General features: G+C 45.8%; 3 protein-coding genes across 13 annotated transcripts in view; 2 read left to right on the forward strand and 1 right to left on the reverse strand.

The window, feature by feature from the left end:
- Positions 1 to 28,429: 28,429 nt before the first annotated feature.
- On the forward strand, positions 28,430 to 167,366 carry LOC122561991 (importin subunit alpha-4-like). Of its 2 annotated transcripts, XM_087991822.1 has the most exons (18): positions 28,482 to 28,565; positions 41,083 to 41,112; positions 42,219 to 42,263; positions 49,486 to 49,575; positions 53,744 to 53,773; positions 53,917 to 53,969; positions 89,616 to 89,711; positions 90,626 to 90,711; positions 91,496 to 91,582; positions 107,139 to 107,308; positions 121,404 to 121,448; positions 121,533 to 121,664; positions 142,126 to 142,254; positions 145,427 to 145,531; positions 147,230 to 147,301; positions 147,664 to 147,826; positions 147,911 to 148,005; positions 165,998 to 167,366. In XM_087991822.1, the coding sequence occupies exons 1-18, from the start codon at positions 28,497 to 28,499 to the stop codon at positions 166,094 to 166,096; spliced, it is 1,596 nt and encodes a 531-aa protein (XP_087847948.1). In that variant the 5' UTR covers positions 28,482 to 28,496; the 3' UTR covers positions 166,097 to 167,366. The 2 variants fall into 2 exon arrangements, with proteins under 2 accessions (XP_087847949.1, XP_087847948.1); XM_087991823.1 differs by lacking the exon at positions 41,083 to 41,112 and having other exon boundaries at positions 28,430 to 28,565.
- An 11,954-nt stretch (positions 167,367 to 179,320) lies between these two features.
- Positions 179,321 to 218,226, forward strand: pabir2 (PABIR family member 2). The gene is made up of 10 exons (XM_043714349.2): positions 179,321 to 179,453; positions 194,281 to 194,359; positions 203,074 to 203,130; positions 204,920 to 204,963; positions 207,632 to 207,686; positions 208,531 to 208,623; positions 212,237 to 212,325; positions 214,178 to 214,242; positions 215,298 to 215,394; positions 216,947 to 218,226. Exons 1-10 carry the CDS (start codon positions 179,335 to 179,337, stop codon positions 217,125 to 217,127), a joined length of 879 nt encoding a protein of 292 aa, XP_043570284.2. The 5' UTR covers positions 179,321 to 179,334; the 3' UTR covers positions 217,128 to 218,226.
- A 1,623-nt stretch (positions 218,227 to 219,849) lies between these two features.
- The window catches only part of mospd1 (motile sperm domain containing 1), a 72,338-nt gene continuing 3,829 nt past the window's right edge, over positions 219,850 to 288,358 (reverse strand). For 2 of the 10 annotated variants that reach the window (XM_043714351.2, XM_043714350.2), the window contains exons 2-6: positions 285,335 to 285,577; positions 285,167 to 285,242; positions 282,003 to 282,226; positions 276,655 to 276,816; positions 244,199 to 244,872 (exon numbers count right to left, since the gene is read on the reverse strand). In XM_043714351.2, coding sequence (XP_043570286.1) covers positions 244,691 to 244,872; positions 276,655 to 276,816; positions 282,003 to 282,226; positions 285,167 to 285,242; positions 285,335 to 285,488 — 798 coding nt within the window. In that variant the 5' untranslated portion in view covers positions 285,489 to 285,577 and the 3' untranslated portion in view covers positions 244,199 to 244,690. Of the gene's footprint in view, positions 222,406 to 244,198; positions 244,873 to 261,825; positions 261,982 to 264,858; positions 266,091 to 276,654; positions 276,817 to 282,002; positions 282,227 to 285,166; positions 285,243 to 285,334; positions 285,578 to 286,647; positions 286,698 to 288,358 lie in introns of those variants that run through there. The other 8 variants (XM_087991827.1, XM_087991825.1, XM_087991828.1 and 5 more) reach the window with 8 other exon arrangements.

Consider the following 288,358-nt stretch of genomic DNA (forward strand, 5'->3'; position numbering starts at 1 on the left):
ACTCCTCCCCATCAACACACCACCCCATTAACACCCCACCCCATCAACACCCCCTCCCCATCAACACCCCACCCCAATCAACTCCCCACCCCCATCAACACCGCGCCCAATCAACCCTCCACCCCCATCAACACCCCTCCCCATCAACACCTCTCCCTATCAACACCCCACACCCATCCACATCCCACCCCCATCAACACCCCAACCCCCATCAACATCCCACACCCGTCAACATCCCACGCCCATCAACACCCCCTCCCCATCAACACCTCTCCCCCATCAACATCCCTCCACTTCAACACCCACCCTCATCAACACCCCACCCCATCAACACCCCACCCCCATCAACACCCCTCCCCCATCAACACCCCACCCCCATCAACACCCCACCCCCATCAACACTCCTCCCCATCAACACACCACCCCCATCAACACCCCCGCCCCATCAACACCCCTCCTGCGTCAACACCCCAGCCCCATCAACACCCCTCCACCATCAAAACCCCAGCCACATCAACACCCCTCCCCCATCAACACCCCACCCGATCAACACCCCGCCCTAACAACACCCCACCCCCATCAACACCCCAACCCCATCAACACTCCTTCCCATCAACACTTCACCCCCATCAACACCCCTCCCCCATCAACACCCCAGCCCCATCAACACCCCTCCCCATCAACATCCCTTCCCCATCAACACCCCACCCCCATCAACAATCCACCCCGATCAACACCCCTCTCCCATCAACACCCCTCCCCATCAACACCCCAGCCCCATCAACACCCCTCCCCATCAACGCCCCACTCCCATCAACACTCCACCCCCATCAACACTCCACCCCCATCAACACTCCACCCCCATCAACACTCCATCCCCATCAACACAACTCCCACATCAACACCCCTCCCCATCAACACCCCTCCCCATCAACACCCCAGCCCCATCAACACCCCACCCCATCAACACCCCTCCCCCATCAACACTCCACCCTTACCAACACACCATCCCCATCAACATCCCACCCCATCAACACCCCACCCCCATCAACACCCCACCCCCATCAACATTCCACCCCCATCAACACCCCAGCCCCATCAACACCCCTTCGCCATCAACACCCCAGCCCCATCAACACCCCACCCCATCAACACCCCTCCCCCATCAACACTCCACCCTTACCAACACACCATCCCCATCAACATCCCACCCCATCAACACCCCACCCCCATCAACACCCCACCCCCATCAACATTCCACCCCCATCAACATTCCACCCCCATCAACACCCCAGCCCCATCAACACCCCTTCGCCATCAACACCCCAGCCCCATCAACACCCCACCCCCATCAACACTCATTCCCATCAACACCCCACCCCATCAACACCCCACCCCATCAACAACACTCCTCCCCATCAACACCCCACCCCGTCAACACTCCGCCCCATCAACACCACACCCCCATCAACACCCCACCCCCATCAACACACCTCCCCATCAACACCCCACCCCATCAACACCCCGTCCCAATCAACACCCCACGCCCATCAACACACCGCCCCAATCAACTCCCCGCCCCCATCAACACCCCACCCAATCAACCCCCCACCCCCATCAACACCCCGCCCCATCAACACCCGTCCCCCATCAACACCCCTCCCCCATCAACACCCCACCCATCAACACCCCACCCCCATCAACACTCCTCCCCATCAACACACCATCCCCATCAACACCCCACCCCATCAACACCACTCTCCCATCAACACCCCACCCCATCAACACACCACCCGCACCAACACCTCACCCGCATCAACACTTCTCCCCATCAACACCCCACCCCCATCAACACCTCACCCATCAACACTTCAGCCCCATCAACACCCCTCCCCATCAGCACCCCACCCATCAACACCCCACCCATCAACACCCCAGCCCTATCAACACCCCTCCCCATCAACATCCCTCCCCCATCAACACCCCTCCCCATCAACACCCCACCCCCATCAACACTCCACCCCCATCAACACCCCTCCCCATCAGCACCCCACCCATCAACACCCCAGCCCCATCAACACCCCTCCCCATCAACACCCCACGCCCATCAACACACCGCCCCAATCAACTCCCCTCTCCCATCAATACCCCACCCAATCAACCCCCCACCTCCATCAACACCCCACCCCCATCAACACCCCTCCCCCATCAACACCCCACCCATCAACGCCCCAGCCCAATCAACACCCTTCCCCCATCAACTCCCCTCCCCATCAACACCCCTCCCTCATCAACACTCCTCCCCATCAACACCCCATCCCCATCAACACCCCACCCCCATCAACACTCCACCCCCATTAACATCCCACACCCACCAACACTCCACCCCCATCATCACTCCTCCCCATCAACACTCCACCCCCATCAACACCCTGTCCCCATCAACACCCTGTCCCCATCAACACCCCGCCACCATCAACACCCCTCCCCATCAACACACCACCCCCATCAACACCCCTCACCATCAACACCCCTCCCCATCAACTCCCCTCCCCATCAACACCCCTCCCTCATCAACACTCCTCCCCATCAACACCCCATCCCCATCAACACCCCACCCCCAACAACACTCCACCCCCATTAACATCCCACACCCACCAACACTCCACCCCCATCAACACCCCTCCCCATCAACACCCCTCCCCCATCAACACCCCGCCCCCATCAACACCCTTCCCCCATCAAACCCCCACCCCCATCAATACCCCTCCCCATCAACACCCCACCCATCAACACCCCAGCCTCATCAACACCCCTCCCCATCAACACTCCTCCCCATCAACACCCCACCCATAAACAACCCAGCCCCATCAACACCCCGCCCCCATCAACACCCTCCCCCCATCGACACCCCACCCCCATCGACACTCCACCCCCATCAACATACCTCCCCATCAACACCCCTCCCCATCAACACCCTCCCCCCATCAACACCCTGCCCCCATCAACACCCCGCCCCCATCAACACCCTCCCCCATCAACACCCCTCCCCATCAACACCCCACCCCCATCAACACCCCTCCCCATCAACACCCCTCCCCATCAACACTCCACCCCCATCAACACTCCACCCCCATCAACACCCCGCCCCCATCAACACCCCAGCCCATCAACACTCCACCCCCATCAACACTCCACCCCCATCAACACCCCACCCCCATCAACACCCCTCCCCATCAACACCCCGCCCCCATCAAAACTCCACCCCCATCAACATTCCTCCCCATCAACACCCCTCCCCATCAACACCCCGCCCCCATCAACACCCTCCCCCCATCGACACCCCACCCCCATCGACACTCCACCCCCATCAACACCCCTCCCCATCAATACCCCTCCCCATCAACACCCCGCCCCCATCAACACTCCACCCCCATCAACACTCCACCCCCATCAACACCCCACCCCCATCAACACACCACCCCCATCAACACCCCGCCCCCATCAACACTCCACCCCCATCAACACTCCACCCCCATCAACACTCCACCCCCATCAACACTCCTCCCCATCAACACCCCTCCCCATCAACACCCCGCCCCCATCAACACCCTCCCCCCATCGACACCCCACCCCCATCGACACTCCACCCCCATCAACACCCCGCCCCCATCAACACCCCGCCCCCATCAACACCCCGCCCCCATCAACACCTTCCCCCCATCAACACCCCTCCCCATCAACACTCTCCCCCCATCAACACCCCTCCCCATCAACACCCCACCCCCATCAACACCCCTCCCCATCAACACCCCGCCCCCATCAACACTCCACCCCCATCAACACTCCACCCCCATCAACACCCCACCCCCATCAACACCCCTCCCCATCAACACCCCGCCCCCATCAACACTCCTCCCCATCAACACCCCTCCCCATCAACACCCCGCCCCCATCAACACCCTCCCCCCATCGACACCCCAACCCCATCGACACTCCACCCCCATCAACACCCCGCCCCCATCAACACCCCGCCCCCATCAACACCCCGCCCCCATCAACACCTTCCCCCCATCAACACCCCTCCCCATCAACACTCTCCCCCCATCAACACCCCTCCCCATCAACACTCTCCCCCCATCAACACCCCTCCGCATCAACACCCTCCCCCCATCAACACCCCTCCCCCATCAACACCCTCCCCCCATCAACACCCCTCCCCCATCAACACCCCTCCCCCCATCAACACCCCTCCCCCCATCAACACCCCACCCCCATCAACACCCCTCCCCATCAACACCCCATCCCCATCAACACCCCTCCCCCATCAACACCCCGCCCCCATCAACACCCCTCCCCATCAACACCCCACCCCCATCAACACCCCTCCCCCATCAACACCCCTCCCCCATCAACACTCCTCCCCATCAACACCCCTCCCATCAACACCCCGCCCCCATCAACACCCTCCCCCCATCGACACCCCACCCCCATCGACACTCCACCCCCATCAACACCCCTCCCTATCAACACCCTCCCCCCATCAACACCCTGCCCCCATCAACACCCCGCCCCCATCAACACCCTCCCCCATTAACCCCCATCCCCATCAACACCCCACCCCCATCAACACCCCTCCCCATCAACACCCCTCCCCATCAACACCCCGCCCCATCAACACCGCACCCCCATCAACACCCCTCCCCATCAACACTCCTCCCCATCAACACCCCACCCCCATCAACACTCCACCCCCATCAACACCCCTCCCCATCAACACCCCGCCCCATCAACACCCCTCCCCATCAACACCCTCCCCCCATCAACACCCCGACCCCATCAACACCCCGCCCCCATCAACACCCTCCCCCCATCAACACCCTCCCCCCATCAACACCCCTCCCCCCATCAACACCCTCCCCCCATCAACACCCCTCCCCCCATCAACACTCCACCCCATCAACACCCCGCCCCCATCAACACCCTCCCCCCATCAACACCCTCCCCCATCGACACCCCACCCCCATTGACACCCCTCCCCCCATCAACACCCTCCCCCCATCAACACCCCACCCCCATCAACACTCCTCCCCATCAACACTCCACCCCCATCAACACCCCGCCCCCATCAACACTCCTCCCCATCAACACCCCGCCCCCATCAACACCCCGCCCCCATCAACACCCTCCCCCCATCAACACCCCTCCCCCCATCAACACCCCTCCCCATCAACACCCTCCCCCCATCAACACCCCGCCCCCATCAACACCCCCCCCCATCAACACCCTCCCCCCATCAACACCCTCCCCCCATCAACACCCCACCCCCATCAACACCCCGCCACCATCAATACCCCGCCCCCATCAACACCCCGCCCCCATCAACACCCTCCCCCCATCAACACCCCTCCCCATCAACACTCTCCCCCCATCAACACCCCTCCCCATCAACACTCTCCGCCCATCAACACCCCTCCCCATCAACACCCTCCCCCCATCAACACCCCTCCCCATCAACACCCTCCCCCCATCAACACCCCTCCCCCATCAACACCCCTCCCCCCATCAACACCCCTCCCCCCATCAACACCCCTCCCCCCATCAACACCCCTCCCCCATCAACACCCTCCCCCCATCAACACCCCTCCCCCCATCAACACCCCTCCCCCATCAACACCCCTCCCCCATCAACACCCCTCCCCCCATCAACACCCCTCCTCCCATCAACACCCCACCCCCATCAACACCCCTCCCCATCAACACCCCGCCCCCATCAACACCCCTCCCCCCATCAACACCCCACCCCCATCAACACCCCTCCCCATCAACACCCCGCCCCCATCAACACCCCTCCCCCCATCAACATCCCTCCCCCCATCAACACCCCTCCCCCATCAACACCCCTCCCCCCATCAACACCCCTCCCCCCATCAACACCCTCCCCCATCAACACCCCGCCCCCATCAACACCCCACCCCCATCAACACCCTACCCCCATCAACACCCTCCCCCCATCAACACCCCGCCCCCATCAACACCCCGCCCCCATCAACACCCCTCCCCCCATCAACACCCCTCCCCCATCAACACCCCTCCCCCCATCAACACCCCTCCCCCATCAACACCCCTCCCCCCATCAACACCCCTCCCCCCATCAACACCCTCCCCCATCAACACCTCGCCCCCATCAACACCCTCCCCCCATCAACACCCTCCCCCCATCAACACCCTCCCCCCATTAACACCCTCCCCCCATCAACACCCCGCCCCCATCAACACTCCTCCCCATCAACACCCCGCCCCCATCAACACCCTCCTCCCATTAACACCCCTCCCCATCAACACTCTCCCCCCATCAACACCCCTCCCCATCAACACCCCGCCCCCATCAACACTCCTCCCCATCAACACCCCACCCCCATCAACACCCCGCCCCCATCAACACCCTCCCCCCATGAACACCCCTCCCCCATCAACACCCTCCCCCCATCAACACCCCTCCCCCCATCAACACTCCACCCCCATCAACACCCCGCCCCCATCAACACCCTCCCCCATCAACACTCCACCCCCATCAACACTCCACCGCCATCAACACTCCACCCCCATCAACACCCCACCCCCATCAACAACCCTCCCCATCAACACCCCCGCCCCATCAACACCCCTCCTGCGTCAACACCCCAGCCCCATCAACACCCCTCCACCATCAAAACCCCAGCCACATCAACACCCACCCTCATCAACACCCCACCCCATCAACACCCCACCCCCATCAACACCCCTCCCCCATCAACACCCCACCCCCATCAACACCCCACCCCCATCAACACTCCTCCCCATCAACACACCACCCCCATCAACACCCCCGCCCCATCAACACCCCTCCTGCGTCAACACCCCAGCCCCATCAACACCCCTCCACCATCAAAACCCCAGCCACATCAACACCCCTCCCCCATCAACACCCCACCCGATCAACACCCCGCCCTAACAACACCCCACCCCCATCAACACCCCAACCCCATCAACACTCCTTCCCATCAACACTTCACCCCCATCAACACCCCTCCCCCATCAACACCCCAGCCCCATCAACACCCCTCCCCATCAACATCCCTTCCCCATCAACACCCCACCCCCATCAACAATCCACCCCGATCAACACCCCTCCCCCATCAACACCCCGCCCCCATCAACACCCCTCCCCATCAACACCCCACCCCCATCAACACCCCTCCCCCATCAACACCCCTCCCCCATCAACACTCCTCCCCATCAACACTCCTCCCCATCAACACCCCTCCCATCAACACCCCGCCCCCATCAACACCCTCCCCCCATCGACACCCCACCCCCATCGACACTCCACCCCCATCAACACCCCTCCCTATCAACACCCTCCCCCCATCAACACCCTGCCCCCATCAACACCCCGCCCCCATCAACACCCTCCCCCATTAACCCCCATCCCCATCAACACCCCACCCCCATCAACACCCCTCCCCATCAACACCCCTCCCCATCAACACCCCGCCCCATCAACACCGCACCCCCATCAACACCCCTCCCCATCAACACTCCTCCCCATCAACACCCCACCCCCATCAACACTCCACCCCCATCAACACCCCTCCCCATCAACACCCCTCCTGCGTCAACACCCCAGCCCCATCAACACCCTCCCCCCATCAACACCCCGACCCCATCAACACCCCGCCCCCATCAACACCCTCCCCCCATCAACACCCTCCCCCCATCAACACCCCTCCCCCCATCAACACCCTCCCCCCATCAACACCCCTCCCCCCATCAACACTCCACCCCATCAACACCCCGCCCCCATCAACACCCTCCCCCCATCAACACCCTCCCCCATCGACACCCCACCCCCATTGACACCCCTCCCCCCATCAACACCCTCCCCCCATCAACACCCCACCCCCATCAACACTCCTCCCCATCAACACTCCACCCCCATCAACACCCCGCCCCCATCAACACTCCTCCCCATCAACACCCCGCCCCCATCAACACCCCGCCCCCATCAACACCCTCCCCCCATCAACACCCCTCCCCCCATCAACACCCCTCCCCATCAACACCCTCCCCCCATCAACACCCCGCCCCCATCAACACCCCCCCCCATCAACACCCTCCCCCCATCAACACCCTCCCCCCATCAACACCACACCCCCATCAACACCCCGCCACCATCAATACCCCGCCCCCATCAACACCCCGCCCCCATCAACACCCTCCCCCCATCAACACCCCTCCCCATCAACACTCTCCCCCCATCAACACCCCTCCCCATCAACACTCTCCGCCCATCAACACCCCTCCCCATCAACACCCTCCCCCCATCAACACCCCTCCCCATCAACACCCTCCCCCCATCAACACCTCTCCCCCATCAACACCCCTCCCCCCATCAACACCCCTCCCCCCATCAACACCCCTCCCCCCATCAACACCCCTCCCCCATCAACACCCTCCCCCCATCAACACCCCTCCCCCCATCAACACCCCTCCCCCATCAACACCCCTCCCCCATCAACACCCCTCCCCCCATCAACACCCCTCCTCCCATCAACACCCCACCCCCATCAACACCCCTCCCCATCAACACCCCGCCCCCATCAACACCCCTCCCCCCATCAACACCCCACCCCCATCAACACCCCTCCCCATCAACACCCCGCCCCCATCAACACCCCTCCCCCCATCAACATCCCTCCCCCCATCAACACCCATCCCCCATCAACACCCCTCCCCCCATCAACACCCTCCCTCATCAACACCCCGCCCCCATCAACACCCTGCCCCCATCAACACCCTACCCCCATCAACACCCTCCCCCATCAACACCCCGCCCCCATCAACACCCCGCCCCCATCAACACCCCTCCCCCCATCAACACCCCTCCCCCATCAACACCCCTCCCCCCATCAACACCCCTCCCCCATCAACACCCCTCCCCCCATCAACACCCCTCCCCCCATCAACACCCTCCCCCATCAACACCCCGCCCCCATCAACACCCTCCCCCCATCAACACCCTCCCCCCATCAACACCCTCCCCCCATCAACACCCTCCCCCCATCAACACCCCGCCCCCATCAACACTCCTCCCCATCAACACCCCGCCCCCATCAACACCCTCCTCCCATTAACACCCCTCCCCATCAACACTCTCCCCCCATCAACACCCCTCCCCATCAACACCCCGCCCCCATCAACACTCCTCCCCATCAACACCCCACCCCCATCAACACCCCGCCCCCATCAACACCCTCCCCCCATGAACACCCCTCCCCCATCAACACCCTCCCCCCATCAACACCCCTCCCCCCATCACCACTCCACCCCCATCAACACCCCGCCCCCATCAACACCCTCCCCCATCAACACTCCACCCCCATCAACACTCCACCGCCATCAACACTCCACCCCCATCAACACCCCACCCCCATCAACAACCCTCCCCATCAACACCCCCGCCCCATCAACACCCCTCCTGCGTCAACACCCCAGCCCCATCAACACCCCTCCACCATCAAAACCCCAGCCACATCAACACCCACCCTCATCAACACCCCACCCCATCAACACCCCACCCCCATCAACACCCCTCCCCCATCAACACCCCACCCCCATCAACACTCCTCCCCATCAACACACCACCCCCATCAACACCCCCGCCCCATCAACACCCCTCCTGCGTCAACACCCCAGCCCCATCAACACCCCTCCACCATCAAAACCCCAGCCACATCAACACCCCTCCCCCATCAACACCCCACCCGATCAACACCCCGCCCTAACAACACCCCACCCCCATCAACACCCCAACCCCATCAACACTCCTTCCCATCAACACTTCACCCCCATCAACACCCCTCCCCCATCAACACCCCAGCCCCATCAACACCCCTCCCCATCAACATCCCTTCCCCATCAACACCCCACCCCCATCAACAATCCACCCCGATCAACACCCCTCTCCCATCAACACCCCTCCCCATCAACACCCCAGCCCCATCAACACCCCTCCCCATCAACGCCCCACTCCCATCAACACTCCACCCCCATCAACACTCCACCCCCATCAACACTCCACCCCCATCAACACTCCATCCCCATCAACACAACTCCCACATCAACACCCCTCCCCATCAACACCCCTCCCCATCAACACCCCAGCCCCATCAACACCCCACCCCATCAACACCCCTCCCCCATCAACACTCCACCCTTACCAACACACCATCCCCATCAACATCCCACCCCATCAACACCCCACCCCCATCAACACCCCACCCCCATCAACATTCCACCCCCATCAACACCCCAGCCCCATCAACACCCCTTCGCCATCAACACCCCAGCCCCATCAACACCCCACCCCATCAACACCCCTCCCCCATCAACACTCCACCCTTACCAACACACCATCCCCATCAACATCCCACCCCATCAACACCCCACCCCCATCAACAGCCCACCCCCATCAACATTCCACCCCCATCAACACCCCAGCCCCATCAACACCCCTTCGCCATCAACACCCCAGCCCCATCAACACCCCACCTCCATCAACACTCATTCCCATCAACACCCCACCCCATCAACACCCCACCCCATCAACAACACTCCTCCCCATCAACACCCCACCCCGTCAACACTCCGCCCCATCAACACCACACCCCCATCAACACCCCACCCCCATCAACACACCTCCCCATCAACACCCCACCCCATCAACACCCCGTCCCAATCAACACCCCACGCCCATCAACACACCGCCCCAATCAACTCCCCGCCCCCATCAACACCCCACCCAATCAACCCCCCACCCCCATCAACACCCCGCCCCATCAACACCCGTCCCCCATCAACACCCCTCCCCCATCAACACCCCACCCATCAACACCCCACCCCCATCAACACTCCTCCCCATCAACACACCATCCCCATCAACACCCCACCCCATCAACACCACTCCCCCATCAACACCCCACCCCATCAACACACCACCCGCACCAACACCTCACCCGCATCAACACTTCTCCCCATCAACACCCCACCCCCATCAACACCTCACCCATCAACACTTCAGCCCCATCAACACCCCTCCCCATCAGCACCCCACCCATCAACACACCAGCCCTATCAACACCCCTCCCCATCAACATCCCTCCCCCATCAACACCCCTCCCCATCAACACCCCACCCCCATCAACACTCCACCCCCATCAACACCCCTCCCCATCAGCACCCCACCCATCAACACCCCAGCCCCCATCAACACCCCTCCCCATCCACACCCCGCCCCATCCACACCCCTCCCCATCAACACCCCACGCCCATCAACACACCGCCCCAATCAACTCCCCGCTCCCATCAATACCCCACCCAATCAACCCCCCACCTCCATCAACACCCCTCCCCCATCAACACCCCTCCCCCATCAACACCCCACCCATCAACGCCCCAGCCCAATCAACACCCTTCCCCCATCAACTCCCCTCCCCATCAACTCCCCTCCCCATCAACACCCCTCCCTCATCAACACTCCTCCCCATCAACACCCCAACCCCATCAACACCCCAACCCCATCAACACCCCAACCCCATCAACACCCCACCCCATCAACACCCCACCCCCAACAACACCCCACCCCCATCAACACCCCACCTGCATCAACACTCCTCCCCATCAACACCCCACCCCCATCAACACTCCTCCCCATCAACACCCCACACCAATCAACACTCCTCCCCATCCACACCCCACCCCATCAACACACCTCCCCATCAACACACCACCCCATTAACACCCCACCTGCATCAATACTCCTCCCCATCAACACACCACCCCATCAACACCCCACACCAATCAACACTCCTCCCCATCAACACCCCACCCATATCAACACACCACCCCATCAACACTCCTCCCCATCAACACACCACCCCATTAACACCCCACCCCATCAACACCCCCTCCCCATCAACACCCCACCCCAATCAACTCCCCACCCCCATCAACACCGCGCCCAATCAACCCTCCACCCCCATCAACACCCCTCCCCATCAACACCTCTCCCTATCAACACCCCACACCCATCCACATCCCACCCCCATCAACACCCCAACCCCCATCAACATCCCACACCCGTCAACATCCCACGCCCATCAACACCCCCTCCCCATCAACACCTCTCCCCCATCAACATCCCTCCACTTCAACACCCACCCTCATCAACACCCCACCCCATCAACACCCCACCCCCATCAACACCCCTCCCCCATCAACACCCCACCCCCATCAACACCCCACCCCCATCAACACTCCTCCCCATCAACACACCACCCCCATCAACACCCCCGCCCCATCAACACCCCTCCTGCGTCAACACCCCAGCCCCATCAACACCCCTCCACCATCAAAACCCCAGCCACATCAACACCCCTCCCCCATCAACACCCCACCCGATCAACACCCCGCCCTAACAACACCCCACCCCCATCAACACCCCAACCCCATCAACACTCCTTCCCATCAACACTTCACCCCCATCAACACCCCTCCCCCATCAACACCCCAGCCCCATCAACACCCCTCCCCATCAACATCCCTTCCCCATCAACACCCCACCCCCATCAACAATCCACCCCGATCAACACCCCTCTCCCATCAACACCCCTCCCCATCAACACCCCAGCCCCATCAACACCCCTCCCCATCAACGCCCCACTCCCATCAACACTCCACCCCCATCAACACTCCACCCCCATCAACACTCCACCCCCATCAACACTCCATCCCCATCAACACAACTCCCACATCAACATCCCTCCCCATCAACACCCCTCCCCATCAACACCCCAGCCCCATCAACACCCCACCCCATCAACACCCCTCCCCCATCAACACTCCACCCTTACCAACACACCATCCCCATCAACATCCCACCCCATCAACATCCCACCCCCATCAACACCCCACCCCCATCAACATTCCACCCCCATCAACACCCCAGCCCCATCAACACCCCTTCGCCATCAACACCCCAGCCCCATCAACACCCCACCCCATCAACACCCCTCCCCCATCAACACTCCACCCTTACCAACACACCATCCCCATCAACATCCCACCCCATCAACACCCCACCCCCATCAACACCCCACCCCCATCAACACCCCACCCCCATCAACATTCCACCCCCATCAACACCCCAGCCCCATCAACACCCCTTCGCCATCAACACCCCAGCCCCATCAACACCCCACCCCCATCAACACTCATTCCCATCAACACCCCACCCCATCAACACCCCACCCCATCAACAACACTCCTCCCCATCAACACCCCACCCCGTCAACACTCCGCCCCATCAACACCACACCCCCATCAACACCCCACCCCCATCAACACACCTCCCCATCAACACCCCACCCCATCAACACCCCGTCCCAATCAACACCCCACGCCCATCAACACACCGCCCCAATCAACTCCCCGCCCCCATCAACACCCCACCCAATCAACCCCCCACCCCCATCAACACCCCGCCCCATCAACACCCGTCCCCCATCAACACCCCTCCCCCATCAACACCCCACCCATCAACACCCCACCCCCATCAACACTCCTCCCCATCAACACACCATCCCCATCAACACCCCACCCCATCAACACCACTCTCCCATCAACACCCCACCCCATCAACACACCACCCGCACCAACACCTCACCCGCATCAACACTTCTCCCCATCAACACCCCTCCCCATCAGCACCCCACCCATCAACACCCCACCCATCAACACCCCAGCCCTATCAACACCCCTCCCCATCAACATCCCTCCCCCATCAACACCCCACCCCATCAACACCACTCTCCCATCAACACCCCACCCCATCAACACACCACCCGCACCAACACCTCACCCGCATCAACACTTCTCCCCATCAACACCCCACCCCCATCAACACCTCACCCATCAACACTTCAGCCCCATCAACACCCCTCCCCATCAGCACCCCACCCATCAACACCCCACCCATCAACACCCCAGCCCTATCAACACCCCTCCCCATCAACATCCCTCCCCCATCAACACCCCTCCCCATCAACACCCCACCCCCATCAACACTCCACCCCCATCAACACCCCTCCCCATCAGCACCCCACCCATCAACACCCCAGCCCCATCAACACCCCTCCCCATCAACACCCCACGCCCATCAACACACCGCCCCAATCAACTCCCCTCTCCCATCAATACCCCACCCAATCAACCCCCCACCTCCATCAACACCCCTCCCCCATCAACACCCCTCCCCCATCAACACCCCACCCATCAACGCCCCAGCCCAATCAACATCCTTCCCCCATCAACTCCCCTCCCCATCAACACCCCTCCCTCATCAACACTCCTCCCCATCAACACCCCATCCCCATCAACACCCCACCCCCATCAACACTCCACCCCCATTAACATCCCACACCCACCAACACTCCACCCCCATCATCACTCCTCCCCATCAACACTCCACCCCCATCAACACCCTGTCCCCATCAACACCCTGTCCCCATCAACACCCCGCCACCATCAACACCCCTCCCCATCAACACCCCTCCCCCATCAACATCGCACCCCCATCAACACACCACCCCCATCAACACCCCTCACCATCAACACCCCTCCCCATCAACTCCCCTCCCCATCAACACCCCTCCCTCATCAACACTCCTCCCCATCAACACCCCATCCCCATCAACACCCCACCCCCAACAACACTCCACCCCCATTAACATCCCACACCCACCAACACTCCACCCCCATCAACACCCCTCCCCATCAACACCCCTCCCCCATCAACACCCCGCCCCCATCAACACCCTTCCCCCATCAAACCCCCACCCCCATCAATACCCCTCCCCATCAACACCCCACCCATCAACACCCCAGCCTCATCAACACCCCTCCCCATCAACACTCCTCCCCATCAACACCCCACCCATAAACAACCCAGCCCCATCAACACCCCGCCCCCATCAACACCCTCCCCCCATCAACACCCCTCCCCCATCAACACCCCGCCCCATCAACACCCTTCCCCCATCAAACCCCCACCCCCATCAATACCCCTCCCCATCAACACCCCACCCATCAACACCCCAGCCTCATCAACACCCCTCCCCATCAACACTCCTCCCCATCAACACCCCACCCATAAACAACCCAGCCCCATCAACACCTCAGCCCCATCAACACCCCTCCCCATCAACACCCCACGCTCATCAACACACCGCCCCAATCAACTCCCCGCTCCCATCAATACCCCACCCAATCAACCCCCCACCTCCATCAACACCCCTCCCCCATCAACACCCCTCCCCCATCAACACCCCACCCATCAACGCCCCAGCCCAATCAACACCCTTCCCCCATCAACTCCCCTCCCCATCAACTCCCCTCCCCATCAACACCCCTCCCTCATCAACACTCCTCCCCATCAACACCCCAACCCCATCAACACCCCAACCCCATCAACACCCCAACCCCATCATCACCCCACCCCATCAACACCCCACCCCCAACAACACCCCACCCCCATCAACACCCCACCTGCATCAACACTCCTCCCCATCAACACCCCACCCCCATCAACACTCCTCCCCATCAACACCCCACACCAATCAACACTCCTCCCCATCCACACCCCACCCCATCAACACACCTCCCCATCAACACACCACCCCATTAACACCCCACCTGCATCAATACTCCTCCCCATCAACACACCACCCCATCAACACACCTCCCCATCAACACACCACCCCATTAACACCCCACCCCATCAACACCCCCTCCCCATCAACACACCGCCCCAATCAACTCCCCACCCCCATCAACACCGCGCCCCAAAGAACCCCCCACCCCCATCAACACCCCTCCCCATCAACACCCCACACCCATCCACATCCCACCCCCAACACCTCACCACCATCAACCCCTCACTCCCATCAACACCCCAACCCCCATCAACATCCCACACCCGTCAACATCCCACGCCCATCAACACCCCCTCCCCATCAACACCCCTCCCCCATCAACATCCCTCCACATCAACACCCCACCCTCATCAACACCCCACCCCATCAACACCCCACCCCCATCAACACCCAACCCCATCAACACCCAACCCCATCAACACCCCACCCCCAACAACACCCCACCCCCATCAACACCCCAACTGCATCAACACTCCTCCCCATCAACACCCCACCCCCATCAACACTCCTCCCCATCAACACCCCACACCAATCAACACTCCTCCCCATCAACACACCACCCCATTAACACCCCACCCCATCAACACCCCCTCCCCATCAACACCCCACCCCAATCAACTCCCCACCCCCATCAACACCGCGCCCAATCAACCCTCCACCCCCATCAACACCCCTCCCCATCAACACCTCTCCCTATCAACACCCCACACCCATCCACATCCCACCCCCATCAACACCCCAACCCCCATCAACATCCCACACCCGTCAACATCCCACGCCCATCAACACCCCCTCCCCATCAACACCTCTCCCCCATCAACATCCCTCCACTTCAACACCCACCCTCATCAACACCCCACCCCATCAACACCCCACCCCCATCAACACCCCTCCCCCATCAACACCCCACCCCCATCAACACCCCACCCCCATCAACACTCCTCCCCATCAACACACCACCCCCATCAACACCCCCGCCCCATCAACACCCCTCCTGCGTCAACACCCCAGCCCCATCAACACCCCTCCACCATCAAAACCCCAGCCACATCAACACCCCTCCCCCATCAACACCCCACCCGATCAACACCCCGCCCTAACAACACCCCACCCCCATCAACACCCCAACCCCATCAACACTCCTTCCCATCAACACTTCACCCCCATCAACACCCCTCCCCCATCAACACCCCAGCCCCATCAACACCCCTCCCCATCAACATCCCTTCCCCATCAACACCCCACCCCCATCAACAATCCACCCCGATCAACACCCCTCTCCCATCAACACCCCTCCCCATCAACACCCCTCCCCATCAACGCCCCACTCCCATCAACACTCCACCCCATCAACACTCCACCCCCATCAACACTCCACCCCCATCAACACTCCATCCCCATCAACACAACTCCCACATCAACACCCCTCCCCATCAACACCCCTCCCCATCAACACCCCAGCCCCATCAACACCCCACCCCATCAACACCCCTCCCCCATCAACACTCCACCCTTACCAACACACCATCCCCATCAACATCCCACCCCATCAACACCCCACCCCCATCAACACCCCACCCCCATCAACATTCCACCCCCATCAACACCCCAGCCCCATCAACACCCCTTCGCCATCAACACCCCAGCCCCATCAACACCCCACCCCATCAACACCCCTCCCCCATCAACACTCCACCCTTACCAACACACCATCCCCATCAACATCCCACCCCATCAACACCCCACCCCCATCAACACCCCACCCCCATCAACACCCCACCCCCATCAACATTCCACCCCCATCAACACCCCAGCCCCATCAACACCCCTTCGCCATCAACACCCCAGCCCCATCAACACCCCACCCCCATCAATACTCATTCCCATCAACACCTCACCCCATCAACACACCACCCCATCAACAACACTCCTCCCCATCAACACCCCACCCCGTCAACACTCCGCCCCATCAACACCACACCCCCATCAACACCCCACCCCCATCAACACACCTCCCCATCAACACCCCACCCCATCAACACCCCGTCCCAATCAACACCCCACGCCCATCAACACACCGCCCCAATCAACTCCCCGCCCCCAACAACACCCCATCCAATCAACCCCCCACCCCCATCAACACCCCGCCCCATCAACACCCGTCCCCCATCAACACCCCTCCCCCATCAACACCCCACCCATCAACTCCCCACCCCCATCAACACTCCTCCCCATCAACACACCATCCCCATCAACACCCCACCCCATCAACACCACTCCCCCATCAACACCCCACCCCATCAACACACCACCCGCACCAACACCTCACCCGCATCAACACTTCTCCCCATCAACACCCCACCCCCATCAACACCTCACCCATCAACACTTCAGCCCCATCAACACCCCTCCCCATCAGCACCCCACCCATCAACACCCCAGCCCTATCAACACCCCTCCCCATCAACATCCCTCCCCCATCAACACCCCTCCCCATCAACACCCACCCCCATCAACACTCCACCCCCATCAACACCCCTCCCCATCAGCACCCCACCCATCAACACCCCAGCCCCATCAACACCCCTCCCCATCAACACCCCACGCCCATCAACACACCGCCCCAATCAACTCCCCTCTCCCATCAATACCCCACCCAATCAACCCCCCACCTCCATCAACACCCCTCCCCCATCAACACCCCTCCCCCATCAACACCCCACCCATCAACGCCCCAGCCCAATCAACACCCTTCCCCCATCAACTCCCCTCCCCATCAACACCCCTCCCTCATCAACACTCCTCCCCATCAACACCCCATCCCCATCAACACCCCACCCCCATCAACACTCCACCCCCATTAACATCCCACACCCACCAACACTCCACCCCCATCATCACTCCTCCCCATCAACACTCCACCCCCATCAACACCCTGTCCCCATCAACACCCTGTCCCCATCAACACCCCGCCACCATCAACACCCCTCCCCATCAACACCCCTCCCCCATCAACATCCCACCCCCATCAACACACCACCCCCATCAACACCCCTCACCATCAACACCCCTCCCCATCAACTCCCCTCCCCATCAACACCCCTCCCTCATCAACACGCCTCCCCATCAACACCCCATCCCCATCAACACCCCACCCCCATCAACACTCCACCCCCATTAACATCCCACACCCACCAACACTCCACCCCCATCAACACCCCTCCCCATCAACACCCCTCCCCCATCAACACCCCGCCCCCATCAACACCCTTCCCCCATCAAACCCCCACCCCCATCAATACCCCTCCCCATCAACACCCCACCCATCAACACCCCAGCCTCATCAACACCCCTCCCCATCAACACTCCTCCCCATCAACACCCCACCCATAAACAACCCAGCCCCATCAACACCCCGCCCCCATCAACACCCTCCCCCCATCGACACCCCACCCCCATCGACACTCCACCCCCATCAACATACCTCCCCATCAACACCCCTCCCCATCAACACCCTCCCCCAATCAACACCCTGCCCCCATCAACACCCCGCCCCCATCAACACCCTCCCCCATCAACACCCCTCCCCATCAACACCCCACCCCCATCAACACCCCTCCCCATCAACACCCCTCCCCATCAACACTCCACCCCCATCAACACTCCACCCCCATCAACACCCCGCCCCCATCAACACCCCAGCCCATCAACACTCCACCCCCATCAACACTCCACCCCCATCAACACCCCACCCCCATCAACACCCCTCCCCATCAACACCCCGCCCCCATCAAAACTCCACCCCCATCAACATTCCTCCCCATCAACACCCCTCCCCATCAACACCCCGCCCCCATCAACACCCTCCCCCCATCGACACCCCACCCCCATCGACACTCCACCCCCATCAACACCCCTCCCCATCAACACCCCTCCCCATCAACACCTCTCCCCCATCAACACCCCTCCCCCCATCAACACCCCTCCCCCCATCAACACCCCTCCCCCCATCAACACCCCTCCGCATCAACACCCTCCCCCCATCAACACCCCTTCGCCCATCAACACCCTCCCCCCATCAACACCCCTCCCCCATCAACACCCCTCCCCCCATCAACACCCCTCCCCCCATCAACACCCCACCCCCATCAACACCCCACCCCCATCAACACCCATCCCCATCAACACCCCTCCCCATCAACACCCCTCACCCCATCAACACCCCGCCCCCATCAACACCACTCCCCATCAACACCCTCCCCCCATCAACACCCCTCCCCCATCAACACCCTCCCCCCATCAACACCCCTCCCCCATCAACACCCCTCCCCCCATCAACACCCCTCCCCCCATCAACACCCCACCCCCATCAATACCCCTCCCCATCAACACCCCGCCCCCATCAACACTCCACCCCCATCAACACTCCACCCCCATCAACACCCCACCCCCATCAACACCCCACCCCCATCAACACCCCGTCCCCATCAACATTCCACCCCCATCAACACTCCACCCCCATCAACACTCCTCCCCATCAACACCCCTCCCCATCAACACCCCGCCCCCATCAACACCCTCCCCGCATCGACACCCCACCCCCATCGACACTCCACCCCCATCAACACCCCGCCCCCATCAACACCCCGCCCCCATCAACACCCCGCCCCCATCAACACCTTCCCCCCATCAACACCCCTCCCCATCAACACTCTCCCCCCATCAACACCCCTCCCCATCAACACCCCACCCCCATCAACACCCCTCCCCATCAACACCCCGCCCCCATCAACACTCCACCCCCATCAACACTCCACCCCCATCAACACCCCACCCCCATCAACACCCCTCCCCATCAACACCCCGCCCCCATCAACACTCCTCCCCGTCAACACCCCTCCCCATCAACACCCCGCCCCCATCAACACCCTCCCCCCATCGACACCCCACCCCCATCGACACTCCACCCCCATCAACACCCCGCCCCCATCAACACCCCGCCCCCATCAACACCCCGCCCCCATTAACACCTTCCCCCCATCAACACCCCTCCCCATCAACACTCTCCCCCCATCAACACCCCTCCCCATCAACACTCTCCCCCCATCAACACCCCTCCGCATCAACACCCTCCCCCCATCAACACCCCTCCCCCATCAACACCCTCCCCCCATCAACACCCCTCCCCCATCAACACCCCTCCCCCCATCAACACCCCTCCCCCCATCAACACCCCACCCCCATCAACACCCCTCCCCATCAACACCCCATCCCCATCAACACCCCTCCCCCCATCAACACCCCGCCCCCATCAACACCCCTCCCCATCAACACCCTCCCCCCATCAACACCCCTGCCCCATCAACACCCTCCCCGCATCAACACCCCTCCCCCATCAACACCCCTCCCCCCATCAACGCACCACCCCCATCAACACCCCTCCCCATCAACACCCCGCCCCCATCAACACTCCACCCCCATCAACACTCCTCCCCATCAACACCCCTCCCATCAACACCCCACCCCCATCAACACCCCTCCCCATCAACACCCCGCCCCCATCAACACTCCACCCCCATCAACACTCCTCCCCATCAACACCCTCCCCCCATCAACACCCTGCCCCCATCAACACCCCGCCCCCATCAACACCCTCCCCCATTAACCCCCATCCCCATCAACACCCCACCCCCATCAACACCCCTCCCCATCAACACCCCTCCCCATCAACACCCCTCCCCATCAACACCCCGCCCCATCAACACCGCACCCCCATCAACACCCCTCCCCATCAACACTCCTCCCCATCAACACCCCACCCCCATCAACACTCCACCCCCATCAACACCCCTCCCCATCAACACCCCGCCCCCATCAACACCCCTCCCCATCAACACCCTCCCCCCATCAACACCCCGACCCCATCAACACCCCGCCCCCATCAACACCCTCCCCCCATCAACACCCTCCCCCCATCAACACCCCTCCCCCCATCAACACCCTCCCCCCATCAACACCCCTCCCCCCATCAACACTCCATCCCCATCAACACCCCGCCCCCATCAACACCCTCCCCCCATCAACACCCTCCCCCATCGACACCCCACCCCCATTGACACCCCTCCCCCCATCAACACCCTCCCCCCATCAACACCCTCCCCCCATCAACACCCCACCCCCATCAACACTCCTCCCCATCAACACTCCACCCCCATCAACACCCCGCCCCCATCAACACTCCTCCCCATCAACACCCCGACCCCATCAACACCCTCCCCCCATCAACACCCCTCCCCCCATCAACACCCCTCCCCATCAACACTCTCCCCCCATCAACACCCCTCCCCATCAACACTCTCCGCCCATCAACACCCCTCCCCATCAACACCCTCCCCCCATCAACACCCCTCCCCATCAACACCCTCCCCCCATCAACACCCCTCCCCCATCAACACCCCTCCCCCCATCAACACCCCTCCCCCCATCAACACCCCTCCCCCATCAACACCCTCCCCCCATCAACAACCCTCCCCCCATCAACACCCCTCCCCATCAACACCCCTCCCCCATCAACACCCCTCCCCCCATCAACACCCCTCCCCCCATCAACACCCCACCCCCATCAACACCCCTCCCCATCAACACCCCGCCCCCATCAACACCCCTCCCGCCATCAACACCCCACCCCCATCAACACCCCTCCCCATCAACACCCCGCCCCCATCAACACCCCTCCCCCCATCAACATCCCTCCCCCCATCAACACCCTCCCCCATCAACACCCCTCCCCCCATCAACACCCCTCCCCCCATCAACACCCTCCCCCATCAACACCCCGCCCCCATCAACACCCCACCCCCATCAACACCCTACCCCCATCAACACCCTCCCCCCATCAACACCCCGCCCTCATCAACACCCCGCCCCCATCAACACCCCTCCCCCCATCAACACCCCTCCCCCATCAACACCCCTCCCCCCATCAACACCCCTCCCCCATCAACACCCCTCCCCCCATCAACACCCCTCCCCCCATCAACACCCTCCCCCATCAACACCCCGCCCCCATCAACACCCCGCCCCCATCAACACCCTCCCCCCATCAACACCCTCCCCCCATCAACACCCTCCCCCCATCAACAATCTCCCCCCATCAACACCCCTCCCCATCAACACCCCGCCCCCATCAACACTCCTCCCCATCAACACCCCACCCCCATCAACACCCCGCCCCCATCAACACCCTCCCCCCATCAACACTCCACCCCCATCAACACCCCGCCCCCATCAACACCCTCCCCCCATCAACACCCTCCCCCATCGACACCCCACCCCCATTGACACCCCTCCCCCCATCAACACCCTCTCCCCATCAACACCCCACCCCCATCAACACTCCTCCCCATCAACACTCCACCCCCATCAACACCCCGCCCCCATCAACACTCCTCCCCATCAACACCCCGCCCCCATCAACACCCCGCCCCCATCAACACCCTCCCCCCATCAACACCCCTCCCCCCATCAACACCCCTCCCCATCAACACCCTCCCCCCATCAACACCCCGCCCCCATCAACACCCCCCCCATCAACACCCTCCCCCCATCAACACCCTCCCCCCATCAACACCCCACCCCCATCAACACCCCGCCACCATCAATACCCCGCCCCCATCAACACCCCGCCCCCATCAACACCCTCCCCCCATCAACACCCCTCCCCATCAACACTCTCCCCCCATCAACACCCCTCCCCATCAACACTCTCCGCCCATCAACACCCCTCCCCATCAACACCCTCCCCCCATCAACACCCTTCCCCATCAACACCCTCCGCCCATCAACACCCCTCCCCCATCAACACCCCTCCCCCCATCAACACCCCTCCCCCCATCAACACCCCTCCCCCATCAACACCCTCCCCCCATCAACACCCCTCCCCCCATCAACACCCCTCCCCCATCAACACCCCTCCCCCATCAACACCCCTCCCCCATCAACACCCCTCCCCCCATCAACACCCCACCCCCATCAACACTCCTCCCCATCAACACCCCGCCCCCATCAACACCCCTCCCCCCATCAACACCCCACCCCCATCAACACCCCTCCCCATCAACACCCCGCCCCCATCAACACCCCTCCCCCCATCAACATCCCTCCCCCCATCAACACCCCTCCCCCATCAACACCCCTCCCCCCATCAACACCCCTCCCCCCATCAACACCCTCCCCCCATCAACACCCCGCCCCCATCAACACTCCTCCCCATCAACACCCCGCCCCCATCAACACCCTCCTCCCATTAACACCCCTCCCCATCAACACTCTCCCCCCATCAACACCCCTCCCCATCAACACCCCGCCCCCATCAACACTCCTTCCCATCGACACCCCACCCCCATTGACACCCCTCCCCCCATCAACACCCTCCCCCCATCAACACCCCACCCCCATCAACACTCCTCCCCATCAACACTCCACCCCCATCAACACCCCGCCCCCATCAACACTCCTCCCCATCAACACCCCGCCCCCATCAACACCCCGCCCCCATCAACACCCTCCCCCCATCAACACCCCTCCCCCCATCAACACCCCTCCCCATCAACACCCCGCCCCCATCAACACCCCCCCCATCAACACCCTCCCCCCATCAACACCCTCCCCCCATCAACACCCCACCCCCATCAACACCCCGCCACCATCAATACCCCGCCCCCATCAACACCCCTCCCCATCAACACTCTCCCCCCATCAACACCCCTCCCCATCAACACTCTCCGCCCATCAACACCCCTCCCCATCAACACCCTCCCCCCATCAACACCCCTCCCCATCAACACCCTCCCCCCATCAACACCCCTCCCCCATCAACACCCCTCCCCCCATCAACACCCCTCCCTCCATCAACACCCCTCCCCCATCAACACCCTCCCCCCATCAACACCCCTCCCCCCATCAACACCCCTCCCCCATCAACACCCCTCCCCCATCAACACCCCTCCCCCCATCAACACCCCTCCCCCATCAACACCCCACCCCCATCAACACCCCTCCCCATCAACACCCCGCCCCCATCAACACCCCTCCCCCCATCAACACCCCACCCCCATCAACACCCCTCCCCATCAACACCCCGCCCCCATCAACACCCCTCCCCCATCAACATCCCTCCCCCCATCAACACCCCTCCCCCATCAACACCCCTCCCCCCATCAACACCCCTCCCCCCATCAACACCCTCCCCCATCAACACGCCGCCCCCATCAACACCCCGCCCCCATCAACACCCTACCCCCATCAACACCCTTCCCCCATCAACACCCCGCCCCCATCAACACCCCTCCCCCCATCAACACCCCTCCCCCATCAACACCCCTCCCCCCATCAACAACCCTCCCCCATCAACACCCCTCCCCCCATCAACACCCCTCCCCCCATCAACACCCTCCCCCATCAACACCCCGCCCCCATCAACACCCTCCCCCCATCAACACCCTCCCCCCATCAACACCCTCCCCCCATCAACACCCCGCCCCCATCAACACTCCTCCCCATCAACACCCCGCCCCCATCAACACCCTCCTCCCATTAACACCCCTCCCCATCAACACTCTCCCCCCATCAACACCCCTCCCCATCAACACCCCGCCCCCATCAACACTCCTTCCCATCAACACCCCACCCCCATCAACACCCCGCCCCCATCAACACCCTCCCCCCATCAACACCACTCCCCCATCAACACCCTCCCCCCATCAACACCCCTCCCCCATCAACACCCCTCCCCATCAACACCCCTCCCCATCAACACCCTCCCCCCATCAACACCCTCCCCCCATCAACACCCTCCCCCATCAACACCCCGCCCCCATCAACATCCCGCCCCCATCAACACCCCGCCCCCATCAACACCCCTCCCCCCATCAACACTCCTCCCCATCAACACCCCTCCCCCCATCAACACCCCTCCCCCCATCAACACCCCTCCCCATCAACACCCTCCCCCCATCAACACACCTCCCCCATCAACACCCCTCCCCCCATCAACACCCTCCCCCCATCAACACACCTCCCCCATCAACACCCCTCCCCCCATCAACACTCCTCCCCATCAACACCCCTCCCCCCATCAACACCCCTCCCCCATCAACACCCCTCCCCATCAACACCCCTCCCCATCAACACCCTCCCCCCATCAACACCCTCCCCCCATCAACACCCCTCCCCCATCAACACCCCGCCCCCATCAACATCCCGCCCCCATCAACACCCCGCCCCCATCAACACCCCTCCCCCCATCAACACTCCTCCCCATCAACACCCCTCCCCCCATCAACACCCCTCCCCCCATCAACACCCCTCCCCATCAACACCCTCCCCCCATCAACACACCTCCCCCATCAACACCCCTCCCCCCATCAACACCCTCCCCCCATCAACACACCTCCCCCATCAACACCCCTCCCCCCATCAACACTCCTCCCCATCAACACCCCTCCCCCCATCAACACCCCTCCCCCATCAACACCCCTCCCCATCAACACACCTCCCCCATCAACACCCCTCCCCCATCAACACCCCTCCCCATCAACACCCCTCCCCCCATCAACACCCCTCCCCCCATCAACACCCCTCCCCATCAACACCCTCCCCCATCAACACCCCCTCCCCATCAACACCCTCCCCCCATCAACACCCCTCCCCCCATCAACACCCCTCCCCCCATCAACACCCCCTCCCCATCAACACCCTCCCCCCATCAACACCCTCCCCCATCAACACCCCCTCCCCATCAACACCCCTCCCCATCAACACCCTCCCCCATCAACACCCCCTCCCCATCAACACCCCCTCCCCATCAACACCCTCCCCCCATCAACACCCCTCCCCCCATCAACACCCCTCCCCCCATCAACACCCCCTCCCCATCAACACCCTCCCCCCATCAACACCCCACCCCCATCAACACCCCCTCCCCATCAACACCCTCCCCCCATCAACACCCCTCCCCCATCAACACCCCGCCACCATCAACACCCTCCCCCCATCAACACCCCCTCCCCATCAACACCCTCCCCCCATCAACACCCCTCCCCCCATCAACACCCCTCCCCCCATCAACACCCCGCCCCCATCAACACCCTCCCCCCATCAACACCCCTCCCCCATCAACACCCCTCCCCCCATCAACACCCCTCCCCCATCAACACCCCCTCCCCATCAACACCCTCCCCCCATCAACACCCCTCCCCCCATCAACACCCCTCCCCCCATCAACACCCCCTCCCCATCAACACCCTCCCCCCATCAACACCCTCCCCCATCAACACCCCCTCCCCATCAACACCCCCTCCCCATCAACACCCCTCCCCATCAACACCCTCCCCCATCAACACCCCCTCCCCATCAACACCCTCCCCCCATCAACACCCCTCCCCCCATCAACACCCCTCCCCCCATCAACACCCTCCCCCCATCAACACCCCGCCCCCCATCAACACCCCTCCCCCATCAACACCCCTCCCCCCATCAACACCCCTCCCCCCATCAACACCCCACCCCCATCAACACCCCACCCCCATCAACACCCCTCCCCCCATCAACACCCTCCCCCCATCAACACCCCGCCCCCCATCAACACCCCTCCCCCATCAACACCCCTCCCCCCATCAACACCCCTCCCCCCATCAACACCCCTCCCCCCATCAACACCCCCTCCCCATCAACACCCTCCCCCCATCAACACCCCTCCCCCCATCAACACCCCTCCCCCCATCAACACCCCTCCCCCCATCAACACCCCACCCCCATCAACACCCCTCCCCCCATCAACACCCCTCCCCCCATCAACACCCTCCCCCCATCAACACCCCGCCCCCCATCAACACCCCTCCCCCATCAACACCCCTCCCCCCATCAACACCCCTCCCCCCATCAACACCCCTCCCCCCATCAACACCCCCTCCCCATCAACACCCTCCCCCCATCAACACCCTCCCCCCATCAACACCCCGCCCCCCATCAACACCCCTCCCCCATCAACACCCCTCCCCCCATCAACACCCTCCCCCCATCAACACCCCGCCCCCCATCAACACCCCTCCCCCATCAACACCCCTCCCCCCATCAACACCCCTCCCCCCATCAACACCCCACCCCCATCAACACCCCTCCCCCCATCAACACCCCTCCCCCCATCAACACCCCTCCCCCCATCAACACCCCGCCCCCCATCAACACCCCGCCCCCATCAACACCCCTCCCCCCATCAACACCCCGCCCCCATCAACACCCTCCCCCCATCAACACCCCTCCCCCATCAACACCCCTCCCCCATCAACACCCCTCCCCCCATCAACACCCCGCCCCCATCAACACCCCACCCCCATCAACACCCCGCCCCCATCAACACCCCTCCCCCCATCAACACCCCGCCCCCATCAACACCCCGCCCCCATCAACACCCCACCCCCATCAACACCCCTCCCCCCATCAACACCCCCTTCTTTCGGCACCTCTCTCCCCTCCCCAATGGCCGCCGCGGAAAGCAAATGACACCGCCCCCTCGCCGGCGCGCCCCTGTCGGGGGCGTGTCCTGTACGCGGCGTGCGCGTCCGCGCAGTTGAAGCAGTCGCGGGGCCGCGCCCACATTCCGGTTAGCGCGAGGAAAGCGGCGCCATGTCGGAGCCGGAGCGGCTGGAGAACCACCGCATCCGGAACTTCAAAAACAAGGGCCGCGATGTCGAGGTACCGGGGCCTGGCTCTGGGCCGAGGGAGGGGGCCTGTGCTAATCCAGGCCGGGGACTGGGCCTTCATCCAGGGCCTCGGACTGTCTGGGTTTGGGGGTTGGAGCGGTTTGGGCGCGGGCGCGTCACTGGGAAACTGGGACCGGCTCTCGGTCTCTTACGGGCGGCGGGTGCTGCCCGGGGCCCTTCCTCCCTCCCTCCCCCCCCGGGCCCTGCCTCCCGCCCGCCCCGGGCCCTGCCTGCCGCCCGCCGCCTCCTGCCCGGGCTCTTGCCTCCTGCCTGCCGCCGCCCGGGAGGCGCGGCTGTCCCTCGAACCAGTCACTGAGGCCCCGCTGCTGCTGTGGAGGCAGACCCTGGAAGATAGTGACATTTCAGTCAATACAAATTCTGGAATTAAAACCGAGTGTCATGTTGCCCATGGAACCAGTGTTGATTTTATAAAAACTCATCGGGTTCACTCGTTCTTGAGCGAAATGTGCCGTCCTGACCTGACCTAGTCTGGGTCTGTATGTGACTCCAGGCCCACAGATCTGGGATTAATTGGTCGTACAGTCATAAACAGACACAAACTGAAGCAGGCTGTTCTGCCCTTTCTGTCAGCCTTGCCATTTATTGTGGTCATGGGTGACCATCCACTCAGCCTGTTCCTGATTTTTTTCCCCCACATCCCTTGGTCCTTTTAGCCTCCAGTGCTACTTCCTCCTTGAAATCATACAATACTTTGCCCTCAGTTGCTTTCTGTGGTAGAGAATTTCACATGCTTACTATTCTCTCAATGATAAAATTTCTCCTAATTTCACTCTGAAATGGTTTACCTGCGACCCTTGATTCTGGACTCCCCCATCAAATTTGGGGGTACATTTAATTCCCACTTACAAATTAAACTATGTTGAGATCCTAGCACTAGTCTCTGTGGTTCCCCACTATTCACTGCCTGCCATTGAAAAAAAGACCCATTTATTCCACCATGATCTATCAGCAGAATAGACCTGCAATAGAGGCGGTGGTACAGTGGTATTCAGTCAGATGAGAACTGCCCGAAAGTGACCAGGGTAGTTGTTTAAGCTCAACTATATTGAGCTGCATCATCAGTATTTCTCCATTATAAGGTCAGAAGTGGGGATTTTCTTCTGTCCACCATCTATAAGGCACAAGCCATGAGTTTGATAGAATGCTCCTTTCATTACTTTAGTAAGTGCAGTCCCAACAACAGTCAAATCCAACAGCATCTGAATTACCAGGCTGATTGAAGGTTACAGATTGGGTGCCAATGTTTGCTCCTTCACTGACAATCAGCAGCAGTGTGACCCATCTACAAGATGCACTGCAGATAATTCAATGAAAATTCATGATCAACACCTACCAAACCAATGACTATGTCCATCTAGAAGGACAAGGGCAACAGATGTGTGAGAATGCCATATACGCCTTTATACACCGCTGATTTAGAATCCTGTTTCTGTTCCTTCAGTGTTGTTGGATCAAAGTCTTGGGATTCCCATCTGCACTATAATGGTTCAAGGAAGCAGTTCTCCACCAGCTTCTGGACATTTAGGGATGGACAGTAAACTGGGCTGATCCAGACAGTGACACCTACATCCTATGAAAGCATTTTGCTCCATGACCCTGTCTCACCCACACCAAAGTAAATAATCTCTCACATCTCACATTGATTTATTGGGACAGGTAGTGGTATGGTGGTAATGTCACCAGGCTAGCAATCCAGAGCCTCAGGCCAATGTTGTGAAGGCATGGATTTGAAACCCACCCTGACATTTCATTGCAACTTTGGATTAAAGAGCTGGTCTGATGGGGGCCATGTAACCACTGTTGTTGTTTAAAAACCCATCTGGTTGTGTAATGCCCTTTGAGGGAAGGAAACTGAAATCCTTACCAGGTATGCCTAATGGGATTCCAGACTCTCAGCAATCTGGTTGCCTCTTAACTGCCCTCTGAGCAATAAATGGTGACCTAGCCAGCGATAGTCATGTCCTGTGAACAAATTTAAAAAGCAATCTGTTAGTTTTATGCACACAATTGTCATATCTATGCTTTTTCCATCCGCTGTGTCCTCTCAACCTGCATTGTCTTTTTAAAATTCGATCGTGGAATGTTGGCTTTGCCTGAAACGTTGATTCTCCTGCTCTTCAGATGCTGCCAGACCTGCTGAGTTTTTCCAGCATTTCCTGTTTGTTTCCAATTCCAGAATCTGCAGTTGTTTTTATTTTAGATGTATTGGTGTCTGTTTCTACCTCATTAAATAAAATAGATTGTGAACAGTTGACTCCCCAGCACTGATTATTGTGCACTTGGTTTCAGTTTGCTAACCTGAAAATGATCCATTTATTAGTGTGGCTGGGGGATTGTCCAAGTAACATATTTACCCTAGAACCATTCATTCTTTTTTGCAACCTTTTATGTGGCATGCCATCAAATGCATTTTGGAACTCCAAATGCATTTTGGAACTCCAAATACACTATATCTATTGGTTGTCTCTTATCCACCCTGCTATTTCCATTGTCAAAGAACTGTGATAAATCTGTTAAATATATTTTCAGTTCAGTAGAAGCAGGTTGACTCTGCGTGAATATTTTATGATTTCTAAATGTACTCTTGTCAGCTTAATAGTTCCTAGCTTGTCTCCTTTTTGTCTCTCCTCCTCCTCTTCCCTCTGCTCTATTGAATGAAGGTGTTGCATTTGTTCTATTTCAATGTGAAGCAATCTTTTCTGAATCATTGGAAATTTAGGCAATTACAACCTATTCAGTGGTTATCTCTGCAGTAATTCTTTTGAAACACAGGAATTGCAGGTCATGAGGTGCAGAGTACTATCAGCCTGTAATCCCATTAGTTTTTCCAGTATTTGTTCTGTCGTGATTGTTTGAAGTTCATTGATCCCTCTAGCCTCTTGATATTTTAATATTTTTGGAGTGCTTTTGGGTCTTTTACTGTGGAGGGAGAAAAGGTTAAAGTACTTGTTCAAAGTGTTCATCATTTCCTCATTTTCCCCTGCCCAGCCCCCTCAGAATCTTATGTTTCTATAAAGTTCTTATTCTTCTAAAGTCCAATGAGTATAGACTCAACCTGCTCATCCTTTCCTTATCTTTCAAGTTCATCATCCCAGAGGGTCAGCCTAGAGAACCTTACTTGTACTGATTTCAGTATCCCATGTAATCTGTTCTGTTCTTAAACAAGAAGGGCAATCTGTACCCAGTACTCCAGGTGTGGCCTTAGCCATGCCCTCTACAATTTGAGCAAGACTGGCCTACCTTTGTACTCCATGCCTTGAAAATTCCGTTTGTATTCCTAATTATTTGCTGCATTTGCATGCTGAAGTTTTGAGATTCACATACAAGAACACCCTGATCCTTTTTTTAACTGCAGCTTTCTTTAATATCTCTGTTTAAATACTAGTTTGCTTCTTTAAATTTTCCTGCCAAAATGGACAACCTCACATTATCTGCCAAGATTTTACTCACCTGCTTAACCCATCTGTACCCCTTTGCAGACTCTTTGTATCCTCACTTGCTTTTCTATCTATCTTTGTACCATTGAGGAAATCTAGTAGCAATACGGTTGGTTTTTTGATTAAAATCATTAATATAAATGATAAATGGTTGAGGCAGATGTTCTGTCTGCTACTTACAGTTTGACATACTGAAAATAGCTGTTTATCTGTGCTGTATTCTCGACAGGCTAGCCAATTACTTCTTCATACCGCTAGATCACCCACTGGCCCGGGAGCTGTTGTCCTGTGTGATTATCTTTTTAGTGATGCCTCAGCATGGAAACATGAATATATTGCATCTACTGTTTGTTTCCTTATATCCACCAAACTTATAACGTTTTGAATGAACTTTTTAGCAGATTGTGCAAATAGTGCCAAAGTAAAAGGAAAACAACATTTATGCTGTATGAGAAGAGTGTGTGGATTGATGACAAATGGATTCTGGTAGAGGCACAGAGAATGCCGTAATTAGATGATTGACAGTTAACTGGCAAGTGTTGTCTAAATTTTTTACGCTGATTGTAATGAACACTAATTCAACATTGTTTAAACATGGAACAGTGCAGCACAGTACAGGCCCTTCGGCCCTTGATGTTGTGCCGACTTTTTATCCTACTTGCGTCAGTCTTCACTGAGGAGAGGAACATGATGAATCTTGAGATTAGAGGTAGAAGTTTGATTAGTCTGGATCACGTTGACATAAATAGGGAAGATGTGTTGGGTATGTTCGAGGTTATTAAGGTGGACAAATCCCCAGGACCGGATGGGATCTATCCCAGGTTGCTGAGGTAGGTGAGAGAGGAAATAGCTGAGGCCCTGACAGATATCTTTGTGGCATCCTTAAATACAGGTGAGGTGCCAGAGGACTGGAAGGTTGCTCATGTTGTCGCCCTGTACAGGAAGGGTAGTAGGGATATTCCAGGTAAATACAGACCGGTGAGCTTGATGTTGGTGGTGGGAAAGTTGCTGGAGAGGGTACTGAGGGATAGAATCTATTTATATTTAGAAAAGAATGGGCTTATCAGTGATAGGCAACATGGTTTTGTGTGGGGGAGATCATGCCTTACCAAATTAATAGTTGTTTGCCTCCTCTTTTTAGTGAATCTTTTGCCAGTAAGGGTATTACTGATGGTCTTGAAGGTTTCCTCTAATTTGTTTCATTTAGTGATGACAAAGGTGTCATCCACTTAGTGGACCCAGAGTTTGGGTTGGATGGTTGGCAGAGTTGTTTGTTCGAGTCTCTGCATTACCTCTCACTAGTATCCTTCCCGAAGAAGGGCTTATGCCCGAAACGTCGATTCTCCTGTTCCCTGGATGCTGCCTGACCTGCTGCGCTTTTCCAGCAACACATTTTCAGCTCTGATCTCCAGCATCTGCAGTCCTCACTTTCTCCCCTTACATAGATAAGGAAGGACACCACTTCGACTGGGACAACGCATCCATCCGAGGTCAAGCCACACAGAGACACACGACTGAGAATTCCGGGAAGGATGGCATCCCAACTGGAACACACTCAACAAACATATTGACTTGGACCCGATTTACCACTCCCTGAGGAAAAAAAAACAGGGAATGACATCACCAACCCAAAGAAACCCAAACATATATCAATAAAAAGCAGGAAACATCAGCAGTGCTTTGATGGAAGGCTCACTGAAAATGTTACCTAGTATGGTGACAAAACGTCTGAAAATGAACCTTCCAGCTCAACGAGCAAACCTACATCCAGAATTGTGTGAATCCTTAGAAAAATATAAAGGCAGTAGTACATAGAACAGGACAGCATAGTACAGGCCCTTCAACCCACAATATTGCGCCAAGCCTTTATCTTAATCCAAGATCAACCTACCGACGCACTCCTCCATTTACTGCCATCCATGTGCTTGTCCAGCAGTTGCTTAAATCTCCCTAATGTCTCTGACTCTACCACCACTGCTGGCAGTGCATTTCATGTACCCACCACTCCCTCTGTAAAGAACGTACCTCTGACATCTCCCCATACCTTCCTCCAATCACCTTAAAATTATGACCCCTTGTGACAGCCAATTCTGCCCTGGGGAAAAGTCTCTGGCTATCTATCTATGCCTCTCATTACATTGTACACCTCTATCAAGTCACCTCATCCTCCTTTTCTCCCACATGAAAAGCCCTAGCTCCCTCAACCTCTCTTCATAAGACACGCCCTCCAATCCAAGCAGCATCCTGGTAAATCTCCTCTGCATCCTCTCCAAAGTATCTACATCCTTCCTATAATGAGGCGAACAGAACTGGACACAATATTCCAAGTGTGGTCTAACCAGGTTTTTATAGAGCTGCAGCAAAACCTTGCAGCTCTTAAACTCAATCTCCCTGCTAATGAAAGCCAAAACACCATACACAATAAACAATAGGTGCAGGAGTAGGCCATTCAGCCCTTCGAGCCTGCACCGCCATTCAACATGATCATGGCTGATCATTCCTAATCAGTATCCTGTTCCTGCCTTGTCTCCATAACCCTTGATTCCACTATCCTTGAGAGCTCTATCCAACTCTTTCTTAAATGAATCCAGAGACTGGGCCTCCACTGCCCTCTGGGGCAGAGCATTCCACACAGCCACCACTCTCTGGGTGAAAAGTTTCTCCTCATCTCTGTCCTAAATGGTCTACCCCGTATTTTTATGATGTGTCCTCTGGTTTGGCACTCACCCATCAGTGGAAACATGTTTCCTGCTGCCAGAGTGTCCAATCCTTTCATAATCTTATACATCTCAATCAGATCCCCTCTCAGTCTTCTAAACTCAAGGGTATACAAGCCCAGTCGCTTCAGTCTTTCAGTGTAAGGTAATCCCGCCATTCCAGGAATTGACCTCGTGAACCTACGCTGCACTCCCTCAATAGCCAGAATGTCTTTCCTCAAATTTGGAGACCAGAACTGCACACAGTACTCCAGGTGTGGTCTCACCAGGGCCCTGTACAGCTGCAGAAGCACCTCTTTGCTTCTATACTCAATTCCTCTTGTTATGAAGGCCAGCATGCTATTAGCCTTCTTCACTACCTGCTGTACCTGCATGCTTGCCTTCATTGACTGGTGTACAAGAACACCCAGATCTCTACTGCCCCTTTACCTAAATTGATTCCACTGAGGTAGTAATCTGCCTTCCTGTTCTTGCCACCAAAGTGGATAACCCTACATTTATCCACATTAAACTGCATCTGCCATGCATCTGCCCACTCACCTAACTTGTCCAGGTCACCCTGTAATCTCCTAACATCATCACATTTCACCCTGCCACCCAGCTTTGTATCATCAGCAAATTTGCTAATGTTATTGCTGATACCACCTTCTATATCATTAACATATATTGTAAAAAGCTGTGGTCCCAGCACGGATCCCTGCGGTACCCCACTGGTCACTGCCTGCCATTCCGAAATGGAGCCGTTTATCACTACCCTTTGTTTCCTGTCAACCAACCAATTTTCAATCCAATCCAGTACTTTGCCCCCAATACCATGCGCCCTAATTTTACTCACTCACCACCTGTGTGGGACTTTATCAAAAGCTTTCTGAAAGTCCAGGTACACCACATCTACTGGATCTCCCTCGTCCATCTTCAGAGTTACACCTTCTTAACAACCCTATCAACGTGGGTGGCAGCTTTGAGGGATCTATGTACTTGGACCCCAAGATCCCTCTGTTACTCCACACTGCCAGGAATCCTGACTTTAACCCTGTATTCAGCATTCAAACTCAACCTTCCAAAATGAATCACTTTGCACTTATTCAGGTTGATCTCCATCTGCCACTTCTCAGCCCAGCTCTGTAAATTGATCCAGTTTACATGGATCCCAACAGATCCAGTTTCTCCCCATACATCATTCCTACCATCCCAGGAATCAGTCTGGTAAATCTTCACTGCGCTCCCTCCATTGCCAGAACATCCTTCCTCAGATAAGGAGAACAAAACTGCACACACTACTCCTAGGGTGGTCTCACCAAGGCCCTTTATAATTGTATAAAGACATGCCTGCTCTTGTACTCCAATCCTTTCCCTGCCTGCTGTGCCCTATATGCTTATCTTCAATGACTGGTGTATGAGAACACCAATGTCTTGTTGCATACTTCTCTCTCTCAATTCGTAGCCAGATAATCTGCTCTCGTTTTTGTTACCAAAATGGATAACCTTATACTTATCCACGTTATACTTCATCTGCTAGGCACACAATCTGAATAATATTCAACATTAGCACTGTGTTTAATGGAACTCTACACCTTGAAAGATGATGGTTTGTGCCATAGCAATCTCTAAGGTGCAGAGTTGACAAGGGGCTCTGTTTTCCCTGGGCACTTTGTTACAATGTTTACCCCTTTTTCATGGGAATAATGCATATGTCAGAACGCAGTAGAAATAAGCTAAGCATTAAAGAATAAATAAAGGGGCTGGAGTAGTTTAGTAGTGAAGTAATGAGCAAATAATCCAGAGTTCAAACCTCTCCAAGACAGCTGGTGGATTGATAAATAAGTCTGGGGGGAGGGTAAACATGAAGCTACAAGACTATTATAATAACAAATCCTGTTCATTAATGTCTTTTAGGGAATTAAATCCACCCCCCCTCCCCCCAACTTGGTCTGGCCTTCATGTGAATCAAGCAGTGTGGTTGACCCTTAACTGCCCTCTGAAATGACCAAGCAAGTCACTCAGTTGGCTCAAAACCATTATAACTCGATGGGCTGAATGGCCTCTTTCTGCACGGTAGGGTTCTATGCTTTTACCATTAGCACATGGCAGCATCAGTTCAATATGGTACTTCTCTCATTACCTCAAAGGCAATTAAAGATAGGAATAAATGTTGGATTTGTCTGTGATACTTGCATCCTATGAAAGAATACAAGGAAACTGTATTAAGCTTTACGTGCTGCAGATGAGTTTCTGATGGGGCATGACAGGATGGATGCTGAGAGGACACTTCCCCCTCCAGCGGAATCTCGGAAGATGGTGCAAAGCTTCACAATAAGGAATCAAAGAAGAGGAGGCACTTCCTCGGAGTGTCCAAAGTTAAAAATCACACAACACCAGGTTATAGTCCAACAGGCTTAATTGGAAGAACTAGCTTTCGGAGCGCTGCTCCTTCATCAGGTGGTTGTGCTTCCAATTAAACCTGTTGGACTATAACTTGGTTTTGAGATTTTTAACTTTGTACACCCCAGTTCAACACTGGCATCTCCAAACCTCTGAGTGTCGTCAGTCTTTGCCATTCTCTTCCATAGAGAGCAGTGGGGGCTACATTAGACAGATTATTGATCTGCAAGGGAGTTGAGGGCTATGGGCCGGGCAGAAGTGAAGATAAGGCCACAACCATGTCAGCCATGATCATACTGAATGATAGAGCAGGATTGAGGGGTTGAATGGCCTATTGTTTTAAATTCTTATGTAATTTTGCAACACTCAGTATAATTAGAGGAGGCCCTTCCCCAGCCACTATGCTGACCTTTTCTTCTTCCTGTTTTTGTCTTCGTTTCTCTTCCACGCAACTCTCTTCTGCTCCTTCTGTTGTTGTTCTTGCAATTTCCTCTGACATTCTTCCATTTGTTTCTCATACTGGAGTCTTATTTCTTTTCTTTTTCTAGCATGTAAAGTTCTTTTGCAGCAAATTATTTTGAGTATACTTGAGAAGGAAATCAGGAGGGCAAAAAGGGGACACGAGATAGCTTTGGCAAATAGGTTTAAAGATAAACCAAAGGTTTTTATACATACATTTAAGTAGATAAGGGTAACTAGGGAGAGAACAGGGCCCCTCAAAGATCAGCAAGGCAGCCTATGTGTGTAGCTGCAGGAGATGAGGGAGATACTAAACGAGTATTTTGCATCAGTGTTTACTGTGGAGAAGGACGTGGAAGATATAGCATATGGAGAAATCGATAGTGACATCTTGAAAAATGTCCAGTTATAGAGGACGACGTGCTGGACGTCTTGAAAAGCATAAAAGTGGATAAATCCCCAGGACCTGATCAGGTATACCCTCGAACTCTGTGGGAAGCTAGGGAAGTGATTGCTGGGCCCCTTGCTGAGATATTTGTATCATCGATAGTCACAGGTGTAGTGCCAGAAGACTGGAGGTTGGTTAATGTGGTGCCACTATATAAGAAAGGTGGTAAGGAAAAGCCAGGGGTCTATAGACCGGTGAGCCTGACATTGGTGGGCAAGTTGTTGGAGGGAATCCGGAGGGACAGGAGTTATGTGTATTTGGAAAGGCAAGGACTGATTAGGGAGAGTCAGCTTGGCTTTGAGCGTGGGAAATCATATCTCACGAACTTGATTGAGTTTTTTGAAAAAGTAAGAGGGCAAAGTGGTAGGTGTGATCTATGTTGGCTTCAGTAAGACGTTCAACAAGATTCCTCTTGGGAGACTGGTTAGCAAAGTTGGATCTCATGGAATACAGGGAGAACTAGCCATTTGGATACAGAACTTGCTCAAAGGTAGAAGACAGAGGGTGGTGGTGGAGGACTGTTTTACAGACTGGAGGCCTATGACCAGTGGAGTACCACAAGGATCTGTGCTGGTCCACTACTTTTCATCATTTATATAAATGATTTGGATGTGAGCATAAGAGTTAGTAAGTTTGCAGATGACACCAAAATTGGAGGTGTAGTGGACAGTGAAGAAGGTTACCTCAGATTACAATGGGATCTTGATCAGATGGGCCAATAAGCTGAGAAGTGGAAGATGGAGTTCAATTTACATAAATGTGAGGTGCTGCATTTTGGAATGGCAAATCAGAGCAGGACATATGCACTTAATGGTAAGGACCTAGGCAGTGTTGCTGAGGAAAAAGACCTTGGAGTGCAGGTTCATAGCTCCTTGAAAGTGGAGTCGCTGGTAGATAGGAAAGTGAAGGCGGTGTTTGGTATGCTTTACTTTATTGGTCAGAGCATTGAGTATAGGAGTTGGGTGGTCATGTTGCGGTTGTGCAGGACATTGGTGCGGCCACTTTTTGAATACTGTTTGCATTTTTGGTCTCCTTCCTATCGGAAAGATGTTGTGAAACTTGAAAGGGTTCCGAAAAGATTTCCAAGGATATTGCCAGTGTTGGAGGATTTGAGCTATAGGAAGAGGCTAAAAAGGCTGGGGCTGTTTTCCCTGGAGTACCGAAGGCTGAGGGGTGACCTTATAGAGGTTTATAAAATAATGAGGGGGCATGGATAGGATAAATAGACAAGGTCTCTTCCAGAACTAGAGGGCGTAGTTTAGAATACAGGGGCAGCATGGTGGCTCAGTGGTTAGCACTGCTGCCCCTCAGCCCCAGGGACCTGGGTTCAATTTCAGCCTCAGGCACCTGTCCGTGTGGAGTTTGCACATTCTCCTCATGTCTGCTTGGGTTTCCTCCGGATGCTGTGGTTTCCTCCTGCAATCCAAAGATGTGTGGGTTAGGTGAATTGGCCATGCTAAATTGTCCACAATGTTAGGTGCATTAGTCAGGGTAAATGTAGAAAGATATTGGTGGGATACTGTTTGGAAAGTCAGTATGGACTTGCTGGGCTGAAAGGCCCGTTTCCACATTGGGGATTCGAAGTTCTAAGCTCTAAGTTTAGGGTGAGAGGGTAAAGATATAAAAAGGTCCCAAGAGTCAACTTTTTCACCTCAGGGTGGTGCCAGAGGAAGCGTGAAGGCTGGTACAATTACAGGATTTAAAAGGCATCCAGATGGGTATATGAATAGTAATGGTTTATAGGGATAAGGGCCAAGTGCTGGCAAATGGGACTAGATTAGGTTAGGATATCTGGTCGGCATGGATGAGTTGGACCGAAGGGTCTGTTTCAGTGCTGTACGTCCTTATGACTCTATGACAAGCCTGATACCCATGAGCTTTGTATTTTCAGTTTATCTGCTGTTGTCCACATTTAATGTCTGCAACAGAGGGCAGATAAATGATGATCCAAAGAATGTGAAGATGTTTACAACCTCCAGTGAGTTTAGTGTTGATGGAAGGTCGAGTCTCTGCCCCGGCCCATAAATTTAGTTTCTCTGACACTTTTACAGTATAATTTCCTTGCAGGAGGACTGGTTTGTAAGCTGCCGTAAGCATGAACTAACAGATTGGGATATTAGAAACTTTGGTTTTTGGCACACAGTCTTGCAAAGTTGAACAGCCTGCTGTCTGCTCTGGCATACAGTTAAACATCTCGTTTGAGTTGCTGATAGTATCATGGAGAAATGCAGGTCAAAGAGTTGGTGCCCGAAGGCCCATATCCCATGAGAGAATAAAACGAACTACAGGATCTTTTTAAAACCAGTCATGTTGCAAATATGAATAATGAAGATTGAACTAGGCGGCACGGTGGCTCAGTGGTTAGCACTGCTGCCTCATAGCACCAGGGTCCCAGGTTCGATTCCAGCCTAGGGTGATTGTGTGGAGTTTGCACATTCTCCCCGTGTCTGCGTGGGTTTCCTCCCATAGTCCAAAGATGTGCAGGCCAGGTGAATTGGCCATGCTAAATTGCCCATTGTGTTAGGTGCATTAGTCAGAGGGAAATGGGTCTAGGTGGGTTACTCTTCGGAGGGTCGGTGTGGACTGGTTGGGCCAAAGGGCTTGTTTCCACACTCTAGGGAATCTAATCTGAAAACTTTTTGCACTCAACAACAACTTCACAGATTTTCAAACCTGGATGAAAAGTTAGTCTATCTCCACTTTAAAGGCCCTTATTCAATGGCACAGCTGTAATTGGGATTTTTCCAGCAAATGCAGCAAACTTTGTTTTAACTGGCAACTTATGAACCAACCAAAATTATACACCTGAAATACTTGACATTTTCTATATTATCGGGGTCTCTCGATGTCCTTTTGTTCGTGCGTTCAACTGAACATGAAGGCTGTCTGCCCGTAATTTTTGAGGCAAAATTACATTATTATTTACTGTAAATAAAGTACCGCAGTGATATGTGTACCCCCTGCATTATGTTTCATAATTTAGTGAGTGTGTTTACATTGATTATGTGGGCGTCATGATTAACTGGTGCATTCCTGGTTCCATAGGTGCCAGTTAACAAAACACTTTACATGCACGTAAGTGCTATTTTCTTTAGTTATTGCCTCTTCGTGAAACCCTTTAACAATTGTTAAAGTAGCTGACAAAATCCATGTCTTATGCATCTTTCTCCTTCTGGAAATCTCTTCTCAGCAACTCAAGGCTTTTTTTCCCATCCCTAAATGTATTGAAAACAATTATTAACAAAATTTCTGCTAATAAGGGCCTCTTTTGTCCTTTTAAACTTGCACACTGCCTCATCTTCTCAATAGTTTCTGTGTTGCTGGATTTCTGTTACTAGATAACAGCAATTTTTTTTTCTATTTTGGTTTCCTCGTTCACTGATCTGTTCTGTTCAATGGTTTAACCACTTCATTAAAATACTCGCAATAGAACAAATTTCCAACACCCTAACTCGATTCTCAATTCAAAGGTGAAACAAAAACTCCATCTTCCCCTTCCTATCACTTTCAATATAGAAATGCCAATCAAATTCAAAGGTGTACATGTTCTGTCGAATTTAGAGCTGTCATACCCTGTAACATTTTTTGCTGTTGCGCAGGCCTGAAACGTCTGTGTTCAGCAGCAGTCTCCGAAGTGGAAGCTGTTTGTTAGCATGCTGATCAAAGTGCACAGAGCTATCCAGTAGCTCTGCACTACTTTAAAGGGGATATCATTTACAACCAAAATTTCCAAATAACAATATCTCAAATCCTTATCACAAGAAACATTGTGCACTTTGTGTTGACATTACTGTGAAGGAGGAGAAAGTGAGGTCTGCAGATGCTGGAGATCAAAGTTGAAACTTTATTGCTGGAACAGCACAGCAGGTCAGGCAGCATCCAGGGAACAGGAGATTCGACGTTTCGGGCACAGGCCCTTCTTCAGGAATGAGCAGCTCATTCCTGAAGAAGGGCCTGTGCCCGAAACGTCGAATCTCCTGTTCCCTGGATGCTGCCTGACCTGCTGTGCTGTTCCAGCAATAAAGTTTCAACTTTGATCTCCAGCATCTGCAGACCTCACTTTCTCCTCGAAGATTTCATTACTGTGAAGGACTCAATTGGTTTAATCTATAAGAGCATTATGAAGAAATTATGTCTATTTTGATCGCTGACTGATGTATTATGTCTTTTCGATGTTATAGACTATGAGAAAACAGCGAAATGAGATCACGGTTGAATTACGAAAGGTAAGTATTAGAACCTTAGCCACCATCAGCTTTGTGCTGAAGAAGGGAGTAGTGGGCTGGATGGGAAGAGACAAATGAGGCAATGGAACACACTGTACGAAAGGACACTGGGAAACACTGAACATCAGAGGGACCTTGGTGTGTCTGTACAATACTCCCTTAAGGTAGTGGGATAGATAGATAAAGTGGCTAAAAAGGCATGTGAGATAGCTGCTTTATTAGCTGAGGCATAGAGTTTAAGAGCAGAGTAGTTATACTGAAACTGTATGAAGTGTTGGTTACGCCGCAGCTAAGAGTATTATATGTAGTTGTGTGTGCAATCCACATTTACAGAGAGATATGATTGCACTGGAGAGGATGCAGAGGCGATTTACCAGGATGTTGCTGGGCTATAGAGGTTATGAAAAGAGGTTTGACAGACTGCAATTGTTTTCCAGGAGAAACTGAGGGAGACGTCATTGAGATGTATAAGATTTTGAGCAGAATAGACAGGGTAGACTGGAAGAACCCTCACCCCAATAGATTTAAGTTGAGGGGTAGGAGATTTAGAGTGAATGTGACGTAACACCTTTTTAATCAGAGTCGAGAGTATGGTGCTGGAAAAGCACAGCAGGTCAGGCAGCATCTGAGGAGCAGGAGAATCGATGTTTCGGGCATAAGTCCTTCATCAGGAATAAGCTCATTCCCGATGAAGGGCTTATGCCTGAAACGCCTGCTCCTGCTCCTTGGATGCTGCCTGACCTACTGTGCTTTCCCAGCACCACACTCTGGACTCTGATCTGCAGTCCTCACTTTCTCCTACCTTTTTTTACTCTGGTTGATACGAATCTGGAACTTATTGCCTGTAAAGGTGGTAGAGGCAGAAACCCTCATTACATTTAAAAGTATTTCGATGTACACTTATGATGTCAAGCCATACAAGTCTATTGCCCGTGTGCTAGATAATTGGATTAGAATAGTTAGGCCATGGTTTTTGACCAGTGCAGACTCGATGGGCCAAAGAGCCTTTTTGTGTTGCAAACCTCTGTGACTCTAAATTGGATTTGGGGTTGTGCTTTAGTTTATGACCATCCATATAGACATGCACTTCTTCAGGAAGTGAAATACACCTGATTATAGTTTTCAAGGACCCAGTGTGAGTCACCTATGTGCCATCAATGTTGTAACATCTTTTGTTAAGGATCTGGTCGAGGGCACAGGATAGAGTTTAGGTGGTCCAACAAATATCAGTATGGATGAACTTTAGCATGTTATTTGTCCAGATGTTGAACTGGGTTGGGATGAACACTGATCCCTGGGGTGGTTTGGTGGCTGATCTTCTTGCATTTCATCCTTACCTGAGGTAGACTTTCAATCATTTATCTTGAAGGAATGTTTCATCAACAGTCCTGATCCAGGTTGGAATCATTCAGAGCAACTTGTACGGTTAGCTCCTATGATGGCACTTTGCTTTACCTGATTGCAGAAACCAATATCACTAGGGTGCTGATCAACAATAATGTATTATCGACTCCCTAATAGTAAGCAGGAAATTGAGAAATAAGTTTAATAGGAGATTTCAGTTTCAGAACATTAGGATGCTTATGGTAGGGGATTTTAACTTTCCAAACGTAGACTGGAACTGCCATAGTGTTAAGGGTTTAGATGGACATGAATCATCTGTTAAGAGAGTATAAGAAAGTTTTGAGTCAGTATGTGGGTATACCCACCAGAGAGAGTGCAAAACTTGATCTACTCTTGGAAATAAGGCAGGACAGGTGATTGAAGTGTCAGTGAAGGAGCACTTTGGGGCCAGCGACCATAATTAGAACAATACAGCGCAGTACAGGCCCTTTGGCCTTCGATGTTGCGCCGATCCAAGCCCACCTAACCTATACTAACCCACTATCCTCCATATACCTATCCAATGCCCGCTTAAATGCCCATAAAGAGGGAGAGTCCACCACTGCTACTGGCAGGGCATTCCATGAACTTACAACTCGCTGAGTGAAGAACCTACCCCTAACTTCAGTCCTATATCTACCCCCCCTTAATTTAAAGCTATGCCCCCTTGTAATACCCGACTCCATACGCGGGAAAAGGTTCACACTGTCAACCCTATCTAACCCCCTAATCATCTTGTACACTTCAATCAAGTCACCCCTAAACCTTCTTTTCTCTAATGAAAACAGCCCCAAGTGTCTCAGTCTTTCCTCATACGATCTTCCTTCCATACCAGGCAACATCCTGGTAAACCTCCTCTGCACCCGTTCCAGTGCCTCCACATCCTTCCTATAGTATGGCGACCAAAACTGCACACAATATTCCAGATGCGGCCGCACCAGAGTCTTATACAACTGCATCATGACCTCAGGACTCCGGAACTCAATTCCTCTACCAATAAAAGCCAGTACGCCATATGCCTTCCTCACCGCACTATTTACCTGGGTGGCAACTTTCAGAGATCTGTGTACATGGACACCAAGATCCCTCTGCTCATCCACACTACCAAGTATCCGACCATTAGCCCAGTACCCCATCTTTTTGTTATTCTTCCCAAAGTGAATCACCTCACACTTAGCTACATTGAATTCCATTTGCCACCTTTCTGCCCAGCTCTGCAGCTTCTCTATATCCTGCTGTAACCTGCCACATCCTTCCTCACTGTCAACAACTCCTCCGTCTTTCGTATCATCCGCAAACTTGCTCACCCAACCTTCTAACCCCTCTTCCAGGTCATTTATAAAAATGACAAACAGCAATGGTCCCAAAACAGATCCTTGCGGAACACCGCTAGTGACGGCACTCCATGAAGAAACTTTGCCATCAACTACTACCCTCTGTCTTCTTCCATCCAGCCAATTCCTAATCCAAACCTCCAACTCACCCTCAATGCCATATCTCCGTATTTTCTGCAGTAGCCTACCATGGGGAACCTTATCAAACGCCTTACTAAAATCCATATATACCACATCTACCGCTTTCCCCTCATCAACCTTCTTCGTCACCTTTTCAAAGAATTTAATAAGGTTTGTGAGGCACGACCTGCCCTTCACAAAACCATGCTGACTATCCTTGATCACATTATTCCTATCCAGATGTGCATAAATCCTATCCCTTACAATTCTCTCTAAGACTTTGCCCACAACAGAAGTGAGACTCACCGGCCTATAGTTACTAGGGTTATCCCTACTCCCCTTTTTGAACAAGGGAACCACATTTGCTATCCTCCAGTCTTCTGGCACTACTCCTGTAGACAAAGAGGACATAAAAATCAAGGCCAATGGCTCTGCAATCTCCTCCCTTGCTTCCCAGAGAATCCTAGGATAAATGCCATCAGGCCCAGGGGACTTATCTATTTTCACCTTTTCCAGGATTTCCAACACCTCTTCTCTACATACCTCAAAGCCATCCATTCTACTTATTTGTGTCTCAGTATTCACATCGACGACAATGCCCTGTTCCTGAGTAAATACTGAAGAAAAGTATTCATTCAGTGTCTCCCCAATCTCTTCCGCCTCCACACGCAACTTCCCACTACTATCCTTGACTGGACCTATTCCTACCCTAGTCATTCTTTTATTCCTAACATACCTATAGAAAGCCTTAGGGTTTTCCCTAATCCTACCAACTAAGGACCTTTCATGTCCCCTCCTTGCTGCTCTTAGCTCTCTCTTCAGGTCCTTCCTGGCTACCCTATACCACTCAATCGCCACAATTGAACCTTCATGTCTCATCTTGAGATAGGCCGCCCTCTTCCATTTAACAAGGGATTCCAATTCCTTATTAAACCACGGCTCCCTCGCACGACCCTTTCCTCCCTGCCTGACAGGTACATAATTATCAAGGACACTCAATAGTTGCTCCTTGAACAAGCTCCACATATCATTTACACTCTTGCCTTGGAGTCTACTTTTCCAAGCCACACATCCTAAGTCATGCCTCACCGCATCATAATTTCCCTGACCCCAGCTATAACTCTTGCCCTGTAGTACACACTTATCCCTCTCCATCACGAGAGTAAAAATCACCGAATTATGGTCACTATCCCCAAAGTGCTCACCTACCTCTAATTCTAACACCTGGCCTGGTTCGTTACCCAGAACCAAATCCAGTATGGCCTCACCTCTTGTTGGCCTGTCTACATATTGTGTCAGAAAACTCTCCTGCACACATTGAACAAACACTGACCCATCTAACGAACTTGAGCTATAGCTTTCCCAATCAATATCAGGAAAGTTAAAGTCCCCCATAACAACCACCCTATTACTGTCACTCATCTCCTGAATCACCTTCCCTATCCTTTCTTCAATGATTCTAGGACTATTAGGAGGCCTGTAAAAGACTCCTAACAGGGTGACCTCACCTTTCCTATTCCTAACCTCAGCCCAAACTACCTCAGATGGCAAGTCCTCATCCATCGTCCTTTCCACCACTGTAATACTATCTTTGACAAGCAATGCCACACCTCCCCCTCTTTTACCCCCACCTCTGACCCTACTAAAACATTTAAATCCTGGAACCTGCAACAGCCAATCCTGTCCCTGTTCTAGCCATGTCTCCGTAATAGCCACAACATCGAAGTCCCAGGTACCAACCCACGCTAGTCCCAGGTACCAACCCACGCTAGTTTTAAAATAGTGATGAAAAAGGATAGACCAGACCTAACAGTTGAATTTCTAAATTGGAGGAAGGCTAATTTTGATATTAGGCAAGAACTTTCAAAGCCTGATTGGGTACAGATGTTTGCAAGTAAAGGGACGGCTGGAAAATGGGAAGCCTTCAGAAAAGAGGTAACGAGGGTCCAGAGGCCAAATATTCCTGTTAGGGTGAAAGGAAAGAAGGGTAGGTGTATGGAATGCAGAATGATTAGAGAAATTGAGGGTTTGGTTAAGAAAAAGAAGGAAGCATATGTCAGGACATATAGACAGGATAGATTGAGTGAATCCTTAGAGGAGAAAGGCAGGAGGAGTATACTTAAGAGGGAAATCAGGAGGGCAGAAAGTGGAGATGAGACAGCTTTGGCAAATAGAATTAAGGAGAATTCAAAGGGTTTTTAGAAATACAGTAAGGACAAAGGGCAACCAGGGTGCAAATAGGGCGCCTCAAAGATCAGCAAGGCGGTCTTTGTGTGGAACCGCAGGAGATGGGGGAAGATACTAAACTAGTATTTTGCGTCAGTGTTTACTGTGGAGAAGGACATGGAAGATATAGAAGGTGGAGAAATAGATGGTGATATCTTGAAAAATGTCTGTATTACAGAGGAGGAAGTGCTGGATGTCTTGAAACACATAAAGGTGGATAAATCCCCAGGACCTGATCAGGTGTACCCCAAAATTCTGTAGGAAGCTAGAGAAGTGTTTGCTGGACCCCTTGCTGAGATATTTGTTTCATCGATGGTTACAGATGAGGTTCTGGAAGACTGGAGGTTGGCTAACGTGGTGCCACTATTTAAGAAAGGTGGTAAGGACAAGCCAGGGAACTGTAGACTGGTGAGTCTGATGTTGGAGGTGGGCAGGTTGTTGGAGGGAATCCTGAGGGACAGGATGTACATGTATTTGGAAAGGCAAGGACTGATTAGGGATAGTCAACATGGCTTTGTGTGTGGGAAATCATGTCTCTTGAACTTGATTGAGTTTTTTGAAGAAGTAACAAAGAGGATTGATGAGGGCAGAGCGGTGGACGCGATCTATATGGGCTTCAGTAAGGCGTTCGACAAGGTTCCCCATGTGAGACTGGTTACAAGGTAAGAGCTCATGGAACACAGGGAGAACTAGCCATTTGGATACAGAACTGGCACAAAGGTAGAAGACGGGGTGGTGGTGGAGGGTTGTTTTTCAGACTGGAGGCTTGCGACCAGTGGAGTGCCACAAGGATCGGTGCTGGGTCCACTACTTTTTGTCATTTATATAAATGACTGGATGTGAGCATCAGAGGTATAGTTAGTAAGTTTGCAGATGACACCAAAATTGGAGGTGTAACGGACAGCAAAGAAGGTTACCTCTGGTTACAACGGGCTCTTGATCAGATGGGCCAATGAGCTGAGAAGTGGCAGATGGTGGTTAATTTAGATAAATGCGAGGTGCTACATTTTGGGGAAGCAAATCAGAACAGGGCGTGTACACTTAATGGTAAGTCCTAGGGAATATTGCTGAACAAAGAGACCTCGGAGTGCAGGTTCATAGCTCCTTGAAAGTGGAGTCGCTGGTAGATAAGATAGTGAAGAAGGCATTTGCTATGCTTTCCTTTATTGGTCAGAGTATTGAGTATAAGAATTGAGAGGTTATGTTGTGGCTGTACTGGACATTGGTTAGGCCACTTTTGAAATATTGCGTGCAACTCTGGTCTCCTCCTTATTGGAATGATGTTGTGAAACTTGAAAGGTTTTAGAAAAGATTTACAAGGATGTTACCAGGGTTGGAGGATTTGAGCCATAGGGAGATACTGAATAGACTGGGGTTGTTTTTCCTGGCGGGTTGAAGGCTGTGGGGTGACCTCATGGAGGTTTATAAAATCATGAGGGGCATGGATAGAATAAATAGACAAGGTCTTTTCCCTGGGGTGGGGGGAGTCCAGAACTAGAGGACATAGGTTTAGGATGAGAGGGAAAAGATATAAATGGGATCTCAGGGGCAACATTTTCACACAAGATAGTGTGTGTATGGAATGAGCTGCCAGAGGATGTGATGGAAGCTGATACAATTGCAACATTTAAGGGGCATTTGGATGAGTATATGAAGAGGAAGGGTTTGGAGGGATATGGGCCGGGTGCTGGCAGGTGGGACCAGATTGGGTTGAGATATCTGGTTGGCATGGACGGGTTGAACCGAAGGGTCTGTTTCCATGCTGTATATCTCTGCTTCTCTGTGACTCTGACTTTTAATTGCGTGTGAATTGCTTTGTCTCCCTCTGAGAAAGCACACGATTTCCTTCAATACCCTGAGGATAAAATTAAAGACCTTGCAAGAGTTGAAAAGTTACCATTAGTCTTGGCGCTACTTCGATTTCTGGAGTTCCCTGTTTGCACGACTTTCAACCCTGAATGTTGATATTTTTCAGCAATTTGCCTAATGTGGTTAATGGGTTGGTATTAGGTGGAAGATCATCCATTTAGTAGTTTTGTTATGAACAGTTTTTTTTTGCCAAGTAGTCTTGGTGTTCAGTATTTTGTTAGAGATGTTCCAATAAAGTCCTTGTCCCTGAATTTCTGCCTGTTCTTAATGTTAAATCTTTGTCTTTCTAGAATAAGCGAGATGAACACTTGCTAAAGAGACGAAATGTGCCTCAGGAGGAGGGTCTTGATGACTCTGATATTGATGGTGATTTCAGAGTTGTAAGTAATACTTTCATTGACCGAATTGGACTAGGAGTAATCAAAGGTGAATTTTGGTTCACTTGGAATTGGGATCAGAATGTATATACAGATCTTAAAAAGGAAATTAGTGTAGCCACTAAATCTGAGGACTAAGGAGCCTCTCAAACAGACCTTAGCTAGCAGCATTCTAAACTTAGTTGTATCAAGTTACTTGGCAAGTTGACGCAATTTCACAGATCAATTTCACAAATGGTTTTTCCTTCAAATAGTCGCACATTTTGCAATGTAGGTACTTTAGTGATTTTGTGTTTTCTGTGTGAAGCATTCCACAATGCTGTGTCTGAGAGATTTCTCTGGACACCAAATTGAGTCTCCTCATCACTAGCGAATGGGTGAGTAGATAGTTCTGGACTGCATTTATGCTCCAGCTTCCTTCCACACTATTTCATCCATCCTTATCAGCATACCATAGAAACATAGAAAATAGGAGCAGGAGTTGGCCATTCCACCCTTCAAGCCTACCCTGTCATTTATTATGATCATGACTGATCATCAAACTCAATAGACTTTTCCCAATATCCTTTGATCCCTTTTGCCTAAGAGCGAACCACAACTTCCTCTTGAAATCAGACATTGTTTTGGCTTTAACTGCATTCTGTGGTTAATTTTAAAGGCTCACCAATTTCTAGGTGAAAAAATTTCTCTTCATTTCAATCCTAAATAATCTACCCTATATCCTTAAAACTATGCCCCTGGTTCTGGACGCCCCTCCCATTGGGAATATCCATTTTGCATGTATCCTGTCTAGTCCTGTTAGAATTTTATAGGTTTCTATGAAATACCCTTTATTCTTCTGAACTCCAGCAAATATGATCCTAACTGATGCAACCTGTCTTCATATGTCATTTCAGGAATCAGCATGGTAAACTCTTCATTGCACTCCTTCTATAGCAACAACATCCTTCCTCAAATACAGTGCACAGTATTCCAGGTGTGGTCTCACCAAGGCCCTGAATAATTACAGAAAAATGTCCCTGCTCCTCTCAGTATGAAGGCCAATATGCCATTTACCTTCACTGTCGACTGGTGTACGAGGGCACCCAAATTTTGTTGTACGTTTCCCCCCCTCCCAATTTATAACCATTCAGATAATTTGCCTTTTGGTTTGGATACCAAAGAGGATGACCTCATGTTTATCCACATTACAATGATTTGCCATGCATTTAGACATTCAGCTTGTCGAAATCAGAATGACACATCTCTGCATCCTCCTCACAGTTCACTCTCCTGTCTAATTCTGTCACAATTCTGGATTAGTGGTGCTGGAAGAGCACAGCAGTTCAAGCAGTATCCAAGGAGCAGCGAAATTGACGTTTCGGGGGCTTTTGCCCTTCCAGCACCACTAATCCAGAATCAGGTTTCAAGCATCTGCAGTCAGTGTTTTTACCTCGTTAATTCTGTCGCAAGTTTGCTGTATTTCTTTCTGTGCCAAGAACCTATCTAAATTACTTTTGAATGCATCTGTGCTATTTGACTCAACTAGTTCCTGTGGTTGTGCTTTCACTATCCTTGCTAATCCCTGGGGAAAGAAATTGCTCCTAAGTTTCCCCCATGATTTATTAGTGACTATGTTATTTATGGATGCAATTTTGATCTCACCTGCTTGTGGAACCATATTCTGCACATTTAGACCATCAAACAATTTCAGAATGTTGAAGACCTCTGATCGGTGTCCCTCTCCTCAACTTCTCTTTTTTCCTCATGGGTGTAAATGCTCAGTTACAATATCTTACTTTTAATTTCTTTTCACTTTCTCCATTGCCTCCATATCCTTTTTGTGAGGGAATGTGAAAAACACTGCTCCAAGGAACCACGATGCAGTATCTGGTGGATAGAGGTATAATTTTGGTCTCTTATTTGGAAAAGGATATAATTGCGTCAGAGGTCTGGGTTAAAGTCCCACCTACCCTAAACATGTTGTATTCCCTGAACATGTTGATTTAAAATATCTATGATTGTGTTCGAAGCAGTTCAGAGAAGATTCACTTGGCTCATTCCTGGAATGAAGAGCTTTATGAAGGAAGGTTGGTATTCATTGGAGTTCAGAAGAATGAGAAATAATCTTAGTTTATGTATAGGGAATAATGTATACGATTCTGAGAAGATGTTTCCCTTTGTAAGAGAGATTAGAACCAGAGCTAAAAATTCCCTTCTTATGACTCACTTGATCAGGTGTACTGATACTCTAGTCCCACTAATCTTCATCTTACAAGAAATATTTAATCAAAGGATGTAACATGGGGCTCAAGTTAATGGAAAACTCTGACCAGGGGTTCCTGTACTTAAGTGTTTGTTATAAATGAGTAAATTCTAATAACAACCATGAACTATCAACATAAGGGCTCTGCTAGTTTAAACTCCTCACCCAATTTTAAACCCTCTCCTCTCACAGACAAACGAGAAAACTCAGTTTTATCTGAAGAGAGGAAGGAAACCGGGAATCACTGTTCAATAGCACCGGTCAACAAGGATTCTCCAGTTGATCCTTTTGGTTTGCCAGGGCTTTTGTGTTCCTCAGTCTCTTTTCTCCAGGTTCTTTATGGAAGCTGAACAGGGCCTTGATTTCACTTTTTAAAAAAAAAAATTAACTGATGGGATGTGGGCATCACTGGCTAGGCCAACATTAATTGCCCATCCCTAATTGCCCGGAGGCAGTTAAAACCCATTGCTGTGGTCTGGAGTCACATGTAGGCCAGATCAGGCAAGGACAGCATATTTGTTTCCCTAAAGGACATTAGTGAACTGGGTAGGTTTTTACAACAATTGTAAGTGGTTACATGATTGCCATTAGCCTAGCTTTTTATTCCAGTTTTTCTTTCATCAAATTCAGCTTTCACCGTCTGCTATGATAGGATTCCCCAGAGTATTAAACTTGGGTATGCATTAATAGTCCAGTGATATTACCAGTTTGCCACCATCTCCCTGTCCACATTTGGGATTACTGTATACAACTTAGTTCATCTTATTTAAGTAAAAGCATACTTGCATTAGAAACAGTTCAGGAATGTTTCATCAAATGATTACTGGCATGGAAGAGTTAAACTTGTGGAGAAAAGGTTGGACTGGGCCTTTATCTATTGCCATTTAGCTGACTGAAAGGTGATGATATTTGAAGCATGTACGAGTCTGAGGGGATTTAACAAGATAGATCTGAAAAGAATGTTTCCCCTTGCATGAAAGACTGGAACTAGGTGAATTGGTTCTTGATTGAAAAATGAGTGAAAGGCTGTTGAGGGAAAATGGGGAAGTGGGGTTGAGGGTTAGGGTTAATGGTTCAAGAAGGCAACTTACTAGTACTTTCCCATAGGGGCAAAGGATAGGGGCAATCAATGCTGACCCAGCCAGAAATGCCAGCATCACATGAATAAATTTTTAAAAACCACAACCAATCATTTATGAGCTTATCTAATGGCTGGACAAGCTCAAGGGGCCAAATGTCCTACTCCTAATTCATTTGTTCGTGTGTTCACTTCACAAAAGGCGCAGGACAACTCAAACACTAACTGCAAAGTCTCTTAGTTTCTGGTTAAGGGCAACAGCTAACAGCAAATGGTGAGAGAAAATAAGTGGCTTTCTTCAGACATTTTTATTGCGCACAGAGAGAGAGACCATCTACCTTTCTAAAGGCTGAAGGCTTCTCACTATATTATTCACACTCTCGAGCTGTTCTGGAGGTCAAAAACCAGCAGAGCGTTGTCATCAGACAGATGATCTATGGTACCCAAAATTGATCACAAATGCATAAGCCAATCTGCTGGCCAGATCTCACCCCGTCTGGTACCATGGGACTGTGTGCAATCTGCAAACAACTTCCCCTACTGCTTGCAACAGTGTAGACAACATACAATGAGCTTCTGCAACTTGTTTTGAAGAGTAACAATTCCTTCCATAAGCCTAAGTCATGTGTTTCAGCATAGTTGGAGTGTTGATTGTGGATGTTTGGAATTATCTACATGGAGTGGTAGTTTTGATGGGCCTATAGGTCAACTACTCCATCAGTGTCTGTTCAGCAAGATGCTATGTAATTTTTAATTTACTTTCGTTAAAAGTATTTTCTTGTTAACAATTTTTAAACTGAACCTGTGCCACGGAAAGAAATGTAAATAAATCTTTTGTTCTTTCGCAGCAATCAATCACATTGTCGGGGATTGTGCAGGTGCGTGCAACATTAGGTCACTGCAGAATACTGCAAAATCATTTTTAAAAAGCAAATGTGTATTTTTATTTAAAAACTTTAAAAATTCAGATCATTTCTTAAATGCTAGAGGCTTTATGTTAAATTATTCTGGATTTTTTTAGGGAGCTTCGAGTGACAATCCCGTGGTACAGCTCAGTGCAGTTCAAGCAGCCAGGTAATGATTGATGTTTACATTTTGTTTCAGTTAAATATGTCATGAATTTCATACAAACCATTGAATGGTTACAACACAAAAGGAGGACATTCAGCTCATCGTATCCATGAGTTTGTCTGCAAAAGCAGTCAGCTAGCCTCACTGTAACACTCTTTCCGCATAGCCCTGAACATCTTTTTGGAGATAGATTCACGGAAGTGTTATCGTGCAGAAGGGGGCCATTCAGCCCATAGTGTCTGCTTTGGCCATCCAAACAAATCATGACTTGATGCTGAACAAAGAGAACTTGGAGTGCAGGATCATAGTTCCTTGAAAGTGGAGTAGCATGTAGATAGGATAGTGAAGAAGGTGTTTGGGATGCTTTATTGGTCAGAGTATTGAGTTCAGGAGTGGGAGGTCATGTAGCAGCTGTACAGAACATTGGTTGGGCCACTGTTGGAATATTGCATGCAGTTCTGGTCTCCTTCCTATCGGAAGGATATTGTGAAATTTGAAAAGGTTCTGAAAAGATTTCCAAGGATGTTGCCAGGTTCGGAGGATTTGAGCTATAGGGAGAGGCTGAATAGGATGGGGCTGTTTTCCCTGGCGAGTCGGGGCTGTGGGGTGACCTTAGAGGTTTATAAAATAATGAAGGATAGGATAAATAGACAAGGTCTTTTCCCTTGGGTGTGGATGTCCAGAACTAGAGGGCATAGTATAGAATACAGTTTTTAGAATCCCTACATGGGCAGCATGGTGGCTCAGTGGTTAGCACTGTTGTCTCACAGCCCCAGGTACCCGGGTTCGATTTCAGTCTCGGGCACCTGTCCGTGCGGAGTTTGCACGTTCTCCTCATGTCTGCGTAGGCTTCCTCCGGATGCTGTGGTTTCCTCCTGTGATCCAAAGATGTCTGGGTTAGGTGAATTGGCCATGCTAAATTGTCCAGTGTTAGGTGCATTAGTCAGGGTAAATGTAGAGAAATATGGGTGGGATACTGTTTGGAAATTCGGTATGGACTTGCTGGGCTGAAAGGCCTGTTTCCACACTTGGAGATTCTAAGTTCTAAGCTCTAAGTTTAGGGTGAGAGGGTAAAGATATAAAAAGATCCCAATAGTCAACTTTTTCACCTCAGGGTGGTGCCAGAGGAAGCGTGGAGGCTGGTACAATTACAGGATTTAAAAGGCATCCAGATGGGTATATGAATAGTAATGGTTTATAGGGATAAGGGCCAAGTGCTGGCAAATGGGACTAGATTAGGTTAGGATATCTGGTCGGCATGGATGAGTTGGACTGAAGGGTCTGTTTCCGTGCTGTACATCTGACTCTGACTTGGTGCTATTCTATAAATAATCATGTCCTCTGGAATGTCTCAGGTGTTGCCTGGAATGAAAAGTCTCCGTTAAGAAGAGAGACTGGATAGGCCAGATTTGTTTTCCTTGGAACAGAGGAGATCTGATTGACGTATATAAAATTGAAAGGTATAGACAGTAGATTGTAAGAATCTCTTCCCCATGGCGGATGCATCTAAGGCCAGGGGGCATAAGTTTAAGGTGAAGAGAAAGTGGTTTAGAAGAAATTTGAGAGATGTTTCTCACTCAGTGGGTGGTTGAATTATGGAATGTGCCATCTGAGATGGTGATGGAGGCAGGTACTATTGTAATATTTAAGAAGCGTCTGGATGAACGCTTAAAATGCCAGGACATAGACTATGGTCCAAGTGCAGGTAAATAGGATTAGTGTAGTTTGGCATTTGTTGGTGGGCTGCAGGGTCTGTTTCTATTCTGTGTGACAATGTAGGTATTTCAATAACTGAGGATTGTTGGGGAGGAATTTGCAGGTGGTGTTCCCATGTAATTGCGGCCGTTGTCCTTCTAATGGTAGTGGTCATAGGTTTGTAGTGGTCTTGGGAGTCCTGGTGAATTTATGCCATGTATCTTGTAGATGGCACACACTGCTGCTACTGAGCGTCAGTGGTGGAGACTGCATGTTTATGAATGTGCCATTCAAGCAGGCTCCTTTGTCCTGGATTGTGTCAAGCTTCTTGAGTGCAATTGGAGTTGTACTCATCCAGGCAAACGGGGAGAATTGCATCACACTCCTGACTTGTGCCTTGTTAATGCTGGCCAGGCTTTGGGGAGTCAGGAGGTGAGTTACTTGCAAGAATCTTAGCCCCTGACCTGCCCTTATAACCACAGTACTTAGATGATTAATTCAATTTGGATTCTGGCCAGTAGTAACTCCCAGGATGACAATAGTAGGGGATTCGATGATGATGCCAATGAATGTGATTAGATTAGATTCTCTCTCGTGATTAGATTCTCTCTTGTTGAAAATGGTTATTGTCTTGTACCTAGATATTGTCCAGGTGTTGTTGTACATGGGCACAAACTGCTTCATTATCTGAGTAGTCACAAATGGTGCTGAACATTGTGCAATCATTGGCAAACATCCCCATTTCTGACATTATGATGGAGGGAAGGTCATTAATGAAGCAGCTGAGGTTGCTTGTGTCTAGGACACTGCTCTGATAAACTCCTGGAACTGAGATGATTAACCTCCGACAGTTTTAAAGTCTTTTGCAAGACGAGAAAAATACTTTTTCACACAGTGGCTAGTCATGGTCTGGAATACATAGTCTGGAACGTCTCATCTTCACCATGGACATCCAGTCCCTGTACACCTCCATCCCCCATCACGAAGGACTCAAAGCACTCCGCTTCTTCCTTTCCCGCCGTACCACCCAGTACCCTTCCACCGACACCCTCCTTCGACTGACCGAACTGGTCCTCACCCTGAACAACTTTTCTTTCCAATCCTCCCACTTTCTCCAAACAAAAGGAATAGCCATGGGCACACGCATGGGCCCCAGCTATGCCTGCCTCTTCGTAGGGTATGTGGAACAATCCATCTTCCGCAACTACACTGGCCCCACCCCCCATCTTTTCCTTCGCTACATTGATGACTGTATCGGCGCTACCTCGTGCTCCCACGAGGAGGTTGAACAGTTCATCCACTACACTAACACCTTCCACCCCGACCTCAAATTCACCTGGACAGTCTCGGACTCCTCCCTCCCCTTCCTAGACCTTTCTGTTTCTATCTCAGGCGACCGAATCAACACGGACATCTACTACAAACCAACCGACTCCCACAGCTACCTGGACTACACCTCCTCCCATCCTGCCCCCTGTAAAAACGCCATCCCATTCTCCCAATTCCTTCATCTCCGCCGCATCTGCTCCCAGGAGGACCAGTTCAAAATACGTACAACACAGATGGCCTCCTTCTTCAAGGACCGCAATTTCCCCCCCGACGTGGTCGACGGTGCCCTCCACCGCATCTCCTCCACTTCCCGCTCCTCCGCCCTTGAGCCCCGCCCCTCCAACCGCCACCAGGACAGAACCCCACTAGTCCTCACCTACCACCCCACCAATCTCCATGTCCAGCGCATCATCCGCCGTCACTTCCGCCACCTCCAAACAGACCCCAGCACCAAGGATATCTTTCCCTCCCCTCCCCTATCAGCTTTCCGTAGAGACCACTCCCTCCGCGACTCCCTTGTCAGATCCACACCCCCCACCGACCCAACCTCCACTCCCGGCACCTTCCCTTGCAACCGCAGGAGGTGCAACACTTGCGCCCTCACTTCTCTCCAAGGCCCCAAAGGAAACTTCCATATCCGCCACAGATTCACCTGCACCTCCACCCACATCATCTACTGCATCCGCTGCAGCCGGTGTGGCCTCCTCTATATTGGGGAAACAGGCCGCCTCCTTGCGGAGCGATTCAGAGAGCACCTCTGGGCCACCCGGACGAACCAACCCAACCAACCTGTAGCACAGCATTTCAACTCCCCCTCCCACTCCACCGAGGATATGCAGGTCATTGGACTCATCCACCGCCAAACCACAACAACCCGACGGTCGGAGGAGGAGCGTCTTATCTTCCGACTGGGAACCCTCCAACCGCAGGGGATGAACTTGGACTTCACCAGTTTCTTCATCCCCCCTCCCCCCACCTTGTCTCAGCCGGATCCCTCCAGCCCGGCACCGCCTTCCTGACCTGCAGTCTTCTTCTTGACCTCTCCGCCTCCATCCTACTCCGACCTATCACCCTCACCTTGACCTCTTTCCACCTATCACATTTCCAACGCCCCTCCTCCAAGTCCCTCCTCCCTACCTTTTATCTTCTCCTGCTGAACACTCTCTGCTCATTCCTGAGGAAGGGCCTGTGCCCGAAACGTCGAATCTCCTGTTCCCTGGATGCTGCCTGACCTGCTGTGCTGTTCCAGCAATAAAGTTTCAACTTTGATCTCCAGCATCTGCAGACCTCACTTTCTCCTCTGGAATACATTGCCTGGCAATGTGGTAGAGGTAGATTTAATTAAAGCATTCGAGAGGGCATTGTTTCTATTTAAATGATCATCCAATGTGCAGGGAAAAGGCAGGTGACCGGCACTAAGTTAAAATGCTCAAATAGTCAGTGCAGATATGATGGGACAAATGGCTTCCTTCTGCACCATAACAATTCTGTGAACCTTGATCTCCACTTATTATCAACCTGAAATTGAGATGCACCCTTTTCTGCTTTACCTTAGTTTCCATCTCTTTTGTCATTGAAGGAACTCCAACTTCGTACCTTTCCAGTTTGCTGGAATGTATCTCAATTGAACTGTCTCTTCCTAAAGGCAACTCATTGTTCACTTATGGTCTTGCAAATGATTTGATTATTTCACCTCATTCCCCAGATCCAGCTATGTGTCCTCGCTTATTGGAAAAGAAAGACCGATTCTGGAAGTTTTCTGGATAATTATTAGTATCCTAGTATATTGGGGTTATTAAAGCTCTCCTATTACAGCAATTGCACAAAGATATCAGTAGGCTGAACAGTGATAAATGAATCTCCAAACTAGAGAAGTACTAGCTAATGAATTTGGAAAAGGTAACAAAGCAACCAAATATATAATAAATGGGAGGATGTGGAATAGTGTATAGGAACGGAGGACAGTGAAGTGCATGTGCAGTGATCTCTGAAGGTGTAGCAGTTGAGACGCCATATGAGATACTTGCCTTTATTAATTGAGGAATAGAACATAAGAGCTGAGGTTATGTTGGAACCATCTAAAATATTAATTAGACCATAGGTGGAGGACTGCGTGTAGGTCTGGCCACTGTTTTGTAGAAAAGATTTACTCATATGAGAGAGGATAGGGAGAAGATTTTAATGTTTTGCACGGTTCCAAAATAACCTCTTAGTGCTTATATTCTATTCCTCAATTAATGAAGTTAAAAACTCACAGCACCAGGTTATAGTCCAACAGGTTCATGTGAAAGCAGTAACTTTTGAAATACTGCCAAGTTATGATCTTAACTTTGTATACCTCAGTCCAACACTGGCAGCTCCAAATCAATTAATAAAGGCAAGTATCCTGTATGCCGCCTTATCTGCTATAACTTCAGAGATTGCTGGACATGCTGTTCACGGTCCCAGTGTTCCTTTACACTATTCCGCATCCTCCCATTTATTGCGTACTCTGTTGCCTTGTTAGCCCTCTCCAAATTCATTAGCTAACACTTCTTTAGTTTGAGATAGACCATAGACATAGGAGATGAAATTAGGCCATTCAGCCCATTGAGTCTGCTCCACCATTCAAGCATGGCTGATAGGTTTATTAACCCCATTTTCCTGCTTTCTCCAAGTAAGCTTTGATCCCCATGGCAATCAAGAACTTATCTATCTTTTGTTTGAAGTGTAGTTAATGACCTGGCCTCCATAGCCTTCTGAGACCATCAGTCGGCAAACTTGCTAATCAGACCACTTATATCTCCGTCCAAATCATTTATGTATGTGTGTGTGTGTATATATGTATGTATGGGTCCTTGTCTTTCCTGCAATGGAAACATCTTCCCAATGTCCACTCTGTACAGGCTGTTCAGTATTCTAGTTTTCAATCAGATGCCCTCTCGGCCTCCTAAACTCCAGTGAGTATAGTCCCAGAGTCCCCAAACATTCCTCATAGATGAATGACGATATTGTATTTTCCTTCCTAATTACTGACTCAACCTGCAAGTTTACCTTAAGAGAAACCTGGATTAGGACTCCCAAGTCCCTTTGCACTTCAGATCCATTTGCCTGGACTTAAGTGTTAGTTATGAGGAGTGGTTAGATTAGTTGGAATTGATGAGAGGGAACCTAATTAGGGTGTACAAACTTATGAGAGGTCCAGGTAGTGGAAAGGAAAGCCCTATTTTCCTTGGCTGAGGGGGGGGTCTATAATCATGGGACATCGAAACATAGAAAATAGGAGCAGGAGTTTACCATTCAGCCAATTGAGCTTGCCCCATCATTCAACATGATCATGGTTCGTGGGCGGCATGGTGGCACAGTGGTTAGCACTGCTGCCTCACTACTCCAGAGACCCCGGTTCAATTCCCACCTCAGGCGACTGACTGTGTGGAGTTTGCACATTCTCCCCGTGTCTGCGTGGGTTTCCTCTGGGTGCTCCGGTTTCCTCCCACAATCCAAAAATGTGCAGGTTAGGTGAATTGGCCATGCTAAATTGCCCGTAGTGTTAGGTGAAGGGGTAAATGTCGGGGAATGGGTCTGGATGGGTTACGCTTCGGCGGGTCAGTGTGGACTTGTTGGGCCGAAGGGTCTGTTTCCACACTGTAAGGATTCTAATCTAATCTCAAAATGATTGATCTAACTCAGTGCCATACTCCTGTGCTGTCACCATACCCCTTTAGGTTTTAGAAATCTTTTTTTAAAAATATGTTCAGTGACCTCACCTCCACAGCATTTTGTGGTAGAGAATTCCACAGGATCACCGGCCTCTGCGTGAAGACATTTCACCTCATCTCAGTCCCAAATGACTTAGAGATTGAGATCCAATCCTGATTTTGACCCCTTGTTCTGGGCCCCTCAACTAGGGGCAGTATCATCCCTGCATCTAGTCTGTCCAGCCCTGTCAGAATTTTATACATTTCAGTAAGATCTCCTTGCATTCTTCTGAACTCCAGTGAACACAGGCCCAGGTATGCACAGTGCTGTCGAGGCGATCTTACCATGGCCCTGCACAGCTGCCATCAGACCTCTTTGTTCCTATACTCAAATCCTTTTGTAATGAAAACCAAAATAGCATTTGCTTTCCTAACTACTTGTTTTCAGTGACTAGTGTTACATCTAGGTTGCTTATTGCATCAACATTTCCCAATCACACCTTTTTAAATAATACTATACCATTCTATGGATAACTTCACAATCTTATACTGCATCAGGCATGTATTTTCCCGTGCACTCAGTAAATCCAAATCACCCTATAGCTGCCGCCTCACCTCTCAATTTCATTTAGTTTTGTATCTCCAGCAAACTTGAAATACACAGTGAATTTCCTTTTCCCAAACTGTTGCGAGATTTAAAGTAAGCAATTTAGATGGGTTTCTTTGAGTAATCTTTTCACCCAGAGTGTTTTGAGGAATTGGAACTCATTGCCTGAAAGAATGGCAGAAACTGAAACCCTCATAACATTTAAAAAGTATTTGGATTCCCTAGGTCAAAATCCTGGAACACCCTCCCTAACAGGATTGGTAGTGTCTCTAATGGGCAAATGGACTGCAGGAGTTCAAGAAGGTAGCTCTTACCAACACCTTAAGGACAATTAGGCTTGAACAACAAATGCTGGACAAGCCAAAAAAGCCCCTGTCCATGAATGAATTTTAAAAAAAATTTGAAGTGCTGTAAACTACAAAGTTGTAGACCAGGAACTGGAAAATGGGATGCGGCTGGATGACTAATAGTTGGTCAGCGTTAGTATGATTGGCTGAATAGTCTCTTTCCTTGCTATAAATATTGCACGGCAGAAAAATCACAATAAGAAAATTGAAAAACTTGTGTGCTTATTAAAATAAATAATTCATCAGTAATGTCTCCATATTTCATCAAGTAAAGATTTAGTTCTGCAGATGAAATGCAATGTTAAAGAGTTTACATGTAATATGGGCATGGAGGTGTACAGCACGGAAACAGGCCGTCCTGTCCAACTCACTATGTTGCCCAGTTTTCCTGAACTAAACAAGTCCCATTTGTCTGTGTTTGGCCCATAACTCTCTAAACCTTTCCCATCTGTGTATCTGTTCAAATGTCTTTTAAACATAATTGTACCCATCTCTACCACTTCCTCTGGCACCTTGTTTGAAAAATGCATCACCCTATGTGAAAAAATTGCCCCACAGATCCCTCTTTAAATTTTTCTCCCCTCACCTTAAAATTGTGCTGTTTAGTTTTAGAGTGCACTACCCTGGGGAAAAAGCTTTTGGCTATTCAATTTATCCGTGCTTCTCGTGATTTTATAAACCTTTATATGATCACCCTTCAGCTTTCTACGCTCCGGGGAAAGATGTCCCAGCTTATCCAGCCTCTCCTTTAAACTCAAACCTTCCAATTTCAATAACATCCTCATAAATCTTTTTTGCACCCTTTCCAGTTAACACGGTCACCAGAATTGTATGCAGTACTCCAAATATGGCCTCGTCAATGTCTCCTACAGCTGTAACATGATGTCCCACCTGCTGTATTCAGCGTAGGAGCAAATTATTGCAGATTCTGGAATCTGTACTGACAAAGTGTCAGGTAGCATCCATGGATAGAGAGCAAGCTAGATACTCTAGATTTGAAACGTAGCTTGCTTTCTCTCCTTGAATGCTGCCTGACTTGCTGTGATTGGGTAGCATTTTTTGTATTCACTATTCTGACTGATGAAGACAAGCATTTGCCAACTGCCTCCTTCACCACCTTTACCTGTGACACCACTTTCAAGGAACTATGCACTAGCACCCCTAGGGGTGTCTGTTTGACAACATTCCCCAAGGCTCTACAATTAATTGTGCTGTCCTGGTTTGACTTACCAAAATACAGCACCTTGCATTTATCTGAATTAAACTATTTGCCATTCTTCAGCCCAGTTGATCAAGATCACTTTGTACTCTGAGATAACCTTTTCACTTCAACGATTTTTGAGTTGTCTGAAAACTTACTAACAGTGCCTCTTATACCCTCATTGAAATTGTTTGTATAAGTGATGAACAACAGTGGATCCAGAACTGAACCTTGCAACCCACGCTGGTTGCAAGATGATCATGATCAGACATCGCAAGAGATCAAGATTAACATGATCATGGCTGATCTTATCTTTGTCTCAACTCCATTCTCCTGGTGTTCCCATTAGCTCTTTATCCTGCTTTTCATAAGAAACACATCTATTTCTTTCTTTAATCTGTTGACTGATTTTGCCCCCACTGCGCTCTATCACAGTGAGTTCCAGAGATTTACTACCCTGTGAGAGAAATAGTTTCTCCTCATCTCCGTTTTGAACCGACCTCTTCTCACTCTATATCTAACCCTCTTGTTTGAGACTGTCCCATACGGGGAAATATCTGTTCAACGTTCACCTTATCAATCCCCTGACTACCTCAGTCAGATCCCCATTCTTCTGAACTCCAGTGAGTATAAGCCCAAGCTATTCAACCACTCCTCACACGCCAGTCCTGTTATCCCTTTCATATACTTGATCCTGGGGATCTACTTTTATGACTTTTAAGACCTCTTGCACCACCTCTTCTGTAATGTGGACTCTTCAAGTTATTATTAACTTCTCAGAGTTTCATAATTTCCATGTCTTTCTCCACGGTAAATGCAGATGAGAAATATTCACTTAAGATCATTCCCATCTCCTACGGTTGCACACATGATAAATCTCTTGATCTTTAAAGGACCCTATTGTCTCCTTAGTTACTCTTTTGCCCTTAATACACTTGTAGAATCTCTTTGAATTCTCCTTTACTTTGTCTGCCGAAGCTATCTCACTTCCCCTTTTTGCTGTCCTGATTTTGCTCTTAAGGTACTCCTAAAACTCTAATACTCCTTCAGGGATTGACTTGATCCGAGCTACTACTACCTGACATACGTCTCCTTTCTGTTGACCAGAGCCTCCATATCTCTAGTCATCTGGTGTTCCCCACTTCTGCCAGCCTTACCCTTCACACTAACAGAAACATGCTGGCTCTGAACTCTGTTTTGTTTTTGAAAGCCTTCCAGTAGCCAAAAGTCCTTCTGCTCTTGAACAGCCTCCCTCAATCAATTTTTGAAAGTTCCTGTTTAATACCATCAAAATTGGCCTTGCCCCAATTTAGAACTTTAACTTGTGGACAGGAGCTAACCTTTTCCACAACTATTTTAAAACTAATACAATTATGGTCACTGGTCCCAAAGTGTTCTCGTACTAACGTGTGCTGTGGTCGCATATTGTGCAGGTCCATGTGTTTGGGACAGTATTATCTGGTATATCTGGATTCGCATCACACCTGGTCAGTAATGCCCACATCCTGTGAATGAATTACAAAACAAATTCACACAGCTGGATCCCATAACAAAATCAAATGGGTCACCATGTGAGATGAATACCTACAGATTAATCTGCAGATTAACTTCCCTATATGAAAAATGGGTAATTTTCATGGCTCCTCCATGCTTGTCATTCCCCTGCAGAATTGGTCCTGGGACTTTCCACTCCTGCTGGTAGCCAGCAGTTTGTGCAAGTGTCCATGGTGTACTCGACGCTGTAAACAGCTGCCATCTCAAAACAGTTGTAAACAGAAGAATTACTGACATAAATTGGTTAGTGAATCGAAAGTGAGGACTAAAGATGCTGGAGATCAGAGATGAGAGTGTGTTGCTGGAAAAGCACAACAGGTCAGGCAGCATCCGAGGAACAGGAGATTCGACTTTGTTGATGAAGGGCTTATGCCTGAAACGTTGATTCTCCTGCTCCTAGAATGCTGCCTGATCTCCTGTGCTTTTCCAACACCACACTCTCGATACATTAGTTAATGTTCAAACTATCACCCTCAAAGTGGAAAGATGGTGACATAGTGATAATTTCACTGGTAGAACCCCAGGCAAATCTCACCATGGCAGATGAAATTTGAATTCAATATAAAAAAAATCTGGGTTAAAAAGCTAGTCTATTACTGACCATTTAACTGTCAACTGTCATAAAAACCCATCTAGTTCACCAGTGCCCTTCAGAAAAAGAAGTTGCCATCTTTATATGTGCCTGCCAACCCAGTGCAATGTGGTTGGCTGTAAAATGGCTCAGCAAGCCACCTAGTTGTATCGATCTGATGCAAAACAATGAAAGTGGATGGACCAACAAGCATCAATCCAGGCATCAGAAATGCCAACAGCAAACTCTGGTACAATTGCAACATTTAAAAAGCATCTGGATAGATCTATACAACGGAAGGGTTTAGAGGGATATGGGCCAAGCGCTGGCAAATGGGACTGGATTAGATTAGGATATCTGGTTGGCATGGACAAGTTGGACTGAAGGGTGTGTTTCTGTGCTGTACATCTCCCACTCTAAGCCCTGTTACTTTACAAAATCCTCATTAGTAACATCTGGGGACTTGTGCAAAAATTTGGGAGAACTGACCTGCAGTCTAGTTAACTAACAGCTTGCGTAATCCTACTCATGGAATCATATATTGTGGACACAGCCTCAGGCATGACCAATCCTGGGTATGCTCATCAGATCTGGCAGCATCTGAGAGAAGAAAGCAGTGTCATCATGAAGTCCAGTGACCCTTCATCAGTGTCACCAGATTTGGAATGTTAATCTTCTTTATTCTACAGACGCTGCCAGATCTGATGAGTTTTGCCAGCAATTTCTTTGTTTCAGATCTCCAGTTTCTGCATTCTTTGTTTTAATTCATCGCTGGGCACGTCCTGTCCTACCAGTAAAGCAGACCTGGCAGAACAGCTAATCCAGAAATATACAGTCTGGAGGGACTTGCCTTGGGAAATCTCAACATTTGATGCCATGAAGGTATGGCAAGGAAATCTGACAACCCCCTCCCCCTTCACCACAATCCCACGTTCCCCCCCCCCATTAGTTCGGCTGATCAATCAGTTCTCCTCCACATTGACCAGTACTTGGAGAAAGCACTGAGGGTGAGGGGGACACAATGTACTCTGGATACAAAACTTAAATATTCATCTCGGAAAGTGGCTCAGTAGTCAGCAATGCCCACATTCGATGAACGAATAATGGAAAGTAGGCTCCTAATTGACTTTTCTGCTCGATTTGTGACTGCGGCAGGTGGTGAGGGAAGACCTTACTTGAACTCATCCTCAACATTCTAGTTGTTGCAGATGCAGCTGTTCATTGCACTATTACTAGTGATCACTGCACAGTCCTTATGGAGTCAAACATCCTGCCTTCCCATTGAAGATACAGTCCCTCATATTATGTGATACTACCACCATGCTAAGTAGAACAGACTGCAAACAGATCTAGCAACTCAAAAAATGTGCATCTACGAAGTGCTTTGGATCATCGGCAGCAGCAGATTTGTACTCTGATATGGTCTACAACCTCACAGTCTGGCATGTTTTACATTCCACCATTACCATCAAGTCAGGGGATCACCTTTGGTTTATTGAAGAGTGCAGGTGGGCATGACAGGAACAGCGGCAGGCATACTTAAAAATGAATTGTCAACTTTTAAAAGCTATAACATGGGAGTAGTATGCCAAACAGCAGCAGACACACAACATACATAGAGCTTAACAATCCCAGGATTCATCAATACATTCTAAGGTCTGCAATCTCTACATCATGACGAATAATGGTGGGCAGTTAAACCAACAGAAGGAGGTGGTTTCACAACTGTCCCTATCCTCAATGATGTGGGAGCCATGCACATCAGTGCAAAAGACAATATTGAAGTATTTGTATTCATCTTCAACCAGAAGTGCTGAATGGATCATTCATTTTGTCGTCTTGATGAGGGTCCTGGCATCACTGACATGAATCTTCAATCAATTTGAATCACTCCATGAGACTTCTAGAAGCATTGAATGTCCTGGCAACATAGCAACAAAAGTATTGAAGAATTGCATTTAAGCATAGAAATTAGGAGCTGGAATAAGTCACTTAGACCTTTGAACTCGCTTCAACTTTGAATAAGATCAAGGCTGATCCAATTATTCCATATCCCTGCTACTGTCAATAACCTTTGAGCCCCTTGCTTGCCAAGTCCCTATTTCCATCTTAAAAGTATTCAAAGACTCTGCTTCCACCTTTTTTTTTGAGGAAGCAAGTTCCAAAAACACACATCCCTTTTCCATTTCATTGCCTTAAACAGTGTGCCCTAGTTCAAGATCTTCTCAAATGACGAAGCATCCTTTATACATCCAGTTTGTCAAGACCACTTGCTTCTCTGCGTCAAATCAACTCTCTTCATATTTTTCTGAACTCCAGATACAAGCCTAGCCTGTCCAAACTTTCCTCATAAGTCAACCCATCCATGCCAGGAAGTAATGTGGTAAACCCCTGAACTGTTTCTAGCACGCTTACATTTTTTCTTAAATAGAGACCAATACTGTACACAACAGATATGATCTCACTAATATCCTGTATAACTGAAGCATAACCTCCCTTGATTTGATTCCCTAAATGATCACATTAGATTAGCTTTTCTAAACAATTTCTGTAGTTGCATACTAACCTTTTACAATTCATGAACTTGGGCACCCAGATCACTCTGCATCTCAGCTCCTCAATATCCACAGTTTAGGTAATATGCTTTCTTAATTCTCTTGACCAAAATGGACAAATTCACAATTTCCCATATTATATGCTTCATAATTTACTTTCCTACAGTGGGGGGGGAAAACTGGTGAAGTCCGCATTAATGCCTGGGGTTGATGGGTTCCGCAGCAGAAGATAAGGTGTTCTTCCTCCAGATGTCAGGTGGTGAGGGAGTGGCGATGGAGGAGGCCCAGGACCTGCATGTTCTTGGTAGAGTGGGAGGGGTAGTTGAAATGTTCAGCCACTGGGCAGTGGGGTTGGTTGGTGCGGGTGTCCCGGAGATGTTCCATAAAGCGCTCTGCAAGAAGGTATCCAGTCTCCCCAGTGTAGAGAACTCTTTGGTCACCCACTCTTGAATAAAGTTAAAGTTGACTCAACAATTTGGTTAAGCATTTGGGTGCTCAGAAATTCAGTCATTATCGGCCCATTCCAGAGAACAATTTTGGAAAACCGTCGCATCATCCTCTGCCATTTCTGCCACCTGCAAATAGACCCCACCACCGAAGATATATTTCCGTTCCCACCCGTATATGCTTTCTGCAAAGACCATTCCCTCCGTGACCACCTGGTCATGTCCACACCTCCCAACAACCCACCCTCCTGTCCTGGCACCTTCCCCTGCCACCGCATGAATTGCAAAACCTGCGTCCACACCTCCCCCTTCACCTCCATCTCAGGCCCTAATATAGGAGCCTTCCACATCCATCAAAGTTTCACCTGCACTTCCACGCATCATTTATCGTATCCGTTGCTTCTGATGCATTCTCCTCTACATTGGGGAGACTGGATGTCTTCTCGCAGAGTGCTTTAGAGAACATCTCCGGGACAGCTGCACCAACCAACCCCACCATCCCGTGGCTGAACATTTCAACTCCCCCCTCCCACTCTGCAGAAGACATGCAGGTCCTGGGCCGCCTCTATTGCCACTCCCTCACTACCCGATGCCTGGAGGAAGATCGCCTCATCTTCTGCCTCTGAACACTACAACCCCAGGGCATCAATGCGAACATCACCAGTTTCCTCATTCCCCTCCCCCCACTTACCCCAGTTCCAACCTTCCAGCTCAGCACCACCCTCATGCCCTGTCCCTCCTGTCAACATTCCTTCCCACCTATCTGCTCCACTCTACTCTCCGATCTATCACCTTTACCCCCACCTCCATCCGCTTATTGCTCTCTCAAACCTCGAGGTGTAAGAATTCCTTTGACACAGAATCATAGAATCCCTACAGTGCAGTTAGGTGCCATTTGGTCCACTGACACTAAAGTATCCATCAGAAGAGCATCCCAGCAATCCTGCATTTATCATGGCTGATCTATCTAGCCTGCACATCCCTAGACACCATGGGACAACTTAGCATGGCCAGTGCACCTAAGCTGCACAACTGGAATTAATCTGTATGGTTTATGAGATACTAAATTCAGTGGTCCTCCTTGTGGTGCAGTGATAACGTCCATACCCCTGGACCATGAGGCCTAGGTTCAAGACCTGCATACTGCAAACATGTGTAATAACATCTGTGTAGGATGATCAGAGCAATAGGTTACATAAAAGAAAAATGCTGATGCACAAATTAATTTCCAAGTGATTTGCCAAACTTGTTCTCTGGAATGGGGCTATAATATCTCAGCACCCCACAAGGTGATGCTTAATCAAATTGTTGAGTCTCACAGGCAATTCCCTCTATTGGACAAAGTTTCCATTTCAACTTTAACTTTGTTCAAGAATGGGTGACCGAATGTCAGAAATGTTTTGAGACGGAGACATAAACTCTTTCTTTTAGAAAGACCTAACCATCTAAAAGGTGCAGTGCAGTTTAGCAATCTCCAAAGTCATGGCTCAGAGTCATTGAGAAAAGCTCAAGAAACAAACGGCTATGGAAGAAGAGTTTAAGGAACTCATGTTAAGAAATAAATGATTGTGATAACAGTTTCTGCATGGATCCCAGGAAGGGACATTGACGAAAGAAATTGTCTTGATTGAAAAGAATCCAATTACAGCGGTGTTACTGAACAAGGAACTTTAAAATGAAACAGGGTGATCCCTCGCTGCGGTTTGAGTATTCTTCAAATCGTTGTTTGGGGTAAAATGGAAGTATCTTTATTTTTGATATCTGTAATACTGTTTCACCTAGTTATTTTACAGTGTAAAATTTATTTTTTCCTTTAATGCATAATAAATTTTGTTCTCTTAACAAAAGAACAATGGCAGCCTCTTGTGAATATGTTTAGTGACTGACCAGCATGGTAAATGTATTGCAAAAATCAAATGTATGGTCTCTCAAGGCAGGATTCATTTTAGAACTTAACTTGTCCAATATTGTTAACAGTGTTATAACAAAGATGAGTCATCTCAGTCGCAGGTCATTACTTCAGGAGTTCCTCAATGCAGTGTTCTAAGCAAAACCGTCTTCAGAGGTCTTCATTAATAACCTCTCCTCCATCATGAAATTAGAAATGCGGACATTTTCTGATGATTGAACAAGTGTTCAGCACCATTTGTGAGTCACATACTGAAGCATCAATGTCAAATGCAGCAAGATCTGGACAATATCTGGGGTAGATTGATAAGTGGCAGTTAACTTTTGTACAGTCAATGATCATCTCCAACAAGAGACAATCTAACCATCAACCTTTGACGTTATCATTGATGAATCCCCTGCTATCAACATCCTGAAGGTTGCTATAGACAAGAAACAAAATACCATGGCTATGAGAGCAAGTCAAAGACTAGAAATCCTGCAGGGAGGAACTCACCACCTGATTCCCCCAATCCTGTCCACCATCTACAAGTCGCAAGTGAGGAGTGTAATGGAATACTCCCCACTTGATTGGATATTTGCAGCTCCAGCAGCACTCAAGAATCTTGACATCATCCAGAACAAAGTGTCTTGCTTGACTGGTACCGCATCTACAACATTCATTCCCTCTTGCCCTCAGGGTGGCATGGTGGCTCAGTGGTTAGCATTGCTACCTCACAACGCCAGGGACCCGGGTTTGATTCCACCCTAGGGTGAAATTCTCTCCACATCTGTCTGGGTTTCTTCTGGATGCTCTGATTTCTTCCCATTGTCCAGCAGTAAGTAGGTTGAGTGGATTTGTCATGGAGTAGGGATGAGGAAGGACTTGGTCTGGGTGGGATGTTCTTTGGAGCGTGGGTGTATCGATAGGCTGAATGGTCAGTTTCCATACTGTAGGGATTCTATGCTTCCATCACCGATTATTTGTAGCAGCAATACCTACCGTATGCAAGATGCACTGCATAAATTCACCAAGTCTTATTAGACAGCAACTTTCACACACACGACCACTATCACCTAAAAGGACAAGGGCAACAGATCTGAACACCATATCATCTTAGGATGCAGATAACCAGTGCACAGGGGCAGAAATCGTTAAAGCATCACAGTTTCCAAATCCTTCCTAGCAGCAATAAATGCAACTGACAATGAGTAATGGAATATTTAACTAGAAGTGGGTGAACAGTCCTCAGAGTTTAAATTATCTAAAGGAGCAGTGTGTAGTGTTATTAGATTTTCTAAAATGGCTCAAACAAATTACAAGGTCCTGGAGGAAACTTACTAAAAATTAAGGCAAGCTAATGGTGAATCTTAAATATAAAGATTGCAAAACTATTGAGTCCATGTCATTTACAATTAAAACTATTCTCTAAGTAGAAAAGCAGCTGATATTGTTCTGTAACATTTAATGGTTGCTGATACTGAATGCACAAATGAATTTCAAAGTGGTTTGCCGACATTGTTCTCTGGAATGGGTCGATAAAGACTGAATTTCTGAGCACCCAAATGTATAACCAAATTGTTGAATCAACTTTAACTTTGTTCCAGAGTGGGTGGTCAAAGAGTCAGAAATGTCTTGAGAACCCCACACAATGCTGGCCTAACAATGAAAAAATGTGAATTTGTCAAGTACAGGGTAAAATTATTTTGACATATTATTTAAACCATTGGAATTACATTTGGTCTACAAAATAAAACTCAAAGAGAATCTCCACCTAGGAATGTCTGAGAACTTCAAAAGATCCATGGGATGATAAATCGGATTGTTAATTCCTATTAAATTTGACAAAAGTCAGTGAGAAAGCTTTTGAGACCATCAATAGTGTTGCTGAAATGTGAGTTAGCAAGTCACTTTTGAAAAGATTAAATAACTCATCTCTTGAGAACTCTTAGCACTTAATGGTCTGTGTTCACCAACTGTAATAGTGGCAGATGCCTTATCTACAGGAAAGTGTGCTTCTAAGTGATTAACAGAATATTGTTACTCCCCAAAGGAGAATTAAGGAGAATTCCAAAGCATTTTTATTCTTTAATAAGTAGCAAGTGGGTAACTAGAGAAAGGATTGGTCCACTAAAGGATAACGAAGGAAGGCTGCGTGTCGAACCTGAGCAAATGGGTGAGATTCTGAATGATTACTTTGTATTAGTGTTCACTGAGGAGAGGAACATGATGAATCTTGAGATTAGAGAGAGAAGTTTTATTAGTCTGGATCACGTTGACATAAGTGGGGAAGATGTGTTGGTTAGGCTAGAGGTTATTAAGGTGGACAAATCCCCAGGACTAGATGGGATCTATCCCAGGTTGCTGAGGGAGGCGAGAGAGGAAATAGCTGGGGCCCTGACAGATATCTTTGTGGCATCCTTAAATACAGGTGAGGTGCTGGAGGACTGGAAGGTTGCTAATGTCCCCCTGTACAAGAAGGGTAGTAGGGATATTCCGGGTAACTACAGACTAGTGAGCCTGACGTCATTGGTGGGATCGTTGCTGGAGAAGGTACTGAGGGATACAATCTATTTATATTTAGAAAAAAATGGGCTTATCAGTGATAGGCAACATAGTTTTGTGCAGGGGAGATCGTGCCTTACCAACTAATAGAGTTCTTCGAGGAAGTGACCAAGTTGATAGGTGAAGGAAGGGCTGTTGATGTCATATACATGGACTTTAGTAAGGCGTTTGATAAGGTTTCCCATGGTAGACTAATGGAGAAAGTGAAGTCATATGGTGTGCAGAGTGTTCTAGTTAGGTGGATAAAGAACTGGTTGAGCAACAGGAGACAGAGTAGTAGTTGAAGGGAGTTTCTCAAAATGGAGAAAGGTGACCAGTGGTGTTCCACAGGGGTCAGTATTGGGGCCACTGTTGATTGTAATATACATAAATGATCTAGAAGAGGACACTTGGTATGATCAGCAAGTTTGCAGATGACACGAAGATTGGTGGAGTGGCAGAAAGCATATGGGACTGTCAGAGAATACAGGAGGATATAGACAGACTGGAGAGTTGGGCGGAAAAGTGGCCGATTGTTTTCAATCCAGACAAATGTGCAGTGATGCATTTAGGCAAGACTAATTCTAGAGCGAACCATACAATGATTGGAAGAGTCTTGGGAAAAGTTGATGGGCAGAGAGATCTCGGAGTGCAGGTCCCCATTGTACCCTGAATGTTGCTGCACAGGTGGATAGAGTGGTCACGAAGGCAGATATCGTATGCTTGCCTTCATTGGACAGGGTATTGAGTATAAGAGCTGGCAAGTCATGTTAAAATTGTAGAAAACATTGGTTCGGCCGCATTTAGAATACGGTGTACAGTTCTGGTCGCCACATTATCAAAAGGATGTGGACGCTTTGGAGAGGGTGCAGAGAAGGTTTACGAGGATGTTGCCTGGTATAGAAGGTGCTAACTATGAAGAGAGGTTGAGTAGGTTAGGTTTGTTTTCATTAGGATTAAGGAGATTGGGGGGACCTGATTGAGGTTTACAAGATCATGCAGGGTGTAGACAGGGTGGATAGAGACAAGCTTTTTCCCAGGGTGAAAGATTCAATAACGAGAGGTCACTCTTTCAAGGTGAGAGGTGGAAAGTTTAAGGGGGATACATGCGGCAAGTACTTCACACAGAGGGTAGTTGGTGTTTGGAATGCATTGCCAGCAGAGGTGGTAGAGGCAGGCACTGTAGATTCATTTAAGATGCATCTGGACAAATGCAGGAGTAGGTGAGGAGCAGAGGGATACAGATGCTTAGGAATTGACCAACAGATTTAGGCAGTACATTCGGATTGGTGGGCCGAAGGGCCTGTTACTGGGCTGTAAATTTTACAGCGCAGTGCAGGCCCTTTGGCTCTCGATCATTTTCTTTGTTCTTTGAGAAAAAAGCTTTAGTCATAATATGGGGACTTAACCATGTTTTAGACTTTGGAATTAGATTGTAGTTCAAAATCAAAACTAACCATCATCTGTTGGTAACCCTCCTGAATGTAAAAGAAGGTTTAAGATGTTGCCTCGACTTTAGCACTAAGGTTAAGCCTTGTATGGCACGATTCAGTCTCTGAATTGTGTACAGAGGAAGGTCTAACCTACAGCAGATGCTCTCAAGAATGACACGAGTATAGATAACACTAATTCTGTATTGGTCTTTGCTGTGGCCAGTACAGGGAACATATCAGAAATAGCTGTAAATCTGGAAATGGAAGAGAGGGAGGAACTCTGGAAAAGTATTCACCAGGAAAATGATACTGAGTAAATTGTTGGAGCTATCTACTGATAAGTTGCCAGTCCTCATTAACTTTATTCTGTGGTCTTAAAAGAAGTGACCAGTTGATGAGTTGACTATAATTTTTGAAAATGCCCTTAATTCAGGGATGGCTCCATTAGACTGGAAAATAATGGACGTAACTCCTTCATTCAAAAAGGAGGAAACTACAGGCTAGCTCGCTGCTTGGCTGTCATATGGAAGATATTATGTCTTTGTTAATAGCTTTGATAATAAGAGAATGATCAGGGAGAAGGTAGGGATCAGGAGTGATCAGGGATAGCATAAGGAACTTGTGCGTGGAGTCTGAGCAGATAGGGGAAGTCCTAAATGAGTTTTTTGCTTCGGTTTTCACCAAGGAAAGGGACCTTGTTGTAAATGAGAACTTTGAGGAGCTGGGATACAGTCTTGACCAGATCAAGATTGATGAAGTTGATGTGCTAGAAATTTTGGAAAACATTAAGATTGATAAGCATCCAGGGCCAGACCAGATTTATCCTAGGCTGCTCCGGAAGTGAGAAAGGAGGTTGTCTCCTCACACTCCACAGGAGTCATACCGGAGGGTTGGAACGAGGTAAATGATGTTCCTTTTTTCAAGAAGGGTAATAGGGAAATCCCTGACAATTACAGGCCAGTCAGTCTTGCGTCTGTGGTCAGCAAAGTTTTGGGAAGAATTCTGAGGGATAGGATTTATGAGTATTTGTCAAAACATAGTGTGATTAAAGGCAGTCAGCACAGCTTTGAGAGGGGCAGGTCATGCCTCACAAAACTTAGAGTTCTTTGAGGAGGTGTCAAGACAGATCGACGACGGTCAAGCAGAGGATGTGGTGTATATGGACTTCAGCAAGGCATTTGATAGGGTTCCCCATGGTAGGCTCATTCATAAACTCAGGAAATATGGGATACAGGGAGATTTGGCTATCGGGATTCAGAATTGGCTGGCTGACAGAAGGCAGAGAGTGGTTGTAGATGGGAAGTATTCTGCCTGGAGGTCAGCGTTGAGTGGTATCCCGCAGGGCTCTGTTCTTGGGCCTCTACTCTTTGAAGTTTTTATAAATGACTTGGATGAGGAGGTTGAGGGGTGGTTTAGTAAATTTGCAGATGACACTAAGGTTGGAGGTGTCGCCGATAGTATAGAGGGCTACTGCAGCCTGCACCATGACATAGACAGGATGCAGAGCTGGACTGAGAAATGGCAGATGGAGTTCAACCTGGATAAATGTGAAGTGATGCATTTTGGAAGGTCGAATTCAAATGCTGAATATAGGATTAAAGACGGGATTCTTGGCAGTGTGGAGGAACAGAGGGATCTGGGTGTGCAAGTACATAGATCCCTCAAAGTTGCCACCCAAGTGGATAGGGTTGTTCAGAAAGCATGTGGTGTTTTGGCTTTCATTAACAGGGGGGTTTAAGAGCTGCGATGTTTTGCTGCAGCTCTACAAGTCCCTGGTGAGACCACACTTGGAATATTGTGTCCAGTTCTGGTCACCCTGCTATAGGAAAATACAGAGTCTTTGTAGAGATGCAAAGAATGTTTAACAGGATGCTGCCTGGACTGGAGGGCTTGCCTTATGAAGAAAGGTTGAATAAGCTCGGACTTTTCTCTCTGGAGAGAGGTGACCTGATCGAGGTGTACAAAATAATGAGAGGAATAGATAGAATCAATTGCCAGAGACTTTTCCCCAGGGCAGGATTGACTGGTACGAGAAGTCATAGTTTGAAGATATTAGGAGGAAGGTATAAAGGAGTTGTCAGAGGTAGGTTCTTTACGCAGAGAGTTGTGAATGCATGGAATGTATTTCCAGCGGTGGTGGTGGAAGCAGAGTCATTAGGTACAGTTAAGGGACTGCTGGACATACACATGGATAGCAGTGAGTTGAGGGGTGTGTAGGTTAAGTTACTATATTTGACATTAGGATTAAATCTCAGCACAACATCGTGGGCCAAAGGGCCGGTTCTGTGCTGTACTTTTCTGTGTTCTATGTATTATAGACGTTGTAGGACATTTAGAAAGATTGAATGTAATTAGGTAGAATCAACAATTTTATGAAAAGGAATTCATATTCAATTTTATTTTTTTGAGGAAGTAATGTGCTGTGAATTTGAGGAACCACTGGATGTACTGTGTTTAGATTTCCAGAAGGCATTTGAAAACATCGAAGATTATTTTGGGAAATGGAAGCTAATGGTGGCAGTATAATATTATAGATTGAAGATTAGGTAAAATAAAGGACTGCAGATGCTAGAAACCTCTATTCCTGATGAAGGGCTTTTGCCTGAAACATCAATTTTCCTGCTCCTCGGATGCTGCCTGACCTGCTGTGCTTTTCCAGCACCACTCTAATCTAGATTGAAGATTGGCTAGTTAGCAAAAAAATACTATAGGTTCAAATGGACCATTTTCTGGTTGGTAAGATGTAAGAGTGGTGTGTCACAGGTATCACTGTTAGAAGCTAAACCTTTTACAACTTCTATAAATGACTTGGATGAAGGGACTGAGGCATGGTTACTAAATGTTCTGATGACATAAAGTTAGGTATGTCGTGAAGAGGATGTAAGAAGGCTAAAAGGGGATATAGATAGATTGAACTTTGAAGCTTTTGTTCACTCATGAGATGTGGCTGTTGCTGGCTGGGTCAAAATTTTTTTTAAGATTAGATTACTTAGTGCGGAAACAGGCTCTTCGGCCCAACAAGTCCACACCGACCCTCCGAAGAGCAACCCACCCAGACCCATTCCCCTACATTTACCCCTTTACCTAACACTACGAGCAATTTAGCATGGCTAATTCACCTAACCTGCACATTTTTTTTTGGACTGTGGGAGGAAACCAGAGCAAACCCATGCAGACACGGGGAGAATGTGCAAACTCCACACAGACAGTTGCCTGAGGCGGGAATTGAACTGGGTCTCTGGTGCTGTGAGGCAGCAGTGCTAACCACTGTGCCACAGTGCAGTATCTTTCTAAAAGAAAGGGTTTATGTCTCCCTGTCTCAAAACATTTCTGATATTCAGTCACCCACTCTTGAACAAAGTTAAAGTTGAAATGGAAACTTTGTCCAATAGAGGGAATTGCCTGTGAGACTCAACAATTTGATTAAGCATCACCTTGTGGGGTGCTGAGATATTATAGCCCCATTCCAGAGAACAAATTTGGCAAATCACTTGGAAATTAATTTGTGCATCAGCATTTTTCTTTTATTTAACCTATTGTTATGATCATCCTACACAGATGTTATTACACACCTTTGGTGTATGCACAAATGAGCTTCACAGGAGGCTCCCAAGCACTGAGGATGTCACCTAGACAGGGGACGAAACATTTGCAACAAAAATTTCCAGCTCGGCGAACAGAACCACAACAACGAGCACCCGAGCTACAAATCTTCACCCAAACTTTGATAAACTCTTTCTTTTAGAAAGACCTAACCATCTAAAAGGTGCAGTGCAGTTTAGCAATCTCCAAAGTCATGGCTCAGAGTCATTGAGAAAAGCTCAAGAAACAAAAGGCTATGGAAGAAAAGTTTAAGGAACTCATGTTAAGAAATAAATGATTGTGATAACAGTTTCTGCATGGATCCCAGGAAGGGACATTCACGAAAGAAATTGTCTTGATTGAAAAGAATCCAATTACAGCGGTGTTACTGAACAAGGAACTTTAAAATGAAACAGGGTGATCCCTCGCTGCGGTTTGAGTATCGTTGTTTGGGGTACAATGGAAGTATCTTTATTTTTGATAACTGTAATACTGTTTCACCTAGTTATTTACCTATGTCATTTATTGCTCATCCTTAGCGAAGATGGTGGAGAGCCCTGCAGTCCATTGTCTAATTGCTGAGAGATTGCAGAGCTTTTAGATATAGAGGAGTGTAGGTGACCTAGTGGATGAATGACAACCGAGTTTTGAGAAGATTTGTAGCTCAGGTTGAAGTTCTGGATGTAGGTGCTCGCTGAGGTGGAAGGTTCGTTTTCAGACGTTTCGTCACCATACTAGGTAAAATCTTCAGTGAAGCCCTGGATGAAGAATTGCTGATTTCTATTTATATGTTTGGGTTTCTTTGGGTTGGTGATATCATTTCCTATGGTGATGTTATTTCCTATTCTTTTTCTCAGGAGTTGCTAAATTGGGTCCAAGTCTATGTGTTTGTTGATAGCGTTCCCGTTGGAATACCATGCTTCTAGAAATTCTTGTGCGTGTCTCTGTCTGGCTTGTCCTAGGATGGATGTGTTGTCCCATTCGAAGTGGTGTCCTTCCTCATCAGTATGTAAGGATATTAGTGAGAGAGGGTCATGTCGTTTTGTGGCTAGTTGATGTTCATGTATCCTGGTGGCTAGTTTTCTGCATGCTTGTCCAAAAACCGAAACGCTATCAACCGAAACGCTATCAACAAACACATTGACTTGGACCCGATTTATCACCCCCTGAGAAAAAGAATAGGTAATGACATCGCCACAGGAATTGGCATCACCAACCCAAAGAAACCCAACGATATAAATAGAAAGCAGGAAACATTAGCACTGCTTCATCCTGAGGCTCACTGAAGATGTTACCTAGTATGGTGACGAAACGTCTGAAAATGAACCTTCCAGCTCAGCGAGCAAACCTAATCCATAAATCACAAGGTTAGTATGCAGGTGCAGCAAGTAATCAGGAAAGGTAATAGAATATTACAAGGGGGCATAGCTTTAAATTAAGGGGGGGTAGGTATAGGACAGATGTTAGGGGTCGGTTCTTTACTCAGCGAGTCGTGAGTTCATGGAATGCCCTGCCAGTAGCAGTGGTGGACTCTCCCTCATTATGGGCATTTAAGCGGGCATTGGATAGGCATATGGAGGATAGTGGGCTAATGTAGGTTAGGTGGGCTTGGATCGGCGCAACATCGAGGGCCGAAGAGCCTGTACTGCGCTGTATTCTTCTATGTTCTATGTTCTAATATTATCATTTATCATAGGGGAATTGATTGCAAAAGTAGAGAGCTTATGATTTAATTATATAGGACATTGGTGAGGCTGCATCTGTACAGTTTTGGTCTTCCTATTTTAATAAGAAACCTACTAGCTACTGAAAGGACGTTGCAAGGGATAAAGCAAGTCAAAATCTTGTTTTGAATGTTTCCAAGTCAAGAACTGTTTTCTGAAAGGATGGCCACATTATGTACCCAATATTCTGATACCAAACCAGCACTTTGAACAGTGTAAGCACCTCACAGTTGTTGGCAAATTACTGGTCTTCAAGAGATTAGTTACATCAAGAACACTTCAGCCTGTTATTCTTCAATGCATGCCCCCTCCCCACCCATCAAAGAATTTTAGGAATTATGAAGTGATGTGTGTGGATGCAGCAATCAATTTGGTGGCCAGACATCACCACTGTCTAGAAGACATCCAAGACCAAAAAAAACCATTGTTACCTTTCCCATTAGTAGCGTGGAAGCAACTGGGAATGGATTTGTTTGAGTTCAAGGTTATATAGACCTTCTAACTATTGGTTGTTATTCAAGATAGATTGAAGTTAGCTTTTTGCGTAATAACATAACAGATATTGTATTTAGTCCCTCAAAAGACATTACTGTGCACTCAAGATCCTGGACATTGTCATGTCAGACGTTGGACCAAAGATTGCAGCTGTGGTTATTACTTAGTAATGTTGTCACTGACCTATTAATCCAAAGATCCAAATTATGTTCTGCAGGTCCACATCCAAATCCCATCACAGCAGACAGTGGAATTGCAATTCAATCCAAATTTGGAATTAAAATTCTAATAGTATTCCAACCCTACCCATTGTTGAGTGTCTGTAAAAAAAAAAAGCATAAACATTACAAATGTCTTTTTAGAAAGAAAATTTACCATGTTTACCAGGTCTGGCCTACATGTTACTATAAAGTCTTAGCAATATGGTTGACTCGTAACTGCCCTCTGAAAAAGTTGAGTAAGAGCTTCAGTGGCATTCCAGGCTAACAAATGTTGGCACAGACAATGACACCCTTAACCCATGAATGTATAATAAAAAAAAAACCAAGCAGTTCCAAAATTAAATATGCTTTCATGTTACCAGTTCAGCTGGAGAGGCTGAATGAGTGGTGTGAATGATTAAAGTTTGAGCAGACAAATTCCTGATCCTAATTTATAAGAAGGTCTTAATCTTACTGGATTGAATGATCAATCCTCACTGCTCAGAATGGATTCTCACCATCAGAAATGTTAGGTAGGGAGAGTGAGAACACAACTTCCATCAAAACCTAATGTTGTAGAAAACAACCACGAAATAAAATATCATGAAGAAGAGACAACTGTGACCAAAAATTCAATAACTTGCAAAGACCACAAGATTTACCAGAGTTGAAGCCCAAGAAGAGAGTATGGGTAAGATGTGGAGAGGAGGTATAATTATTGAAAGAACACCACAACTATGGTTGATCAAACATCCAGCTGCTTTCTGTTGATCGATTCTCTCCTTGTGTAGTTCAGAGCAAAGGTACTCCAATCAAGTGAATAAATCAGTGACTGTTAACTATGTAAGTTTTTTAGAACTTCAGTCCCAGAGGGAGCCACTGGATGGCAACTTCAGTGAGGGTTTGAGTTTTTCTAAATCTATTCTTTATCACTGTTCTGAATTAATCCACAAGATTTCAAGGACCCACTCAAACTAGTCGTGCTCAAGAATAAAATCTTAAAAATCCTGCTCTGTGAGCAGGGTCAACAAAAAAGATATTATTCCAATGCCAACACTGTCCCAGATTTTATGAAAAATTGTGTGTTCAAAAAGGCTGAATACATTTAATCCTCTTCAAATAAAGGAGATTTAATTAATGCATTGATGCAAAGCTGGATTGGTAAAGTGGAGATACAGCTGATGTTAGGCAGACTTAGCCCGTGGACTAATTGAGGATAGTGAAAAAGCATAGATTTAGAGAAAGTCAAACCCAAACTGGTGCTGCCACCAAGTGGTTCCCTTAGGAACTTAAGTTCCAAAAATCTTCCTTAGTTTCAGTCTCTGGTTTATTCTCTTTATCGAAGTACCCTCAGTCTGAACGACACAAGTGGAGAATTTATTAACAGTTAGCAACTGTATGTTTAGGTCCGGTGAACAGAGAGAATTGGATTAAATAAATATTCATGATTAGAGTCAGGAATAGAGCCTCTATTTTCCTGCTCCTCGGATGCTGCCTGACCTGCTGTGCTTTTCCAGCAACACTCTAATCTAGACTCTGGTTTCCAGCATCTGCAGTCCTTGTTTTTACCTAAACAAATATTCATGCTAACCTATTTAGGAGAAGTGATGGCTTTGAGGTATTATCACTAGATTATTAATCTGAGACCTAGGAAATGTTCTGGGGACCAGGGTTAAAATCCCTTCCATAATTGATGGTAAAATGTGAATTTTTTTTAAAAATTCTGCAATTAAGAGTGTAATGATGACCATGAAATAATTCTTGATTGTTGTAAGTATCCATCTGATTCACTAATGTCCTTTAGGGAAGGAAACTGCCGTCCCTATGTGGTCTGGTCTACATGTGACTCCAGACCCACAGCAGTGGCGGTTACTCTTAACTGCCCTCTGCATAATCAGGGGTGGGCAACAGATGCTGGTATCCACCTTCTGTGAATGAAGAAAAAAAATTGTGTTTCTTGAACGTTAGATTTAGTTATCTAATTTAGGCAGTTGACCATTTGTAAGGAATTTTCAGGTGGTGCAATAAGTTTAGGAGCAGCAGTTTAGATATGAAACATTAATTAATTAATTAAATAAGGCACATATACAATTCAGAATGGTTCATTGATACCAGAGGATGAGCAGCCAATTGACAGAGTATGCACTCATCTCATTAAGGTTATGAAGACAGCATTCTGCTCGCTAGCCAAAGTATTAGAGGACTCCTCAGTGAGTTGTGTTCTGCCTCTCCTCGTCCACCTTTTATCGGAGGAAGCAGCTGTCTAGTGAGCACATGCTGAGAACTGTTCTCTTCAAGCTCTGATACTCTGCACATGATGATACACCCTGTTTGAAACTACCAATACAGGTTCAAACAAATGGTTGACACAGCATGGTTTGCCAATGTGCAAAACAAGCGTCCAGCAATATGGAAGTTGTGTGATAAATTAATGTTTTTAAAAAGCTATCAGCAGAATCAGTTCTGTGTAAGGGGCACTGGACCTGAAATGTTAACTCTGATTTCTCTTCACTGATGCTGCCAGACATAGAGTCATAGAGATGTACAGCATGGAATCAGACCCTTCAGTCTAACTCGTCCATGCCGACCAGATATCCCAACCCAATCTAGTTCCACCTGCCAGCACCCGCCCATATCCCTACAAACCCTTCCTATTCGTATACTCATCCAAATGCCTCTTAAATATTGCAATTGTACCAGCCTCCACCACTTCCGCTAGCAGCTCATTCCATAAATGTACCACCCTCTGCGTGAAAAAGTTGCCCCTGAGGTCCCACTTATATCTTTTCCCTCTCACCCTAAACCTATGCCCTCTAGTTCTGGACTCCCCGACCCCAGGGAAAAGACTTTTGTCTATTTATCCTGTCTATGCCCCTCATGATTTTGTAAACCTCTATAAGGTCACCCCTCAACCTCTGATGCTCCAGGAAAAACAGCCCTAGCCTATTCAGCCTCTCCCTATAGCTCAAATCCTCTAACCCTGGCAACATCCTTGTAAATCTTTTCTGAACCCTTTCATGTTTCACTACATCTTTCTGATAGGAAGGAGACCAGAATTACAACAGTGGCATAACCAATATCCCATATAATCGCAACATGACCTCCCAACTCCTGTACTCAGTACTCTGACCAATAAAAGAAAGCATACCAAACGCCTTCTTCGCTATCTTATCTACCTGTGACTCCACTTTCAAGGAGCAATGAACCTGCACTCCAAGGTCTCTTTATTCAGCAACACCCCCTAGGACCTTACCATTAAGTGTATAAGTCCTGCTAAGATTTGCTTTCCCAAAGTTTCTGATTTACAGTATCCACTTCAGTTTTGGTTATTGTTCAGAAGAGATGTTCGGAAGCACTGCTACATACAAAGGGTGCTAGAGCTTTGGAGCACTCTTCCACAGAGGCTGGTTATGCGAGATCATTGTAATTTTAAATCTGAGATTGTTAATTTTTTGTTAAATGAAAATATTAAGGGATATCAGTCAAAGGCAGGTGGTATATGGAGTTAACCTGCAGCTCAGCTGTAGATTGAATAGTGGAACAATCTCAAGGAGCTGTATGGCCTATTCTTGCACCTACATTTAATAGTGTATCAACTTAAAGGCAGTGAAGAAGGCTAATAGCATGCTGGCCTTCATAACAAGAGGAATTGATTATAGAAGCAAAGAGGTCCTTCTGCAGCTGTACAGGGCCCTGTGAGACCGCACCTGGAATATTGTGCGCAGTTTTGGTCTCCAAATTTGAGGAAAGACATTCTGACTATTGAGGGAGTGCAACGTAGGTTCACGAGGTCAATTCCCGGAATGGCAGGACTATCTTGCGCTGAAAGATTGGAGCGACTGGGCTTGTATACCCTTGAGTTTAGAAGGCTGAGAGGGGATCTGATTGAGACGTATGAGATTATTAAAGGATTGGACACTCTGGAGGCAGGAAACATGTTTCTGCTGATGGATGAGTCCCAAACCAGAGGACTCCCAGGAGGACCAGTTCAAAATACGTACAACACAGATGGCCTCCTTCTTCAAGGACCGCAATTTCCCCCCCGACGTGGTCGACGGTGCCCTCCACCGCATCTCCTCCACTTCCCGCTCCTCCGCCCTTGAGCCCCGCCCCTCCAACCGCCACCAGGACAGAACCCCACTGGTCCTCACCTACCACCCCACCAATCTCCATGTACAGCGCATCATCCGCCGTCACTTCCGCCACCTCCAAACAGACCCCAGCACCAAGGATATATTTCCCTCCCCTCCCCTATCAGCTTTCCGTAGAGACCACTCCCTCCGCGACTCCCTTGTCAGATCCACACCCCCCACCGACCCAACCACCACTCCCGGCACCTTCCCTTGCAACCGCAGGAGGTGCAACACTTGCGCCCACACCTCCCCCCTCACTTCTCTCCAAGGCCCCAAGGGAAACTTCCATATCCGCCACAGATTCACCTGCACCTCCACCCACATCATCTACTGCATCCGCTGCAGCCGGTGTGGCCTCCTCTATATTGGGGAGACAGGCCGCCTACTTGCGGAGCGATTCAGGGAGCACCTCTGGGCCACCCGGACGAACCAACCCAACCAACCTGTGGCACAGCATTTCAACTCCCCCTCCCACTCCACCGAGGATATGCAGGTCATTGGACTCATCCACCGCCAAACCACAACAACCCGACGGTCGGAGGAGGAGCGTCTTATCTTCCGACTGGGAACCCTCCAACCGCAGGGGATGAACTTGGACTTCACCAGTTTCTTCATCCCCCCTCCCCCCACCTTGTCTCAGCCGGATCCTTCCAGCCCGGCACCGCCTTCCTGACCTGCAGTCTTCTTCTTGACCTCTCCGCCTCCACCCTACTCCGACCTATCACCCTCACCTTGACCTCTTTCCACCTATCACATTTCCAACTCCCCTCCTCCAAGTCCCTCCTCCCTACCTTTTATCTTCTCCTGCTGAACACTCTCTGCTCATTCCTGAAGAAGGGCCTGTGCCCGAAACGTCGAATCTCCTGTTCCCTGGATGCTGCCTGACCTGCTGTGCTGTTCCAGCAATAAAGTTTCAACTTTGATCTCCAGCATCTGCAGACCTCACTTTCTCCCCAAACCAGAGGACACAGTTTAAAAATAAGGGGTAGGCCATTTAGAACAGAGTTGAGGAGAAACGTCTTCAACCAGAGAGTGGTGGGTGTGTGGAATGCTCTGCCCCAGAAGGCTGTGGAGGCCAAGTAGGTAAAAACAATGAATGCAGATGCTGGAAACCAGATTCTGGATTAGTGGTGCTGGAAAAGTTCAGGCAGCATCCGAGGAGCAGTAAAATCGATGTTTCGGGCAAAAACCCTTCATCAGGAATACAGGCAGAGTGCCTGAAGGGTGGAGAGATAAATGAGAGGAGGCACTCTGCCTGTATTCTTGATGAAGGGCTTTTGCCCGAAACGTCGATTTTACTGCTCCTTGGATGCTGCCTGAACTGTGGAGGCTAAGTCTCTGGATACTTTCAAGAAAGAGTTGGATAGAGCTCTTAAGGATAGTGGAATCAAGGGTTATGGGGATAAGGCAGGAACAGGATACTGATTGCCAAAATTTTCAGCATATCAACTTTGTCAATCTGTTTCCCAACTCCTCAAAGCCATGATCATAATGAATGGTGGTGCTGGCTCGAAGGGCGGAATGGCCTACTCCTACACCTATTGTCTATTAAAAGTCCTAATAAACACCCCATCATTAATATTGAAAAATGAGTTTCATATTTATTGAATGTCAAATTTCTCTGTTGTGATTATAAGTCCATACTTTTTAAATTTAAAAACAGTTTTCATAAGTTTATATTCATACTTCAGCTTGCATCATTATTCTTACATAATCAGTTGTTGTCCTATCAATACCACTTTAAATTGGTATTGGGAAAGCAGAAAGCCAGTCTAGTGAGATTGAGGTTTCACTGACAGCTTTCTTCAAGGTCAGCACTCACTACAAATTACAGGTCAATGTTAACGATGCATGAATTTGTTGATCTGAGACAGGTAAGAAGGGATAAGATTAACGAGCCTTGGATGATGAGAACAGAAGAGCTTCTTGTCAAAAGGAAGAAAGTAGCCTACGTAAGGTGGAGGAAGCAAGGATCTAGCACAGCTTTAGAGAATTACAGGTTTAATAGAAAGGAGCTCAGAAATGGACTGAGGAGAGCCAGGAGGGGGCACACAAAAGGCTTGATGGGAAGGATTAAGAAGAACCCAGGGGCATTTTACTCATATTTGAGGAATAAGAGAATGATCAGGGAGAAGGTAGGGCCGATCAGGGATTGCGGAGGGAACTTGTGCGTGGAGTCTGAGCAGATAGGGGAAGCTCTAAATGAGTTTTTTGCTTCAGTTTTCACTAAGGAAAGGGACCTTGTTGTGAATAAGAACTTTGAGGAGTTGGGAAACAGATTGACAAAGTTGATATGCTGAAAATTTTGGCAAACATTAAGATTGATAAGTCTCCAGGGCCAGACCAGATTTATCCTAGGTTGCTCCGGGAAGCGAGAAAGGAGGTTGCTAAGCCGCTGGCAAAGATCTTTGCTTCCTCACTCTCCACAGAAGTCATATCGTAGGTTTGGAAGGAGGTGAATGTTGTTCCTCTTTTCAAAAAAGATAATAGGGAAATCCCTGGCAATTACAGACTAGTCAGTCTCACGTCTGTGGTCAGCAAGGTTTTGGAAAGAATTCTGAGGGATAGGATTTATAACTATTTGGAAAAGCATAGCATGATTAAAGGCAGTCAGCATGGCTGTGTGAGGGGCAGGTCATGCCTGACTAATCTTGTTGAGTTCTTTGAGGAGGTGACAAGACAGGTCGACAAAGGTCGAGCAGTGGATGTCGTGTATATAGACTTCTGCATGGCATTTGATAAGGTTCCCCAGGATAGGCTCATTCATAAAGTCAGAAGGTATGGGATACAGGGAGAATTGGCTATCTGGATTCAGAATTGGTTGGCTGACAGAAGGTATAGAGTGGTTGTAGATGCAAAGTATTCTGCCAGGAGGTCTGTGTTGAGTGGTGTCCCACAGGGCTCTGTTCTTGGGCCTCTGCCCTTTGTAGTTTTTATAAATGACTTGGATGAGGAGGTTGAGAGGTGGTTTAGTAAATTTACAGATGACACAAAGGTTGGAGGTGCCGTCGATAGTATAGAGGGCTATTGTGGCTGCAGCGTGACATAGACAGGATGCAGAGCTGGGCTGAGAAACCTAGATAAATGTGAAGTGATGCATTTTGGAAGGTCAAACTTGAATGCTCAATGTAAGGTTAAAGTCAGGATTCTTGGCAGTGTGGAGGAACAGCGGGATCTTCGTATTGAAGTGCATAGATCCCTCAAACTTGCCACCCAAGTTGGATAGGGTTGTTAAGAAAGCATATGGTGTTTTGACTTTCATTAACAGGAGGAATTGAGTTTAAGAGCCGCAAGATTTTGTTGCAGTTCTACAAGTCCCTGGTGAGACCACACTTGGAATATTGTGTCCATTCTGGTTGCCCTACTATAGGAAAGATACAGAGGCTTTGGAGAGGGTGCAAAGAAGGTTTACCAGGCTGCTGCCTGGACTGGAGGGCTTGCCTTATGAAGAGAGGTTGAATAAGTCGGACGTTTCTCTCTGGAGAGAAGGAGGAAGAGAGGAGACCTGATCGAGGTATGCAAAGGAATGAGAGGCATGATAGAGTCAGTAGCCAGAGACTTTTCCCCAGGGCAGGATTGACTGGCACGAGGGGTCATAGTTTTAAGATATTAGGAGGAGGTATGGAGGAGACGTCAGAGGTAGGTTCTTTATGCAGAGAGTTGTGAATATGTTGCCAGCAGTGGTGATGGAAGTAGAGTCATTAGAGACATTTAAGCGACTGCTGGACATGCACATGGACAACAGTGAATTGAGGGGTGTGTAGGTTAGGTTATTTTATTTTACATTAGGATTAATCCTCGGCACAACATCGTGGACCAAAGGGCCTGTTCTGTGTTGTACGTTTCTATTTTCTACGTTAACTGTAACATAGGCGTTTTCTGTAAAAAGAATGAGTACAAGATGGAAATACCAAAGCAGAGATTTGAACTTTTGTAATCCTTAGTTACAGGAGTATTCACCTTGTTAAAACTGTTCCTTCTGGGAACTGTAACAATTAAAGATGCAAAAAAGACAGCATCGTGAACTCAACAAAATCAGAAATTGCTGGAAAAAATCTCAGGTCTGCTGCATCTTTGGAGAGAAAATACAGTTAATATTAATTCCTGTCAGCTTCACATCAGTAGTGGGAAAACTGATGGAGGCTATAATACGGGAAAAGGTAAACAACTTGGAGAAATGCCTCACAGCGCCAGGAACGCAGGTTCGATTCCAGCCTTGCAACTGTCTGTGTGCAGTTTGCATATTCTCCCTGTGTCTGTGTGGTTCTCCCACAGTCCAAAGATGTGTAGGTTAGGTGAATTGGCTGTGCTAAATTGCTCACAGTGTTCAGGGATGTGTAAGTTAGGTGTATTAGTTAGGGGTAAATATAGGATAGGAGGAATTGGTCTGGGTGGGTTACTCTTCGGAGGGTCGGTGTGAACTTGTTAGGCCGAAGGGCCTGTTTCCACACTGTAGGGATTGATTCTAAGAAATAAGTTCGTACTAGACAGTCAAGGTGGCTTTGCCAAATGTAATTGAGTTCTTTGAGGAGATGACACAGGCAATGGAAAAGGGCACTGTGGTTGTTTTCCATTTTGGCTTTCAGAAATTATTTAATACAATGTCACTTGATTGCAGAGTGGGACCATCTGGGTAACTCTTTTAGGAGCCAGTGCTGACATCATGGGTCGAATGCCTTCATTTTGTACTATAGAATTCTATGTTTCTATTTCTCACCAAGTACAATATAGAGGATAAACACCTGGCCAGAGACTAACCAAGTCAAGAGCTCCTTCTGCCAAGTTAACTATAGGCTCTTCCTGAATGAGCCAAGATTTAGAACTGCTGCAGGTAAATCAACTGAAGGAACCACAATATATTTCCAAATCAGGATGCTGACTAGCTTGAAGAGGAACTTAACAGGTCGTGCTGTTCCATGTCCTTGTTGACCTTGTTCTTCTTGGATGAAAGTGGTTAAAAGTGTAGGAGGTGCCATTAAAGAAGCCTTAGTTAATTTTTGCTGTGTGTCTATTAGATGGCATGTATTGCTGCCTCTGTATGGTGGTAGTGAAGGAAGTGAATTTGAAGGTGGTGGATGGGGAGCCAGTCAAGCAGACTGCATTGTCCTGGATGGTGTCAAGCTTCTTGAGTGTTAGTGGAACTGCACGCATCCAGGCAAGGGAATATTCCATCACCCTCCTGACTTGTGCCTTGTAAATGGTAGATAGCCTTTGGAGAGTCAGGAGGTGAGTTACTTCCTGCAGTATTCCTAGCCTCTCTCCTGCTGTTAAGGCCACTGTGTTTATATGGCTGGTCTAGTTGAGTTTCTGGTCAGTGATCAGTATTTTGGAGTTCAGATCTTTCATCTTCACAAAATGTTTTTCAACACCAGGAGAGTTCCACATGAACTAATATTAAAACACTAAATATGTATGTTTAATGGTAAAGCTGATTATTTTTGTGTCATGTTATTGAGGGTCTGTAAATGTCTTCTAACAGTACAGTTCATTAGAAACTATAAATGCTGACTTAGTTTCAGGTTGTCATGTGTCAAAGAAGTGAACTGTTAGAAATTGAGATACAATGCGGTAAATGAAAGGTATTCTGAAATTCTGTTTTGATTCATACCTAATTTAGTTCATCATAATGTACAAAGTATAACATATATTTGCTCAATTTTTTATGCAGAAAACTTCTGTCAAGTGACAGGAACCCACCCATTGATGACTTAATCAACTCGGGAATCTTGCCAATCCTTGTGCAATGTCTTGAAAGAGATGAGAAGTATGTACTGTGCTTGTATGATAATTTGACAGAGCTTTGTGTGTTCTTAAAGTATAAGTGTCGGTTCTCCTGCATTATGATATCCTTTCTTATCCCTTTATTACCCGTGTTGCTGCCGTTTTGGGAACTTTTACAAAATGATGCATATATGAAAACCTATGAAAGTGTGCCTGGAGTTTTTCACGTGTGGAGAACAAACTTTTATTACTTGGAAAATCATTTCTTTTCCTGAAATTCCCTGTTTCAAGTATGCATTGTGCAAATGTCTTCCCCAGGTGTTGACTATTTTCTTAAAGCAGCCAGCTGTTTGGATATGGGCACATACTTGTTTGACAATGCAGCATTCCCTTAGTACTGACGTCTGACAATGTGGCACTTCTTCAGTGCTGAGCCTCTGACGGTATGGTACTCCCTCAGTACTGACCCTCTGACAGTGCAGAGCTCCCTCCCTACTGACGCTCCCTTAGTACTGACCCTTCGACATTAAAATGTTACCTCAGTACTGACCTTCTGACAGTGCTGCACTCCCTCAGTACTGACCCTCTGACAGTGCAGAGCTCCCTCACTACTGACACTCCCTTAGTTCTGACCCTCTGACAGTGCAATTCTCCCTCAATAATGACTCTCTGACAGTGCAGCATTCTGTTAGTACTGACTCTCGCACGGTATAGCACTTCCCCAGTATTGAAGATCTGACAGTCAGCATGCCCTCAGTACTGAACTTTGGTGGTAATGTGGATTATGTGGTAGTATCGTGACTGAATCCACAAAGTTCTGCTTTCAAAGTGAATGTGCTACTGCTGAACCAAACCTGGATAGTTAATGAGTTGTAACTCAAATTCTCATTGAGAAATACTTAACCTGAGAATATTTCCATTAACCCATGTAATTCTCCACTGCTCCCATCTATGCAGCCCTTCACTCCAGTTTGAAGCAGCATGGGCATTGACCAACATAGCATCAGGAACATCAGCACAAACACAGGCTGTAGTCAAAGCTAGTAAGTGATCAAACAAACTTTTTATGATCTGCTGTTATACGGTGGTCATTGTTCAGAAATTTGTTTGGACTTTGCTGTTTGAGTAAAGTCTTACCATCCCACTTGTATGAGAAATATATTGACTAGAAGTTTCAGCATGGAATCCAGGAACAGAAGGCCAATCAATGTGAAGAGTTTGGAGTTTGCTTAAATTGCAGATCAGGAAAGGAAAACTGCATTGTAAAATGAGATTACAGCTGTTAAGTTATCCTAGAATAAGCCTCTTAGAGCTCTGGAAATTTGTTGTATTAGCAATGATTATTGAAGGTGTAGGGTTGGAATACACTGCAGGATTTCAAAATGAAAGATGTTTGTCTCTTGGGAAATGTCAGTGTTTAACTGTTTTAGTGCGGGTCACCATTGATTTTTGTGATTTACCTGTTTCCATGTTGGGGGTCAACAGTGTCACTGGTAGATGTGTGCCAAAGAAAGCTGTGGCAAGACTAACAATTATCAATGAATCCAGTTTCCAAAAGTTAACAAATGTTTTTGTCTGTAATTTTATCTCAGTAAATGCGTAAGATCTTTCAGTGATGTCCAGGTGATTTACGCTAGAGATTTTTCAATTTTATATTCCACAAAATAGACTACCATCTATTCAGTGATATCTGAATTATCTTGGTTTGTGAGCATCTTAAAGAAAATGACTCACTTGCTGTAATTGTTTCAATAATGCAGACAAAAGTATTTGGAGTAAGTACACTGCTTAGGCATTGTAATAACCAGCTTCAATGTTCTATTACAGATGCTGTGCCTTATTTCCTAAGGTTGTTGCACTCACCACATCAAAATGTCTGTGAACAAGCAGTTTGGGCCTTGGGGAACATAATTGGTGAGAACCTAACCAGTTGAAGAATATTACACTGAAAGTGGTTTGGTATCTGGGGTATTATGGACAGAGGGGTTGTCTCTCTAGTTTTAGTCTCCCCCTCAAGCTGAAGTATCTCTACACCTGCGGATTAAACTCCCACTTAAACCTAAAGACCATTTTTAACATTTCACTCCTGGCTGGACCACCAGTTATTGCTCATCCGTTAGGACCTGATCAACTTAATCACTAGTGTTGCTGCCAATACATTCTTAACTGTGGACTTTGAAATCCCCCATCCAGAGTACATTTTGCATTCTTGCCATCCTCAGTGCTGCCTCCAAATGTTGGTTAATGTGGAGGAGCAATGATTTATCAACTGAGGGAAGACAGTATGGTAATCAGCTGGAGATTTCCTTGCCCATGTTTAGCCTGAAGCCATAAAACTTCATGGAGTCTGGGGTAAATGTTGAGGCCTCCCAGGGCAACTCTTTCCTGACTGTATACCACTTTGCCTCCAACTCTGCTGGTTCTATCCTGTCAATGGGACAGGACATATCCAGGGATGGTTCTGCTGGTGTCTGGGACATTGCCTGTAATGTATGATTCTGTGAGAATGACTATGTCATGCTGTTGCTTGACTGGTCTAAGGGACATTCCTGAAGAAGGGCTTATGCCCAAAACGTCGATTCTCCTGTTCCTTGGATGCTGCCTGACCTGCTGCGCTTTTCCAGCAACACATTTTCAGCTAAGGGACATCTCTCCCAAGTTTGGCACTAGCCCCTGAATGTTAGTAAGGAGGCCTTTGCAGGGTTGATGGGGCCATTTCTGCTGTAGTCTTTTCTAGTTTGGTTTTAGCAAGCAGGCTGTTCAAAGCTGCAGGTCAAAGAAAGCTGCTGCAGTGAAAAGAGGTTCCATGCTTCAGCCAGTGATCCTTAGCTGATCCTCTCTGCGATATTTCTGTCCTATAAGAACCTGTGTTTGAATTTACCTCTTTGCCAATGGGGTGTATTTATGGGATGTTGCTTGAAATTGGAAGAGCTCTTTGTTAAGTTGCGGGGGATATTGTTTCAGTCGGGTCTGTTATGGACCAGGCCAGACCCCCCCTCACAATTTTTTAAGAAGGTAGCCTAGACCCTAAATTTTTTAGTTGTTTTAGGCAGATGTAAAATGGATATTTCAGGAGTGATGTAGCTGGTCAAACCACTCAGTTTTAAACAAAACAATTTATTTACAGACTACCAAATGAAACACAAACAGAAACACGAAGAGATCAGAATATACAATAGCTTATCTGAAAACCCAACGTGGCCACTCCCCTTTCATTTAACAAGTGTTTTAAAAAATCCTAAAAGCCCTTTTCCCTGATTGTTGCCTTAGGCAGTATCTGTTAGCCATAAACAATGTTGCTACTCAAAACAAATTGGAACCTCTGCCTTTTAGAGCCCCTTTTGAATAAACCAAGGACAACATAACATTGTTAAAGGAGCAGCATCATCACAATTGACAATGATTTAATGGGAGTGGGGTTGGTGGATTACACCTCTTCCCACCCTATCTCTTGCAAAAATGCCATCCCGTATTCCCAATTCCTCCGCCTCCGCCGTATCTGCTCCCAGGAGGACCAGTTCCACCATAGAACACACCAGATGGCCTCCTTCTTTAGAGACCGCAATTTCCCTTCCCACGTGGTTAAAGATGCCCTCCAACGCATCTCGTCCACATCCCACACATCTGCCCTCAGACCCAACCCCTCCAACCGCAACAAGGACAGAACGCCCCTGGTGCTCACCTTCCAACCTACCAACCTTCGCATAAACCAAATCATCCGCCGACATTTCCGCCACCTCCAAACAGACCCCACCACCAGGGATATATTTCCCTCCCCACCCCTCTCTGCCTTCCGCAAAGACCGCTCCCTCCATGACTACCTGGTCAGGTCCACGCCCCCCTATGACCCACCCTCCCATCCTGGCACTTTCCCCTGCCACCGCAGGAACTGTGAAACCTGTACCCACACCTCCTCCCTCACCTCCATCCAAGGCCCTAAAGGAGCCTTCCACATCCATCAAAGTTTTACCTGCACATCCACTAATATCATTTATTGTATCCGTTGCTCCCGATGCGGTCTCCTCTACATCGGGGAGACTGGGCGCCTCCTAGCAGAGCGCTTCAGGGAACATCTCCGAGACACCCGCACCAATCAACCAAACCGCCCTGTGGCCCAACATTTCAACTCCCCCTCCCACTCTGCCGAGGACATGGAGGTGCTGGGCCTCCTCCACCGCTGCTCCCTCACCACCAGACGCATGGAAGAAGAACGCCTCATCTTCCGCCTCGGAACACTTCAACCCCAGGGCATCAATGTGGACTTCAACAGCTTCCTCATTTCCCCTTCCCCCACCTCATCCTAGTTTCTGACCTCCAGCTCAACACTGTCTCCTTGACTTGTCCGGACTTGTCCGACCTGCCTAGCTCCTTTTCCACCTATCCACTCCACCCTCTCCTCCCTGACCTATCACCTTCATCTCCTCCCCCACTGACCTATTGTACTCTATGCTACTCTCTCCCCACCCCCGTATGCCATCCCGTATTCCCAATTCCTCCCCTCCTCTAGCTTATCTCTCCACGCTTCAGGCTCTCTGCCTTTATTCCTGATGAAGGGCTTTTGCCCGAAACGTCGATTTTGCCTGTCCTCGGATCTTGCCTGTCCTTGGATGCTGCCTGAACTGCTGTGCTCTTCCAGCACCACTAATCCAGAAAATGATTTAATGGCCATGAGTAGATTCTTAGTTCCTGATACTTCTTACTGAATTCAAATTCCACCAACTGTCATTGTTGAGTTTCTGGAATAATAATGTAGTGATAATGCCACTAGGCCACCTATGTATTTCTAACTTCAATGCCCTCACAAATGGCTTAGCCTCCACAGCCCTGTGCTGCAGTGAGTTCCATAGATAATCACCTTCTGCTGAAGAAATTCCTCCTTGCCTCAGTTCTGAAGGTTTGGCCCTTCACTCTGAGGCTGTGCCCTCGGGTCCTACTCTCTCCTGCTGGTGGAAACATCTTCTCCACATTGACTGTATCCAGGCCTGTCACTATTCTGTAAGATTCTATGAGATGCCCCCTCATCCTTCTAAACTCCATAGAGTACAGACCTAGAGTCCTCAAATGATCCTCATTTGACCACCCCTTCATCCCAGGAATCATTCTTGTAAACCTCCTCTGGAGCCCCCTCCAACACCAGGGCATTTTTCCTTAGAGAGAAGGATGCAACACTGCTCACAAAATTCCAAATGCAGTTGGACCAGAGCCTTATACAGCCTCAGCAGTACATTTCTGCTCTTGTATTCTAGCCCTCTTGAAAACTAATGCCAACATTACATTTGCCTTCCTAAATGCCCACTAAACCTGCATGTTTATTTTAAGAGAATTATGAACTAGGACTCCCAAGTCTCTTCGTGCTTCAGATTTCCAAAGCCTTTCACCATTTAGAAAACAATCATTGCCTCTACTCTTCTTATGAAATTGCATAGCCTGACACTTTCCCATATTGTAATCCATCTGCCACTTCTTTGCCCATGCACCTTGTCTGTCCAAGTCCTTCTGCAGCCTCCCTGCTTCCTCAACACGACCTGTCCCTTCACCTACCTTTGTGTCATCAGCAAAGTTAGTAACAATGCCCTCTCTTCCAAAGAAACATAGAAGATAGGAGTAGGAGGAGGCCATTCGGCCCTTCGACCCTACTCCACCATTCATCAAGATCATGGCTGATCATCCAACTCTAAAACCTAATCATAGAACATAGGACATTACAGCGCCGTACAGGCCCTTCGGCGCCCTTTCATACCAATCTGAAGCCCATCCCACCTACACTATTCTATGTACGTCCATTTGCCTGTCCAATGACGACTTAAATGCACTTAAACTTGGCGAATCTACTACTGATGTAGGCAAAGCATTCCATACCCTTACTACTCTCTGAGTAAAGAAACTACCTCTGACATCTGTCTTATACCTATCCCCCCTCATTTTAAAGTTGTGTCCCCTCGTGTTTGCCGTACTCATACTTGGAAAAAGGCTCTCCCTGTCCACCCTATCTAACCCTCTGATTATCTTGTATGTCTCTATTAAATCACCTCTCAACCTTCTTCTTTCTAACGAGAACAGCCTCAAGGCCCTCAGCCTTTCCTCGTAAGACATTCCTTCCATACCAGGCAATATCCTAGTAAATCTCCTCTGCACCCTTTCCAAAGCTTCCACATCCTTCTCATAATGCGGTGACCAGAACTGTACACAATACTCCAAGTGTGGCCATACCAGAACTTTGTGCAGCTGCAGCATAACCTCCTGGTTCCGGAACTCAATCCCTCTATTAATAAAGGCCAAAACACTATATGCTTTCTTAACAACCCTGTCAATCTGGGTGGCAACTTTCAGGGATCTGTGTACATGGACACTGAGATCTCTCTGCTCATTTGCACTCCATCAACTACAACCCTCTGTTTTCTTTCAGCAAGCCAATTACTGATCCAAACTGCTATGTCTCCCACAATCCCATTCCTCCGCATTTTGTATAATAGCCTATTGTGGGGAACCTTATCGAACACCTTGCTGAAATCCATATACACCACATCAACCGGTTTATTCTCATCCACATGTTTGGTCACTTTGTTAAAAAAGTCAATAAGATTCGTTAGGCACGACCTACCCTTCACAAAACCGTGCTGACTGTCCCTGATCAGATTATTCTTTTCTAGATGGTTATACATCCTATCTCTTATAACCTTTTCCAACACTTTACCAACAACTGAAGTGAGACTCACTGGTCTGCAATTACCAGGGTTGTCTCTACTACCCTTTTTGAACATTTGCTATCCTCCAGTCCTCAGGCACTATTCCTGTAGACAATGATGATTTGAAGATCAATGCCAAAGGCTCGGCAATCTCTTCCCTTGCTTCCCAGAGGATCCTAGGATAGATCCCATCCGGCCCAGGGGACTTGTCTATTTTCACACTCTGCTGGATTTTTAATACCTCTTCCTTGTGAACCTCAATCTCTTCTAGTCTAGATGCAAGTATCTCTGTATCTTCCTCGCCAGCATTTACATTTTCATTTTCTATAGTGAACAATGTCGAAAAATATTTATTTAGTGCTTCCCCCATCTCTTCTGACTCCACACACAACTTCCCACTATTATCCTTGATTGGCCCTAATTTAACTCTCGTCATTCTTTTATTCCTGATATATCTGCGGAAAGCCTTAGCGTTAAGCCTGATCCTATCCGCCAACAACTTCTCTTGTCCCCTCCTGAGTTCTCTTTTTAGGTCTTTCCTGACTTCCTTGTAACCCTCAAGCGCCCTAACTGAGTTTTCACATTTTGTCCGAACATAAGCCGCCTTCTTCTTCTTGACCAGGGATTCCACTTCCTTAGTAAACCACGGCTCATGCGTTCTATATCTTCCTCCCTGCCTGACAGGTACATAATTATCTAGGACACACAGGAGCTTTTCCTTGAATAAGCTCCACATTTTTAATGTGCTCATCCCCTGCAGTTTCCTTCCCCATTCTACACTTCCTAAATCTTTCCTAATTGCATCGTAATTTCTCTTCCCCCAGCTGTAATCCTGCTTTCTCCCCCATAACCTTTGATCCGGTTTGCCCCAAGTATGTTTAGCTGCCCCTTGAATACATCCTTTGTTTTGGCATCAGCTACTTCCTGTGGTAATGAATTCCACAGGCTGACCATCCTTTGGATGAAGAAATGTCTCCTCATCACCATCCTAAATGGTCTACCCCAAATCCACAGACTGTGACCTCTGGTTCTGAACACACCCACCATTAGGAAAATCCTCCCTGCATCTACCCTATCTAGTCTTGTTATAATTTTATAAGTCTCTAAACAATTCCACCCTCATTTGTCTGAACTCCAGCAAAAACAATCCTAACCTAGTTAATCTGTCCACATAGGTCAGTCCCACCATCCCCAGAATCAGCCTGGGAAACCTTCGCTGCACTCCCTTGAGAGCAAGAGCATCCTTCCTCAGAAAAGAAAACCAAAATTTCACACAGTATTCCAGATGTGGCCTCATCAAGGCGCTGTATAATTGCAACAACACATCCCTTTTGCAATGAAGACCAATACACCATTTGCTTTCTTTCGTGCCTGCTGCATCTGCATGCTTACCTTCGCTGACTGTGGGTCCTGCTGCACACTCCCCTCTCCCAATTTACAGCTGTTCAGGTAGTAATCTGCCTTCTTGCTTTTGCTTCCAAAGTGAATAACCTCACATTTATCCAAATTGTACTGTACCTGCTGATTTGCCAACTCACCCAACCTGTCCAGATCATGCTGAAAGATCTCTGCATCCTCATCACTGTTCACCCTCCCACCCAACTTGGTATCATCTGCAAAGTTTGAGATGTTACATTTTGTTCCCTCACCCAAACCATTAATATATATTGTGAATAGCTGGGGTTCCAGCACTGATCCCTGTGGCACCTCACTAGTTACTGCCAGCCATTTGAAAAGGACCCATTAACTCCTACTTTTTGTTTCCTCTCTGCCAACAAGTTTTCTGTGCATCTGAATACACTTTCCCCAATCCCACACGCTTTAATCTTGCACAATAATCTCTAGTGCAGACAGATCGTTAATGTATAATGTGAATAGTTGTGGTCCCAACATTGACACCTGCAGAACTCCATCTTGAAAAAGATCCCCACGTCTATGCCTACTGCCAGTCAGCCAACAAGTACCTTGCCCCTAATATCACAGGCTCTTAGCTTATTTAGCAACCTCCTGTGTAGCATCTTGTCAAAAGCCTGAAAATCCAAATAGACCATGTCTACTGGCTCTCCTTTGTCAAACTTGCTTGTTAGATTAGATTACAGTGTGGAAACAGGCCCTTCGGCCTAACAAGTCCATACCGACCCGCTGAAGCGCAACCCACCCAGACCCATTCCCCTACATTTACCCCTTCACTTAACACTACAGGCAATTTAGCATGGCCAATTCACCTAACCTGCACATTTTTGGATTGTGGGAGGAAACCAGAGCCGCCGGAGGAAACCCACGCAGACACGGGCAGAATGTGCAAACTCCACACAGACAGTCGCCTGAGGCAGGTATTGAACACGGGTCTCTGGTGCTATGAGGCCACAGTGCTAACTACTGTGCCACCGTGCTGCCCTCTCAAAGAATTCTAAAAACTTTGTCAGGCATGACTTCCTTTCATGAAGCCATGCTGACTCAGTCCTATTTTACCATGCAATTCCAAGTTCTTGCAATATCATCCTTAATAATGCACTCTCAAATCTTACCAATGACCAAGGTCAGGCTAGCCAACCTACAGTTTGCTGTCTCCTGTTTATCTTTGTTCTTAAACAGGGGTGTAACGTTAGTCATTTTCTGTCTCTGGGACCGTCCCTGACTCCAGTGATTCCTGAAAGATTACCACCAATCCCTCTGCAATCTGCTCAGCTGTCTTCTTCAGAACTCTAAGGGGTAGTTCATCTGGTCTGGGTGATTTAGACTTTTCGGCTTCCCCAGCACCTTCTCCTTAGTGATGACCACTACACCCACCTTAGCACCCTAACTCTCTTCTAGTTCTGGTATGCTGCTGGTGTTTTCCACTGTGAAGACTGATGCAAAGTATCTGTTCATTCCTCCACCGTTTTTTGTTCCCCAATGCTATTTCTCCAGCCTCATTTTCTTGCAGTCCAATGTCTAGTCTTACCTTTTATATATCTTTCATGACTTTTGTAATTTCCTTTTATCTTACAAGCTGACTTATTCTCATATTTCAACTTCTCCACCTTACTGCCTTCTTGGTTATCCTCTGTTGGTTTTTAAAGGCTTCCCAGTGTGTTTCTTCTTCCTGGGGATGAACTTCTGCTGTGCTCCTGAATTACCCCCAGAAACTCCTGCCATTGCTGCTCCACCATCTTCCCTGCTAGGCTCCCCTTGCAATCAACTTTAGCCTGCTCCTCTCTCGTGTCTTTGTAGTTACTTTTACTCAGCGAGTTTTGAGAAGATTTGTAGCTCAGGTTAAGGTTTTGGATGTAGGTTTGCTCACTGAGCTGAAAGGTTCATTTCCAGACATTCCATTACCTTACTAGGTAACATCTTCAGTGCACCTCATGCGAAGCAATGCTGAAAATTCCTGCTTTCTATTTATATGTTTGGGTTTCTTTGGGTTGGTGATGTCATTTCCTGTGGTGATGTTATTTCCTGTGGTGAAGTCATTTCCTGTTCCTTTTCTCAGGGGGTGGTAGACGGGGTCTAACTTGATGTGTTTGTTGATAGCTGCCTCCTAGGGGGTTCCCTTACCTGAAGCTCCTTAGTCACGTTTACCAGTGGACTGTATCACAAACTGTTCCCCAGTGGACTGTATCACAAACTGCTTCAAAAACACCATCTTGTCGACATTCCACAAATTCCTTTTCTTGAGATCTGCTATAAACTTGATTTTCCGAGTCCACCTGCATACTGAGGTCCCTCATAGAACATAGAACAAGACAGCGCAGAACAGGCCTTTCGGCCCTCAATGTTGTGCTGAAATATGAACTAATCTAAGCTCATCCCCCTACACTATCTCATCATGATCCATATGCTTATCCAAGGACTGTTTAAATGCCCCTAATGTGGCTGAGGTAACCAAATTGGCAGGTAGGGCATTCCACGCCCTTACCACTCTTTGACTAAAGAACCTGCCTCTGACATCTGCCTTCAATCTATCACCCCTCAATGTGCAGCTATGCCCACTTGTACAAGCTGATGTAATCATCCTAGGAAAGAGACTTTCACTGTCCACCCTATCTAATCCTCTGATCATCTTTATGTTTCTATTAGATCTCCTCTTAGCCTTTTTCTCTCCAATGAGAACAGATCCAAGTCCCTCAGTCTTTCCTTATAAGACCTTCCCTCCAGACCAGGCAACATCCTCTGCACGTTTTCCAATGCTTTCACATCCTTCCCGAAATATGGCGACCAGAACTGTACACAGTATTCCAAGTGAGGCCGCACTAATGTTTTGTGCAGTTGCAACATGACATTACGGCTCTGGAACTCAATCCCTCTACCAATAAAATCTAACACACCTTATGCCTTCTTAACAGCACTATCAACCTGCGTGGTTCCACCACCACCGCTGACAACGCATTCCATGCGTTCACACTCTCTGTGTAAAGAACCTACCTCTGACGCCTCCTCTAAACTTTCTACCTCATATCTTAAAACTATGACCCCTTGTGCCAGTCAATCCTACCCCGGGGAAAAGTCTCTTGCTATTGGCTCTATCCATGCCTCTCATTACCTTGTACACCTCGATCAGTTCACCTTTCTTGCTCCTTCTTTCCAGCGAGAAAAGTCCGAGCTTAATCAACCTCTCTTTGGAAGATAAGCCCTCCAGTGCAGGCAGCATCCTGGTAAACCTTCTTTGCACCCTCTCCAAAGCCTCCGTATCTTTCCGATAATTGGGCCACCAGAACTGGACACAATATTCCAAGTATTGGAAGTGTTGGTCAGCTTCTCAAAAAACTCAATGAAATTTGTGAGACACGACTTGCCCTTGACGAAACCATGTTTACTATCTCCAATCAAATTGTTGTTTGCTAGATGATTAAAAATCTTATCTCTTATAAACCTTTCCAGAACCTTTCCTACAACAGATGTAAGCTCACTGGTCTATAATTACCTGGGTCATCTCTGCTGCCCTTCTTGAACAAGAGCACAGCATTTGCAATTCTCCAGTCCTCTGGTACTAAACCTGTAGACATTGACGACTCAAGGATCAAGGCCAAAGGTTCCACCATCTCCTCCCTAGCTTCCCAGAGAATCCTTGGATAAGTCCCATTCGGCCCAGGGGACTTATCTATTTTCACACCTTCTAGAATTGATAATACATCCTCCTTACTAACCTCAATCCCTTCAGGTCTAGTAGACCCTATCTCTGACTTCTCCTCTACAATATTCTCCTTTTCTTGATTGAAAACAGATGAGAAATATTCGTTTAGCATCTCTCCGATCTCCACAGGGTCCACACACAAATTCGCACTTCTGTCTTTGACTGGCCCTATTCCTACCCTAGTCATTCTTTTATTCCTCACATACCTATAGTAAGCTTTAGGGTTCTCCTTTATTCTACCTGCTAAAGACTGCTCATGTTCCCTCCTTTCTCTTCTTAACTCTCTGTTTAAATCCTTCCTAGCTAATCTGTAATTCTCCATCGCCTCATCTGTACCATCTCGTCTCATCGTCACATAAGCCTCCCCCTTCCGCTTAACAAGAAATACAATTTCTGCAGTAAACCATGGTTCCCTTCCCTTACCTTATCACTTCCTCCCACCGGGACATAGAACATAGAAAAGTATAGCACAAAACAGGCCCTTTGGCCCACGATGTTGTGCCGAGATTTAATCCTAATGTCAAATTAGGATTATAGTAACTTCACCTACACTCCCCTCAACTCACTGCTATCCATGTGCATGTCCAGCAGTCGCTTAATGACTATGCTTCCACCACCACAGCTGGCAACACATTCCATGTATTCACAACTCACTGCGTAAAGAACCTACCTCTGACATCTCCTTTATACCTTCCTCCTAATATTTTTAAACTATGACTTCTCGTACCAGTCAATCCTGCCCTGGGGAAAAGTCTCTGGCTATTGATTCTATCTATTCCTTTCATTATTTTGTACACCTCATACCCATCAAGGACACAAAATGTGTTCCCTAAACCAGCTCCACATTTTGATTGTCCCCATCCCCTGTATTTTGCTACCCCATTCTATGCATCCTAAGTCTTGCCTAATTGCATTATACTTGCCCTTCCCCCATCTATAACTTTTGCCATATGGCATGTACCTATCCCTTTCCATCGCGAAACTAAACGTAACCGAATTATGGTCATTCTCTCCAAAGTGCTCACCTACCACTAAATCAGACACCTGGCCTGGTTCATTATCAAGTACCAGATCCAGAATGCCTCACCTTCCGCCACGGAACACTTCAACCCCAGAGCATCAATGTGGACTTCTTCAGTTTCCTCATTTCCCCTTCCCCCAACTCACCCCAGTTCCAAACTTCCAGCTCAGCACTGTCCCTATGACTTGTCCTACCTGCCTATCTTCTTTTCCACCTATCCACTCCCCCCTCCCCCCACCCGATCACCTTCATCCCCTCCCCCACTCACCTATTGTACTCTATGCTATTTTCTCCCCACCCCCACCCTCCTCTCACTTATCTCTTCACCCTTCAGGCTCTCTGCCTGTATTCCTGATGAAGGGCTTTTGCCCGAAATGTCGATTTTATTGTTCCTCGGATGCTGCCTGAACTGCTGTGCTTTTCCAGCACCACTCTAATCTAGACTCTGGACATCTGCAGTCATTGTTTTTACCTAACATATATTCTTGACCCTACTCTATGCATGTATACAAAATGGCCACCACATTGAAGTCCCAGGTACCTATCCATGCTGCAAACTCACCTACCTTATTTTGGGTACTCCTGACGTTGAAATAGACACACTTCAAACCAGCTGTCTGCCAGCACATTCCTGTGACAGTGAAATCCTATCCATGTCCTCCCTACTCACATCCTCCTGTGTACTGGAACTACACCACAGGTTTCTGTCAGGTTCCTATCATGGTTATTGTAACAGTGCCTTTCTTACATGACTTTTCTATCTCCTGGTTTAGTTTCTTACATCTTGACTACTGCTCGGAGGCCTGTACATAATTTCATCATGGTCTTTTTTTCCTTTAGGATTCTCAACTCTACCCACAAGTATTCTACACCTTCTGACTCTGTATCACTTAGAGTCATAGAGTCATAGAGATGTACAGCATGGAAACAGACCCTTTGGTCTAACCTGTCCATGCCGACCAGATATCCCAACTCAATCTAGTCCCACCTGCCAGCACCTGGCCCATATCCTTCCAAACCCTTCCTACTTATATACCCATCCAAATGCCTCTTAAATGTTGCAATTGTACCAGCCTCCACCACATCCTTTGGCAGCTCATTCCAAACACGTAGCACCCTCAGTGTGAAAACGTTGCCCCCTATGTCTCTTTTATATCTTTCCCCTCTCACCCTAAACCTATGCCCTCCAGTTCTGGAACTCCCCAACCCCAGGGAAAAGACTTTGTCTATTTATCCTATCCATGCCCCTCATAATTTTGTAAACCTCTATAAGGTCACCCCTCAGCCTCCGATGCTCCAGGGAAAACAGCCGCAGACTATTCAGTCTCTCCCTGTAGCTCAGATCCTTCAACCCTGGCAACATCCTTGTAAATCTTTTCTGAACCCTTTCAAGTTTCGCAACATCTTTCCGATAGGAAGGAGACCAGAATTGCACGCAATATTCCAACAGTGGCCTAACCACTATCCTGTACAGCCGTAAGATGACCTCCCAACTGCTGTACTCAGTACTCTGACCAATAAAGGAAAGCATACCAAACGCCTTCTTCGCTATCTTATCTACCTGCGACTCCACTTTCAAGGAGCTATGAACCTGCACTCCAAGGTCTCTGTTCAACAACACTCCCTAGGACCTTACTATTAAGTGTATAGGTCCTGCTAAGATTTGCTTTCCCAAAATGCAGCACCTCGCATTTATCTGAATTAAATTCCATCTGCCACTTCTCAGCCCACTGGCCCATCTGGTCCAGATCCTGTTGTAATCTGAGGTAATCTTCGCTGTCCACTACACCTCCCATTTTGGTGTCATCTGCAAACTTACTAACTGTACCTCTTATGCTCGCATCCAAATCATTTATATAAATGACAAAAAGCAGAAGACTCAGCACCGATCCTTGTGACACTCCACTGGTCACAGGCCTCCCGTCTGAAAAACAACCCTCCACCACCACCCTCTGTCTTCTACGTTTGAGCCAGTTCTGTATCCAAATGGCTAGTTCTCCCTGTATTCCGTGAGATCTAACCTTGCTAATCAGTCTCCCATGAGGAACCTTGTTGAATGCCTTACTAAAGTCCATATAGATCACATCTGCTCTGCCCTCATCAATCTTCTTTCTTACTTCTTCAAAAAACACAATCAAGTTTGTGAGACATGATTTCCCATGCACAAAGCCATGTTGACTATCCCTAATCAGTCCTTGCCTTTCCAAATACATGTACATCCTGTCCCTCAGGATTCCCTCCAACAACTTGCCCACCACTCAGGTCAGGCTCACTGGTCTATAGTTCCCTGGCTTGTCTTTACTGCCCTTCTTAAACAGTGGCACCACATTTTCCAACCTCCAGTCTTCCGGCACCTCACCTGTGACTATCGATGATACAAATATCTCAGCAAGAGGCCCAGCAATCACTTCTCTAGCTTCCCACAGAGTACTCGGGTGCACCAATTTATCCACCTTTAACCGTTTCAAGACATCCAGCACTTCCTCCTCTGTAATCTGGACATTTTGCAAGATGTCACCATCTATTTCCCTATAGTCTATGTCTTCCATATCCTTTTCCACAGTAAATACTGATGCAAAATATTCATTTAGTATCTCCCCCATTTTCTGTGACTCCACACAAAGGCCGCCTTGCTGATCTTTGAGGGGCCCTATTCTTTGAGGGGCCCTATTCCCTAGTTACTCTTTTGTCCTTAATATATTTGTAAAAACCCTTTGGATTCTCCTTAATTCTGTTTACCAAAGCAATCTCATATGCCCTTTTTCCCTCCTGATTTCCCTCTTAAGTGTACTCTTACTTCCTTTATACTCTTCTAAGGAGTGATCTATCCTGTCTATACCTGACATATGCTTCCTTCTTTTTCTTAACCAAACCCTCAATTTCTTTAGTCATCCAGCATTCCCTATACCTACCAGCCCTCCCTTTCACCCTGACAGGAATATACTTTCTCTGTATTCTTGTTATCTCACTTCTGAAGGCTTCCCATTTTCCAGCCATCCCTTTACCTGCGAACATCTGCCTCCAATCAGCTTTCGAAAGTTCTTGCCTAATACCGTCAAAATTGGCCTTTCTCCAATTTAGAATTTCAACTTTTAGTTCTGGTCTATTCTTTTCCATCGCTGTTTTAAAACAAATAGAATTATAGTCGCTGGCCCCAAAGTGCTACCCCACTAACACCTCAGTCACCTGCCCTGCCTTATTTCCCAAGAGTAGGTCAAGTTTTGCACCTTCCCTAGTAGGTACATCCACATACTGAATCAGAACATTGTCTTGTACACACATAAGAAATTCCTCTCCATCTAAACCTTTAACACTATGGCAGTCCCAGTCGATGTTTGGAAAGTTAAAATCCCTGACCATAACTACCCTATTATTCCTACAAATAGCTGAGATCTCCTTACAAGTTTGTTTCTCAATTTCCCTCTGACGATAAGAACATGGCAGATGGGATATAATGTGAATAAGTGTTAAATTATCCACTTTTGTCAGAAAGTCAGAAGATTTCTTAAATGGGAAACTGAGAGTTTCCAAAAGGATGTGGGTGCCCTTGTTCATGAGTTGCTAAAAGTTATTACGGATGTGCATCAAGCAATTAGGAAGTCAAATGGTACTTTGACCTTCATCACAAGGGGATTTGCGTTCAGAAATAAGGATGTCTTGCTGCAATTGTGTAGCGCCTTGGTGACACTGCACCGGGATATACTGCCTTCAATTTTGTTCTCCTTATTTAAAGAATGATATGTATGCTATGGAGGGAGTGCAACAAAGGTTTACCCCTGAGATGGCAGAATTGGTTTATGAGGAAAGGTTGAAGAAACTAGCTCTGTATTCACAGAATACAGAATTTCACAGAATGATCTCCTAGAAACTTACAAAATTTTTGCGAGTGTGATAGAGTGGATGTTGATGAGAGGTTTCCTCTGGCTGGTGAGTCTAGACCAGGGAAAATATTCTCAGGACAAGATATAGTCCATATAACACTGAGATGAGAAGAAATATCTCTGATCAGAGGTTAGGGAAACTTTGGAATTCTTTACCCCAGAGAGCTGTGGGGTCTCAGTCTTTGAGCAGGTTGAAAGCAGAATTTGATAGATTTTTGGAGACTAAGAAGATCAAGGGATACTGAGAGAAAATCGCATTAAGGTGGGTAATTTCATTGAATAGTGGACTAGGCTTGAGGGGTTGAATGGTTTATTCTCAAACCTGGCAGGCATTCCTCTCTCTGTCATCAACTGGAGATTATGAAAGGCCATCATGATGTAGAGAAATATTTCCCAGAGTATTTCTTATCTGAATTGACCTTTAGTTTCCTGTTTTTGCTCTGTCCCTGGAAATTGTATGCATTGGGGAAGTATTTGTAGAGTAAGCATACCTAGCCAGCTTGTCTTTTACTGTTGTTTATCAGTTCGTGAGAGTTGTAAAAATTGCATTTTTGTCAGCAAGTAACTGAGGACCTTGGCAGTTCATTAATGACAGTGATTATGGCAAGCTCTTTTGGTATGGCTTACTGATGCAATTTTGAGGAATGTTTTGTAAGTATGTGTATGTATGTGTTTGTGTGAGAGAGAGGAGAGAGTGTGTGTGCACATGAAGTGAATCAGTAATATATTGACTCTTGTTTCTGTCTATTGAAATCTTCCCTCTTTTCAGGTGATGGACCTCAGTGTAGAGACTACGTCATCAGTCTAGGAGTGATAAAGCCCCTGCTCTCATTTATTAATCCTTCTATCCCAATCAGCTTTTTAAGGAATGTCACATGGGTAATTGTAAATCTGTGCAGAAATAAAGACCCAGCACCACCAGGAGAAACAATTCAGGAGGTAGGTTTCCTTCACCAGCTCCTGCAGCTGTGCTGCCTATATTGAGAGAGGCAGGCATTACTTCACTATCAAGCCTTAATATTGTGTTTTTGATTTCTATTTCTGTTGTCTCTCCAATTTTCCTTTTCTGCTTAATTGTTAGCACAGGAACTATTAGAGACCTGATTCCTGGAAAGTGGGAAAATGACTCCATCAGTACATCCCCTGCTTGTGTGAAATGGTTTACCAGCTTCAGTTAGCAAATCCACAAGGAACCCCTGAATGCAGCATCCCAGGAATGAAAAGCTTAACATATGAGGAGAATTTGAGAACTCTAGGTCTATACTCGATAAAGTTTAGAAGAATGAGGAGGGATCTAATTGAAACATACAGCATACTGAATGGCCTGGACAGAATGAATGTTGAGAAGATGTTTCCGTTGATAAGAGAGACTGGGACCCGAGGTCACAGCCTTAGAATAAAGGGACGACCTTTTAGAATGGAAATTAAGGAGAAAATTATTTAGCAAGAGAGTGGTGAATCTGTGGAATTCATTGCTACAGAAGGCTGTGGAGGCCAGGTCATTGAGTATACTTAAGGCTGAGACAGATAGGTTGTTGATTTTCAAGGGATCAAGAATTACGGGGAGAAAGCGAGAGAATGGAGTTGAGAAACTTATCAACCATGATTGAATGGTGGACCAGACTCAATGGGCTGAATGGCCTAATTTCTGCTCCTATGTCTTTATGGTCTTATGTAGCAGCTGTACCTGACACTGTGTGGCTGATGACTTCTTTGTGTTTTATCCCATAGTAAATGTGCACTTAAAGCCTTGAACTGCAAGGCAAAACCATTGGCTACTCAACTGTCCCTGTTTAATATTGGACAGCTAAAACACTGAGATGATAAAATTTCATGTGACACATTCTCTGTATCTGCAATGTAGTGAACCAAAACACTGGTCTGTGAGTATATGCAAAAGTCTGTGGAGGCAATGTCACTGAATATATTCAAGAAAGAGTTTAATATATGATTACGTTTTTAGGGTGTCAAGAAAGTGGATATATAGCATTGAGCTAGAGGATAAGCTGTGATCATCTTGAATGGTTAAATAGACTCGAAGGGTCAAAGGCCTTTCGTTTTTCTGTGTAGCATCCAGTACATATAGGTGTGTCACATTGTCAGTCTGACTGACAGTTTTAAAATTTGTTGACAAAAATAACTTGTACTTTGCGTCTATTTCCAGTCAACAAAACAGGTGACAGTCATTCTGTGATTCATTGCTGAGACAATGACCATAATAGTGTAAGATGATGCAGTGTAAAATAGGTCATTTAGCCTATTGAGTCTACTCTGTCATTCACTAAGATCATGGCTGATCTGATAATACTTTCCTGACGTTTCTCTATAACCTTTGATTCCCTCACTGATTAAAAATCTGTGTAACTTAGTCTTGAATGTCCTTAACAGCTGAAGCTTGACAGCTCTCTGTGGTAAAGATTTACACAGGTGCATTACTCTCTGAGAGAAGAAATTCCTTCTCACCTCCTGAATTTGTGACCCCATCTTCTGAGAATATGCCCTCTGGTCCTACATTTGCCCACGTCTCCTGTGTCAGGTCCTTTAAGAATCTTAGATGTTTCAATAATGGCGCCTTTCATCATTCTAAACTCCAGTGAGGACTGGCCCAGTCTGTTCAATTGCTCCTCAAAAAACAATCCCTCCATACCAAATATTAATCTAATCAACCTTCAGTGGACTATCTTCAATGCCCAGTACATCTTACCTGACATAAGAAACTAAAACTACCCACAGTATTACAGCTGTTATACTCCATTCCTCTTCAAAATAAAAGCCAACCTTCTATTTGCCTTCCCTCTTACCTGCTGAACTTAGATTATGGCTTTTTGTGATTCATGGATAAGGACTTCCAAATCCCTCTATTCTGTAGTTTTCTGCAGTCTTTCTCCATTTAAGTAACATTCAGCTTCTTTATTCTTGCTGTCAACACAAAACATAGAACAATACAGCGTAGACAGGCCCTTCGGCCCTCGATGGTGCGCTGACTTGTGAACTAATTTAAGCTCATCCCCCTACACTAACCCATCATCATCCATATGCATATCCAAGAATTGTTTAAATCTCCCTAATGTGGCTGAGTTAACTACATTGGCAGGTAGGGCATTCCACGTCCTTACCACTGTCTGAGTAAAGAACCTGCCTCTGACATCTGTCTTAAATCTATCACCCCTGAATTTGTAGTTATGCCCCCTCGTACAAGCATATTCCTTCTCACCTCCTGAATTTGTGACCCCATCTTCTGAGAATATGCCCTCTGGTCCTACATTTGCCCACGTCTCCTGTGTCAGGTCCTTTAAGAATCTTAGATGTTTCAATAATGGCGCCGTTCATCATTCTAAACTCCAGTGAGGACTGGCCCAGTCTGTTCAATTGCTCCTCAAAAAACAATCCCTCCATACCAAATATTAATCTAATCAACCTTCAGTGGACTATCTTCAATGCCCAGTACATCTTACCTGACATAAGAAACTAAAACTACCCACAGTATTACAGCTGTTATACTCCATTCCTCTTCAAAATAAAAGCCAACCTTCTATTTGCCTTCCCTCTTACCTGCTGAACTTAGATTATGGCTTTTTGTGATTCATGGATAAGGACTTCCAAATCCCTCTATTCTGTAGTTTTCTGCAGTCTTTCTCCATTTAAGTAACATTCAGCTTCTTTATTCTTGCTGTCAACACAAAACATAGAACAATACAGCGTAGACAGGCCCTTCGGCCCTCGATGGTGCGCTGACTTGTGAACTAATTTAAGCTCATCCCCCTACACTAACCCATCATCATCCATATGCATATCCAAGAATTGTTTAAATCTCCCTAATGTGGCTGAGTTAACTACATTGGCAGGTAGGGCATTCCACGTCCTTACCACTGTCTGAGTAAAGAACCTGCCTCTGACATCTGTCTTAAATCTATCACCCCTGAATTTGTAGTTATGCCCCCTCGTACAAGCATATTCCTTCTCACCTCCTGAATTTGTGACCCCATCTTCTGAGAATATGCCCTCTGGTCCTACATTTGCCCACGTCTCCTGTGTCAGGTCCTTTAAGAATCTTAGATGTTTCAATAATGGCGCCTTTCATCATTCTAAACTCCAGTGAGGACTGGCCCAGTCTGTTCAATTGCTCCTCAAAAAACAATCCCTCCATACCAAATATTAATCTAATCAACCTTCAGTGGACTATCTTCAATGCCCAGTACATCTTACCTGACATAAGAAACTAAAACTACCCACAGTATTACAGCTGTTATACTCCATTCCTCTTCAAAATAAAAGCCAACCTTCTATTTGTCTTCCCTCTTACCTGCTAAACTTAGATTATGGCTTTTTGTGATTCATGGATAAGGACTTCCAAATCCCTCTATTCTGTAGTTTTCTGCAGTCTTTCTCCATTTAAGTAACATTCAGCTTCTTTATTCTTGCTGTCAACACAAAACATAGAACAATACAGCGTAGACAGGCCCTTCGGCCCTCGATGGTGCGCTGACTTGTGAACTAATTTAAGCTCATCCCCCTACACTAACCCATCATCATCCATATGCATATCCAAGAATTGTTTAAATCTCCCTAATGTGGCTGAGTTAACTACATTGGCAGGTAGGGCATTCCACGTCCTTACCACTGTCTGAGTAAAGAACCTGCCTCTGACATCTGTCTTAAATCTATCACCCCTGAATTTGTAGTTATGCCCCCTCGTACAAGCATATTCCTTCTCACCTCCTGAATTTGTGACCCCATCTTCTGAGAATATGCCCTCTGGTCCTACATTTGCCCACGTCTCCTGTGTCAGGTCCTTTAAGAATCTTAGATGTTTCAATAATGGCGCCGTTCATCATTCTAAACTCCAGTGAGGACTGGCCCAGTCTGTTCAATTGCTCCTCAAAAAACAATCCCTCCATACCAAATATTAATCTAATCAACCTTCAGTGGACTATCTTCAATGCCCAGTACATCTTACCTGACATAAGAAACTAAAACTACCCACAGTATTACAGCTGTTATACTCCATTCCTCTTCAAAATAAAAGCCAACCTTCTATTTGCCTTCCCTCTTACCTGCTGAACTTAGATTATGGCTTTTTGTGATTCATGGATAAGGACTTCCAAATCCCTCTATTCTGTAGTTTTCTGCAGTCTTTCTCCATTTAAGTAACATTCAGCTTCTTTATTCTTGCTGTCAACACAAAACATAGAACAATACAGCGTAGACAGGCCCTTCGGCCCTCGATGGTGCGCTGACTTGTGAACTAATTTAAGCTCATCCCCCTACACTAACCCATCATCATCCATATGCATATCCAAGAATTGTTTAAATCTCCCTAATGTGGCTGAGTTAACTACATTGGCAGGTAGGGCATTCCACGTCCTTACCACTGTCTGAGTAAAGAACCTGCCTCTGACATCTGTCTTAAATCTATCACCCCTGAATTTGTAGTTATGCCCCCTCGTACAAGCATATTCCTTCTCACCTCCTGAATTTGTGACCCCATCTTCTGAGAATATGCCCTCTGGTCCTACATTTGCCCACGTCTCCTGTGTCAGGTCCTTTAAGAATCTTAGATGTTTTAATAATGGCGCCTTTCATCATTCTAAACTCCAGTGAGGACTGGCCCAGTCTGTTCAATTGCTCCTCAAAAAACAATCCCTCCATACCAAATATTAATCTAATCAACCTTCAGTGGACTATCTTCAATGCCCAGTACATCTTACCTGACATAAGAAACTAAAACTACCCACAGTATTACAGCTGTTATACTCCATTCCTCTTCAAAATAAAAGCCAACCTTCTATTTGCCTTCCCTCTTACCTGCTGAACTTAGATTATGGCTTTTTGTGATTCATGGATAAGGACTTCCAAATCCCTCTATTCTGTAGTTTTCTGCAGTCTTTCTCCATTTAAGTAACATTCAGCTTCTTTATTCTTGCTGTCAACACAAAACATAGAACAATACAGCGTAGACAGGCCCTTCGGCCCTCGATGGTGCGCTGACTTGTGAACTAATTTAAGCTCATCCCCCTACACTAACCCATCATCATCCATATGCATATCCAAGAATTGTTTAAATCTCCCTAATGTGGCTGAGTTAACTACATTGGCAGGTAGGGCATTCCACGTCCTTACCACTGTCTGAGTAAAGAACCTGCCTCTGACATCTGTCTTAAATCTATCACCCCTGAATTTGTAGTTATGCCCCCTCGTACAAGCATATTCCTTCTCACCTCCTGAATTTGTGACCCCATCTTCTGAGAATATGCCCTCTGGTCCTACATTTGCCCACGTCTCCTGTGTCAGGTCCTTTAAGAATCTTAGATGTTTCAATAATGGCGCCTTTCATCATTCTAAACTCCAGTGAGGACTGGCCCAGTCTGTTCAATTGCTCCTCAAAAAACAATCCCTCCATACCAAATATTAATCTAATCAACCTTCAGTGGACTATCTTCAATGCCCAGTACATCTTACCTGACATAAGAAACTAAAACTACCCACAGTATTACAGCTGTTATACTCCATTCCTCTTCAAAATAAAAGCCAACCTTCTATTTGCCTTCCCTCTTACCTGCTGAACTTAGATTATGGCTTTTTGTGATTCATGGATAAGGACTTCCAAATCCCTTTATTCTGTAGTTTTCTGCAGTCTTTCTCCATTTAAGTAACATTCAGCTTCTCTATTCTTGCTGTCAACACAAAACATAGAACAATACAGCGTAGACAGGCCCTTCGGCCCTCGATGGTGCGCTGACTTGTGAACTAATTTAAGCTCATCCCCCTACACTAACCCATCATCATCCATATGCATATCCAAGAATTGTTTAAATCTCCCTAATGTGGCTGAGTTAACTACATTGGCAGGTAGGGCATTCCACGTCTTTACCACTGTCTGAGTAAAGAACCTGCCTCTGACATCTGTCTTAAATCTATCACCCCTGAATTTGTAGTTATGCCCCCTCGTACAAGCTGACGTCATTATCCTAAGAACAAGACTTTCACTGTCTACGCTATCTAATCCTCTGATCATCTTGTATGTCTCTATCAAATCCCCTCTTAGCCTTCTTCTTTCCAATGAGAACAGACCCAAGTCCCTCAGCCTTTCCTCATAAGAGCTTTTCTCCAGACCAGGAAACATCCTGATAACTCTCCTCTGCACCTTTTCCAATGCTTCCAAGTCCTTCCTGTAATGTGGCGACCAGAACTATACACAATTTTCCAAGTGCGGCTGCATCAGAGTTTTGTACAGCTGCAGCATGACCTTGTGGCTCCGAAACCTAATCCCTCTACCAATAAAAGCTAACACATCATATGACTTCTTAACAAGCCTATCAACCTGGGTGGTGACTTGCAGGGATCTATGCACATGGACACCGAGATCTCTGCTTATCTACACTACCAAGAATCTTACCATTAGCCCAGTACTCTTTATTGCTGTTTCTCCCTCCAAAGTGAATCACCTCGCACCTTTCCACATTAAACTCCATTTTCCATTTCTGAGCCGAGCTCTGCAGCTTGTCTATGTCCCTCTGTAACCTGCACTGTCCACAACTCCAATGACCTTAGTGTCATCTGCAAATTCACCATTGGTAACTGAACTCCAGGATGAACATTTTCCATCAATCACCACCCTCTGTCTTCTTTCAGTTAGCCAATTTTTGTATTAAACCTCTAAATCATCCTCAATCCCATGCCTCCATATTTTGTGCCATAGCCTATCATAGGAAACCTTATCAAATGTCTTACTGAAATCCATATACACTATATCAACCACTTTACCCTCATCCATTTGTTTGGTCACCTCAAAGAACTCAATAAGGTTAGTGAGGCACAGCCTACCCTTCACAAAACCACGTTGACTATCCCTAATCACCTTATTCCTTTCTGGATGATTGTAAATAGACAATAGGTGCAGGAGTAGGCCATTCTGCCCTTCGAGCCTACACCACCATTCAATATGATCATAGCTGATCATCCTTAATCAGTATCCTGTTCCTGCCTTATCTCCATAACCCTTGATTCCACTATCCTTGAGAGCTCTATCCAACTCTTTCTTAAATGAATCCAGAGACTGAGCCTCCACTGCCCTCTGGGGCAGAGCATTCCACACAGCCACCACTCTCTGGGTGAAGACGTTTCTCCTCATCTCTGTCCTAAATGGTCTACCCCATATTTTTAAGCTGTGTCCTCTGGTTTGGCACTCACCCATCAGCGGAAACATGTTTCCTGCCTCCAGAGTGTCCAATCCTTTAATAATCTTATGTCTCAATCAGATCCCCTCTCAGTCTTCTAAACGCAAGGGTATACAAGCCCAGTCGCTCCAGTCTTTCACTGTAAGGTAGTCCCTCCATTCCAGGAATTGACTTCATGAACCTACGCTGCAGTAGTCCCTCAATAGTCAGAATGTCTTTCCTCAAATTTGGAGACCAGAACTGCACACAGTACTCCAGGTGTGGTCTCACCAGGGCCCTGTACAGCGGCAGAAGAACCTCTTTGCTTCTATACTCAATCCCTCTTGTAATGAAGGCCAGCATGCTATTAGCCTTCTTCACTACTTGCTGTACCTGCATGCTTACCTTCATTGACTTCTAACCTTTTCCAACACTCTTCCTACAACCGAAGTAAGGCTCACTGGTCTATAATTACCATGATTGTTCCTACTCCCTTTCTTGAACAAGGGGACAACATTTGCTATCCTTCAGTCGTTTGGCACTATTCCTGTAGACCATGACAACATCAAGATCAAAGCCTCTGCAATATCTTCCCTGGCTTCCCTGAGAATCCTAGGATAAATCCCATCCGGCCCAGGGGATTTATCTAATTTCACACTTTCCAGAATTGCTAACAGCTCCTCTTTGGGAACCTCAATCCCATTTAGTCAAGTAGCCTGTTTCTCAGTATTCTCCATAACACTGTCTTTTTCCAGTGTGAATACCGATGAAAAATATTCATTTAGCGCTTCTGCCAACTCCTCGGACTACACGCACAACTTCCCACTACTGTTCTTGACTGGCCCTAATCTTATTCTATTCATTCTTTTATTCCTAATATACTTATAAAAATCTTTAGGGTTATCCTTGATCCTATTTGCCAACAACTTCTCATATCCCCTCATGGCTTTTCTTAGCTCTCTCTTGAGGTCTTTTCTGGCTAGCCTGCCACTGTCAAGCGCCCTAACTGAGCCTTCACGTCTCATCCTAACATAAGCCTTATTCTTCCTCTTGACAAGAGATTCAACTTCTTTAGTAAACCACAGATCCCACGCTCGACCATTTCCTCCCTGCCTGACAGGTACATACTTATCAAGGACACGCAGTAGCTGTTCCTTGAATAAAATCCACGTTTCAGTTGTGCCCATCCTCTGCAGTTTCCTACCCCATCCTATGCATTCTAAATCTTGCCTAATCGCATCATAATTGCCTTTCCCCCAGTTATAACTCTTGCCCTGCGCTATATATCTTTCCCTTTCCATTGCTAAAGTAAGCATAACCGAATTGTGGTCACTATCAACAAAGTGCCAACCTATCTCCAAATCTAACACCTGGCCGGATTCATTACCCAATACCAAATCCATTGTGGCCTCACCCTTTTTGGCTGGTCAATATGCTGTGTCAGGAAACCCTGCTGCACACATTGGACAAAAACTGACCCATCTAAAGTACTTGAACTATAGTATTTCCAGTCAGTGTTTGGAAAGTTAAAGTCCCCCATAACAACTAAACTCTTACTCTCACTCCTATCCAGAATCATTATTGCTATCCTTTCCTCTACATCTCTGGAGCTATTCAGAAGCCTATAAGAAAACTCCCAACAGGGTGGCCTCTCTTTTCCTGTTTCTAACCTCAGCCCATACTACCTCAGTAGACGAGTGTCTGCCACCATAATGCTGTCCTTGACTAACAGTGCCACACCTCCCTCTCTTTTACCATCTTCTGTGTTCTTACTGAAACATCTAAATCCCAGAATCTGCAGTAACCATTCCTGTCCCAGCTGTATCCATGTCTCTGAAAGGACCACAACATCGAAGTTCCAGGTACCAACCATGCCACAAGTTCACTCACCTTATTCTGGATGCTCCTGGTGTTGAAGTAGACAAACTTCAAGCCTCCTTCCTGCTTGCCAGTGCAGTCTTGCTACCATGAAACCATATTTCTGACCTCACTACTCTCAACCTCCTGGACACTGGAACCACAATTTAGGTTACCATTCCCACTGCTCCCCCCCCCCCACCCGCCCGCTGAATAAGTTTAAACCCTCCCGAAGAGCATTAGCAAATTTCATCTCGAGTACAATCACTTTGCTCTCATCCAAATCATTAATATATGAATGTAAAACATTATGGCCCTATCACTGATCCCTGTGGCACTCCACTAGGTACAGGTTGCCATCCTGAAAATGCCTGCCTTATCCCAACTCTGTCTTTTATTAGCTAGTTAAACCTTTATCCATGCTACTGAGAACATAGAATGACAAGCAGAAATAGAAAATTTAGACCTCAAGCCATTTAATACAATCATTAGTCATCTCATCTCGATGTCAACTCAACTTTCTTGCTCACTCTCCATGATCCTTCAACCTATTACCAATAAAAAACCTGTCCATGACTTAGCATCAACCACATTTTAGTCGTGAATTCCACAGATTCATCACTCTCTGATTTAAATCTACTACCCCTTATCCAGAAACTATGCCTCTCATTCTAGATTGCCCGACATGAGGAATACCGTGTAATCCTTTCTATATCTACTTTGTCAATTCTCTTTAGCCTCTCACACCTCCATTGAATCTCCTCTCACTCTTTTAAACACCAGAAAGTATAGTCCTTGACTACTCAGTCTGTCTTCATAAGACAAATCCACCATCTCTGGAATCAATATAGTGAACCTCCTCTGTACTCCCTCCAATGCAACTACATCTCTCCTCAAGTAAAGGGATCAAGATTGTATGCAGTACTTCAAGTGTGGTCTCAATAATGACTTGTAAAATTTCAGTAACAATTCCTTACTTTTATACTCTATTAATTTAGCAAAATTCCATTGTCTTTTTATTAACTGATGTACCTGCACACTGATTCATGCGTGAGGACACATACATCTTTTGCACTGAAGCACTCTGAAGTTTCTCTCCATTTGTATAATAACTTGCCTTTCTCATCCTGTGACGAAAATAGATAACCGTACACTTATCCACATTAAACTTCATCTGCCAAATTTTGGCTCATTTTCCTAACATATTCATATCCATTTGTAAATTTCTTAGTTCATCATTGCAGTTTACTTTCCCATCTTTTTTATGTCAACTGAAAATTTGGCTATCAAACATTTTCATTAATATAATTCAACATGGCACATGGTCTCCAACATCATGGGCTGTTATCTTAAGTCATATAATTTGTGGTACCTTTTCAAATCTGAATATCCAACTATCTTACATCCACTGCTTTCCCTTTATCTGTTCTAATTATTATGTCCTTGAAGAATTCCAGTAAATTTGTTAGGCATGATTGCCCCTTCATGAAGCTATGCTGACTCTGATCATATTATGTGTTTCTAAATGCTGTGCTATTACATCCTTTGTAATGGACTGACATTTTCCCAGTAGCAGACTTTACATTATGTTGAGGAAGTGCCAGTGGACTGGGGTGGACAAAGTTAAAAATCACACAACACCAGATTATAGTCCAATAGATTTATTTGAAAGCACTAGCTTTTGGTGCGCTGCTTCTTTGCCAGGTACCTGCGCTCCGAAAGCTAGTACTTCCAAATAAACTGGTTGGATTATAACCTGGTGTTGTGTGATTTTTAACTTTGTTCTATAGTTAGCTGCGTTTTTTGTCTCCTTCCCTCTTTAAACAAGGTGTTATAGAGTCATAGAGTTCTACAGCATAGAAACAAACCCTTTGGTCCAACCAGTCCACACCGACCATGTTTCCAAACTAAGCTAGTCCCACCTGCCTGTGCTTGGCCCATATTCCTCTTAATGTTGCCTATTCAGGAACCTGTCCAAATGTCTTTTAAATGTTGTAACTGTACCTGCATCCACAATTTTCGCTGGCAATTCATTCCTCACACGAACCACACTGTGTAAAAATTTTCCCTTCATATTCTTCTTAAATTTTTCTCCTCTCAGCTTAAAATATACCCTGTAGTTTTGAACTCCTCTATCCGAGGGAAAAGATCCTTGTTATTTACCTGATCTATGCCCCTCACGATTTTATAAATTGCAATAAGGTCACCCATCAACCTCCTACACTCCAGTGAAAAATGTCCTGCCTTTCCAATTCTCCATTCCTGGCAACATCCTGATAAATATTTTCTGAACTTTCTCCAGTTTAATACTATACTTCCCATAACTGGGTGATCAGAACTGCACATGATATTCCAGAAGAGGCCTCACTAAGGTCCAATAACCTCAACATCCCAACTCCTATACTCAAAGGTCTGAGCAATGAAGGCAAGTGTGCTAAACACCTTAACCACCCTGCCTACCTGTGACACAAAGTTCAAAGAATTATGTACCTGAACCCCTGGATAGTGGGCGGCACGGTGGCACAGTGGTTAGCACTACTGCCTCACAGTGCTAGAGACCCAGGTTCAATTCCCGCCTCAGGCGACTGACTGTGTGGATTTGCACGTTCTCCCCGTGTCTGCGTGGGTTTCCTCCGGGTGCTCCGGTTTCCTCCCACAATCCAAAGATGTGCAGGTTAGGTGAATTGGCCATGCTAAATTGCCCGTAGTGTTAGGTAAGGGGTAAATGTAGGGGAATGGGTGGGTTGCGCTTCGGCGGGGCGGTGTGGACTTGTTGGGCCGAAGGGCCTGTTTCCACACTGTAAGTAATCTAATCTAATCTCTCTGTTGTATAACACTATACAGGACTCTACCATTAATTATTCAAGTTCTGTCCATGTTTGCATTACCAAAATGCAACATATTGCATTTATCCAAATACAACTTTTCAGCCCCTTTTCAGTTTGCTGCCAGATTGTCCACTATCTCTATAGCTACTCCCTTTAATATCCTAGGACCTTAACAAATCAGAGTCAATCTGCCTGGTTTAAATTTAAACAAAGATTACCAGTTAAATCTTAGTCATCATTTAACTATACATTTTCCATGCATCTCAACCAATTTTTAAAAATTCATCTGTGGGATGTGGGCATCGCTGGCTCGCCAGCATTTCTTGCTTTTTCCTAGTTGCCCTTGAGAAGGTGGGGGTGAGTTTCCTTCTTGAACTGCTACAGTTCACTTGCTGTGGGTTGACCCACAATGCCATTAGGGAGGGAATTCCAGGATTTTGACCCAGTGACACTGTAGGAATGGTGATATATTTCCAAGTCAGAATGGTGAGTGGCTTGGAGGGGAGTTTGAAGGTGTTGGTCTTCCTATGTATCTGCTGCCCTTATCCTTCTAGATGGAAGTGGTCGTGAGTTTGAAAGGTGCACTTTGAGGATCATTGGTGAATTTCTGCAATACATCTTGTAGATTGTACACTGTGCTGCAACAGAGCGTCAATGTTGGAGGGAGTGGATGTTTGTGCTAATCAGGCGGTGGCTGCTTTGTCCTGGATTATGTCAAGCTTCTTGAGTGTTGTTGGGGCTGCACTCATCCAGGCAATTGGGGAGTATTCAATCTCACTCCTGATTTGTGCCTTGTAGATGGTGGACAGGCTTTGGGGAGTTAGGTGATGAGTTACTCGCTGTAGTATTTGTAGCCTCTGACCTGTAGCCACTGTGTTTGTGGTGACTCCAGTTGAGTTTTGGGTCAATGATAACTCTCAGGATGTTGATAGTAGGGAATTCAGTGATGGTAATGCCATTGGGCTGCTTCAGTAACTGAGGAGTCACAAATGGTGCTGAACATTGTGCAGTCATTGGGGAGTACTACTCTGCTGTTGATGGCCCACAGTGCCACATGGATGCCCAGTCTTGTGTTGTTAGATCTATTCAAAGTCTGTCCCATTTAGCATGGCATTAGTGCCATACACAATGGAAGTTATTCTCATTAACCCCCAGATAATAATGAGGATGACTTTTGCAGATTCAACAGGGCTGTTTGTGCCGTTGCCTTTTCTGGTGCCTGTTTGCTGTCAGGTGATCCATCTGGTTTCATTTTGAGACATCGTAGCGATTGGTACAATTGAATGGCTTGCTAGGCCATTTCAGAGAGTAATTGAAAGTCAACCTCACTGCTGTGGATCCAGAGTCACATGTAGGCCAGACCAGGTGAGAATGGCAGATTTCCTTCCTTGAAGGAAGTTGAGAACCAAATGGGTTTTTCTGACAATCCACAATGATTTCATGGTCATCGATAGATTCTCAATTCCAGAGTTTTTCCTATTGAGTTCAAGTTCCACCATCTGCCATGGAAGGATTTGAACCTGGGACCCGAGAACGTTAGCTGAGTTTCTGGATTAATAATCCAAGTGCACCACTCTGATCTAAACTCTAATAATATCATGAGGCCATTGCTTCTCCATGCCACAAGAGTTCAGTTGCTAAACAATCAACACTTGCTTCATACAGATAAAAAGGTTGTTTACATTCGTGTTTCTTGCAAATTGTCCTGAAAAACTTCAACAAAATATGCCTTTTTTCAGCAATACTCAAGTCTTCCATTATCAAATGAAAATTTAGTCTGATATATTGGTCCCAAGTTTGGGATCAGGGTCTTGGAAATAATGATTTGGTAACAAAATGATGAAAGTGATGATGCATCATAGAATGTCTCAAAACATTTCCTTTTACCACCTTGCTACCAGCAATGGAAGTGAAATAATTGTGTTGTATAGAGAGTGTTTCTCTTTCTGACGTAAGGAACTGGAATAATTGAGCACGCTATGAGATAATAGGTAGATAATATCAAAATGTGTGCACAGCCTTTACAGAACCTTTGTTGCAGTTAGGAATTTTTCTTCCAGGCTTAATTGTAAAACAATCTAGCAATGAAACTGCTGAATTTACTTTTGAGGTAGAGTTTTTTTTTTAGCAAGTAAACTGGCCATTGATTTCCTGGATGAATAATGTGTGACAAGGATTCTTTTTGTTTTGCAGTTGCTACCAGCTTTAAGTGTATTAATACAACACAGTGACACAAATGTAAGTATTTAGAAAGTTCATTCTCTGTAAGTGAAGACGTTAGAATGTGTACTTTCTTGCCTAAACAACTAATTGTTTTCTCAGATTCTAGTTGACACGGTCTGGGCTCTCTCCTATTTGACAGACGGAGGAAATGAACAAATTCAAATGGTGATAGATTCTGGTGTTGTACCCCATCTAATTCCACTTCTTAGCTGCCAAGAGGTCAAAGTTCAGGTAAGTAGTGAAAAAATGCCAAGGCCTCCTCTTGGCTAGAATCACGGATCATTGCAATTAGTACTTTATACAAACTAGTGCAGTAGTAGCTAGTGAGAGTAGTATTTTGTACAGACAGTACAGCGATTGCCATAATAAATAGGGACAGAAGTAGACCATTCGGCTCCTCACATCTGTGCCATTAAATTCAGTAATGTCTTGGCTAATCTGTTTGTGTCACTTCCCTTCCTGTCAATTCGTTCCCTTCATCATTTCTCTTTTTCTCATTTGTTTTCTTTCTCTCTCTTGCTCTTTCTGTCTCTCCCTCTGTCTCTCTCTCTCTCTCTCTCTCTCTGTCTCTGTCACAGACTGATTGAATTGCTAGACTGGGTCTGTGGCAGGTGGTGAGGGAACTAACGAGAGGGGAAAAACAGACTTGACCTCATCCTTACTAGTCTGCCAGCTGCAGATGCATCTGTCTATGTCAGTATCGATGAGAGTGACCACCACACAGCCCTTGTGGAGACGAAGTCCCGCCTTCACATTGAGAATACCCTCCATCATGTTGTGTGGCACTATCACCATGTTAAATGGGACAGACTTTGAACAGATTTAGCAACTCAAGACTGAGCATCCATGAGGTGCTGTGGGCCATCAACAGCAGCAGAATTGTACTCCAGCACAATCTGTAACCTCATGGCCTGGCATATCCCCCACTCAACCATTACCATCAAGCCAGGGGATCAACCCTGGTTCAATGGAGAGTGCAGGAGGGCATGCCAGGAGCCAGGCAGACCTGAAGATGAGGTGTCAACCTGGTGAAGCCACCAAACAGGACCACTTACATACCAAACATATAAGCAGCAATTGATAGGCAGAGCTAAGTGATCTCACGACCAATGGATCAGACCTAAGCTCTGCAGTCCTGCCATATCCAGTAATGAGTGGTGGTGGATGATGAAACAACTCATGGAGGAGGATGCTCCACAACTATCCCCATCCTCATTGATGGAAGAGTCCAGCACATCAGTGCAAAAGATAAGGCTGAAACTTTCGCAGCAATCTTCAGGCAGAAGTGCTGAGTGGATGATCCATCTCAGTGGTTGTCCTGCAGTGGTCCCCAACATTACAGATACCAGTCTTCAGCCAATTCGATTCAGTCCAAGTAATATCAAGAAATGGTTGGAGGCACTGGATGCTGCAAAGTTTACAGGCCCTGACAACATTCTGGCAATACTACTGACGACTTGTGCTCTAGAGCTTGCTGTTCCCCTAGCTAAGCTGTTCCAGCACAGTTACAACACTGGCATCTACTGGACAATGTGGAAAATTGTCCAAGTATGTCCTGTACATAAAAAGCAGATCAAATCCAACATGGCCAGTTACTGCCCCATCAGACTACTGTCGATCATCAGTAAAGTGATGGAACGTGTCATCAACAGTGCTACCAATCAGCACCTGCTCAGCAATAACCTGCTCAGTGACACCCAGTTTGAGTTCTGCCAGGGCCACTCAGCTCCTGACCTCAGCCTTGGTTCAAAAAGGGACAAAAGAGCTGAATTCCAGAGGTGAAATTGACATCAAGGCTACATTCAACTGGGTGTGGCATCACATAGCCCTAGCAAAATTGGAATCAACGAGTATCAAGGGGAAAACTCTTCACTGGTTAGAGTTATACCTGATGTACAGGAAGATGGTCATGGTTGTTGGAGGTCAGTCAACTCAGCTCCAGGATATCTCTGCAGGAGTTCCCCAGGGTAGTGTCCTAGGCCCAACCATCTTCAGCTGGTCAGGAGTGGGTATGTCAGTCGATGATTGCACAATTTTCAGCACCCTTCATGACTCCTCGCACACTGAAGCAGTCCGTATCCAAATGCAACAACATGTGAACAATACCCAGAGCTGACAAGTGGCAAGTAACATTGTGCCACACAAATGCAAGGCTGTGACCATCACCAACAAGAGACAATCTAACCATTGCCCATTGACATTCAATGGTGTTACCTTCATTGAAAGCCCCCACTATCAACATCCTGGGAGTTATCATTGACCAGAAACTCAACTGGACTCACCACATAAATGTAAGAGCAAATCAGAGACTAGGAATACTGCAGTAAGTAACTCACCTCCTGATTTTCAAAAGCCTGTCCACCATGTACAAGGTACAAGTCAGAAGTATGATGGAATACTCCCCACTTGCCTGGACGAGTGCAGCCCCAACAACATTCAAGAATCTTGACACCATCCAAGACAAAGCAGCCACCGCTTAATTGACACAACTTTGTCAAGCATCCACTCCCTCCAGCACTGATGCTCAGTAGCAGCAATGTGTACTATCTACAAGATGTACTACAGAAATTCATCGAGATGCTCAGACAGCAGCTTCCAAAACCATATCCACTTCCATCTAGAAGGACAAGGGCAGCAGATACACGGGAAGACCACCACCTTCAAACTCTCCTCAAGCCAATCACCATCCTGACTTGGAAATATATCACCGTTCCTTCAGTGTTGCTGGGTCAAACTCCTGGAATTCCTTCCCTAATGGCATTGTGGGTCAACCCACAGCAGATGGACTGCAATGATTCAGGAACGCAGCTCACCCCCACCTTCTCCACGCTACTAGAGACAGGCAATAAATGCTGGCCAGCTACCAATACCCACATCCCATATAATGAATAATAAAAAAAAGTTGCTGTCAACTGTACAATGATGTAAGATCTTTAGTTCAGGTTGAAGTCAAGCTGATCTGTGCCTTTGGTAAGTGGGCACCGTTCAGCTTCTCGTGATTTGTTACATAAACAGAACATAGAACATAGAAAAGTACAGCACAGAACAGGCCCTTTGGCCCATGATGTTGTGCCGAGGTTTAATCCTAATGTAAAATATAATAACTTAACCTACGCACCCCTCAACTCACTGCTATCCATGTGCATGTCCAGCAGTCGCTTAAACGTTCCCAATGACTCTGGTTCCACCACCACAGCTGGCAACACATTCCATGCATTCACAACTCCCTGCATAAAGAACCTACCTCTGCCATCTCCTTTATACCTTCCTCCTAATATATTCCAAACTATGACTCCTCGTACCAGTCAATCCTGCTCTGGGGGAAAGTCTCTGGCTATTGACTCTACCTATTCCATCATTAGCTTGTATACCTCAATCAGGTCTCCTCTCTTCCTCTTTCTCTCCAGAGAGAAAAGTCCTAGCTTATACAACCTTCCTTCATAAGGCAAGCCCTCCAGGGCAGGCAGCATCCTGGTAAAACTTCTTTACACCCTCTCCAAAGCCTCTGTATCTTTCCTATAGTAGGGTGACCAGAACTGGACACAATATTCCAAGTGTGGTCTCACCAGCCACTTGTAGAGCTGTAGCAAAACCTCGTGGCTCTTAAACTCGATCCTCCTGTTAATGAAAGCCAAAACACCATATGCTTTCTTAACAAACCTATCCACTTGGGTGGCAACTTTGAGGGATCTATGTACTTGCACACCCAGATCCCCCTGTTCCTCCACACTGCCAAGAATCCTGTCTTTAATCCTATATTCCGCATTCAAGTTTGACCTTCCAAAATGCATCACTTCGCATTTATCCAGGTTGAACACCATCTGCCATTTCTCAGCCCAGCTCTGCATCCTCTCTATGTCGCGCTGCAGCCTGCAGTAGCCCTCTATACTATCGACGACACCTCCAACCTTTGTGTTATCTGCAAATTTACTAACCCACCCCTCAACCTCTTCATCCAAGTTATTTATAAAAACTACAAAGAGCAGAGTCCCAAGAACAGAGCCCTGCGGGACCCCATTCAATGCTGACCTCCAGGCAGAATACTTTCCATCTACAACCACTCTCTGCCTTCTGTCAGCCAGCCAATTCTGAATCCAGATAGCCAAATCTCCCTGTATCCCATACCTCCTGATTTTATGAATGAGCCTACCAGGGGGAACCTTATCATATACCTTGCTGAAATCCATATACACCACATCCACTGCTCAACCTTTGTTGACCTGTCTTGACACCTCCTCAAAGAACTCAATAAGATTTGTGAGGCATACCTGCCCCTCACAAAGCTGTGCTGACTGACTTTAATCACACTATGCTTTGCCAAATAGTCATAAATCCTATCCCTTGGAATTCTTTCAAAACTTTGCTGACCACAGGCGTAAGACTGACTGCTCTGTAATTGCCAGGGATTTCCCTATTACCCTTCTTGAAACGAAGAACAACATTCGCCTCCTTCCAATCCTCCAGTATGACTCCTGTGGAGAGTGAGGAGGCAAGTATCCTCGCTAGCGGCTTAGCAACCTCCTTTCTCACTTCCCGGAGCAGCCTAGGACAAATCTGGTCTGTTTCTGGGAACTTATCAATCTTAATGTCTTCCAAAATTTCCAGCACATCAACTTCATCAATCTTGATCTGGTCAAGACTGTATCCCAGCTCGTCAATGTTCTCATTCACAATAAGGTCCCTTTCCTTGGTGAAAACCGAAGCAAAAAAACTCATTTAGAGCGTCCTCTATCTGCTCAGACTCCATGCACAAGTTCCCTCCGCTATCCCTAACCGGCCCTACCTTCTCCCTGATCATTCTCTTATTCCTCACGTATGAGTAATACTTACATTTGGAACTTTGTCAGATTCTCAAGGAATTTGACTGAGAGAAGGAGAGAAACTTGCACCTCCTGTTGTTTTATTCCTTACTCTTTTACATCACTGCCATCAGGAAACTAAGTACAGAAAGGGTTGCGAGGCATCAACAACAAAGAGGCCTCCATGGTCTTTTGTAAGCCAGGTTTTCTAGCAGTTAAGGGCTATACACCCTCTCTCTATATTGCCTTCTAAGTTACTTGCGGCACCTGCATGCTAACTTTTCATATTTCATACAAAGAAACACCCAGATTCCTCTGTACTGCACTTTTCTTGGAATATCTGTCTATTTTAATAATAGTCTATCTTTGACTCTTCCTATCAAAGTACAAGACCTCACACTTTCCTACATTAAACTCCATCTGCCAAGTTCTTGTCCGCTCACTCAAGCCCCTGCAGATTCCTATGCTGTCAATACAACATATCCTCCCACCTGTTCTCGTATCATCAGCAAATTGGATACTTTACATTCTTTCCCCTCATTCAAGTCATTAATATATACAGCAAATAATTGAGCCCCTAGGACTGATCATAGCAACATAGAAAATAGTAACAGGATACGCCATTTGGGCCTTCAAGCTAACTCCACCATTCATTGCAATCATGGATGATCATCTAGCTCAATAGTCTGTTCCTGCTTTTCCCTCATATTCTTTGATCCCTTGAACCCAAGTTGCTATATCCACCTTCTCCTTGAAATCATACAATGTTTTGCCCCTAACTGCTTTCCATGGTAGTGAATTCCATAGATTCATCGCTCTCCAGGTGAAAACAATTCTCCTTATCTCAGTCCTAAATGGTTTACCCCATAGCCTTAGTCTGTGACTCCTGGTTCTGGCCTCCCACACCATCAGCAACATTCTTCCTGCATCTATCCTTTCGAAAGCTGTTAGAAATTTATAGGTTTCTATGAGATCCCTCTTTATTCTTCTGAACTCCAACAAATATAATCCTAACCAATTCAATCTCTCCTCATTAGTCAGTACTACACACCCAGGTCTCAGTTTGGCAAACCATCACTACATTCCCTCTATAGCAAGAACATCCTTCCTCAGGTAAGGAGACCAGTAGTTTTGGTGTGGTCTCACCAAGGCCTTTTATAACTGCAGTGAAACATTCCTGCTCCTCTACTCGAATCCTCACTATGAAGGCCAATGTACCATTTGTCTTGATCACCTGTGGTCCTGCAAGCTCACCTTCGGTGACTGGTGTATGAGGACATCCTGGTCTTGTTGCACAATTCCCTTCTCTCAATTTGTAGCCACTCAGATAATAATCTTCCTTCCTGTGTTTGCTACACCTTGTACTGTATCTGCTAAGCATTTACCCAATTACTCAGCTTGTCCAAATCGCATTCAATTATAACATAAGAGCGAGGAGCAGGAGTAGACAATTCAGCCCCATGAGCTGGCTCCTCCACTTAATACAATTAAGGCTGAACTCATCTTGGCCTCAACTTCACTTTCCCCAACTAACCCTTCATCTAATTCTGGGTCCACTGTTTTTTGACATTATATACATGATTTGGATGTGAATATAGGAGGTATGGTTAGTAAATTTGCAGATGACACCAAAATAGATGGTACGGTGGACAACAAAAAAGGTTACCGCAGAGTACAAGAGGACTTTGATCGGATGGGTTGAGGAGTGGCAGATGGAGTTTGATTTAGATAAATGTGAGATGCTATGTTTGTACTTAATGGCAAGGTCCTGGGGAGTGTTGCCAATCAAAGAGACATAGTTCCTTGAAAGCAGAATCGCAGGCAGACAGGGTGGTGAAGAAGGTGTTTAGGACGCTTACCTTTATTGGTCAGTGCATTGAATATAAGAGTTGCGAGGTCATATTGCAGCTGCACAAGATATTGGTGAGGGTACTTTTGGAATACTGTGTTCAATTTTGGTTTCCTTCTTATAGGAAAGATGTTGTTAAACATAGAACAAAGAACTGTACAGCACAGAACAGGCCCTTCAGCCCACGATGTTGTGCCGAAGATTATTCCTAATCTAATCTAAAATAACCTAACCTATGCACCCCTCAATTCACTGCTGTCCATGTGCATGTGCAACAGTCGCTTAAATGTCCCTAATAACTCTGCTTCCACCACCATCGCTGCCAACGCATTCCATGCATTCGTAACTCTGCTTAAAGAACCTACCTCTGATGTCTCCTCTACCTTCCTCCTAATATGTTTAAACTATGACCCCTCAAGGCAGTCAGTCCTGCCACGGGGAAAAGTCTGGCTATTAACTCTATCCTTGTATACCTCAGTCACCTCTCTTCCTCCTCCTCTCCAGAGAGAAAAGTCCGAGCTTAGTCAGCCTCTCTTCATAAGGCAAGTCCTCCAGTCCAGGCAGCATCCTGGTAAAACTTCTTTGCACCCTCACCAAAGCATCCGTATCTTTCCTATAGTAGGGCGACCAGAACTGGACACAGTATTCCAAGTGTGGCCTCACCAGGGACTTGTAGAGCTGTAGCAAAACCTCGCGGCTCTTAAACTCGATCCCCCTGTTAATGAAAGCCAAAACACCATATGCTTTCTTAACAACCCTATCCACTTGGGTGGCAACTTTGAGGGATCTATGTACTTGCACACCCAGATCCCTCTGTTCCTCCACACTTCCAAGAATCCTGTCTTTGATCCTATATTCCGCATTCAAGTTTGACCTTCCAAAATGCATCACTTCACATTTATCCAAGTTGAACACCATTTGCCATTTCTCAGCCCAGCTCTGCATCCTGGCTATGTTGCGTTGCAGCCTGCAGTAGCCCTCTCTACTATCGACGACACCTCCAACCTTTGTGTCATCTGCAAATTTACTAACTCACCCCTCAATCTCCTCATCCAAGTCATTTATAAAAACTACAAAGAGCAGAGTCCCAAGAACAGAGCCTGCGGAACCCCTCTCACCACTGACCTCCAGGCAGAATACTTTCCATCTACAACCACTCTCTGCCTCTGTCAGCTAACCAATTCTGAATCCAGATAGCCAAATCTGCCTGAATCCCATACCTACCATGGGGAACCTTATCAAATATTTTGCTTAAGTCCATATACACTACATCCACTGCTCGACCTTCATTGACCTATCTTATACCTCCTTAAAGAACTCAGTAAGATTTGTGAGGCATGACCTTCCCCTCACAAGGCCATGCTGACTGCTTTTAATCACGCTATGCTTTTCCAAATAGTCATAAATCCTATCCCTCAGAATTCTTTCCAAAACCTTGCTAACCACGGACGTAAGACTGACTGGTCTGTAATTGCCAGGGATTTCCCTATTCCCCTTCTTGAAAAGAGGAACAACATTTGTCTCCCTCCAATCCTCCGGTACGACCCCCATGGAGAGTGAGGACGCAAAAATCTTCGCCAATGGCTTAGCAACCTCCTTCTTGCTTCCGGAGCAACCTAGGATAAACCTGGTCTGTCTCTGGGGACTTATAAAATTTCCAGTACATCAACTTCATTAATCTTGATCTGTTCAAGGCTGTTTCCCGGCTCCTCAAAGTTCTCATTCACAATAAGGTCCCTTTTCTTAGAGAAAACCAAAGTAAAAAGCTCATTTAGAGCTTCCCCTATCTGCTCAGACTCTACGCACAATTTCTCGACACCATTCCTGACCAGCCCTACCTTTTCCCTGAGCATTCCCTTATTCCTCACGTATGAGTAAAATGCCTTTGGGTTCTCCCTAATCCTTCCTGCCAAGCCTTTTCGTGCACCCTCCTGGCTCTCCTCAGTCCATTTCTGAGCTCCTTTCTAGTAAGCCTGTAATCCTCTAAAGCTGTGCTAGATCCTTGCTTCCTCCACCTTCCGAAAACTGCCTCCTTCCTTTTGATGAGAAGCTCCTCTGTTCTCATCATCCAAGGCTCCTTAATCTTATCCCTTCTTGCCTAACTCAGAGGAACAAATTTGTGCATCACCCGCAACAACAGCTTCTTAAACAGTCTGCACATGTCTGTTGTGCCCTTTCTGTGGAACAATTGCTCCAAGTCTGTACTTCCCAGCTCCTGTCTGATAGTGTCATTATTTCCTTTTCCCCAAATAAATATCTTCCCTTGGTAACTGCTCCTTTCCCACTCCAAGGCTGTGGTAAATGTGAGGCAATTGTGGTCACCAAAGTGTTCCCCCAACACGAGATCTGAAACCTGTTCTGGCTCATTGCCAAGCACCAAATGCAATATGGCCTCTCCCCTCGTCGCCTGTCACCATACTGAGTAAGGAAACCCTCCTGAACACACTTGACAGAAACGGCTCCATCCAAACCATCTGCACTAAGGAGGTTCCAGTCAATATTGGGAAAGTTGAAGTCACCCATAACAACAACTCTGTTGCATCTGCATTTTTCCCAAATCTGCCAGCCTATGAGTTCTTCAATCTCCCTCCTGCTATAGGGGTCTGTAGAAAACCCCCAATGAAGTGGCTGCTCCCCGCTGTTCCTAATTTCCACCCAGACTTTCTTGATAACCTTCCTTGAGAACCTTCATTTCTGTAGCTGTGATGCACTCTCTGATTAGCAATGCTACACCCCCTTCTCTTTTTCCACCCTCCCTGTTCAATATTCTAAATCCTGGAACATCTAGCAACCATTCCTGCCCCTGTGAAACCCACGTGTTCGATGTGGCAACACCATCATAATCCCAAGTACTGATCCATGCTCTGAATTCATCATTCTTATTTCTGCCACTCCTTGCGTTAAAGCAGACACACTTTAACCGATCCCTTTGTTTCATCACGTGAAAATTCTTCCTGATAGATTCACTACATCCTGTCACTGCCCCATCTACAACTATCCCCCTCTCAGATATGTAGCTCTGGTTCCCACCCCCCATAAACTTGAAAGGGTTCAGAAAAGATTTACAAGGATATTACCTGGTGGGCCTGAAGTAGGATCGCTGATTGTTTCTCACAAAGAGTCACGAACTCTGTAAATACATTGTTCCAAAGTGCGATGGACTTTGAGTGAATTTGTGGGGTTGGAGGCTTTGACCTATAGGGAGGGGCTGGGGCTGGGGCTATATTCCTTAGAGCGTTGGAGGCTGAGGGGTGACCTTATAGAGGTTTGTAAAATCAAGAGGGGCATGGATAGGGTGAATAGCGAAAGTATTTTCCCCAGAATGGGGGAATCCAAAACTAGAGGGAGTAGGTTTCAAGTGAGAGAGGAAAGATTTAGAACGTAGAACAGTACAGTACAGACAGGCCCTTTGGCCCTCGTTATTGTGCTGGCCTTTTACTGTATTCTAAGATCAGACTAACCTACATGTCCTTCATTGTACTATTTTCCATGTGCCTATCCAAAAGTCACTTAAATGCCCAAAATGTATCGGACTCTACTACCACTGCTGGCATTGCATTCCATGCACCCACCACTCTGAGTAAAGAACCTACTTTTGACATCACCCCTAAACTTCCCTCCAGTCACCTTAAAATTATGCCCCCTCATGATAGACATTTCCGCCATGGGGAAAAAATCTCTGGCTATCCACTCTATGCCTTTCAACATCTCAAGTCGTCTCTCATCCTTCTTAACTCCAATGAGAAAAACCCTAGCTCACTCAACGTTTCTTAATAAGAATTGCTGTCCAGACCAGGCAGCATCCTAGTAAATCTCTGTGCACCCTCTTGAAAGCTTCCACATTCTTCCTACAATGAGGCATCCAGAACTGAAAACAATATTCCAAGTGTGATCTAACCAGGGCTCTCCAGAGCTTCAGCATAACCTTGCGGCTCTTAAACTCAATCCTCCTGATAATAAAAGCTAACACACCATATGCCTTCTTATGAATCCTATCAACCTGGGTGGCAATTTTGAGGGGTCTTGGACATGAACCCCAGGATCCTTCTGTCTTCCACGCTGCCAAAAATCCTGCCTTTAACCCTGTATTCTGCATTCAAATTCGACCTTCCAAAGTGAACAACATCACACTTTTCCAGGTTGAGCTCCATCTGCCACTAATCAGCCCAGTTCTGCATCCTGTCAATGTCCTGTTGCAACCTACCACAGCCCTTAATACTACCCACAACTCCACCTAGCTTCGTGTCATCAGCCAACTTACTGACCCACCTTTTCACTTCCTCATCCAAGTCATTTATAAAAATCAGAGAGTGCAGAGGTCCCAGAACCGATCCCTGTGGAACACCACTGGTCACCAACTCCAGGCTGAAAACTTTCCATCAACCACCTTTGTCTTCTATGGGCCAGCTAATTCTGTATCCAGATAGACAGGTTTCCCTGTATCGCTTCCCCCCTTACTTTCTGAATTAAAAAGGGACCTAAAGGGCAACCTTTTCATGCAGAGAGTGGTGTGTATATGTAGTGGTGGAGCTGGTACAATTACAATATTCAAGCATGGGTATATGAATAAGGGAATAGAGGGATATGGGGCAAATCTGGCAAATGGGACTATATTAATTTAGGTTGTCTGCTTGTCATGGATGAGTTGGACCAAAGAGTCTCTTTCCATGCTGTATGACTTTAATTAAACATCTATCCATCTCCACAAATTTACTCAAAGTCCATCGCACTTTGGAACAATGTATTTACAGAGTTCGTGACCCTTTGTGAGAAACAATCAGCGATCCTACTTCAGGCCCACCAGGTAATGGCAAAACTAGAGGAAGTGTATTGATTAAATCAGAAAAAGAGAAAATGAGCAGATGAATAAAGCACCAATGCTGAGGGACAGGTTCAAGTGTACTGGTCCAAATAAAAGTTTTACATTCAAAGTTTGTGCGAAGATTTGTAGCTCGGGTGCTCGTTGTTGTGGTTCTGTTCGCCAAAAACGGATACCCGCGCAACTTCATCAGCAGATGCCTAAGAGAAAGACCACGGAACGAGGACATACCACAACCAAAAGGACTAGCCACACTACCATACATCAGGAGCATCTCGGAACTGACAACCAGACTGCTGCGACCACTAGGACTCATAACGGCACACAAACCAACAGCCACGCTCAGACAACAACTCACCAAAACGAAGGACCCGATACCCAGCATGAGCAAGACGAATGTAGTGTACAAAATACCATGCAAGGACTGCACTAAACACTATATAGGACAAACAGGAAGACAGCTAACAATCCGCATACATGAACATCAACTAGCCACGAAACGACACGACCAGCTATCCTTAGTAGCCACACACGCAGACAATAAGCAACATGAATTCGACTGGGACAACACTACTATCATAGGGCAAGCCAGACAGAGAACAGCCAGGGAATTCCTAGAGGCATGGCATTCATCCACAAACTCCATCAACAAACACATCGACCTGGACCCAATATACCAACCACTACAGCGGACAGCTGAAACTGACAACCGGAAGCGGCAGGGACAGACCATTATAAACACCAGAGGAAACATCAAAGAAGCGCTTCGCAGGAGGCTCCCAAGCACTGATGATGTCGCCTAGCCAGGGGACGAAACGTTTGCAACAAAAACTTCCAGCTCGGCGAACAGAACCACAACAAAAGTTTTACATACAATGCATGGAGTGTAAGGATTAAATAAAGTGAACTGCAGGCTCAAATTCAAATTTATTTTTTATTCATTCACGGGATGAGGGCGTCGCTGGCTAGGCCAGCATTTATTCCTCATCCCTAATTGCCCAAAGGGCAGTTAAGAGTCAACTACGTTGTTGTGGGTCTGGAGTCACGTGTAGGCCAGACCAGGTAAAGATGGCAGTTTTCTTCCCTAAAGACATTAGTGAACCAGATGGGTTTTTCCCGACAATGAGTGCACGGTCATCATTAAACTCTTAATTCCAGATATTTATTGAATTCAAATTCCACCATCTGCCATGGCGGGATTCAAACCCAGGTCCCCAGAACAATTCCTAGGTGTCTGGATTAACAACCCAGCAATAATACCACCAAGCTATTGCCTCCTCTTGAGGGAAATTATAATATAGTAGCCAGTATTGAGACATGGCTGCAAGATGGTTGGGACTGAAAACCAAATATACTAGGTTATAAGATTTACGGAATGCACAGGGAAAATGGCAAAGATAACATAGATTAGGAGAGGCAGACAAACGCAGAAAGGTAGTGAATTCTGGAGGGTGTCTGGGACAGTTTCCTACAGCAAGATGTTCTGGATACAACAAGGGACAAGCAATATTAGATTAAGCGATGATTAGTGAACCGATTTAATTAGTAACCTAATTGTGCATGAACATATATCAAATATTCATCATAACATGATTGAGTTCAATGCTGCGTTTGAAAGCAAAAAGCACAAATCAGCTACTCGTATTTTAAATTTAGGGAAGACTGACTTTGATGAGATGAGATGAGATACAGACTGTCCATTGTAAACTAGGAAATTCTGCTCGTGGGTAAAACAATTGAAGAACAATGAAGCATGTTTAAAGAAGAATTTAAACAGCACAAAACCAGTTTATACCCCTGATAGGGAACAGAAAAAAAAGGCATGGACCCTAAAGAAATAAGGCGCAGTATAAAATTTTTAAAAAAGAGCTTGCAAAATGCAAAAAATAATGATTGAACCTGCCAAATGGGAAAGATAGAAAGACAAGCAAAGGGCCACAAAGTAGCTTATAAGAGCTACTGAAAGGGATTATGAAAGGCAACTTGTAAGGGACATCAAAATCAATAAGAATAAATGTGGTCAGGGCCAATGTTGATTCACTAAAGACTGACGGATATTGTCAATGACTATGTGGAAATGGCAGACAAGTTGGATAATTACTTTGCCTCAGTATTTACTGTAGAATTTCCAGCCTGCTGAAAGATCCAAGAAAATTAGTAGTGGGTTAGGGACAGGAAATGAATAAATTAACATAAGCAAAGCATAGATATTGAGGAAATTAATTGAAGTAGAGATTGACTTATCCCCAGAACCTGACAGTTTCCATCTCCGGGTGTTCAAGGAAGGGGGGGGGGGGGCAGGGGAGGTTGGTGGTTGGGGGCGTATTGCATCTGCCCTAATGATAATCTTTGAGTTCCCTAGCTGCAGAAATTATCCCTCTGGAATAGAAAATAGGACCATTTACTCGCTTTTTAAGCAGGGCAAAATAGGAAGACTGGGGAATTACAGACCAGTTAGCCTAACGTTTGGAAATTGGTGAAATCTATTATCAAGGACAGGGTAACTGAACACCTCAAAAATTTTCAGTTAATCAGAGAGAACCAGCATAGTTTCATGACTGGTAGATTTGCCTGACAAATGTTATGAAACTTCTTTTTGAAGAGGTGACTAAGGTAATGGCCAGGGGAATATCTATGGATGTAAGAACATAAAAATAAGAGCAAAAGTAAACCATCTGGCCGGAGGAGCCTGTACTGCCATATTAGGTTTAGTGATGAGTAGTGAACCAATTTAATTCGTGACCTAATTGTGCATGAACGTGTATCAGGTAGTGATCATAACAAGATTTAGTTCAATGTAGATTGAATTAAAAAAGAATAGATTAGATTCCCTACAGTATGGAAACAGGCCCTTTAGCCCAAACCGACCCTCCGAAGAGTAACCCACCCAGACCCATTCCCCTACCCTATAATTACCCCTGACAAAACCACCTAATACTATGGGCAATTTAGCATGGCCAATTCACCTGGCCTGCACATCTTTGGATTATGGGAGGAAACCCATGCAGACATGGGGCGGATATGCAAACTCCACACAGAGAGTTGCCCGCACAGGGACTCGAACCCGGCTCCCTGGCACTGTGAGGCAGCAGTGCTAACCACAGAGCCACCATGCTGTCCCTCATGGCTGATCTTTTTGTAGACTCAGCTTCACTTGCCCAGTCGCTCACCATAACCTTTAATTCCTTTACTGTTCAAAAATCTATCTTTGCCCTAAAAACGTTCAACGAGGTTCACTGGGTAGGGACTTCCACAGATTCACAACCCTTTGGTTGAAGAAGGTTCTCCTCAACTCAGTCCTAAATCTAGTTTGACCCACCAATAGAAACAACCTCTCTGCTTCTATCTCATCTATTCTCTTCATAAATTAGTTTTTGGAACTGTAGAAGGGGATAGAAGGGGGTCCTCTTGTGTTTGTCATTTATATAAAAAATTTGGATGAGAATGTAGAAGGCATGGTTAGTAAGTTTGTGGACCACACCAAAATTGGTGACATAATAGACAGTGAAGAATTCTAAGATTACAAAGGGATCTTAATCAAATGGATCAATGGACTGAAAATGGCAGATGGAGTTCAATCTTGATAAATATGAGATATAGTATTTTGGTACATCAAACAATGGTAGGGCTTATACAATTAATGGTAGGGCCTTAGGTAGTGTTGTAGAACAGAGGGGAGAAAGTGAGGTCTGCAGACGCTGGAGATCAAAGCTGAAACTTTATTGCTGGAACAGCACAGCAGGTCAGGCAGCATCTAGGGAACAGAAGATTCGACGTTTCGGGCACATGCCCTTCTTCAGGAATGAGAAGGGCATGTGCCCTCATTCCTGAAGAAGGGCATGTGCCCGAAACGTCGAATCTTCTGTTCCCTAGATGCTGCCTGACCTGCTGTGCTGTTCCAGCAATAAAGTTTCAGCCTTGTAGAACAGAGGGACCTAGGCTAGCAGGTAGACACGTCTTTAAAGTTTGTGTCACATATACACAGGGTGGTTAAAAAGGAGTTTGGCAGGCTTGTCTTCATTGCTTAATCCTTTGCGTGTAGGAATTGGGAAGTCTTGTTGAGGTTGTACAGGACATTGGTGGGGCCTCTTCTTGGAAAACGTATCCAGTTCTGGTTGCCCTGTTCCAGAAAGGATATTATCCAAGCTGGAGAGAGTTCAGAAGAGATTTACCAGGATGTTGCCAGGTATGGAAGGTTTGAATTCTAAAAGAAGGCTGGATAGGCTGGGACATTTTTCACTGGAATGTAGGAGGCAACCTGATAAAAGTTTATAAAATAATGAGAGGTATAGATAGTGTTAATATTAGTTGTCTTTTCCCTAGGATGAGGGATTTCACGGCTACAGGGCACATTTTTAAGGTCAGAGGAGAAAGATTTAAAAAAGACATGTGGCAAATCTTTTACACAGAGAGTGTCTCGTGTGTGGAATGAACTTCCTGAGGAGGTGGTGGGTACAGGTACAGTGACAGCATTTAGAAGACATTTGGGTAGTTACATAAATAGGAGAAGTTTGGAGGGTTGTAGGCCAGGAGCAAGCAGGTGGGATTAGTTTAGTTTGGAATTATGTTCAGAATGGACTGGTTCGACTGAAATATCTGTTTACATGCTGTATGACTCTTTGACTGTATGTTTCTGTAAATACCCCCTAATTGTTCTAAGTTGTTTATATGGACTTCCAGAAGTAATTTGATAAAGTTCCACATAAGAGACCGTTATCTAAGGTAGAAACCAATGGAATTGTGGGCAAATTAATGACATGGAAATTGGTTGAGTGGCAGGCAACAAAAAGTTGTTATAGTGGGTAGGTACTCAAATTGGTGTCCCACATGGATGTGTGTTAGGGGCTCAAATATTTCACATTATTTATTAAAAACTTGAAGGCTCTTATGGTGCAGTAGTAGTGCCCCTACCTTTGAGCCAGGAGGCCCAGGTTCAAGTCCAGAGGTGTGTAATAGCATTCCTCAACAGATTGATCAGAAAATACCTTATTTGGCATGATTGCTCAGTGGTTTGCACTGCTGCCTCACAGGGCCAGGGATCTGGGTTCCACCTTACCCTCAGGCGACTGTCTGTGTGGAGTTTGCACATTCAGACCACATTTGGAGTATTGTGTCCAGTTTTGGGCCCCATATCTCAGAAATAATGTACTGGCCCTGGAGTATGTTCAGAGGAGGTTCATGAGAATGGTCCCAGGAATTAAAAGCTTAAAATATGAGGAGCGTTTGAGGACTTTGGGTCTCTACTCGGTGGAGCTCAGAAGGATCTGAATGAAGCTTACAGAATGCTGAAAGGCCTGGACAGAGTGAATGTTCGGAACATGTTTCCATTGGTAGGAGAGACTATAGCCCTGATGGCATAGCCTTAGAGTAAAGACAAGACTTTTTAGAACAGAGATAAGGAGAAACTTTTTCAGAGAGTGATGAATCGATGGAATTCACTGCCATAGAAGGCTGTGGAGGCTAGGTCATTGAGTGTATTTAAGACGGAGACAGATAAGTTGTTGATTGTCAAGGGGATGAAGTATTTTGGGGAGAAAACAGGAGATTGGGGCTGAGAAACTCAATGGTCTAATTTCTGCTCCTACTCTTATGGCCTTATTCTACCCACATCTATGTGGGTTTCCTCCGGGTAACCCCGTTTCCTCCCACAATCCAAATTTATGCAAATTAGGTGGATTGCCCATGCTAAATTACCCATATGCTCAGGCATGTGTAGGTTAGGTGCATTAGCCATGGGAAATACAGAGTTACAGGGGTAGAGAAGTGGGTCTGGGTGGGATGCTCTTCAGAGAGGGTAGGCATGGACTTGTTGGGCTGAATGGCCTGTTTCTACACTATAGGGGTTTAATGATATTGGTAAAGAAAGTTATATATTCATATCTGATGTCACAAAGTTAGGCGGCATTGTATATACTGTGTAGATGATAGTATAAAATTATGAAGATATGTTGATAGAGTAAGTGCATGGACAAAACTATGTCAGATGGAGTTCATTGCAAACAAGTGTGAGGTTATCCATCTTGGACCAACAAAGGATAAACCAGGGTACTTTCTAGTTGGTATGAAGTTGGATACAGTGGATGAGCAAAGAGACTTGGGGGCTCAGTTGCATAGATCTTTATAATGCCATGAACAAGCCCTGAAAATAATCAAGAAAACTAATGGAATACTGGCCTTTATATTTGGAGTATAAGGATACTGAAGTTATGCTGCAGTTATACAGAACCCTGGTTAGATCCCTCTTGGAATACTGAGAGAAGATCTAGGCACCACACCTTAGGAAGGATATATTGGCCTTGGAAGGAGTGCAATGTAGGTTTATAAGAATGATATGTGGACATAAGAGGTTAAGTTACAAGGAGAGTTTAAACAAATGAGGCCTATTTTGTCTAGATTTTAGAAGGTTAAAGGTGATGTGTTTGAAGTATTCAAGATATCAGTGAGAAAAGGCAGGTAGATAAAGATAAACTATTTCCATTGGTTGGAGATTCTAGAACTAGGGACATAGTCTAAAATTAGGGCTAGACTATTCAGGAGAGACGTTAATTGATGCTGGATCAGTTGTTAATTTTAAACCTGAGATAGCTAATTGTTTATTAAGCAAAGGTATGAAGGAATGTGGGCCAAAGGCAGGTATGTTGAGTTAGGCTACAGATCAACCATGGAACAGGGTTGAGGGCTGAATGTTACTATGTAATTCCTCCTCATCTCTGTTCTAAATCTGCTATCCTTTACCCCAAAACTGTGACCTCTTGTTCCGGATTGCCCCATGTGAGGAAAAATCCTTTCCACTTCAATCCTTTACATAAAAATGTGTTGCTGGAAAAACACAGCAGGTCAGGCAGCATCAAAGGAGCAGGAGAATCAACGTTTCGGGCATAAGCCCTTCAGGAATGAGGAGGGTGTGCCAAGCAGGCTAAGATAAAAGGTAGGGCGGAGGGACTTGGAGGAGGGGCGTGGGGAATGCGATAGGTGGAAGGAGGTTAAGGTGAGGGTGATAGTCCGGAGAGGGGGTGGGGGCGGAGAAGATTGCAGGTCAAGAAGGCGGTGCTAAGTCCGAGGGTTGGGACTGAGATAAGGTGGGGGGAGGGGAAATGAGGAAGCTGGAATCCGGAGTATGGGGGTAAGTACATGAAAGCTTTTGGTACTTACTATCTTACTAAATAAGGGGGTGCCCATTTAAAACAGGGATGAGGAAACCTTTTTTTTCTGAGGGTTGAGTCTTTGGAATTCATTTCCTCAAAAGACAGTGGATGCAAAATCTTTGAATATTTTTAATTCAAAAAGTGGATAGATTCTTAACAAAAACAAAGAACTGTGGATGCTGGAAATCTGAAACAAAAACAGAAAGTGCTGGAGAAACCCAGTAGGCCTAGCAGCATCTGTGCAGATAAAGCAGTGTGAACGTTTCAGGTCCAGTGAACCTTCTTCAGAACCTTAACTCTGCTATTTCTCCACAGTTGCTTCCAGACCAGCTAAGTTTCTGCAGCTATTTCTGTTTCTGTTGTAGATAAATACTTGAATATTATGGGTGTGAAAGATTATCGTGGATATTTAGGGACGTGGAATTGAGATTAAAATCAGATCAGCCATAATTTTTTATTTGATTTGATTTATTATTGTCACATGTACTGAAATACAGTGAGAAGCATTGCACTGCATGCTAACCAGACAAATCATACCTTATATAAGTACATTCGGGTAATGGAACAGAATGCAGAATATGGTGTTACAGCTACAGAGAGGGTTGTCACAGAGCTAGTCCTTTTTATTTCTAAAAGCTGTTCCTTGGCTCAAGGATACTCTGTCCTTGACTTTTTCAGAGGAGTAATAAACCAGGCCGGGCTCCGATCAGACTGGTTTGGTACAGAGATGAAAAGGATTCTGAGTGGTCTTTTGTTTAAATGTAAACAGATAAGACTTCAGGCCAAAGTGGTCATGTTTTAGAAGTGACCTGTAGAATGAAAGGGGAGTGACCAGCTCTCTAGCTGAGCATTTAGTTTAGTCCAGAACTGGTAGGGAGTTCAACAGTGAGCTGTGTGGAAACTCTCTCTTCTGCCCTTCTAACTTCAACCTGTAAGCATCTGACCCTTTTTTTTGGTACTGTGTTTTAAAGGGGGTTTGCTTATATTTGGAACAGCATACTTAAGTCTAGTTTGGATAGACTGAGTTCTGTAGGGATTCTTTATTCTGTTTTTCGTGTTTCATTGTGTAATATTGTGAATAAATGTTTTGTCTGTTTTAACCTGGTAGTCAACCTTGCTAACTTAATCCAGGTAATTTTCACTGTACACTTACTGAAACAAATTGCAAAGTTATGGTCTGGGCTGCCTGCTTAAGAATGTTTTCAGTGGCCTAGTCCATAACACCTTGCAGAAAAAGATCAACTCTAATCTATTGATTGGTGGAGCAGGCTGAAAGGACTGAATGGCTTACTCTTGTTCCTTTGTTAGCATGATTGTATGTTTGTAGCGTTACCATCAGCTTGAATCGTAATAAAGGCAAATTAAATATTGTTGTTTATTACAAGAGGAATGAAATCTAAAATATAATATAAATATAAAAGTCGAGACGTATTGCTACAGTCAGCAGGGCGTTGTCAGACTGAATCTGGCGTACTGTGTATGCTTTTGGTCTCCTTTACATTAAAGATATGACTGTTGAAAGAAGATTCGCTCAGCGGATGGCTGAGTTGAAGCAGGGCTTATCTCATGAGGAAAGATTGGACATGCTGGGCCGATATATATTGCAGTTTAAAAGAATGAGACATGATTTTATTGAAACATATAACATCCCTGAGTGGACTTAACAGAGTTAATGATGAAAGCATTTCCTCTTATGGGAATAAATAGAATTAGTTTAACAATTGTCTTATTGGAGATGAGAAGAAACATTTTCTCTGAGGATTTTGAGTCTGCAGGATTCATCGTCAGACAATGGTGCAGGCAGTGATTGAATATTTTAAAGGCAGCAGTAGATTGATTCTTGATCAACACGAGAGTTGCAGGTTAGCAGAAGTAGATAGGAATGTGGAGTTGAGGCCACAATCAAACCTGATATGATCTCACCGAAAAGCAGAGCAGGCTAAAGGGACCAAACAACCTATTCTTTACAATTCTAATGTTCACATCACTAAGGTTATTAAGCTGTGACACACAATGTAATAGTTTTGGTGCCCAGCACAGTTTGATGTGTGTGAAATGTTTGTATCTCTTTTTTACACAGACAGCTGCACTGAGAGCTGTGGGTAATATCGTAACCGGCACTGATGAGCAGACGCAGATCATATTGAATTGTGATGTACTCTCCCACTTCCCAAACCTTCTCACTCACCCAAAGGAAAAGATCAATAAGGTAACACACTACTAGTTACTTTGTAGATACACTGATAGCTTGTTCCACATCTCCAGCCCCCAGGACTGGCCCCTCCATGCCCTCCCTTGGCCCCCAGAACTGGCCCCTGTGCCCACACTCTATCTCTTTGGGTGCGGTGGGCAATGCTGCACCCTGCCACCACCACCACAACTGCCCTGGGACTTGCTGATTTTATGACAGAGAATTTCTGCAGAGTCTAATCCAATTCTTCTTGGTTATTTGGACCAATTTACTTGCCAGTTGGAGTTTTTGGATTACAAGTAGGAACTCAGGAAGATTCCTCTCCCTCAATTTCCCTCAAACTGTTTCAACAGCTTTGGTGTTAATCTGATTGAAAGTACCTTACCCAATTCAGAGTTAGCGCTAAATATTTGTCTAAAAGTTTGTTTTACTCTAAAGTGAAGACACAGTTGCCATTTGTGAGAAAATGTGAGGTAATACATTTTGTTAGGAGAAACATGAAGAGACAATACAGGCTCAATGGTACAACTTTGAGAAGGGAGAGGGACACTTGGGCTTTAAGTGCATAATTCTTTGAAGGTAGCCAGGCAAATTGAATAGGTTGGTAGATTAGATTAGATTACAGGAACCCCAATGAGTCAAAACCCAAGACTCTGCCAAGCGAGAGACCATTTGATACAGGGGACTAAGTTTGTTGTTAAGTAGACAAGCCCCCTGGACCGGATGGGATTTATCTGAGGATTCTCTGGGAAGCTAGGGAGGAGAAGCAGAGCTGTTGGCTTTGATATTTGAGTCATCATTGTCTACAGATTTAGTGCCTGAGGACTGGGGTATTGCAAATGTTGTGCCATTGTTCAAGAAGGGCAGCAGAGATGACCCAGGTAATTATAGAATAGTGAGCCTTACTTCTGTTGTAGGAAAGATTTTGGAAAGGATTATAAGAGATAAGATTTATAATCATCTAGCAAGCAACAATTTGATTTCAGATAGTCAACATGGTTTCGTCAAGGGCAGGTCACGTCTCACAAACCTCATTGAGTTTTTTGAGAAGGTGACCAAGCATGTAGATGAGGGTAAGGCAATTGACATGGTATACATGGACTTCAGTAAAGCCTTTGATAAGGTTCCACATGGTAGGCTGATGGAGAAAATGCAGAGGCATTGAATTGAGGGTGATTTAGCAGTTTGGATTAGAAACTGGCTTTCTGGAAGAAGGCAGCGAGTGGTGGTTGATGGAAAATATTCAGTCTGGAGTCCAGTTACTAGTGGTGTGCCACAAGGATCTGTTTAGGGACCACTGCTGTTTGTCATTTTTATAAATGACTTAGACGCAGGCATAGGTGGATGGATTAGTAAATTTGCAGACGACACTAAAGTCAGTGGAGTCGTGGACAGTTTGGGAAGAATGTTACAGGTTGCAGGGGGACTTGGATAAACTGCAGAATTGGGCTGAGAGGTGGCAAATGGAGTTCAACGCAGCTAAATGTGAGGTGATGCACTTTGGGAAGAATAACAAGAAGGCACAGTACTGGGTCCATGGAAAGATTCTTGGTAGTGTGGATGTGCAGAGGGATCTTGGAGTCCATGTACATAGATCCCTGAAAGTTGCCACCCAGGTGGATAGTACTGTGAAGAAGGCATATGGTGTGTTAGGTTTCATTGGGAGAGGGATTGAGTTCTGGAACCGCAATATCATGCTGCAATTGTACAAAACGCTGGTGCGGCCACACTTGGAATATTGTGTACAGTTCTGGTCGCCCCATTACAGGAAGGATGTGGAAGCATTGGAAAAGGTGCAGAGGAAATTTACAGGATGTTGCCTAGTCTGGAGCGAAGGTCTTATGAGGAAAGGCTGAGAGGGGATTTAATAGAGACATACAAGATGATCAGAGGTTAGATAGGGTAGACAGTGAAAGACCTTTTCCTACGTCAGCTTGTACGAGGGGACATAACTACACATTGATGGGTGATAGATTTAAGACAGATGTCAGAGGCAAGTTCTTTACACAGAGAGTGGTAAGGGCGTGGAATGCCCTACCTGCTAATGTAGTTAACACAGCCTCATTAGGGAGATTTAAACAATCCTTCGATAAGCACATGGATGATTTTGGGATAGTGTAGGGGGACGAGCTGAGAATAGTTCACATTCGGCGTAACATCGAGGGCCGAAGGGCCTGTTCTGCGCTGTATTGTTCTATGTACTTACAGTGTGGAAACAGGCCCTTCAGCCCAACAAGTCCACACCGACCCTCCGAAGAGCAACCCACCCAGACCCATTCCCCTACACCTAACACTACGGGCAATTTAGCATGGCCAATTGACCTAACCTGCACATTTTTTGGACTGTGGGAGGAAACCGGAGTACCCGGAGGAAACCCACGCAGACACGGGGAGAATGCGCAAACCCCACACAGACAGGCGCCTCAGGTGGGAATTGAACCCGGGTCTCTGGTGCTGTGAGGCCGCAGTGCGAAGCACTGTGCCACCGTGCCACACAAGGCTTTGGTTTATAAATAGAGGCATAGAGTATAAAAAGAAGGAAGTGATGCTACACCTCAACAAATTGTTGGTCAGGTCACATTTGGAGTGTTGTGTTCAGTTCTGGGCACCTTATTTATGGAAGGATGTTAATGCATTGAAGACATTGCAAAGGAAATTTACTGAAATTATATGAGGAATGAGAGATTTTAGATTCAAGGTAAGATTAGAGACATTGGGCCTATTGTCCTTGCAGCAGAGAAGATTAAGAGGTGATCTGATTGGGGTGTTCAAAGTTATGAATACTTTTTACTGAGTAAAGAAGGATATTCTGTTTCCAGCTGGTTGCTGTGTCAGTTATGAGGGGTCACAATTTCAAGGTTGTCAGCAAGACAGCTGAGAGTGAGATGAGAAGAAATTTCTTTACTGATAGAGTTGTTAGGATTTGGAATGCGCTGTCTCGAAGGGTGGTGGAGGCAAAATCAATTGGAGTTTCAAAAACAGCTGGATATATATTTGAAGGCGATAGGGCTGTAGAATGGGATTAGCTGAGTAGCTCTTTTGGGAGCTGGTACAGATGTGATGGGTTGAATGGCCTCTGTACTGTAAAATATAATGATTCCTTTTCAACTTCTGATTTATCTAATATCAATAAGTCATTCTGGCAATATTTGATGTAATGCGATCTGAACTGTACTAATGTTGTGTCTAGGAAGCAGTGTGGTTCCTTTCAAATGTCACAGCTGGAAACCAGCAGCAAGTGCAGTCGGTCATTGACGCTGGGCTCATTCCCATGATCATTCATCATCTCACCAAAGTAAGTAACTTCCTGGTGGGTCAACCTGCACGACTGGACTTTTTTTTTAAACTAAGCATTTAGTATCCTTGGCATTTTTGTTTCTGTATTATGGGGCTGTTACCCTGCCTACACGAATACCTGCTCATTGATGTGTCCAGCGTAATCAGTTATACTACCATTTCCTGGCCAAGCAAACAATCGTCTACTCAAATGAGCCTACAGATAATGCTCTCTGCTCTGAGGGAACACTGGGCACTTGAGGATTCAGATTGAGAGAACGCTATACTGTTGGAGGTCAGTATTGAGGGATCTCTGCTATTGAGGGATCAGTGCTGTGGAAGTGATGCACTGTGGAAGGGTCAGTGCTAAGGGACTGCTGCAGTCTTGGAGAATCAGATCTGAGAGAATATTGCACTATCAGAGAGAGAGTTAATCTAAACAATGAAATACTGTGGAAGCTGGAAATATAAAAGAAACACAAAACACTGGAGAAACTCAGCCAGCCTGGCTGCATCTGTGGAAAGTCTGTCTCCATAGATTGCCAAACCTACTGAGTTTCTCCAGCATTTTACACGTTTGGGCCAGTTAATCTGCTTCGTCAGGTTGATGTTAAATGTTCCATGTCATCACTTGAGTGCATGAAGTTTCCTGGTGTCTTGATGACTGTTCCTTGTTCTCCATACGTCAAAAAGGGAATCTAGTTGTATCTTATCTTTTTATGTGATCCTGCTGTGCGGAGCTAACTGCCTTGTTTGCACAACAATGACTTCTGTTTGAGAGTAATTTGTAATGAAGCGCTTTGTCCCAATATTATATGTAAATATATATGGAATGTTGTCATTTATTGCAAAGGGAATGGAATATAAAAGTAAGGATGTTTTGCTGCAGCTATACAGGGTGTATATAAGACCAGAATACTGTGTTTAGTTCAGAGTTAGGTTTAGCAGTTCCAGAAAGTAGCTCACCATCTTCTCCAGGACAACTAGGGATGGTGAATAAAGGTAGACCGGCCAGCAATGCCCACAATCTCGAATTATTTAAGAAAAACCACAACTGATCAATCGTGATCTTATTGAATGGTGGAAGAGGCTAGAGGAGCCATATGGCCTACTCGTGCTCCTAATTTGTAAATTCAAATAAGTGCAAATTATGTCTCTTCTCTGGTTACATCAGGTTTTATTTATCCTGAGTTATTTTATACCTTGTGAAGATTGAGTTTGATTTATTCTTTCTCTTCCAGACTTTAACAATCTTTGATTTTTCTTAACATCAGTAAGAAGTCACACGGCAGCAGACCCCTTTGTCAGGTGAAGTTGAGAGAAGCACAGAATATATAGGCGGAGAGATAATGACAAGTCTGGGACTGTGCGCTTCTCTCCACTTCACCTGACAAAGAAGCTTGTGATTTCACATAAACCTTTGAATCTGGTGTTGTGTGACTTCTGACTTTAGATTAGAGTGGTGCTGGAAAAGCACAGCAGGTCAGGCAGCATCCAAGGAGCAGGAAAATCAAAGTTTCGGGCAAAAGCCCTTACTTCTGACCTTGTCCCTCCCAGTCCAACACCTGCACCTCCACACCATTTTTCACACTAATGTTGGATTGGAGCAAGCTTCTGAACCAGCTATGTGTAAAAGGGGTTCAAGCCATTTGCAATGTGCTTTTTATGATTAAATACTCAATAACTAGCCACAAATTATTGTTATCTCTCCTTCTAGGGAGATTTTGGGACTCAGAAAGAAGCAGCATGGGCCATCAGTAACCTGACAATTAGTGGGAGAAAGGAACAGGTAACTGTACTTTTTGGTTATGCTGATGCACCAGCACATTTAGAGGCGATGCATGTAGCAGAATGTATAACCAGTAGTTCTCATGGAGCTGTACATCCTTCATTATCCTCATCACACAGTTCCTGGAAGAATGCAACATAACATTAACACAATAGTCAGCCGGAAAAATAAATCCTACAATCTGTCTTTAATCTGGTTATAATGTTTAATTTTCATACAATGCGCACAGTGCATTTCAAATACAAAAACATATTTTAATTTTAAACATTAGCTTTGGTTTCTGGATTGCCATTCTGCCATCAATTCCCCATATAGATATTGATATTTATTACATTAAGAGTTTTTTACTTGTTGCTTTCCAGGTTGAATATCTCGTACAGCAGAATGTTATCCCTCCTTTCTGTAAATTGCTTGGTGTGAAAGATCCTCAGGTGATTCAGGTGGTTCTTGATGGTCTAAATAACATTCTGAAAGTGGCTGGTTCTGACACGAATACTTTAGTTGAAATGATAGAGGAGTGTGGAGGTAAGTGAAATGCTTTCAATATCGCCTGTTTCAGATCAAACTGTATCTCAAGTCTAAAATATTTAACTCCCTTAAACTTCCCAGGACTTGAAAAAATTGAAGCTTTGCAACAGCATGAGAATGAGGACATCTATAAGCTTGCCTTTGAGATCATCGACCACTACTTTTGTGGTGAAGAGGTGAGAAAGTTTGTAATCATTGCATCATCTCATAGAAAAGTTGTGCTCATTAATCTTGCTAATTTTACAGGTACATACAACATACAGGCAAGGAGCAGCAGAAGGCTGTTTAGCCTCACAACCCTGCTGTCATTTAATAAGATTATGGCTGATTTTGATCGTAACCTTTAGACTACATTATCTACCTCCGACAGCCTTTCATCCCTTTACGAGTAACTGTCCTCCTCTGCCTTAAAAGGCTCAAAGCCTCTGCTTTTCAAGACCAAAGACTCACAATCTTCTGAGAGACAAAAATTTCCCCTCATCTCTGTTTTACGTGGGTGATCTGTTATTTCCAAACAATGACCCCTAGTTCTAGTTCTATAAGAGGAAGCATCCTTGGACAAAGGATTTTGGTGCAAAACTAAGCCATTTGATTTATTATGGTTTTTTTTCATAATTTACTGAGATTGTAGCTGATTTAATAATACTCAACTCCACTTGTCTGCCTTTTCCCCATAATCTTTGACTCCCCCACTGATTAAAAATCTGTCTGTGTCAGCCTTGAATATAGTTAATGAGCCAAACTCAACAACCCTCTGTGGTAAAGAATTCCACTGATTCATTCCCCTTTGAGAGAAGAAGTGACTGAATGTGAAATTACAAACATCTCTGGAGATCAGTAAAGAAAAACAAACAGTTCAGTGCTGTTCCACAGCTGACCTTGGGAGACCTCATGATCAGATCTATACATGCCAGCTGGGAGTGATCAGTGACAATTTCAGAGTGTTTGATTTAAGAACTTATTAAACTTATGGATCTTAATTTTCTTTTGTAATTCTATAATTGTGAAGAGGTGAGTGTATTTTTTTATGTTTTACTGAGATCTATTCCTGGTTAAATTTTTAATATAAAAGATAGGTATTAAGTTATTGCAGAACAGTGTTTTCAATAACCTGACTCTGCTAATGCTGAGTTTTTGAGAAAGTGTGTTGTGGTTATTTTTTGAGTATATTCTGCATCTGTACATTGTTAAGGATCTTTAGTAGAGTGATGTGCTTTGCCTGTCGGATGTGGGAGATTAGGGGGCATTTCAATGTGTTCCTGACTATTATGTCTCTCGGAAGAGTTTGGTTGCAAATCCTATCAGATCGCATGGATTGGTTGGAGTGGCAGTTGAGGTAATGAAGAGCCAGGGGTATGATGGGCAGCAGTTTCAGGAAGGTAGAAAAACCACAGCTACAGTCAAGTAGATGGGTTACAGCAAAGAGAGGTAGGAGTGATGGGCACATAGTGCAGAGGTTTCCTGTGGCTGTCCCCATCTCAAACAAGTATGGATACTGTGGGACTGATGGCCTCTCAGGGCAATATTGCATGGATAGTCAAGTTTCTGGTACCATGACTGGCTCTACTGTAATGTGAGAGATGTTAGATTCCAAGTGATCGATTGTGATGAGGACTGTCTAGTCAGGAACACAGACAAATGTTTCTGTGGTCAACAGCAAGACATCAGAATGGTGTGTTGTCACCTTGAGATCAAGGATATCTTGGAGAGGTGCAGAGTATTTTCAAAGGAGAGAGTGACCAGCTGAAAGTTGTTGTATACGTTGCTACCAATGACATAGGAAGAGAAAGGTATGAGGTTCTGCAGAGACAATATAGGAAGCTAGGCAGGATGTTAAAAAGTAGGTCCTCAAGGGTAGTCATTATCTGGATTACTCCCAGTGCCATGTGCTACTGAGAGTAGGAATAGGAGGATAGGGCAGATGAAGGGGCTGAGGAGCTGGTGCAAGGGGCAGGGATTCACTTTTTTTAGATCATTGGGATTTCTTCTGGGATAGAAGTGACCTGTACAAGAAGGACTCGTTGCACCTGAATTGGAATGGCACCAATATTCTGGTGGGGAGATTTGCTAGGAGGCCTTCAAAATAAGATCATGAGAGTTCAGAGAGAGTATGATCCTGTTAGTGTGAAGGGCAAGACTGGCAAATGTAGGGAATGCTGGATGGCTAGAAAATGGTGGCAAAAACAGAAATTGTTGGAAAAGCACAGCAGATCCAGCAGTATCGATGGAGAGAAATTAGAGTTAACGTTTTTGGTCCAGTGACTCTTCCTCAGAACTGATAGTAGCCAGGCAAATATCAGTTTATATGCAGAAGATAGGGTAGGGAGAGGGGCTAAGGAGGAGATAGAGCCCAAAGAGAGAGAAGAACAGTTGGACAGACAAATGAGTGGATAACGATCTGGCTAAGAGAGTGAATAGCTGTTAATGGGGACTGTTAGTGGCTAACAATAAAACCAAAAGAAATTGAGGCTCTGGTCAAGAAAAAGAAGGAAGCGTATGTCAAACAGACAGCTGTGATCGGTTGAATCCCTAGAAGGCTAGAAATGCAGTAGGTGTATACTTAAGAGGGAAATCAGGAGCACAAAAAGGGGACATGAGATAATTTTGGCAAATAGAGTTAAGTAGAATCCAAAAAGATCCTACAAATACATTAAGGACAAAAGAGTAACTAGGGAGAGAATAGAGCCCCTTAAAGATGTCTTTGTGTGGAACCACAGGAGATGGGTGAGACACTAAATGAGTATTTCACATCCGTTTTTACTGTGGAGAAAGACATGGAAGCTAGAGGACTTAAATGAATCGTGATATTTTGGAAAGTATTAAGTTAGGTGGATTGGTCGTGCTAAATTGTCTATAGTGTCCAGGGATGTAAAGATGAGGTGGATTAGCCATTGTAAGTGTAGAGTTTTAGGTAAAGGGTAGTGGGGTGGGTTGGGGTGGGATGTTGTTTGGAGGGCTGGTGTGGATTTGATGGGCTGAATAGCCTGCTTCCACTCTGTAGAGACTGTATGATTCTATGTCCATATTACAGGAGAAGATGCTGGACGTCTTAAAACACATAAAGGCGATTAAATCACTGGGACCTGATCAGGTATATCCTAGAACGCTATATGAAGGTAGGGAATGGATTGCAGGGCACCTTGCTGAGATATTTGTATCATCGATAGTCATGGGTGAGGTACTAAAAGACTGGAGGTTGGCAAATATGGTGCCATTAATTAAGAAAGGTAGTAAGGAAAAGCTGGGAACTATAGACAGATGAGCCTGACATCAGTGGTGGATAAGTTGTTGGAGGGGATTCTGACAGATTTGTAAAGGCAAGGATTGATTAGGGATATTCAACATGGCTTTGTGCATAGGAAATTGTGTTTCACTAACTTGATTGAGTTTTTTGAAGAAGTGGCAAAGAAATTGATGAGGGCAGAGAAGTAGACATTGCCGATATGGACTTCAAGGCATTTGACAAGATTCTACGTGGTAGACTGGTTAGCAAGATTAGATCACATTGATTAGAGAGAGCATTTCGATTACAAAATTGGCTTGAAGGTATGAGACATAGTACGTAGAAAAGTACAGCACAGAACAGGCCCTTCGGCCCACGATGTTGTGCCGAGGATTAATCTTAATGTAAAATAAAATAACCTAACCTACGCACTCCTGAATTCACTGCTGTTCATGTGCATGTCCAACAGTCGCTTTCATGTCCCCAATGACTCTGCTTCCACCACCACCGCTGGCAACGCATTCCATGCATTCACAACTCTCTGCGTAAAGAACCAGCTCTGACGTCTCCTCTATACCGTCCTCCTAAAACTTTAAAACAATGACCCCTCATGCCAGTCAATCCTGCCCTGGGGAAAGTCTCTGGCTATCGACTCCACCCATGCTTCTTATTACTTTGTATACCTTGATCAGGTCGCCTCTCTTCTTCCTCCTCCTCTCCAGAGAGAAAAGTCCGAGTTTAGTCAACCGCTTTTCATAAGAGAAGCCCTCCAGTCCAGGCAGCATCCTGGTAAACCTTCTTTGCACCTTCTCCAAAGTCTCCGTATCTTTCCTATAATAGGACTAGACGCAGTCTTCCAAGTGTGGTCTCACCAGTCACTTGTGGAGCTGTAGCAAAACCTCGTGGCTCTTAAACTCAATCCCCCTGTTAATAAAAGCCAAAACACCATATGCTTTCTTCACAACCCTATCCACTTGGGTGGCAACTTTGAGGGATCTTTGCACTTGGACACCAATATCTCTCTGTTCCTCCACACTGCCAAGAATCCTGTCTTTAATCCTATATTCAGCATTCAAGTTTGATCTTCCAAAATGCATCACTTCGCATTTATCCAGGTTGAACTCCATCTGCCATTTTTCAGACCAGCTCTGCATTCTGTCTATGTCATGCTGCAGCCTATAATAGCCCTCGATACTATCAGCAGCACCTCCAACCTTTGTGTCATCTGCAACTTTACAAACACACCCCTCAACCTCCTCATCCAAGTCATTTATAAAAACTACAAAGAGCAGAGGCCCTCAAACACAGCCCTACGGGACACCACTCAACACTGACCTCCAAGCAGAATACTTTCCATCTACAACCACTCTTTTTGCCTTCTGTTAGCCAACCAATTCTGATTCAAGAGAGCCAAATTTTCCTGTACCCATACTTCCTGACTGTATGAATAAGCCTACCATGGGGAACATTATTAAACGCCTTGCTGAAGTCCATGTACACCACATCTACTGCCCGACCTTCGTCAACCTGTCTTGTCACCTCATCAAAAAATTCAATAAGATCGGCGAGGCATGATTGCCTCTCACAAAGCCATGCTAAGCACTTTCAATCATGCTATGCCTTTTCCAAGGAGTCATAAATCCCATCCTCAGAATTATTTCCAAAACCTTGCTGACCACAGACGGAAGACTGACTGGTCTGTAATTGCCAGGGATTTCCCTATTGCCTTTCTTGTAAAGACGAACAACATTCGCCTCCTTCCAATCCTCCAGTACGACTCTCGTGGAGAGTGAGGGAGCTAAGATCTTTGCCAGCGGCTTAGCAACTCCTTTCTCGCTTCCCGGAGCAGCCTAGGATAAATCTGTTCTGGCCATGGAGACTTATCAATCTTAATGTTTGCCAAAATTTCCAGCACATCAACGTCATCAATCTTGATCTGTTCAAGGCTGTTTCCCGTCTCCTCAAAGTTCTCATTCACAACAAAGTCCCTTTCCTTAGTGAAAACCGAAGGAAAAAACTCATTTAGAGCTTCCCCTAACTGCTCAGACTCCACGTACAAGTTCCTACGCTATCCCTGACCGGCCCTACCTTCTCCCTGATCATTCTCTTATTCCTCACGTATCAGTAAAATGCCTTTGGGTTCTCCCTAATCCTTCCTGCCAAGCCTTTTTTGTGCCCACCCCCCCCCGGCTCTCCTCAGTCCATTTCTGAGCTCCTTTCTAGTAAGCCTATAATCCTCTAAAGCTGTGCTAGATCCTTGCTTCTTCTACCTTACATAAGCTGCCTTCTTCCTTTTGATGAGAAGCTCCTCTGTTCTTGTCATCCAAGGTTTCTTAATCTTACATCTTCTTACCTGTCTCAGAGGAACAAATGCATGCATCATTCGCAACAACTGCTCCTTAAACAGTCTCCACATGTCTGTTGTGCCCTTTCTGTGGAACAATTGCTCCCAATCTGTAATTCCCAACTCCTGTCTGATAGTGTCATAATTTCCTTTTCCCCAGTTAAATATTTTCCCATGGTAACTGCTCCTTTCCCTCTCCAAGGCTATGGTAAATGTGAGCTGGAAATGTGTTGCTGGAAAAGCGCAGCAGGTCAGGCAGCATCCAGGGAACAGGAGAATCGACGTTTCGGGCATAAGCCCTTCTTCAGGAATGGCCCTGAAGAAGGGCTTATGCCCGAAACGTCGATTCTCCTGTTCCCTGGATGCTGCCTGACCTGCTGCGCTTTTCCAGCAACACATTTCCAGCTCTGATCTCCAGCATCTGCAGACCTCACTTTCTCCTCTATGGTAAATGTGAGGCAGCTGTGCTCACTGTCACCAAAGTGTTCTCTCACCGCAAGAGCTGACACCTGTCCTGGCTCATTGCCGAACACCAAATCCAAAATGGCCTTTCCCCTCGTGGGCCTGTCTACATACTGAGTAAGGGAACCCTCCTGAACACACCTGACAAAAACGGCTCCATCCAAACCATCTGCACTAAGGAGGTTCCAGTCAATATTGGGAAAGTTGAAGTCACCCATAACAGCAACCCTGCTACATTTGCATTTTTCCAAAATCTGCTGGCTATGAGTTCTTCGATCTCTCTACTGCTATTGGGGGTTCTGTAGAAAACCCCCAATGAGGTGGCTGTTCCCTTGCTGCTCCTAACTTCCACCCATACTGGCTCAGTAGACAAACCTTCCTTGAGAACCTTCATTTCTGTAGCTATGATGCACTCTCTGATTAACAAAGCTTCCCCCCGTTTTTTTAAACGTTCAAAACTCTGGAACATCTAGCAACCATTCCTGCCTCTGTGAAACCCATGTCTCCGTTATGGCCACAACATCATAGCTGCAATTACTGATCCAGGCTCTAAGTTAATCACTCTTATTTCTGACACTCCTTGCATTAAAGCAGACACACTTTAACTGATCCCTTTGTTTCATCACATGAAAAACCTCCCTGATATATTCACTACATCTTGTCACTGCCCCATCCTCTACCCTCTTCTCAGATATGTAGCTCTGGTTCCCACGCCGCTGCCAACAGAGACAAGGGTGGTGCTGGAGTGTTGTTTTTCAGGCAGGTAGTATGTGACCAGTGAAGTGCCATAAGGATCAGTGTGGGGACCACTGCTTTTCATCATTTATATCAGTGATTTGGATGTGAACAGAGGAGTTATGGTTAGTAAGTTTGCAGATGACACCAAAATTGGAGATGTAGTGGACAGTGATGAAGGTTACCTCAGGGTACAATGAGATCTTGATCATATGCACCAATAGGTCATGGTTTGGCAGATGGTGTTTAATTTAGATAAATGTGAGATGTTGCATTTTGATAAGGCAGATCACGGCAGAACTTATGCACTTAATGGTAAAGTTCTGCCCAGTGTTGCCAAACAAAGAGACCTTGGGGTGCAGGTTCATAGTTCCTTGAAAGTGAACTCGCAGAGTGGTGAAGAAGGCATTTGGCACGCTTGCCTTCATTGGTCAGTGCATTAAGTACAGGAGTTGGAAGTTCATGTTGCAGCTGTACAGGACATTGGTGAGGCCACTTTTAGAATGCTGCCTTCAATTCTGGTCTCCATGCAGTAGGAAAGATATTGGAGCAAATTACTATAGATGTTGGATTCTGTACGGGAAACAAAAAATGCTGGAGATCACAGCTGGCCAGGCAGCATCCATGGAGAGAAAGCAAGCTATCATTTCAAGTCGAGATAACTCTTTATCAGAGCTTGCTTTCTCCCTATAGATGCTGCCTGACCTGCTGTGATCTCCAGCATATTTTGTTTTCAGTGTAAAAAAGATATAATTGAACTTAAAAGGATTCAGAAAAGATTTACAAAGATATTGCTAGGATTAGAAGTTTTGAGCTATGGGGAGAGGCTGAAAGGCTGTGGCTTTTTTCTCTGGAGCATTGGAGGCTGAGGGATGACTTTCTAGAAGTTTCTTAAATCATGAGGGGCATTGATAGGATGAATACCCAAGGTATTTTTTTCCCAGTGTGGGGAGTTCAAAGCTAGAGGACATAGTTTTAAGGTGAGAGGGGAAAGATTTAAAAGGGAACTGAGAGGCAACTTTTTCACGCAGAGGGTGGTGTGTATATGGAATGAGCTGCCAGAGGAAGTGTTGGAGGCGGTACAATTACAACATTTAAAAGGCATCTGGATGGCTACATGAGTCGGAAGGGGCCAAATGCTGCATCTGGGATTAGATCAATTTAGGATATCTGGTCAGAATGGATGAGTTGGACCAAAGGGTCTGTTTCCATGCTGTATGACTTTATGATTCGATAAGAAATTCTTTATTTTCATCTTAAATGGGCAACTCCTTATCCTGAGATTATTTCCTCTGGAATTATACTTTCCCACAAGGGGAAACAACCGCTTTGCATCTAGCCTGTCAAGTCACCTACGAATCTTTCAATGAGGTCGCCTTTCATTCTTCTAAGTTCCAATGAGTGTAGGCCAACCTATTGCACTTGGGCAAGACAAACAAGGCAACAGAATACATGATGAATGGTCGGGTTCAGAGAGATCTTGGTGTGCATGTCAGGTATCAGGAAAGGTAAATAAAGTGGCTAAAAAGGCTTATTGGATACTTGCTTTTATTAGTTGAGGCATAGGGTTTAAGAGCAGCGAAATGATGCTGAATAAAATGATGGAGTATTGTGTCCAGTTCTGGAATCCACATAATGGGATATATATGATAACACTGAAGAGGGTACAGAAGGGATTTACCAGGGTGTTGTCTGGTCTGGGGAGTTTTAGGTATGAAGAGAGATTGTATAGACTGGGAATATTTTCCTTGAAGCAGAAGAGGCTGAAGCAGGAATATGATTGAGATCTTTAAATTATGAGGAGCAATGAGTGACTAGGGGTCATAGATTTAAGGTAGAGGGCAGAAGGTTTAGAAGAGATCTGAGGAAAGCCCTTTTCAACCAGAGGGTGGTGGGAATCTGGAACTGACTGCCTGTGAGGATAGTAGAGATAGAAAACGTGCTAACATTTAAGAAGTATTTAGATGTATACTTCGAGTGCCAAGGCATATAAGGTTATGGACCAAGTGCTGAAAATTAGGATAAGAATAGTTAGGTAGTTGTTTTCGACCAGCACACACCGATGGACCAAAGGGCCTTTATCTGCACTGTAGACCTCTATGACAGGTATACAGTGTCTGTGACTATAAGTTTTCCTCATAAGAAAATCTCCAAAACACAGGATCAACAGAGGGAATTTTCTTTTGACTGCCTCCAGTGCAAGATTATCTCTCTTTAGATAAAGGGCCCAAAACAGTTCACAGTATCCCTGCTGTGGTCTGACCTGTGCTTTGTACAGGTTTAGCAAAGCCTCTCTATTTTTATAGTCCATTCCCCTGAAATAAAGACAATCCATTTGCCTGACCTTGGATGCTAGCTTTTTGTGATTCAAGTACAATGATTCCCAAATTCTTCTGTGTGGCAGCGTTCTACGGTCTTTCTCTATTTCAATAATATTCCTCTATTCTTCCTGCCAAAGTGCATAACCTCCACATCGAACCTATGAAGTTTCCTCAGGGTCTGATATTTTTCAATTAAGACAGCTTGTACTCTTCTAAACTCCAGCGGATACAAACCTACCCCGTCCATATGTTTACCATAAGACAACACTCTCATTCTAGGTATTAGTCCAGTAAACCTTCCTTGAAGTGCATCCAACACAATTAGTTTTTAAATAAAACCCTTCAAGTCATCTTGGTATACGCTGAATGGAAATATGGTGAAGAAGCTGGGTATACTGGTTTCTGATTCCTTCTGTGGTTGCAAGAATTTTAAAGTGCTGGCAGTGCTGTTGCCCATTTGTTGCATTTTTGGTTGGATCAGGTCAATTTTTTTGACCACGTCAATGATTAAATCTTTAAAGCAATGTTTGCCTTGTTGATTCCTAATTAATTCTTCTATGATGCACAGAGTAATGTATGGTGTGCTGTTTAGACTTCCTCTGACAAAGGAGCAGGGATCCAAAAGCTTGTGATTTCAAAAACTATAACCTGGTATCGTGTGACTTCTGACCATGCTGTTTAGAAATCGCCATTATCTAGTTTTGGAATTGTGCAGGACAGAAGAAGGCCAATTGTACCTCTGCCCTTTGTAAGAGCTATCCAATTAGTTGTACTCTACTGCTGTTTCCCTATATCCCTGCACATTTTAATATAATTTTATCGGAGAATCATACAGTACAGAAGAGGCCATTCAGCTCACCAAGCCTGTACCATCAATGCTACACTAAATATCCAATAATTCCACTTTCCAGCACTAGGCCAATATCTTGAATGTTATGACGTTTCAAGTGTTCATCCAAGGACTTTTTAAAGGTTGGGAGGTTTCCTGCCTCAACTATCCTTCAAGGCTGCGCATCCCAGAACCCATCACCCTCTTGATCAAAACAATGTTCCCTTAAATCCTCTCTGAATCTCTTGTTCTTCATTTTAAAATTATTCCCCCTATACGATCCAGGCCAGGTGTTAGAATTAGAGGTAGGTGAGCACTTTGGGGATAGTGACCATAATTCGGTGATTTTTACTCTCGTGATGGAGAGGGATAAGTGTGTACTACAGGGCAAGAGTTATAGCTGGGGTCAGGGAAATTATGATGCGGTGAGGCATGACTTAGGATGTGTGGCTTGGAAAAGTAGACTCCAAGGCAAGAGTGTAAATGATATGTGGAGCTTGTTCAAGGAGAAACTATTGAGTGTCCTTGATAATTATGTACCTGTCAGGCAGGGAGGAAAGGGTCGTGCGAGGGAGCCGTGGTTTAATAAGGAATTGGAATCCCTTGTTAAATGGAAGAGGGCGGCCTATCTCAAGATGAGACGTGAAGGTTCAATTGGGGCGATTGAGAGTTATAGGGTAGCCAGGAAGGACCTGAAGAGAGAGCTAAGAGCAGCAAGGAGGGGACATGAAAGGTCCTTAGTCGGTAGGATTAGGGAAAACCCTAAGGCTTTCTATAGGTATGTTAGGAATAAAAGAATGACTAGGGTAGGAATAGGTCCAGTCAAGGATAGTAGTGGGAAGTTGCGTGTGGAGGCGGAAGAGATTGGGGAGACACTGAATGAATACTTTTCTTCAGTATTTACTCAGGAACAGGGCATTGTCGTCGATGTGAATACTGAGTCACAAATAAGTAGAATGGATGGCTTTGAGGTATGTAGAGAAGAGGTGTTGGAAATCCTGGAAAAGGTGAAAATAGATAAGTCCCCTGGGCCTGATGGCATTTATCCTAGGATTCTCTGGGAAGCAAAGGAGGAGATTGCAGAGCCATTGGACTTGATTTTTATGTCCTCTTTGTCTACTGGAGTAGTGCCAGAAGACTGGAGGATAGCAAATGTGGTTCCCTTGTTCAAAAAGGGGAGTAGGGATAACCCTAGTAACTATAGGCCGGTGAGTCTCACTTCTGTTGTGGGCAAAGTCTTAGAGAGAATTGTAAGGGATAGGATTTATGCACATCTGGATAGGAATAATGTGATCAAGGATAGTCAGCATGGTTTTGTGAAGGGCAGGTCGTGCCTCACAAACCTTATTGAATTCTTTGAAAAGGTGACGAAGGAGGTTGATGAGGGGAAAGCGGTAGATGTGGTATATATGGATTTTAGTAAGGCGTTTGATAAGGTTCCCCATGGTAGGCTACTGCAGAAAATACGGAGATATGGCATTGAGGGTGAGTTGGAGGTTTGGATTAGGAATTGGCTGGATGGAAGAAGACAGAGGGTAGTAGTTGATGGCAAAGTTTCTTCATGGAGTGCCGTCACTAGCGGTGTTCCGCAAGGATCTGTTTTGGGACCATTGCTGTTTGTCATTTTTATAAATGACCTGGAAGAGGGGTTAGAAGGTTGGGTGAGCAAGTTTGCGGATGATACGAAAGTCGGAGGAGTTGTTGACAGTGAGGAAGGATGTGGCAGGTTACAGCAGGATATAGAGAAGCTGCAGAGCTGGGCAGAAAGGTGGCAAATGGAATTCAATGTAGCTAAGTGTGAGGTGATTCACTTTGGGAAGAATAACAAAAAGATGGGGTACTGGGCTAATGGTCGGATACTTGGTAGTGTGGATGAGCAGAGGGATCTTGGTGTCCATGTACACAGATCTCTGAAAGTTGCCACCCAGGTAAATAGTGCGGTGAGGAAGGCATATGGCGTACTGGCTTTTATTGGTAGAGGAATTGAGTTCCGGAGTCCTGAGGTCATGATGCAGTTGTATAAGACTCTGGTGCGGCCGCATCTGGAATATTGTGTGCAGTTTTGGTCGCCATACTATAGGAAGGATGTGGAGGCACTGGAACGGGTGCAGAGGAGGTTTACCAGGATGTTGCCTGGTATGGAAGGAAGATCGTATGAGGAAAGACTGAGACACTTGGGGCTGTTTTCATTAGAGAAAAGAAGGTTTAGGGGTGACTTGATTGAAGTGTACAAGATGATTAGGGGGTTAGATAGGGTTGACAGTGTGAACCTTTTCCCGCGTATGGAGTCGGGTATTACAAGGGGGCATAGCTTTAAATTAAGGGGGGGGTAGATATAGGACTGAAGTTAGGGGTAGGTTCTTCACTCAGCGAGTCGTAAGTTCATGGAATGCCCTGCCAGTAGCAGTGGTGGACTCTCCCTCTTTATGGGCATTTAAGCGGGCATTGGATAGGTATATGGAGGATAGTGGGTTAGTATAGGTTAGGTGGGCTTGGATCGGCGCAACATCGAGGGCCAAAGGGCCTGTACTGTGCTGTATTCTTCTATGTTCTATGTTCTATGTTCTATACTGGCCCTTTGACTAATGTGAATATCTGTTTTCTATTCACCCTGTCCATGTCCCTCATAATCTTATTCACCTTAATCAGGTCCCCCCCCTTACCCTTCTCTGCTGTAAAAAAAATCTGAGATTCTCATTCATAGCTAAACTGCTTCACCCCAGCAAACATTCTGGTGTATCTGCCCTGCACCCTCTCCAGTGTAATCACAGACGTTTGTATCAGTGGGGCTACTCGCATTTCTAAAGCTCAGATCCCATATATACCGTTTGCAGAAAATTGTCCTGCACCTGATGTGCCCTTTAGAGGAGGAAGGATACCAAATTAACAGAAGTGTGTTCTCCTTACCATCAGTGTCATAGCCTTCTGTAGAACAAACAGAGTTGTGTTAACTTTACCTGAAATGATAATTTGCACTTTGAATGAATGAAACACATATATTCAGCATCTGTTCAGTATCACTAGAACATAGAACATTACAGCACAGTACAGGCCCTTTGGATCTTGATGTTGCATCGACCTGTGGAACCAATCTGAAGCCCATCTAACCTACATTATTTTATTTTCATCCATATGTTTGTCCAGTGACCATTTAAATGCCCTTAACGTTGGCAAGACTACTGTTGCAGGCAGGGCGTTCAATGCCCCTATTATTCTCTGAGTAAAGAAACTACCTCTGACATCTGTCCTATATCTATTACCCCTCAATTTAAAGCTCTGTCCCCTCATGCTAGCCATCACCATCCGAAAGAAAAGGCACTCACTATCCACTCCATGTAAGCCTCCGATTATCTTATATGTCTCAATTAAGTCACCTCTCAAACTTCTTCTCTCTAACAAAAGCAGCCTCAAGTCCCTCATTCTTTTCTCATAAGATCTTCCTTCCATACCAGGCAACATCCTAGTAAATCTCCTCTGAATCCTTTCCAAAGCTTCCACATCCTTTCTATAATTCGATGACAAGAACTGTACACAATACTCCAAGTGTGGCTGCACCAGAGTTTTGTACAGCTGCAAAATGACCTCATGTCTCTGAAACTTAATCCCTCTACCAATAAAATCTAACACACCATATGCCTTCTTAACAACCCTATCAACCTGGGTAGCAACTTTCAAGGATCTATGTACATGGACACCAAGATCTCTCTGTTGATCTACACTGCCAAGAATTTTACCATTAGCCCAATATTCCTTATTTCTGTTGCTCTTTCCAAAGTGAATCACCTCACACTTTTCCACATTAAACTCCATTTGCCAACTCTCAGCCCAGCTGTGCAGCCTATCTATGTCCCTCTGTAACCTGCAACATCCTTTGTCACTATCTACAACTCCACTGACCTTAGTTTCATCTGCAAATTTACTAACCCATCCTTCTATGCCCTCATCTAGGGCATTTATGAAAATGACAGACAGTAGTGGACCCAAAACAGATCCTTGCACTACACCACTGGTAACTGATTTCCAGGATGAACATTTCTCATCAATCACCACCCTCTGTCTTATTTCAGCCAGCCAATTGCTGATCCAAACTGCTAAATCACCCTCAATCCCATGCCTCTGTTTTTTGTGCAATAACCTACCATGGGGAATCTTTTTAAAAAGCCTTACTGAAATTCACATACACCACTTAATCCTCATCCACTTGTTTGGTCACCTTCTCAAAGAACTCCATAAGGTTTATGAGGCAGAACCGACCCTTCACAAAACCATGTTAACTATCCGTAATCAACTTATTCCTTTCTAGATGATTATAAATCCTTTTCCAACACTTTACTCACAACCAAAGTAAGGCTCACTGGTCTACAATTACCAGGGTTGTCTCTACTTCCTTCTTGAACAAGGGGACGACATTTGCTATCCTCCAGTCTTCTGGCATTATTCCCCTGTAGACAATGACGAATTAAGATTAAAGCCAAAGGTTCTGCAGTCTCCTCCCTGGCTTCCCACAGAATCCTAGGATAAATCCCATCCGGCCCAGGGGACTGATCTATTTTCACACTTTCCAGAGTTGCTAACACTTCTTCTTTGTGAACGTCAATCCTGTCTAGTCTAGTAGCCTGTATCTCAGTATTCTCCTCAACAACATAGTCTTTCTCTAATGTGAATACTGACGAAAAATGTTCATTTAGTGCCTGTCCTATCTCCTCGGACTCCACACAGAACTTCCCACTACTGTCCTTGACTGGCCCTAATCTTACTCTTGTCGTTCTTTTATTCCTGACATACCTAGAGAAAGCTTTAGGGTTTTCCTTGATCCTATCTGCCAATGACTTCTCATGCCCCCTCCTGGCTCTTCTTAGCTCTCACTTTAGGGCCTTCATGGCTAACTTGTAACTCTCAAGCACCCTAACTTGAGCCTTCACTTCTCATCCTAACATAAGCCTTCTTCTTCCTCTTGACAAGAGATTCAACTTTCTTGGCTCCTTCACTCAACCACTTCCTCCCGGCTTGACAGGTACATATTTATCAAGGACTCACATTAGCTGTTCCTTGAATAAGGTTCACATTTCAATTGAGCCCGTCCCCTGTAGTTTCCTTCTCCATCCTATGCGTCCTAAATCTTGCCTAATTGCATCATAATTGCCTTTTCACAAGCTATGACCCTTGCCCTGCAGTTCATACCTGTCCCTTTCCATTGCTAAAGTAAACATAACCAAAATGTGGTCACTTTCACCAAAGTGCTCACCTACCTCCAAACCTAACACTTGGTCGGGTTCATTACTCAGTACCAAATCCAATGTGGTCTCGCCTCTTTTTTTTAGATTACTGACAGTGAGGAAACAGGCCCTTCGGCCCAACAAGTCCACACCGCCCCGCCGAAGCGCAACCCACCCATACCCCTACATTTACCCCTTACCTAACACTACGGGCAATTTAGCATGGCCAATTGACCTGACCTGCACATCTTTGGACTGTGAGAGGAAACCCGCGCAGACACCGGGAGAATGTGCAAATTCCACACAGTCAGTCGCCTGAGGCGGGAATTGAACCCGGGTCTCTAGCACTGTGAGGCAGCAGTGCTAACCACTGTGCCACCGTGCCGCTCTTGTTAGCTGGTCTACATACTATGTCGAGAAACCCTCCTGCACACAGTGGACAAAAACTGACCCATCTAAAGTACTCGAACTATAGTATTTCTAGTCAATATTTGGAAAGTTAAAACCCCCATAACAACTACCCTGTTACTCTCACTCCTATCCAGAATCATCTCTACTTCCTTTCTTCTACATCTCAGGAACCATTCGGAGGCCTATAAGAAAACTCCCAACAGGGTAACCTCTCCATTCCTGTTTCTAACCTCAACCCATACTACCTCAGTAGATGACTCCTCAAGCGTCCTTTCTGCCACCGTAATACTGTCCTTTACTAACAGTGCCACACCTCCCCCTCTTTTACCATCTTTTCTGTTCATACTGAGGCATCTAAATCCCGGAACCTCCAGCTGTATCCATGTCTGTGAAATGGCCACATCGAAGTCCCAGGTGCCAACCCATGCTGCCAGTTCACCGGCCTTATTCCGGATACTCCTGGTGTTGAAGTAGACATATTTCAAACCACCTTCCTGCTTGCTGGTGTGCTCTTGGACCTTGAAATCTTACTTCTGACCTCACTGCTGTCAACCTCCTGGACAGTGGATCTACAATGTAGGTTCCCATCCCCCCTGCTGAATTAGTTTAACCCCTCCCGAAGAGCATTAGCAAACATTCCCCCCCAGGATATCGGGTACCCCTCTGGTACAGGTGTAAACCATCCTGTTTGTAGAAGTCCCACTTACACCAGAATGAGCCCCAATTATCCAGGTATCCGAATCCTTCCCTCCTGCACTATCCCTGTAGCCACATGTTCAACTCCTCTCTCTCCCTATTCCTTGCCTCGCTAGCATGTGGCATGGGTAACAAACCAAAGATAACAACTCTGTTTGTTCTAGCTCTAAGCTCACCCTAGCTCCCTGAATTTCTGCCTTAAATCCCCATCCCTTTTCCTACCCATGTCATTGGTGCCTATGTGGATCATGACTTGGGGCTGCTCCCCTTCCCCCTCCCCCTCAAGGATCCCAAAAGTATGATCCAAGACATCATGAGCCCTGGCACTGGACGCAGCACACCGACCGTGAGTCTCTCTTGTTCCCACAGAACCTCTTATCTGTCCCCCTCACTACGGAGTCCGCCATGACTAATGCTCTGCTCATCTCTCCCCTTGGTAAAAACAATGACTGCAGATGCTGGAAACCAGATTCTGGATTAGAGTATGCTGGAAAAGCACAGCAGTTCAAGCAGCATCCGAGGAGCAGGAAAATCGACGTTTCGGGCAAAAGCCCTTCATCAGGAGCCCTTTCTGTCCCCTGATTGTAACTCATCTGTCCTTTTCTACTACCTGAGGTGTAACTACCTCTCTGTAACTTCTCTCTATAATCCCCTCTGCCTCCCAAATGATCTGAAGTTCATCCATCTCTAGCTCTGGTTCCTTAACTCTGGTTTTTGAGTAGCTGGGGTTGGGTGCACTTCCTACAGACTCGGTCAGCAGGGACACTAGTGGTGACCCTTACCTCCCACATTCTGCAGGAGGAACATTCAACTGCCCTAACCTCCATTCCCACTATTCTAAATCCCCAAAGAGACTGTTGAAAAAAAAGACTAGTTACCTTACCAATCCGGCACACAGAACTCTTGTTTTATTTTTGGTTAGAGGAGGAGGATGGGTTGGAGACGCTACCTAAGTAGTGTTTCGGGTAACGCAACCGCACAAATATATTACTTCACTTACTCAGCAGTCCCGTGTCCGCTCCTGCTCAGTGTGTGCTCCACCTATTCATGAGGTAAGTTTTTAAAGCACTCATTTACCTTCCCAGCAGTCTCCTGGTAATCACTCCCTCTCTTCCTGCTGCGAAACAAAAAACCTGCACCTTTTAAAACTGCATAGATCCTCCTCAGTCAAAAGGGTGGACATTCTTCTTTGTGTTCCTTCATTTTTGAGAATAAAATCACTGCCTTCTTGAGGCATTTTGCTTCTGACTGATGACACCTTTCCAATGCTCAGAGGAACTAAATCACATTCTCAAAGAGAAATCGTTTAGGCATCTGGGGACAAATGGACATTTGCATCTGACTGAATATTAAAGCTGAAGTTACACCATTTTTGTACATTTCCATTTGTTGAGAAGTTGACAATTCTTCTGCCTGATATTAACATTTTTTTGTGATGAGCTTTTATTTTTGAAATGAGCTTCACTTCTCCTGTAGCAATTACACTGATAAATTTGGAATGCTAATCAATCAGTAATTTTCCTCCTAACAGTGTTTACTGTATGTTCTGATATTTCTACCACCATTTTAGTCTGTGTGTCGCATATTGTCATCATAATCCATCTTCTCATTATCACATTTTGAGATTTCCTGTCATTATGGATTGTGTTGAGTAATATTGATTAATACTGAGAGGAAATGTTGCGAAATTTAGTTACGATTTCACGATACACGGAGTCCTTTTAAAATTAGCAAAATGTCAAGCAATAAATCACAGCCATGTGTAATTAACTGGTTCAAATGTTTTGCTGTGTCACTTTGATCAGAATTAATCAGAATTTATCCTGTGTAACTTGATTACAACTTGGTATTTACTGTGAGTGGTTGTGTGTGCAAGGGAGTGTAGTTTAATTACAGCTGACTGAGTATTTGCTGTTTTTATGCCCTGGTAGATTGACGAAGATCCCTGCCTTATTCCTGAAACCACACCTGGAGGAACTTTCAACTTCAACCCTCCTACAGAGCTTCGGTCAAAGGAGTTTAACTTTTAAATGTCCATTCAGTCTGAAGATAGAAAATAGAGAGTGATTGGTCACCTATCAATCAATATGTTTGTAAAAATGTAAAAAGCAACATCCGATTTAGAATACTGGCTTGCAAAAAAGAAGTGCAGCTGTCTGCACACCAGACAGATCTTCCAGTCACAAAGAACAAAGCTGCTTTTATGTCTCTGCTAACCAGCAGGATGTCCTTCGCTGTTCCCCGCACTAACGTCTGTGATGCAATGACTGTGGTACATCCAGAGACATGGTGCTGAAACCTATCCTGCTCGAACAATCTAATGGACTGTGTCTCTGTCTTTGGAGATGGACAGTGAAGAAAATATACAACTCCTTATTACTCTTGTTTTCCTTTCCTTTCATTGTTGTGGAAGCTTCTGCCTTTCCTGTATAGTTCCTTTGTCTTCATCCAGCTCCCTATTACTGAGACTACTTAAAATGCCATGAAAAGAAAACCTAATATTACAGTCCTGGTTTTGTGAGTTTGTATGTATCATAGGAGGCTTAAAATGGTGGGAAAAATCCAGATCTAATGCAACAATATCACCACACACACAGAATTTCCAGTAACCACTGTACTCTAAGTTTGGATATGGTTCTCTGGATGTTCTCAAAGCTCTGCAAAATTTGTTCCTCTTTATTTTGTGAGACTCACCGTAAAGGTGCTGAAATAGTTTTCTGCGCCTGTATGCGCCTCAATTATATTCACCTCTAGAGATGTCTTTCAAAATTATGGAATTAATACTGTAACTTTTGGAAACTTTTCAACGCAGCAGAAAGTATTAATATTCAGATGTGAAGACAGTCAGCTCCCAGGAGTTCTGCACCTTTAATCTACCGCCTAACTAAGACTCCCTTCCTGAGAGATTTTGCATTTGACTCATGTGCACTATGGTATTTATAAGTACCCTTCTATGCTGGTGTGCATTTTAGCCTCACTGATAAAACTCCACAGCCGTTCGAAGTATTGATGTGTTACTGCATGAAACTGGTGTATATATAAAGTTTCTCACATTCAGTGTCACATTTTTATACCAGATGCCTCAATTCATTTTAATAATTAAAGAATCATTAATGTTAATTGCAAAACTAGGACTTAAAGTGCTGCCAAGTACATATAATTTGGAAAATCTAATTGCTGTGGTTGGGTTTTCGTATTCCCATATAACATCTAGGGAAGTAATTTCAACTCATGTTTTGTTCAGTAATACTAAAAACAAATGTTTTCAGTGAAGAAATAATTAAAAGTATTGGTACAGTTGGCGACTTTTATTTCTGATACTTTAAACAGTTTTTTACTTCTGTTTGGTTACAACTGTTTGAGCATGCTCTTGCCACACACACACACACACCCGTTATCACTTCCATGACAAGCTCATTCTCACTCCCGCTATACTCGCTCATTCTCACTCCCACCACACACACCCATTCTCACTCCCGCCACACACATCCATTCTCACAACCACCACATGCTCATTCTCACTCTCACCACACAGACCTATTCTCCCTCCTGCCACAGACACATTCTCACTCCTGCCACACCATGCCTATTCTCATACACCACACACACCCATTCTTACTCCTGCCACACACATTCTCACTCCTGTCACACTCACCCACTTACACACAGACCATATGCTCATTCTCACTCATGCCACACACCCATTCTCTCTCCCACCAACCACACTCATTCTCACTCCCGCCTGCGCACACCCATTCTTTCTCCCACCGAACACACTCATTCTCACTCTCACCCCACATACCTGTTCTCACGTATCTGCATACATTCACAATATGCTCGTTCTTGGGCTGCTTGCTCTTTTTCACTCCTCCCATAAACACACGAGCAAATGTTCAGAAAACATACTTACTACATGGCCAACAGATTTAAGATATTAAATGATAAATTTTTATCTTCCCGTTATTCGTCCTGAAGATGTTCTGGCCTTTGTTGTGGAGATCAGCAAAGGAAAAACTGATACTAGTCATTGCCTCTGGTTCAGACATTGAATATTGGCAACGGTAAAAACTCAATGGGTTTGAAGCAACAACTCAAAGTTTTAAATGATAACATGTGGGAGAGTTTCTTTAAAGAGACTTCTTTTACTGGGCAAACAAAATGAATCTGATGGAAGCACAAGTCAGACAGGATCTGATGAAAAAGTAATAAAATATAAAATTATGCCTACCAGGTTTTGGTTAAGAAAAAGAAGGAAGTGTATGCCAGGTATAGATAGCAGAAAACGATGAATCCTTAGAAGAATATAAAGACAGTAGGAGTATACTTAAGAGGGAAATCAGGAGGGCAAAACGGGGACATGAGCTAGCTTTGGCAAATAGAGTTAAGGAGAATCCAAAGGGATTTTATAAATATATGAAGAACAAAAGGGTAACTAGGGAGAGAATAGAGACCCTCAAAGATCAACAAGGCAGCCTCTGTCTTGAGCCAGGAGATGGGGAGATACTAAACGAGTATTTTGCATCAGTGTTTAGTCCGGAGAAGGACATGGAAGATATAGAATATGGGGAAATAGATGGTGACATCTTGAAAAATGTCCATATTACAGAAGAGGAGGTGCTGAATGTCTTAAAATGCATAAGAGTGGATAAATCCCCAGGACCTGATCAGGTATACCCTAGAACTCTGTGTGAAGCTAGGGAAGTGATTGCTAGGTTCCTTGCTGAGATATTTGTATCATCGATAGTCACAGGTGAGGTGCCAGAAGACTGGAGGTTGGCTAAGGTGGTGCCTATTTAAGAAAAGCCAGAGAACTATAAACAGGTGAGCCTGACATCAGTGGAGGGCAAGTTGTTGGAGGGAATCCTGAGGGACAGGCTTTACATATATTTGGAAAGGTAAGGACTAATTAGGGATAGCCAACATGACTTTGTGCATGGAAAATCATGTCTCACAAACTTGATTGAGTTTTTTGAAGAAATAACAAAGAGGATTGATGAGGGCAGAATGGTGGATATGATCTCTTGGACTTCAGTAAGGCATTCAACAAGGGTTCTCTTGGGAGACTGGTTAGCAAGGTTAGATCTCATGGAATACAGGGAGAACTAGCCATTTGGATACAGAACTGGCTCGAAGGTAGAAGACAAGTGGTGGTGGAGTGTTGCTTTCCAGACTGGAGACTTGTGACCAGTGGCATGCCACAAAGATCGGTACTGGGTGCTCTAGTTTTCATCATTTATATAAATGATTTGGATGTGAACATAGGAAGTATAGTTAGTAAGATTGTAGATGACACCAAAATTGGAGGTGTAGTGAACAGTGAAGGAGGTTACCTGAGAGTATACCGGGATATTGATCAGATGGGTCAATGGGCTGATAGAGGTTAATTTAGATAAATGTGAGGTGCTGTATTTTGGAAAGGCAAATCAGAGCAGGACCTATACACTTAATAGTAAGGTCCTGGGAGTGTTGCTGAACAAAGAGAGCTTGGAGTGCAGGATTATAGTTCCTTGAGAGTAGAGTCGCAGGTAGATAGGATAGTGAAGAAAGCGTTTGGTATGCTTTCCTTTATTGGTCAGAGCATTAGTGTAGGAATTGGGAGATCATGTTGCAGCTGTACAGGACATTGGTTGGGCCACTGTTGGAATATTGTGTGCAATTCTGGTCTCCCTCCTATTGGAAGGATGTCGTGAAACTTGAAAGAGTTTAGAAAAAGATTTACAAGGATGTTGCCAGGGTTGGAGGGTTGGAGCTATAGAGAGAGGTTGAATAGGCTGGGGCTGTTTTCCCTGGAGTGTCGGAGGCTGAGGGGTGACCTCATGGAGGTTCCCATGGATAAAATCATGAGGGGCATGGATAGGACAGACAAAGTCTTTGCTCTGGGGTGGGGGAGTCCAGAACTAGACGGCATATATTTAAAGTGAGAGGGGAAAGATATAAAAGGGACCTAAGGGGCAACCTTTTCATGCAAAGGGTTGTGTCTTTATGGAATGAGCTGCCAGAGGAAGTGGTGGAGGCTGGTAAAATTACAACATTTAAAAGGCATCTGGATGGGTTTATGACGAAGAACGATTTAGAGGGGTATGGGCCACGTGCTGGCAGATGGGACTAGATTGGGTTAGGATATCTGGTTGGCATGGACGGGTTGGACCGAAGAATCAGTTTCGATGCTGCACATCTCTACGATGCTATTCTTCCTTTGTATAAAAGCCGCCAGATGTGTGAAAAATTTTGAGGCTTTGCAGTATCTTGCCTTTTTTGTTTTATTGTTTATTTGGCTGTTTTTCTTAATTGTGGGATTTACACATATAATTTACAGCAAATTCACAAGAATTTCCATGTTTATTCCATGTGGGGTTGTAAGTTTGCTATTTCTGGTACTTGTAATATATTAACTGCTTTGGGGATTTGTGAGTTAAAAATTGACAGTACATCCTCCTGTCTGTGAGAGATGTTGGGAATGCAGCCTCAGACTCTAGCGAGGGCAGATGACATAATCTACTGCAATTCTGATGGCTAAACCAGCTTGTTCTGAGACGGCAACATCAGCCACAAGAGCCACACCAGTGTGTGATGAAGTCTGCTGGTGCTTTGTTTGCAGGGATGGTGTTTGCTTTGGAGCTTATGAAATCACCTTGTCCTGGATTCATGCCCATAGTTACAACTAGTTTCCAATTCTCCTAATCAAGTTGAAGGCTCTCATGTCTTTTGGCAGCCTCCATGAATTAGAAGTGTAGGTGCCCTTTTGGCATGAACCACCTCCTTATAAAATACGTTCTTGGAGATGCTGCTGTTTTTCCATCCCACTTCCATTCCAAAGCCAGGAAATCTTTTTGATATTTCCTAATTGACCTGTAATACATCTCTGAAGCAGGTGGGTCTTGAATTCAGGACTTCTGGCTTAGAAATAGGGACATTACCACTATGCTACAAGAGCCCTCAAGGAAGGCATCTTTGCTTCATTAGCACTAGCATGCTTACAAAAGGGCAATTCATTGGTAGCTTTATCTTTCCATTTGATGTCTAGGAAATGTTGTACATACCACAAATGAAAGCTTGCATCTTGGTAGATGCAAGTTGCCTGTACACTGCCATACAGTGTTGTGCTGAGGATACTATCCTTGTAAGTGAAAATGTTGGTTCTGCAGCTCACTTTGGCTCCCAGTGATTTAAAACATGCATCATTTATAAGTACAAGTGTGAAGCACTTTATCAAGGGACAGGTTGTCATCACTTCCAAAGTAACACAATTTGCTGACTGCTTCCAGTGGTGTGTTATTGAGTCCGGACACTGATGGTAATGTAATACCCTGTCCCATGGTGAAGGAGATACACGACCATGGGACAGATGCTACTTGAGCCTTGGAGTGTCTTCTGTAGAAACAACAAGTGCAGCCTCATCAATTTGAAAAGGTTCTGATTGGACATGCTGCTGTTTTGTTTCTGCCTTCAGTCTTGATAAGTTTAGAAATTTCCCATCTGATTTTGTGCAGAGAAAAGTATAGGTTATGTAATTTATATCAATGACTTGGATGACTGAGCCAAATTTCCACGTATGGAGTCAGCTATTACGAGGGGGCATAGCTTTAAATTAAGGGGTGGTAGGTATAGGACAGATGTTAGGGGTAGATTCTTTACTCAGCGAGTCGTGAGTTCATGGAATGCCCTGCCAGTAGCAGTGGTGGACTCTCCCTCTTTATGGACATTTAAGCGGGCATTGGATAGGCCTTTATTCCTGATGAAGGGCTTTTGCCCGAAACGTCGGTTTTGCTGCTTGTCGGATGCTGCCTGAATTGCTGTGCTCTTCCAGCACCACTGATCCAGAATATGGAGGATAGTGGGCGAGTGTAGGTTAGGTGGACTTGGATCGGCGCAACATCGAGGGCCAAAGGGCCTGTACTGCGCTGTATTCTTCTATGTTCTATGTAAATGCATGATTACTAAACTTGAAGATGACACCAAGGTAGGCAGGAGATTGTCAAGAGGAGGTGAAATATCTGCAAAGCATTATAGGTAGTTTAAGAGAATGGGGCAAAACATTAGCAGATAGATTATAATGTGAGAAAATATGAACTTGTCATCATTGATAGAAAGAATAGAAATGTAGCATATTATTTAAAAGGAGAAAGATTGCAGAACTCTGAGGTAGAGGGGGTACGTAAAGCATGAAAAGTTAATATCCAGGTTCAACATATGATCAAGAAGTAAATGGAATATTGACATTTAATGCAAGGGGAATGCAATGTAAAAGTAGGAAAATTTTACTGCAACTATAGAGGACATCGATGATACTCACCTGGAGTGCTGTGTACAGTTTCGGACCCTGTATTTGAAAAATGATACAATTGCAACCAGTAGTTCAGAGTATTTACTCGACTGACTTCTGAGTTGAAGGGCTTTACCTATGAAGAAAGGTCATAGAACATAGAACATTACACCACAGTACAGGCCCTTCGGCCCTCAATGTTGTGCCGACCTGTGAAACCATCCTGAAGCCCATCTAATCTACATTATTCTATTCTCGTCCATATGCTTATTCAATGACCATTTAAATGTCCTTAAAGTTGGCGAGTCTGCTACTGTTGCAGGCAGTGTTCTATGCCTCTACTACTCTGAGTAAAAAAAAAACAACTCTGACATATGTCCTATATCTATCACCCCTCAATCTAAAGCTATGTCCCCTCATGCTAGTCTTTGCAATGCATGGAAAAAGGCTCTCACTGTTCAACCTATCTAACCCTCTGATTATTTTATGTTGTCTCAATTAAGTCACCTCTCAACTTTCTTCTCTCTAATGAAAACAGTGTCAAGTCCCTCAGTCTTTCCTTGTAAGACCTTCCCTTCATACCAGGCAACATCCTAATAAATCTCTTCTGAATCCTTTCCATAGCTTCCACGTCCTTCCTATAATGCAATGACCAGAACTGTATGCAATACTCCAAGTATGGCTGCAGCAGAGTTTTGTACAGCTGCAGTATGATCCCATGGTTCTGAAACTCAATCCCTCTACCAATAAAAGCTAACACACACTGTATGTCTTCTTAACAACCCTATCAACCTGGGTGGCAACTTTCAGGGATCTATGTACCGGGACACCGAGATCTCTCTAATCGTCTACACTACCAAGAATCTTACCATTAACCCAGTACTCTGTATTCCTGTTACTCCTTCCAAAGTGAACCACCTCACACTTTTCTGCATTAATCTCCATTTGCCACCTCTCAGCCCAGCTCTGCAGATAATATGTCTCTTTGTAACCTACAACATCCTTCGTCACTATCCACAACTCTACCGACCTTAGTATCATCCACAAATTTACTAACCCATCCTTCTATGCCATCATCCAGGTCATTTATAAAAATGACAAACAACAGTGGACCCAAAACAGATCTTTGCGGTACCCCACGAGTAACTGAACTCCAGGATGAACATTTCCCATCAATCACCACCCTCTGTCTTCTTTCAGCTCGCCAATTTCTGATCCAAACTGCTAAATCATCCTCAATCCCATGCCTCCATATTTTGTGCAAAAGCTTACCATGAGGAACCTTATCAAATGCCTTACTGAAATCACATCAATCACTTTACCATCATACACCTGTTTGATCAGCTTAAAGAGTGGAAATTATAGGAATGAGAAGTGATCTTAGTCAAACATTTAAAATCCTGTGGGGGCATGATAGAACAGATATCCAGAGGATGTTTGCTTTGCAAAGGACACTAAAACTAAGGACACAGTTTAAGAATGAGAGATCACCTTTTTGAGACTTGAGATCAGGAGATTATTTTCTGTGAGGGTTATTGGTATGTGAGATTCTCTTTCCCAGACAGCAGTGAAGTCATTGAATTTATTCAGGACTGAGTTAGATTTCCAAGACATGAGGGAGTTGAGAGTTATTGGGGGACAGGAAAGTGGAGTTAAGACGGCAAAGCAGGGTTCAAGGGGCCAAATGGCCCGTCTATCTCTGGTGTTTTTAGGAAGATTGAGAAAAATATATTAAACAGAACAGAGGAATACAAGTTTTCAGAGATGGTGTGTTGAACTGAATATTTTCATGGACGGTGTGAGACAGAAGCTTGGGACGATGGGAATTTTCAATAATATCTGGTAGAGGATCATTCTGTTCACTCTGTCAAGTGCTGTTGTGAGATCCATAAAAACAAGCCACAGTATTTGCTGCTCTCTGCACCTCTCTCAAAGCTGGGGTATATCATGTCTCGTGTTGACCTGCCTGTACTGAATCCACATTGTACCTCTGAGTATATTCTGTTGGCTAGTTTCTGGGACCTGTTATAGTGAATTTGGCGAGGGACATCCCAGTGTGGCTGAGGAGTGAGATGCCCTGGTAATTCTGGCAGTCTCCTCTGTTGCTTTGTTGGCGTGTTGTGGTTTGCAGCACACATTTTCTGTGGGGTAGAACCTTCTCTCCAGCAGAGCAGAAAGTAGTTATTGAGATGTGGTCCCAAGTGAGGCTTTCCATACTTGAGAAGTTCAGTCGGTATCCTGGGTATTCCTGGTGTTTTGTTATGATGCCTGGGACCTAATGCAATGAGGAAGAGGATGGGTATATTTTCTAATCGGTTCAGGGGTGTTACAACATACCTCTAAAGCAGGTGGGACTTGAACCTGGACCTTCTGGCTCAGAGGTAGAAACACTACCATTGCACCACAAGAGTCCCTAAGGAATGAATAAATTAATGAAGCGTGAACTTATTGGGTGTGAATTGTTTATATAAATATGGGATGCTAGTGATTAGAGGGGGTGAGCTGTATGGGATGTGGTTAACTGAAATAAAGCTCTTGCTTATTGGCTTGATTTCTCTTTAAATCCGGTGATCTTTTGGGATTCAATTAGGGTGTCAAAGGCCTTTTTAAGGTCTGAGTAATGAGAGTTCTGCATCAAACTTGTAATGCTAGAAGCACATCGAGTACAGACAGAAATATCCGTCTCATGTGAGTAATACTGAAGCGTAGTCTGTACCGAGTGGGAGATTTGCTTTTTCCTTTGAGTGAATACTTTCCCATCTGCATATTTTGAAGGGGTAACTTTAATGGTGGGTCCCAGGACTTTTTTGATACTGTCATCCATTATCACAAGCGATTTGCACTTCTTCAGATAGATTGGTCTAATACTGGTTGGCACGGTAACTTGCCATCTTCTGAACCTCTACTTTAATGAGCATGAGATTGTCACATCCTTTAGGATTAAGGGACAGGTTGTGAGTGAAGTGAGCTGTGTACTTTGTTACAAGGATGGAACTCTTTCTGTTTGTGGGGTCTGGACCAACCTTTGTTCCTGTTTCTGATTTCTCAAACATTTCTGCAGCTTCAGAGATACTTGCTGCTTCATCAGCATCATCAGGTGAATCCTCAGGTAGAAGAGCAGCCCAAGACTCTGAGAAGTTGTGACGTTTGTCATCATCCCTCGTACATGGAATGTTGGTGTGAAGAAGGGAACTGAGAAGTGAGCGACCAATATCAGACTCCGCACTGTGATGGGTACGGGTGTGAAGAATGTTGGACAGATCACATCTTCCAGTAATTATCAGGTCAATTAGTGCTAGAGGCCAAAACCATATATGACACTGTGACACTTTATGCCAATGTCTGAGTTGGAGGTGTTGGTAACACAGAGTCCATGCTGTGCTCAAAGGCAGTTGCTGTCCATTTTTGTTCATCTTGATTGATTGATTTCTTGTTGTCACATGTACCGAGATACATTGAAAAGTATTGCTTGCATGCTATACAGACAGATTGTACCGTACAAAGTGCATCAGGATAGCAGGGCAGAGCACAGAATAGTGTTACAGTCGCAGAAAATGTGCAGAGAGAGAGAGAGTGAGAGAGATCAGAATCGACATTTGAGATGTCCATTCAAAATTCTGATAACAGTGAGGAAGAAGCTGCTCTTGAATCTATTCGTACATGCATTCAAACTTCTATATCTTCTGCCCGACGGAAGAGGGCGGATGAGAATATAACCAGGGAGGGAGGGATCTTTGATTATGTTTGTTGTTTTCCCAAGGCAGTGGGAAATATAGTTGGAGTCAAAGGATGTAAGGCCGGTTGCCAACACCATGAAGACAGAGACAAAAAAACTGCAGATGTTGGAATCCAAGGTAGACAAGCAGGAGGCTGGAAGAACACAGCAAGCCAGGCAACAGAAGGTGGTGGAGAAGTTGATGTTTTGGGTGTAACTCTTCTTCAGGACTCAAGGGTTATAACCAAAACATCGACTTCTCCACCGCCTTCTGTTGCCTGGCTTATTGTGTTCTTCCAGCCTCCTGCTTGTCTACCATGAAGTGGAACTCCATCAGATTCAACTCATGTTAAAGTTTTTTGTCCTTAATGCAGATGTTCTAGATTATCAAGAGCTTTTGTCTTCAGCATTAACATATGACTTTGGTGAATAAGTGCAAATGATGGTGACAAAACCTCCATCCATTAGCAGACAGAAGTCATATGGTGTTCAGAAATCGGAACAGCCATCTCAATGACTGGCATCAATCCGTTGATATTCAGTAATCAGTATCAGTGATATGAATCACTGTTCATATTCACCCTGCTCACCTGGACTTTGGTCGTACCATCGAATTTCTAATATTGATGTTATCATCACAATGCAACTATGGGTTTATACTCGATGGAGTTTAGAAGGATGAGGGGGGATCTAATTGAAACATAGAGAATACTGAATGGCCTGGACAGGGTAGATGTTGGGAAGATGTTTCCATTGGATGGAGAGACTAGGACCTGAGCGCATAGCCTTAGAGTAAAGGCAAGATCTTTTAGAACGGAGATAAGGAGAAACTTCTTTACCCAAAGAGTGGTGAATCTATGAAATTCACTGCCCCAGACAGCTGTGGAGGCTAAACCATTGAGCATATTAAGACATTGGTTCTTGAGTATCAAGGCAATCAAGGATTATGGGGAAAATGGGGTTGAGAAACTTATCAGCCATGATTGAATGGCCAAGCAGACTCAATGGGCTGAATGGCTCATATGTCTTCTGGTCTAACTGACCAAAGATTAAAAATCACACAATACCAGGTTATAATCCAACAGGTTTATTAGGAAGCACTAGCTTTTGGAGCGATGCTTCTTCATCAGTTGGTCGTGGAGGTTAAGATCGTGCTCAAAGAACTTATAGCCAAAGGAGTCCAGTGTCATGGAGATGTGATACAGTAAACAATCTGAGATTAAAACTTTCATCTTTTATAATGGGATATGCTGGTTTCTGTTCTTTGATATGTAACTCCCAGAACTTTAAATTACATTCTCAAATTAGCTCAGCTTTTTAAACAATAGGTGTGAAGTCTGTCTGTGTCCCAATGCTATGTCAGACTGACAAACTCTCTGTATAGTTTTACAGAGTTTTACATGGATTCATGCAGTTTTGAGCAAAGTAAAATTCTGCAAAAACAAATTCACTCCGTACATTTATATGTGTGCACATGTAGAAGCAACAGATTGTGCATGTGAGTGTGCACGTGTGGGTGTGAGGGTGATGGGGTATGTATGAGAGGGTGTGTGTGTTGGTGTGAGTGCGGGGGATGTATGTGTGTGCATATGAGAGCGAGCTTGTGTATGACAGAGGATCTGTGTGTGTGTGTGTGTGTGTGTGTCTGTGTCTGTGAGAGTGTATGTGTGTGTGTATGTGTGTGAGTGTGTGTGTGTGTATGTGTGTGAGTGTGTGTGTGTGTGTGTGAGAGAGTGTGTGTGTGTATGGGTGTATGAGAGTGTGTGAGTGTGTGTGAGAGTGTGTGTGTGTGTATGTGTGTGTGAGTATGTGTGAGTGTGTGTGTGTGTGTGAGTGTGTGTGTGTGTGTGTATGTGAGTGTGTGTGTGAGAGAGAGAGAGATTGTGTAGCTTCTGCTCAGCCACTCTTGTTGCCTGTCCCAAAGTCCGCCTTGGAAGATGGTCACCCAAAGGTCTGAGGCCGAATGTCCCGAACTGCTGAAGTGTTCCCCGACTGAGGGCACACTCCTGACTGGTGATTGTTGTGCAGTGTCCATTCATCTGGTGTAGCAAATGCTCAGTCTCGCCAATGTACCATGCCTCAAGGCATCCTTACCTGCAGTGTATAAGATAGACAATGTTGGCTGAGTCATATGAGTACTCCTGCATAGTGGGAGGTGTCCACATGTGTAATGGTGTTACCTGTGTCGATACTCTGATACTTCTTGCAGCAGCTTCTGTGAGAGGGCTGTAGGGTGTTGAGTGCTGAAAGCCGGGCAGTTTGCTATGAATCATGATCTGTTTGAGGTTTGGTTGTTGTTTAAATCCGAGAAGTGGAGGCGCACGGAAGGTCTTGGCAAGGTGCTCATCCTCATTGATAATGTGTTGCAGCCTGTGAAGAACATGGTGTAGTCGTTCCACTCCCGGGAAGTACTAGACAATGAAGGGAACACTATCGGTCGACTTGAGTGGGTTTGTGATCTGTAATCCTTTTGGGATCCCTCCTGCATTTTTCAAAAAACACCTGATGAAGTTGCATCGCTCTGAAAGCGTCTACTTCCAAATAAACCTGTTGGACAATAATCTGAAGTTGTGTAATTTTTTAATTTTGTGCACCGCAGTCCAATACTGGCACCTCCAGGTCATGGTGACCAAAGATTGATAGTTTTAATGAGCTTCACAACGCTGAGCTCCATGTACCTGGACATCTTCCACAAGACCTGACATTCCTGGTGCAATGTTGCAATTCCCCAATCCAACTGACCCCGCCCCTTCAGGAATAGGCCCCGCCCAACCGGGCTAAGCCCCGCCCTCTCCGGTATCGGCTCCACCTCCATCCCAGGGGTTGCGGAGGGGTCAGGTCGGGTTAACCCTCTTCCCATTGGACAGCGGTGGCAGGAAGTCCCACCTTTATTCCAAATCCGCCGTTGCTTTCGCCGATTAGTCAAGAAACTGCCAATCAGCGATAAGCTTGGTGTTTGGAACAAAGCCAATATTCCCCTACCTGTGATTGGCCTACAGCCCTGTCAGTCACCCATTGGTATTTACGGATTGGTACACCCACCTGCCTGTCAGTCGACGCCGCGCCACGATTGGCTAGTGTTGGGGAGGCGGGATTTGTTTCAGGGCGGTTGGAGCGGGAGCGGGAGCCGGGAGATCGCTGTCCGTGTCCGGCTGGGGATGTGGGCGAGGCCGAGGCGCAGCCTCCCAGGTGTTTGTTTCAGGCCCGAGGCCTAGCTGGGCTGCTCCTCGCCATGTCGTGGCCGAGCTCGGGAGCCCCGCTGTCGGGATGAGCGGCTGAGGCTCGGCCCCATGGCCCAGGAGAAGATGGAGCTGGAGCTGCCGCTGCCCGGCCCCGGGCCCGGGCCCTCGGCTCCCAGCGACGGCGGCCTCAGGAGATCCAATAGCGCGCCCATGATCAACGGCCTGAGGTAGGCCCAGGCTCCGCTGCTGTCGTTATGGAAACAGGGCAGCTCTGGCGCACAGGAAGATCCCACTCGCAGCCGGTGGCCGAGGCCCCGATTGGGAGAAGGAGGCAGTTTCAGGGCGGGCTCCTCAATCATCCCCCTCCCCCCGTTAACAGCCGTGTGTAACTTCAACAATCCTCCTCCAGCCGTGAAGTAATTTCCAACGTCCCGAGGGAGAGGGAGGAGGGAGGTGGGAGGTAGGAGAGGGAGGTTGGGGAGGAGGGAGAGGGAGGTGGGAGAGGGAGGTGGGAGAGGGAGGTGGGAGAGGGAGGTGGGAGGAGGGAGGTGGAGGTGGGAGAGGGAGGAGGGAGATGGGAGAGGGAGGTGGGAGAGGGAGGAGGGAGATGGGAGAGGGAGGTGGGAGAGGGAGGTGGAGGTGGGAGAGGGAGGAGGGAGATGGGAGAGGGAGGTGGGAGAGGGAGGAGGGAGATGGGAGAGGGAGGTGGGAGAGGGAGGTGGAGGTGGGAGAGGGAGGTGGGAGAGGGAGGTGGGGAGGGGGGAGAGGGAGGAGGAGGAGGGAGGAGGGAGGTGGAGGTGGGAGAGGGAGGAGGGAGATGGGAGAGGGAGGTGGGAGAGGGAGGTGGAGGTGGGAGAGGGAGGTGGGAGAGGGAGGAGGGAGATGGGAGAGGGAGGTGGGAGAGGGAGGTGGAGGTGGGAGAGGGAGGTGGGAGAGGGAGGTGGGAGAGGGAGGTGGAGGTGGGAGAGGGAGGTGGGGAGGGGGGAGAGGGAGGAGGGAGGAGGGAGAGGGAGGTGGGAGAGGGAGGTGGGAGAGGGAGGAGGGAGATGGGAGAGGGAGGTGGGAGAGGGAGGTGGGAGATGGGAGAGGGAGGTGGGAGAGGGAGGTGGAGGTGGGAGAGGGAGGTGGGAGAGGGAGGTGGGGAGGGGGGAGAGGGAGGAGGGAGAGGGAGGAGGGAGGAGGGAGGTGGAGGTGGGAGAGGGAGGAGGGAGATGGGAGAGGGAGGTGGGAGAGGGAGGTGGAGGTGGGAGAGGGAGGTGGGAGAGGGAGGAGGGAGATGGGAGAGGGAGGTGGGAGAGGGAGGTGGAGGTGGGAGAGGGAGGTGGGAGAGGGAGGTGGGGAGGGGGGAGAGGGAGGAGGGAGAGGGAGGAGGGAGGAGGGAGGTGGAGGTGGGAGAGGGAGGAGGGAGATGGGAGAGGGAGGTGGGAGAGGGAGGTGGAGGTGGGAGAGGGAGGTGGGAGAGGGAGGAGGGAGATGGGAGAGGGAGGTGGGAGAGGGAGGTGGAGGTGGGAGAGGGAGGTGGGAGAGGGAGGTGGGAGAGGGAGGTGGAGGTGGGAGAGGGAGGTGGGGAGGGGGGAGAGGGAGGAGGGAGGAGGGAGAGGGAGGAGAGGGAGGAGGGAGAGGGAGGAGGGAGAGGGAGGTGGGAGAGGGAGGAGAGGGAGGAGGGAGAGGGAGGAGAGGGAGGAGGGAGAGGGAGGAGGGAGAGGGAGGAGGGAGGAGGGAGGAGGGAGGTGGAGGTGGGAGAGGGAGGTGGGAGGAGGGAGAGGGAGGAGGGAGAGGGAGGTGGGAGAGGGAGGTGGGAGGAGGGAGAGGGAGGTGGGAGGTGGGAGAGGGAGGAGGGAGAGGGAGGAGGGAGGTGGGAGGTGGGAGAGGGAGGAGGGAGAGGGAGGAGGGAGGTGGGAGAGGGAGGTGGGAGGTGGGAGAGGGAGGTGGGAGAGGGAGGTGGGAGAGGGAGGAGGGAGTGGGAGGTGGGAGAGGGAGGTGGAGGTGGGAGAGGGAGGTGGGAGAGGGAGGAGGGAGAGGGAGGAGGAGGCGGAGGTGGGAGAGGGAGGGGGAGGTGTTTACATCCTGGAGGTGTGCTGGTGACCTCCCCGTGACCACACGGTGCTCGGGAGTAGACCAGAGACTCGGCTGTTTGGCTGCTGGAGAGAATCCTGATCCCTAACGTTAGATGCAGGCTGCTCAGAGAGAATGTCACACAGACGGTAGTAAAAACCTGGAACTTCCCCACAAAGTACAGTGGGTAGATGAGATTGATAGGCTGTTATTGAGAGTATGAAGGTGCTTCACAGTAACCTGATTGGACACAATATGACATTGCACTGAGAGTGATACTGGGACAGATGACAAGGAACCTTTAGACCAATGTGATGTAGGAGCATACGGCCCATCCAGTTTCCTACTCCTCCATTCAGTGAGGTTGTGGCTGATCTGGAATTTCTCAAATCCACTTTTCTGCCTTTTCCCATTATAAATCTTTCTAAGAGGAGCTTAAAGGTGGAAGAATTAGTGGAGAGATTTATGGAAATCATTTCAATATTTAGTACCCAGGCAGTTGAAGGCACTGCTACAACTGGTGGAACAGAGGTATTGTGAAGAACAAGAGACCAGAATTGGACAGACACAATGATCTTAAAGGGTTATGGGTAAGAGAGTTGTAGACATAGGACAGGCAAAGGCAGACTGCCTGAGATGTTTCTATGACTATTACAGGACATGTACAAGACAAAAGTGAGAAGCATTGGAGGAAAAGTGACAGTTTGGAAGTCCAAATTGGACTGCACTTAAGGATTGACTGAGCCCCATCCTTTTACTGATTGTCATGGATGATCTGAATGAATGATTGAGACTGGAGGTGTTGATGGTCAATGATGTTTGCTGTTAATGTTGACCAGTTTAACAGGGATGATGAGAACATGAGTGTCTGGAGAACTAGAGAAAAGCACAGGAAGACAGAGGTGTGAAGAAGTAGAGAAGGATGAATCCCCAATCTTCTGGCAAATGAGAGGAGGAGGAAGCAGAAAAGTGATTTGAAAATGAGAATTGAGGAGGTGTGGTGGTGTAGATAAGATATGGCTCAGTATCTCAGTTAATGATGGCCCTAGTATATTGAGAGGTCATGGTAGAAGATTACTAAGCCAGATAGAGCTCCAGCCAGATCTGACAATGAGTTGTGAAGCAGTTCTGTGCCAAAAAGTCTATAAAATCCTAGGAGCTTGCTTTTAAGACCACTGATTGTCTTGATCTATCTTAATGGCCCAAACTAGTGTACAGGGCCCTCGGCTCCCAGCGACGGCGGCGTTTGAACTTGGAACAATGGGAGAATCATAAATTTTAGAGGGATATAGATGTTGTAGCTGAATGGGGAATCAGGTGGCCGATGAAATTTAATGGAACCATTGCGTTTTATTAAGAAGAACAAGTATTATATGTGGCTGGGCAAGCTGAGAAAGTGGTTAGATAAGTATACAGGATCCTCATATTTGATAGATACCTAGAATATAAAAGCATGGAAATTATGATAAAACACTTGGTCAGCCTCAGCTGGAACATTGTATTCACACGTTAGGAAGGTGCAGAAATGGTTCATGAAAATGGATCCAGAAATAAGGAATTTAATTATGTGAATAGATTTGAGAAACTGCTTCTTTAAGCTTGGAGAAGTGTAGATTAAGATGAATGTCATCATACCTGAAATATTAACTCTGTTTTTCTCTTCAAAGAGCTTCTAAAGTTCTCTGGCAGTTTCTGTTTCATTTCAGATTTCCAGCATTTGCAGTATTTTGCTTTTATGCTGTGATTTTGTAGTCTGCTATGTGGTCATAGGCCCTGGGACCGTCTTGGAGAGATGTTTAATGATAGCACTGTACCCTATTTCAATACCTTTCTTTACTCAGCAGGAGACTAATCAGCACGAACAATTTAGACAATTTCACTCTACTTTCTCACCAACTCTGATTTGATCGTGGAGAAACAGATTCCTTTTTGGGGCCAAGAAGATCAAAAAGAGTTGGCAAAAGTGTTCAAAATCATGAAGGATTTTGATAAAGTAAATGAGGACAGTCTCTTCCTGGTGGGAAGAGCATTGGTTTACAAAGACCTATATTTAAAATAATTGGAAAAAGAACCTGGCGCTGGACTTTATTTTTCTACATCATGTTGTTGTGATATGGAATATGCTGCTTGAAAGGACAGGGGAAACAGATTCAGCAGAAACTTTCAATAGAGGACTGGATAACTAAATTAAAGGGAAAATACACAGGACTATAGAAGGAGAGCGGGGGAGAGTTGGACAGTTTTCAAAGAGCCAGCACAGGCATGACTGATTGGCCTCCTCCACCTTTCTCCATTTCCAGTGCTTGTATGAGGAAGCAAGCTGCAAATGATTGTTTGTGGGCTGACCAGCTTCATTATTTCCATCCTCAGTTTGTCTCTTTGATGTTAACAGTTAAAGCAAAGAGTGGTTAGTGTAATTTGTGATTTTAAGACCGGTTTTTGAACTTTTGTACCCAATGTTTATAGGTAGCAATGCATCACTTGCTGTTTGTGATGTCAGAACTGCCAAGCTGCTGTATTGTTATGTAGCACTAACCTCCTTTTATATTACTTAACATCCTAAACTGGAGCAAGATGTGAGATGCTCACCGGCGTGTCAGGAAAATGAAAACTGAGCTACAGAGGGGGTGAGTTACCAATTGTTGGGCTGTTGAAGGGACAGTCTTGCAGTGAGTGAATTTGAAGGGTTTGAGAGCTGAAATTCTTTAGTAAAGGTATTACAGTACTGTGAAAGGAGTTTAAGGTGGAAAGGTTGAAAGATTTTTCGTAAATTGGGGGTTAGGCAGAGGGTTTGGAGAGGGAGTTATAAGAACTCCTTGAGCTCCTTGAAAGTAGATAGGATAGTGAAGGTGGCGTTTAGAACATAGAAGAATACAGTGCAGTACAGGCCCTTCGGCCCTCGATGTTGCGCCGATCCAAGCCCACCTAACCTACACTAGCCCACTATCCTCCATATGCCTATCCAATGCCCGCTTAAATGCCCATAATGAGGGAGAGTCCACCACTGCTACTGGCAGGGCATTCCATGAACTCACGACTCGCTGAGAAAAGAACCTACCCCTAACATCTGTCCTATACCTACCCCCCCTTAATTTAAAGCTATGCCCCCTCGTAATAGCTGACTCCATACGTGGAAAAAGATTCTCACTGTCGACTCTATCTAAACCCCTAATCATCTTATACACCTCTATCAAGTCACCCCTAAACCTTCTTTTCTCCAATGAAAACAACCCCAAGTGCCTCAGCCTTTCCTCATACGATCTTCCTACCATACCAGGCAACATCCTGGTAAACCTCCTCTGCACCCGTTCCAGTGCCTCCACATCCTTCCTATAATATGGCGACCAAAACTGCACACAATACTCCAGATGCGGCCGCACCAGAGTCTTATACAACTGCAACATGACCTCAGTACTCGGGAACTCAATTCCTCTACCAATAAAAGCCAGTATGCCATATGCCTTCTTCACCGCACTATTTACCTGGGTGGCAACTTTCAAAGACTTGTGTACATGGACACCAAGATCCCTCTGCTCATCCACACTACCAAGTATCCGACCGTTAGCCCAGTACCCCATCTTTTTATTACTCTTACCAAAGTGAATCACCTCACACTTAGCTACATTGAACTCCATTTGCCACCTTTCTGCCCAGTTCTGCAGCTTATCTATATCCCGCTGTAACCTGTCACATCCTTCCTCACTGTCTACAACTCCTCCGACTTTCGTATCATCCGCAAACTTGCTCACCCAACCTTCTAACCCCTCTTCCAGGTCATTTATAAAAATGACAAACAGCAATGGTCCCAAAACAGATCCTTGCGGAACACCGCTAGTGACGGCACTCCAAGATGAACCTTTGCCATCAACTACTACCCTCTGTCTTCTTCCAGCCAGCCAACTCCTAATCCAAACCTCCAACTCACCCTCAATGCCATACCTCCGTATTTTTTGCAGTAGTCTACCATGGGGAACCTTATCAAACATCTTACTAAAATCCATATACACCACATCTACTGCTTTCCCCTCGTCCACTTCCTTAGTCACCTTCTCAAAGAATTCAATAAGGTTTGTGAGGCACGACCTGCCCTTCACAAAACCATGCTGACTATCCTTGATCACATTATTCCTATCCAGATGTTCATAAATCCTATCCCTTCCAATTCTCTCTAAGATTTTGCCCACAACAGAAGTGAGACTCACCGGCCTATAGTTACTAGGGTTATCCCTACTCCCCTTCTTGAACAAGGGAACCACATTTGCTAGCCTCCAATCTTCTGGCACTACTCCTGTAGACAACGAGGACATAAAAATCAAGGCCAATGGCTCTGCAATCTCCTCCCTTGCTTCCCAGAGAATCCTAGGATAAATGCCATCAGGCCCAGGGGACTTATCTATTTTCACCCTTTCCAGAATTTCCAACACCTCTTCTCAACATACCTCAAAGCCATCCATTCTACTTAATTGTGACTCAGTACTCACATTGACAACAATGTCCTGTTCCTGATTGAATACTGACGAAAAGTATTCATTCAGTGTCTCCCCAATCTCTTCAGCCTCCACACGCAACTTCCCACTATTATCCTTGACAGGACCTATTCCTACCCTAGTCATTCTTTTATTCCTGACATATCTATAGAAAGCCTTAGGGTTTTCCCTAATCCTACCAACTAAGGACCTTTCATGTCCCCTCCTTACTGCTCTTAGCTCTCTCTTCAGGTCCTTCCTGGCTACCTTATAACTCTCAATCGCCCCAATTGAACCTTCACGCCTCATCTTTACATAGGCCGTCCTCTTCCATTTAACAAGGGATTCCAATTCCTTATTAAACCACGGCTCCCTCACACGACCCTTTCCTCCCTGCCTGACGGGTACATACTTATCAAGGACACTCAATAGTTGCTCCTTGAACAAGCTCCACATATCAATTACGCCCTTGCCTTGAAGCTTACTTTTCCAGGCCACACATCCTAAGTCATGCCTCACAGCTTCATAATTTCCCTGCCCCCATCTATAACTCTTGCCCTGTAGTGCACACTTATCCCTCTCCATCACTAGAGTAAAAGTCACCGAATTGTGGTCACTGTCCCCAAAGTGCTCACCTACCTCTAATTCTAACACCTGGCCTGGTTCATTACCCAGAACCAAATCCAGTATGGCCTCACCTCTTGTTGGCCTATCTACATATTGTGTCAGGAAACCCTCCTGCACACATTGGACAAACACTGACCCATCTAACGAACTTGAGCTATAGTTTTCCCAATCAATATCAGGAAAGTTAAAGTCCCCCATAACAACCACCCTGTTACTTTCACTCTTCTCTTGAATCATCCTCGCAATCCTTTCTTCTACATTTCTAGGACTATTAGGAGGCCTGTAAAAAAACTCCTAACAGGGTGAGCTCACCTTTCCTATTCCTAACCTCAGCCCAAACTACCTCAGATGGCGAGTCTTCATCCATCGTCCTTTCCACAGCTGTAATACTATCTTTGACAAGCAATGCCACACCTCCCCCTCTTTTACCCCCACCTCTGACCCTACTAAAACATTTAAACCCTGGAACCTGCAACAGCCAATCCTGTCCCTGTTCTACCCATGTCTCCGTAATAGCCACAACATCGAAGTATGTTGTGGCTATGCTTTCCTTTATTGGTCAGGAGTTGTGGCTGTACAGGACATTGGGTTAGACCACTTTTGTAATATTGCATGCAATTCTGGTCTCCTTCCTATCGAAAGATGTTGTGAAACTTGAAAGGGCTCAGAAAAGATTTACAAGAATGTTTCCAGGGTTGGAGGATTCAAGGTATAGGGAGAGGCTGAACAGGCTGGGGCTGTTTTACCTGGAGCGTCGGAGGCTAAGGGGTGACCTTACAGAGGTTTATAAAATCATGAAGGGTATGGAAAGGATAAATAGATAAAATCTTTTCCCTGGGGTGGGGGAGTCCAGAACAAGAGGGCATAGGTTTAGGGAAAACTTTTTCACGCAGAGGGTGGTACGAGTATGGAATGAACTGCTAGAGGAAGTGGTGGAGGCTGATACAATTGCAACATTTAAAAGGCATCTGGATGGGTAGATGAATAGGAATGGTTTGGACTGGGTGCTGGCAGGTGGAACTAGATTAGGTTGGGATATCTGGTTGGTATGGACTAGTTGGACAGAAGGCTCTGTTTCCGTGCTGTACGTCTCTATGACTCTATAACTGAGGGCAGTATTGGTGTTTGGGTTTGGAAGGTCAGATGGATTTGCTGGGGAGATGAAGGGGTTGAGAGCAAAAGCAGAATAGTGACAGCTACAAGGTAGAGGAAGTTGAGGTCGAAGGAGTTTGATGGAGTTGAAGGGATAAGGATGGTATTGCAGAGCAGGGATTTCAGACTGTTGAAGTTATAGCTTCTGTTGGTAGGAGTGAAATGAGGGGCATGCTTAAGCAATGTAATCAAGGGAAGCATGGAAAGTCATATGTGACAAATTTGCAGGAATCTGTTGAGGATATAACTAGTGGATTTGATGAAGGAGAGCTAGGGGATGTGGTTTGTTTGGAATTGCAGAAGGCTTTCGACAAAGTTCCACATAGAGTTTAGTCTGTAAAGCACATGGGGTTGGAAGGTAGTGTGTTGAGATGGATAAAAAACTGTTTGGCAGATAGGAAACAAAGTGTAGGAATAAATGGGTCTTTTTCCAAGTGGTAGGCAGTGACTGGTGGGGTACTACAAGGATCAGTGACAGGACCCCAGCTATTCACAAATTACATTCATGATTTTGATAAGGAAGCTAAGTGTGATATCCCCAGAATTGCAGAAGACACAAAGCTGCTAGGGTTTGTGCTGTGCGGAAGGTGTAGAGATGCTTTGGTGTGGTTTGGAAAAGTTGAGTGAGTGGGCAGTTGCATGAAAGATATAATATGTGGATTAAAGTCAGGTTATAAGCTGAAGACAGCTTATATTTGAATGGCTGTGAATTGAGAGAGGGAAATGTGCAATGAGACCTGGGTATCTTTGTGCACCTCTTGTTGAAGGTAAGTATACAGGTGAAGCAGGCGATGAAGAAGACAAATGACATTCAGCAGCCTTCATAGCGAGAGGATTCGAGTACAGGAGCAGGGATGTCGTGCTGCAATTGTACAGGCCTTGGTGAGACCACACCTCGAGCATTGTGTGCAGTTTTGATGTCATCTGAGCAGGAATGTTTTTGCTATGGAGGGAGTATAGTGAAGGTTTACTAGTGTGATTCCTGGTCTGGCAGAGGGAGGTGTTAGGAGAGATTGAATGAATCGGTTAGAATTACATTTGCTGCAGTTCAGAAAAATGGGAGGGAATCTCATAGAAACCTATAAAACTCTAACAGAGCTAGTCAAGGTAGATGCAGGAAAGATGTTTCTGAAGGCAGGGGAGTCTAGAGCAATGGGTCACAATCTGAAGATATGGGGTAAATCATTCAGGACTGAGATGGTGAGAGATTTCTTTACCCAGAGAGTGGTAATGCTGTGGAATTAACGACCACAAAAAGAAATCAAGACCAAAACATTGTATCATTTCAAGAAGGAATTGGATATAGCATTTGGGGCAAATGGGATCAAAGATTAGATTAGATTACTTACAGTGTGGAAACAGGCCCTTCGGCCCAACAAGTCCACACCGATCCGCCAAAGCGCAACCCACCCAGACCCTTTCCCCTACATTTACCCCTTCACCTAACACTATGGGACAATTTCCCATGGCCAATTCACCTGACCTGCACATTTTTGGATTGTGGGAGGAAACCGGAGCACCCAGAGGAAACCCACGCAGACACGGAGAATGTGCAAACTGCCTGAGTTGGGAATTGAACCCGGGTCTCTGGTGCTGTGAGGCAACAGTGCTAACCACTGTGCCACCATGTCGCCCACAATGAATATGAGGAAATAGTGGGAACATGCTATTGAGTTGGATAATCAGATGTGATCAGAATGAGTGGCACAGCAGGCTCGAAGGGCTGAATGGTCTACTCCTGTTTCTATGTTAGAGTTTGGAGATGGTTACAGAAATGTTGAGGGATTCAAACATTAGATTTTGACTTGGCGGTTTATCTATCTGGTCCACTGATGTTCCCCAGGGAAAGTAGCTGCATTCTTTACAGGGTTAATAAATGCTGGTCTAGCAAGTGATGTCCAGATCCGATGAAAGAATAAAAAGGTTAAAGTTTTACGTGACTGATTGGTGGGTGAGTGAGTGGGACGTTGTGTAGGAATTTAGCACTTTAAGATTTACGATGCTGTATTGGGAAAGCATAGATGGAATTAACTTTGTTCTATACTCAGTGTCTGGTTTTGAGTTTGTTAAAAGGACTGTCTTTGGTTTTGTTCCAATTACATTTTTGTGAATGGTTTTATTGATTTGAGTTATGTCTCCTTCAGCACCAGTGGATAGAACTGAATACAGAGTTCAATATCATGCCACTGTAAACCACACTTGAATTATTTTCGGCAACTTTGATCATTTTAAGGAATTAGAATTAATTTCTTTAACAGTTGATCAGCAAGATCAATGGGCCGAGGAGTGGCAGATGGAGTTTAATTTAGGTAAATGTGAGGTGCTGTATTTTGGAAAGGCAAATCAAGGCAGAACTTATATACTTAGTGGTCCTCGGGGGTTTTGCTGAACAAAAACACCTTGGAGTGCAAGTTCATAGTTTCTTGAAAGTGGAGTCGCAGATAGTTAAGATAGTGAAGGAGGCGTTTGGTATGCCTTCCATTATTGATCAGAGCATTGAGTGTAGGAGTTGGGAGGCCGTGTTACAGCTGTACAGGACAGTAGTTAGTCTGCTTTTAAAATATTGTGTGCGATTCTGGTCTCCCTCCTTGTAGGAAGGATGTTGTGAAACTTGAAAGGGTTCAGAAAAGATGTTGCCAGGGTTGGAGGATTTGAGCTATGGGGAGAGGCTGAACAGGCTGGGGCTGTTTTCCCTAGAGCCTCGGAGGCTGAGAGGTGACCTTATAGAGGTTTACAAAATTATGAGGGGCGTGGATAGGGTAAATAGGCAAAGTCTTTTCCCTGGGGTGGGTGAGTCCAGGATGAGAGGGCAGAGTTTTAGGGTGAGAGGGGAAAGATATTCAAGGGACTTAAGGAGCAACTTTTTCACACAGAAGGTGGTACGTGTATGGAATGAGCTGCCAGAGGAAGTGGTGGAGGCTGGTACAATTGCAACGTTTAAAAGGCATTTGGATGGGTATATGAATAGGAAGGGTTTGGAGGAATATGGTCCGTGTGCTGGCAGGTGGGACTAGTTCGGGTTGGGATATCTGGTTGGCATGGACGGGTTGGACCAAAGGTCTGTTTCCATGCTGTATATCTCTATGACCTTGTGCACTATCTGGGTGTCAGGTGGAGGCTGGTTCAGATGAGGCATTCCAAAGGGCATTGGATATTTGTTTCCATTTAAAATATGTTCAGAGTTACAGGGAAAAGACAAGCGATCAGTATTTAGTTAAAATGCAGATGTGATGAGCTGAATGACCTCCTTTGCACCCTAACACTTCTATTATTCATAGAAGAGAACAGTGCAGCACAGTACAGACCCTTCGGCCCACGATATTGTGCCGAGCATTTATCTTAACCTAAGATCAACCTAACCTACACACCCCTTAATTTACTGCTGTCCATGTCTTGTCCACCAGTCACTTGAATGTCCCTAATGTCTACAACCACTGCTGGCAATTTATTCCATAAGTTCATCATTCCCTACATAAAGAACCTACCTCTGACATCTCCCCTTTATCTTCCTCCAATCACCTTAAAATTATGATCCCTCGTGACAAGCCCTGGTGAAAAGTCTCTGGCTATCTACTCTATGCCTCTCATTACCTTGTACGCCTTTATCAAGTCACCCCTTTTCCTTCTCTCCAGTGTGAAAAGCCTGAACTCACACAATCTCTTTTCATAAGACACGCCCTCCAATCCAGGTAGCATCCTGGTAAATGTCCTCTGCACCCTCTCTAAAGGATCTACATCCTTTCTATAATGAGGCGACCAGAACTGGACACAATATTCCAAATGTGGAATAACCAGGGTTTATGGAGCTGCAGCAAAACCTTGTGGCTCTTAAACTCAATCCCCCTGTTAATGAAAGCCAAAATACCATAGGCCGCCTTAACAACCCTATCAACTTGGGTGGCAACTTTGAGGGATCTATGTACGTGGATCCCAGGATCCCGCTGTTCCTCCACACTGCCAAGAATCCTGTCTTTAACCCTGTGTTCTGCATTCAAATTTGACCTTCCAAAATGAATCATTTCGCATTTATCCAGGTTGAACTCCATCTGCCACTTCTCAGCCCAGCTCTGCATCCTGTCAATGTCTTCTTGTATCTGGATCAGTGGTGCTGGAAGAGCACAGCAATTCAGGCAGCATCCGACGAGCAGCAAAATCGACGTTTCGGGCAAAAGTCCTTCATCAGGAATCCTTTTGCCCGAAACGTCGATTTTGCTGCTCGTCGGATGCTGCCTGAATTGCTGTGCTCTTCCAGCACCACTGATCCAGAATCTGGTTTCCAGCATCTGCAGTCATTGTTTTTACCTCAATGTCTTCTTGTAGCCTGCAACAGCCCTCGACACTATCTACAACACCCCCCACCTTTGTGTCATCGGCAAAATTACTAACCCACCCTTCCACTTCTTCATCCAAGTCATTTATAAAAACTACAAACAGCAGAGGGCCAAGAACAGATCCCTGCAGGACACCACTGGTCACTGACCTTCAGGTGGAATACTTTCCATCCACTACCACTCACTGTCGTCTTTCAGCCAGCCAATTCTGTATCCAGACAGCCAAATTTCCCTATATCCCATAGCTCCTATCTTTCTGAATAAGTCTACCATGGGGAACCTTATCAAATAGGAGAAAGTGAGGACTGCAGATGCTGGAGATCAGAGCTGAAAATGTGTTGCTGGAAAAGCGCAGCAGGTCAGGCAGCATCCAAGGAGCCGGAGAATCGACTTTTCCGGCATGAGCCCTTCAGGATTCCTGAAGAAGGGCTCATGCCCGAAACATCGATTCTCCTGCTCCTTGGATGCCGCCTGACCTGCTGCACTTTTCCAGCTCGAACCTTATCAAATGCCTTACTGAAAACCATATATGCCATTTTCACTGCTTGACCTTTGTCAACTTGACTTGATATGACTTCAAAGAACTCAATAAGGTTTGTGAGGCATAATCTATCCCTCACAAAGCCATACTGACTATCAATAAAACTATGTTTTTCCTAATAGTCATAAATCCTGTCTCTCAGATTCCTTTCCAGTACCTTGCTCACCACAGATGTAAGACAGGCTGGTCTGTAATTCCCAGGGATTTCCCTATTCCCTTTCTCGAAAAGAGGAACAACTTTCACCTCCCTCCAATCAACTGGTTGTACTACTGTGGAGAGTGAGGATGCAAAGATCATCACCAGAGGTGCAGCAGTCTCATTCCTCACTTCCTATAGGAACCTTGGAAAAACCTTGTCTGGCCCTGGGGACTTATTTATCTTGATGCTTCTCAGAATTTCCGGCACATCTACTTTCTCCATATCAGTCTGTCCATGCCTATTAACCTGGTCCAGGTGTTCTCATTATCAACAAGGTCCGTCTCTCTCTGGTGAATAGTGAAACAAAAAAACTCATTAAGGGCCTCCCCTACCTCTTCAGATTCGAGGCATAAGTTCCCTCCACTATTCCTGATCGGCCCGACCCTCTCTGATCATTCTCTTATTCCTCACGTACCTTTGAGTTTTCCCTAATCCTTCCCTCCAAGACTTTCGTGCCCCCTCCTAGCTCTCCTCAGTCCATTTTTGAGGTCATTCATAGCTACCCCTGTAATCTCTAAAGCTGTGCCAGATCCTTGCTTCCTCAACCTTAAGTAAGCTTCCTTCATCCTTTTGACGAGAAGCTGTTCTGCTCTTGTCATCCAAGGCTCCTCCACCTTACCATTCCTTGCCTGTCTCAGTGAGACAAAGATATCCAAAACTCGTAACAATTGCTCCTTAAATAGCCTCCACATTTCTGTTGTGCGTTTCCCGGAGAATAATTGTTCCCAATTTATACTCCACAGCTCCTGTCCAATATGCGCTCCCCCCCCCCCACCGCCTATCTACATATTGAGTCAGGAATCCTTCCTGGACACACCTGACAAAATCGGCTCCATCCAGACCATCTGCACTGAGGAGGTTCCAGTCAATATTGGGAAAGTTGAATTCACCCATAACAACAACCCTGTTACATCGGCACCTTTCCAAGATCTGCTGTCCAATCTGTTCTTCCATCTCTCTGCTGCTATTGGGGTGGGGGGGGGGGGGGGGGGGGAGTCTATAGAAAATTCCCAATAAAATGATTGCTCCTTTCCTGTTACTGACTTCCACCCATACTGACTCCGTACACAAACGCTCCTGAACAACCTGCTTTTCTGTAGCTGTGATGACTTTCTAATTAACAATGCTACTCCCCCTCCTCTCACACCTCTCCCTGTTCTTTTTAAAAGATCTAAACCCTGCAACCTTGCCTCTGTGAAATCCATGTCTCTGTATTCAAAGTGGATCCAGCCAGGACTGGACTCAGTACTCAGTGTGAGGGTTAACCGGAGAACCGTAGAGTTTGGTGACTTTTTTATTATTCATTCAAGGTACCTGGGCTTCGTTGGCTCAGCCAGCTTTTGTTGCCCATTCCTTCTTACCCTTGAGCTCGTGGTGGTAAGCTGAGGTTTTGCAATAATGTTCACCCACCCATTGGCATTCTTGACTGCAGCCCCAAACTGATTGAATATGTTGAATTTGGAGAATTTAACAACTGTTTAATTATTGTCATTAATTTTGGAACATGATTTCATTAAGAAGCTGATTAGCATCTTAACTACACTTCAATTCTGATTTCTTTATAAGCAGTAATGAGCACACAGTATTTTAAAACCAATAGCTGAACCTTGAGCCTATCCTATGAGGCGTGCTGTCTGATGCTAATGAAAACCATATTTATGATTTCTGTTTGGCTTTTTTTAGTGACAGTGCTCAGGTTTTTCAACCCGATGTCCTGCGCAATCGGAGAAACAGCACCACTATTGTGAATCGGCACAGTCAGGTAAAGACAAACCGTGGGTGGGGGAGTGTGTGTGTGGGTGGGTGGGTTAGTGGGTTAACGTTGTGTTAACACCATGAAGTTGTAAACAGTCCTGATGGAATCATGTGTCTGAAATGGAGGTAAATCTGCTGGACATTTGTGACTCAACCTCATCGCTAGTTCTCTTCCTACTTTTTGCCATGGATTATATAATTTACCATAAACCTATTGCTATGACAGTAAAGCTGTTGATACCTGGGAATTTACTAGTATAGCTAGATCAGGAAGAGGTAATTGTTAACTGCAATTATTGGTAAGCAGCAGGAGAAAAGTTGGAGCTGTCTTTTTTTCTATATGTCAAATTAAAGCATTGACCAATAGCATTGGGGACTCTCGTTAACATCAGAGCACAAGAAACAACAGCAGGTGTAAATCACATGGTTCCATGTGCCTGCTCTCTGATTTAATATCATCATCTGCCTCATTTTCATTCTCCTGCCCACTTCCCATATCCTTATATTAGATTGAACATCTGTTTATTGCAGCATTGCATATACTGAACAATTGAGCATCCGCCTACTGTGGAATCGAGAGTTCCGAAAAGTTCATAGTCTTCGGAGTGAAGCTGTTTCTCTTTGACTGTAGGTGTACAGGATGTCTTGCTGCAATTGTGCAATTGGTGAGATATACCTGGAGTATTGTGCAAAGGTTTGTTCTCCTTATCTGACGAAGGTTGTTCTGGCTATGGAGGGAGTGCACTGGAGACTTACCAGGCTGATTCCTGAGAAAGCAAGATGGATTTATGAAGAGACTGGTTTGGTTAGAATTATATTCCCTGGAGTTTCGAAGAATGAAGGGGGATCTCATAGAAAAGTTTTAAATTCCAGCAGAATTAGAAAGGGTAAACAGAGGAAGGACGTTTCCCATGGTAGGAGAGTCCAGGACACTCAGGCTAAGGATTTGGGCAGGCTGTTTGGAGTAGGATGAGAAATTATTTCACTTGTAGAGCAGTGAGCCGATAGAATTCTCCACCACAGAAAGCGGCTGAAGACAAAACATTGAATGTTTTTCAAGAAGGAGATAGGTGTAGTTCTTAGTCTGACGAGATCAAAGATTGTGGAATGAAAGCAGAATTAGAATTAGGTTTATTGTCATATGTACTCAAATACACACATACAAGAGTACAATGAAAAGTGTACAAAGTTGCCATTTCCCGTGCTATCTTAGATATAAACAGACCTAGGGACAAAATCGCAGGTATAAATTAGAAAAACAAAGAAATAAAGGCAAAAGTTCAGCATTCCAGTCTTTCTAAAACAGGGAGTCCATGCTGGGCTTCCCCGAGGAGGCCAGGAGTCTGTGAACTAGGAAACTAAATAGGATGATCAGCCATGATTATTTGAGTAGCAAAGCAGGTTTTAAGGGCTGAATGGCCTACTCCTGCTCCTATTTTCTATGTTTCTACTGAACGTAATTTCCCTGCCTTTCAAGCAATAAACTTATTTATAAAACCCAAAATTGCTGACTCTCTCCCAATACATTCTTCTGCCTTCAAAGATCTATTTGGATAAGCTCCTAGGCAACTCTGTCTCTGCACTGTTTAGGACAATATTATTTCTCCCGATTTCTTCTGTCACTTCCTTGTATTACATTTTATCTGTACCATAATGTCTGCAGACACATCCATGTAAATGGGTGTCACATTTACCACACTTCGGTTCTCGGGCTTCTCCTCCATATCTAAGGAAGACCGGGACAAGCCCTCCTGTGACCTCCAATCCCACTTCCTATAGCAATCTGGTCTCTAAACTATCCACGCCAGATGACATATCCACTTTGAGCATAGCTACCCTTTTCAGTACCTCCTGCCCTTTCAGTTTCCAATCTATCCATTATCTCTACTATACCTGCTTCTACTAATGTTTTGACTCTTTTTAGTAAATACCAATATGAACTAATTAAATATTCTAACTTTGAGAATTGTTGAAAAAAGGAAATGCCATGAAAGCTTTTCACCTTGCAGTCATCAGGATAGATGCAGGAGTAGCAAATTTCAAAGAGAATAATACTCTATAATGTTTCAGAAACAGGATGCTGATTGGTTGTTAAGTGGACTTCCAGTAAGGCGTTTGATAAGGTTCCCATGGTAGGCTCTTGCACAAAATACGGAGGCGTGGGATTAGACCATAAGACATAGGAGTGGAAGTAAGGCCGTTTGGCCCATTGGGTCCACTCCGCCATTCAATCATGGCTGATGGGCGTTTCAATTCCACTTACACGTGGTCTCCCCATAGCCCTTAATTCTGTGCGAGGTCAAGAATTTACCAATCTCTGCCTTGAAGGCATTTAACGTCCCGGCCTCCACTGTGCTCTGTGGCAATGAACTCCACAGGCCCACCACTCTCTGGCTGAAGGAATGTCTCCTCATTTCCGTTCTAAATCGACCCCCTCTAATTCTAAGGCTGTGCCCACTGGTCCTTGTCTCCCCACCTGACAGAAACAACTTCCCAGCCTCCGCCCTTTCTAAGCCTGGCATTATCTTGCAAGTTTCTAATAGATCTCCCCAAAACCTTCTAAGCTCTAATGAATGCAATCCCAGGATCCACCACTTTCATCGTATGTTAGGCCTACCATTCCAGGGATCATCCATGTGAATCTCTGCTGGACACGCTCCAGTTCCAGTATGTCCTTCCTGAGGTGTGGGGCCCAAAATTGGACACAGTATTCTAAATGGGACCAAACTAGAGCTTTATAAAGTCTCAGAAGCTCATTGCTGCTTTTATATTCCAACTCTCTTGAGATAAATGACATTATATTCGCTTTCTTAATCACGGACTCAACCTGCAAGTTAACCTTTTAGAGAATCCTGGACTAGCACTCCCAGACCCCTTACTTTGGCTTTATGAATTTGCTCACGTTGAATTTCATCAACCATTTCCTGGACAACTCTCCTAAACTGTCTTAAATCTTCCTACAGCCGTCCCACCTCCTCAGTACTACCTGTCTGTCCGCCGAACTTTGTATCATCGGCAAACTTTGTCAGAATGCCCCCAGTCCCTTTATCCAGATCATTTATATATAAAGTGAACAGCTGCGGCCACAACACTGAACCCTGCGGGACACCTCTTGTCACTGGCTGCCATTCCGAAAAAGAACCTGTCTGCCTTCTGTCAGACAGCCAATCCTCAATCTATGCCTGTAGCTTACCTGAAACACCATGGGCTCTCAACTTACTCAGCGGCCTCCTGTGAGGTGCCCAATCAGAGGCCTTTTGGAAGTCTAGAAACTGGGTTTCCTTGGTCTAACCTACTTGATACATCTTCAAAGAACTCTAACAGGTTTGTCAGGCCCAACCTCCCCTGACTAAATCCATACTGACTTGATCTAATCCGACCCTGCACTTCCAAGAATTTAGAAATCTCATCCTTAATGATGGATTCTAATATTTTACGAACAATTGAGGTTAGGTTAGTCGGTTTATAATTTTCCACTTCTTGTCTTGATCCTTTCTTGAACAAGGGGTTACAACAGCGATCTTCCAATCATCTGGGACTTTCCCTGACTCCAGTGATTTTTGAAAGATCACAACCAATGCCTCCACTATTTCCTCAGCCCTCAGAACTCTAGGATGCAGCCCATTGGGGCTCGGAGATTTATCAATTTTTACACCTTTTAGCTTTTCTACCACTTTCTCTTTTGTAATGGCTACTATACTCAACTCTGCCCCTGACTCTCCTTAATTGTTGGGATATTACTCCTGTCTTTGAGGAGAAAGTGAGGACTGCAGATGCTGGAGATCAGAGCTGAAAATGTGTTGCTGGAAAAGCGCAGCAGGTCAGGCAGCATCCAGGGAACAGGAGAATCGACGTTTCGGGCATAAGCCCTTCTTCAGGAATGAGGAAAGTTTGTCCAGCAGGCTAAGATAAAAGATAGGGAGAAGGGACTTGGTTGAGGGGCGTCGGAAATGTGATAGGTGGAAAGAGGTCAAGGTGAGGGTGATAGGTCAGACTGGGGTGGGGGCGGAGAGGTCAGGAAGAAGATTGCAGGTTAGGAAGGCGGTGCTGAATTCGATGGATTTGACTGAGACAAGCTGGGGGGAGGGGAAATGAGGAAACTGGTGAAACCCGAGTTCATCCCTTGTGGTTGGAGGGTTCCTCGGCGGAAGATGAGGTGCTCTTCCTCCAACCGTCGTGTTGTTGTGGTCTGGCGATGGAGGAGTCCAAAGACCTGCATCTCCTTGGTGGAGTGGGAGGGGGAGTTGAAGTGTTGAGCCACAGGTTGGTTGGGTTGGTTGGTCCGGGTGTCCCAGAGGTGTTCTCTGAAACGCTCCGCAAGTAGGTGGCCTGTCTCCCCAATATAGAGGATGCAATAGATGATGTGTGTGGAGGTGCAGGTGAATCTGTGGCGGATATGGAAGTTTCCTTTGGGGCCTTGGAGGGAGGTGAGGGGGGAGGTGTGGGCGCAAGTCTTGCACCTCCTTGCGGTTGCAGGGGAAGGTGCCGGGAGTGGGGGTTGGGTTGGTGGGGGGTGTGGATCTGACGAGGGAGTCACGGAGGGAGTGGTCTTTACGGAATGCTGATAGGGGAGGGGAGGGAAATATATCTTTGGTGGTGGGGTCCGTTTGGAGGTGGCGGAAATGACGGCGGATGATGCGCTGTACATGGAGATTGGTGGGGTGGTAGGTGAGGACCAGTGGGGTTCTGTCCTGGTGGCGGTTGGAGGGGCGGGGCTCAAGGGCGGAGGAGCGGGAAGTGGAAGAGATGCGGTGGAGGGCATCGTCGACCACGTCGGGGGGGAAATTGCGGTCCTTGAAGAAGGAGGCCATCTGGGTTGTACGTGTTTGGAACTGGTCCTCCTGGGAGCAGATGCGGCGGAGTCGAAGGAATTGGGAGAATGGGATGGCGTTTTTACAGGGGGCAGGGTGGGAGGAGGTGTAGTCCAGGTAGCTGTGGGAGTCAGTCGGTTTGTAGTAGATGTCCGTGTTGATTCGGTCGCCTGAGATAGAAATAGAAAGGTCTAGGAAGGGGAGGGAGGAATCTGAGACTGTCTAGGTGAATTTGAGGTCGGGGTGGAAGGTGTTGGTGAAGTGGATGAACTGTTCAACCTCCTCGTGGGAGCACGAGGCGGCACCGATACAGTCATCGATGTAGCAGAGGAAAAGGTGGGGGGGTGGGGCCAGTAGTTGCGGAAGATGGACTGTTCCACATATCCTACGAAGAGGCAGGCATAGCTGGGGCCCATGCGGGTGCCCATGGCTACTCCTTTCGTTTGGAGGAAGTGGGAGGATTGGAAAGTGAAGTTGTTCAGGGTGAGGACCAGTCTTCCACTGTGAAGACTGATGCAAAGTATTTATTAAGTTCTTCAGCTGTTTCCTTATCTCCCAGCACTAGCCTTCCTGCATCAATTTGGATCGGCTCAATGTCTACTTTTGCTTCTCGTTTTTTTTGTTATGTATTGAAAGAAGCCTTTACTATCATTTCTAATATTACTGGCTAGCCTTTCTTCATATTTGATCCTCTCCTTCCTTATTTCTCTCTTTGTTATCCTCTGTTTGTTTTTGTAGTCTTCCCAATCTTCTGATTTCCCAGTGCTCTTGGCCACTTTATAGGCTCTCTCTTTTTCTGTGATACATTTCCTGATGGCTGTCTAATCCCCCTGGATGATCTTTCTTTTCTCTGTACTGTGTCCTCAATTACCCCCAGAAACTCCTGCCATTGTTGCTCTACTGTCTTCACCACTAGGCCTCTGCTTACAGTCAATTTTCGTCAGTTCCTCTCTCATGCCCTTGTAATTACCTTTATTTAACTGTAACACCATATTGAGGGTGATTTAGCAGTTTGGATCAGAAATTGGCTAGCTGAAAGAAGACGGGGGTGGTGATTGATGGGAAATGTTCATCCTGAAGTTCATTTACTAGCGGTGTACCGCAAAGATCTGTTTTGGGGCCACTGCTGTTTGTCATTTTTATAAATGACCTGGATGAGGGCATAGAAAAATGGGTTAGTAATTTGTGGATGACACTAAGATAAGTGGAGTTGTAGATAGTGCTGAAGAATGTTGCAGGTTACAGGGGGACATAGATAAGCTGCAGTGCTGGGCTGAGAGGTGGCAAATGGAGTTTAATGCGGAAACGTGTGAGGTGATTCACTTAGGAAGGAACAACAGGAATGAAGAGTACTGGACTAATAGTAAGATTCCTGGTAGGGTAGATGAGCAGAGAGATCCCTGTAAGTTGCAAGCCAGATTGATAGGGTTGTTAAGAAGGCATATGGTGTGTTAGCTTTTATTGGTAGAAGAATTGTGTTTCAGAGCCATGAGATCATGTTGCAGCTGTACAAAACTCTGGTGCGGCCGCACTTGGAGTATTGCATCCAGTTCTGGTTCTCGCATTTTAGGAAGGATGTGGATGCTTTGAAAAGGGTTCAGAGGATATTTGCTAGGATGTTGCCTGGTATGGAGGGAAGGTCTTATGAGGAAAGGCTGAGGGACTTGAGGCTGTTTTTGTTAGTGAGAGGTGACTTAACTGAGAAGTATAAGGTAATCTGAGGGTTAGATAAGATGGACAATGAGAACATTTTTCCTTGGATGGTGATGGCTAGCATGAAGGGACATAGCTTTAAATTGAAGAGTGATGGATATAGAACAGATGTCAGAGGTAGTTTGTTTACTCAGAGAGTAGTAGAGGCATGGGTCACGCTGCCTGAAACAGTAGTAGACTCGCCAACTTTAAGGGCATTTAAATGGTCATTGGATAAACATATGGACGATAATGGAATAGTGTAGGGTAGATGGGCTTCAGATTGGTTCCATAGGTCGGCGCGACATTGAGGTTCGAAGGGCCTGTATTGCGCTGGAATGTTCTATGGTCTATGAACTCTGGCCATCTAATCTGTTCTAACAATGCCCAGCATTACGGAGCTTATCAATTGAATAACTTCGCTTCATTTCATCGAAGGTGATTGCAGAAAATGAAAACTCGTGGTGCAGGCAGTAACATATTGACATGGATCAAAGATTGGGTGGCTAACAAGAAGCAAAGGGAAATAAGTGGATCTGCCTCAGGCTTGCAGAATGTGAATGGTATGCCACAAGGGTCAGAGCTGAGGCCTCAATTCTTTATAATTTATATAAATAATTAGGATGAAGGGATCAAATGTATAGAAGCTAAATTTACTAATATGCAAGGATAAGTAGGAAAGTGAGTTGTGAAGAAGACCTAAGGAGTCTACACAGGGATGTAGAGAGCTGAAGTGAATAGACAGAAATCTAGCAAATGGAGTACAATGTGAGAAAGTTCATTTTGGCAAAAGGAATAAAAAAGCATATTATCTAAACGGTCAGAGTTTGCAGAGCTCTGAAATGCAGAGAGATCTAGGTGTCCTAGTGCATGAATTGCAGAACATTAGTATGTGGGACATTCTAGAGCTAAGGTCATAGTTTAAAAATAAGGGATTGCCCATTTAAGACACCAGGAAATGCTGTTCTCTAGGTTGAAAGTCTTTAGAATTCTCTTCCTCAAAAGTGGTGGTGGGCATTGAAGTCCACACAAATTGAGGTGTATCTGGAGTCAGGTGACAGCCAAACTCGGTCAAAAGGCAGATTTCCGTTGTTAAAGGACATTAGTGAACCAGAGATGTTTTTATGGCAGTCTTCAAATTCTATCAGTTGCCCTAGGCATCTGGGTTACTAACAAAAATACATTGCTGGAGAAATTCAGCAGTTCTAGCAGCATCTGTGGAGAGAAAGCAGGGTTAATACGTTGAGTCCAGTGACCCTTCTTCAGAACTGGAATGCTAATCCAATGACAATGACACAAAACTATAGCTTCCTTTTTCCAAATAAACAAGAACCTCCCATTTTATAGGAAGGATGTTATTAAATTGGAGAGGGTGCAGAAAAGATTTACAAGGATGTTACTGGGACTGGAGGGTTTGAGTTATAAGGAGAGGCTAGATGGGCTAAGACTTTTTTCCCTGGAGTGTAGGAAGTTGAGGGGTGACCTTATAGAGATTTATAAACTCATGAGGGGCACAGATAAGATGAATAGCGACGGTCTTTTCCCGAGGGTAGTGGGGTTCAAAACTAGAGGGCATAGCTTGAAGGGAAAAGATTTAAAAGGGACCTGAGGGGCAACTTTTTCACACAGGGTGGTTCATGTATGGAATGAACTGCCAAAGGAAGTGCTAGATGCAGATACAGTTACAACATTTAAAAGACATTTGGTTGGGTACATGAGTATGAAGGGTTAAGAAGAATATGGGCCAAATGCAGACAAATAGGGCTACTTTAGTTTGGGAAACTTGGTTGGCATGGATGGGTTGGACTGAAGGGTTTATTTCCGTGCTACGTACCCAGAGCTCTAGCTAACTGATTCACCAGAACACAATTCCACCCAGGATCTTGGGCAAAGCAACCAAAATCACAATGGCAACTAGTCAGTTTCACACAGTGACTGCACCCAAATGTTGCACTGAGAGAGGAAGAGACACGCATGTGGAAAAGATGCATGCACCTCTGAAGTGCTTCAGCTCTAGGTCGTTGGTGCCCAGCTCTGAGACTGTTTGGTTGTGACAGTGCTATGGCACTAGATACCTTGACCAGGCAGTGCTGCATTCTTCCAAGGTTGACATTTCTCAGTTTGATCAGCGCACAAATGATATTTTTAGGTGAATTTTAAAAAAAACTTAAAATTCTAGATTTGTGATGTATTTATTTGTCTTATTTCTGTTTTGTAGATTGTTCCCTCATCACCAGTTCGTATCCCCAGTAGTAGGCTGCATCAGATTAAACAGGTAAAGCTGCGTCATCCCTCTAGAATGGTTCAAACTGAATGACCAGAGTTCAGTTTCGGTGCAGGGATTAAATGTTCAATAATAAATTGTTATTTCTGATTTCAGAGGTGAGAACATTCCTGGTGTTACACTGTTCTAGTTTGAGGTGATGTTTTTCATCAATAACCTAATTATTGTTGTTTTTTTTCCAAAGAGACACCCAAAATATTAAACTAATTGACAGACTAAAATAAAAGTATGGATCTGTGTGTAGTGGAAGCTGGTTGTGTATCAGATCCTGTAAGTCATAACACACAGAAGTAAACTGCACGATTTTATTTAAAGTTTTGTAGAGATACACTGACCTGTACCAGACCTCCTCATTCTTCAGGACAAGGAGGCATGTGACCTTTGCTGAAGACGACACTATCATTCTTTGAGTCTTTAGCAAAGTTCAGTAAATAGCCGATGATTTGTGGGTCATTTTTTTTCTACGCAATGATAATGGAGTTGGGAGAGAATTTTCGGAAATTAATTCCATTGTGAACCTGGTGAACAAAAATTGCACCCACATTGTGAACACTGATAATGTGAAATGCAGTTGAAAATATTGATAGGCATTTAACATTTGAAATGTTAGGTAAACAACCAAAAATCCTCACCAGGAAGTAAAGTTTTGTGGTCAGGAAATAGAAGATTTTCAATAGATATTCAGCTGAATTGGAATAGTCAAGTTGTCAAAATGAAATCCCTTTAAAATAGTATCAGACATAATGATGCAGAGTGTGATGTTAGGGTTAGAAGGTGTGATAATGAAATTTCTTGATATTGATGGGTTATGGTCAACCTTATTTATAAGATCCACATTATGCAGATCTACTGGTTGAACCTATTGATCGGAAACTTGTTGATTGTGGAAACTGGATCTTACTTGCTCCCTACCATGGAGCAGCAAAGTCCAGCTAATGACACACCACTCGCTTTTGCTGTCCATCTATTCCTGGTTTATTTAAGAAATAATTGCTAACTTCTATTTTAAAACTATCATTGCATGCTCAGACATCCTGAGCTCTTCTTTGTTCAGAATACAGTGAGTGGAAAAAATTTGACTGGATTTAATGTATCAAAACTCTCTGATCTTAAAAATACTAGAAGGTCTTAGCATCTGTTTACAAATGCAAATATGATTTATGAAATCAGCTGTGCATCAGCTGCATTGATGTCAACATCTGCAAACGCAGCACAAACATCACGAGACTTCCTTCTTTCCAGTGGTCTAAAACGGACATTAACCTCAAAATCAAATCTTGTCCTGTGTGTTAACTACTTAAAAACTAGACGTTGACACTGGACTGTCAGTGTAAGGATGGTGCCAGGCCCTCAGTGTAAGGGCGGGAGAAGGCAGATTTTATTAAGGTAGGATCTGGCCAGGATAGCTAATTGAGTCTACAGCAGATCAGTGGGAGGTAATCAGAAAGGTACTGGGGGCAATCAACGCCCAAAATGTTCCCTTTAGGGTGAAATGTACGAGCAACAAGCCCAGAGAATCCTTGATATCTTGGAATATTCCAGAGAGACCCATTGTAATATTCTGCTGCTGAGGCGTTGTTGCCCTTCAGAGTTACAAAGTTCAGTTTCTGTGCTTCTGTCACTTTGAGGCTACGCATATTTTAGAGGAATTCTTACATAAACTGACAGTGTGCGTGCTCAAACCCAGAGAATCCCTGTACTGTCATGTCTCAAGTTACCCCTGTGGTTGAAAATATAACACAATAGTACTCGAAGACTTGATTTTTTTTTCTTTAAATAGGAAGAAGGAATGGACCTCATGAACAGAGAGACAGCTCATGAGAGGTAAGATTGGAGCCACATATTTATTTAAATTTGCAATCAGAATCTTTGCTGCCACTAAGCAGTTTCTAACTGTATTTCTTTCACCACCGGACATTCGAGACATACTTGTTTCCAAGAGTTTTCATATTCAGAGCAGCCGTTTCATAATGTGGTGATGTTTTATGAATGTTACATTTCTTGATATCAAGATTCATCACTCTGCTCTTAGTTTGCTCTCGCTGTGTTTTGTAACATAGAACATAGAAGAATACAGCGCAGTACAGGCCCTTGGGCCCTCGATGTTGCGCCGATCCAAGCCCACCTAAACTACACTAACCCACTATCCTCCATATACCTATCCAATGCCCTCTTAAATGCCCATAAAGAGGGAGAGTCCACCACTGTTACTGGCAGGGCATTCCATGAACTAACGACTCGCTGAGTGAAGAACCTACCCCTAACATCAGTCCTATATCTACCCCCCCTTAATTTAAAGCTATGCCCTCTTGTAATACCCGACTCAATACGCGGGAAAAGGTTCATACTGTCGACCCTATCTAACCCCCTAATCATCTTGTACACCTCAATCAAGTCACCCCTAAACCTTCTTTTCTCTAGTGAAAACAGCCCCAAGTGCCTCAGTCTTTCCTCATACGATTTTCCTTCCATACCAGGCAACATCCTGGTAAACCTCCTCTGCACCCGTTCCAATGCCTCCACATCCTTCCTATAGTATGGCGACCAAAACTGCACACAATATTCCAGATGCGGCCGTACCAGAGTCTTATACAACTGCATCATGACCTCAGGACTCCGGAACTCAATTCCTCTACCAATAAAAGCCAGTACGCCATATGCCTTCCTCACCGCACTATTTACCTGGGTGGCAACTTTCAGAGATCTGTGTACATGGACACCAAGATCCCTCTGCTCATCCACACTACCAAGTATCCGACCATTAGCCCAGTACCCCATCTTTTTGTTATTCTTCCCAAAGTGAATCACCTCGCACTTAGCTACATTGAATTCCATCTGCCACCTTTCTGCCCAGCTCTGCAGCTTCTCTATATCCTGCTGTAACCTGCCACATGCTTCCTCACTGTCAACAACTCCTCCGACTTTCGTGTCATCCGCAAACTTGCTCACCCAACCTTCTAACCCCTCTTCCAGGTCATTTATAAAAATGACAAACAGCAATGGTCCCAAAACAGATCCTTGCGGAACACCGCTAGTGACGGCACTCCATGAAGAAACTTTGCCATCAACTACTACCCTCTGTCTTCTTCCATCCAGCCAATTCCTAATCCAAACCTCCAACTCACCCTCAATGCCATATCTCCGTATTTTCTGCAGTAGCCTACCATGGGGAACCTTATCAAACGCCTTACTAAAATCCATATATACCACATCTACCGCTTTCCCCTCATCAACCTCCTTCGTCACCTTTTCAAAGAATTCAATAAGGTTTGTGAGGCACGACTTGCCCTTCACAAAACCATGCTGACTATCCTTGATCACATTATTCCTATCTAGATGTGCATAAATCCTATCCCTTACAATTCTCTCTAAGACTTTGCCCACAACAGAAGTGAGACTCACCGGCCTATAGTTACTAGGGCTATCCCTACTCCCCTTTTTGAACAAGGGAACCACATTTGCTATCCTCCAGTCTTCTGGGACTACTCCTGTAGACAATGAGGACATAAAAATCAAGGCCAATGGCTCTGCAATCTCCTCCCTTGCTTCCCAGAGAATCCTAGGATAAATGCCATCAGGCCCAGGGGACTTATCTATTTTCACCTTTTCCAGGATTTCCAACACCTCTTCTCTACATACCTCAAAGCTATCCATTCTACTTATTTGTGCCTCAGTATTCTCATCGACAACAATGCCCTGTTCCTGAGTGAATACTGAAGAAAAGTATTCATTCAGTGTCTCCCCAATCTCTTCCGCCTCCACACGCAACTTCCCCCTACTATCCTTGACTGGACCTATTCCTACCCTAGTCATTCTTTTATTCCTAACATACCTATAGAAAGCCTTAGGGTTTTCCCTAATCCTATCTACTAAGGACCTTTCATGTCCCCTCCTTGCTGCTTTTAGCTCTCTCTTCAGGTCCTTCCTGGCTACCCTATAACTCTCAATCGCCCCAATTGAACCTTCACGTCTCATCTTGAGATAGGCCGCCCTCTTCCATTTAACAAGGGATTCCAATTCCTTATTAAACCACGGCTCCCTCGCACGACTCTTTCCTACCTGCCTGACAGGTACATAATTATCAAGGACACTCAATAGTTGCCCCTTGAACAAGTTCCACATATCATTTACACTCTTGCCTTGGAGTCTACTTTTCCAAGCCACACATCCTAAGTCATGCCTCACCGCATCATAATTTCCCTTACCCCAGCTATAATTCTTGCCCTGTAGTACACACTTATCCCTCTCCATCACGAGTGTAAAAATCACCGAATTATGGTCACTATCCCCAAAGTGCTCACCTACCTCTAATTCTAACACCTGGCCTGGTTCGTTACCCAGAACCAAATCCAGTATGGCCTCACCTCTTGTTGGCCTGTCTACATATTTTGTATTTCCAAACTGTGCTCAATCTGTCTCTGGATTTTGCTGCTTCTTAAGACCAGTTGTGTCTTGGCTTTCCTTGTTAATCCTGAGTGTGCTTTATAAACAGGGGAGTACAGGCAGCAATGCAGATGAGTGTTTCATGGGAAGAGAGCTTGAATCTGGTGAGTCATCAATACACATGGAGAAATGTCCTTTGTTATCGAACTCTTAGTAGCTGCTTCGAACCACAGTTACTTCCAGTTCTCGGGAGGAGTGATAATGTGCTCCTTGAGAAAGTAATCCAGTGAAGTAACACTTTTTAATAGATTATTCCATTCAGTGCAGCTCATTTGTCAGCGACTGAAAAATCTCCAGGTATGATCAGATATGGCAGGAGGAAAACTTAAAATATTTCTTACTTTAATCCTTTCGGATTCTGAATGAGTCCAGGCACTTGATACCTTCACAGACACAGTTTGATGAACAGTGTCAGATTAAAGTGAGACATGAATTCCAAACAGATGTAAACTGAGCGCATGTATAGAAACTGAACCACTTACAAAGACAGAAATATGTTTTGTAGTCTCTCTGCATTGTTTCCTCACAAAGAGACTACGATCTAACTGTACCTATGTTTATGGCTGAAGAGGTAGTCAAATTGTACACTGGTCTGGCAGCATCTGTGGAAAGAGAAACCAAGTTAATGTTTTGAGTCCAGTATGATTTGAAGAGCAGTCATAACATGTTGAAACGTTAACTTTGTTTCTGCCTCCACAGATGATGCCAGACATGCTGAGTTTCTCCTGAACTTTGTTTTTACTTTTATTTAACTATGCACGGTACACCTCAGTGATGCAATCTGTTTAACTTGTGAGAGGGTGTGTAATGGACAGTTTAATTAATGCACTTATGGGAGTACATAACATACTGCAGTCTGGTTATTGCTGTCTAGTCCAAGTAGAAACTAGAACTCTGTTTAAGGCGTGTCCTTTGTGAGAGTAATCTTGTGTTGTTCTGTTCACTTAGAGTGATAATGACCTGGATAAATCTGCCTCGCCAAAGCGTATTGACTTCATTCCGGTGTCACCAGCTCCGTCACCAACCAGAGGAATCGGAAAGGTAGGAGCTGTTACAGAGAGTAACCTGGACTGATCTGAAAGCAGGAGAAAGTGAGGAATGCAGATGAAAGCAACCAAGTTATCATTTGTCAGACTTTTTCAAAGAGTTATCCCAGCTGTCTAATGGGGAGTCATTGTAAAGAAACCAAGTCTATTGGAAATTGATCGCACTTATCAGCATAATATTGATCTCAACACTTCCATTGTTCATTGTGCGTGAGTGGAGGTCTGTGGGAGGTTGGCTGAGGGGAAGCAGGGAGATGGGTTGGGGTAGAGATTGCGGTAGTGTGGAAGTCTGGTTGATGGGGCCGGGGCAGAGTCACAGTGATAGAGCATGCTATTGGTGTGGGAGAATTGAGGAAGAGGGAGATGGGTGGGGGCACAGGAGGTGTTTGGTGGGGTGGAATTTAGATAACTGCACTCAGGGAAGGTGGGGGGAGTTGGATAGGTGAGTGGGGGAGTTGGTGGGGAGAGGTGGAGAAGGTTATGGAAGAAGGGGAAAGGGGTTGCGTTTTTGATTGAGGCAAGTATCACAGCAGTAATCAGAGATGAAATAACTGAAGGGTCATCCAATAGGGCTTTGTGGGTGGAGCTAAGAAATCGGAAGGGGATGGTGACATTATTGGGGTTGTACTATAGGCTCCCAAATAGTTCATGGGAATTAGAGGAACAAATATGCAAGGACATTGGGGAGACTTGCAGAAGCAATAGTGTTGTCATAGTGGGGGATTTTAATTTTCCAAACATAGACTGGGACTGCCAAACTTTTAGGGGCTTAGATGGGGTGGAATTTGTTAAGTGTGTTCAAGAAAGTTTGCTCAAGCAGTATATAGAGGGTCCTACTTGGGTAGGGGCAAAACTTGACCTATTCTTGGGGGGGGATAGGGCAGATTAGGTGACTGAGGTGACAGTGGGGGAGCACTTTAGAACCAATGACCATCGATCTATTAATCATAAAATAGTTATGGAGAGGGACAAAACTGGTCCACAGCTTCAAGTTCTAAACTGGGGCAAGGTGAATTTTGGTGGAATTAGACAGGAGCTTGCAGGGGTTAATTGGAGTAATTTGTTTGCAGGCAAAGGGACCTCTGACAAGTGGGAGGCCTATAATCCTGTGAGGGTGAAGGCCAAGGTTGGCAGGAATGGGGAATCCTGGATGACAAGAGATATTGAGGCTTTGACCAGAAAAAAGGAGGAGTGGCTCAGGTACAGGCAGCTGGGATCAAGATTAGGGTGAATCCAAAGAGGTACTTTAAGTAGATTAAAGGAAAAAAAGAGAGACTAGGCCTCTCAAGGACCAAAGTGAACATGTATGTGTAAAACTGCAGGAGATGGGTAAGGTTTTCAATGAATATTTTTCTTCTGCATTTACTGGGAAAGACATGAAGACTTGGGAACTTGAGGAAATTAGTGGCTATATCTTAGGGACAGTCCATATCACAGTAGAAGAGGTGTTGGATGTGTTAGAATGTATGAAGGTGGATAAATCTCTTGGTCCTGACCAGATATATCCAAGAACACTGCAAGAGGCTAGAGACGAAATTGCGAGGGCTCTGGCTCATATTTTTGCGTCATCGTTAGCCATAGTCCTGGAAGACTGGAGGGTAGCGAATGTTGTGCCCTGATTCAAGAAGGACTGCAAAGAAAAGCCTAGGAACTGTAGACCAGGAAGCCTAATGTCTGTGGTGAGTAAGTTACTTGAGAAGATTCTGAGACAAGATGTACATGCATTTGGAAAGACAGGGTTTGATTAGAAGTAGTTTGTTAAAGTTCCTTGATGAAGTGACCAAGAAGGTTGATGAGGGCAGCGCAGTAGATGTAGTCTATATGGATTTCAGTGAGGCCTTTGATAAAATTCCACATGATAGACTGCTCTGGAAGGTGAGATTGCATGGAATCCAGGGCGAGCTGGCAAATTGGATACACAACTGGCTTGATGGTAGGAATCAGAGGGTAATAGCGGAAGGATGCTTGTTGGACTGGGGGCCTGTGACTAGTGGAGTGTGTCAGGAGTTGGCGCTGGGCCCATTGCTGTTTGTTATCGATATCGATGATTTGCATGAGAATATAGAAAGCATGATTAGTAAGTTTGCCAATGATGCTTACACAGGAGGTATCGTGGACAATGAGGAAGGTTATCAGAAATTGCAGCAGGACCTTGATCAGCTGGGGAAGTGGGCTGAGAAATGACAACTGGAAATTAATATAGATATGTGTGAGGTCTTGCATGTTGGAAAGTCAAATCAAGGTAGGAGTTTCATGGTGAATGGTAAGGCCTTAAGGAAGGACAGAGGGACCTTGGAGTTCAGGTGTATGGTTCTCTGAAAGTGGAGTCCCAGGTAAACAGGGCAGTGAAGAAGGCTTTTGCCACAATGGCCTTCATCAATCAGGGCATTGAGTATAGAAGTTGGGAAGTTATGTTGCAGTTGTACAGGATGTTGATGAAGCCACACTTGGGAGTATTGTGTTCAGTTTTGGTTGCCTTGTTACAGGAGGGATGTTTTAAACTGGAAAGAGTGCAGAAGAAATTTACAAGGATGTTGCCGGGACTCAATGATCTGAGTTATAGGGAGAGATTGGACAAGCTGGGATTTTTTTCTTTCGAGCGTAGTAGACAGAGGGGGGGATCTTATAGAAGTGTACAAGATCGTGAGAGACATGGATAGGGTGAATGCACTCAGTCTTTTTCCCAGGGTTGGGGAATTGTGGACGAGAGGGCATCAGTTTAAGGTTAGAGGGGAAAGAATAAAAGGGAACCTGAGAGGCAACTTTTTTACACAGAGGGTGGTACTCATGTGGAATGAGCTGCCAGTGGAAGTGGTTGAGGCAGATACATTAACAATATTTAAAAGGCATTTAGACAAATACATGGATAGGATAGGATTAGAAGGGCCAAGTGCAGGGAAATGGGGTTAGTGAGGATGGACATTTTGATTGGCATGGACCAGTTTGGGCCAAAGGGCCTGTCTCCGTGCTGTAGGACTCTGACTCTAAACATTTGGATGACTAAGTAGGGTGAATGAGAGAGAGGGAAGCAGTTAGATGGGAGAGTGAATCAGATGATGGTACTAGGGGTGAGTGGATGTGAGCCGTTATGAGACTGCTTTCTGGTGACAGGAAATGGGAAAGTTGGAGGGGGTTGGTGGATTGAGTTGGGACTCCACTGGCAGTGCTGCAGCCTGTTGGTGATACAGTGCAAAGTCATCTTCAATGATCTGGATACTCTGAAGTGGAATTGAAAGGTCGACTTTCTGACTCTGCAATAAGATTCAACCCAATGAAGCCTGGCTTTACTGATAGGTGCGAGCATCTTGTACCTGTTTATATTCAGGCAAATAGGCTTTCTGTGGTGGATTTCTGGACCAGTGGATGTCAGCTTCCTCTTGGTGATTTGCAAATGTTCAAAAAACCCTGCTTGCACTTTCATTTGATTAAAAGAAAGGTCCAAATTGAATCTCAAACTTTAAGTCTGCTGTCTCAATTCAACCTTCCTTGTTTTTAAATATATTTCAGTCTCTACGTGTGAAAGCCTTCCTACTCACTGCTGACAGGACTGGAGTTTTCCCTTTTGGATATTGATAACATGTGACTTTTCTGCCTCCCGCTCCCTACAGCAATGCTTCTCGCCCTCCTTGCAGATCTTTGTGAGCAGTAATGGGCTCCCTCCAAGCCCCACCCCTAGCCCAACAAGGAGGTTTGCCACGTGAGTACTCCCTGGGAATTTTGTTGATTCAGAAAAGTTTCTTTGAATCTTATGAATTTGGTGTGCCCTGAGCTATATTATGGTGATGTTTTTAAAGAATTTACTGCCTGGAAATGGGTGTCACTGGCAAGTCTGGCATTTATTGCACATCCTGAATTATCCTGACATAGTGAATTGGAATTAGGGTACAGCTGAGCGTCCAAGAAACAGAATCACAGAATTAAAGGCCATCTAAATAGAGTTGCCTCTGGGTATTGCTGTTTTTATAGATCTTTCTCTGGATCACTGACACCCCACATACAGAGGAGGACTTGCAAACTTTTGTTGTACTGGCCAATTAATTTTAATATTGACAAAGTTAATAGTGTATTTGCAACAAAAAATAAGAAAGACTCATTTACTGGAACATAAAAGTGTAAATACGATAGAGATTCAGAATCAAAGTCAGATTCTGCTCACTGCGCGCTCTCTGCTCACTGCGCTCTCTGCTCACTGCGCGCTCTCTGCGCGCTCTCTGCTCACAGCGCGCCCTCTGCTCACAGCGCGCCCTCTGCTCACAGCCCGCCCTCTGCTCACAGCCCGCCCTCTGCTCACAGCCCGCCCTCTGCTCACAGCCCGCCCTCTGCTCACAGCCCGCCCTCTGCTCACAGCCCGCCCTCTGCTCACAGCCCGCCCTCTGCTCACAGCCCGCCCTCTGCTCACTGCCCGCCCTCTGCTCACTGCGCGCCCTCTGCTCACTGCGCGCCCTCTGCTCACTGCGCGCCCTCTGCTCACTGCGCGCCCTCTGCTCACTGCGCGCCCTCTGCTCACTGCGCGCCCTCTGCTCACTGCGCGCCCTCTGCTCACAGCCCGCCCTCTGCTCACAGCCCGCCCTCTGCTCACAGCCCGCCCTCTGCTCACAGCCCGCCCTCTGCTCACAGCCCGCCCTCTGCTCACAGCCCGCCCTCTGCTCACAGCCCGCCCTCTGCTCACAGCCCGCCCTCTGCTCACAGCCCGCCCTCTGCTCACAGCCCGCCCTCTGCTCACTGCGCGCCCTCTGCTCACTGCGCGCCCTCTGCTCACTGCGCGCCCTCTGCTCACTGCGCGCCCTCTGCTCACTGCGCGCCCTCTGTTCACTGCGCGCTCTCTGCTCACTGCCCGCCCGCTCTCTGCTCACTGCCCGCCCGCTCTCTGCTCACTGCCCGCCCGCTCTCTGCTCACTGCCCGCCCGCTCTCTGCTCACTGCCCGCCCGCTCTCTGCTCACTGCCCGCCCGCTCCTCACTGCCCGCTCCTTGCTCGCTGACCGCGCTCTGCTCGCTGCCGCCCCACCCTGGGTGTCATATGTGTTATGATATGGGGTATAGGCTTGTGGGCAGTGTGAGTGTAATCAGCTTCTTTAATGAATTCTAACTGCAGTGACTGTCCCCAGTGGAACAGTGGAGATGCGCTCATTTTGTGTGATGTGAGACATCATGGTGGCATATGTTACATCTGCTGCCTTAACCTGTCAAGGAGATCATCACAAATATATACATCTAATTGATTTTGTTATAAAAAGTACAGTTTTTATTTAATGATAAAGATCAGTGCTTTTCTGCAGAAGTGAATTTGACAATATTTCTGAAGTTAAAGTTTTGAAGGATAATTTTCTGCAGATATCTGAATACTTTACTGGTGTTTGCTGTCCTGTGGTCTTGGGGAACTCTTCAGTTCACAGCCCAAGTGAGACTACTGAAACCAAAACTTGTGCTAGTTTTCAGCAGCTGTTGATAGTTGGGTTTTGTTTTTGCCATTGATTACTAAAGGGATGTTTGAAGTTGTTGAGCTGGACCCGGTGTAGTTTTAAAGTATTGATTTCTGTTATGATTTCAGTCGGAGAAGCCAGAGCCCAATCAACTGCATCAGGCCGAGTGCACTGGGGCCTTTGAAACGAAAAGGTAACCGTTCTGTATAAAATGTTGTTTTTCTTTTGAAAAGACAATTTATTGTCCTGTCAAGTGCCATCAAAACTACAATTGATTGGCTCTGGATTAAAAACAATCCTAGATTTAAATCTCACTTCTACACTGGGTGCAGAATCCAGTCTGACTCCTTCCAAGAAAGTCGTTTTGAGCTGATAGGTTTATTCAAACAATCCCTTGGCACTCTCTCAATAAAAGCAGGAGTATCCTTCGGTTAGCTCCATCAAAATTCATTAAGTTATCATTTTTGTCATTGCTGGTTGCACTATCTTACTATGTGAAACAAGAGTGCCCAAACTTGAAAAAAATTCAACAGATTGCCTTGACAGGGTGAAAGGTGCAAATACAAATTTTAAAAATCAACTACTGAAGCAGTCCACATCCATATACAGCAAGACCTGGTCTGATAGGTTGCAAGCAACATTCACGTCATAAAAGTGCAGCCAATAACCATTTTGAGATGTTTTTTATGAGATGGTTTTCTGGATTGATACATTGAGGAACCAACTAGAAAATAAGCGACACTAGACTGGGTATTGTGTAATAAGGAAGTAATAATTAGCAATTCAACTGTTTCAGATCCCTGGGGGAAAAATTGGATCAAAGAATGATAGAATTCTTCATTTAAGATGGAGAATGACATAGTTGATGCTGAGATTAGGGCCCTAAATTTAAATTGAAGCAACTGTAATAGTATGAAGATTGAGCTGGCTATGATAACTTGGGAAAAATTACTTAAAAGATGTTGGTGATTAAGCAATGGCAAACATTTAGCGATAGAGGAATTGCAACAATTGTTTATTCCTGTCTGGTTCTGTCACTTCACAGCAGCTGTCCTGCAGTGTAGCTCCCTCACTGTTCAGCTGTGGGACTATCAGCCAAGATATTGCATTCATGTTTCTGGATTGAGTCGTGAACTTTTTTATCTTCTGACTCCAAGGCAAGAGTAATTTCCAACCACAGCTGACCTTTTCTTGCACAGACAAACAATGTCTGTAGTTGTAGCAATTAATGTTTAATTCTAATTCCAGGTGATATGGAGTCTGAAAGCCAACCGAAGCGACTTTTCCAAGGAACAACAAATATGCTGTCCTCTGATGTCACACAATTGCCAGAACTTGGCTCGTGGTGAGAACTCCATTTGCTTCACTTCATTGCTGCTCTCCGTCAATGTTTCCTGTGTTGTGTGCCTCCATCTGTTGTTTCAAATTATAATTGTGCAAACAAGGAGTAGTGGGAGGCCATTCAGCACTGATCCTGCTCCACCAATCAATGCAATCATAGCTCATCTAGTTGTAACTATCTACATTTCCAACTACCCCAATAACTTTTCACATCTGCAAACGTAACCAAAGAACTGCAGATGCTGAAAATCGGAAACAAAAACAGAAAAAGCTAGAAAACCACTGGCAGAGTCTGCGGAGAGAGAAAAAAGTTGACCTTACAAATTAACGTAGTTAGTTTGTGATTCTTCTTTGTAACTTGTGACAATTTCACAATTTTGACATATTGTAGTCTATTTGCCACTAATTTGCCCACTTCCTTAACCTATTTATATCCTTTTGCAGCGTCTTTATGTCCTGTTCACAACTTACTTTTCTACCTATTTTCACTCATAGGTTGTGGGCTTCACTGGCTGGGCTAACATTGATTGCCATCTCTAGTTGTCATTGGAGTAGCTTGAGTGGCTCACTCAGCCCTTTCAGAGAGTTGTAGTTCTGGCTGCAAACAAGGACAGTAGTTTCCTTCCCTTAAGGATATTAGTGAACACAATGGGGTTTAATGACAATCAACAATGATTTGATGATCATCATTAGACATTTAATTTCAGATATGGTGGGATTTGAGTCCAAGTCCCCAGAACACTGCCTGGATCTCTGAATTACTAGGGGCCAGTGACACTGCCATTGGGCTTATTGTCTCCTCTAAATTTAGTAAACATATCTTCAGATAAGTAATTTCTGCAAATTTTACATTGTTGTGGTCCCAGAAACTGATTCCTATGGCATACTATTTGTTGCATTTTGTCAAATCCATTTATATGTTCTGCTTCCTTTAATCAGCCAGCCTTCTACCATACCAATATCCTGACGCAACACCGTGGCCTTTTATTTTCCTCAATAATCTTTGATGTGACATGTTATCAAATACCTATTCGAACGCTTAAATAAATACATCCACTGGTTCCCCTTTATCCATGACATTTGTTAGCTCCTCAAATAGGTCCAGTAGACTAGTCAAACAGATATCCTCTTTGCAAAACCTCATTCCTGTAATATGTCTGTTTTATCCCTGTAACATGTACATTGTCCTTGGGAATTGTGATTTGGAATTCCACATGCAGCCTGTGGTTTCCTTGCTGTTCAGTGTAACAGCTTGCATATATGGGAGCACCTTAGCAAAGGGACTGCAACAGTTTCAAGGTGGCCGACAAGCAACACTTCAAGGCTGCTCAGGATGAACAAAGGCATTTTGAGCCCTACTCTTGGAGACTTGCTGAGAGTCAATTGGATGTGATTCGGCAACTTTGCAGGTCGGTTCTGAAGAGGTAATCTCATGCCTGGGCTACTTGAGAATTACCAACTGGAGTTCTTGCTGCTAAATGCTATTGCGCTTCTAAAGTTGTGGCTGAGTTTTTGCTTTAATCATTGCTAATGTTTTTGTTTGCTTTCTCTTTCAGTGCGATTCGAAGTAGTGATCTGTTTCTCAGTCTTTCAACAGACTGCCTGGATGGCAGCAGCAGCAATGGTAGTTCAAGTCAGGATTCACCAGCAAAATCAAGTGCAGTGCGAGAGTCTCCGGTGACGACGTCTGATTTCTGCTCGTCATTCACTGGAGGACCTGGCCTTTCACCAAAGTGACTCTGTCTATTCTAAAGGAATTTTGGAAACAGAGAATTTGGGAACAGAGTCTACATCAAGTATAACCTGGTGTAAACATGTGGTGCCATTAATATATGTAATTGTGTAGAAGAATGTCAGTGTTAATGAACTGGTTGTTGTAATTCTGAGAAATATTTTCTCCCTTTTTAATTTTTCCTTGAAATTGATCATTTATTTTTTGCACCAACTTGGAATCTTGAGAAATTCTGAAATGTCTCCTGCCAGAATTATAAGGTTTTGACTTTTAGTTCTACTTTCACAAGCAGATTCTAAATGCAGCACAAGTTTATCCTTTTCAGATACTTATGGGCTTTACTTTTTATGAATAGCACTAAAAGGAAGTGGTTCTTGACTTGAATTTATTTTGAAGCTGTTGTTAAATAGATTGCGCTTAACTTAAGCAAGCAAAGCAACCTTGAGCCGGGTGCTGATAGTTTTACTGTAATGGGAGAGGTGGGAGTATGGATTGAAAGCTCTCTTGATTTCCATTAGTCCTTTTGTACAGATTCTGTTACTTCAGTTATTTCTTTGTTGAATGATTATTGTAGAAGCACCTTTTACAGAGTCTCGCAGTTACCTTTATAGTCAGGGTACTTGTGGAGCTATTAACAGACATGTGCATAGTGTAACATACCAGAAGGGAGACTTTGGTCTAATTTAATATAGTGTTTCATAACTCTCCAAGCCACCACCACAACATGACTTGTGTATAGTCCATAGATCCCTATGAAGAGTTTCACTGGCTTTTGGGAAAATAATTTTAGTTAAATAGAGCTGTTTGTTGTTTTCCCACAAACTTTTTTGTGTGTTATTAACTTTTTCTTGCCATGTGTTGTGATAGAATGTTGTATAAACATGTGTTTAATTTTTTGTGTTCTTGTTGTTGTTGTTGGACTTACACCTGACTTGCCAGGACACTGAACTGTCTCCTGCTTAACAACATGCTTATTTTTCCATGTTTATGCAAAAAGGAAAATCAGGCTTCAGAACGAGGAGAAACTGATGGGTGTGTGGTTCTGAAATACTGTATCGAATGAAAATATATATTGTGTATATATAAAAGAATTTTGCAGCATCACTTTTATCCGCATTTGTGAAAATCTTTGAGAGCGATCGATAATTAATATTAACTGCAGAGTGTTAAGTTGTCACAAGGCTTGATCATCTTGTGCAGCAGATGCACTGAATCGACTTGTTTCTGTGTTCCAAGGTGGAGTCTGTCTCATGCTTGGGCATTTCAATCTTCAGTCAGAACCACTAAAGAGGGATGTCACTGACACAAAGCCTGCAGATTACAGCTATACACAATATAGGTCAAAGTTTGTATAAATGCAAGGATTATTACAAGTGAACTCTGGGTCTTGATATTTAACTGTGATCATAACTTATTGAAGAAATTAAGAATAAATTGGTAAAAAGCAGTGAATAAGAGCTGCAGAACAAGAAAAACACAGAGGTTCTCAGGGACTTTGAGTACCTACGAAGCTTATACCTTACCAGTAGCAAAAAACTTGTACCCCGTAAATTCAGTGTTAGAGCTGGTAGCATATATACTCTCAACCTATCATCCTGATGAGGACAAGTTCTCTCTCCCAGTGGAACCACTTTCAGTGCTTTGTTATAATCTGTCAGCCACCCTAGTCTGCTGCTGACCTTCCCGAGGGAGGTCAATCAAGCCAGACTCCAAAGGCCCTGCTGGAACTCCTGAAAGCTGTTTGCAATCTCGTCTGGTAAAAGGCTGCTGACTTTCACCAGAAAGCTATTCCAGTAGCGCTTTGGCGGTACAATTGGATAGGGAAATGAATAGGTACTAAAAGAATGTACATTAGGGAGTAATTATTATTTACTTTAAATTAGAACTAATTGGATTAGGTTTTGGAATTTATGTTTATACTGGTGAAAGTGAGTGCAACATGGAAAAGCATGGATTTCAAACATTAGAAATGAGAGAATCAAATGGTAACAAAGAGTGATAAATTTAAAACAATCATTATCATACAAGAGAAAAAATTAGGTAAACTACTGAAACTAAAGGAAGCCAAGTCCCCTGGACCTGATGCCGTGGTTTTGGGCATGAGGGAACTGCTGCCAAACTTGCTTGCTGTAGTAAATGACTAAATTTAATGCCAACAGCTTCAAGGAATTAATTAGTTCCCCCTTTGTACTTAGACTGAAAACAAAGTTCTCAACATTAAAAGGATTACATTTCCTTAGTGAAAATCTCATCCTTCACATTTTGTTGAGGTCTCCATCTTATTGCTGTATGATCATATGTAATACCTTTATTAAATTAACAAAGGTTTATTTATTGTCATTTTAAAAACATTTATATTCCTTAATTCAAATCACAAAAATAATGAAAAATTAAAACACCAATGAGTGATTGGTCTCATTCTAGTCCCATTCAGCGCAAATCATTTTCTAACACCTTGTACAAGTGACTGCCACAATAGGAACTTAATTGCTTGATAATCCAGTTTATGAGGTAGAAATGAGAGTCTGTATATATTTAATTGCTAATTTGCTGCATGTCCTTTATTTTTTCCTACCAATTATTTGGTTCTGACCATGTACAATAATGGAATCATATGGATTGTGTGACAGACTGTGGGGTCATGCACTATTTACAAATCCACATCAGTTAAAGGAGTCAGAAATTGTAAAGTGCCATTCTCACAATGGAAAAAACAAAATGTTAAAATCTGTTCTCAAAAATAACTTTATTAAAATGTTTAAATAAATTGTATAAATCATGATGTAAACATTTACAAATTGTCATATTGGTACTTTTTTTTAAAAACATAAATGACATTGAAACAGAAAATCTGCAGATGTCTGTTTACACAGCACATTTCACTCACCCATGAGTTCTCAAAGGGGCAACACCCCCTCTACTTGTAGTTTGCTCCGTAGGGTAATTCCCGACACCAAGTACTCACAATCTGCTTGCTGTATCCGTAACAGTTTAAACACAATTTAACTCACATTCAGTAATTCAGAATTTTAATAAGTTGCTTTGCAGAAGACCTGACAATTGTTTAAAACAATTTTTAAATACATTTATTTTTTGTTGTGGGGAGCAGCCTTGGCAGCTGGGTAATTTCTGTTTGACACAGTTCGGCGATTAAGCATCTCTGAGCAAGACAGCCACAAATTTAGATAGGAGCTCCTGCAGGATGGGCTGTTAATTGCTTGCCCTTAGCCCACTGCCTAATAAGTTATAAACTGCCAATTTCATTTATTACCCCTTTTTATTTTGTTTTATTTGAAAAACTGATCATTACAGTATAATCTGACTGGAAGCATTAACCAGTCTCCACGCATTGCAAACTAATAGCTCAACACTGAATGTCCAGACATTGAAACTGAAATGCTATTTGACTGTGGAAGGTATCACAGTTCCTTGTCTAGAATCCAATTATCCCTTCATTTCAGCTCTTTCTTTATAGACTCTGGAGTTAATGCCAGCTGATTTCTGTAGCTGAGGGGACCAAAGCCCAGCTGTTAAATCTGGAGTTATTCAGTGTGGAAAAAGAGGAAACCAGATCCAACTTCGTATCCTCTTCAGGTAGCATTAGTCAATATGAATGCCATTCATGGATATTTCTGTATAATCCCGGAACAGGTGCAAGATGGATGACCCCTCCAGCACAATCTGAAGTTTGATCCAGATCATTACTGAGCTTTACCAACTTGGAAGGCACCTCATGCAATAATTCAGAACCTTCAAAGACAATCACCGAAGCTGACATGTTGGCAACCAAGCCTTTCAGAATGGATTCCTTTACATCTGTTAGCAGGTACAGTATATCGTACTAATTTTATACATAGTACTGACTTTCAAAAACCAAATGTACATTAAACCTAATCAGTTAGATTCTGTGGAACTATTGCAACAGACCAGAAGGAAAATTAACGTTCCCTTTAAAGTCCACTTCTTTCACTTAAGTGGTGAGGGTCCATTGACTACTGTGTTAATCTATTAGTTAGTCAATGTAGACTGAGTGCTTCCAAAAAGAAACATCACAAAGCGCTTTATGACTAATGAAGTAATGTTGAAGTGCTATCACGGGTGTAATGTAGGAATCATGGTAGCCAATGACTATTTGCCTCAAAATCCTGCAAAATGTGTAATAAATGACCAGATATTTACTTTTGGTTCGGTTGATTCAAGAAATAATAACCTGGACATTGGGATGACCCCCCCTGCTCTATTTGAAAAACTGTCACACAATTTGTACCCCACCAGAGGCAATTTAACATTCTGAATGAAAGACATCCTATGGGCTGAGTGCTCTCAGCACTGACCCTCTGACGGTGCACCACTCCCTCAGTACTTCCCCTGACAGTGCACCATTCCCTCAGTACTTCCCCTCTGACAGTGCACCATTCCCTCAGTACTTCCCCTCTGACAGTGCAGCATTCCCTCAGTACTTCCCCCTCTGATAGTGCAACATTCCCTCAGTTCTGCATTGGGAAGGTCACCTTGGATTATGTGATCAACCCTCTGAAACGTGGCTTGAATCCATGACCCTAGACTAGATAGTTGTATCCACAGAGCCAAAACTGACGCATTGGATTAAACTAAAAATGTGATCAGCATCCTAACTGAATTTTGACAAGTGCACTTGTTGAAATAAACACAAAAGTTCTAGAAGTACAAAGCTGATGCACTAGAACCTGTAGAGAGGAAAAAACAGGTTAAAGTTTTAGACGTGTACCCTTTGTTACTGGAGTAGAAACCACTTCTGTTCTGTTGAAGTGCCTGTTCTTAAGTCAGTGTCATGAGTACATTTCACAAGGTACAGCCAATCCCTGGCAAAATTCCACAACTTGTGAGTACTCACTGGATTTTCCTCAGGATATCACCTGGGACAGAATGACATGATTGCACAGCAAAGCTGGACATGGATTAAAAAATAACAAACATCTATTTAATAAAAGTTACACACATGAAACCATTTATCTAAACATTTTCAGAGCAATTAAAACAAAGCTTATTGATGTGGTGTTTTGCGACAATGTGATTGCAATTTTACAGCTCAAGGTCTTGGATAAACATTAAAATACACAAAGTTCAGATAAATCCATGCTGGTTGCAACAAGTGCTCCTGCTGGAGGCCTTCATGTTCTGAAAAATGTAATGTGACTCCATGGGGGAAGCAGCCTGTGCCCCGGATTAACAAATGGATCAGTCCATGCTGGATCTCCTTCACTACTCCTTTTCATGTTCGAAGGATAACCATAGTCACAAGGCCTGAAATAAACAAGATTCTGTTTTTGTTCAGGAAGACAGTGTGCATTTATACAGAGCCTCATATTCTCAGGACATTCCCACTGACTTTACATTTAATAAAATGCAGCTTGGGTACAGTCACTTCTGTAGGAAAATATGGCTGTCAAGCTGTGCACAGCAGATTCCTCAAGCAGCAAACGAATCAACTGGTCACTGAGCTGTTTGCGTGCTGTGGAGGGATTGAGTTCCAGAGTATATCATCTCCCTCTCCTAATAATATCACTGAATATCTCCACTGTCTGGACTGGGTGACCCAGCTTTAGCTTAACATTTTGTGAAAGGAAGCGTTTGAATTAAGTATTGCTCAGAGTAGGAACCCACAGGGAGATTAAAGTTCTGGATGTAGGTTTGCTCGCTGAGCTGGAAGGTCTATTTTCAGACGTTTTGTCACCATATCTGGCTTCACCTGGAGACTCACTGATGACGTTACCTAGTATGGTGAGGGTCTACATCCAGAACCTCAACCTGAGCTACAAATCTTCTCAAAACTCAGCTACATCCCCTCTTGCCTGAATTTAATGTTTTAGAGTAATTGGCTTTCTTGACATATTTTGCGAAACAAACCAATCACAAAAATAAAGGTGAAATTCGCTGCGTGATAAATTAATAATTGGGTTTGATTTGCAATGCTGTTTGGATTTACATTCCAGGTAGTAATTACTAAATCTCTCATTGCCTTTCCCAAAGACTCAATGATTTGTGGGAGCTTTGAGACTTAAACTGTAGCTAAAGCAACTCCCAAGACATTTCAGAAGCAAATACATGAGATGCAAGAAAACTGAAATTAAAATACAAAGAGCTGGAAAGACTCAACAAGTCTGGCATCATTTGTGGAGACAGACATCCTTGCCCGTGTTTAACTTGAATCCATGAGACTTCATGGGGTCCTGAGTCAATGTTGAGGACTCCCAGGTTAACTTCCTTCCAGCTGTATACCACTGTGCCGCCACCTCTGCTGGGTCTGTCCTGCCGGTGAGACAGGACATATCCAGGGATGGTGCTAGTGCTGTCTGGGACATTGTCTGTTCAAGAAGGGGAGTAGAGACAACCCTGGTAATTATAGACCAGGTTGGAAAAGATTATAAGAGATAGGATTTATAATCATCTAGAAAGGAATAAGTTGATTAGGGATAGTCAACACGGTTTTGTGAAGGGTAGGTCGTGCCTCACAAACCTTATTGAGTTCTTTGAGAAGGTGACCAAACAGGTGGATGAGGTTTAAGCTGGTGATGTGGTGTATATGGATTTCAGTCAGGTGTTTGATCAGGTTCCCCGGTTGGCAATTGCATAAAAAACGGAAGCATGGGATTGAGGGTGATTGATGGGAAATGTTTATCCTGGAATTCGGTTACTAGTGGTGTACCACTACTGTTTGTCATTTTTATAAATGACCTGAATGAAGGTGTAGAAGGATGGGTTAGTAAATTTGTAGATGACAGTAAGGTCGGTGGAGTTGTGGATAGTGCTGAAGGATGTTGCAGGTTGCTGCAGAGCTGGGCTGAGAGCTGGCAAATGGAGTTTTATGTGGAAAAGTGTGAAGTCATTCACTTTGAAAGGAGCAACAGGAATAAAGAAAACTGGCCTAATGGTAAGATTCTTGGCATGTAGACAAGCAGAGAGATCTTGGTGTCCATACGTAGATCCCTGAAAGTTGTAACCCAGGTTGAGAGGTTGTAAATAAGTCATACGGTGTGTTAGCTTTTATTGGAAGAGGGACTGAGTTTCAGAGCCATGAGGTCATGCTGCAACTATACAAAACTCTGGAGCGGCCGCACTTGGAGTATTACATCCAGTTCTGGTCCCTGCATTATAGGAAGGACGTGGAAGCTTTGGAAAGGGTTCAGAGGTGATTTACTAGGATGTTGCCTGGTATGGAGGGAAGGTCTTATGAAGAAAGGCTGAGGGACTTGAGGCTGTCTTCATTAGAGAAGAAGGTTGAGAGGTGACTTAATTGAAATGTATAAGATAATCAGGAGTAGACTTTTTGGACAGTGAGAGCGTTTTTCCTCTGATGGTGATGGCTAGCACAATGAGACATAGCTTTAAATTGAGGGGTGATAGATGTAGGACAGATGTCGGAGGTAGTTTCTTTTCTCAGAGAGTAAAAGGGGTGGAGAAAGCCCTGCCTGCAACAGTAGTAGACTTTAAGCGCCAACCTTAAGGGCATTTAAATTGTCATTGGATAGGCATATGGATGAAAATGGAATAGTGGAGGATAGATGGGCTTCCGATTGGTTCCACAGGTTGGCGCAACATCGAGGGCCGAAGAGCCTGTACAGCACTGTAATGTTCTATGTACGATTCCATGAATGTGACTATGTCAGGCTATTGCTTGCCTAGTCTATGAGATAGCTCTCCCAGTTTTGACACTTGCCTCCAGCTGTTGTTGAGGAAGACTTTGCAGGGTTGACAGTGCTGTTTCTGCTGTTGTCTTTTCTGGTGCATAGGTCAATATCAGGTGATTCATCTGGTTTTACTTCTTCGAGACTGTAGCAATTGGTGTACAAAGTTATAACTCACACAACACCAGGTTATAGTCGAACAGGTTTAATTGGAAGTGCACTAGCTTTCGGAGCGATGCTCCTTCATCAGGTGATTGTGGAGGGCTCGATCGTAACACAGAATTTATAGCAAATATTTGCAGTGTGATGTAACTGAAATTATACATTGAAGAACTGATTGTCTGTTAAGCCTTTCATGTGTTAGAATACAGTGATAGTTTCACTTCTTTCATGTGTAAATCACAAAACCCTTTTTTTTAAAGTTGCATTCTCGGGTTAGCTGTTAACAATGGTGATAGCTAGACAATATGTTGAAGGTGTTAGCCCCCTGTGTTCTCTGTCTATGACCTGATGTTTAGATTGATTCTAATCTAAAAAGTGAGATAACAGAGTTTTACATAAATTCATGCAGTTTTTGAGCTCAGAGTTCTATATGAATGTATGCAGTTTTTGAGCTGAAACTTTATTGCTGGAACAGCACAGCAGGTCAGGCAGCATCTAGGGAACACAAGATTCGACATTTCGGGCACATGCCCTTCTTCAGGAATGAGCAGAGAGTGTTCAGCAGGAGAAGATAAAAGGTAGGGAGGAGGGACTTGGAGGAGGGGCGTTGGAAATGTGATAGGTGGAAAGAGGTCAAGGTGAGGGTGATAGGTCGGAGTAGGGTGGAGGCGGAGAGGTCAAGAAGAAGACTGCAGGTCAGGAAGGCGGTGCCGGGCTGGAGGGATTCGGCTGAGACAAGGTGGGGGGGAGGGGGGATGAAGAAACTGGTGAAGTCCAAGTTCATCCCCTGTGGTTGGAGGGTTCCCAGTCGGAAGATAAGACGCTCCTCCTCCGACCGTCGCGTTGTTGTGGTTTGGCGGTGGATGAGTCCAATGACCTGCATATCCTCGGTGGAGTGGGAGGGGGAGTTGAAATGCTGTGCTACAGGGTGATTGGGTTGGTTCGTCCGGGTGGCCCAGAGGTGCTCTCTGAATCGCTCCGCAAGTAGGCGGCCTGTCTCCCCAATATAGAGGAGGCCACGGATTTCAACCTACTGCGAATCCTCTTACAAGGATGCCTTCCTTGAAGAAGCTCTCTGCCTCTCTCTTTTCTCCTATGCAGTTTTTGAGCAAAGTGCAATGTAACTCTGCAAGTACAAAAAAATTCACCACACAAAATATATGTGCGCATGTGGGTCTTTGTCTGTGTGTGTGTCTGTCTGGGGTGGGGGTTGTGAGTGTGAGAAAGTGTGTGTGTGTGTGTATAGTGAGTGCAGAGTGTCTTATGTCTGTGAGGGGGTGCATGTGTGGGAGTCTGTGTCTATAAGGGTGTGTGTCTATAAGGGTGTCTGTGTGCGCGTCTGTGTGTACCTGTGTCTGTGTGTATGTGAGAGTGTGTGTGTGTGTGTAGGAATATCTGGGTGTGTGTGTAGTGCAATGGTGATCACCTGTAATGTGACATGAACCCAAGGTCCCAGTTGAGGCCCTCCCTATGGGTACCGAACTTAGCTATCAGCCTCTGCTCAGCCACTTTCCTCTGCTGCCTGTCCCGAAGTCCGCCTTGGAATATGGTCACCCGAAGGTCCGAGGCTGAATGTCCTGGACCACTGAAGTGTTCCCCAACTGGGAGGGAACCCTCCTGTCTGTTGATTGTTAATTGGGGAAACCGAGCAAAGACTACGACAACGGATGAATGGGCACCGCACAACATCACACTGCAAATATTTGCTATAAATTCTGTGTTACGATCGAGCCCTCCACAATCACCTGATGAAGGAGCGTCGCTTCGAAAGCTAGTGTGCTTCCAATTAAACCTGGTGTTGTGTGATTTTTAACTTTGTACACCAATTGCTACAGTCTCGGCTACAGTCCAACACCGGCATCCCCGAATCGTAGCAATTGGTGTAAGTGAATGGCTTGCGAGGCCATTTCAGAGGGCAGAGTTGAAAAATGTGGTACTGGAAAAACACAGGTCAGGCAGCATCCAAGGAGCAGGAGAATCGACGTTTCGGGCATAAGCCCTTCTTCAGGAATGAGGCTGGTGTGCCAAGCGGGCTGAGATAAAAGGTAGGGGGGAGGGAATTTGGGGGAGGAGAGCTGGGAATACAATAGGTGGAAGGAGGTGAGGGTGAGGGTGATAGGCCGGAGAGGGGGTGGGTGCGGAGAGGTCGGGAAGAAGATTGCAGGTCAAGAAGGCGGTGCTGAGTTCGAGGGTTGGGACTGAGATAAGGTGGGGGGAGGGAAAATGAGGAAGCTGGAGTCTTCTGAGTTCATCCCTTGTGGTTGGAGGGTTCCTAGGCGGAAGATGAGGCGCTCTTCCTCCAGGCGTCATGTGGCCAGGGTCTGGCGATGGAGGAAGCCAAGGACCTGCATGTCCTTGGCGGAGTGGGAGGGGGAGTTAAAGTGTTCAGCCACAGGGCAGTTGGGTTGGTTGGTGCGGGTGTCCCAGAGGTGTTCTCTGAAACATTCCGCAAGTAGGCGGCCTGTCTCCCCAATGTACAGGAGGCCACATCGGGTGCAGCGGATACAATAAATGATGTGTGTGGAGGTGCAGGGGGGTGAATTTGCGATGGATATAGAAGGATCCATTGGGGCCTTGGAGGGAGGTGAGGGGGGAGGTGTGGGCGCAAGTTTTGCACTTCTTGCGGTTGCAGGGGAAGGTGCCGGGAGTGGAGGTTGGGTTGGTGGGGGGTGTGGACCTGACGAGGGAGTCACGGAGGGAGTGGTCTCTCCTGAATGCTGATAGGGGAGGGGAGGGAAATATATTCCTGGTGGTGGGGTCTGTTTGGAGGTGGCGGAAATGACGGAGGAGGATATGATGTATCTGGAGGTTGGTGGGGTGGTAGGTGAGGACCAGTGGGGTTCTGTCCTGGTGGAGATTGGAGGGGTGGGGTTCAAGGGCGGAGATGAGGGAAGTGGAGGAGATGCGGTGGAGAGCGTCGTCGACCACGTCGGAGGGGAAGTTGCGGTCTTTGAAGAAGGAGGCCATCTGGGTTGTTCGGTATTGGAATTGGTCCTCCAGGGAGCAGATGCGGCGGAGGGGGAGGAATTGGGAATATGGGATAACGTTTTTACAGGGGGCAGGGTGGGAGGAGGTGTAATCTAGGTAGCTGTGGGAGTTGGTCGGTTTGTAGTAAATGTGTTGAGGTGGTCGTCCGAGATAGAAATGGAGAGGTCTAGGAAGGGGAGGGTGGAGTCTGAGACGGTCCAGGTAAATTTGAGGTCGGAGTGGAAGGTGTTGGTAAAGTGGATGAACTGTTCAACCTCCTCCGTGGGAGCACGAGGCAGCGCCTATACAGTCATCGATGTAGCGGAGGAAAAGGTGGGGGGTGGTGCCAGTGTAGCTGCGGAAGATGGACTGTTCCACATATCCTACGAAGAGGCAGGCATAGCTGGGGCCCATGCGGGTGCCCATGGCTACTCCTTTGGTTTGGAGGAAGTGGCAGGATTGGAAGGAGAAGTTGTTAAGAGTGAGGACCAGTTCAGTTAGTCGAAGGAGGGTGTCAATGGAAGGGTACTGGTTTGGGTTGGCGGGAGAGGAAAAAGTGGAGGGCTTGGAGGCCTTCGTGATGGGGGATGGAGGTGTATGGGGACTGGATGTCCATCGTGAAGATAAGGCGTTGGGGACCGGGAAGCGAAAATCATGGAGGAGGTGGAGGGCGTGGGTGGTGTCCCGAACGTAGGTGGGGAGTTCTTGGACTAAGGGGGACAGGACCGTGTCGAGGTATGCGGAGATGAGTTCGGTGGGGCAGGAGCAGGCGGAGACAATGGGTCGACCGGGGTAGTCAGGTTTGTGGATTTTGGGCAGGAGGTAGAAACGGGTGGTGCGGGGTTGTGGGACTATGAGGTCGGAGGCAGTTGATGGGAGATCTCCTGAGGCGATGAGGTTATGGATAGTCTGGGAGATGATGGTTTGGTGGTGGGAAGTGAGGTCATGGTCAAGGGGGCAGTAGGAGGAGGTGTCCGCGAGTTGGTGTCTAGCTTCAGTGGTGTAAAGATCGGTGCGCCAAACTGCCACTGCGCCTCCCTTATCTGCCGGTTTGATAGTGAGGTTGGGGTTGGAATGGGGGGAGTGGAGGGCTGCGTGTTGTGAGGGTGAGAGGTGGGAGTGGGTGAGAGGGGTGGACAGGTTGAGGCGGTCAATGTCGCGGTGGCAATTGGATATGAAGAGATCGAGGGCAGGTAAGAGGCCAGCATGGGGTGTCCAGGTGGATGGGGTGTGTTGGAGGCGGGAGAAGGGGTCGTCAGAGGGTGGGCGAGAATCCTGGCTAAAGAAGTAGACGCAGAGACGAAGGCGGCGGAAGAAATGCTCGATATCTCACTACCTCATGCTCCCACGAGGAGGTTGAACAGTTCATCCACTTTACCAACATCTTCCACCCCGACCTCAAATTTACCTGGACCGTTTCAGACTCCTCCCTCCCCTTCCGAGACCTTTCCATTTCTACCTCGGGCGACCGAATCAACACGGACATCTACTATAAACCGACCAACTCCCACAGCTACCTGGACTACACCTCCTCCCACCCTGCCCCCTGTAAAAACGCCATCCCATTCTCCCAATTCCTTCGTCTCCGCCGCATCTGCTCCCAGGAGGACCTGTTCCAATACCGAACAACCCAGATGGCCTCCTTCTTCAAAGACCGCAATTTCCCCCCAGACGTGGTCTCCACCACATCTCCTCCACTTCCCGCTCCTCCGCCCTTGAGCCCCGGCCCTCCAATCTCCACCAGGACAGAACCCCACTGGTCCTCACCTTCCATCCCACCAACCTCCATATACAGTGTATCATCCTCCGTCATTTCTGCCACCCCCAAACAGACCCCACCACCAGGGATATATTTCCCTACCCACCCCTATCAGCATTCAGGAGAGACCACTCCCTCTGCGACTCTCTAGTCAGGACAACCACCCCCACCAACCCAAACCTCCACTCATGGCACCTTCCCCTGTAACTGCAAGAAATGCAAAACTTGCGCCCACACCTCCCCCCTCACCTCCCTCCAAGGCCCCAATGGATCTTCTATATCCGTCGCAAATTCACCTGCACCTCCACACACATCATTTACTGCATCCGCTGCACCCGATGTGGTCTCCTCTACATTGGGGAGACAGGCCGCCTACTTGCGGAATGTTTCAGGGAACACCTCTGGGACACCCGCACCAACCAACCCAACCACCCCATGGCTGAACACTTTAACTCCCCCTCCCACTCCGCCAAGGACATGCAGGTCCTTGGCCTCCCCCATCGCCAGACCCTGGCCACATGACGCCTGGAGGAAGAGCGCCTCATCTTTAGCCTAGGAACCCTCCAACCACATGGGATGAATGTAGATTTCTCCAGCTTCCTCATTTCTCCTCCCCCCTCCTTATCCCAGTCCCAACCCCTGGATTCAGCACCGCCCTCTTGACCTGCAATCTTCTTCCCGACCTCTCCGCACCCACCCTCCTCTCCGGCCTATCACCCTCCCCCTCACCTCCTTCCACCTATCGTATTCCCAGCGCCCCTCCCCCAGATTCCCTCCCCCCTACCCTTTATCTCAGCCTGCTTGGCACACCAGCCTCATTCCTGAAGAAGGGCTTATGCCTGAAACGTCGATTCTCCTGCTCCTCGGATGCTGCCTGGCCTGCTGTGTTTTTCCAGCACCACATTTTTCAACTCTGGTACTCCAGCAGTCCTCACTTTCTCCACATTTCAGAGGGCAACTGAGAGTCAGCCACATTGCTGTGGGTCTGGAATCACGTGTTGGCCACTCCAGGTAAGGATGGTAGATTTCCTTCCCTGGAGTGAATTCAAGTTCCACCATCTGCTGATTACCTTCTCCTCTGCAAAGTTATTTATACGCACATGGACATAATGCGACCAATAATAAATAGTTAGAAACAGCCTAAGGTAATAATCATTCTGAATTATTTAACTGATTCACGAAGCAAGGTTTGAGATTTCCCAACAAATTTGGCAGAACGTGACAGGTCCTAGAAACTGCTGCAAAAACCAAACTCCATATCTTTGACTGATGAATCTTACATGCATTTTATGCTTTGTATTTCCTTAATGTAAAATTTCTAAAATTCGCTGCAATTTAATAAGTCAAGGAGTTCAAAAAGACTGTAGTCCTGATTTCAACCCCATTTCCAAAACTAGAATTAGTGATTAGCACTGTGCAAATTGATATACTGCCTTCTATCCGAAAGCCTAAAACAGACTATAAGATATAGGAGCAGAATTAGGCCATTTGCCCCATCGAGCTTGCTCTGCTGTTCAATCGTGGCTGATATGTTCCTCAATCCAATTCCCCTGCCTTCTCCTTATCACCACTGATCCCTTTACTAATCAAGAATCTATCTGTGTCTTCAGTACACTCATTGACTTGACTTACACAGTTCTCTGTGGCAACGTACTCCATTCATGACCCTTTGGCTGAAGAAATTCCTCATCTTAGTTCTAAAGGATCATCCCTTCACCTTGATGCTGCGCCCTCGGGTCCCAATCTTTCCTACGAGTGTAAACATCTTCTCCATGCCCACTCTATCCAGACCCCTCAGTATTCAGTAAATTTCAATCAGCTCCTTTGTCATTTTTCTAAACTCCATCAAGTACGGACCCAGAGGCCTCAACTGCTCCTCATACGACAAGCCCCTCATCTCTGGAATCTTTCTTGTAAACAGTCTCTGGACCCCCTCCAAGGCCAATACATCCTTCCTTAGATACGGACCCAAAACTGATCTCAATATTCCAAATACGCCTGACTACAGCATTATACTGCCTCGGCAGTGCATCCCTCTCTTGTATTCTAGCTCTCTAGAAATTTTCTTTCCTAATGGGCACTGAACCTGCATGTTAACCTTAAGAGAATCCTGAACTAGGACTCCCAAGTCTGTGCTTCAGATTTTGGAAGCATTTTCTCACTATTCTTCCCACCGAAGTGCATAACCATACCTTTCCCACGTTGTATTCCATCTGCCACTTCTTTGCTCACTTTCCAAGACTGTACAACTGCTTCTGCAGCCTCCCCGCTTCCTCAACACTACCTGTCCCTTCACCTATCTTTGTGTCATCTGCAAAAGTAGCAACAATGCCCTCAGTTCCTTCATCCAGATCATTAATGTATAGCGTGAATAGCTGTGGTTCCAACACTGATGTCTGCAGATTCCACTTGAAAAAGACCCCTGGGGGATCCAAGATGGCGGCGACCCAGCAAGGCTGAGTCTACAGTGCTCTTCCCAAGACTTGGGTAAAGTGGGTCACCCACCCCCACCACACTCACCAAATCATTTAAAATAGTTTTTACTTAATGTAATTAGTTGTTTAGTATTGAATTTAAACAATTTAATCCCCAGTAAAAATGACTAAAGGGAAGGGAGCCCGCAGTTCTCAGCAAGCAGGAACCCCTCCCCCACCCTCTCCAGCTGCAGTAGAGGCGTCCGCAGCCGCCCCAGGGGACTTACCTACAGTGGCGAGTCTTGTGGAAATCACCTCCAAACTGGATGCGAAGATCGACGCTTTTATTGAAGAATTGCGAAGCCGATGGGACTCACTCTCGGCCGCGCTGCAGAAGTACGGCCAAGACATCAAGGAAATTGAGCGCCGAGTCGGAGGGGCGGAGCTAAAGGCCGCGACCTCCGAAACTACAGCGCAATCGGCCGTGGATCGGGTCCGGACTCTCGAACAGCGAGTCCAGACCTTAGAGAATCACATTGACGACCTCGATAATCGAGGTCGCCGAAAAAATATTCGTTTGCTGGGCCTTCCCGAACGGGAAGAGGAAGGCCAGCTTACAGCATTTCTCGAGCAGTGGCTGCCACAGCTTTTAAATCTGGAGGCTGGATCAGGCCAGGTAAGGGTGGAATGGGCCTACCGGGTCGCAATACGTAGGCCCGGCTCGAACCAGCGCCCACGCCCGGTCCTGTTCCGGCTGCAGAGCTACAAGGAGGCAGATACTCCTAGAAGCCTCTAGAAATCTTGGAAAAGATTCCCAAGCTATGATCTACAAAGGATCCAAGATCATGTTATTCCAGGACTTTTCCCCAGCTCTGGTCCGAAAGAGGAAGGCGTTTGATGAGGTGAAGAAGTGTTTAAGGGACTTAAATATTCAGTACTCCTTACGCTACCCAGCGACGCTACGCTTTAACCATGAAGGATCCGTGTATAACTTCGGATCGCCGGAAAATGCCAAGGAATTTTTAGACTCTCTTAGATAAATTGTAAGAGATAATTGATGTTGGTTTGCTTCTCCCCACTCCGGTTTAGATCCCTCTCCTCCCTTTTTTTATTATATTAATCCCTTTTTTTTACCTTACTGTTTAATATTATCTTGGGGGGTGGGGAGAGGGATTTATTTATTTGTTCTCTACTTAATGATTTTCTCCCCCCTCTGTTTTTTACTATTCTATATATATATATATATATAATAGGCCGGCGGGGGTTGATTTCCCTTGTTATTTTGTATTATTATATTTAATTATTACTTGTTGAGGTTGTAATTTTATAGTTATATATGTTTATACATGGTATTAACATTACCAAATAGATCCAGGTGTTGGTGTGGGTGGGGGAGTGGGGGTAGGGTGCTCACTGTTAACTCTAGCTCTGTAGTATATTTGAATTTTCTTCATCCTATTGAAGAGCACCTGGGTTAAGGGTGGGGCACTGGTTGGGAGAGGATACGATGGACTTTTGGAAAGGAAGTGATACCCCCGGGAACAAGGGGGAAAATCTCCATTTAAATATGTTTTTTTTTATTTAGAAATAGTTTTTTATTATACTGTTGTGAGTGTATTAGAGAGTCATTATTTTTGTGAATTTTATATGCTCTATGCTCGGGATGTTCTGGATAGGGTTTCCCCTCCCGAGGGGTCTCGGATTTGCCCGGATGATCATGGTTGATCAGTCGGTTAAATGGCGCACCTGGAATGTCAAGGGGAGTAATTCACCAGTCAAAAGAAAGAAAATATTATCAAACCTCAAGAAAGAAAGGGTTGATATAGCTCTCCTACAGGATACACACCTGTTGGATAAAGAACACTTGAAATTACGACAGGGTGGATTTGATCAGGCCTTTTTCTCTTTTTTTAGCTCAAAAAATAGGGGAGTTGTTATTCTTATTTGGAAGAATTTCCGTTTCAAAATCCTAAATCGGATAAAAGACGAATCTGGACGATATATTCTGATAAAAGCCCTTGTAAATGGAGAGGAATACGGGATTCCTCGGCACATCCTTTTAAATTTATAACGGAAGCCTTCTCAAAATTGATGGCTCTCGGTGCTTGTCATACAATTATAGGGGGAGACTTTAATTGTATTATGGATCCGGAAATAGATAGGATTCCCAAGAGTACTGCGGGAGTATCTCCCAGATCTAGACAATTGGTGGATTTGAACAAAGAATTAGGATTAGTAGATGGATGGAGATGCCTTCATCCACAGGGCAGAGATTTTTCTTTTTAACTCCAATCCACATAAATGCCACACCAGAATCGATTTGTTTTTTGCCCCCTCGATTTTTTTAAATTCCGTATCATCCTGTAAAATAGGCAGTATAGCAATTTCTGATCATGCTGCTGTATATATAGAAATCAAGGCGAGGAACAATGAGACATCGCCCCGGCATTGGCGTATGGACCCCTTCCTGATGAAAGATAGTAAATTTGTAAAGCACTTCTCTCAAGAATTTAAAACTTTTTTAGAAATTAATTTAGGTACAGCTAGCAACCCATCAATGATGTGGGAGACCATCAAAGCTAACCCGCAAGGTTTGATCATCTCATACTCAGCGACCCAGAAAAAATTAAAGGGAGAACAACAGCGTCTGCTCGAAGCTCGCTTAAAAGCGGCTGAAACAGCATACGCTGACAGACCTTCTATTATCAACTTACAAAGGATTACGGCCCTTAGGGCAGCTCTAAACACCACGCTTACCCAAACGGCTAAGAGGGAAATATTATTTGCAAAACAAAGATTATATGAATTTGGCGATAAACCTGGTAGATACTTAGCATTTCTTGCAAAGAAAAAGAAGGCCCCTCAAACTATCGTCTATCAAGGAAAGTGCGTGTACTCTGACTCATGATCATAAAAGGATGAATGCAATCTTTAGAAAATTTTATTCTGATTTATATAAATCGCAGGATTGCAAAGACAGAGCTAGGAGGATGCAATCATTTTTTAAAAACTTGACCTTTCCGGACCTAACTCCGGAACAGGTATTGATCCAGAATGTTCCCCTAATAATCCAAGAAATACTTGACGCAGTCAGGCAACTTCAGAGTGGTAAGGCACCTGGCCCAGATGGCTTTCAAGCTGAATTCTATAAAGAATTTACAGGAATATTGGCTGGTTCACTTATGGACATGTATAACTACTCATACAGTCAGGGCTGTCTCCCGCCTTCGCTGAAAAAGGCAAATATCTCTCTCATCCTTAAAAAAGGAAAGGACCCAGAAGATTGCGTGTCATACAGACCAATATCCTTGCTAAATGTAGATTTTAAAATCCTTTCTAAAATGTTAGCATTGAGACTAGAAAGGGTATTGCCACATATCATAAAGGAGGATCAGACGGGGGTTTATTAAGGGCCGTAGATCATCCAATAATGTCAGAAGGGTTTTGAATGTGATCCAAGCCTGCCATCAGGGAAAGATACCAGGAGTTATAGTCTCATTAGACATGGAAAAGGCATTCAACAGGGTTGAATGGCCATATTTGTTTTACACATTGGAAAGGCTTGGCGTTGGAAAGGTGTTTACCTAATGGGTCTCAACACTGTATAGTGATCCCAAAGCAGTTGTGATTACCAATGGATTAGGCTCGGATAGCTTCAGTGTGGATAGGGGCTGCTGTCAGGGATGCCCTCTTTCGCCATTGCTATTTACACTAATAATTGAGCAGAAGCTATACGAGCTGATCCTAATATAACAGCCCTGAGGATTGGTACAGGTAAACATAAAATTACCCTTTATGCAGATGATGTTCTCCTATTCCTCAGTAATCCTCTGATGTCCGTGCCTCGCTTAATCCAAGTTATTAATACATTTAGTGCATTTTCAGGCTACAAAATTAATTTCTCAAAATCGGAGGCTATGCCAATGGGTGGCCTTGCTATGATACCCCACATAGTGGACGGATCCCACCTTCCCTTTCGGTGGTCCCTGGAGGGCTTTTTATATTTAGGCATTTTTATTGCCCCAATATTTGGTCAGTTATACAAGGCTAACTTTGTGCATTTACTGGAGAGGATAAGGCTGGACCTCCAGCGATGGGGAGACCTTCCAATTTCCTGGCTGGGTAGAATAGCACTAATCAAAATGAATGTCCTGCCCCGTCTCCTACACCTACGAGAATGCTTCCAGTGATGCTGCCGAGGCTGGCACTACGTAAATTATATGGCTGGTTGGGTTCCTTTATCTGGAATCATAGACGGCCCCTTATTAAGCTGAATAAGCTACAGCTTCCACAGGCAAGGGGAGGATTGGATGTCCCAGATTTCAGGAAATATCAGTTAAGTTCCCTATTAAGTTACATAGCTGATTGGGTCTTCTCTGACCCGCAATCAATCTGGCTGGACATCTAGACTTCTCAAGTAAAATGCCCACTCATTAACCTTTTATTTTCAGACAAGAGGAAAATCATTACGGATTACTGTAAAAACCTATAATACTAAACACAATGAAAGGTTCAGACAGAGCCTTGGAGGGATACAGGATAGCCAGGAGGGAGCTGAAGAAAGGGATTAGGACAGCTAAGAGAGGGCATGAAAAATCTTTGGTGGGTAGGATCAAGGATAACCCCAAGGCCTTTTATGTGTATGTGAGAAACATGAGAATGACGAGAACGAGGGTAGGTCTGATCAAGGACAGTAGTGGGAGACTGTGTATTGAGTCGGAAGAGATAGGAGAGGTCTTGAATGAGTACTTTTCTTCAGTGTTTACAAATGAGAGGGACCGTATTGTTGAAGAGGAGAGTATGAAACGGACTGGTAAGCTAGAGGAGATACTTGTTAGGAAGGAAGATGTGTTGGGCATTTTGAAAAACTTGAGGATAGACAAGTCCCCCGGGCCTGACGGGATATATCCTAGGATTATGTGGGAAGCAAGAGAGGAAATTGCAGAACCGTTGGCAATGATCTTTTCGTCTTCACTGTCAATGGGGGTGTTACCAGGGGACTGGAGAGTGGCGAATGTTGTGCCCCTGTTCAAAAAAGGGAATAGGGATAACCCCGGGAATTACAGGCCAGTTAGTCTTACTTGGATGGTAGGCAAAGTAATGGAAAGGGTACTGAGGGATAGGATTTATGAGTATCTGGAAAGACACTGCTTGATTAGGGACAGCCAGCACGGATTTGTGAGGGGGAGGTCTTGCCTTACAAGTCTTATTGAATTCTTTGAGGAGGTGACCAAGCATGTGGATGAGGGTAGAGCAGTAGATGTAGTCTACATGGATTTTAGTAAGGCATTTGATAAGGTTCCCCATGGTAGGCTTATGCGGAAAGTCAGGAGGCATGGGATAGTGGGAAATTTGGCCAGTTGGATAGGGAACTGGCTAACCGTTCGAAGTCAGAGAGTGGTGGTACATGGTAAATATTCAGCCTGGAGCCCAGTTACAAGTGGAGTTCCCCAGGGATCAGTTCTGGGTCCTCTGCTGTTTGTAATTTTTATTAATGACTTGGAAGAGGGAGTCGAAGGGTGGGTCAGTAAATTTGCAGACAATACGAAGATTGGTGGAATTGTGGATAGTGAGGAGGGCTGTTGTCGGCTGCAAAGGGACTTAGATATGATGCAGAGCTGGGCTGAGGAGTGGCAGATGGAGTTCAACCCTGGTAAAAACAATGACAGCAGATGCTGGAAACCAGATTCTGGATCAATGGTGCTGGAAGAGCACAGCAGTTCAGGCAGCATCGAGGAGCTTCAGCAAAATCGACGTTTCGGGCAAAAGCCCTTCATCAGGAATAAAGGCAGAGAGCCTGAAGCGTGGAGCGATAAGCTAGGGGAGGGTGGGGGTGGGGAGAAAGTAGCATAGAGTACAATGGGTGAGTGGGGGAGGGGATGAAGGTGATAGGTCAGGGAGGAGAGGGTGGAGTGGATAGGTGGAAAAGGAGCTAGGCAGGTAGGACAAGTCCGGACAAGTCAAGGGGACTGGAAGTTTGAAACGAGGATGAGGTGGGGGAAGGGGAAATGAGGAAGCTGTTGAAGTCCACATTGATGCCCTGGGGTTGAAGTGTTCCGAGGCGGAAGATGAGGCGTTCTTCCTCCAGGCATCTGGTGGTGAGGGAGCGGCGGTGAAGGAGGCCCAGGACCTCCATGTCCTCGGCAGAGTGGGAGGGGGTGTTGAAATGTTGGGCCACGGGGCGGTTTGGTTGATTGGTGCGGGTGTCTCGGAGATGTTCCCTAAAGCGCTCTGCTAGGAGGCGCCCAGTCTCCCCAATGTAGAGGAGACCGCATCGGGAGCAACGGATACAATAAATGATATTAGTGGATGTGCAGGTAAAACTTTGATGGATGTGGAAGGCTCCTTTAGGGCCTTGGATAGAGGTGAGGGAGGAGGTGTGGGCACAGGTTTTACAGTTCCTGCGGTGGCAGGGGAAAGTGCCAGGATGTGAGGGTGGGTCGTAGGGGGGCGTGGACCTGACCAGGTAGTCATGGAGGGAACGGTCTTTGCGGAAGGCGGAAAGGGGTGGGGAGGGAAATATATCCCTGGTGGTGGGGTCTTTTTGGAGGTGGTGGAAATGTTGGCGGATGATTTGGTTTATGCGGAAGTTTGTAGGGTGGAAGGTGAGCACCAGGGGCGTTCTGTCCTTGTTACGGTTGCAGGGGTGGGGTCTGAGGGCGGAGGTGCGGGATGTGGACGAGATGCGTTGGAGGGCACCTTTAACCACGTGGGAAGGGAAATTGCGGTCTCTAAAGAAGGAGGCCATCTGGTGTGTTCTGTGGTGGAACTGGTCCTCCTGGGAGCAGATACGGCGGAGGCGGAGGAATTGGGAATATGGGATTGCATTTTTGCAAGAGATGGGGTGGGAAGAGGTGTAATCCAGGTAGCTGTGGGAGTCGGTGGGTTTGTAAAAAATGTCAGTGTCAAGTCAGTCTTCACTAATGGAGATGGAGAGGTCCAGAAAGGGGAGGGAGGTGTCAGAGATGGTCCAGGTAAATTTAAGGTCAGGGTGGAATGTGTTGGTGAAGTTGATGAATTGCTCAAACTCCTCGCGGGAGCACGAGGTGGCGCCAATGCAGTCATCAATGTAGCGGAGGAAGAGGTGGGGAGTGGTGCCGGTGTAATTACGGAAGATCAATTGTTCTACGTAGCCAACAAAGAGACAGGCATAGCTGGGGCCCATACGTGTGCCCATGGCTACCCCTTTGGTCTGGAGGAAGTGGGAGGATTCAAAGGAGAAATTGTTAAGGGTGAGGACCAGTTCGGCCAAACGAATGAGAGTGTCGGTGGAAGGGTACTGTTGGGGATGTCTGGAGAGGAAAAGATGGAGGGCTTGGAGGCCCTGGTCATGGCGGATGGATGTGTAGAGGGATTGGATATCCAAGGCGAAGATGAGGCGTTGGGGGCCGGGGAAACGGAAGTCTTGGAGGAGGTGGAGGGCGTCTTGAACGTATGTGGGGAGTTCCTAGACTAGGGGGGATAGGACAGTGTAGAGGTAGGTAGAGATGAGTTCAGTGGGGCAGGAGCATGCTGAGACAATGGGTCGGCCAGGGTGGTCAGGCTTGTGGATCTTGGGAAGGAGGTAGAACCGGGCAGTGCGGGGTTCCCGGACTATGAGGTTGGAAGCTGTGGGTGGGAGATCTCCTGAGGTGATGAGGTTCTGTATGGTCTGGGAGATGATGGTTTGGTGATGGGGGGTGGGGTCATGGTCGAGCGGGCAGTAGGAAGAGGTGTCCTCGAGTTGGCATTTGGCTTCAGCGGTGTAGAGGTCAGTGTGCCAGACTACTACTGCGCCCCCTTTATCCGCTGGCTTGATGGTGAGGTTGGGATTAGAGCAGAGGGGTTGGAGGGCTGCGCGTTGTGAGGGTGAGAGGTTGGAGTGGGGGAGGGGGGTAGACAGGTTGACGCGGTTAATGTCCCGGCGGCAGTTGGAAATGAAGAGGTCGAGGGCAGGTAATAGGCCAGCGCGGGGTGTCCAGGTGGATGCAGTGTGTTGGAGGTGGGCGAAGAGGTCTTCGGAAGGTGGGCGGGAGTCCTGATTGTGAAAGTAAGCTCGGAGGCGACGGAAGAATTGTTCGACATCACGGCGTGTATTAAATTCATTGATGCGTGGACGGAGGGGGACGAAGGTGAGTCCTTTGCTGAGGACTGATCGTTCGTCCTCAGTGAGTGGGAGGTCTGGGGAGATGGTGAAAACTCGGCAGGGCTGGGGGCTGGGATCTGGTGTGGGTGTGGAGCTGTTCAACCCTGTCAAGTGTGAGGTTATCCATTTTGGAAGGACAAATAAGAATGCGGAATACAGGGTTAACGGTAGGGTTCTTAGTAAGGTGGGGGAGCAGAGGGATCTTGGGGTCTATGTTCATAGATCTTTGAAAGTTGCCACTCAGGTGGATAGAGCTTGTAAGAAGGCTTATGGTGTATTAGCGTTCATTAGCAGAGGGATTGAATTCAAGAGTCGTGAGGTAATGTTGCAGCTGTACAGGACTTTGGTAAGGCCACATTTGGAGTACTGTGTGCAGTTCTGGTCGCCTCACTTTAGGAAAGATGTGGAAGCTTTGGAGAGGGTGCAGAGGAGATTTACCAGGATGTTGCCTGGAATGGAGAATAGGTCGTACGAGGATAGGTTGAGAGTGCTAGACCCTTTCTCATTGGAACGGCGAAGGATGAGGGGTGACTTGATAGAGGTTTATAAAATGATCAGGGGAATAGATAGAGTAGACAGTCAGAGACTTTTTCCCCGGGTACAACAGAGTGTTACAAGGGGACATAAATTTAAGGTGAAGGGTGGAAGGTATAGGGGGGATGTCAGGGGTAGGTTCTTTACCCAGAGAGTAGTGAGGGCATGGAATGCGCTGCCTGTGGGAGTGGCAGAGTCAGGATCATTGGTGACCTTTAAGCGGCAATTGGATAGGTACATGGATAGGTGCTTAAGCTAGGACAAATGTTCGGCACAACATCGTGGGCCGAAGCGCCTGTTCTGTGCTGTATTGTTCTATGTTTAAAGCTTGGAATATAATGCGGCAAAATGAGGGCAACTCACATAAAACATCCCCCATGCTCCGATAGTGGGAGCATGGGGATTTCAACCGGGGTTTACAGATGCCACTTTCAAACTCTGGAGATCCAGGGATATCTCTTGTTTAGGGGATCTATTTAAAGAAGGGGTCCTGATGTCTTTTGAACAGCTGCGTCAGAAATTTAGATTACCTAATGGAGACCTCTTTCGTTACTTCCAAATTCTAGATTACATACAGAAGAAGACTATGTTATTAGATAGTCTTTATAAATCAGACAGAGAATGTAGAGTGCTATGGCCAATGGGGGTATCTTCCGTCAGTACTATTTATCATTTACTACATGATGAAGTATCGGGACATATGGACAATCTGCTTAAAACATGGAATCAGGATTTGGGACGAGAAATCTCTATAGAAATGTGGAATGACATTTGGGAAAACGCCAGAAGAACTACAATCTGCAACAGAACTCAGGCTATCCAGCTGAAGATACTTCACAGGGCCCATATAGCACCGGATCGATTGGCAAAATTTAAGACAGGAGCATCTCCAATGTGTCCCAAATGTAAAATAGAGGTGGGCACTCTTGTACATTGCCTATGGACCTGTCATAAGATCCGTAGATATTGGACTAAACTAGCAAGTGCTGTGACAGAAATCTTAGGAACGGAAATTAGAGTGGACCCGATATCTCTCCTTTTGGGCTTTTCGAACTTACCCTCCCTGGATGTGCACAGGAAGAGATTATTTTCTATTCTCTCTTTCTGTGCAAGGAAAAATATTTTGGTAAACTGGGTGGCTGAGGGACCCCCTGGACTTTCAAATTGGCACAGATTAATTATGGAATGTATTCCTCTTGACTTCCTTACAAATATGGTGCACAAAAAGACCGAATTATTCCATAAAATATGGCAGCCCTTCTTGAATTATATGAATACAGATATTTCGGCCATCTTAACAAGGGCTTTTATTTAATTGAGATGGCGAACCTGGCTGGTCCGGGGTCCCTTGGGAGAGGAATCCCGCACGAATATGGGTTTTGTTATGATTTGATGTTAATACATTTCGAGGAGAAAGTGAGGTCTGCAGATGCTGGAGATCAAAGTTGAAACTTTATTGCTGGAACAGCACAGCAGGTCAGGCAGCATCCAGGGAATTCCTATTCCCTGGATGCTGCCTGACCTGCTGTGCTGTTCCAGCAATAAAGTTAATACATTTCGAGCATGTATCTCACTACCCAATTTCTGTGTTATCCATCGTTTTTTTCCTCTTATTTGAAAAATGTAAGAGACTTAATTATACACTCTGGTTAGTTATAGGTTAGATTAGTAGTTAGTTGAGTTTTGTTTTTTTTCCTCTGTATTTTTCTTTTGTTAAATTTTGGTTATTATTTATTTAAGATTTAATTGTATATCAATGTTTATACTTGGGTTTTTTTTATTTTGTAAACTTGTAAAAATGTTAAATTTTCAATAAAAATATCTAAAAAAAAAAGACCTCTTTGTCCCTACTCTCTGTCTGCTGCCAGTCAGCCAATCCACCATCCATACCAGTACCATGCCTCTAAAGTCATGGGCTCTTATCTTATTTAGCAGACTCCTGTGTGGTCCTCTGGAAATCCAAAAAGGTCACATCCACTGGCTCTCCTTTGTTTAATCTACTCGTTACTTCCTCAAAGAATTCTGACAGATTTTGTCAGGCATGACCTCTCCTTGACAAAATCGTACTGACTCCGCACTGTTTTAGCATGCACTTCCAAATTCACCACAATCTCATCCTTAATAATGGTCTCCAAAATCCTACCAACAACCAAGGTCAGGCTAACCGGCTTATTGTTTCAACTCTTCTGTCTCCCTTCCTCTCAAACAGGGGTGTGACATTAGCCATTTTCCAGTCCTCGGGGACCCTCCCTGACTTTAGTGATTCTTGAAAGATCACCACCAATACCTCTATAATCTCCACCTTCAGACCTTTCAGCTTCCTGTGCACCTTCTCCTTAGTGATGGCCACCATGCTCACCTCTGCCCTCAATTCTCAAAATTCTCATATGCTGGTGTCTTACACAGTGAAGACTGATGCAAAGTACCTATTCAGTTCCTCCACCATTTCTTTGTTCCCCACTTCTCCAGCCTCATTTTCCAGCAGTCCAATGTCCACTCTTGCCTTTCTTATGTCTTAGATATCTAAAAGAACTCTAGTATTTTTCTTTTATATTACTAAGTAGCTTACTCCCATATTTCATCATTTCCCCTGCCCTATTGCTTTTTTGGTTATCCCTTGTTGGTTTTTAAAGATTTCCCCGGATGTTGCCTGGTCTGGAGGGAAGGTCTTATGAGGAAAGACCAAGAGACTTGGGTCTGATCTCATTGGAAAGAAGAAGGCTAAGAGGGAATTTGATAGAGACATACAAGATGATCAGAGGATTAAATAGGGTAGAGAGTGATAAGGGCGTGGAATGCCCTACCTGCCAATGTAGTAAACTCAGCCACATAGGAGAGATTTAAACAATCCTTGGATAAGTACATGGATGATGATGGGATAGTGTAGGGGGACGAGCTGAAAATAGTTCACAGGTCGGCGCAACATCGAGGGCCGAAGAGCCTGTTCTGCACTGTATTGTTCTATCCCAGTCCTCTGGCTTCCCACTAACCTTCACCACATTGTATGGTTTTTCCTTTGGCCTTTATGCTGTCCCTGCCTTCCCTTGCCAGTCACGGTTGCCTCATCCTCCCCTTAGTGTGTTTCTTCTTCCTTGGGATGAGTTTCTGCTGTGTCTCCTGAGTTACCCTCAGAAACTCCTGCCATTGCTGCCCCACTGCCTTCCCCACCAGGCTCTCCTTCCAATCAACTCTGGCCAGCTCCTCCCTCATGTCTTCGTAGTTACCTTTACTCAACTGTGATACCGTTACACTGGATTCCAGTCTCTCCCTCTCAAACTGCTGGGTGAATTCTGTCACACTGTGTCCTCTGTGTTCCTTCACCTTAAGCCCCAAATCAAGTCTACTCCACTACACATCATCAAATCTAGAACTGCCTGCTCCCTAGTGGGGTCTACAACAAGCTGCTCCAAAAAGCCATTTCATAGATGAAATGATTCCACAGAGACCAGAATCCCATCATCAAGTCACCCTTTATTTACACATGAACAGTTCTTGACAGTGATACTGCCTCATACAGAGTCAGACGAGAATGTTAGTATCACTGACACGCAACTATTTTATGTCAGCCAGAATTCCCTAATTGGACCAGATCAACAGCCCCAATCAGGGAACTCATATGATATGGTGTCCAACTGGCTGACCTCATTACAAGCACTACATCCCTCCCAGAGGTCAGCTCTTTTTCTTGGAGAGCGTCTTGGGGCGTTTTAGCCCCCAGTCAGGTTCCTCTGACTTGGTGTCTGACATGGGTGTTGTGTAACAAATAGGAGCTTGCCTCTTGTGCCAGAAGCACCTTGGCAGAATTTCACCCTCTTTTTCCAGTGGCAAAGGCATCTTCGAGTCATATTATTTGAAAACAGACTCTCCACACCAACCAGACATCCCAACCTGACCCAGACCCATTTGCTGGCTTTTGGCCCATACCCCACTGAATCCTTCCGATTCAGATATCCATCCAAATGCCTTTTAAAAGTTGTATTTGTTCTAGCTTCCACAATTTCCTCTGGCAGCTCATTCCATACATGCAGCTGTATACTTTTATCAGGCCCATCTCTGATTCAGAGGATTCATCAATGTTTGATTGAGAGGGAGAATCCATGAGTTCTGGCAGCATTTCTGACAGTTCTGAGGGACAGGAAATGTTTAGAAGAATTTAAATTTGCAGATTTCACATGGTCCACATGCTTATTCAGGACAATCATACCTACCGAAACTTTATAAATCACTGGTCCTAACCTCACGTCGTCAATGCCTCTTACCTATGTGGGGCTATTTCTGTGATAGAACATAGAACATAGAACAATACAGCGCAGAACAGGCCCTTCGGCCCTCGATGTTACGCCGAATGTGAACTATTCTCAGCTCGTCCCCCTACACTATCCCAAAATCATCCATGCGCTTATCGAAGGATTGTTTAAATCTCCCTAATGTGCTGTGTTAACTACATTAGCAGGTAGGGCATTCCACGCCCTTACCACTCTCTGTGTAAAGAACCTGCCTCTGACATCTGTCTTAAATCTATCACCCATCAATGTGTAGTTATGCCCCCTCGTACAAGCTGACGTAGGAAAAGGTCTTTCACTGTCTACCCTATCTAACCTCTGATCATCTTGTATGTCTCTATTAAATCCCCTCTCAGCCTTTCCTCATAAGACCTTCGCTCCAGACTAGGCAACATCCTGTAAATTTCCTCTGCACCTTTTCCAATGCTTCCACATCCTTCCTGTAATGGGGCGACCAGAACTGTACACAATATTTCAAGTGTGGCCGCACCAGCGTTTTGTACAATTGCAGCATGATATTGCGGTTCCAGAACTCAATCCCTCTACCAATGAAACCTAACACACCATATGCCTTCTTCACAGTACTATCCACCTGGGTGGCAACTTTCAGGGATCTATGTACATGGACTCCAAGATCCCTCTGCACATCCACACTACCAAGAATCTTTCCATGGACCCAGTACTGTGCCTTCTTGTTATTCTTCCCAAAGTGCATCACCTCACATTTAGCTGCGTTGAACTCCATTTGCCACCTCTCAGCCCAATTCTGCAGTTTATCCAAGTCCCCCTGCAACCTGTAACATTCTTCCCAAACTGTCCACGACTCCACTGACTTTAGTGTCGTCTGCAAATTTACTAATCCATCCACCTATGCCTGCGTCTAAGTCATTTATAAAAATGACAAACAGCAGTGGTCCCTAAACAGATCCTTGTGGCACACCACTAGTAACTGGACTCCAGACTGAATATTTTCCATCAACCACCACTCGCTGCCTTCTTCCAGAAAGCCAGTTTCTAATCCAAACTGCTAAATCACCCTCAATTCAATGCCTCTGCATTTTCTCCATCAGCCTACCATGTGGAACCTTATCAAAGGCTTTACTGAAGTCCATGTATACCACGTCAATTGCCCTACCCTCATCTACATGCTTGGTCACCTTCTCAAAAAACTCAATGAGGTTTGTGAGATGTGACCTGCCCTTGACGAAACCATGTTGACTATCTGAAATCAAATTGTTGCTTGCTAGATGATTATAAATCTTATCTCTTATAATCCTTTCCAAAACCTTTCCTACAACAGAAGTAAGGCTCACTATTCTATAATTACCTGGGTCATCTCTGCTGCCCTTCTTGAACAATGGCACATTTGCAATACTCCAGTCCTCAGGCACTAAATCTGTAGACAATGACGACTCAAATATCAAAGCCAACAGCTCTGCTATCTCCTCCCTAGCTTCCCAGAGAATCCTCAGATAAATCCCATTCGGTCCAGGGGGCTTGTCTACTTAACAACAAACTTAGGCCCCTGTATCAAATGGTCTCTCGCTTGGCAGAGTCTTGGGTTTTGACTCATTGGGGTTCCTGATGCCATTTCACCCTAACACCTCCCAAAGGTTGGAAAGATTAGACTTAACCTGGTGTGGAGTCTTCTACCCATCAGCAACTCTGGTGTTCTTTCTACAGATGTATGTGGAGTGGTCCTACAATCAAGAAAGAACCATGACATCTTGGTATCTAGTGAGGCAGTAGGCTCTCTTCAAGCTGGCTATTGGATGATGGCTGATAAGGGACTGGCCGAATATGTCAAATCCCATTCAACTTTAAGAAATAACCAAATGCCCTGCTGGTAAACGATGGCCCATTATCTGTGACCAACAGTTCTGAGACTCCATGTCTTGCAAAAGATGTACTTAGTTTTCCTATCGTCCTTCAAGTCTTTGATGAATGGAACCTACGCATGTCCAACCACTGAGTGGCTGTCTACAAAGACAAAGAACAACGAACCCGTAGACGTGGGGGAGCTGCTGGCAGTAATGCCTGTCCTTATTGACACCCTGGGCACTGCCCCACAAAAGTGGCTATGTCTGCGTCCAAGCCTGACCACCAGACCAACTCTTCGCCAACATCTTCATTTTGGAGATTCCTGGATGGCCCTAGAAGAATTCAGTATTTAATGGCATCCTTGGCTCAGGACAATCAGTCTTGCTTCCTGCATCAATATAGCATCTTCTACCGTGAGCTGGTCTCTCCGGGTCCTTGAAGATTTACATTCTAGTTGTGAAGGTCCTTTGGTTTCCCATCAATACCAGCTGTTTCAGTTTGGAAAGGACTGGATTTTTGTGCATCCAAAATCTGACATTGTTGGCTGTAACTGGGAGCGTGTACAGAAAATGTAACATCATTACAGACTCTTGTACTGGGGTATCACCGGGGCTGTATCTTCTAATGGGAAGCTGCCCAATGCACCTGCATTCACTACTTGGCCTCCCAGATGGTGTTCTCACTTATAATTATAAGCACTTGGCATTACTGCCTTGTCCTCTTTAATCAGACCAAGTAGGTGTTTGTGGTCAGTGACTATCACAAATTTTCATCCATAACATATTTGGTGGAACTTCCTTACTCCAAATTTGACCGCCAATCCTTCTTTCTCTATCTGGGTGTATTTACTCTGCCTTAGCCAAAGTCCTGGATACGTAAGCTAATGGCCATTCATCTGCATTGGGCCACCATTATGTCAGATCTTTCTTGGGACCATAATGTGCCAACACATTACACAATGATAGCTGCTTCTTTACTTCATTGTAAGCTGGGGCCTGACCATGCAACCATTTCCAAGGCTGACCATTTTCTTTTAGGAGTTCTTGCCAAGGTGCCAAGTTGGATGCTGGGTTATGTATGAATTTTTCATAATAATTTACAGCTCAAGAAATTACCTAAGCTCCTGAATAGACGTGGGAGTCTGGGCAACTTTGATTGCCCTCACTCTATACTCCAACAGAGTGCAACCCGTCTGGTCCACTCTGTAGCACAAGTAGGTCACTTGGGGTTAGGGAACACATTTTTTCCCTTTTTAGGCATAAAAAATGCCATCGTAAAATGCCTTAGGACTATATCCAAGTTCTCTAAATATTCCTTTCTGGTTTTCCCTTTTAGCAGGTTGTCGTGTAAGTAAATAATGACCTGAGGTAGACCTTGCAAAAGGTTCTCCATCATCCATTGAAAAATTGAACAGGCTGACAATACCTCAAATGGCAGTCTCATGTATTGGAACAAGCCCTTGTAGCACACTTCTGGGAATGCTGGTCGAACCACAATTGCAAGTAAGTGTGGCTCATGAAGGACAGCCCCACCTCCAGTTTTGCACATTAATCCTCTATCCAAGGGTCTTTGTTTTATCCAGCTGTGAAAAGCAGTTCAATTTGTTCAAAATCCCCATCAAGGTGAACTGTCTGACTGGTCTTCAAAATTGATAATACTGGTGCTGCCCATTGGACTGGTTTGATGATTCCTTCACTTTCCAGCTTTCTGATTTCTGCCTCTACGGCAAATGGCACTGGACAGGCCTTGTATAGTGACAGAATTGCTGGTCAACTGGCAAGGTGGCCTTGGCTCCTCAGAAGAGCCAGGAGGACACATGAGAAGTTGTTGGCGGATAGGATCAGGGTAAACCCTAAGGCTTTCTATAGGTATTTAAGGAATAAAAGAATGACGAGAGTAAGATTAGGGCCAATCAAGGATAGTAGTGGGAAGTTATGTGCGAAGTCAGAGGAGATCGGGAAAGCAAAAAAATGAATATTTTTCAACAGTTGTCGAAGAGAATACTGAGATACAGGCTACCAGACTAGGTGGGATTGAGGTTCACAAGGAAGAGGTATTAGAAATCCTGCAGAGTGTGAAAATAGATAAGTCCCCTGAGCCAGATGGGATTTATCCTAGGATCCTCTGGGAAGCCAGGGAGGAGATTGCCGAGCCTTTGGCATTGATCTTTAAATTGTCATTGTCTACAGGAATAGTGCCAGAAGACTGGAGGATAGCAAATATGGTTCCCCTGTTCAAGAAGGGGTTAGAGACAATCCGGGTAATTATACACCAGTAGGCCTTACTTCAGTTGTTGGTTAAGTCTTGGAAAAGGTTATAAGAGATAGGATTTATAATCATCGAGAAAATAATAATTTGATTAGGGATAGTCAGCACGGTTTGGTGAAGGGTAGGTCGTGCCTCACAAACCTTATTGAGTTCTTTGAGAAGGTGACCAAACAGGAAGATGAGTGTAAACTGGTTGATGTGGTGCATATGGATTTCAGCAAGGCGTTCGATAAGGTTCCCCACAGTAGGCTATTGTACAAAATGTGGAGGAATGGGATTGTGGGAGATACAGCAGATTGGATCAGTGATTGGCTTGCTGAAAGAAGACAGAGGGTGGTGGGTGGTGGGTGATGGGTGATGGGAAATGTACATCCTGGAGTCCAGTTACCAGTGGTGTACCGCAAGGGTCGGTGTTGGGTCCACTGCTATTCGTCATTTTTATAAACGACCTGGACGAGGGCGTAGAAGGGTGGGTTAGTAAATTTGCAGACGACACGAAGGTCGGTGGAGTTGTGGATAGTGACGAAGGATGTTGTAGGTTACAGAAAGATATAGATAAGCTGCACAGCTGAGCTGAGAGGTGACAAATGGAGTTTAATGCGGACAAGTGTGAGGTGATTCACTTTGGTCGGAGTAACCGGAATGCAAAGTACTGGGCTCATGGTAAGATTCTTGGTAGTGTAGATGAGCAGAGAGATCTCGGTGTCCAGGTACACAGATCTTTGCAAGTCGTCACCCAGGTTGACAGGGTTGTTAAGAAGGCATATAGTGTTTTAGCTTTTATTAATAGAGGGATCGAGTTCCGGAACCATGAGGTTATGCTACAGCTGTACAAAACTCTGGTGCGGCCGCACTTGGAATATTGTGTACAGTTCTGGTCACCGCATTATGAGGAGGATGTGGAAGGTTTGGAAAGGGTGCAGAGGAGATTTACTAGGATGTTGCCTGGTATGGAGGGAAGGTCTTACGAGGAAAGGCTGAGGGACTTGAGGCTGTTTTCGTTGGAGAGAGAGGTGACTTAATAGAGACATATAAGATAATCAGAGGGTTAGATAGGTGGACAGGGAGAGCCTTTTTCCAAGTATGGTGACGGCGAGCACGAGGGGGCATAGCTTTAAATTGAGGGATGATAGATATAGGACAGATGTCAGAGGTAGTTTCTTTACTCAGAGAGTAGTAAGGGTATGGAATGCTTTGCCTGCAACAGTAGTAGATTCGCCAATTTTAAGTACATTTAAGTTGTCATTGGACAAGCATATGGACATACATTAAATAGTGTAGATTAGAGAGGTTTCAGATTGGTATGACAGGTTGGCGCAACTTCTGATTGCGGCTGTACCTACTAGAGAAGGTGCAAAACTTGACCTACTCTTGGGAAATAAGGCAGGGCAGATAACTGAGGTGTCAGTGGGGGAGCACTTTGGGGCCAGTGACCATAATTCTGTTCGTTTTAAAATAGTGATGGAAAAGGAAAGACCAGGTCTAAAAGTTGAAGTTCTAAACTGGAGAAAGGCCAATTTTGACGGTATTAGGCAAGAACCTTTGAAAGCTGATTGGAGGCAGATGTTCGCAGGTAAAGGTATAGTTGGAAAATGAGAAACCTTCAGAAATGAGATAACAAGAATCCAGAAAAAGTATATTCCTGTCAGGGCGAAAGGGAAGGCTGGTAGGTATAGGGAATGCTGGATGACTAAAGAAATTGAGAGTTTGGTTAAGAAAAAGAAGGAAGCATATGTCAGGTACGAGTGAATCCTTAGAAGAGTATAAAGAAAGTAGGAATATACTTAAGAGGGAAATCAGGAGGGCAAAACGGGGACATGAGATAGCTTTGGCAAACAGAATTAAGGAGAATCCAAAGGATTTTTAGAAATATATTAAGGACAAAAGGGTAACTAGGGAGAGAATAGGGCCCCTCAAAGATCAGCAAGGCGGCCTTTGTGTGGAGCCGCAGAAAATGGGGGAGATACTAAATGAATATTTTGCATCAGTATTTACTGTGGAAAAGGATATGGAAGATATAGACTGTAGGGAAATAGATGGTGACATCTTGCAAAATGTCCAGATTACAGAGGAGGAAGTGCTGGATGTCTTGAAACGGTTAAAGGTGGATAAATCCCCAGGACCTGATCAGGTGTACCCGAGAACTCTGAGAAGCTAGAGAAGTGATTGCTGGGCCTCTTGCTGAGATATTTGTATCATTGATAGTCACAGGTGAAGTACCAGAAGACTGGAGATTGGCAAACGTAGTGCCACTGTTTAAGAAGGGTGGTAAAGACAAGCCAGGGATATATAGACCAGTGAGCCTGACCTTGGTAGTGGGCAAGTTGTTGGAGGAAATCCTGAGTGACAGGATGTACATGTATTTGGAAAGGCAAGGACTAATTAGGGATAGTCAACATGGCTTTGTGCATGGGAAATCATGTCTCACAAACTTGACTGTGTTTTTTGAAGAAGTAACAAAGAAGATTGATGAGGACAGAGCAGTAGATATGATCTAAATGGACTTCAGTAACGCGTTCGACAAGGTTCCCCATGGGAGACTGATTAGCAAGGTTAGATCTCATGGAATATAGGGAGAACTAGCCACATGGATACAGAACTGGCTCAAAGGTAGAAGACAGAAGATGGTGGTGGAGGGTTGTTTTTCAGACTGCAGGCCTGTGACCAGTGGAGTGCCACAAGGATCGGTGCTGGGTCCTCTACTTTTTGTCATTTACATAAATGATTTGGATGCGAGCATAAGAGGTACAGTTAGTAAATTTGCAGATTACACCAAAATTGGAGGTGTAGTGGACAGCGAAGAGGGTTACCTCAGATTACAACAGGATCTTGACCAGATGGGCTGAGAAGTGGCAGGTGGAGTTGAATTCAGATAAATGCGAGGTGCCGCATTTTGGGAAAGCAAATCTACGCAGGACTTATACATTTAATGGTAAGGTCCTAGAGAGTGCTGCTGAACAAAGAGACCTTGGAGTGCAGGTTCATAGCTGCTTGAAAATGGAATCGCAGGTAGATAGGATAGTGAAGAAGGCGTGTGGCATGCTTTCCTTTATTGGTTAGAGTATTGAGTGCAGGAGTTGAGAGGTCATATTGCGGCTGTACAGAACATTTGTTAGGCCACTGTTGGAATATTGTGTGCAGTTCTGGTCTCCTTCCTATTGGAAAGATGTTGTGAAACTTGAAAGGGTTCAGAAAAGATTTACAAGGATGTTCCCAGGGTTGGAGGATTAGAGCTATAGGGAGAGGCTGAACAGGCTGGGGCTGTTTTCCATGCAGCGTCAGAGGCTGAGGGGTGACCTTATAGAGGTTTACAAAATTATGAGGGGCATGGATAGGATAAATAGACAAAGTCTTTTCCCTGGGGTCGGGGAGTCTAGAACTAGAGGGCATAGGTTTAGGGTGAGAGGGGAAAGATATATGAGAGACCTGAGGGGCAACGTTTTCACGCAGAGGGTGGTATGTGTATGGAATGAGCTGCCAGAGGATGTGGTGGAGGTACAATTGCAACAGTTAAGAGGCATTTGGATGGGTATATGAATAGGAAGGGTTTGGAGGGATATGGGCCGGGTGCTGGCAGGTGGGATATCTGGTCGGCATGGACGGGTTGGACCAAAGGTTCTGTTTCCATGCTGTACATCTCTATGACTCTATAACATCGAGGGCCGAAGGGCCTGTACTGCACTGTAATGTTCTATGTTCTATGATAGTTCCTAGACCTTTCAAGCATTTAATTAGAACTTCCCTCAGGCAGCCATTTCCTAATTGAGAAATTTTGAGCTAATCTAGGTGAAACTCTTGTAGTCAATGTTGCCCCATTAAGCTTGCACCCAAGCCTTTTACTATAATCACTGGCAACTGAACCAGCTGCTTTTCATAAGTGACCAGAAACAAAGTTGCACCCTAAATCTGTAAAAGCTCCCAAGTTTCGGTTCTCAGCTGAACCGAGGTCTTGCACAAAGTTAAGGGTGGAGTCCAGGGTGAATTTTACTAAAAGATGGTTCTGCTGTCAATAATACATCAATGCCAGCATGGATGTCTATCATAACCAGAGGACCATTTAACCAGATGTTGGTCTTGACTGGTTCCGATTTGGATGGTGCTATGCAATTTAACTGTTCCAAACCAGATGTAGGTGGACTTTTCAGAGTGTGCACTCTCCTGGATACTGACCTTTCAGTTCTCTTAGTCAGTTCAGGAGTAGTAAGGTTCTTTTGCTGTCTCATGTCTACATACCAGCAACAAATACAATGGCTTGATGCTCATGCTTCTGAAGAAAATTTTAACTGTTTGGCAGGAGCTTTATTCCAGGGTTTTACTGTGGGTTGACCAAGAGCCCCGCTGTTCAGGATATGTCCTGAGCGAGGCTATGCAATTGCCTGCACTCAAGTGGTATCCTCCAATCTCAATGACCTGGCGAGGGTCTCCACTTTCATTGGAATAGCCTGCAAATCATATAGTCCATTTGCTGCATTTTCCAATGACAAAGCCAGTTGTAGCGTCTGTTTGAAGTCCAGTTGGGCTTCAGCTAGTAGGTGCTTTTACATAGTTACATCATTACTCCCACATACTGGATGGTCTCAAAGCATATTTCATTAAAGATCAAGCCAAATTCACAAGCTTCTGCCAGTCATCTTAAACTACTCAAGAACCCTGACATGGATTCCCCTGGCTCTTGAATTGCCGGGGTAAAAGCAATAGCATCTCAGAATTAGAGGCGGCTTGGGTCATAATATTCCTTAATTAATTTTTGAAACTTCTGAACATCTGGTGCCTCAGGGAAATTTAGGCTCCTAATGACCGAAAAAGCTGAAGCTCCAGAGGCTGTCAGGAGAATTATTTGTTGTTTTTTTAATCTGTCACAATATCATTACCTGGAAAAAGGTAGACCACTTTTTCCCCGTACTGGGTCCAGTCCTCAACGGCAAGGTCGAATGAGTCAAGCTTCCCAAATAACGGTATGACGTAAGGTAATGCTTATCCCAACTCAAAGGCAACTGTTGTGAGTGAGGTTCTTCAGGATTCTGCTTTACTTTCATACCCACTGAAATTACTTCAGGGAGGCCTCTATTCCATCACCAAATCACTCTATTTACCCACGAACTGTCCTTGACTATAATTCTGCCTCATAAAGTCAGACCCTTGAGTGTCAGTATCTCTGACACTCAACCTTTTTATGTCAGCCAGTGCTTCCTGACTGGACCAGGTTAACAGACCCAATCAGGGAATACATTCTATGAGATCCATATGGCTGACCTGCACTGCAGTAGACATTCACACATTTCTTGAGATCTGCTACCAACCTGATTTTCCCAGTCAACCTGCATATTGAAATCCCCGATTACTGTAATAGTGCCTTTCTTACATGCCTTTTCTATCTCCTGATTTATTTTCTTCCCCACATTCTGACCACTGTTAGCAGACCTGTACACAACTCCTAAGAGAATCTTTTTTCCCTTTGCGGTTCCTCAACTCTACCTACACAGAATCTATGCCTTCTGGCTCTACCACACCTTTTGCAAATGGTTTAATTTCATTTTTTATTAACAAGGCAACCCCGGCCTCTCTGCCCACCTGCCTGTCCTTTCAATAGGAGAAAGTGAGGTCTGCAGATGCTGGAGATCAAAGTTGAAACTTTATTGCTGGAACAGCACAGCAGGTCAGGCAGCATCCAGGGAACAGGAGATTCGACGTTTCGGGCACAGGCCCTTCTTCAGGAATGAGCAGAGAGTATTCAGCAGGAGAAGATAAAAGGTAGGGAGGAGGGACTTGGAGGAGGGGAGTTGGAAATGTGATAGGTGGAAAGAGGTCAAGGTAAGGGTGATAGGTCGGAGTAGGATGGAGGCGGAGAGGTCAAGAAGAAGACTGCAGGTCAGGAAGGCGGTGCCGGGCTGGAGGGATCCGGCTGAGACAAGGTGGGGGGAGGGGGGATGAAGAAACTGGTGAAGTCCAAGTTCATCCCCTGCGGTTGGAGGGTTCCCAGTCGGAAGATAAGACGCTCCTCCTCCGACCGTCGGGTTGTTGTGGTTTGGCGGTGGATGAGTCCAATGACCTGCATATCCTCGGTGGAGTGGGAGGGGGAGTTGAAATGCTGTGCCACAGGTTGGTTGGGTTGGTTCGTCCGGGTGGCCCAGAGGTGCTCTCTGAATCGCTCCGCAAGTAGGCGGCCTGTCTCCCCAATATAGAGGAGGCCACACCGGCTGCAGCGGATGCAGTAGATGATGTGGGTGGAGGTGCAGGTGAATCTGTGGCGGATATGGAAGTTTCCCTTGGGGCCTTGGAGAGAAGTGAGGGGGGAGGTGTGGGCGCAAGTGTTGCACCTCCTGCGGTTGCAAGGGAAGGTGCCGGGAGTGGAGGTTGGGTCGGTGGGGGGTGTGGATCTGACAAGGGAGTCGCGGAGGGAGTGGTCTCTACGGAAAGCTGATAGGGGAGGGGAGGGAAATATATCCTTGGTGCTGGGGTCTGTTTGGAGGTGGCGGAAGTGACGGCGGATGATGCGCTGTACATGGAGATTGGTGGGGTGGTAGGTGAGGACCAGTGGGGTTCTGTCCTTTCAATAGGATGTATATCCTAAATGAGTTTGTGGCACAGATCAAAATTGGCAGGTATGGCGAGGAGGGCATCATAAAGATGTAGCTACAAGGGGATCAGGATTGAGAACTGAATGTTCAAGGATATAAATTCTACTGAAAAGATAGGCAGGTGGGCAGATGGGATGGGGTTGCTGTATTAGTAAGAAATGAAATTCAATCAATAGTAAGAAAAAAGTAGGGTCAGATGGTGTAGAATCTGTGTGGGTAGAATTGAGGAACCACAAAGGTAAAAACACCAAATCTGGAGTTATGAAAGGCCTCCAAATAATTGTCAGAAGTTAGAGTGCAAGATACACCAGGAGAAAGAAAAGATGTGTAGGAAAGGCAAAATTACAGTGATCATAGGGGATTTCAATATGCAGGTAGAGTGGGAAAATCAGGTTGGTAGTGGATTGCAAGAAAATGAATTTGTGGAATGCCTACGAGATGGTTTTTTGGAGCAGCTTGTGGCAGAGCCCACTAGGGAACAGGCAATACTGGATTTAGTGTTGTGCAATAAGGCAGACTTGATAAGGGAGCTTAAGGTAAAGGTACCCTTAGGAAGCAGCGATCATAATATGATAGAATTTACTCTGCAATTTGAGAGGGAGAAGATAGAATCAGAGGTAATAGTATTACAGCTGAACAAAGGCAACTACAGAGGCATGAGGGAGGAGCTGGGTAGAATTGACTGGGAGAGGAGCCCAGCAGGAAGGACAGTGGAACAGCAATTGCAGGAGTTTCTGAAAGTAATTCAGGAGACACAGAAGAGATTCATCCTGAGGAAAAAGAAACATGGTACAGGGAGGACGAGGCAACCATGGCTGACTAGGGAAGTCAGGGATAGTATAAAAGCAACAAAGAAAGCATATTATGCGGCAAAGGGCAGTGGGAAACCAGAGGATTGGGAAGCTTACAAAGACCAACAGACGGCAACAAAGAAAGAAATATGAAGGGAGATTAAATAATGAGGGTAAGCTAGCCAGTAACAAAAAGGAAGACTGTAAGAGGTTCTTTAGATATACAAAGAACAAAGAAAATTTACAGCCCAGGAACAGGCCCTTTGGCCCTCCAAACTTGAGCCGATCCAAATGTGCTATCTAAACCTGTCGGTCAATTCCTAAGCATCTGTAACCCTCTGCTCCCCACCTACTCATGCATCTGTCCAGGCGCATCTTAAATGAATCTACCATGCCTGCCTCGACCACCTCTGCTAACAACGCGTTCCTGACACCCACCACCCTCTGTGTGAAGTACTTGCCATGTGTATCCCCCTTGAACTTTCCACCTCTCACCTTGAAAGCGTGACCTTTCATTATTGAATCCTTCACCCTGGGAAAAAGCTTATCTCTATCCACCCTGTCTATACCCTTCACGATTTTGTAAACCTCAATCTCCTTTTTCCTAATGAAAACAAACCTAACCTACTCAACCTCTCTTCATAGCTAGCACCTTCCATACCAGGCAACATCCTCGTAAACCTTCTCTGCACCCTCTCCAAAGCATCCACATCTTTCAGGTAATGTGGCGACCAGAACTGCACACAGTATTCTAAATGCGGTTGAACCAATGTCTTGTACAATTTTAATATGACTTGCCAGCTCTTATACTCAATACCCTGTCCAATGAAGGCAAGCATACCATATGCCTCCTTGACCACTCTATCCACCTGTGTAGCAACCTTCAGGGTACAATGGACCTGCACTCTTAGATCTCTCTGCCCATCAACTTCTCCCGAGGCTCTTCCAAACATTGTATAATTTGCTTTAGAACAAGTCTTGCCTAAACGCATCACCTCACATTTATCTGGATTGAAAGCCATCTGCCACTTTTCCGCCCAACTTTCCAGTCTATCAATATCCTCCTGTATTCTCTGACAGTCCCATATGCTTTCTGCTACTCCACCAATCTTCGCGTCATCTGCAAACTTGCTGATCTTACCAACAGTGCCCTCTTCTAGATCATTTATGTATATTACAAACAACAGTGGCCCCAACACTGACCCCTGTGGAACACCACTGGTCACCTTTCTCCATTTCGAAAAACTCTCTTCAACTACTACTCTCTGTCTCCTGTTGCTCAACCAGTTCTTTATCCACCTAGCTAGAACACCCTGCACACCATGTGACTTCACTTTCTCCATTAGTCTATCATGGGGAACCTTATCAAATGCCTTACGAAAGTCCATGTATATGACATCAACAGCCCTTCCTTCATCTATCAACTTGGTCACTTCCTCGAAGAGCTCTATTAAGTTGGTAAGGCACGATCTCCCCCGCACAAAACCATGTTGCCTATCACTGATAAGCCCATTCTTTTCTAAATATAAATAGATCCTATCCCTCAGTACTTACAAGGGGCAAAAGAGTGGCAAAAGTGGACATTCAGCGGCTGGAAAATGATCCTGGAGAGATAGTAGTGGGGAACAAGGAAATGGCTGAGGAACTGAATAATTACTTAGCGTCAATCTTCATGGTGGAAGACACGAGTAATATCCCAAATATTTAAGAGAATGAGGTGCCACAGTTGAGTATGGTGGCCATCACCAAGGAGAAAGTGCTCGAGAAACTGAACGGCCTCAAGGTGGATAAATCAGCTGGACTACACCCCAGAGTTCAAAGGAAGATAGCTGAAGAAATAGCAGAGGTGTTAGTGATCTTTCCAGAATCGCTAGAATCACGAAGGATCCCAGCATACTGGAAAATTACTAACGTGAAACCCCTGTTTAAAAAGGGAGGAAGGCAAAAGAAGGAAAATTATAGGCTGATTAGCCAAACATTGGTTGTGGCTAAGATCCTGAAATCTGTTGTGAAGGATGAGATTTCTGAATAGTTGTAAGTGTATGGTAAAATTGGGCAAAATCAGTAAGGTTTCATCAAGGGGAGGTCATGCCTGACAAATCTTCTAGAATTCTTTGAGGAATTAACAAACAGCTTCAACCAAGGAGAGCCAATGGATGTTATCTACTTGGACTTCAAGAAGGCCTTTGACAAGGTGCCACACAGGAGGCTACAATGTAAGATGCTAGAGGCAAGGTGCGAGCATGGACAGAAGCCTGGCTGTCTGGCAGAAAGCAGAGAGTGGGGATAAATGGGTCCTTCTCAGGAAGGCAGCCAGTGACAAGTGGGGTTCTGCACGGCTCAGTTTTGGGACCACAACTTTTCACTTTATAAATTAACAATCTAGATAAAGAAACTGATGGCGTTCTGGCTAAGTTTGCAGATGATACAAAGATAGGTAGAGTGACAAGTAGCATTGAGGAGACAGAGGCTGCAGAAGGATTTGGACAGGTTAGGAGAGTGGGCAAAGAAGTGACAGATGGAATATAACATCAGAAAATGTGAGGTCATGCACTTTGGTAGGAAGAAGAGAGACATGGACTATTTTCTAAATGGAAAATTCAGAAATCCAAAGTGCAAAGAGACTTGCGAGGTCTCGTCCAGGATTCTCTCAAAGTAAATTTGCAGGTTGAGTCAGTAGTTTGGAAGGCAAATGCAATGATGACATTTGTTTTGAGAGGATATAAAAGCAGGAATGTACTTTTGAGGCCCCATATCCCAGGAAGATTGTACTAGCCTTGGAGTGTGTTCAGAGGAGGTTCATGAGAATGGTCCCAGGAATGGAAAGCTTAACATATGAGGAACCTGGGTCCACACTCAATGGAAATTAGAAGAATGGGGGATCTAATTGAAACATACAGAGTAATGAATAGTGTGAACAGAGTGGAAGGTGGGAAGATGTTTCCATTGGTAGGAGAGGCTAGGACCTGAGAGCACAGCCTTAGAGTGAAGGGAAGACATTTTAGAACGGAGAGAAGGACAAGCTTCTTAGGTCAGAGAGTAGCAAATTCATTTCAACAGAAGGCTGTGGAGAACAGGTCATTGAGAATATTTAAGACAGAGATAGATAGGTTCTTGAGTATCAAAGGGATCAAGGATTATGGGGAAAATAAGGTTGAGAAACTTATCAGTCATGACTGAATAGCAGAGCAGACTTGATGGGCTGAATGGCGTAATTTTGCTCCTATGTCTTATGGTCTATAACCTTGGATAATTAGCTCCCAGCCCTGTTCCCCTTGCAGCCATGTCTCTGTAATACCCACAACATTGTACCAGCTAATTTCAATCTGCGCTAAAAGCCCTTTTACCTTGTTTTTCATACTGTGTGCATTTAAGTACAACAGTCTCAGTCCTGTGTTGACACCCACCCCCCACTTCATACTTGTCCCCTTATCTGTTGTGCCTTTCTGTACTCTGTCCTATTACTTGCTCTGGAAACTTTAATAATAGGGCGGCACAGCGATTCAGTGGTTAGCACTGTTACCTCACAGCAGCAGGGACCCGAGATTGATTCTAGTTTTGGATAACTATCTGTGTGGAGTTTGCACATTCTCCCTATGGCTGTGTAGATTTCCTCCAGGTGCTCTGGTTTCTTCCTACAGTCCAAAGATGTGCAGGTTAGGTGAATTGGCCATGCTAAATTGCCCATTAGTGTCCACGGATATGCATCCTAGGTGGGTTAGCCATTGGAAATGCAGTGTTACAGAGATAGGGTAGGGGTGAGAGTCTTGGGTGGGATGCTCTTCGAAGAGCTGGTACTGACCTGAATGGCCTGTGCCCACAATGTAGGGATTCAATGCTGAACCTTCCTCCAACCTTGTGCCAGTTTGCTGGTAGCTCAGGTAGTAGTCCAGAGATTATTACCTTTTTGGTTTGCTTTCTAATTTAGTCCCTAGAATGCTCATACTTCCTCAGCATATTTCCTCTTTCTACTTATATTGTTGGTACCTATGTGGACCAAGGCAAATCGATTGTCCCCTCACACTCCAAGTTCCTCTGTAGCCCAGATGAGATATCCTGAACCATGCAGGCAATGTAGTCCTTGGAATTCTCGATCCAGGCAAGAAAGAACATTGTCTTTTCCCCTAACTATAAATCCCCAATTACAACTACATCTCTCTTTTCTCTCCCCTCTTGGATAGCTTCCTGTATCACTGCACTAGTGTTAGTTTGCTCATCCTCCCTACAGGCTCAACTCAGCCACACAGGGAGCATGAATTTCCCTGGGTTACATCCTTTGAACTGCTCTCAATGAAATCTCCAGTTAAAATACTTCTTTAAGTAAGTTGACCAAGATGAGCTTAGAGCCTGATTTTGGCCATGGAACTAAGATGTTGCAGCCATTATAGAAACTTGGTTGAGAGAAGGGCTGCGCATCATTCTAGCGTTTAGATGCTTCAGGTATGATAGACAGGATGTAAAAGGGATGGGCGAGTTGCATCACTGATTAAAGAGAATGTCACAGCTGCATTAAGAAAACATTTTAAAGGGCTGATACAGTGATCATATGGGTAATCAGGAATAAGGTGCAATCATGCTACCGGGGTTATACTATAGGCCTCCCTATAGGCAGTAGGAGATAGAAAAATAGATGGAAATACATAAAAACACCAGAGTTGTTGTTGAGGGTAATTGTAACTTTCCCAATATTGACTGGAACTTCCTTAGATCCAGTGACTGAGATGGAACTGAATTTGTTAAATGCATCCATGGAGGCTTCCTTTTTTTGAAATTATTGATGGGATGTGGGCGTTGTTGGCTGGCCAGCTTTCATTGCCCGTCCTTAGTTGCCTTTGAGAAAGTGGTGGTGAGCTACCTTCTTGAACCGCTGTAGTCCACTTTCCGTGGGTTGACCCACAATGCCCTTTGGGAGGGAACCCCAGGATTTTGACTCAGCAACAGTGGAGGAATGGCGATGTATTTTCAAACAAGGATGGCGAGTGGCTTGGAAGGGAACTTAAAAGTGGTGGGTGTTCCCATATGTTTGCTGCCCTGGTCCTTCTAGATGGAAGTGGTCATGGGTTTGGAAGGTGTTTTCTGAGGATCTTTGGTGAATTTCTGCAGAGCATCTTGTGGATAGTACACACTACTGCCACTGAGGGTCAGTAGTGGAGGGAGGGGTTGCTTGTGGATCTAGCGCCAATCAAGTGGGCTGCTTTGTCCTGGATTGTGTCTAGCTTCTTGAGTGTTTTTAGACCTGCACTCATCCAGGCAGGTGGGGAGTACTGCATCACACTTCTGCCTCATGCCCTGTAGATGGTGAACAGGCTTTGGGGAAGCAGAAAATGAGTTACTTGCCTGGCTTCTGACATGCTCTTGTAGCCACTTTTTATGTGGAGAGTCCAGTTGAGTTTCTGGCCAATGATAAACCTCAGGATGCTGCTGGTGGCGGATTCAATGATGGTAACATCATTGATTGTGAAGAGGCAGTGGTTAGATTATATCTCTCTTATTCTAAGAGACAAAGCACAGAAACAGACAGTTCAGGTGAATTCATTGATGCCGACCAGATATCCTAAACTAATCTAGTCCCATTTGCCAGCACTTGGCCAATATCAATTTAAACATATCGTATTAATAGAAGGGGCTCTTGTTCCTCCAACTGCCAATAATCCTGCTTTTAACCCTGTATCTACATTCAAATTCAACCTTCCGAAATGAATCACTTCACACTTTTCCAGATTGAACTCCACCTGCCACTTATTAGCCCAGTTCTGTATCCTGTCAATGTCCCACTCAACCTACAACAGCCCTCTACACTATCCACCACTCAACCAAACCTCATGTAATCAACAAACTTACTAATCCACCATTCCACTTCCTAATTCAAGTCATTTATAAAAATCACAAAGAGCAAAGCCCTAGAACAGATCCTTGGGGAACGCTACTGGTCACCAAGCTTTGTCTTCTATGGGCCAGCCAATTCTGTATCCAGACAGCCACATTTCCCCATATCCCATGCCTCCTTACCTTCTGAAGAAGTCTACCATGAGAAATCTTATCAAATGCATTGATAAAATCGATGTAGACCATATCCACTGCGCTACGTTGATGAATGTGTTTTGTCAAATTGTTAAGAATTCAACAAGGTTTGTGAGGTTCTGGATTAGTGGTGCTGGAAGAGCACAGCAGTTCAGGCAGCATCCAAGGAGCTTCGAAATCGACGTTTCGGGCAAAAGCCCTTCATCCATGACCCGCCCCTCACAAAGGCAAAAGTGAGGACTGCAGATGGTGGAAGCCAGAGTTTAGATCAGTGTGGTGCTGGAAAAGCATAGCAAGTCAGGCAGCATCCGAGGAGCAGGAAAATCGATGTTTCGGGCAAAAGCCCTTCACCAGGAATAGAGGCAGGAAGCCTCCAGGTGCTGACTATAAAACTATTGTTTCCCAAGTACAGGTAATCATCAATAGTTTGTTGCCAAGCACCAAATCCAATATGGCCTCCCCTCCAGTCAGCTTATCTACATATTGAGTCAGGAGAGCTTCCTTGACACACCTGACAAAAACTGCTCCATCCAAACTGTTTCAACTAAGGAGGTTCCAATCAATATTAGGGAAGTTAAAGTCACCCATGACAACAACCATGTTACTTCTGCACCTTTCTAAAATCTTCCTTCTCAACTGCTCCTGCATGTCTCTGCTGCTAATGGGGGGGTCTGTAGAAAATTCCCATTAAAGTGACCGCTCCTTTCCGGTTTCTGACATCCACCCATATTGACTCTGTAGACAAACCCTCTCCAACAACCTTTCTTTCTGTAGCTGTGATACTAGTCCTGAATAGCAATGCCACTTCCCCCACCTTTTGTACCTACCTTCCTATTCCTTTTGAAACATCTAAACCCCAGAACATCCAACAATCATTCCTACCTCTGTGATATCCATGTCTCCGTAATGGCCACAACATCATAGTTCCAAGTACTGATCCATGTTCTAAGTTCATCACCTGGCACCTCTTGTGTTAAAATAGACATGCTTCAACCCATCGCACTGACTGCACCTTTGCCCTATCACCTGTCCATCCCTCCTCACAGACTCTCTGCCCAGAGTATCTGCCTGTTTACTACCTACTCCATCATCTGATCTGTAGCTATGGTTCCCAACCCCCTGCCAATCTAGTTTAAACTCTCACAATGAGTTTGAGCAACCCTCCTGCCCAGGATATTGGTGTCCCATCAGGTAAGGTGCAACCCATCCTTCTCGTACAGGTCCCAACTTCCCCAGAAGGTATCCCAATGATCCACACGTCTGAAGCCCTCCCTCTTACACCAGCCCTGAGGCCACTTGTCCATCTACTCGTTCAGTGTCTGTTTCTAGCCTCACTCACCCAAGACACTGGTAGCAATCCTGAGATTACCACTCTACTTGAGCTGCCTTTTAGCTTCCAACCTCACTCTTCATATTCACTTTTCAGGTCCTCATCCCTTTAATTAGCTATGTCATTGGTACCGATGTGTACCACAACTTCTGGCTCCCTTCTCTCCCCCTTAGGAATCCTGTAGACTCTATCAGAAACCTCCGTGACCCTGGCACCCTGGAGGCAACATACCATCTGGGAGTCTTGTTCGTGACCACTGAATCTCCTGTCTGTTCCTCTAACCATTGAATCTCCTATCACTATTGCTCGCCTATTCTCCCCCCTTCCCTTCTGAGCCACAGAGCAACAGAACAGTATCCAAAACGGTATACTTATTATTGAGGGGAATGGCCACAGGGGGTCCCTACACTGTCTGCCTCTTCCCATTTCCTCTCCTGGTGGTCACCCAGCTCCCTTTATCCTGTAACTTAGGTGTGACTGCCCCCCTACATCCCTCTCTTATTATCGCCTCAGCCTCGAACAATTCAAAGTTCATCCATCTCCAGTTCCCTAACACGGTCTGTGAGGAGCTGGGGTTGGGTGCACTTCTCACAGGTGAAGTCAGCAGAGTCCCCAGTGGTGACCTTTACCTCCCACATCCTGCAACAGGGGCATGCAACTGCCCTAGCTTTCATCCCCTCTGCTCTAAATTGTGAGGAGAGATTGAAAACCGAAAATAAAACATTATCTTACTGACCCTTCACACAGGGTCATTTTTTATACCCATCCAGATGCTCTTTAAATGCTGTAACCGGACCAGCCTCCACCACTTCCTCTGGCAGCTCATTCCATACACTCACCACTCTCTGCATGAAAAGGTTGTCCCTTAGGTCTCTTTTATATCTTTTCCTTCTCACCCTAAATCTTTGTCCTCTAGTTCTGGACTCTCCCACCCCAGGGAAAAGACCTTGTCTATTTATCCTATCCATGCCCCTCGTGATTTTATAAACGTCCAGAAGGTCACCCTTCGGCCTTTTATTGGTGATGGTCATAGTCAGGCATTTGTAGAATCAGTGAACGTCCTTACTTCTGACCTTGTGATGGAGAGCAGGTCATTGATGAAGCAGCTGAAGATGGTTGGGCCTGGGACACCACCCCGAGGAACTCCTGCAGAGATATCCTGGGAGCGGAGATGACTAGAACCACGATCATCTTCCTGTGTGTCAGGTATGACTCTAACCACTGCAGAGTTTGCCCCAATACCCACTGATTCCAGTTTTCCTCAGGCTCTTTGATGCCACACTTGGTCAAATACAGCTTGGATATCGAGGATTGTCACTCTCTCCTTCTCTCTGGAATTCAGCTCTTTTATCCATGCTTGAACTAAGGCTGTAATGAGATCAGGAGCTGAGTGGCCCTGGTGGAACCCAAACTAGGCGTCGCTGAGTAGGTTATTGCTGAGCAGGTACGACACTTTCTATCACTTTACTGATGATCAAGAGTAGGCTGTCAGGGTAGTAATTGGCCGAGTTAGATTTATTCTGCTTTTTATGTACAGAACATACGTAGGCAACTTCCACACTGTTGGATAGATGCCAGTGTTATAACTACTAGTACGGCTTGACTAGGGGAGCAGCAAGCTCTGCAGCACAAGTCTTCAGTGCTATTGCTGGAATATTGTTGGGGCCCAAAGCCTTTGCAGTGTCCAGTTCTTCTAACTTTTTTTGATACCGCTTGGAGTGAACTGAATTGGCTGAAGACTGGTGTGTGTAGTACTGGCGACCACGGAGGATGCTGAGATGGATCATCCACTCGGCACTTCTGACTGAAGATTGCTGCAAAAGCTTCAGCCTTTATCTTTTGCACTGATGTGTTGGGCTCTTTTATCATTTAGGATGGGATTATTTGTGGAGCGCACTCCTCCAATGAGTTTTTAAACATCCACTACCATTCACAACTGGCTGTGGCAGGACTACATTGCTTAGATCTGACCTGCTGGTTAGAGGATCCCTTGCCTCTGTTAATCACTTGCTGCTTATGCTGTTTGGCATACATGTAGTCCAGTTTAGTGGCTTCACCATGTTGACACCTCATCTTCAGGTATGCATGGTGCTGCTGCACTCTCCATTCAACCAGTGTCGATCCCCAGGCTTGATGGTAATAGTCAAGTGGGGAATATGCTGGGCCACGAGGTTATGGGTTTTGGAGTACGATTCTGTTGCCTTTGATGGCTTACCATGCCTCATGGATACCCAGCCTTGAGTTGCTAGATCTGTTTTTTTTAAGATTAGATTAGATTAGATTACATTACATTACATTACAGTGTGGAAACAAGCCCTTCGGCCCAACAAGTCCACACCGACCCGCCGAAACGCAACCCACCCATACCCCTACATTTACCCCTTACCTAACACTACTGGCAATTTAGCATGGCCAATTCACCTGACCTGCACATTTTTGGATTGTGGGAGGAAACCGGAGCATCCGGAGGAAACCCACGCAGACACGGGGAGAATGTGCAAACTCCACACAGTCAGTCGCCTGAGGCGGAAATTGAACCCGGGTCTCTGGCGCTGTGAGGCAACAGTGCTAACCACTGTGCCACCGTGCCGCCCACCTATTCAAAGTCTGTCCCATTTAGCAGTGATAGTGCCACACAACATGATGGAGGGTATTCTCAATGTGAAGGCAGGACTTCATCTTCACAAGGACTGTGCGCTGGTCACACTTACTGATACTATCATGGACAGATACAAATGCAGCCAACAGATTGTTAAGGATGAGTTCAAGAATATTTTTCCCTCTGTTGGTTCCCTCACCACCTGTCAAAGACCCAGGCTAGCAGCTATGCCCCATGGGACCAGATCAGCTTAATCAGTAATACTGCTGCTGAGTCACCTTTGGTGGTGGACATTGAAATTCCCCACCTAGAGTACAATTTGTGCCTTGCCACCCTCAGCGTTTCCTTGAAGAGTTGTTCAACATGGAAAAGTAGAGGGTGTGGTGTTGGAAAAGCACAGTTGGTCAGGCGGCATTCAAGGAGCAGGAAAATCGATGCTTCCTTTGCAGAGACGTCGATTTTCCTGCTCCTCGGATGCTGCCTGACCTGCTGTGCTTTTCCAGCATCATACTCTCAACTCTAATCTCCAGCATCTACAATCCTCACTTTCACCAACATGGAGAAGTATCGATTCATCAGCCAAGGACAGACAGTGCGTGTAATCAGCAGGTTTCCTTGCCCGCGTTAACCTAAAGCCACGGGATTTAGAGTCAACAGAGATGTACAATATGGAAACAGACCATTCAAGTCCAATTCATCCATGCTGACCAGATATCCTAAATTAATCTAGTCCCACTTGCCAGCATTTGGCCAATATCCTTCTTCATGGGGTCCGGAGTCAACATTGAGATTCCTAGGGAAACTTCCTGCCAACTGTATTCCACTGTGCTGCCACCTCTGCTGGGTCTATCCCATCAATGAGACAGGACACATCCAGGGATGGTGATGGTGGCGTCTGGAACATTGTCTTTTAGGTGTGAGTCCCTAAGTATAATTATGTCAGGCTGCTGCTGGACTCGTCTGTGAGACAGAGCTGAAAATGTGTTGCTGGAAAAGCGCAGCAGGTCAGGCAGCATCCAGGGAACAGGAGAATCGACGTTTCGGGCATAAGCCCTTCCTCAGGAATGAGGAAAGTTTGTCCAGCAGGCTAAGATAAAAGGTAGGGAGGAGGGATGTCGGAAATGTGATAGGTGGAAAGAGGTCAAGGTGAGGGTGATAGGTCAGACTGGGGTGGGGGCGGAGGGGTCAGGAAGAAGATTGCAGGTTAGGAAGGCGGTGCTGAATTCGATGGATTTGACTGAGACAAGGTGAGGGGAGGGGAAATGAGGAAACTGGTGAAATCCGAGTTCATCCCTTGTGGTTGGAGGGTTCCTAGGCAGAAGATGAGGCGCTCTTCCTCCAACCGTCGTGTTGTTGTGGTCTGGCGATGGAGGAGTCCAAGGACCTGCATATCCTTGGTGGAGTGGGAGGGGGAGTTGAAGTGTTGAGCCACAGGGTGGTTGGGTTGGTTGGTCCGGGTGTCCCAGAGGTGTTCTCTGAAATGCTCCGCAAGTAGGCGGCCTGTCTCCCCAATATAGAGGAGGCCACATCAGGTGCAGAGGATGCAATAGATGATGTGTGTGGAGGTGCAGGTGAATCTGTGGCGGATATGGAAATTTCCTTTGGGGCCTTGGAGGGAGGTGAGGGGGGAGGTGTGGGCGCAAGTCTTGCACCTCCTGCGGTTGCAGGGGAAGGTGCCGGGAGTGGAGGTTGGGTTGGTGGGGGGTGTGGATCTGACGAGGGAGTCACGGAGGGAGTGGTCTTTACGGAATGCTGATAGGGGAGGGGAGGGAAATATATCCTTGGTGGTGGGGTCCGTTTGGAGGTGGCGGAAATGACGGCGGATGATGCGCTGTACATGGAGATTGGTGGGGTGGTAGGTGAGGACCAGTGGGGTTCTGTCCTGGTGGCGTTTGGAGGGGCGGGGCTCAAGGGCGGAGGAGCAGGAAGTGGAAGAGATGCGGTGGAGGGCATCGTCGACCACTTCGGGGGGGAAATTGCGGTCCTTGAAGAAGGAGGCCATCTGGGTTGTACGTGTTTGGAACTGGTCCTCCTGGGAGCAGATGCAGCGGAGACGAAGGAATTGGGAGAATGGGATGGCGTTTTTACAGGGGGCAGGATGGGAGGAGGTGTAGTCCAGTACCGTCCTGTCCCCCCTAGTCCAAGAACTCCCCACCTACTTTCCTCATTCCTGAGGAAGGGCTTATGCCCGAAACGTCGATTCTCCTGTTCCCTGGATGCTGCCTGACCTGCTGCGCTTTTCCAGCAACACATTTTCAGCTCTGATCTCCAGTATCTGCAGACCTCACTTTCTCCTTGTCTGTGAGACAGCTCTTCCAATTTTGGCACTAGCCCCTAGATGTTAGAAAGGAAGGCTTTGCAGGGTGAACAGGGTTGTTTCTGCTGTTATCTTTTCCAATGCCCAGATTGATGCCTGATGCCATGTCTGGTTTCATTTCTTTGAGACTTTGTAGCGATTGGTACAATTGAATGGCTTGCTAGGCCATTTCAAAGGACAATTGAGAGTCAATGACATTGCTGTCACATGTAGGCCAGACCACATGAGAATGTCAGATTTCCTTCCCTGAAGGACGTTAGTGAACCTGATGGGTTTTTACAACAATCGACAATGATTCATGGTCATTGTTAGATTCTTAATTCCACATTTTTATAAAAAATGAATTCAAATTCTGCAGGATTTGAACCCAGAACATTAGCTAAATTTCTGGATTAATAGTCCAGCAATAATATCACTCAGCCAACACCTCGTGAAACAATATGTAGATAGTCCAAATAGAGAAGGGTTGGTACTAAACCTTGTACTGGGGAATGAACCTGGCCAGGTGATCAAACTTTCAGATGGGGAGCATTTTGGGACAGTGATCATAATTCCATAAGTTTTAAGATAGTTACGGAGAAAGGACAAGACAACATTTGGCAGTATGCTCCATCTTGGGGGAAGGCTAATTACAACAGTCTTCAGCAAGAACTGGAGAAATTAGAATAGAAGGCAGCTGTTTGAGGGTGCATGCATATTTCACACGTGGGAGACTTTTAAAGGCCAGTTGTTCAGATTTCAGGACCAGTATTCTGTGAGGCTGAAAAATTAAAATTAAAAGATTCAGGAACTTTGGATGAGGAGAGATATTGAAAGTTTAATTAGAAAGAAAAAGAAAACTTATGTAAGACTTAGGAAACTAAATCAATCAAGACCTTTGAGGAATATAAAGGAAGCAGGAAAGAACTTAAACAAGGGATTAGGCAGGTTAAAGGGGCTTATAAAAAGTCCTTGGCAAGTAAGATTAAGGAGATTTCCAAAGCATTTTATATATGCATATTAGGAGCAACAGCACAAATAGCAAACTAGGTGTGTTTACTCAAGGACAAAGGAGGGAATTAATGCGTAGAGCCAGAAGTAGTGGTTGAGGTCCTTAACAATTTTATCAGTATTCCCAAAAGACATGCATGATGGTAAGTTTAGGGAGGGATATGTTGATATTCTGGGGCATGTTGATATTAAGGTAGTGGTGGTGAAAAATAGAATTCTCTACATTAATATCAGGCCTGATGAGATCTAACCAAGATAGTGACAACAGGAAAAGGTGGAGATTGCTGGGTCTTGACAGAGATCTTTGTATTCTCTTTAGCCACAGGCAAGGTTCTAGGAAACTGGAGAACGACTAATGTTCTTTAGTTTAAGGAAGGGCAACAGGATAATCCAGGAAATTACAGACCAGTCAGCCTTACACCAGTAGTACAGAAATTATTGGAGAAGATTCTTAGGCACAGGATATACTTGTATTTGGAAAAAAAGTCTTATTAGGGATAATCTGCTTGATTTTGTGCAGGAGAGGTTTTGTCTCACGACACTGAGTTTTTTGGGGAAGTGACGATGATCAATGAAGGTAGGTCACTGGATGTTTCCCACATGGACTTTACTAAAACATTTGACAAGTTCCCTCAATGTAGGTTGGTCCAGAAGATTAAACTAAATTGGATCCACATTGAGCTGGTATGCTGAATACAAAACTGGCTTGGCTACTAAAAAACAGAGGGTGTTTTTAAGAGTGAAGATCTGTGACTAGGGGTGTTTCACAATGATCAATACTGGGGCCTCTGCTGGTGTACGATATCCATACAAATGATGTGGGTGAAAACGGTGGTCTGATCAGCAAGTTTGCAAACGTACAAAAATAGGTGGACAGTGAGGAAGGTTGTCAAAAGATATAGCAGGAGAAAGTGAGGATTACAGATGCTGGAGATCAGAGCTGAAAATGTGTTGCTGGAAAAGCGCAGCAGGTCAGGCAGCATCCAAGGAGCAGGAGAATCGACGTTTCGGACATAAGCCCTTCTTCAGGTTTGATACAGCAGGATATATAGATCAACTGGAAAGTAGGTAAGAGAAATGGCAGATGGAGTTTAATCTGGACATGAGAGGTGATGTATTGGGAGGTCAAATGCAAGAGGAAAGTATACAGTAAACGGCTAGACCCTTAGGAGCATTGATATACAGAGGAATCTTGGGATGCAAGTTCATAGTTCCCTAAAAACGGCAACATAGGTGAATAAGGTGGTAAAGCTCGCATACATCATCAGTCAAGGCACGGAGTATACTGCGGCTGTATAAAACTTTAATTAGACCACATTTGGAGTATTGTGTGCATTTCTGGTCACCTACAGGATGGGTATATAGGCTTTGGACAGAGTACAAAAGCAGTTTAACAGGGTGTTGCCTAGATTGGAGTGTTTGGGCTATTGAGCAGAGATTGGACAAACTTGAATTGTTTTCACTGGAGCATTGGAGGCTGAGGGACAACCTGATAGAAGTATATATAATTATGAAAGTCATTTTGTAGGGTTGATAATCAGAGTCTCTTTCCCAGGGTGGAAACATCAAAAACTAGTGGCATAGGTTTATGGTGAGAGGGGAAAGCATAAAGGAAATGTGCTAGACAAATTTATTTTTACACAGAGGGAGATATAGTTGTCTGGAATGCACTACCAGGGAAGGTGGTAGAAGCAGATACATAAGCAAGCCCAAGAGACATTTAGACAGATGCATGAACAGGCAGGGAATATGGGAATACAGATCCTATGCAGGCGGGTGGGATTAGTTTGGAATGGCATCATGGCCAGCACAAATATGGTGGTCTGAATGGCTTGTTTCCGTACTGTACTAAAACTACTTACAATACTCCATATGTGGTCTTACTAGCACTTTGTACAGGTGCAGGAAGACTTCACAATGCTTATACTCCAACCCCCTTGAAATAAGGGCTAACATTCCATTAGCCTCCCGCAGCACCTGTTTGATAGCTTTTTTGTGTTACATGCACAAGTACCCCAAATCCCTTGTGTTGCAGCTTTCTGCAGTTTTTCTCAATTTAAGATTTCTTTTTCTTCTCCTTTCCAAATGAACAACTTCACATTTTCCCACATTATAACATGTATTTCTTCAACACAAATTGGCTTTAATGCAATTGAAGAATTTAGACTGTTATTTGTGGAACATGTACTTTCCTTGCCTGTATTGGCTATAATACAATTCTAGCCCCAGTAGCGCAATGGAGCATCTACTGCATGATTTTCTTATAATGTGAGATCGCATGAGAACGGAACTATTGCGTTACATATTAGCACTGGCTGTACTCCATTTGCCAACTTTTTGTTCACATACATGATCTGTCAATATCTCTGAACAAAAATGGAAATTGTTGGAAAAGCTCAGCAGGTCTGGCATCTGTGGAGAGAAATCAGAGTTGACGTTTCGGGTCAAGTGACCCTTCCTCAGAACTATAAACGATTTGCTTCCCTTTTGCAATCTGTCTTTCCACCTATTTTTGTGTTTGCTGCAAATTTGGCTGCAGTGCATTCAATTCTTTCCTCCAAGCCATTAACAGATGTTGTGAACAGCTGCAGTCCCAACACTCATCTTTGTGGAACTCCATTGGTACCACGTCACCAACCTGAAAAAGAACCCCATATCCTCACTGTTCCCTGCCGATCAGCCAGTTCTCTATCCATCCCAATATACTACCTTCAACACTGTCGGCTCATTCCTTATAACAATCTTTTGAGAGTTACCTTGTTGAAAACTCTGGAACAGCTATTTGCCTATAGCCCCATTAGTTTGTTGAATGTACTTCTCCAGTGATGGTGGTGGCACTTAAATCCTCCCCCCATATTCTTTATTAATGGAACAAAGTATCCTCCACTGTAAAGATTGATGCAAAATATCTGCTTTGAAAGGGTGCTCATGGCATTAATCAACTCCAGCCTCCCCACTACTCTTGACCCACTCCAATTTTCCTACTGGACCAACAGATCCACGTCAGATGCCATATCACTTGCCCTTCACTCCTCCCTCTGCCTGCCAGTGCTTGCTTACTGTCTTCCCTGCTAAACTATCAGCCCAGTTGTTTCTGACAAGTTTCTCACTCTCGACCTAAATATTAAATTCTACCATGTTATGATCACTACTTCCTCAGACATCTTACACTCAAAAATTAGTTATTAAATATGTCCCATTACCCAACATTAGATCCAAGACACCTGCTTCATGGTTAGCTTGACATTGCTCTGGGGAAACTCTCCTTAATGCATTACCCTTTTCAATTTGACTAACCCCAAACAACATGAAGATTGAAGTCATCCATAATTGTTCTCTATTCTTTTTACATGCTCCTATTATTTGTTGATTCAAAGCTTTTCCCCCCACAGCATGGGTTCTGCACACTACTCCTATCACCGTCTTCTTTCCCTTGCTGTTTTTTTTAAAACTTCATCAAAGGACTGCACATCATCAAAGTCTAAATCTCTCACCACTGACCTTATTTCATCTCTTTTTAACAGCGCTACACCACCACCTTTTGCATCCCTCTGTTTTTCTGAAAGGTCAAATATCCTGAATGTTAAGTTCCTAGTTCTGATCTCCTTACAACCATGTTTTCACAAATGGCTACAAAATCATATTTAGTTACCTTGATTTGTGCTATCACTTCACCTAACTTATTTCAAATGCTTCATTCTTTAAGATAGAAAGCCTTTAAATTTGTTTATCATTGAATTCTATTTTTAAAGATTTGGAGAACGTGTTCCTCTCGTAAAAGAGAAAAGAATGAGAGTGCCATAAATTTAAAATAATGAGCAAAGAAAGCAAATGGAAGAGATTGAATGCCCTGTCAGGGCAGGGTGTCTGTGTCTGCACTAGTTTCACCTTCTATTCACACCATGACCTGGAAAATTTCATTTACATTTTTCTTTCAAATTTCCAACCTTCCCTTGCCTTCAGTTGGTCCACCTCAGAATCTTGTCTTCCTTTTCTTCATTTCTGGGCATTGGCTTTCTACTAATAATGTTCACTATTCCCACAGTGATCCTGACTACACTTGTACTTCATGTAAAGACACCATTCCATTCTCCCAGTTTCTCAGTCATGTGCTTTCCATTACAATCACACCAACACGTATTCCTTTTCCCACAAATAAGGATTCACATCCACCTCGGTCGACAGGCTCCTCCACTACAGGAGAAAGTGAGGTCTGCAGATGTTGGAGATCAGAGCTGAAAATGTGTTGCTGGAATGAAGGGCTTATGCCCGAAACGTCGATTCTCCTGTTCCCTGGATGCTGCCTGACCTGCTGCGCTTTTCCAGCAACACATTTTTAGCTCCTCCACTACAGGGCCTTGGTGAGGCCACACCTAGAATATTGTGAGCAGTTTTGGTCTTCTTTTCTGAGGGCAGGTGCTGTTGCTCTCTGGAGAGTGCAGCGAAGGTTTACCAGGCTAATCCCAGGGATGGTGGGACTGATGTATGAGGAGAGATTAACTCGGTTAGGATTGTTTTCGCTGGAGTTCAGATGAATGAGGAGGGGGATCTCACAGAGACCTATAAAATTCTAACACGACTAGATAGGGTAGATGCAGGGAGGATGTTCCTAATGGTGGATGTGTCCAGACCAGAGGTCACAGTCAGAGGATTCAAGGTGGACCACTTAGGACCGAGATGAGGAGACATTTCTTCACCCAAAGAGTGGGGAGTCTGTGGAATTCATTACCACAAGAAGTAGCTAATGCCAAAACATTGAATGTACTCAAGGGACAACTAGATATAGCACTTAGGTGAATGGGATCAAAGATTATGGAGAGAAAGCAGGATTAGTCTATTAAGTTGGACAGTCAGCCATGATTGTGTTGAATGGTGGAGCAGTCAAGAATGGCCGAATGGCCTCTTCTGCTCCTATCTTCTATGTTTCTATGTAAATCATGGACCTCTCTGCTCTCATCCCTTTCCCAGGCTTACTGATCCATGACAGATTTTCCCGGTCTCCATTTTCCATCCCTTCAGCTGTGTTTTAGGGATCAACCCCTGTGATTTCCACTAACCATATAATCACAAAGCGCCTACCTCCCATTTCAGCACATTAAAAACACTGTTTACTCCATGACACACTGGGTCACTCGTCAGTTACTCCAACACCCTCTTCTTTTCCTATAGCACTATTCTATGCACCGCATGAGATACAACATCCACCCTTTCACCTTTTCTCCATTCGAGGCCACAAACATGTCTTTCTGGTGAAACAGTGACTTAGTGAGAAATCTTTCAATTAAGTCTACTGCTTACAATGTGCTCTCTTATTCACCACAACCTAAACGCACAGTGGATGACTGCTACTTCACCCATTACCACTTTTGGTCATTTAATCTTCGACCTATTAGTTTCCCATTTGTCTTTCCGCTGCCTCTTAGAATGTTCAAAACCTATTCTTATTGCATCATTCTTCAGTTCTGAAGAAGGGTCACTGACCTGAAACATTAACTTTGTTTCCTCTCAACATATGCTGGTGGATCTGAATTTCTTCAGCATTTTCAGTTTTTATTGATTAATTAAGTAGGTCTTTGCTTATTCTCCCAGGTACAAAGGCAAATGTGAACAATCTCATGTTCCAAAAACTAAGACAAGCTGTCACTATATCACTGAACAAACGCAAACAGAATATTTGCTTTCATACTGTAACTCACAAATGAACTAGTGTGACATTGGTGACTGGACAAAAACCACAGAGCCTGTTCTTTTGGGCCAAAGGCAGATGTCTGACACCTAAATGATGATAAAGACCCTCATAACTCGCAGCTCACTGGTGGAACTTCTAAAGGTCGACGTTCACTTATTTTATCTGTCAAATTGTGAAATGATTTAGAATTCAAGCTATTGAACATCTCTCCATTTCTATTACTTGTTGCAGATCTTATATTAAATAACTGTGGTTGTCACCTTCATATACAAAGTACTGAAGTCTCTAAAGTAGGAAGAGAATGAGAATGTCTCGCAAAGTTACAGTGGAAGTGGAGAACAAAAACCTTACATGACCTACAGCTCCACCTGCCAGAGCTAGCTCTGCGTCTGAATGCAAGTGCTCCAAACACACTGTGCTCTGTACCACCTCTAATCCACGTCCAATAGCTTTTGATAGAGTCTCTGCTTCAAATAACATTTCAATTAATATTACATTTCCTTCTCTTTCACCCCTGAATTCTCTGACTACGTTGAGAGTTGATGCTTCCTAGTGAGGGAGAATTTTGGGAAAAGGTTGTAATGGCATAATCGAGACAAAAATGGTCATAGCAAACACCTAGGGAGAACTAATGCCATCTTTAATGATGAAATTAATAAAATTGTTGTTTTGCCATAATTTTGTAGGAAATTCCAGTGTTTTTAAACATATTGCTTTCATAGCAGGACAAGTAAAATGGTGAAGGATCAAATGTGCACTGGAAAATTTTATGATCACGTCGTGAAAGGCAAACATCCAACAATTGCACTAATTGTGCAAACAGTAAAACTCGTGAACAATAATACTCAGTGTTGCAGGTTTGTGGACCTTAAAGTATCAGAGAATCATTTTCAAAGACATTCCTAGATGGAACTAAGAATCTTCTGGTGTAACATTGCTTCCTAAGTTTAATTATATAGAGAAATGAAAGCAACACTTATTGTGTTCCATGGAAATATAAAACAAGTGGTGCCAGAGTTCCACAATAATTGAAACAGAGGGGGATCCAGGCTGGCTGCTACACTGAAGGCAAAGTGGAGATGGGGGGGTGCGGCGAGAGGAATAGAGGTGTTGAACCGTTGATATAGGAGAATCTTTAGATTGAATCTGTGACTTTAAACACTGTTTCAGCATCAGTCAGCACTTGATTTCATTTACTATGCTTTGGTTAATGTACTTACCTAAAACATAAGCAGCGACTAATTTCTGATTGACACTTAAGTGGAGGTAAACAGGCACCAGAGATTCTGCTTCCCCAAGTGTTGGTAACATTAATGCTATGATACAGATGATTCCCAGGAAGACTGTAAGTAAACTCGGTCCCGAAGAGGCAGTTCTGGATTCTGAAAATCAATTAGATGATTGAGCGATATACAAAATCATCAAACTATACAGCAGAGACACAGGAGGTAAAACATTAATTTCATGCTAGGATCTTGATTTTCTCTGTAGAGAATCTGGTCAGGTCTGTAATGGTTGCGTATGCACTCGTGTCGAAGATAAAGTTATTTCCACAAATACAATGTTTAAAGTCACCACTGTTTTTTATTTGAATGCTGTGTTTATGCAGCAAAAAGCCACTTAACTGCACAATGCTCAACAGAAAAATCCTAGCAAATGCTGACAGATGTCATGAGCTAGCAGAAATAGAAATACACTTGTTATTTCTTATCCCTATCGTCATGCAAGGGCTAGGCCCAAGTTCAATTCCTACTATGTTGCTTATGGTCAAACAGCTCTTTGAAATTCAGCCATGAGGTCAGCTGTGGGAAGCTTGAGACAGCTGAGTGCCACTGCATCTGCACCCACAGGGGGAGATGAAACTACTGAAACTTAACATCAACTGAGGACAGTATTCACTTAGTGTGGGTAGTCAGTTCCTGTAAAGAGTCAAATGGTAATAGTTCCAAACAGTCATATTGGATTTGAAATGTTAACTTCCATAATGTTGTCTGACCTACTGAGTTTCTTCAGCATTCTTTTCATTTTAGATTTTTAGCATCTGCAGTATTTTGCTTTGAAACAGCAATGACTTTGTCACAAAGGCAATTACATTTTTACAGAAGAAGTTAGAAACAGGGAGCCAGCAGTTGTGGGTGCACAGCTGTGTTTCACAGGAACACAAGAACAGGAGTAAGCCATTCAACCCCTCAGGTCTGTTCTGCCATTCAATGAAATCGCAGCTGATTCGTGGCCTGTGACTTGTGGCCCATATCCTTTAATACATTTACTTAACAAAAAATTTATTTATCAAGGATTGAAAATTAACTGCTGATCGAGCATCAACTGCAGGTTGTGGAAGAGTGTTCCAAACCTCGACCACCCTTCGTATATACAGATGCTTCCGAACATCTCTCCTGAACAGTCTGGTCTTACATTGTAGGCTATGCCCACTAGTTCTAAAATATCCAACCAGTTTATTTTTATCTTCCCTGTCTTTTCCTTTTACTATCTTCTATACATTGATCAGATCACCTTTAACCTTTTAAACTCGAGAGAAAACAGGCCTAATTTGCATAATCTCTCCTCATAATTTAAATCCTAAACTCCAGGTATCATTCTTGTAAACCTACATTGCACTGCCTCTAAAGCCAATATATTCTGTGCACAGATCTGCTCACATACTCCAAATATGGCTAATCATTGTTTTGTATAGCTGCAGCGTAACATCTGAGCCCTTAAACTCGAGTCCTCTGGATATACAGGGGAACCTCAATTATCCAAACGAGACGGGGGGGGGGGGGGGGGTGGCATTATTTCGATCAGATAATTGATTATTCAGTTAATTGATTCAATGCCTCTCCTCTGGGGCTCGGAGTTTTCTGAAGTGTCCTTTTTCCTTGCTTTGCCTGCATTGCTCCCGCCCTCTGTCTCAGGGTTTGTTTCTGAGCAGGCACACACGTGTGTGTGTGTAAGGAACCTGCAGCATTGCTGAAGCCCCCCCCCCCCCCCAAATTAGTTCAATGGGATTGACAAAGCACTTGCCTAGTTCATTGCCTGTTCAGGACACTAGGCAGCAGCACAATGCGAGTGAGGCCCCTCCCCTCATACCCCACCCCCAGTCCGTCCACCCAATCCCATCCAAGCCAGCCCCCAGCCCACCCCCCCCGTCTACCCACCTAACCCTGTTCAACACTGCTCCTTGTCTGCGCCCCCATCCCCTTCCGACCCGGGTGCCCTGGCCAGCTCCAGTGAAACCCACCCATCTCCCACCTTCACCGGCACAGCCGGACTGACACCAAAAGCAAAACTGCTGCTGCCTTTTTTTGGGGGTGGGGGGTGGAGGGGGGTGAGAGTCTCACAATAGCACACAACATTTTGACAGGTTCCACGTTTGCCCTATACAGGACAATGTTGGAGAGATTATCTGGGGAAGGGGGTTTAGGGTACACCCCTGTGTAGAATTCCAGGGAAAGTCTGGGGTGAGAGAGAGCGATAAGACAGGTGGTCAGTCATTTGGAGACGGTGCCTGGGCTCCCATCAATGTCCAGAACTGTTCTCAGCTGCATTTCAGTTAGCAGAGTTCGTTTTTAATCATTGCAAATAAAAGATGCGATCAGTGTTGAAACAGCTCTTTGATGTAATATTTCTATCGGGACCTTGAGATCTTCTTCGGACAATCCGAAATTTGGATTATTGATATTCAGATAATCGAGGTTCCTCTGTAAAGGCCAACACTCCGTTAGTTTTCTTGATTACTTTTTGTACCTGTCACTGGCATTTTAAATATCAATGCACCTGAACCCCCAAGTCTCTTGGCACATCCATTGTATTTAACTTCATGCCATCTAGAAAGTACACCCATCTATCCTTTCTCAGTCCAGCATTTAATTAAATTAGAATAAGTCTACTGCAGAAAACATCACTTTAAAGCAGAGTTCAGTTGATATTCTACGTGCTAGTTAGAAGGGTCAAGAAACGTGCCTGACTACTGAATGACTAATAGCTAGTTAAACTTCTGAGAAAGCCAAGTTAATAGGTGGAGTACAGGATGTTGATATCACCAGCTAGGCCAATATTTATTTCCCATCCCTAACTGGCTGCCTTCTTGAACTGCTGTAAGTCCATCCAATGTCGATATACACCCACACCGTCAGGAAGAGTTAGAATTAGAGTTCCAAGATTTTGACTCAGTGACAGCAAAAGCACAGCAATACAGTTCCAAGTCAGGAAGGTATGTGGCAAGGAGGAGAATTTGCCAGTGATGTTCCCAGCCTCTGGTGCCATCATCCTTCCCATCAGAATTTGAAGCCTTATATATTAAACCTTCTCTGCAGCTGTATCACTACATTCTGTTTTATCACCCTGATGTACTTGTGTAAAGTATGCATGATTTGTCTGGTTAGTAAGCAATACTATATTTTTCACTGTACCTTAGTGCGTGACAATAATAAATCAAATATCTACTTTAAGCACAGCCAACTATGCTTGTACTTTGTCTTTATCAAAATTTAGATCACCCAGTGTCTTAATTATCTTCTCTTTCACTATGATTTTACTGTATCTTTGCCCTTATTTACTAAGTTGCAAACTCATATCTCATCCATGTTCCCTGCCTCCACGTGGCAGTTTGATAACAGTGGGAAAGGATCCATTCTTGAAACTGTACGTGTTTCAAACGTTTGTACATTCAACCTGATGAAAGAGGGTGAAAGACAGCATAACCAGGATGGGAAGATGTTGATTATGTTAGCTGCTTTTCCAAGGCAGCAGCAAGTGTAGACAGAGTCAATGGAAGGAAAGCTGGTTTGCGTGATGGACTGGTCTGCATTCACAACTTCCTAATTTCTTGCAGTCTTGGGCAAAGCAGTTGCCGTACTATGCTGTGATGCATTCGAATAGGATGCTTTCTAATGGTGCATTTATTAAAATTGATATGTCCTTGAAGACGTGCCCGCTTTCCTTAGCCTTCTGGGGAAGTAGAGGCATTGGTGTGCTTTCTTGACTGTAGCATCGATGTGGATGGACCAGGATAGATTGTTGGTGACATTTACTCCTTGGAACTTGGAGCTCTTGACTACATCCGTCTCAACACGACCAATGCAGCCAGGGATGTCTCCTCCTCCATTTCCTGAAACTGATGACCAGCTCCTTTGTTTTGCTGACATTGAAGGAGAGATTGTTTTCCTTATAGCATGCCACATAGCTATCTACCTCTTTCTTGTACTCTTGTCTCGTCGTAGTTTGAGATCTGACCCATTACGGTGGTGTCATCAGAAAACTTGTAAATGGAGTTAGAGCTGAATTTGGCCACACAGTTGTAGTGCATAAGGAGTATAGTGAGGGGTTGAGTATGCAGCCTTGCGGGCACTGGTGTTGAGAATTATTGTGGAGGAGGGGTTGTCACTTATCATTATTGATTGCGGTCTGCGGGCCAGGAAGTTGAGGTGCAGAAGGGGAGCAGAGTCCTAGGTCTCGGAGTTTGGAGATGAGTCTAGTTCCCTTTTGGGTCTCAATTGGACACACTATTCCTCCACCTTTTCACTATTTTTATGCTTATGGAAGACTTCTGAATTCTCTTTTATTGTCTGCCAGGATCTTAATTTCACTTTGCTTCTTTTATTTCCTTTTTGAACTTTCTGAATTTAGCCAACTAAATTTGCTACCAATCGAACATCTGTCATATGCAGCCTTACTCTGCTTCATCTTCCTCTCTACCTCTTTCGTAATTAAAGGAGCTCTTGAGTTGTTCAGCCTGCCTTTTTTTTTTAAAATGGCAATATATCTCAACGGCATCCAAATGATCTCCTCTTTAAAGGCAGCCCATGGCTTGCTACAGTTTTATTCAACAATACTACATTTGATTCCAGTTTACCATGGCCAGATTCATTCGCAATCCAGTGAAGCTGGTTCACTCCAGACTTCGTCATCCTTTTCCACGGTTAACCTCAACAATGTGCTAAAGTCATGGTCTCCTAAATATTTCCTGACTGCCACTTGATCAATCTGTCACATCTCACTCCCAACAGTGCCTTCTTTCTCATTGAACTGGACACATAATGCTATAGGAAATTCTTCTGTACACACTCTAGGAACTCTCTGTTCTTTGCATTCCAGTCTGTAGTAGAATAATAGAGATCCCTCAATATAACTACTGTACAGTTTTTGGATTACTCAGTAAATTTGCCCCTATTAGGTGATTTATAGACTACATCTTACACATTACCTCTACACTCTCTTAACTATCCAAACAGTTTCAGACTTGGATCTATCCAACACTAACATTCTCCTCCTCCTTTCTTCTCCAAACATCAAAGGATATTTAATGCCTAGCTCTGTCCTGTTTTGAGGAAGGTACTCGTTATTGCTACCCAATAGCTACCTGCAGCTCACCTGTCTTATTTCATTAAATTATTTTCTGAATGATCTACCTGGTTCTCCTGCTAACCATTTTCATCTCACACTATCAATATGAACTTCTAGCCCTTTCTCCATCATGTGATCATCCTGCATTTAATTATTCACTTTAATCTCTCCCATGGCATAGCTTAAAATGTTGACAGAAGAAGTGACAGTAAAATCTACCTACCCTGCTGGAATGAGGTCTGCTCAAAAAACACAGCTTCTGCAAGATGTTCTTTGATGTGTTTGTCCTCCTCCTCCTTCTGTTGTTGCTCCTTTGTTGATGGGAGGAGAACAGAAATCACCTCTTTTTTACCCAGTGCTTTCCGCTGGCTTTGTTCAGACACTTGTAGCCGAAACTTGTCTATGATTCCATAGTGGCATGGTCGCACATCTCGATGGCGAATGACGCTAGAAATGGGAGAGAAAAAAAAACAGTTCCTACCTTTCATCGAGTAAAACAGCCAATTGCAACTACAGGATACAAACAGAAACGTAGAAAATAGGAACAATAGTTTTCCATTCGGCCCTTTGAGCCTGCTCCACAATTCAATGTGATCATGGCTGATTGTCCAACTCAGTACCCTGTTTGTTTCCTTCTCATACCCTATGATCCCCTCAGCACTGAGAACCATACCCGCATCCTTCTTGAACGTTTTGGCCTCAACAGTTTTCCATGGCAAAAACTTCCACAGGCTCACCACTCTCTGGGTGAAGAAATTTCTCACCTCCGTTCTAAATGGCCTAGCCCATATCGTAATACTGTGACCCCTAATTTGGGATTCCCCAATCACTGAGAATATCTTTCCTGTATTTATCTTGTTAGGCCCGTTAGAATGTTACAGGTTTCAATGAGATTCCTCGTCATCCTTCTGAACTCCAGTGAATATAGTCCTAATCGATCCATTCTCTCAGCATTTGTTGGTCCTGCCATCCCAGGAATCAGTTTGGTAAAGCCTTGTTGCAATCCCTCCATAACCACAACATCCTCCCTCAGGTTAGGAGTTCAAAACTGCATGCAATACTCCATGTGGTCTCATCAAAGATCTGTTCAATTGCAGCAAGACATCCCTGCTCCTGTACTTGAATCCTCTCACAATGAAGGCCAACATAGCATTTGCCTTCTTCATTGCCTACTGCACATGCATGCTAACTTTCAGTTACTGATGTACAAAGACACCAAGGTCTTGTTGCAGCACCGCCATTCAGATAATAATCTGCCTTCTTGTTTTTGCTACCAAAGTGAATAACCTCACCTTTATCCAGAGGACCTGAGCACCCCATAAAGAACAAAGAACAAAAAATTTACAGCCCAGGAACAGGCCCTTTGGCCCTTCAAGTCTGAGCCGATCCAAATCTACCATCTAAACCTGTCAGTCAATTCCTAAGCATTTGTATCCCTCGGCTCCCCATCTACTCATGCATCTGTCCAGACGCATCTTAAATGAATCTAACGTGCCTGCCTCTACCACCTCTGCTGGCAACGCGTTCCAAACGGCCACCATCCTCTGTGTGAAGTACTTGCCGCGTGCACCCCCCTTAAACTTTCCAGCTCTCACCTTGAAAGCATGACCTTTCGTTATTGAATCCTTCACCCTGGGAAAAAGCTTGTCTCTATCCACCCTGTCTATACTCTTCGTGATTTTGTAAAACCTCAATCAGGTCCCCCTCAATCTCCTTTTTTCTCGTGAAAATAAACCTAACCTACTCCGTTCTACTCTGGGGTCAACTGCAAATTAAAAGCTTCAACTTCATAGAATACTCACTGTGCTCTTCTCATTTTGCGATTTCCTGGTTTAGAAATTACAATGGAGAAAAGCAGGAAGCACCAACTTCACAGTTGCATTACATGGTAACATATATCACCAAGCCATTTAAGGAATTATGAGGTCAAGTGACCAAACATTTGGCCAAAGAGTTAGGTTTTAACGCACATCTTAAACATACACATGTAGATCTAGAAACAGACATAGATCCTTTGGCCCCTTGAGCCTTTACAACCATTCAATAAAGTCGATTGTGTTTTGAATTCCAGATTCCCATCTACACCAATACCCTTGACTCCCACGTCCCACACGAATCAAAATACCCGTCTCAAAAAATTTTCTCCCCTGCTTTCTGAAGCAAAGTGTTTACAGCTCAGGCAACTGAAGGCACAGCCGCAACAGTCGACTGGATAAAACTGGGGGTGCACAGAAGGCCAGAATGAAAGGACTGCAGGTGTCTCAGAGGATTGTGGGTTGGGGTACATTACAGAGATAGGGAGGGGTGATGACATAAAGTGACTTGAAAACAAAGATGGGAATTGTAAAATCAAGCTGTTATGTGACAGGAGCCAATGTAAGGCAGCAAAAACAGGGGCAATAGTGGAACAGGACTTAAGGAGAGTTAAGACACAGGAGATGGAGTTTTGTGTGGATTCTTGTTTACAGAATATAGCATGTTGGAGACAATCCAACAGTACGTTGCAAGCAATTCTAGTTAATGAAAGGTCAGAGCAACAGAAAAGTTGAGAGGGGATGAATGTGGGCAATTTAACAGAGATGAAAGTATGGGAACACACACAACTCAAAAGAAGTTACATGCCTGCCAATCAGTCAGCAAACTTTAGTGAGGCAAAGGGTTTACGGTTCACGCTCTATTCTGCTACCTGGGCGTATCATCGAGATTGTCAGAAAGTAAGAAATGCAATCAGCCTTTCAAACCTGCTCTCACCTTCCCTAAGATCATGGCTAATTTGATGGTGGCCTGAACTCTACTTACCAGCCTGAACCCCCATAATTCTTGACTCTCTGGTAGATCAACAGCCTGCTTCACTCAGCTTTCAATACACTCAATGATGCATCCATCACAGCTCACCCAGGCAGAGAATTTAAAACAATTTTTCTCAAAAGATAAAATTCGTCCTCATATCAATCTTAAAGGGGAAACACATTATTCAATTTGATGGAGTATGGAAGGAGCGCTGAGGGAGCCCCACGCTTTACAAGGGTCAGCGCTGAGGGAGCCCCGCGCTTTACGAGGGTCAGCGCTGAGGGAGCCCCGCGCTTTACAAGGGTCAGCGCTGAGGGAGCCCCGCGCTTTACAAGGGTCAGCGCTGAGGGAGCCCCGCGCTTTACAAGGGTCAGCGCTGAGGGAGCCCCGCGCTTTACAAGGGTCAGCGCTGAGGGAGCCCCGCGCTTTACAAGGGTCAGCGCTGAGGGAATGAGACACTGTCAGAGGGTCAGTGCTGAGGGAGTGCCATACTTTTGAGACATGCTAGAGTCAACACGCTGGAGTTAAAGACAACGCATATCTCGCCCAGTTTTCCAATAACGTAACAGATTCAGTTGACAGGCATTCTTCACTTACATGTCGACACAGCACTGAGGCTTCACTGCACCTGCAGCATCAACAACAACATATTTGTTTGGGGCTGTGCACAAAACTGAAAAGACAAAAAAAGAAACATTTACCGCTTAAAGGAGCTTTACCACTGAAAATCATTTACTCTAAGTCAATGTGAAATTGCAGACGTACCTTTGAATTTTAAGGCAAACTCGTACGGGTTGTAAAGAGTCAACACTTGTTTGTGTGTTGATTGATCATCTGCATAAAATATCAATTCTGTTGGAAATACAAAGACAGGAAGATTTCCTTCCACTAGTTCTGGCTGTCGCCTGTGTTGCTGCATTGGCACTGAATATTTTGGATGTTCTTGCTCACTTAAACTCTTTTAGGACACTTTTCTTGTTTTACAGTCCTCTGAACATTGTGTCAGGTCTGTAAAGACAAATAAAAATGAGGCTATTAGAAATGATATTGATCCAAGGCATGTGGTGCAGGGTTGCACAATAAATTTGTTTTGTCTTTTGATGCAGTCCTAGGGCATTAACTATGAATGAGTTGATATCATAAACATCCAACTGCTCACAAACAAAGTGATATTCTACTTTAGACCCACCGTTCAACCCATAATGAAAATCCATCATTTTCTCTCACTTGACTCCAATATAAAGAATGCAGAAAATTTCAAGGGCGAATAGATCAATCAAAGCTCCTTCCCCTTGTTCCTGATGAAGGGTTTTTGCTCAATGCGTCAATTCTCCTACTCCTCAGAAATGCAGCCTGATCTGCTGTGCTTTTCCAGCACCAGACCCTTGACTCCTTCCCTATGTTACTCAAACTCATTCAACCTGACAGCAAACAATCGAACATCCTATGGTTTTGACTCCACCTGATCGGAAACTCCCTCCCTAAAAGTCTTGTGGGTGACCCTATGCCCCAAAGACTGCAAAAGCTGAAAAAAACATTTGCTGAAAGCAATTATGAATAGAAAATAAATGCTGGCTTTACCAGAGACATCCACATCCCATGAATGAACAAAACTAAAATCATGGCTGATCATCCAACTCAGTACCTGGCTCCTGAATTCTCCAGATGCCCTTTGATCCCTTTAGCCCTGAGGACGATATCTAACAGCACAATGGCTCAGTAGATTGCACTGATGCCTCACAGCACTAGGAAACTGGGTTTGATTCCAGCCTCGGGTGACTGTCTGTGTGGAGTTTGCACATTCTCCCCATGTCTGCGTGGGTTTCCTCTGGGTGCTCCAGTTTCCTCCCACAATCCAGAGATGTGCAGGTTAGATGAGTTAGCCATGCTAAATTGCCCATAGTGTTCAGGAATGTTTGGGTGGCCCAAATGACCCGTTTCCATATTGTAGGGATTCTATGATTCTAACTCCTTTTGGAAAATGCTTCAAGTTTTATTTTCAACCTTCGTTGCCTACCAAGGAAATGCTTAATTTTTGTGCTTAATGCGGGAAATATATTGTTTTGACTTAGTCATACCTTCCCTGAATAGCCAGTTTCATCCTCTTCCAACATCAACAGTTCAAATCCTACAGTGAGAAAAATATTTAAATGCGGAATCAAGCTAACAAAAAGGAACAAGATAACTGGTGGGTAGCTGTGAAAAGTAAAGGTGAAGTGGAATAATGTAGAACCAACCAGATAAGAAAACTGTAACTGGGATTACAGCATTGAAATCCATTTTATAAGCTTCTAGGACAGATCCTGAGGAAGATCTACTTACAAAGTTCCAGTTCAACCTAAAAGCAACAGAATCAGAAATCGCACAGCACTATGTCTTTTCAATCTTTCCCCCTTTCATTATCTTCTCTCGTTTTATTTCAAGTTTTGTGTTGCTTTTACAATTGTGTCGAGGTCATTCAGAAGATTTTGAACAATGAAAAATGCTGCCTGACTGCTACATCTGTATATGTTCTCAAAGTGAAGTGATTACATATCCCTCACTCCACTCCTTAAAACCATTGTTGAAAGTTGAACCAGGCTAGCTGTAACTCAGGCCCTGAGCTGAGCTTCCAACTCTATAATTTTTCTGACAGTAACTCCAATTCTACCTATATTCATCTGCTGCTGAAACTCTCACCCATGCTTTCATTACCACAGTCTGAATATTCCAATAGTCTTCTACTGGGTGGCACCCATCTCCCCTTTTGAAAAAGCTTTCACAAGATTAGCGGTCTGCTGGCAAAGCTCTCACTTTTGCCCACCCCTTGAACTGAGTGGTTTGTGAGGCATTTCAGAGGACTATGGAATTAGATGAAGGTCAGACCAGATAAAAACAGATTTTTTTTTGTTCACTCATGAGATGAAGACGTCAATAGCTAGGCCAGCATTTATTGCCCTTCCCCAGAGGACATGAGTGAACCGAATGGGTTTTTCCAACAATCGACAATGAATTCATGGTCATCATTAATTCCAGATTCAGATTGTTACTGAATTCGAATTCCACCATCTGCAATGGCAGGATTCAAACCCAGGTTCCCAGGACATTACCTGTGTCTCTGGATTAACTGTCCAGTGATGATACCACTAGGCCATCACTGCCGCTCCCCGCACCAATTCCCCCCAATTCAGTACACCAGATGGATATTTACAACAATTAATGAGAATTTCATGGTCACGTTTTTAATTTCAAACTTATGAACTGAACTCAAATCCCATTAGATGCCCTAGTTGAACTTTAGCCGCTGTCCCCAAAGCATTAACTTGCTTTTCTGGATTATTAACCTACTGATAATAGCATTCACTGCCAAGTCCCCTCCATCACTGAGCTCAACCAAAATCTCCAAATTCTAAGTCTCATTTATGCTGCGTTCACTGACTATATTGGCTCCCAGTCTGACAACACCTCAATATTAAATGTGTTATCCTTAATTTCAAATCCCTGCATGATCTCACTCAGCCTTAGCTCCGAAATCTCAAGACCAACAATACTTTGAAATTTTCCTGCTGTTCTAACTCTGGTCTCTCAACAATCCTTGACTTTAATATGCCACCACTGACAAACAAGAGTAGTGGTGATACTATCAAACAAGAAATGTAGAGCCCTAGGTCAACAATCTAACAACATGGGTTCACAACTCATCCCAGTAGCCAGAGGATTTAAATTCAATGACTGAAATAGAAGATTAATATCAGTGATCATGACCACCACCTTGTCAATATTAATTAAAAAGACACAGATGAATTCACC

The sequence above is a fragment of the Chiloscyllium plagiosum genome, unplaced genomic scaffold (assembly GCF_037043375.1).
Source record: "Chiloscyllium plagiosum isolate Xiang-an unplaced genomic scaffold, Cpla_swu_hap1 HiC_scaffold_11, whole genome shotgun sequence".
Classification (NCBI taxonomy): domain Eukaryota; kingdom Metazoa; phylum Chordata; class Chondrichthyes; order Orectolobiformes; family Hemiscylliidae; genus Chiloscyllium; species Chiloscyllium plagiosum.

Coding starts and splice junctions, on each gene's coding strand:
- LOC122561991 (XM_087991822.1), top strand. CDS start 28,497: ATGTCGGAGCCGGAGCGGCTGGAGAACCACCGCATCCGGAACTTCAAA. Junction 41,113..42,218: donor ACAAAACACTTTACATGCAC/GTAAGTGCTATT, acceptor TCGATGTTATAG/ACTATGAGAAAACAGCGAAA. Junction 121,665..142,125: donor GCCAAGAGGTCAAAGTTCAG/GTAAGTAGTGAA, acceptor TTTTTTACACAG/ACAGCTGCACTGAGAGCTGT.
- pabir2 (XM_043714349.2), top strand. CDS start 179,335: ATGGCCCAGGAGAAGATGGAGCTGGAGCTGCCGCTGCCCGGCCCCGGG. Junction 208,624..212,236: donor CAACCAGAGGAATCGGAAAG/GTAGGAGCTGTT, acceptor CGCTCCCTACAG/CAATGCTTCTCGCCCTCCTT. Junction 215,395..216,946: donor TTGCCAGAACTTGGCTCGTG/GTGAGAACTCCA, acceptor TTTCTCTTTCAG/TGCGATTCGAAGTAGTGATC.